We start from the raw sequence: 213650 nt of genomic DNA, 5'->3' as shown, positions 1-213650 counted from the left end.
ACATTTTAAATGAAATAAATGACAAAGGGTTAGTGCCAGTGAGTCCATGTACCCGTTTGCAATCGTGTCAAGTTAGCTAGTCCGACTGTCATTCTCCTCAGAAAAAATATTTTAGATGTAAAACAACGTATGCACACGCAGCAGCAATATTAATTCAGAAGAAATATAACAAAATATTAATAAAATGAATGGTTTCACTTTAAAGTTTAGGTAGTTAAATTGATATGATATATATTTTTAATCATTTATATATCGTTTTGTTTTCTGGTTAATACTTTCCAATAAAGGTTATGTATACAGGATTTTTCTTGAAATGTTTATTGTATTTTCATTGAAATTTATTATTTGTATGGCAAGATTAATTATAGCAGGGGTCTCCAAACCGGTCCTCAAGGGCCGCTGTGGCCCTGGTTTTTGTTTCAACCATCGAGTACCAACAGTTTAACCAATTAAGTTTCTGCTAAAACAAGCAGCACCTGACTGCAATCAACTGATTACACTTTTAAGACACCAGATTGGTGCATAGGTGTTGTCTTGTTATGTAGGAATTAAATCCTGCGCGCGCTGCGGCCCTATGTGGAATACTTTGGAGACAACTGAATTATGGCATAAACAATGAAATCATTTTATAGACAGAGATATATAGAGATATATTATAATCCATTGGATACATAAAACTTAAATTATAAGAAATAAATTATTTCATTTGTTTATTCAGGTTGACCATAGAGCTAGACCAGAAAATTAACCCAACTCCAGTTCAGCCTTGCAGTACTTTAAGTGCCCCAAGTCAGAGAGTCACAGGCTGGACACATTTTCTTCATTTTCTCTCAAAGTGCACGAAATTTACGCATTTTACAATAAAATGTTTTAAAAAAAAAGTTTAAAAATCGCCCCTTGGGGTTGGGGGGCATGCCCCCTGTGTTTCCCTTCGTATAGTGATTCTTGTGGGCTGGGCTGAGTCAAAGTCCAGGGCTGCTTTTTAGTCCCAGTCCGCCTCTGTTTACATAGAACAATATATTTAAACAAATTTTAGCAAGCCCTTCTGTGTGTCACATTTGCTTTATTATTATTATTTTTTAATTCATAATTTCATCAATCTCGTCTTTGTGGCATTCTCTTTCGACACTCGGGCTCTGGCGAAATACTGCTGCTGTGAAATTAAACTAGCTTCAAGTTGCTTTAATTTCTCGCTGCGCATATCTTCCCTGTAATGTTGTACATGTTAGCTTGTCTTGTTTGGTAATATCGCGTCACATCGAACTCTTTGAAAATAGCGACTGTCTCTTTGCAAATGAGGCAGACACAGTTGCTGCGTATTTTATTGAAGAAATAGTCCAATATCCACCTATCCTTGAAGCGTCAGCCATCGCAGTCAACTTTTTTTTTTTTTTTTTAATGGATTGTCGCCATTTTAGAAAATTGGAAGTAAAGGGTCACACGGGGGTAATGTTCCTTAGAGTACTGCTGTTAAAGTTTTTCAAACTTTCGTGAGAATACGCTGAGTTTCTGTGGACAAGATAGTTGTAAATATCAGGGTAGCAGATGTCAGGCAGAGACGGCGAAGACAGCTGGTTGAAAAATATCGATTTAGGCATCAAATATGGATCTGGCGAATGGATCAACCGAAGCTTTTCCACATAACGCCTTTTATGCAACACATCCAATGAGTTTACAGCGTCTGAAAGCACCGGGGCTTCCATGGATTGCACTATAAATTGCCCGACAAATTGAAACCACTGAGAATACGGATAAACAATGACGGAAAATATGGTGGCCGGATACAGCGACATGTCATTGTGTGACGTTGGTGAGTGGGGTCTATATGTCACAGAGACATCACAGAGATTCCTTTTGTACTGTAATACCACACCCACAGGAAGTGCACACTATGGCAACAGCAGTGTGACATAAATATGTCACAGAATCAGTGCCCAGAAACCAAACCGTATGGCATTTGCCAAGGCCCACTGCCTGTCAAAAGGATGGACGCTGGAAAAGTGGAAAAAGGTGGATTTTTCAGACAAATCTTCCTTTGAATTACACCGCAGTCGCTGGAAATATTGCAGAAGACCTACTGGAGTCCGCATGGATCCGAGATTCACTCAGAAACAGTGAAGTTTGGTGGTGGCAAAATCATGGTCTGGGGTTACATCGAGTATGGGGGTGTACAAGAGATCTGCAGGGTGGAAGGCAACATAAATAGTCTGAAATATCAACAAATCTTAGCTGCCTCTTACATTCCTAACCATAAAAAGTAACAAATTCTGCAGAAGGATGGTTCTCCATTGCATACTTCAATCTCTACCTCAAAGTTCCTCAAGGCAAAGAAGATCAAGATCCTCCAGGACTGGCCAGTCCAGTCACCAGAAATGAACAGGATGAAAGAGGAAGCATGGAAGACGAAACCCAAGAATGTTGATGAACTCTTGGAGGCATGCAGGACTGCTGTCTTTGATGTTCCTGATGACTTCATCAATAAATTGTATGAATCTTGCTGAACCACATGGATGCAGTCCTTCAAGCCCATGGAAGTCATACAAAATATTAAATTTGGATCTCACAGCACCACTACTTAATTCGCTTTATGTTATGTAACATATTTTTGTATTTAAAGTACATTTTTTGCTCAATTTTTACAGTACTTTTTGTAGGCGACAAAACTTTTGGCTTACCAAAATTGGACCTTTATGTCTTCATTAAATTATATATTTTTTCAGTGAAACAAATATATTTTTGTACATTCAACATCATTTGGGAGGGTCTTAGCTTTCATATGAGCCATGTCTGAAACCAATTGAATAATTAAAAGTCAGGTTGTTAGCAATTTTCTACAAAATGGATAAGGGAAAAAACTTTTGTCAGGGAGTGTATGCCGTTGCCAAACATTTCAGTACATAAATACAGTTCTGAAACTGCATTTTGCAGTTTATCCTTCTCGTCATGATGTGATGAAACTTGCTCTGATGCTACGACGAAATACTGGCGGTAAGATCATCAAAAGTTGCGCTCATTTTTTTTGCCACTAGAGGTCAATATTTTACTGTTTGTAATGGAGATCTTTACATTCCTCTTGCAGGAAGCACTTCTGACACTGAATGCCCTTACAGAATTGAGGTGCCTCAGAAAATTATCATGAAACAAAAATAGTCAGGACAAACTAAGTTCCTTTCATACGAATACAAAAATGCAGTGGTTAAAGATAGGAGTGGGAACCTCTTGGTACCTCACGATACAATACGATTCACGATACAATACTCACGATAACAATGATCTGATTGCGATACAACGATTATCGATACATTGGTCAGGAAATCATTCTAGGATATTCTTCAAACAACTAATAACAGAAATACAAGCCTCTGCTGTGAGTTGGAATGAGTTTATCACTAGTAGACGACCAATCCATTTGAACTGGGAAGGTGGCAGCGAATGAACATTCGTTCATTCACTGCCATCCCTCCCACTTCAAATGGATTGAACGTCTATGGCCGCCAATGCCAGGCAATGAGGTAATTTTGGGCCATTTACGGTAATTTACCTGTTGATGTTCAGTTACTTCCTGTTGATTTTGGGGTATTTTATGGGTCACAGCCTGTTTATTTTAAGTTACAGAACAGGAAGTGACCTAGGAATCACCCAAATGAATAGGCAGTGACTCAAACTCAACAGGAAATGACCTGTAAATGCCCTAAAATGAATTGCAAGTGACCTGTAAATGCCCTGAAAATCGGACAGAATGACTGAAATCTCTGATTTCGAATGAACGAACGTTCCCTATCTAAATAGATTGGGTGTCGTTCACCGCCAATGCACCCTTAGAGTTAACTGAGACACTATTATGGTGGAAGATTTTGGAAGCCATGTTGGTTCCTTTTTATTTTATTTTTATCGACATTGACACCTTTTTAAAACGATATCTTGATTCTTGGCAGGAGCATATCAATAACATTTTGGGTTACAAAGTATCACGATATATCACCATTTCCATATTTTGTCACACCCCTAGTTAAAGATACCTTGCTGAGGGGGTAATGTCTTTCGACAAGAGTTGTTGCGTGTAAACTCCCTCATTACTATTCTATTCACTTGTAAAAAGGTTGCCAGAAGAGGCCATGTTTTGTTTTCTTTTTGGAGGCAGAGTTATTGAGTCTCTTTGGAATGGACGAAAGAACAACACTGTGCGCGGGAAATACATTCTGTGGTGTTTAAAGAGTGTAGTTCCTCTTTCGGGTACAGGTAGATGACTAAATCTGTGTCATTCTCATTCATTGCTTAATTTCCTGTGAATCTTTAATTCTTTGGGGCGAATCAGCCTTTGTCTCTAGAAATTTCCAGGTTTATAGTGTACTTGAATGGTATGTTCCTTGGAAATCCTTAAGAGTCTCTCCGATAGACATACAGAATGACAATATAGTTACCATAGCTAGTGGTTGAACTCTACAGAAGCAGACCATATCTATTCTGTTCTGTATGTCTGTTTGTGTGTTTTTGTTCAAGATAACTCAAGAATTATTGAAGGGGTTATTACAAAACTTGTTGGACACGTTTGTCATATGAATCGGAAGAGATGATTAAATTTTGTGATAATGAGGTCAAAGGTCACAAAGATCAGAAAAATAATTTCTTCTGGAGGATTTCTATATTCTTGTTGTCCACCTTGCTCTTGACCCTTTTGGAGTTAGATCTACGGTTAAAAAAAAGTAACAGTTTTCAGGACCTTCCTAACATTTTTGTTTTTGGCCTGTGGGCTGGATACACAATTTTAGCTAAAGTTCTAAAAACTCCCATTGGGCGGTGGGACTTAGAGCGGATGCATTTGATAGTGTATGAGTTGTTTTGAAACCCTTAACATGGAAGCCCCAATTGTCTCTATTCGAGACATCAGAGTCCTGAAAAGGCAACGCAACGCATTTTCCTCAACATCCAAACATGTGAACTTGATGTTTTGGTCCATTGAGTTATTATGCTCCGGAAGCCTTGTACTGCAAACAGTGTTGCTAGATTGGGTGAGTTCTCGCCCAAACGGGCTATTTTCAAAGACACTGCATGGGCAGGAGAGAAATGGGCCAGTTGATGAAATTTGGGCGGCTTTTGACAAAATTCTGGAGTTCGGTAGGGACCATTTTGATTAGTAACAGTTAAACTTGTACAGTATGTCCCTAACTTGAAGGTCAGCTACGATGCTTGTTTACAGTACATCAGCATCTTGGCTCCAAGTATAAAGTATTGAGACTACTAAAGAGGCATTTAGCGCCTCACAATGCGTGAGTTGTGAACTGCATGTAATTTCTATGTCTTTACCTAGTCATATTAAACAAAAAAAAAATTTTTTTGAACGGAAATGACATAACATTAAAATGTGACAGATGTACTGTAATATTTTTTATTTTGTTGCATGTGACAGGTGGATTTGCTTCTGCTTTTGACACCAGTCTCAATATAAATACATTACTTTTCCCAGGTTGCACTTCGGAATCGGCTCTAGAAAATATTGTCAAATTTTTACTTCGACAGTGATTTCTATTGAAAAAACATGTATTTTGTATGCTAAAAATGAATAAATACATGTTAATTATTGTGTTTATTGAAATTAAAATAATACAACCTTTCCTAAGAAGAACTGCTTTTCCCATAATGGTTATCAGTGCAACATGTCTCCTCCACTGTTGGCTTATTTTTCTTTTCTGGGTGTTTCTGGGTGTAATATGAAAATATATTGTACGTAGGGTTATATAAGGAAAATGTCTTATATTAAACTGAGCAGGCTTTACAGTGTGATTGGGCTGGAGACTTCCTTTCCAATCTGGCGACCCTGACTTCAAAGTTTTTGCGTTTTACCCATGTGTCATTCACAAAATTGTACCAACAACTTGAAATTGTTTCTTAAAGTTCAGGGCCCTCTTTTCCATGACCCCAATGTTCAGATTTGCTATAATCAAGGCCCGCCCAGCCTATAGACCCTACCCACGTGACGTCACAACTCCGCTCTCCTGAATGGTACCGCCCACTTGTCCGTCAAAACATAGTGTTAACCTGTTACGGCTACGTACATTTCTCCTATTTAGGGCGTGTTTTTCTGCTCCTTAACATTAATAATCAAAATGGTGAAGGCGTGTGTGGCTGTTGGTTGCACTAACAGAGAAGATGGAAGGAGAGACTTGAAGTTTTACCGTATTCCGAGGGATCCAAAGAGGAGAGCGAAATGGTCGGTTGCAATTCGACGTGAAAACTGGGCACCAAAAAATCACCACAGACTATGTAGTAGTCATTTTATATCCGGTAAGATGCATTTAAGATATACTTAGAGGGTTTTGGGCTGACAAATAACCACAATTAAGATCATTGTGAGGCTAATCGCCGACAACATACGACGTAGTACGACATAGTTTCAAATTCAAGATGTTTGTGACTTCCCTTTCTTCCACCATCGTTATTTTTTGAATAATATTTAGCTGGTACCAAGTGAAAGAAACTGGCCTCGTCTACGGGGCTGACAAATAACCACAATTAAGATCATTGCTAGGCTAATCGCCGACAACATACACGTATGTATGTAGTGAGAGTGCTATCGCTAAACCATATAAACATTAAAAGCCTTAACTCCATTGACAAACGACATGAAATACATTAGACTTGACAGTGGATGTTAGCAATAACAAAAGATTTTGAATTGAAAATTTCGTAACTCACCTTTCCAAGCACAAGATAGATTCCTGCCGAACGAGGACCTGTTTCACCCAACCAGCAACGAAGTATTTATAAGCCTCCAAGCTCTTGAAGTTTTTCAAATTTTCGTGGGAATAGGCTGATTTTGTGTGGACAAGATAATTGTAAATATCAGCGTAGCAGATGTCAGGCAGACAGGGCGAAGACAGTGGGTTGAAAAACATCGATTTGGGCATCAAATATGGATCTGGCGACTGCATAGAACAAAGCTTTTCAACATAACGCCTTTTATGCAACACATCCAGTGAGTTTACGGCATCAGAAAGCACCGGGTCTTCCATGAAATGCATTTTAAATTCCTTGATCAATTGAAAACAATGCTAATACAGAGACAAAATGACGGACAAGTGGGCGGAACCACACAGCGAGCACGTGGTTTTGTGACGTCGGTGGGTAGGGTATATACGCAGACTATGCAGCTGCTTATGGCCCCTGACCACTAGGGGCCCCCCAATCTGGCAACCTCATTTTATACGTTGGTAATAGAGCATCGTGAATAATGTGGCGCGCATTGCCGTTTATCTATGCAAACATCCGTTTACTACAGTTTGCAGATTGAGTTTTGATACTTGATTATAAGCTTTAAAAAAATAAAAGTTCTTCATTAACTTCTTTCTTTTCCTCTTTTAGAAAAAGGTTTGGCGCCATCTACTGTAAGTACTGACAATCATTTGGGGTGAGAAGTTTGAAGTATGCAGTGCAACAAAATCTGATTAATATACAAAATATGGACATATGGGTTGGATTGCATGTATGGGTTTCACAGTACACTGTGACGAAATGGTGGGCCAAAAATATGGGCCCCTTGGCATTATTTTGCTTAGGGCCCCCAAATGGCCTGGGCCAGCCCTGGCTATAATAAGGCATACAATGAAATCCACAGCACAACCACGTTTTTCATTTAAAATAGCCAATGAATTAGAAATGTGTGGTTTTAGAACAAATTTCTAGAAAGTTGTATTTTTTTGACAGGTTAAATGAGGCTCTGTCTTGAAGGCTGCTCAAACAGCATGTGTTGCTTCACAGTTCCGGCTGTATCTGGGGTTGGACTTCATGTAAACAGGGAAGTCGCTTCAGATAAAACCATAGTTTCATCTTAATCCAGCTGTAGCTTTTACATTCAAACATAGTGTTACCATTTGTGGTTGAGGCATGCCTCCAACCCGGAGCATAAAGAGTTGAGTTTCCACACCAAAGTCAGGCTAATCTGCCCTGACTAGCCTTGCATGAACTGATGAAGCCCGCTCGAAGAAGACCACAGCCACAAGTCCAGTTGCAATCAATTTAATTCTCTTAGAACTCCAGAAATCAGCTGTGATACTGATAAAATTCCAACATTGTTAAAAAGTTTAATATTTTTGTCAGCGGTTGCAGAAAATGAACTCCTTTTATGGAATCAGAATATTCAACTCAATGTAAATATCTACTACAGTTTCACTTCCTGAATTCATCTATAAAAATTGTGCAATTTTTCACGATATTAATATGCGTTAGCTGTGAGCATGTGAACCTAAAATCATGTAGTGGATGTCCTTTGTTAATTCTTTTTCCTGCGCGATGGCCATCATGTTTCCAAAACACCTTACTTTCATCTGATTGACTGGTGTGTTTGTTTGCAGCTCTTAACATTATTCCACTTTTGAACACGCACACAGACACAAAAACCCACGCGCGCACACACGCACTCACACCTTATATGGCAGGAAAGGTGAATGGAAAATTTTGGAGCATGAAGAGTCCATATTTGTGTCAAATCCTGCCTAAATCTGCTCACCCTGTCAGCTTAAAGCAAAGCACGCACACCTTTTTAGCTTTAAAGGACTTAAGTGTTGATTCTTTTGCAAGTTGAGGACCGCAACAGCGGTATAGCGCAGGGATCAAACATTAACATTTAAATGGTGTTCCAAATTTCAACAAAATCATGTTTTTCTTCTACAACTCTAATTGCCCATAGTAATGTACTAAATAGGTTTGGCTTTGCTTCTCTTTAGACTTTTGCAATGTCATTTAATTCATGTTATTGCAAGGTAATTACCATCATTTTTGGCTGAGAACTCCCTTTTGAGTTTGATGTCAAATGCTGTCAGTGTGTGATTATAGAGCATGAAATGTTTAAGAAATGACCTACATAGTATTGAAGCCTTTAGATTCTGCTTTTCCTTTCAGTGCCCATCATGTGTGCGCACACACACCATGTAGATCAGGTTTATGTCTTTTGGCAATCACACAGATTGTTTGCTGCATCACCATGGAGACCACAAAAGAGACAGTGTTACACACACTCACACTCTGTTCTGAGCAGAATACAAATAACTATGCTGCTGCTGCCTGAATGGTAATTGTTTTAATTAATTATTATTAATCTATCCCACTGTTAAAATGTTTGCTGCAATTACTTGGGGAACACCAAAGGGGCTTTGACACCCCCCCATCAAGGGCGTAGGTTTTCATTGGGATGGTAGCGACATAACACTACCAACTTTTCAGGATGCTCAAATTGTCCCCACCAACTTTTAAGCAAACTTATTTGGAGTATATAAGGATTTCAGTTATATAAGTCATTTAGATTGTCTTACCCTAGGTTGTAAGTATAGAATTGGACCTACCATTATTAAGTGAATTACTTTCATTATGTTCAAACTTACGTTGACCCCTTTTCACTTGTTATTTGTGCCAGTCCATTTTTTCCCTGCAAACGGGTTGGGGGGTTGGTTGACCCCCCCGCCCCACATACACACGCAATCAAAGCCCCTAAACTAATACATGCCGCCCCCTTTAAAGATGTGGAATATTAGTTTTTTTTCCCTGCCAGCAGCAGCCACTGTGAGTAGTGTAAAAAGGTGTCAATGTTGTGGAAGTTGGGAACACACCACTAATTTTGCTACTGAAAGTCCGACCTGCACCAAAGTTAGCATAACATTAATCTGTGTGAATTTACCAAACTCGTGAAGGAAGCTGCTTTAGAGAGAAATATCCTTCTGTATGTGTTTTCTCCTGTTAACGTTTATTAAACAGAAGCGAACCGAGGTTTACCCTCTTCTCCGCAATTTTTATTTTTATTTTATTTATGTGGTCTTAAAGCAGCCCAAATAAGCTTTAATTTTTTGTTGAGTTTGGCTGTGCTTGTGGACAAAAGCAGTAGTGTTTTACCTAAAGGCATTGCTCATTTAGCGTATCAATTAATTAGATTCATATTTGTGAGAAATGTAGCTCTGACCCTCCGTTCACCCAGTCTTTTTAGTCTTATTAATGGTCTTATTAAAGTCCCGTCCCCTGCAAAAAGTGTGCTTGCAGGTTATGCTGTTATACCGTCCCTACCAATATTGAGATAAAAACTACGCCCTTGCCCGCCATACACACGCATGCACACCTATATGTTGTATGCATGCTGATGGACCAAAATTACAGGTTATGTTGTTACTAGTGATTAAAGTTTAAACAATGTTGATCATTGGATGTCAGCACTAATTACGAACCAGTGTGCCATGGCAGATCATGTATATTCCAGAAAATCAACCAATTCCATTTAATGGGCCTGAAATTACTAATGACCGATACTATACCTCTAATCTATTCATCTCTTTATAACAGCAGCATACATAAAGTATATTAACAAGCAGAATAATTAAATGCTGGATTAACCTGAGGACTTTAGTCATTTTTGGCATCCTGTTGGTTTGGTTAAGTAGTTTTTTTTTGTAAATGTTTAATGTAAAATATGTGCCTTGGTTCAATAAAAGTTGTAAAACACAGAGTACAATCTATACACACATCCTGTTTCTGTGTGAGACCCATTGATTATGTGTCATACCTTCTCCGACTGCTTTAACATTTCAAACCGGAAGTGCGGCCATGAGCGGATACACGCGAGTTTATTGTTTTCCCAACCAGTGCAGAACATGGCCACACATTTTGAGGAGCTGATTGTTGTCCTTCCCTTTCACCACTTGGTCAGGAACCCCTCCAGAATGAGTTGAAGATAGCTTGATGGAGCCATGACTCAATCAAGTCAAGTCCACTTTATTTATTCATTCATTCATCTTCTGAACTGCTTATCCTCACGAAGATCACGGGAATGTTGGAGCTTCTACTTTATTTGGATAGCCCTAAATCATTAAAAATTCACAAAGAATAGCAGTTGATAAACAGTGGACATTAAATGTTAAAGAAGTAATTAGCAGTAAATTGAATAAGTAAATACAGGTATTCCCCGGGTTACAAAGTACCCAATGTATGTGATTTCGAGTTTCTTAGTTTTTTTCATATGTATTTTTTTTACCTAGTACCGAGTTCTTGCCATTTCAGGACCCCCTCCTCTCACAGCAGCGTCGCTGACGTCCTGCAGTTCCTGATGGCGTTAGGTCCCACTTCCTTGTTCTTATGCTGCTGCTGTCCCCCGGCGCGGACTCCTATTGCGAGTCCCGATTTGTTTTTCGAAGTTCGGACGGCAGGCTTGCGTTAAGAGAGGGGATGCTGGCAACCTGAGCGGCCATGATATCCCCCATCTTTCTACTTCCTACTCTATCCACAGCACCCTTTTCTCTCAGCAAGGCGACTCACTCGCGAGTAAAGCTCAAATAGTTTTTTTCTTTTAAAAGCCTGAATAGTCATTGAACATTTGGCTTTTAACACAACATACCTCACAGTATTTTATTTTTTACTTTATCGTATTAATATGACGTACAGTATAATACATGTTTTTGGAAAGTTATGTTGATGTTCAGGGGGTATCTTGGGGTACTTAAAGGGGTTGATTCCGACTTACACGGAAATTCGTGAGACGGCTGCACATCACATTTTCTCGGGAGAGGTACGTATGTCGAGGTACCACTGTATTACAAAATATGATATATTACAATAAATAAACATCTACTCGTATAATAAATAAATTTTAAAAAACTATTAATACAATCAATGATGACATCCCCTGATCTAACCCTTCCCACCAGTCAAGGAAAATAGATAAATAAACCTTGAGAAAGGACCTCAGGGGCAGACGTCATCACATTGATTGCAAAGAGAGAAATTAAATACTGAGGCCATTCTACCGGACTCCCAAAACGACATAGCTGCAGGAAGGAAATCTGTCTTTGAAAGTTATGAACTGAAAAGATGACTCGAGGCTGCCTTGGTTAAGTATTCATTACTATTTAAACAATAGATTTTTTTTTCAAAATCGATCCTTCAATTGATTAAAATATATACCGGTAATTTATTTTATTGCCCATCGCAAAATGCATGTGGGCAACCCTAATACAATTGAAAATATTGTCCCACAGGCGGTTGGCCCATGAGCCACACGTTTGAGACTTCTATCCTAAATAAATATAATAAAAACATATAAGAAAAAAAAAGTCATAATTCGAAGTGAATTTGTTTTTTGTTTTTTTAGTTGTTGCATTGTATTTTTTGTTGTTGTTAACGTCTTTTTACACTTTGTAGAGGTAGCATGTTTGGTGACTGTAATGTCCCGGGCTCCCGCCCTTCTGAATACTGTACACATATATATATGGCGGAAAACACAGACAAGACTGAAAAAGCAGTTTTTGCTCTTGCACTCCTCTTTAAAAAAAAAACTGCTGTATTTTAAGCCAAAACAATTGTTGTGTTTGATAGAACAATACGTCTATATGCTGCCATAGCAGATTCATGATGCATTAAGCCCCCGAACTATTTTTAATTTGTCCGTTTTACCCTGAAAACCAACGTTTATAGACGTCGCACAACCGCTTTTGTTTTAACACAGCCATTAATTATATTTATTCTTCAAAATGTCTATCGTTTTTAGCTTAGAATCACAAATTGATGTCTCATATTTCGTTAAAAAAAAAAAACGACTTTAAAAAAATATTCACTCACATATTTTAAACTTTTAAACAAATCTCACAATGAAAAAAATGGCGTCTGTAAAAAAGTCACGGATATCTACCTCATAACTATCGTTTAATTGTATTTTTTTTTTTATTATTATTGTCGCATTTTCTCCGATATGTTAGATCAGGGATCCCCATCTGCCGGGCCGCGGACCGGTACCGGCGCATTTGCTACCGGGCCGCATAGAAATAATAATTCAATAACGACCGCATTCTGGCTAAATTAACCCTGTGCCTCTGCTTAACACACCAATATCCCTGTCTACTCTAAAATATAATACTACAGGATAGATTAGAATGTCATCATAGAAATCCATTGATTGGACTGCTATCAGTACATCTTGTTTGTGTATATAATATATCTATGTGCGCTTGTCCTCGATAATAACGTATTGCTAGGCCGCGGACGCAGCACATTTGTTCCCGGAAATAATTAGCCCTCACACGAGCGAAGATGACTGGAAAACAGACGTCTTTGGAGATATTTTTTACGGCGAAAAGGACGCCTGACAAGCCTACAACCTCGAAGACCCACTAACTGCGAAGGAGTGGATTCGTGACCCGTTTGTGAATAAACCGAGTGATTCGAGCATGTCTGTGAAACAGGAAGATCCTGATTTCCTATGCAGTCAAATTGTTGACATATTCAAACTTGTAGAGATCGCAAATGACGGCGACCTTATTAAACGTACATTTGAGAAAACAACTCTACCAAGGTTCTGGATTAAAGTCATTCTGGAATATCCTGACATCGCTACAAGAGCATTGAAAACCTTGCTACAATTTCCAACATCGTATCTTTGTGAAGCAGGCTTCTTAATTAATGTTTAACGACAAGGCGAAGTCGTTAATAGTGAGAGCGGTGTGCAGTTGTTGTGTGCAGCTTACATGGCAGGATGTATCTGACGAGAACTTTTCTACAAGTCCTTCCATGATCAAACGAAAGTTTGTCGTGTTTACTTTGGAATCGCTGCATTTGCGCATTTTGTGGATATGTTTAACATGACGCGCCTGCGCAGAACTGCATCGTTGCAATTTTTGATGGGTTGCAAAATTCGTCAGAACACCGGTCCGTGAAAAAAAAGACCCAAATAATACCGGTCCGTGGTGCAAAACAGTTTGGGGACCTCTGTGTTAGATGATAATCGATCCAAACAAAGAGAAATTGAAAAAAAAAAACCTTTAAAAGGGCAAATATATGAAAAAGAAAATCTCGACTACTCCTTGATGTCTGCGATTTCTGCATTGCCACCCTTGTTATATGACAATGTTTCACCCATAAAATCCCTCCAAAATCCGGCTGTGGTTTGAACAGTGGCGCCACCAGGGGGTGGCCACGGCCCCCCTTTAAATTTGCTGGCCACTGGCCACCCCGCTTGCCAGTATATCGTAAGATTGTTGTAGATTCAGTTATGCATTTCATCCCAAATGCACAGCCAGGACTATGGATTATGGACTATGCACAATAAATCATTAGTAACATCAAATATTACACAATACACCAAAGTATATCAGTAGCTGTGTCCTTAAGTCTTTCTGATAGTTTTCCTCTGACCTTTTTACTGCAATAATATGATGAAACCTTGAAATTATGGCTTTTAGTTTTGGTGTGCCACCCCAAGATTTTAAGTGGCCCAATCTGGCCACCCCAATGAAAAATGTCTGGAGGCGCCACTGTGTGGTCATTCATATCTGTGTCTTGACACTCGATGATACATGCTACGTAGAATTTTTGGATTGAAACAAGGTAAGTACGCGATAATATCTCGTTAAAGTCATGGCGTCTATAATTCTGCTGTCGCGTGCTCTCGCCTCCAGATAGGTTTTTGCTGTTTAAAAAACATGTTTTTTTTGTTTTTTTTTTAAAATGCCCCCTGTTCAAAATTGTTCTTCTCCCAGAAAATTGAGATTGTAAGCTTTCCAATGATGTATCACACATACTGTACATATCAAACAATTTTGAAAGTTGGCCAAATTGGGGGTCACAGAGCGGAACTTCGAGTCACCTGAGTGTTTTTCGCGTGGCGCAATTGGTAGGGTTGGTAGGGATCGACCGAAGGGTCAATGGTTCGATTCCCGGCTACGACTGCCCACTGTCGAAGTGCCCTTGGGCAAGCCACCGAACCCTAAATTGGCCCCAATGCTGTGTGTGTGAATGCCATTTCAATGAAAGCGTAAATGTGTGCTAATGTAAAGCGCGTTGGGTATGGTAACCTTGTAGTTAAATGCGCTTACTCCCTCCATTAACGTGTTCAGATTAGCGCAAAGATTCTCAAATCAGGTCACGTGCTGTGTGAAGACGTGGGGCGTGTCTCGCGAAGCCCGCGGCACTTTGGTCGAAACACCTCCACACACTTCCTGCTTTGAAACAACAGGGTGGAGCGGACTGTTCGCTGTATTCTGCAAAGTGCACGACTTGCATACGGACTTCCAGCTGGCCTCGACCGAAGCATGAACGAGCTGCTCGCCTGAAGGAGCGCGCCACAGCGGCGGGGGGGAATACAACTTTTTGGTCGCTCCAAGTTTGTGTTTCACCTGCAGAGGCAACATGTCGGACTCAGCGTCCAGTTTCCTGCACATCGGGGATCTGGTGTCTCTGTACGCCGAGGGCACCGTCAATGGCTTCATCAGCACCCTGGGGTGAGCGCACGCGCTCAAACACGCAGACACACGCACGCGCGCACGTTGCCAATATAAACACTAACACGCGTAATTGAATAGAACTGAATGTGTGTTAATGTTTGTATATTTTTACTTTGTCTATGCTTGCACAGTGGTTTTTGAAATGATTACGCACATTAAAAAAAAAAAAAAAAAAAGCCAAGATGATTTCAAAACTTTCCACCATCATTGAGACGTGGTGTAAAAATGTGAAAAACTTAGGGGGGAAAAAAACACAAAAACAAACTAACTTGAGGTTTACCTGTGAGCCAAAGTAAAAATGAATTACTGTACGGCACTGTATAATGTGATAAACTCCAGACAAACGATAAGAGTAGAATTGAGGTTCTGTATGTATGTATGTATGTATGTATGTACAGTATGTATGTATGTATATGTGAGCCGTTTCAACAAAACGAGGCATTTTGTTAGCGGTGCAGGATAACTTTCGGTCTGATAATAGGAATTTTGATGTCATCCCAATACATCCGATAACATTATTAACTCATTCACTCCCAGCCATTTTCACCGGAGCAACCTCTTTCGCCCCCGGCCGTTTTACTGGATTTTGACTGATTTTGCAAGGCCCACAGAAAATTCTGTTCTATTCCTATATAAACATGGAACCCACCAAAAGAAAGATTTGACTCTCTTTTAGCAGGTAAAAAAAGTTAGTTCATATCTTTTTCCATTCTTTAGAAATCAGCATTAGAAAATAGCTTAGTTTGAGCAATTTTCCAATTTCTGATGCAAAAACAGAAATTGAGCTTTTTGTAAAAGCATACATTTCAAACATAACTTTGACTTTAACACAGCTGTTTTTTGCTTTTGTGACATCCCAAACATCTGAACATTCCTTCTACAAAGTAACATAAACAACAAGACAAATAGAGCTTTTGATAGCAAAGTAACAATTTATTTACACATAACTAAACTATCGAACTGGGAGATGACGCTGTTGTGGCCACGACTGTCTTGCCAGACGGGGTAAACGTTTCCCTCATCACCGCCTGTCTCATCCAGATTGATTTAAAAAAAATTTTTTTTTTTTTTTAGTGACCACTACCTCATAACAGAATTCACCTAGGAAACTTGTGTGGGGCATGTTGTGTTCCTGGGGGGAGCTAATTTAGCCGTGCGCGTTTCCGGCTGAGTCACGAGACACTACAGAGTCACAAGAGACACGAGTGACCGAACACGGCAACGCGAACTTCACTCAACGAGCAACACGGACTCAACAACATCATCCACTACACTGGTGATCTTTATCGTTCTGCTTGGTATCGTTCTGGGATCCCGGACGTCCTCCCAATTGTTCTGCTCTGGATGTCCTCCTGATGGTCGCACTTGGTCGTTCATCACCTGGCATCCCGGACGTCTTCCCGATTGTCCTAAGTGGACTTCCCACACCTTGCATTCTGGATGTCCTCCTAATCATCCATTCGGTCGTCTTCCACCTGCGCCCCGGCCGTGCAACCCGACCGTTCGTTCCGTTAAATCGGGTTACGCTTCCTCTCCTCACTTCCTTTCATGGTCCAATATGAGTTCTTACCAAATACGCTACTACCTTCCAGTGGCCAGTTTTATTTGTTTTAAAATTTTGAGCATCAAGCTTTGGAGCGAAGTTGGATCAGAACCTAGAGATGTCTCTTGTGAAAAAAAAAACGTAAAAGACGTATAAATATGTTTTTGGGACACTGAAACAGTTAGAAATAGAACGTATTTATACGTTTTTGGGAGCAAATAAGTTAATAAGCCTGATAATATATATTATTTTTAGCACTGTGTCGGTGGATTGGGACGTTAGCGTTTGTTTCCACTAGTTTTGTTACTATTGTAGAGGCCGTATTTTTCCATCACTAAGTGATAAACCTTACTATGGCAATTAGCAAATGTTTGCATTTTACAGTGTTATGTTTACAAGTTCTTGAGAGGCCTTTTGGTTATTGATAGACTTGCTGTCCTATAATTGCAAAGTTAAAGTTGTTTCATGGACCAAGACCACAAAAGTCTCCTCTCCCGTTGCAACAAAAGTTTTATCTGCTAACAAAGCACAGTACCTGTCGGGTTCATGTTTGTTTTAGTGCAGTGCTCATTGTTCGGGGGAATACATTATCAATGATATTGACTGGTTGATTGTGATTGACTCGAATTACATTTATTTGAAAAAAATAAATATGGGCACTTTATCTGAAGTCAAAACTGTTCTTGTCTTGGTTTTGTTCATTATAATAATGTTCATCTCATCATGAAAATTCTGGTAAGGTCAAAGCTAAATCTAAGCTGAATCCACCACTTGTATTTCTGACCTACAGGTGTTCAAAAACTCAGGTGACTATACATTTTAAAATTATATATATATTATCGGTTATCGTATCGGTATCGGCCTCGAGGAGCAGTAAGTTATTGATGTCGGTATCGGTTTCAAAAAATGTATATCGTGCACCCCTACATTTTGTAAAAGAATTGGAAAATCAGATATCCAGCTGTCGTCATTGTGCTTTTCCATGACTTTTCAAATCTGTAAAGATATTTAAAATATGAATAAAGCCGGCGAATTAAATAAGTTATTTCTTCTTGAAATTTTAAGAAAAATATGAAAAAGGGCCAAGGCTAAAAGTCCTTAGCGACCAAACATTGTTTAAATAAACAGAAATCAGTTATGATAAATCTACTCACAAAAGCACGCTCAAACAACTTAAAAGGCAAACCCCAAAGTGAAAGTTTGCGAAGTGTGAGTTTACGAGACACTGTGCAAGAAGTATCTGGTTTTAGAGAAATTGCTCACATATATGTGTATTTTTGGTAATCCTGTGCTCTCCACTTGTCACCGACTGGGAGTTAAGTGCACTAATCAGCGAGCTACAAGCCCGGGCTGGCAATTTAACAGCCAGCACTTTCTTTTGAAAGTTCCTGTGAGTGATGTTTTACGAACATATACCCACAAAACACAAGCTGGCATTATTAAAACAAAGTAATAGTGGGCCGCAGGGTTTAGTTCTGGGTTCGTTATTGTTCACCATTTGTACTAATAATACTGGGTACTGAGTTCCAAATGCGAACTTTCAGCTCAATACAGATGATCCTTTTATTTATTGTTTTACACATATTTTAATAAAGCTCTGTCATTTACAGGATGCATTTATTACTGAATATCATTTGTATATATTCGTAATTGTTTTTAATTGCACTGAGATACTATTCAGTCCTTATTAGATATGTTTAATAGAGTAAAGCGACACACGCTACTTCAAAGAGTAGTTTGTCTGAAGACCGTTCTCAACGTTTCACTGGTGGAATTCCACTTTGAGAGTATGCCTTTTGCAATGGATTTCCATGTCATACAACCAAATGATTTTTTTGTGAGCAGCATATATAGGTAAGGATACTTTTAAGTGATAAAAATAATTGATAAGTAGCTGTGTGCCGTTTTGCATACGCTCGAGTTGATGTAACAGCGAAAGTTTCTCTTTGTTGTCCTCTTCACTGCCAGTTATACCCTAAGGCTTTAATATGGTTTCTGTATTTATATACAGTGGTCATACAATATGATTGACCTTATTTGTTTTTTTTTTTTTTTTCCCGCGATATGAGTTGTTGTTCGGTATTGCAATGCTTTAAATTGCGAGCCCAGAAGTGAGATCCAAGCGCTTTTAGATAGCAGAGAATTTAGCTCATCAAACTTTATAATTAGCAGCAGTTTGGCAAATATTAAACAATTCATGAGACCTCACCTGTTTAATGACACTCCCAGATAAATTTTACTGTCAAACTAAAGCATAAAACAAACATGATTACTGTAAGCCTAGTGTATTTAAAACAACCAAACTGCCCAAAGAAAGATTATCTTAATGCTAATTATACACTGACCTATACGGTTCGCCTATAAAACATAATGTACAGTACTAATATAAATGTAACAAATTAGAACGTGTAATCCTATGGATATGCAACTTAACTCTGACAATGGTCAGATTTCTTTATTACAGGGGTGCTAAATCATTATGTCGATTACCATCTAACAGTCCATCGCAAACGCTAGTGTGGGTAGATCGCGGCATATAAAATAAAGGCCAAAAAAGGCTTGATTATGTTCTATTATGCAATACTGCTGCCGAAGGGAGTGTCCCTTCCCTCATGCCCTAAAATTCATTATTCTTTCTCTTGTCATCACATCGTCTACCGTGCAAATTTGGTTATATGGGCTAATCTATTATCAATTCATTACCAAATTTCTTATCTGATCTCTGTTACTTTGACATCATTACCCGAAAGTTTAATTCCCTTTTCCATTTTATATTACAAACATATCATGCAAATTTGATGATGATTCCTTTATTCGTTCTTGAGTTACCTTGAACACAAATATATTGCTGACCTCTGTGACTTTTGATGTTTTGCCCTCCTTACTCCAAATTGTCATCAACCTCTCCATTTATTATAGCAAACATATCCTGCAAGTTTGATAATAATCCCTTTATTTGTTCTTGAGTTATCTTAAACACATATTCCTAACCTTTTTGAACTCATTAGCCCAAAATTTAATCACCTCTTCCGTTTCATATGACAAACATGTCCTGCCAATTTGAAAATAATCCCTTTATTTGGACATGAGGTATCTTGAACACAAACATATTTCTAATGTCCTTAACCTTTGCTCTCATTACCCCAACATTTAATCACCTCTTCCATTTTATATTGCAAACATATCCTGCAAGTTTGATAATAATCCCTTTATTTGTTCTTGATATATCATGAACACAAACATATTCCTGACTTAGTTGATTGACCTCATCACCTTCAAATTTAATCACCTCTTCCTTTTCATACTACAAACATATCCTGCAAGTCTGATAACTCAGGAACAAACAAAGGGATTGTTATTTTGAACATCAACATGCAGACAAACATATGTACGGAACCTAATACAAAACCTCTGCCTTCTGTAGGTTTCACCTACTGCCGGAGCAGTGTTGTTTTCGTCAATGACACAGTAACGAAAATATTTTATCGACGAACAATTTTATCATGACAATCATGAGACAATAACGGGCTAAAAACGTATCTTGGGGGGCTAAAACATAACGAGACGAATGCCAATTTTCGTCTGACAAGACGAGAACAAGACTAAAATGTTTCCGTTACATGTTGACAATGTGTGAGATAGCCTAGTTGTAGTTAGCCTACATCGTAGCAGTGTGTAGCTTACTCACCAGCGTCCTCGCCAGGCTTTCTTGTTTTGAAACACTCATGGTAAGATTCGTTTTCCTATCTTGGCAAGACATATTATGCAATGTTGCGTTAGCCTTTAAAGGTGTGCTGAGTGAACATCATACACTAATGGGCCATTTACATGATGTCGCTGCGACACCAAGATGCAACAATTGTGTTGCGGAATGGCCCTGCCTTTACATGGGACAGCGATGGGTGGGGGGCAGCGCCACCCATCCCTCCTCCCGCAGCCTAGCAAAGGAGCCATCGTCACCCCCCGGGATCCAGGGTGGTCCCCTGGGCCACCCGCGCCCCCATCAACCGGCCTTCAGGGATGGGAAGAGCGGACGCACTACCAACCCCACCCCACCCCAACCCTGCCCACCCAGCACACGAGCCACAGCCGCACCCCCCTAACCAGCACAGCACGCCACGGGACCCCCAACACCCCACCAAGCCCAGGGCAGGGTCCCCCGCCAGAGCAGGCGACACCCAACCGATACACTGGCGTCCAGCCAGCGACCCGCGACGGAGCGCACGACGGATACCCAGGCAGAGAAGAGAGGGGAAGGCGGAAGCAGGAGAACGTAGAGGAGCCGCCGCGGGGCGACGCGAGATCGGAGCTCCGACCTTCCCCCACTCCCGCGGCCGGCAGCCCAGGCAGAGGGGAGGCCACGCCCCGGGAGCCATGCCATAAAGAGAAAGTGTGGAACCCACCTACCACCGTATTACTGTTGCTGCTAGGTCCCCGGCTGGCAGCCATTACTCAGCACCGTGATGGGATGGTGTGGAGAGGGTAGTGCAATGTATGCATTTAAATAGGAGAGCTCGCCTTGGGGCAGTGGGACCGCTGCATGGAATTTCTACCCAGGCGCCCGTCCCACCGTATTTTGCCAGAGCTCCCACGTGGAGTATGATATTGTGGTGCGTTAAAAAAGGTGCAGGAATGGTTGGGCCTGCCATGAGGAGGTAACCGTTAGCATCGCCCCCAACAGGTCCCACCCATCCCACAACCTTGGTGTGTGATGCCTTAAAATCAGGGGGGAGCTGGGCCCTTCCCAACTCTCCTCGGAGGAATGAATGACTATGTACAGTGGGGAAAACAAATATTTGATACACAGTCAATGGGAAATCCCATTGGCAGTGTATCAAATACTTGTTCTCCCCACTGTAGGTGCCAGGGTGAAACATATTTACAGTGCAAAGTGAGGAGTGCGTGAATTAAGGCTCCCGCAGGCGCGGCCCCATCCGTCAGAGCCACCGGCCGCAGGGCTGGAGAAGCGCCATGGGCCTGATCAACCCCCGCCCCAGACCACCCCCGGCGCACCAGCACCCGCTCGCCCCTCCCCCCCGCCACCCGAGCACCCACCCTGCATCCCGAACAGGCACTACGCCAGGCGCTGAGACCAAGGGATATCCACCCCCCGGCAAGGGACAGAAAGCCCCACCCCAATCCCCATGGGCCCACTAGACCCTGCTGACAACCTCGCCGAAAGGAGGGCAGCGGCAGCCGCCGGGGTCTAGAGAGGCGGATAGGGCCGGAGACGGGGAATGGAAGTGCTGGACGGAAGGCCTGGACGTGTACTTTCTTCAGCAGGGCGACACGTCTGGCAGTGCAGGATTGGAGTCCCTGGCGGCGCATTGTGTTACTGATAGTAGCCTTTGTTACTGTGGTCCCAGCTCTCTGTCGGTCATTCACTAGGTCCCCCCGTGTGGTTCTGGGATTTTTGCTCACCATTCTTGTAATCACTTTGACGCCACGGGGTGAGATCCTGCATGGAGCCCCAGATCGAGGGAGATTATCAGTGGTCTTGTACCGTAATTTCTGTACTATTGGGCGCCCCTGGTTACAAGCCTCACCCATTACATTTTTAAAGGAATAACCATTTTGTACATACATAAGCCTCTCCTGCCTATAAGCCGCATGTGCCCACTTAGTAACAAGAGACATTGACAATGTAATACACAGTTTTCAAAATTTGAATAACACACCTTAACTTTTCGTTCCAAACAGCGCCGGCAAACACGGCAGTTATATAGCAGCGGCACGGAAGTTACATAGCATCAGCATGGCGGTGCAGCACTAATTGTGCTGGTTAATAAAAACATATAAGTCTTTCTTAGCAATCTTCATCTTCCTCCTGTGCATTCAAACCATGGAAGTCTTCACCCTCAGTGTCGGATATGAAGACGCTCAGATGCACTTCGCCACGCACCTACTCAGTCTCTCCTTCGCTGTCGCCTTCAATATCTCTCATAATGAGGCAAATTCACTCACAGCCTGTGCTGTCCTCCTCGTCACGCAGCAGACTACCCCTCGAAACCCGTTGGTGATGGCAGACTCTTTCACAGCGCTTCACAATGCCAGGCTCCCCCGGCAAACCTGTGCAAAAGCTGCTCTTCGTATGCGGCGAGTCTTGGCAAACGATCTCTCGCGCTCGTCATCAAAGTTTCCCATACAACTCGGATGGCCAATTTCTATGATGCAGGTCTTTCAATTCTACTCATGCACAAAGACGAGGGTCCACCACCTCTTTTCATGCACAACGCACAAAGTTAAACTAGCGGTAATAGTGCAAACTAGCGTCTTTCTCGACACATATATGCCACGTGTCTCACTCCCACATTCCATGCTCGAGTGCCCCTGGTGGCCGTCAGAAAAAGACACAAATTGGCCGCATCATTGCACACGCCGCAGGACCCAAAATGAGGGATAAAAGTAGCGGCTTGTAGTCCGGAAATTATGGTATGTCTTCCATTTTCTAATAATTGCTCCCACAGTTGATTTCTTTACACCAAGCGTTTTACCTATTGCAGATTCAGTCTTCCCAGCCTGGTGCAGGTCTACAATTTTGTCTCTGGTGTCCTTCGACAGCTCTTTGGTCTTGGTCATAGTGGAGTGTGACTGGCTGAGATTGTGGACAGGTGTCTTTAATACCGATAATGAGTTAAAACAGGTGCCATTAATACAGGTAACGAGTGGAGCCTCGTTAGACCTCGTTAGACCTCTTTGACAGCCAGAAATCTTGCTTGTTTGTTGGTGACCAAATACTTATTTTCCACTCTAATTTTGAAAGAAATTCTTTAAAAATGAAACAGTTTGATTTTCTGTTTTTTTTCCACATTCTGTCTCTCATGGTTGAGGTTTACCCATGTTGACAATTACAGGCCTCTCTAATCTTTTCAAGTAGGAGAACTTGCACAATTGGTGGTTCACTAAATACTTATTTGCCCCACTGTATAATAGTGTTTGAAATTGGGAGCCTCTAAACCCCACTCTGGTTTATTTCTTTGCAAGTTGGCAATTCTATTTTTCTTGTTCTTGAAGTAGAATTTTGTGACAGCTTAGACCTGAAATTCTTTAGCTGGAGCAAGATCTCATCCCAGAACTAGGGTGGGCACATCAGCTTTTTGTGATGGAGTATAATGGTTTCAGAGGTGCTGATTCTTATCACGTCCGCTAAAAACTCAACTAAGAACCGCCCCAGTGAGAATTGGAGATTGCGTTTTAATAATCTACAGAACCACATCATTTGAAAAAAATCTGTGATGAATACTGAGTCTACATAACTGGACACAGTCAAAGCTTTGTCTGCGTCTATAAATGTTATGGCACTCTACCCAGCCCTCAGCCAAAGTCCTCGAACCCTCACACAGGTGGTAAGCCCAAGGGAAAAGGAATACTTGTTGCCACTTCTGACTGTGCATTTCTGGGTCCAATCAGTGTAGCTTTGGCCACCAAGCGCTTGCCATCGAACCCCAATTCCAGGATTGGCACTAAAGTGGGGACAAATTGTTCTGCGAGAGTAACTTCATTCCATATTATTCATCATGCTTTTCTTGGTCTGGTAACTCACCTAGGGCCTGTTTGCCATGGATGACCCGAGCATCAGCCAATTTATAGAATAGGATCATAAAAGAAATACATCCCTTAACCAAGATAAGATGATGGCTCAGGAAGAATTTTCATTGACCCAATTGTTGGTAAACTAGTACACCTTTGAACCGAATAACATTGTATAGTATTTTCAGTAATATATTGTAATGGTGCCACTAATTTTTAAGTAAATATACAGAATTTTTCCTTTAGTTTGAGGCCTCGTAACTTTCAATGTGGTTCACTGATCTGTTTGAAGAAAACCAACTGAGTGACAAGTGAATTGGAAAAACATTTTGCTCATTTTATAGCACATTAGGATGTTAATGTTTATTTGTCAGCAAACATTCTTCAGCTGAACCATAACCCTCCAGCGTGTGCAGTCTTCAGGCATGAACCTGACAAACCTGTGAGACAGGCTGCTTGGACCATACGAATCAAACTTCTACGATCTTTTTGCTAACTTGACTTTTTAAACATGTTGTTTACTTTATTGCATCAACTCTCACGTACTGACACTAGTCTCATGCACACACTCGCGCACACACACACACCCACACACGCCCATACACAATGAAACTCTAGGACATACTCCTGACCACATCCTGATCCTGCTTTACATCTTTGTGTGTGTGTGTTTGTAGGTTGGTAGATGATCGCTGTGTGGTGGAACCAGCTGCTGGAGATCTGGAGAACCCTCCCAAGAAGTTCAGAGGTCAGATGGTCAGCCATTATTTGCGTGATTTGACGTTTGTGCAAAGTAAAATGTAGTGCGTCGATAATCACAGTGTGTCTGTGGTATCAGGTTAAAATGGGTCACATGGCTCAAGTGATGATGCAAATAGACCATAAGCAGGCAAATGTGCGGCCGAGCATGTAAGCAAGCTGACTTCCTGCTCACCTCGAAGGACGTCCATATTTGGTGACACTCGTGCTGCTTGGGCGCTTTGACTGACTCCAACCAAAACAGCCAATTAAAGGAGACAAATTATGATTTTTTTCCCCCTTCATATTTCAATAACCTTCTTTGGTTTTTCATAAATGTTAGCAATATACATCTACTTATTAGTCATATATTACCGCGAAATTTCCCTGAAATTTCATGTGTGCATGTGGTCATTTGGTGTGATCAGACCCAAAGCTAGAATTCACATAGTCATTGTCTATCAAAGAAGTGATTCAAAGTACACAAGCATGTAAGGGAAATCCCCATAATTTGCCTCGTTTTCGATTTTTCAGTTTGTCTACTTTAAGTAGTGGGCAGTTTGCATAAATTTTCATTCACCAAAACCCTTATCAAAATGCATTAAAATGTACGTATATACAGTCCTTCATCGTTATTGTATTTGTTGGCGAATTTTGGAGCAGTTTAAATGACGTCCACATGCCAAATTCTGACACCCACTTCACTTAGGGGTGCGTCAAAGCCTGATATGGAGTAAAGAATGCACTGAACTGTTTTCATGAAATAACTGGTATTTTCTTTCTGAATAGTCACAGTAATATTTATCATTGACTAAGCTTTCAGAAGATACCTTTATTACAATCAGTAAGAAAAGAAGCAAGTTAGAGGGTTTTTACCTCGCACCATTGTAATGGCGAAATGGGTCACAAAGTCAGATCTGGAGACGTATTGAATGTATTTTACATTCATTGACCCAAACCGAGACTGCTTTCCTGACCTTCAAACGACCATATCTTTGTTTCATGTTTTTTTTCATTCAGATTCTAATTATATCATGTTTGCCTTACGTACTTTTTAAAAAAAAAATTTTATGTCACATGCCTAACTTATTTCAAAGGGTCTTAAAGAATTCTCCACATTTGTTGAATATATACAGCATATTCATTTTTCTTCAACACAGCTTAGCTTTTTCAAGGTCACGGGGTTGCTGGAGCCTATTCCAGCTGATGTTGGATGAAAGGCGGACTACAAAAACAGAAAATTCAAATAAAACATAGAATAGAATAGTCTTTATTGTAATTGTAACATTAAGATACTAGATTGTGTTGCTCCCTCGTGCAAAATTAAAATAATTCTATAATTCTATGAACAAAACACATAATAGGAAATTAATAATAGTATATACAGATCAAAAAGTAACTGAAAGGTAAATATAATAACACACTTTGTGACAATTAAGTGCCCAGTGGTGTAAAGTGCAGAATGAAAATGAGTAGTTGGAATAATCAGGATAAGTGTGATTTGGGTGCTGCAACAGCTCTTGGATAAAAACTGTTTTTGAGTCTTTGTCCTGTTCAGAAGTCACCTTACAAGCAAGACGGTACTTCCTGATCCGTTGATTCATCATGCGGTACTGTTAGGGTTGGGCATTGTTTGAATTTGAACCGTTCTGATTCTGATTCCATGTTTCGATTGCGGTTCTAAATGATTCTCGATTCCAATTCTTTTAACAGGCAGGGTAAAAGGGCATAGTTTATATTAATTTCTTAACTTTTTGATTATTATTTTTTTTAAATTATATGAACTTCAATTTAACTTTGCTATGAATTTCTCAGAGGGCTATTTTTAACTTGTTTATAAATATCAGTCTTTGGACTTGAATATGATGAAGTTTCTTTCCACAGGAGTGCATTTTCACAAAGATGTTTATTTTTCAAAAGCTCACGGAGAAAACACACATATTCTTTTGCCTATTTTTTAGTGTCTTATGCTGCCGGCATTTTTACGTGTTATTGAGCTCCCACTAATGGGCTAACATAGTGCAGAATATCAAACAAGGAAACAAAAAAACAACTTTAAAACCCAGTCCAAATTAGCAGTGGGTAACGTATAAAATTTTAAAACAGTTTTTGTTGAAGAAAATGATCATATAAGCCCAGGCTGTAAGCTTGAGCGTTCTGAATAGATAGTGTCTCCTGCAGTGGAGGACACACGTTTACTGGGTGTAGATGAAGCTTGAACCGAACTCATAAATATGAGAAAGCGAGATCTGACAGCAAAAGATAAGTCTTTCTTTCGTTCCACCACCATGCAGCAGGGTCCTCAGACAAAACAGCTGGTGGCTGGTGCTCCCAGCAGAGTAGATAAATAAATGTCACGTATCACTGTAGTGAAGTACGTATAAAAAAAAAAAAAAAATCGAATGATGCACATTGATACGATGGAGTATTAGGGCCAAATTAATACATTTGAAAATGGACTACGAGATTATTTATTTATTTATTGTCATCATCATCGGTATTATTGACAGTTACAAGATGGATTTGTGGTATGATTAACCCGAACAAAAAAAAAAAAAAAAAACCGAAGAAAAGACAAGGGCTGACGGGAGAAGCATATGCTTATCAGGTCCCGTCCCTTTCAACCAAGGATGCACAATCAATACATGGTAGAGTAGGCATTATACATTGCTGTACATGAGCAGTTTTCTTTTCTTTTTTTATTTTGTCTACACATGAATTTTTTCCCAAAGTCATTGATTCGACGTAACACTTAGGTAAAGCTGTCGATCAATTGTAAGTTCATCGATTAGGGTGATGTCAGATTTGTGTAAGGAGGAATAGCCGAGGGAGTCATGGAGGCCCACCTCTGCCGCAATCCGCTCAGGTGGTTTAGTCTTCATCCGCCCTGGCCTGGTTCCCGCGAGCAAGCCTCTCTTGGTCCCGAATCTCCGTAATTATTTTCGTCACCATTTGAGTGGCGGCAAAACTTGACGCTGCTTGGTCCATCTTCACCTGGGACAAATCATCACAGGCCTTGTTGAGGCTGGTGCACCCCGCATTGATAGCGTCGCCGATGTTGCGAGCAAGCTCCATTGCTTCTCTGTGGTGCCGCATCACTCTCACCGAGAAACGGTGCATCCAAAGGGCACCAATAAGCAGCAGGAGAGCGAGAACCAGCAGTGTGCCGAAAATGAAAACATCTTTGTCATCCTCGATCTGAAGCGCCGTCAAACATATTGGCCTCCGTTTCTCCCAGCCATCCTCCGTATATCCAGACCTGAAGGTGTTGGCTGGACATGGGCGTTGGCTCGATGTATGTCGCATTGTTGAAAAAATTCTGTCCAGTGACTACTATTGCTATGAGAAAAAGTTGCAAAAAGACAAACAGACGTAATTTATTGTTTTACTTACCTAGGGCTGCAGCGATTGATTATTTTAGTCGTCGATTAATCGATGAACTAGTTAATTCGAATAATCGAGTAATCGGATAAGGAACATAAAAAAATTGAAATACCTGAGCTGAGCCTCAGACGTTATTAAAAAATAAATAAATGAGGAGCTGAGTGGCAATGAGGAGCTATGTGCAACAAAAGAACAATTGGCTAACATGCATAGCAAAAGTCCGCTAGTTTACATGCTATGAAAAGCTAAGGTTTTAATTTATTTATTTTTATCAGTGCTCTTGACAAATGGTTTAGACACTTATTCCCCAAAAAAACAACGGCTAAATTTACCTATGATCTAAATTATGAATGCAATAACATTAGCTCAAACAAAAACGTAGCTTATGTTGGTCTTAACAGGGAGCAGCTGGATTCAGCCATGTGAAATGAGGCAGACTAGAGGGCAGTGTATCCACCCAAATCAATAAAACTAAATGCAAACACTTTCAAAACAAACCACTATAATGCCAATTTAATTGAAGGAATACTCGAAGTAGCAACATTTAATTCGAATCTCTTTTTTCCTAAACGAACACTCGAGTTAATCGGTTAACCGTTGCAGCACTATACTTACCTGGTTCTCACTGGTTAGAGGACCGGCACAGCGTGTCAGATACAAGGCACTCAGCTTTGCACTACTTGGCACTTACAGTATATTCCATGAAGCTGGAGGTGTTTAATCATATTGGTCGTGCGGCCACATTTGCATGATATAGCTCTGTAGCAAATGCTACTCTGAGCCGACTGATAATTTTTCCTTGTGAAGTTGAGCCAAACTTTTGAGCGCTGCTGCACAGTGTATACGATTGAAATCAGTGACGTGCGGTAAGGTTCGTGGTTGGTGAGGCACTGACTCCTTTAGTGTCAGATTTCAAAATATATAAACCAAAAAGGGTAGCTTATTCAATTGGCTACTGGTTATTTCATATCTCATCAGCATTCTTCACAAAACACGCACACACGGTACATATTATCGATACGTAAAAGTAAGAAAATAACATGCATTTGCTCTACACCCTCACTGTGTTGGCCGTCTCAGTTCTATAATTCATGCAACATAAATGAGAGTAAAGAGTGGTGTACAAAACACAGAATTCAATTCTGACCTTTAGTGAAATATTCAGTTGTTTTTAAAACTTTTAATTCTGATACTTTAATCAATTTATTACAGATTGCTAAACAAAAAGTGTGAAAAGAAAAACAAAGGATATTTTATTTGAGTCCAAAATTTTGTTTTTAAATATTCTATTGTATTTTTCTTAGTCTAAGCTCTTTTTTAGAATTTTTTTTTTATAAGATTGAAATGAAAACTGTTTGTGGTCTTGCACCTGTCCTTCACCACAAAAACCGCCGTTACTTTGGAAGGGCATAGGTTTGGTCTCAACATTCGTAGGGACGATATAACAGCATAACCTGCATGTAGGTACACTTTTTGCTGGGGACGGGACATAAATAAGACCAAACAGATTGGATGAAGGGGGCAAAGGGCCACATTTCTCATATATATGAACCTAATTAATTAATAGGCAAAAATGATCAATGCAAAATAAATCCTTATCTACTGATAATAACTTTTACGTGCATTGGTTCAGATGATACACTGTTCGATTCAAACCTTTGTTTTAAAAAAATACTAGGGCTGTCAAAATTATCGCGTTAACGGGCGTTAATTAATTTTTTAAATTAATCACGTTAAAATATTTGACGCAATTAACGCAGATGCCCCGCTCAGAGAATTTTAAATGACAGTACACATTGAAACGCTCACTTGTTGTGTTTTATGGAGTTTTGCCGCCCTCTGCTGGCGCTTGGGTGCGACTGATTTTATAGGCATCCATGAGCATTGAGTAAGTAATTATTGACATCAACAATGTCGGGCTACTGGTTTATTTTTTGATTGAAAATTTTACAAATTTTATTAAAACGAAAACATTAAGAGGGGTTTTAATATAAAATTTCTCTAACTTGTACAACATTTTTCTATTAAGAACTACAAGTCTTTCTATCCATGGATCGCTTTAACAGAATGTTATTAATGTTAATGCCATCTTGTTGATTTATTGTTATAATAAACAAATAATCCTTATGTACCGTATGTTGAATGTATATATCCATCTTGTGTCTTATCTTTCCATTACAACAATAATTTACAGAAAAATATGGCATATTTTATAGATGGTTTGAATTGCGATTAATTGCGATTAATTACGATTAATTAATTTTTAAGCTGTAATTAACTCGATTAAAAATTTTAATCGTTTGACAGCCCTAAAAAATACTAAAGAAACATTTTGAAAACTTCCTGAATAAATGTCTGGTTTTTATTAGCAAACATAAACATAATGAAAATAATTCACTTAATAATGGTAGGGTCAATTCTATCCTTACAACATATGGAACTATTGAAAGATCTAAATTCTCTATATAAGTGAACATTATATCAAGCAAAAAAGGTAAGGTTGCTTAAAAGTTGGTGGGGACAATTTTAGCATCCTGAAAAGTTTGTAGTGTTATGCCCCTACTAGGGATGGGAATCGAAATCCGATTCCAATTCGGAACCGGTTCCGAGTGTTTCGAGGCCTCGACATCACAATGAAAAAGCCTTAACGATCCCTTTAACGATTCCTAAAGACGCGTATTGCATCGTGACGTGTCTTGTTGTCCAGACGCATCAAACTAGCATGGCGCCAAGAACCACTCGCTCCAAAGTTTGACTACACTTCACCAGGAAAGAGTGTGAAAATGAAAGGTTACGACAGGCAAGCACGAGCATTGCAGCAATAAACATAACAATGACAGCACGTAGGTTCAAACGCTCGAAAGTGTGTCTTCACTTCACGAGGAAAAATTACAACAAAGCGACTTGCAGTCATTGCAAGGTGGAGATTTGCTGACTTTGTTCAACCATCCCTTGAAGAGTGAAACTAAGAATAGAAATGAAACAAATCAATTTCGTCCCCAATAACAAACAGGTTTGAATCAACGTAAATCAGCGATGATGAGCTGCTAATAACAGTATGGTAAGCATTCGTTCGCTAGCATTAGCACATCGTTCAAACCACTACACAACTGGATTTAAGTGTCCGATCGCGAGTGGAAACACAACAACAACAACACAAAAGATGATACATACAGGCGTTGCCTCTGTAGATATTAACATTAACAAAGAACGTTGGCTCGTAGAAGTGTTTCCCTCTCTCACTAACTCGCCCACTCACTTGGATGCGGCATTTCTTCTTTGGGTGTAAGCGCGCTCTTCTTCACGTGAGCTTGCTGAGATTGCAGCAAATCTGAGAATATCCAGATGTGCAGTCTACAAAGTCAAAAAGAAGCTGAAAGATACTGGAACAGCCTCACGAAAACCTGGGTCTGGAAGTGCCCGATCTGTGGGGACCAAAAAGTTGATTGACAAGGTGATATGTGGCCACCCCAGAGTCCAGATCTCAAACCCCTGGATTATAGCATATGGGCAACTGTGGAGGACAGTGCCTGTAAGAACCCACAAACTTCTGTGGCAGCCTTGGAGAGGTCCATTGTTAGATCTTGGGAAAAGATGACAGCATCCTACATAAAGAAGACCTGTCAAGCGTTCCGCAGGTGCCTGGAGGCTGTTGTGACACTTAAGGGAGGACACATTGAAAAATAGAGTGTACTGTACATGTTCTTTACAATAATGTATACTTTGTGATTAATTTCTAATTCTAAGATAAATAAACATGGCATTTAAGTTGTATTATGGCAGTGTAAACTTTTTTTTGGGTCACCCTGTATAATTATTTTTTTGTCATGATGACAGGTGAGGCTCTGCCTCACCTGCCTCCCCTGACCGCACGTCACTGATTGAAATCAAGTTGCAATGCACAAACACACACTTCATGTGGCTGCTTCTTCTCGGTGTTCGGCAGCTATTTTTTCCGGTTGATGATCAGGGCATTGAAACTTGGAATCGAAATTTTTAAAATTCGAACGGTCCGGGGAGAATCGGAGTGTTAGTCCCGGATCCAATCGATGCTCGATGCCCAACGCTAAGTACCATCTTGCAAACCACAAGTGTCCAACCACTTCCCCGGTCATCTAGCGAAAGAGGCGGGAGCTGCAGACATGATCAGGAAGCAACTATTTGGTTGAATACAATATCGGACGGAGTCAAAGAGGTTCTTGTGGATAATTCAATTTCTGAAGTTTGGTCGGAAATACACTTCATTTCTTCATTACTAGAAGAGTAAAGAATGTCACGAAAAGCTTATACTGTATATAAGTGAAACGATGTTTTTGCTCTTCTGCGAACCAGTACGTCAGACTGTGGCTTACTGTGGATTGGTCGCCTTCTGATGGTGAGCCAAACAAGGGAGGAGTTGGGAACAGCAGATGTGATGTGGCGAGAAAGCAACTATCTGCTTGAAAAATATGTCTGAATACAAAGTATTTCTTGGATATAAATCAATTTTTTAAAGTTTTGTCCGAAAAACACTTAATTTCCTCATTCAAAAAGGAGCATAGAACGTCACTTAATGCTATTTTTGACGGGAAACTATGTTTTTGCAAGTGTGACGAGAATAACCAACTTCCAGTCAGCATCCGTATATTTTTTGAAGGTTCCTCCCATTAAACAGGTCTTGATTGAATCTTTCCCAGATTGATATGTGGAATATATTTGCAGCGGATATATGGAGCAGTCAATCTGTTATCCATCCGTGTTAGCTCAGAAGCAGAGGGAAAATTCTGTCTTACTGTTCACATTACATTTCCTTTATTATTTTTTTTAATGACTCACCATGTCCACTAATTGATTTTGTTTTGTTGTTTATTATTATATATTTTTTAATCTACTCCGTGGATCACTTTCTTAATCAGTGTTTTTATTGTTATTTCATTACATTTTGACAATTTAACTATCAGTCAGATGCTTTTCGTCCTTCAACATCTTTCTAAAGCACATTAACGCATTTGGCTTCAGATTGCTTGTCCAAGATCTGCTTTACAGTATGGTAGCAGGCTATTACGTGCAAACATGACATTAATGTAGACTTCCTGTATTGACGGCAAAATGCTAACCCGTATTAACATTTGTTCCATCAATAGACTGTCTCTTCAAGGTTTGCCCAATGAGTCGCTACTCTGCCCAGAAGCAGTTCTGGAAAGCCAAACAGGCCAAACATGAGAAAGACAAGATTGGTGACGTGGTTCTGCTGCAAAAACTTCAGGTACTTTCACATTTAAACCACTTGCTTCACAAAACAATTCTGGAAGTACAGTGGAACATCAAATTTACAGACCTAAAACTAGAAGTTGACCGATATGTGATTTACGTTACCATCTGTTTGCTAGCTTTAAATGGATTGCTCTAGGGCTGCAGCTACCGATTATTTTAGTAGTCGATTAATCGATGAACCAATTAGTTCGAATAATCGAGTAATCGGATAAGGAACATGAAAAATCAAAACACCTAAACTGAGCCTCAAACGAAATAAAAAATCCATAAATGAGGATCTGCGTACAATAAAAGAACAATTGGCTAACTTACATAGCAAAAGTCCGCTAGCCTAAATGCTATAAAATGCTAAAAAAATTCCAATGCTTTTAACAAATGGTTCTGACCCATATTCCCACAAAACGGCTAAATATACATTAAAACTAAATTAAGAATGCATTAAAAAGCATTAGCCCAAACAATAACTTAGCTTACGTTGATCTTAACAGGGGGCAGTTGGAGTTAGCCATGTGAAATGAGGCAGACCAGAGGGCAATGTACCCACCCTAATCAATAAATTAAATGTAAACACTTTCAAAATAAACCATTACAACGCTACTTTAATTAAAGAAATCATCGAAGCCACAAAAGTTGATTCGAATATTTTTTTCTAATCGAATACTCAAATTAGTCGATTAATCGTTGCAGCACTAGATTGCTCATAGTGCAACAAGCAGCATTAGCCTTGTGTAGTTGTAGCTTCTATGGTTATTGCCACATTTTTCCCTTTGGTTGACTTACTTGCCCCCAAAATTGAGCAATTTGGAGCGCTCACCATGTGTGGCATCAAAGTGCTTTAGCTGGGAATTTTCCTCCTTTCCAGGCAACACCCCCACATAACATACTTTAGAACTGTATATTCATGGTACTTCGACTAACACATTCCTGCCCCATTCAATATGTGTTATTACTATTAGCGAAGACAACTTAGTACACTGTCCATGCAGTTAACGTGACCCTGTAGAAAATGAGTTCTGTAACTAGGGTTGGCAACCGTCCCTTGAATTGTCCTGTGTTAAGCTTACAAGAAAAGCGCTTTGTCCCATATTTTCATGAAAATCGATAACAGTGTTTTAATTGTAGAACGAATGAATACTGGTATGATGCTTTTCAATAATATGTTGGGGAATGCATTCCCCCACCTGTCCTGCTTTCTGACCAATGAGCTGACAGAACAATGACAATCCCTATGGAGATAGAATAGTGCCAAAAGAAGTGAGGTTGTAAAATGAAAATTCTTCCTGTAAAATGACCATTTTTAACTAAAAAACACTTGTATTACCGACTTTTTCCTTTTGTAATAAACATGAAAAAAACACAATGTAAAAAATACATTATACAAGTGTTTTTTTTCCAATTACAAGTGATTTTTTTTGTTCTACGGGTGTTTTTTCTTAGCTACAGGTTAAAAAGTTTTGTCTCACCCTTGTCGCGTTTTATGAGACAAAAAAAATACTCGTAACCTAGTTTTAAAATAAAAACATACCTGTAAAATGACTCATCTTAACTAAAAAACACTTGTATTTTAACTAAAAAAACACTTGTATTTCCAAATTTTTTCGTTGTGAAATAAACATGAAAAAACAATATTATAAAATTTCTTCAAGTGTTTTTTTTCCTCATTTACAAGTGATTTTTTTTGTTCTACGGGTGTTTTTTCTTAGCTACAGGTTAAAAAGTTTTGTCTCACCCTTGTCGCGTTTTATGAGACAAAAAAAATACTTGTAACCTAGTTTTAAAATAAAAACATACCTGTAAAATGACTCATCTTAACTAAAAAACACTTGTATTTTAACTAAAAAAACACTTGTATTTCCAAATTTTTCGTTGTGAAATAAACATGAAAAAACAATATTAAAAAATTTCTTCAAGTGTTTTTTTCCCCCATTTACAAGTGATTTTTTTATTTTTCTACAGGTGTTTTTTTCTTTGCTACAGGTGAAAAAGTTTCGTCTCACCCCTTGTGGCGTTTTCTGAGACAAAAGTCACTTGTAACCAAAGATGAAAAAATCTACTTGTACATCGAAATAATATGTTGTAAAACACAAAAATATCATTCCAAGTCGTGGTCAAAAGAAGACGTTAGTTAAGAAAGAACACAATCTAGTGAATAGTTCTTCGGGTGTTTTATCTTTAATAATCTACAAGTGTTTTCTGAGCATGTACAACTAAATTTCGGCCCAAGCATGTGATGTGAGGCAAAATTCAGACCAATCGGAACGGCGATTGTTCAGGAGGAGGGCGGGACACACCATTGCCGACCTGCTCCTTCTTGCTTTATTCATCACGGCAGAGTACGACAGAAATGGCAGAGCACGCTCAGGTAAGAAGTTCCGTGGAATTAATGTTTTCTCATGAATGTCATTCAGTTAAAGATTTATCAAGCGTATATAATCATAATTCGTGTCAACATCAAGTGAATTTCGCCTTCCTAAGAAAGGCACGAAAATCGACGACGAGCCAATTAGCTACATTAGCTATGCGGACTTCACTTGTTGAGACAATATTACAGGCATAGCCACGGACAGCTACTTGTTAAGGACCAAGTTGATATGTTGGTCCTTAACAAGTTAATCTTTAACTGAATGACATTCATGAGAAAACATTAATTCCACGGAACTTCTTACCTGAGCGTGCTCTGCCATTTCTGTCGTACTCTGCCGTGATGAATAAAGCAAGAAGGAGCAGGTCGGCAATGGTGTGTCCCGCCCTCCTCCTGAACAATCGCCGTTCCGATTGGTCTGAATTTTGCCTCACATCACATGCTTGGGCCGAAATTTAGTTGTACATGCTCAGAAAACACTTGTAGATTATTAAAGATAAAACACCCGAAGAACTATTCACTAGATTGTGTTCTTTCTTAACTAACGTCTTCTTTTGACCACGACTTGGAATGATATTTTTGTGTTTTACAACATATTATTTCGATGTACAAGTAGATTTTTTCATCTTTGGTTACAAGTGACTTTTGTCTCAGAAAACGCCACAAGGGGTGAGACGAAACTTTTTCACCTGTAGCAAAGAAAAAAACACCTGTAGAAAAATAAAAAAATCACTTGTAAATGGGGGAAAAAAACACTTGAAGAAATTTTTTAATATTGTTTTTTCATGTTTATTTCACAACGAAAAATTTGGAAATACAAGTGTTTTTTTAGTTAAAATACAAGTGTTTTTTAGTTAAGATGAGTCATTTTACAGGTATGTTTTTATTTTAAAACTAGGTTACAAGTATTTTTTTTGTCTCATAAAACGCGACAAGGGTGAGACAAAACTTTTTAACCTGTAGCTAAGAAAAAACACCCGTAGAACAAAAAAAATCACTTGTAAATGAGGAAAAAAAACACTTGAAGAAATTTTATAATATTGTTTTTTCATGTTTATTTCACAACGAAAAAATTTGGAAATACAAGTGTTTTTTTAGTTAAAATACAAGTGTTTTTTAGTTAAGATGAGTCATTTTACAGGTATGTTTTTATTTTAAAACTAGGTTACGAGTATTTTTTTTGTCTCATAAAACGCGACAAGGGTGAGACAAAACTTTTTAACCTGTAGCTAAGAAAAAACACCCGTAGAACAAAAAAAATCACTTGTAATTGGAAAAAAAACACTTGTATAATGTATTTTTTACATTGTGTTTTTTTCATGTTTATTACAAAAGGAAAAAGTCGGTAATACAAGTGTTTTTTAGTTAAAAATGGTCATTTTACAGGAAGAATTTTCATTTTACAACCTCACTTCTTTTGGCACTATTCTATCTCCATAATCCCGCTCATCTCATTGGTCAAGGAGGTACTGTCGTTTGCCATGAGGAAAGCGGAAGACAACATAAGAGTGTGGGAGATAAGAGACTTGAGTACAGCGCGAGTAAAAATATGTTCAAAATGATGATCATTTCTTTTCTTGTTCTTGTCTGTGTTCCTTATTTTAACTATTTGTAGTACGGTATATTTTTGTGTTCTGTCAATTTCATTTGCAATTCCAAATTATATTTGGAGTGATCATTTGTGAAACTGTTATTGCTGAGGGGTCTTTGAGCGCACATAAGTTGTTTAAAAAAAAAAAAAAAAAATTAGTTCAGAGTTTATGTTTACACGTGTTAAAAAAAGGTATTAAAAAATTAAGTTATACAGTTTTAAATTTAGCAAGATAGATTTTAATTTTATTATAGTATTTTTTGTATTAAAATACATTGCTGATAATTATTGTTTTTCATATGCTTATATCACTCAAATATGTACCTAATAAAGTTTTGAGTAAAATTATATAATAAATAACTTTTCACATACAAAAAAATAATTAAAGTGTGACTTTTATCGGGCCAGGTTGCGCTACAATTGAGGTCTCCCTTATATATTTTTTTCAGGCAGTTAGGCAACCCTGTACCTGTTTTGAAATGCAAACTGTAACCAATCATCTAACCAACCACCATCACTGGATGGATGGTCTTCTGTTTTGGAACGTCTGTTGTTTAACTGTTGAGCAGATACTGTATTTGTTCAAGTTGTTGTTTTAACATGAACAAATATCTGTGTGTTCTTGTCCGTGTCCGTGTGTTGTAGCATGCATCCAATTTGGAACAGAAGCAGAATGAGACTGAGAACAAGAAGGTTCATGGAGATGTGGTCAAGTATGGAACTGTCATACAGGTACTCCTTTTGGCTATTTTCATAAAGTGTTGTGTTTTAAATGTTGAAACAATCAACTGTACTGTATGCTTACATTGGCTCCTCCCTTGCCACCTTGGCAATGCTTATCCCTCTGCGAAAGAGGACATGTGTAGTCATGTACTGTACGAAACACACAGTCTTTTTTTCTTTTGTTGAATTTAATATTGACTTTGTTTCAATGTTCACACGCATACACTACACACATACACACAGTGGGAGTGGCTTTGCTGAGTGTGATGATAAAGATAGAACTTCCTGTGCAAAGGTGCGTGTGTGTGTGTGTGTGTATGTTTGTCCATAGCTATTTTTGCATCACTGGTTAGATTATTTTACAGATAAGCCTCTGAATGACTTAGTGGCTGTCATTTGTGAAATGGCTAACTGGAATACAGTTTAACGGCACAAACATAGTATTTTGTTATTGATTGATTTAATCTGCATCAGGCTTCCTGTATTTTTATTTTGTACAGTATTCTATTGAAATGCTAATAAAGAGAAGAATAAAACTACAGTAATAATACAATTCACTGAATTGTGTACTGTAGCAAAAATAATGTAAGATTTTTTGATAGAGTGACATTATTTACTAATTCTTTAAAGTGGCATGAAAGTATTACTTTTTTTTTTTTTTTTTTTTTAGATTATTTTTCATAACCTTGGATGCAATTTTTACGACCAAGTTTGCATGACAATTTGCGTTGAAAGTGCTGAGAATGTAATATTTCGATCCATTTTTTTGGTCGTCCCTCCAACATCCCAATTGTCATTAGTATGCAGCTGACTGGATTAATTTTAAATGCTCACTATATTGAATTTCAAATCTTTGCTCTGAGTGGCAGTCAGTAGAGTGGGCGATGAGCACTTGGGTGTTGGTAATGCATATGGTGGCCTTGGCATATCGCAGAGACTTGGACTACAATCGGTCGTCAAAGATACCAAGCTTTGCTATTCCACAGTTATACAAAAGTAAAATATTCACCCACTCCCATTTCACTGGGTTCAGCGCATGCGTGCACGCATAAAGGTGTATTTCAGTAAAGAGGAAAGCTTTTACTAGGACATCTTGGTTCCAAAATGCTTAAATATTCCTTAGTTCTACTTAAATGATACATTCACTCACTTGATGGCAACACACTCTCAAGGCCGCGTCAAAGGTGGAGGTCATCGTTCTATTTCAGATGATCGGAGGCGGAAAAAAAAAGTTGATCGAAAAAAAAAAATCACAGGTTTGTGTGCACAGTAGATGCACATGTATGTATTCAAATATTTAATTACTTATATGCTGTGTGTTTGGTGTGGATTGGTTAAGAAACAGGAAGCGGTAATCCCCAGACGGCTTTTTTCAGTGGTCAATGCTGCTGATATTAGTGCGTGTGGAGGATGAATGAAGAGTGTAGGTATTTGCATAATAAGGCGCAGCGTGACATCGCATCGTGACTGCGGTAGTTTAAAAACCTACGGTATGCAGAAAGAATCATATCCATAAAACATCACAAATATCGGAAAATGACTTTAATGCCTCTTTAATAATTAAAGTAATAGTAATTATAGAAAGTAAATGCAGTAAAATAGAAGATAATTGAATAAAATACTACAATGATATAAGTTAATGCTTTTCAACATCCCTTTTCATTTTCCTGCAGCTTCTGCATATGAAGAGCAACAAGTTTCTGACAGTAAACAAGCGTCTGCCGGCGCTTCTAGAGAAGAATGCCATGCGCGTCACGCTGGACGGGACCGGCAATGAAGGCTCCTGGCTTTTCATACAGCCTTTCTGGAAACTGCGCGCCAATGGAGACAATGTAAGCACGCCACATAAAAATCTTTTTGTATATGCAAAAAATTATTAACTTACTATTAACTTTCTAAATTTGATTTCACGTAGAATACATACGTGAGATGCACATAATTGGCTTTATAACATATACCATCACATAAAAAATACACTGATGACAGGCTGACTGACCCACATGACCCATTCTGTATTAAAAGGTGAAGTAAATGATGGATTGGCAAAAAGAGGCATACATTTCATCTTTATCTTTATACATATTTATACATATATATTTAAATTTTTTTGAAACTGCCCCTTGACTGCAATTTTTTTTTTCCAAACAAATATGTCGCTGAAGTATGTTGTCATTATTTGATATCTAAATTGTTGCAGTTATCCTAAGTGATGAATATTGTGTGACTGTCAGGTATTTTCTAAATGTGTGTCCCTTCATATGCCTCAGTCTTTTGATAATGCTAGCAACAATGAAGCGTCAGAACTATTGCCAATGTATCATAATTCAGTTGTAATAAAAACAAACTTTTGACTTGGCACTGGCAGGTGGTGGTGGGAGACAAAGTGATCTTGAACCCGGTCAATGCCGGCCAGCCGCTTCACGCATCCAACTACGAGCTGAGCGACCACCCGGGCTGTAAAGAGGTGGGATTGCAACTTCAGCTTCAGAGTCACATGTCGACTCAGTGTGCATGTGCGTACAGATTCATGTGCGGGTCCTCTACAGGTAAACTCTGTCAACTGCAACACCAGCTGGAAGATCAACTTGTTCATGATGTTCAGTGACCACCGGGATGAAGTACTGAAAGGCGTGAGTCACATCGTCCACCAACAGTTTCTCTCTCTTTTTTTTTTTAACAAAACCAAACTCATTTTCCATACAAACCATATTTTTCCATACTTAATTCAAATTTTGAAATTTAAAACGGATGGATATGGAGGGACTGGTCAGTTTAAGGATAAAAATCCTTGAAAATACCCATTAAGGATCTGAGAACTACACGAGAATGCATACTTCCATGAACACACTGTGCCACCTGACATATTGTCAAGAACACATCCTGTTCACATTAAAAAAATTACATTGGTTATTGTTATGTGAGAATAGATTTAAAAATATCAATGCAGATAGGAGTTTAAGGGGGGGCAGCCCCCCCGGTGGCCTAAAAGTGTCATTGCATGTAATTGACTTTCCTATATATAGTTGTAAAGCAAGAAAACCAACAAAAAATGAATGAAATGAACAAAAAAATATATTTTTATTATGGATCTAAATTATACTTCGAACAGATCATGTTACTAGCACTTTAGACGATCATTTGCTCTGCATATATTATCTAAAAAAAAAATTCAAAATGGGGAGGGCAATTTTATTTTTTGTAAGTGATTTTTTTTCTTTGATTGAAAATATTTTTTTATGATTGAAGCAACTTTTTTGGGGATTGAATGATTTAGACACAAATTCCCTACCCATAATATGGCCCAAACACATTGCTAAAAAAAAACAAAAAACTTTTTTCATGAAAAATTAAGTGTTCAAATGCAAATTTTTGAGTCCCAAATATTTTTTCGCATTCAATAACTTTTTTTCTATGATAATTTTTTTTTTTTTAATTCAAGTGATTTTTCTTTTGAAAATATATATTTTTTGTATGAAGCAACTTATTTTTTGATTGATTAATAATGACACAAATGTGGCCCAAACGCAAAACAACATTACTTCAGTCAAAAAAGTTGCTTCAATCAAAAAAATGGACTTCAATCAAAAAAAAAAATCAAATAAAAATAGATTTCAAATGCATTCTTTTGATTTTCAAATGTATTTTTGCATTCAAACACATTTGATTTGATTGAAGTGACTTTTTTTTTTAATTGAAAATATACTATTTTGATTGAAGCAACTTTTTTTTTTTTTTTGATTGAAGCAACTTTTTTTTGGATCGAATCATGAAGACACAAATCTACGGCACGACACCGGCGGGCGTACCATATTCAATGGATGATAATCTTGGTGAAAAGTATAGCTGTCTTGCCAGCAGCCTGATTTAGAATTACCCTCAAGAATGATGGGAAACAAAAAAAACGTTAATTTTCAACTTATTATTATAAATATTCTTGTAAGTTAATTTGAATGCTGACACTGCATTTCGGGGTCATCAACACGTTGTGCCCCCCTACCCCAAAAGTCAAACTCCGCCTATGTAGCTCAGTCCTCCTCCTTGCAGAGTTAGAAAACTCCAATTGCTTTTTATTTTAAGAATGATTAGAAAAGTAAACATATTAAACAGAACACTACCATTTCAACCAAGTGACAAGCATAGGTATATGTCCGATATTTAAACGACAGCGAGTACGATAAGTCAAGGTGGCTCTATATATGTTCACTCAGTGCTCCATATTGTCATCATCAATGTATTATTTGTGTCGCTTAAAGGGCGATTGTTAAACATGACAATCGACTATAGTTGCCACACACAATCCAAATCAATGTCCTATGCTATGCAAATTTTGGAGGCTTGGTTATCTTAGCTAACAGAACCAGCTCAGTACTCCTGGTGCAGCAGTTGTGGAGGTCTATTGCTTTTTGTTTTTGACTGATTATAATGGTTAATGGAGAGTTCAAAGGGTGTTGCTAATTCACTTTTATATCTGATATTTGGTATGTTAGCTTAACATTTCTTGTCTTATTTGGATTTAGTGGGTACTGTTCAATTAATCTTTCTTGAGTAGACTTTGGGCTGAGATTGCATTTTATTTGTAAAGGGTGTGCGAATGGCATCATTGAAGATTTGTCAGTTTTAGGAACGGTAACTAAGGGGTGGGCCATCACAATGGAAAGCTTGTTTCTTACTTAAATATAATAGATATCAGCTTAATGTAAAATCAATGTGCCCCAAACTACCGAGTACTTTGACTGGACGCTTTTGTGTTTCCCAGGGCGATGTCGTGCGTTTGTTTCATGCTGAGCAGGAAAAGTTTCTGACGTGCGATGAGTACAAGAGCAAAATTCACGTTTTCCTGCGCACAACCTTGAGACAGTCGGCCACATCCGCGACCAGCTCCAATGCACTGTGGGAAGTTGAGGTTTGAAAATGTTTAATTTAAAAAGTACTTAGTGCTGTGTTTCTGTATGAGATGAAAATAAATTTCTCTTCCTGTGTTCCTGTCCCTCTTCTAGGTTGTCCATCATGACCCGTGTCGTGGAGGGGCGGGACACTGGAACAGCTTATACCGCTTCAAACATCTTGCCACTGGAAACTACCTGGCAGCAGAGGTAACCATGGCATTTGTGTTTTGTTTGTATCGGGTTTACCTTTAATATTAGAGGGAATACCGAAATTTCCCGAATATAACACGCACTTTTTTCCCCCAAAATCAACTTGTAAAATCATGGTGCGCATTATACACGGGTACAGGGATGGAGACAGAAATATATATATATTTATATATATATTATACATATATATATATATATATATATAAAGACCGATTTTTTTTTTTTTATTGACACGGCCATGTTGTGTTGAAGAAAACGTATGCGGCGATCCGTTGCTGACCATTACGCTACATGACGTCACCATTTTGTTTCGGTAATACTTCACTCTGATTGGTCGAATGATTTCGTCTGTGTTAAATTCTGCTTTTTTCACTTTTCATAAAGCACAGAATTTAGTTTCTTGAACTCATTTGAGTCAACGTTTATTGCAACTCGGCAACTCGGACCATAACAAACGTAACACAACACAGACTTCCTGTGTCCGTCAACTATATCTGTCCCTCGGAAAACTCACACCCAAATAACAATAGTTCCTCTTGTAACAGTCTACAGCGATGCGCCCTTTCCGATTTCTGACTTCAGTCCTCACATTTATTTTACCGTATCAATCCATGGAAGAAACATTTATTCATCATGATGAAATGAGTTATACAGCAGCCTTTAAAAGAAAAGTCACATGTGTTTTGTTTTCTCTTGGATTCTGTTAAGTTGGAGAAGTTGTCAGATCATAATATTATCGCACATATTGTCAGTTTACGGTAATGTTTTGAACTACCAATGTGCTATGCTTGTGCTGTGTTTCACCAGTCAGTAAAATGAAATTTCTGTATCTGTACACGAGCTCTGTTTTCTTGTATTCTTCTAATTATCGGTGCTAAAATTAGGGTGCGCGTTATACATGGGTACAATAATTTTCCCTATATTTTGCAAGTAAATTTGGGGTGTCATTATAAACGGGTGCGCCTTATATTCAGGAAATTACGGTAGTAAAAAACTGTATAAATTGATCAACAATTGTTTGTTTCTTAAGTTTTTTCTTATATGTTTGTAGGAGAATCCTGGTTACCGAGGTGATAGTGCAGAGATGTCTTCCATGGTGAGTGTGAGACATTGTGGAGTTTTGATCGACTCTCGGTCTGAACTTTCACTCATATTCAGACAGAAGGCAATCGCGGCAGCAAGCGCTCACACGGCGAGAGGATCAAGTACAAGCTGGTGGCCATGACACATGGCAATGACATTGCTTCGCTCTTTGAACTGGACCCAACCACGCTACAGAAGACCGACTCCTTTGTACCGCGGTACTTTGCGCTTCTTGTTGGCCTTTCAATCTAAAATATGGAGACAATAAAATGAGAATCTTCTTGCAGGAACTCGTATGTTCGCCTGAGGCACCTGTGCACCAACACTTGGATCCAGAGCACCAACGTCCCTATCGATGTTGATGAGGAGAGACCCATCAGACTCATGGTTGGTCGGTCTCTCTTTGATTGTTGAGCAGGATCATCCCTAGTTTTTCTTGGAAGTGGAAAAGAAATTGGTTGTAAAGATGGATGAAAGACAAGTTAAATTTTGTTTTTTCTTTGCACTTTCATTCTTTAAACCCAGAGTGAAACATGAACTTATAATTAATCTAAATGCCAACCCAATTCATTGACTTTCTAAACCTCATTTACAAATGACCTGGACCATCTGTGTGCTATCAAAATAAAAATCAAATGTGGCCCTCAAAAACAATAAGCTTTTCACCCCTGGTGTAGAAGATTGACACTGTCCTCCTTGCAGTTAGGAACATGTCCCACTAAAGAGGACAAGGAAGCTTTCGCTATCGTTTCGGTTCCCGTGATGGAGATTCGGGATCTAGACTTTGCCAACGACGCCAGCGCCATGTTGAGCACAGTAGTGGACCAGTTCAGTCAGGGTTTTATCAGCCAGAACGACCGCCGGTGAGACTCTTGATTTTTTTTATATACCGCATGATTTGTTCTACCTGTGAGCTCACATTTTTTTTTGACAGCTTTGCCATCAAACTGCTAGAGGACGTGGTCTTCTTCGTGGCAGACACCATTAATAGCGGCCAGCCAGTGTTGGATGTCACTATGACCACAGTTAACCGTGAGAGGCAGAAGCTGATGAGGGAGCAAAACATTCTTAAGCAGGTGAGGTAAAAATTCAAATGGACCTTTTATGCCAATATGTCTGTCGATTAGACACGGTTTTAAAGATGCAAAATCGGTCACTGCAATTACAGATGTTTTATAAATCATATTTTGCTAGCCAGAATAATCTACAGTATATGCAATTAGTCATCCCAGAATATTTACAATTTAAACTGCTCAACAACTTTTCCCTTTTGGCATATGCGCTCCTTTGTGTGCCTTGTTAGTAGTAGTATAGTAGGAATTCCACCTCTGTTTGGGTAAGGAATCAAGTTTGCATTCATTTTTGCATATGTAAAAATCAGTTCTATACACCTTCAACCTGCATTTTACAACTTAATGTTGTACACAATTGTAATGAACATATTTGCATGATATTTCATATATTTCAGATCTTTGGCATTCTCAAGGTCCCTTTCAAAGACCGCAAGGGAGAGGGGCCTCTGCTCCGTCTGGAGGAGCTAGCTGACCAGAAGAACTCCCCCTACCAGTACATGTTCCGACTCTGCTACCGCGTACTTAGACATTCTCAGGAGGACTACCGTAAGAATCAGGTAACAGCCATTTACGGGAGTCTTTGTGTTAGTATTTTACGTACACCTTGTAACTTCTTTCGGTTAGAAGATAGAATTCTTTGATGCGTGTGATTTTGTTGCGCAGGTTGTCATGGTGTATAATAGAATAAGAAGATATACATATTTTTTTTAAATTCATCTTACAATGTTGACAGTAAAAGGTGCTTGGCTTGATAAAATTTGGTTGACCATGACAATGCAATAATGGTTGTTTGAACAAAGTCATCATCCTGCTGCCTTTGTCCGATTTTACAGGAGCACATCGCCAAGCAGTTTGGCCTAATGCAGAGCCAGATTGGTTATGACATTCTTGCGGAGGACACCATTACCGCATTACTGCACAACAACCGCAAGCTGCTTGAAAAGCACATCACTAAAACCGAGGTGGAGACCTTCGTCAGCCTAGTCCGCAAGAACCGTGAGCCCCGGTAAGCTTGATGTGGCATGGCAGCGCAGCTCGGTCGGAGTGTCGGCAAGAGAGGTTAAAATTGCAATTACGCTGCATTTCTTCAGGTTTCTGGACTACCTATCAGACTTGTGCGTTTCCAACAACGTTGCCATCCCTGTCACTCAGGAACTCATTTGCAAGTGTGTGCTAGAGCCCAAAAACCAGGACATTCTTATCAAGACCGAGTGAGTGTGGTGAGAACAGGGACGTTGCAGGAGAAAGATGTTTTATGTTCCTATGTATAAAGTAATGTAATCAACTTTTGCGCTTATAAACCACAAAGGACTGATTATTATCTATAAAAATTATCTAGCCCAATTTTACTGTTGAGTGGTAGTGTTTATAGTAAGTACTGTATGTCATCCCAATAACCGTAGAAAACTGTCTGGACCAACAATTGTAAAATGTTACAGATGTTCAATATTGGTGTGCAGAGTTCCACAGAGCCACAAACTCTGTGATTGTGGCGAGAACTCAAACGATAGTCAGTCAGAAAGCTAATGGTTTGTATAGCTCATTGAACTTTAATCCAGATTTTCTAAAACTTTGTGGATGTCTCAGAAAAATGAAGTCCACAGAAACATTTTATCTGAAGTCATAATGGATGCCATACATGCCCAAAAAAATGGCACGAGTTACTTCCTCTTTATACAAGTTTAGCGTATATGCAGTAATGACAGATTTACAGTATGGCATGTTGTTTGATTTTCTGCACAAAACAGCCTCCACAGAGAACACTCCAGCCATAAACACACTTTTCATTTCTCTAAATACCGTATTGGCCCGAATATAGGACGGCCCTTATTATAAGACGACCCCCTCTTTTTCAAGACTCAAGTTTGAAAAAAGACTTTTTGAACACCAAATTACATTTTTATACAGAAAATAATTACAGTACATCCGAAACAATTTATAACAATATATTTGAGAGAAAAAGCAAGTTATTTTGCCACATTCAAATCTTAATATCGGAACATTTAAATATGTAAACTAAAGTGCAATCACATTCGTAAATGAATGGCTTCTGGTTTTTGAAATGTAAATAAACCAATCTATTGTGGTAAAACAACAAAAGTGCAATAACTGCATTAACCATCAAAGTGAAGTCTAACTGTAACTGTAATCTTGAAACAAATCTGAATAAGGAAAAACATTGCAATAAAATAATGCAAAGTGGTTAAACTCGAGAGTAGCTGAGATTTGTCATGACAGAACATCGCTTCAATGATATCTGGCGCCATCTAGCGTCATGAATGGGTAGAGTAGCTGAGATCTGTCATGACAGAACATCGCTTCAATGATATCTGGCGCCATCTAGCGTCGTGAATGGGTATAATATCTAGACAGCAAATATGTCTTATTTCAATGCAAAAAACACCGTCTTATATTCGGGCCAATAAGGTATGTTGAATTTGTTTGATTACAGGCGTAGGATGCCCAAAGAAGTAGCGCCTAGTGAAATCCCCACGCAGTATATGGGAATGGACGACTACGTAGATGAAGACGAGGTAATTAAGACCTCAGAACATAACATAAGTCATGTAAGATGTCTTATAAGACATCTATAGAACAGTTTATTACAACATTTAACAGAATACCTTTCGCAGAAGCACATAAACAACAATAAAGAAAAGTATGAAACGATTTTAAACGGCAGAACCATAAATGGCCAGCCAGTTGGCAAGAAGTGCAGAGTTACCATCAAACATTGCACTACAGAAACACAGTCACCTTAATGATGTAGTACTTCTTGCGACTTTGCTGCATGTTTTTTTTTCCCTCGGACAAATAACCAAGGAGAGACACCGCCAGTGCAAACTGCAAATTCTTAACAGGGCACCTGCACAATCCTTGTTTCTATCTTATAGGTGTGGCTGGTATGGTCTGACAAGACCAATGAGAAGCAGGAAAAGAGCATAAGACAGCTCGCTCAGGAGGCTCGACAAGGCAATGCCCATGACGAGAATGTTCTTACCTATTACAGGTCAGCCATCTTTGTTGCTTATGTCAATTTACAAATAGTGTTCAATGTATCTCCAATTTTTCAACTGTGTTCTGTATGCCTGTTACACAGACATGTGATTGATGAGTCACACTGGCAAATAATAATCTTGATGTCAAAGAAAAAAAACAGTAGTGTTCTACTCTTAACTCATTGGCTGTCAATGACAGCGGTAGATGTACAACTGGTTTAAGCTGTACATGGCCTTAACACTTTTTTGTTATATATACTGTAGATTCAAGCGTAATGTTTGACGACGTTTTCAAGGTGTGGTTCGTCATCTGTTCAGGTACCAGCTGAAGCTTTTTGCAAGGATGTGTTTGGATCGTCAATACCTGGCCATCGACGAGATCTCAAAGCAACTAGATGTGGAGCTCATCTTCCTGTGCATGATGGACGAGACGTTGCCCTTCGACCTGAGGGCGTCGTTCTGTCGCCTCATGCTGCACGCCCACGTTGACCGAGACCCACAGGAACTAGTAACGCCTGTCAAGTTTGCTCGACTTTGGACTGAGATCCCCACCTCCATCACTATCAAGGAGTCAGTATTTGGGGGTGTGGGCAGGGGAAGTGTCTCTAGTTGAGCATGGATGGATGTTTTATGCTCAAGCAGGGTTTAAACTTGAACTTTCAGTGCACAATTCCGATTGAAATTTGATGTGTTTTCTGGGAAAACTGTTTTTATGTACTTTGAAAAGGGCCGTTTGCACTTTAAAGCCTCACTTTCTTAGGGTTGAAATTTTGACACTACATTAATGAACTACAGTTGGTACCTCGACATACGATCACTTCGACACATGATCTTTTCGACATCCGACGTAAAATCTTACTCGCCATTTGTTTCTACATCCGACGAGATGCTCGAAGTACGAGGTTTTTTAACAGCGCCGCAGTTTCTTTGTTTTGCCGGAAGACGGACGCACGGCTTATTTTCTTGTGAGAGAAATCAACAGTGGATCCAAAAAGGTTAGTGCAGGTGGAGGAAAAAAAGAAAAGGGGATGCTTACCATTTAAATAAAGATGTAAATGATAGCAAAATATAAGCATGGGTTGTGCATCCGTGAACTGGGTCGATAATAGGGCCGTGAAATGTCAATCTCAGCCGATGATCCTCCTCCATTCGCCAGTCATTATAAGTTAAGGTGACAATTCCTATTGTGGTAACATTGCCAAAGAAATCGCCAGCTTCGTCAGGTTTCTAATCATTTATTCCATCAACTTGTGCAAGAGCAGCAGATGCCAGCATCAAAACAGAAAGTAAACTCTTGCTCACCATCACGTCAGCCCCGCGGTGCGTTCAGGTACAGCAAAAAAAAAGTCTGCCACATTAGAACCCGATTCGTTACATTATTACAGGTATTATTATTATTATGACTATTATTATATTATTATTATTCAGATTTTTATTCATAATTTATTTGTTTTGCTCTTTGTAATTGCTATTTGCAATAGTAAAGCAGTATTTATTAAGGATTTACTGTAGGTTTTTGGGCTGTGGAACGGATGAATGGAATTATAATGTATTCTTGTGGGAAAATCCCGCTCGGCATACGACCATTTCGACTTACAAACAAGGTCCTGGAACGAATTAACGTCGTACGTAGAGGTACCACTGTATTTGTAACCTTGACACTTGAAGATTGTGAAAAAGTTTTTATAACTGAATGGTGTTTTGTTCCTTCCTCAGCTATGACTCCAACATGGATGACAGCAGAGACAACAAGAAGAACCGCTTTGCCAACACCATGGCCTTCATGGAGGAGTATCTCAATAATGTACTGAACGAGGAGCTGCCCTTTCACAATAAGGAAAAGAACAAGCTGACCTATGAGGTCTGCGAGCCTTGGGCAAAGCTTGAACTTCATTCATTCCTTTTGCATCTTCCTTTGACGTTCTATTTCCGGTGCAGGTGGTGAGCTTAGCCCGACATCTCATCTACTTCGGCTTCTACAGCTTCTTTGAGCTGCTGCGCCTGACCAGAACGCTGCTAGGCATCATCGACTGCGGGCCTAACCCTTCGCAAGGTGCCGCGGTATTCCATGACGACGGATCAGGTGATGAGCCTTAATCCTTTTATTGTAAGATGTAAGCAGCTTCACTTTTGTCACTCTTTTTCCGTCCATCAGGGAAGAATGTGAAACGCTCCATCCATGGCATGGGCCAGATGATGACAACCATGGTTCTCAGTAGGAAGCAGTCCTTATTTGGTGGGCCGGGGGCCCGGGGGTCGGCACTTGATGGACAGCGAGAGGCGAAAGACAGCATTGACAAGATGGACCTGACCGTCATGGACACAAAGCTGAAGATTTTGGAAATCCTGCAGGTCAGTGAGACTGTGATTGTTAGGATTAAACTTCTGGCCTTCTTCTCTATCCACCTTTTCCTAGAGTTACCATATTGAACTGTTAGTGTCATTTGTATTACCAGCTTCTACTTCAGTGTTGTTCAAGTAATTTTCAATGTCAGTGAATACTTAGCAATATTGTAGTTTTTACTTCATTTAAAAGGAATGACTACCATTATGGGATAATTAGGTATGTGCGTGTTCCATTACTTCACTTCCATTTGCTTCACTTTCATTTATAATCATAAAGAATGATATTTTTGACACACATAACACCACAACACATTAGAAAGTATACTAATAGTGTGCACAGGGCTACTTTCTACTGTTTCCACTAAATAGCCTATTTTTAGGAATGTTTTTCCCCTCAAATGTACAGTTCCTTTTATAATCCAGTGTGTTCTTTGTAAGAATTCTGATTGTACTTAATGACCTCGAACCTATTTTGTTGGGGAATAACTATATTCTACCGGTCCAGTAAAGTGCACAAGACACTCATTCCTCATTTATCAAAATAATAAAAAACAAATCATACAGTATATAAACTAATCAATGAAAAAATAGTTATAATGTTAAAAGGTAAAGAACAAATGACAAAAGCAGTATATTCATGCACTGATGGGCCTCATAACCGGGTGCTCACTTGTTCATTGATCTTATTGTTAAAAAAAAAAAAAAAAAAAAAAAAAGTTACTTAAAGTGCAAGTATTTGTTTGCTGAAAGCTAATACAAAAATATTACTACTACTACAAACAAACAAAAAAATCCATCTAATAGTGATGATAATTATTTTAATTTTAGTTTTTTAAAACATTTATTGTAATTACAGTGTTTTTGTTATTATTCAACATACATATGTATAGCTCCAAATATTAAAAACGAGAAATCACATTTCTTTAGCACATACTTCCAGAGGTATTGATCAATAGCCATTCACAGCATTAAAATCAGATGGGGAACGGAGGTGCAGAGCTCACAGGGCAGTTCCATTAAAGAGGAAAACCAATGTTTAAATAATGGATACACATTACTCTGATTAGTTGCTAAATGTGCAGTAGTTGTGCTGCTGAAAATGAATATTATGATGTTGAGGAGAAACACTATTGTAACAATGGTAATTATGGGTCGCATGTAATTAGCAAGAAATACCTGGTGCATAGACTTCATAATGATATTGACGGGCCTGCATTGTTGCCATGACCGTCAAAGCTGACCGAATGGAATCACAGACAGAGCTTTTTTTTTGTTGAAAATTCTTGTGGGAAAAAAAAATTAAATCCCTCAATTATTTATAGATATGTACATAAAACCGTCGCGATTCTTTGTTAAAAGAGCAAAAAAAAACAAAAAAACGTGCAGATTTATGTTACGTAAATATGTCGGAGTACGATAATATTCTGTGAGTCAATGTGGCGGCCGCCTTATGTAAACAGAGCTTTTCCGGTGAAAATTCTTGTGAATAAATGCTTAAATCCCTGAATCCTTTAAATATATGGACGTAAAACAGTGTCGATTCCCGGTTAATAGCAAAAGAAACCGTGCAGGTAGCATTTTTTTATGTAAATATGTCGAATGTGTGGCTCATCTTTAAGTTCACTGTGGCACCGCCTTACCACAAAAAAGAGCTTTTTACATTGAAATTCTTGTCAATAAATGCTTAAATCCCCAAATACTTTATAGAAATGAACGTAAAACAGTCTAGATTCTTTGTTAAAAGAGCAAAAAAAATGGGCAGTTAGCATTTATTCACGTGAATATGTCGAAGAATGATGCTAGTCTGTTAGACAATGTGGCTGCAGCCTTAAAACAGAGGTTTTTTTCATTGAAAATTTTTGTGAAAAAACAAAAAAATAAAATGATTACCTTGAATCCTCGAACAAATCACTCCTGAGACAATCCTGTCTGTTTGTATGCGGTACAGCTTTCATACTATTTCAACCTAAATCCGGCGTTGGATCGCTGCATGTGTTGCTGCGACCGACTGCGAATAACTGAAGCGGATTGTGATTGTACCCCTACTTGTAGGCGTGACGCAGTGAAGGTGGAATCTGACCCGTCAATATCAATATGAAGTCTATGCCTGGTGATTTACCAGTTCCCTGAGACTCTAGTGTGTGATATTCCTGCTATCCTCTGGCTGTAACATAATATACATTTTTTAAATTACTGATAATCATTTCTATTTTGGAGCACTTTCCATGCACGTTACAACATACAGTAGTCACTGTGATTTGTATAATATTACTTATTATCCATTTACTCACCCATGTGAGGATAAGCGGTTCAGAAGGTGAATGAATGAATGTCCATTTATTCCTGAAATGAGACAATGACTTTAGTTATTGGAGGCACGACACCTCCATGTGGTGGATGACTGTCATGTCCTTATCAGTTCATCTTGAATGTACGTCTGGACTATCGTCTATCCTTCCTGCTGTCCGTCTTCAAGAAGGAGTTTGTGGATGTCTACCCGTTGGCCAATGCAGAATCCACCACCAGTATGGAGCATGCAGGTGCATGTTATCTCGCAAAGGAAAACCGAGGGCGGGGGGGGGATCTGGGGATTTAATAATGGTGGTTAAAACCTCCAAACTAATAAGTTTCTGTTTGTGCAGCCTCCATCAATTTACAGCACATTGGAGAGCAGGCCGAAGCCATGTTTGGAGTCGGGTATGTCAGAGTGCCATAAATGTAAATGTACGAGTGACTTGTGTCTGACGCATTTGCGCGTGGGTTGCGCGTGTATTTGTGTTTGTCGGTGTGCGCAGGAAAGGGAACAGCATTCTAGAGGTGGACGACGAAGGCGGCCGTATGTTCCTGCGTGTCCTTATCCACCTCACTATGCACGAGTATGCGCCGCTGGTCTCAGGAGCGCTGCAGCTGCTCTTCAGACACTTCAGCCAGAGGCAGGAAGTGCTGCACACCTTCAAGCAGGTTGCGCCCTCGCTTACTGGTTCGCACACACACATTGCTCAATGTCCACGTGTAGGGTGGGAAAAGTATGAGATGCATTTTTCTTTATAAAACTGTTTCTGTTCACAAATGTTGTAGTATATCTGGTGACTCAAAGCAAGAGGACTCAACCGTACAACCGTTCAAACTCAAAATCAAAGCAATGGACAATTTATTGACTCATCTGTTGAGTGAATAGCCACGTATTTATGATGTGGGAGTTAGACTTAGAACATGCACACAATCAAGACATAGACTTAACTATCAATTGACGGGACACGGGGCTCGGGGCTACTCCGTAGGGGGCCTATTTTCAAAAATGTAATATTCAAATATTTTCAAAACCAAAGCCGCTAGCAACCTAAAACCAAAACAAGCACCTCTCTTAGGCATACAGTGGGGCAAATTAGTATTTAGTCAACCACTAATTGTGCAAGTTCTCCCACTTGAAAATATTAGATAGGCCTGTAATTGTCAACATGGTTGAACCTCAACCATGAGAGAGCCACTCCTTTGTTGCCTTGGCTGTGTGTTTGGGATCATTGTCATGCTGAAAGACCCAGCCACGTCTCATCTTCAATGCCCTTGCTGACGGAAGGAGATTTTCACTCAAAATCTCTCGATACATGGCCCCATTCATTCTTTCCTTTACACAGATCAGTCGTCCTGGTCCCTTTTCAGAAAAACAGCCCCAAAGCATGATGTTTCCACCCCCATGCTTCACAGTGGGTATGGTGCAATTCAGTATTCTTTTTCCTCCAAACACAAGAACCCGTGTTTCTACCATAAAGTTCTATTTTGGTTTCATCTGACCATAACACATTCTCCCAGTCCTCTTCTGGATTATCCAAATGCTCTCTAGCGAATCGCAGACAGGCCTGGACGTATACTTTCTTCAGCAGGGGGACATGTCTGGCAGTGCAGGATTTGAGTCCCTGGCGGCGCATTGTGTTACTGATAGTAGCCTTTGTTACTGTGGTCCCAGCTCTCTGTAGGTCATGCACTAGGTCCCCCCGTGTGGTTCTGGGAGTTTTGCTCCCCGTTCTTCTTATCATTTTGACGCCACAGGATAGGGAGGGAGTTGAAAGTCCGTGTTGCCCAACGACAGCCCCAAAACATCACTGCTCTAGAGGAGATCTGCATGGAGGAATGGGCCAAAATACTAGCAACAGTGTGTGAAAAGCTTGTGAAGAGTTCCAGAAAACGTTTGGCCTATGTTTTTGCCAACAAAGGGTACATAACAAAGTATTGAGGTGAATTTTTGGTATAGACCAAATACTTATTTCCCACCATGATTTGCAAATAAATTCTTTAAAAATCAAACAATGTGATTTTCAGTTTTTTTTCCACATTCTGTCTCTCATAGTTGAGGTTTACCGATGTTGACAATTACAGGCCTCTCTAATATTTTCAAGTGGGAGAACGTGCACAATTAGTGGTTGACTAAAGACTTATTTGCCCCACTGTATATAGGCCTCCATGAGCAGTGACATCAAAAAATTCAAAGTCCTTCCCTAAAGAAATCCCGATTATTTTTCTATACAAGTATACGGTAACAAAACTTAAAATAGCAATAAAATTCTCAAATTTTAAGCTAGATGCACACAAATCACCAAATGCAGAGATAATCACCTATATTTTCAGGATTAATATACAACATATTGTATAAGTTTTTGTCCAAAATAGCAACTTAATTTTTTTTTAATTAGTGCAAGTTTTCAACATCTCATAAATCACTCAATTTTCACATCAGAAACTTAATACTTGATTCTGCATTTTTGGATGCAAAATTTGCCGTTTTCTACATACAATCACAATTTATTTAGGTTGAATTCCGCTATTGTGTAGCGATACAAAATCCAGCATGGCGGCGGTAACGAAACAAATACCTTTTTAAGTAGAAAATTCTTGTAAATAAATGCTTAAATCACGAAATTTCTATAGATATGGATGTAAAACGGTCTAGATTCTTGTTTTAAGGCAAAAAAAACGGCAGTTATCATTCAGTTGACGTAAATATTTCAAGCAAAAGTTACGGTATTGTGTAATGCAACATGGCGGCCGTCACGAAACAAAGAGCTTTTTAAGTTGAAATTCAAAATTTCTATAGATATGAACGTAAAACAGTCTAGATTCTAGGTTAAAAGCAAAAAACGGGCAGTTATTGTTTATTTTACGTAAATATTTCAAGCAAAAGTTACGGTAAGTAAAACACTCTAGACTCTTGGTTGAAAGCAAAAAAACGGGTAGTTATCATTAATTTTACGTAAATATTTGTAGCTAAAGTTAGGCTGTTTTTTTCTCCATTCATTTCATTGTATTTGCAACGATTCACAATTTCTTAGTATTGTATCTGCTTAATCCAATTTAGTTTATCGTCTTGGAGGATTCAACCATTTTTTCCCTATATCAATGATACAACCACCCCACAACCACAAAAGTAGCAGATCTTTTTTCTCTTGCACAGGTCCAGCTACTCATCTCGTCTCAGGATGTGGAGAACTATAAACTGATCAAATCGGACCTGGACCGTCTGAGGACATTAGTAGAAAAGTCTGAGCTATGGGTGGAAAAGAAAACCTCTGGAGGTGGAGATGGCAAGAAGGACAAGAAAGAGAAGAAAGAGAAAGTGGAGGTAGCGCACAACTTTCACCTTTTCCGATGTACTAGTCCTTCTAAAAAAATTAGCATATTGTGATAATGTTCATTATTTTCTGTAATGTACTGATAAACATTAGACTTTCATATATTTTAAATTCATTACACACAAGTAGTGTGAAGTAGTTCAAGCCTTTTATTGTTTTAATATTGATGATTTTGGCAAAACAGTCAAGAAAAAACAAAAATCCCTTTCTCAAAAAATTTGCATATTTCATCCGACCAATACAAAAAATACACAAAAAGTCAAACTTCAATTAATTATATCAGCTATGCACTCAATTCTTGGTCGGGAATCCTTTTGCAGAAATGACTGCTTCAGTGTGGCGTGGCATGGAGGCAATCAGCCTGTGGCACTGCTGAGGGGTTATGGAGGCCTAGGATGCTTCGATAGCGGCCTTAAGCTCATCCACAGTGTTGGGTCTGGTGTCTCTCAACTTCCTATTCACAATATCCCACAGATTCTCTATGGGGTTCAGGTCAGGAGAGTTGGCAGGTCAGTTGAGCACAGTGATGCCATGGTCAGTAAACCATTTGCCAGTGGTTTTGGCACTGTGAGCAGGTGACAGGTGGTGCTGAAAAATGAAATCTTCCTCTCCATAAAGATTTTCAGCAGATGGAAGCATGAAGTGCTCCAAAATCGCCTGATAGCTAGCTGCATTGACCCTGCCCTTGATAAAACACAGTAGACCAACACCAGCAGCTGACATGGCACCCCAGACCATCACTGACTGTGGGTACTTGACACTGGACTTCAGGCATTTTGGCATTTCCTTCTCCCCAGTCTTCCTCCAAACTCTGGCACCTTGATTTCCGAATGACATGCAAAATTTTCTTTCATCGGAAAAAAGTACTTTGGACCACTGAACAGCAGTCCAGTGTTGCTTCTCTGTTGCCCAGGTCAGGCGCTTCTGCTGCTGTTTCAGGTTCAAAAGTGGCTTGACCTGGGGAATGCTACACCTGCAGCCCATTTCCAGCACACGCCTGTGCACGGTGGCTCTGGATGTTTCTACTCCAAACTCAGTCCACTGTTTCTGCAGTTCCCCCAAGGTCTGGAATCAGCCCTTTTCCACAATCTTTCTCAAGGTGCGGTGACCTCCTCTGGTTGTGCAGCGTTTCCTGCCACACTTTTTCCTTCCCACAGACTTCCCACTGAGGTGCCTTGATACAACACTGTGGGAACAGCCTATTCGCTCAGAAATTTCTTTCTGTGTCTTAGCCTCTTGCTTGAGGGTGTCAATGATGGCCTTCTGGACAGCAGTCTGGTCGGCAGTCTTGCCCATGATTGCAGTTTTGAGTAGTGAACCAGGCTGGGAGTTTTTAAAAGTCTTAGGAATCTTTTGCAGGGGTTTTGAGTTAATTCGTTGATTCAGATGATTAGGTTAGTAGCTTCTTTACAGTACCTTTCCATGATATGCAAATTTTTTTGAGATAGGGATTTTTGGTTTTTCTTGACTTTTTTGCCAAAATCATCAATATTAAAACAATAAAAGGCTTGAACTAATTCAGTTGTGTGTAATGAATCTAAAATACATGAAAGTCTAATAATTTTTATCAGTACATTATAGAAAATAATAGAGGTGTGCAAAATTTCCGATTCTTAGATTATTCGCGATTCGGCCATGGAAGATTCGAGAACGATTCACAAACATCCAAATTCCGATTATTGAAATATGCCAAGTAAAGCAGAAGTACGACACACTCAGCGCGCCGCGCGGTCTTCGGTACGCAATTAGGGACGGAGCGAGAGCAGCTAAACATCATGCTTCTCATTACCCGGCCCCTCGGGTAACGCCGATGCTCAACTCACGGCTCTAGCTCAACTCATGCCACGAGATAAAAAAAAAAAAAAAACAACAACATACCTGACTGCTGCCGAAAAGCTGCTACAAGCCACATTATGTTACGGTAGATATCATTTATATAGGACTAGATGCATTATAGCTTCGGTATCGTTACCAGCACATCTACAAAAAACTAGATGCGGGCGTTAGTAACGGCCGCCATCTTAAAGCAGTACACTTCCCTGCAAGGCTGTTGTTGCGAACCTTCCAAGCGAACCTAATTAACTTTTTATCTAAAATACTGTACTCCTAAATCGGTAAAATATTGACTTGAATCTATCTTTAAAATAGTTTAAAAACTTTTACATGTTGAAAGTAGACAAAAGAGAAATTATGGAATAACAGGAGCAATTTTAACAACTTTAACGGTTGATTCACAACATTAAATTAATTGAAAGTAGTTTAAAGCTGCTGATATAGAATGGGGACTGGAGTTTTTTATTTACTGTTATTTTTGCATATTTGTTTACTGCTATATGTTAACTTGATACTGAAATAGTAGTTTGGTTTAGCCTGAGAGGATTTATGAACAATTTTGGAACTAATGTACAAAACAAATTAAAAAAAAATAAATAAAAAGAAAAAAAAAAAAGGAGTGGGGTGCATCAATAATCGTTTTATAATCGAATCGGAGCCTCTGAATCGTAATCGTAATCGAATCGTTAGGTGCCCAAAGATTCCCAGCTCTAGAAAATAATGAACTTTATCACAATATGCTATTTTTTTTAGAAGAACCAGTATATGCATGCAGTACAGTACCGGCAAGTTGGACTGCAACCCACTTCAAAACTACCGACCCGATTCGATTCGATTGGGAAGAACTAATCAGTCCAAACTTTAGCTATCAAGAATTGTTTTCCTGTACATGTTTTAACATTTTTTTTCTCCATATTATTACTAGAGGAATATTTCTAATAATTAACAACATTATACACTAAGTATAAATGTCAGTTAATCTAATATTAATTTGTTGAAACAATAAAACATAATGTAAACATTTTTTAGAATTTTAATGAATTTTGGAAGGCATTATAAAAATGTTCATTTTAATTTTTAATTTTTACAAAATGAGTACTTGCTAGGTATTTATATTTATACTCGATTATTTTATTAGTTTCGATCTGCCCAATATTTATTCCAAAAAATGAAAAATGTTTAATCAGTCCTCTTTGATATCAATATCACAAACACATACATTGGTATGATATGATGACAGTATGTGTGATGATTCTTTTCTAACATTTTGGTCCAACTTTAAGATGCCCCTGCATGTATGATGAAGGTACGACTTACTTCTGTCTAGTAGAGTGCTGTCTTCTGAAAGGACTAACAAACATCTCTTACACATGTCAATAATTTCACATTTAAGAACATCTGCAGAAAACTGTGACAAGCTAATATCTGCTGCTTTGTATACCGCTTACTCATCTTCCTCTTTTGTGGTGGGTGTCAGATCTTTGCATCTTTGCAAAGCATCTTTGGTGATAGTGCAGCTACATGTGCTGTTTGATTGGTGTGTCATCTTTGGTTGTGTGGGGAGATAGCGATCTGAATTTAAGACATTTTTAAAAATCTTTATTTTTGTTATATTATTTTGGTTGTGGTTGTTACTCTTTTCCAGGAATTATTATTATTGTAATAGTAATTACAAGTACTACTATTATTGTTATCATTTTTTTCTTGAACACTGTGGAAATAGATAACAAATGTTAACCTTGCTTTTTACTTACTGACAAAATTGGTCACGCAGTGTATTACTTTTTGAAGAAATAACGTGTTGGTCCCTTTGGGAACAATGCAACTAGACATTAGCATAATCTTCAATGCCTTAATTGTCTATGTATCAATACCAGTGGTGATTCGTCAGAGCCTGCGTCATTGCTTGCCTAAACATGATCAGAATAGCTTACCGATGTTTACAAAATAAACTTAAACTAAATAAAAAAAAAAAAAATCCCAATGAAATTTGAATAATTTGTTAACAGCAATCTATTCTCTTCCTCTTGACTGCACTGATTCCAGTATGTGTCAGTAGAGGTTATAATTTTGTCCAATCAGATCACATCCTGTTTGTGCTCCTATGTTAATATCATCTGCCTTGTTCAGAATCGGTAATACTGGCTGATTTACAAAAGATTTACAATTAAGTTGGGACATTATTTGCAAATCCTTTTCAATTTATATTGTATTTAATACTGTAACCTACAAAGTCAATATACAGTATGTAATTTTGAAATGTAACTTACAGTACTTTAGTAAACATTAGTTTATTTTGAATTTGATCTAAGTGTTGTGGAACTGAAGACACAATAGATATGTAACCATTAGCTTCATAGGTGGAATACTTCCCAATTCTTGCTTGATATACAACTTGAGTTTTAAGAGTCCGAGGTTTCGATTGTTCTGTTTTGCGTCGCACGTTTTCAATGGTCACGGGCCAATCTATTACTTTCCGCTTTTTTTTGCTATTACCACAAACTACTGCTACGACTATACAGTATATTAGGGATGCTCCAATCAAGGATTTATGATGCCCACGATACCGATCATCTTTGAGTATGATAAGGTGATCACAAAACCATCATATGGATTAGATGTTTTTCATGGTTAGTGCTCCCCGCTGACCCCAAAAAATTACCTCAGTTTTAATCCCCGAAATTTACTTTTTCCAACACATAAAATCCGCAGCAACAATTAAACCAAAAAGATAAATAAAAACTTAAAAATTTGCCATCTTTAAATATACAAGCTTCAGCAGATTGAAAGAACTCAACGTGACTCAACAGGATAAAAGTCATTATAGTTAAATAAAGTGTCACTTAAACATCGCTTGGATGACATGATACTTTGTATATCGTCAAGGTAAAACTGTTCAGTAAGTTCCTAGAAGCTAAGTGCATAGTTATTTTGTGCATATAAATCATATAGTACATCACATTTCTGCGTAAAATCACCATTAAATGTAATCTGATGTTTGTCAAAATCACACAGATGAAAAAACGGTGTCTGCTTTAACTAAAACCATCCAAACAGTGATAGGTTTTCATATTTTAATGAGGATAGAATGCAAACAATAACAGAAGGAGGAAAAATAAGTAAGTGAACCATCACAATTAATATTTTGTGCCCCACCCCCCTTGGCAGCAACAACTTAAACCAGATGCTTCCTGTAGCTGCAGATCAGTCTGGCACATCGAGCAGGACTAATCTTGGCTCATTTTTCCATACAAAACTGCTGTATTTTAGTCAGATTCCTGGGATGTCTGGCATGACTCGCCTTTGGGTCATGCCACAACATCTCAATGGGGTTCAAGTCTGAACTTCGACTTGGCCACTCTAGAACGTGTATGTTTTGGATAATTGTCTTGTTTCGGCATCCATCCTCTTTTTAGTCTGACAGACGGTCTCAGGTTTTCCTGCAAAACATCTTGATAAACTTTTGAATTCATTCTTCTATTAATGATTGCAAGTTGTCCAGGCCCTGAGGCATCATAACAACTCCAAATCATGATGCTCCCTCCACCATGCTTCATGGTGGGGATGAGGTGTTGCTGTTGGTCAGCTGTTCCATTTTTCCCCACATGATGTTGTGTGTTACTCCCAAACAATTCAACTTTGGTTTCATCAGTCCACAAAATATTTTGCCAAAACTTTTAAGGAGTGTCCAAGTGCCTTTTTGCGAACATTAAATCAGCCACAATGTTTTTTTTTTTTTTTTTAGACAGCAGTGGTTTCCTCTGTGGAGTCCTCCAATGAACACCAATCTTGACCATAGTTTTACATATACAGTGTGGAAAACAAGTATTTGATACACTGCCAATGGGTTTTCCCATTGTGAGTGTATCAAATACTTGTTCTCCCCACTGTAGTTGATATTAGAGGTGTGGAAAATTTCCGATTCTTAGATTAATCGCGATTCGGCCGTGGAAGATTCGAGAACGATTCACAAACATCCCAATTCCGATTATTGAAATATGCGAAGTAAAGCGGAAGTACACAACACTCAGCGCGCCGCGCGGTCTTCGGGACGGAACGGAGCGAGAGTAGCTAAACATCATGCTTCCCATTACCCGGCCCCTCGGGTAATGCCAATGCTCAACTCACGGCTCTAGCTCAACTCATGCAACGAGATAAAAAAACACAACAACATACCTGACTGCTGCCGATATAATGATACTGTGGATATCATTTATATAGGACTAGATGCATTATAGATTTGGTAGTGTTAGCAGCACATCTACAAAAAGCTAGATGCGGGCGTTATAAACGGCCGCCATCTTGAAGCAGTACACTTCCCTGCAAGGCTGTTGTAGCGAACCTTCCAAGCAAACCTAATTAACTTTTTATCTAAAATACTCCTAAATCGGTAAAATATTGACTTGAATCTATCTTTAAAATAGTTTTAAAACTTTCACATGTCGAAAGTTGACAAAAGGGAAATTATGGAATAACGGGAGCAATTTTAACAAATTTAACGGTTGATTCACAACATTAAATTAATTGAATGTAGTTTAAAGCTGCTGATACAGAATGGGGACTGGAGTTTTTTATTTAATGTTATTTTTGTATATTTGTTTACTGCTATATGTTAACTTGATGTGTGTGGTTTAGCCTGAGAGTATTTTTGAACAATTTTGGAACTAATGTACAAAACATTTAAAAAAAAAAAAAAGGAAAAAAAAAAAAAAAGAGAGAAAAAAAAAGGAGGGGGGTGCATCAATAATCGTTTTATAATCGAATCGGAGCCTCTGAATCGTAATCGTAATCGAATCGTTAGGTGCCCAAAGATTCCCAGCTCTAGTTGATATGTGCACAGAGATATTGGACTGTGGCAGTGATTTCGTTAAGTCTTTAGCAGACACTCTAGGGTTCTTTTTAGCTCTCTGAACTCTTGGTATTATCTTTGGTGGACGGCCACTCCTTGGGAGAGAAGCAATAGTGCCAAACTCTCCATTTGTAGACAACTTCTCTGACAGTGGATTGATGAACATCCAGACTTTTAGAGATGGTTTTGTTTGGGTGGTTTTAGTTAAAGCAGACACTGTTTCTACATCTGTGTGATTTTGACAAAGATCAGATCACATTTGATGGTAATTTTATGCAGAAATGTGAGAAATTCAAAAGGGTTCAGATACTTTTTCATCCCACTGTATATTTCTGATAGAGCTAATTTTGTACAGTATTTGTGTCCATGTAACGCATAGCGAATGTCAGAGTGAAAGTGCAGGAGATGAAATCCAGTCTCTTCAAACACCTAAAAATTTATAAATTTTTCGGGTTATTCTTTTAGCTTTCTGGCTGTGTTCAGTTATCTCATCTTGAAATGCGATGCTGGCTGCAAATTTAAGCATCGCGCGCACACAAACATTGTAGTTTTGCACAGCTGAAATCTTGGCTCATTAGCATCCATTTACGCTGCTAGCCCATAGTAACTCTGAACGCAGATTTGCAGGCTCATTTTCTGCTGTTTTTAGAGCGTAGTATGAACGAAAGCTTGGATTGGTGATCAAAGATTATTTGCAAATCAGCCAATAATGATCATTGGCTGATTGGTCAAAGCATCCCTACTATACTAGTATATTACTATATGAGTAATTTGGTTAAGTCCCTTATGGGCCGCCACTGAATAATCCTATTTTAAAGTAGTTTGCTGTGTCACATCAGTGTTTCTCGCATGCCGATTTTCCCTGTGCTTCCTGCAGGGCGCAGTGGAGGACAGCGCCCCCAAGAAGGAGAAAGGGGACAAGAACAACCAGAACTATCAGAACGTCAAAGAGGTCAGCAAGTCTCGCTTGGTTGTCATGTGTCAATCACTGAGTGGGGGCGGGGTTTTGTGTGCAATGTGTTTTGCTGGCGACACGCATCTTTTTGTATTTGTGTCCTATATGCTGCGATCATTAAGGGTCTGAAACCTTTGTTCTGCTCAAAACACACCAATCACATTTCCACTGCAGAGTACCAGCTTGCGTTTCTGCTTGAAGAGAGCACCCTAGGAAATTACCAAAACTGAGCCGCGTTGGACAGTGAAGAAAGGACAATGAGGGTCTTCTGTGTTTATTTTTAAGCATTTCATCTAAGGGGACTGCAGGCAGCAATAAAATAGTGTCGATACGATTTGGCAGTATCATATTGCAAATCGTCTACAGACTGATACAGATACACTTCATTTATTCATCTATATCAGAATAGTCTCTCTGAGCTGCTGTTTGGGTGTGAACTGCCTTCTAACCTCCATTTGCCTTGGGATGTTCCAAAGGTACTCAACAATGTTTAGGTCAGGGAGGGATGGGGGTCATACAAGTGATGCAGAGGTATTCCTTGCAGAATGACAATGTTCCATCCCATACCTAAAGGACTACTTCTGTATCATGTTCTGCAATCCCTAGTACATACACACTTACATACATGTAAATTGTTAGTTTAGAGACATCGTAAGGCAACAGTTGGGGTACACAGCCCGTAACCAAAAGGGATCCGCCATGACCAAGGTAATTTATAGATAACATTGCATGATTGGCATGGCAGTACCACACTTTAATCCGCCCAAAATTGCAATGATGATAACCAATGTGATTGTCCAGTTAGTCAATAACTGTGCTTGATGTCGTCTATTTAATATCTGCTTGTAATAAATGTTTTGATCAAAGGATATGCGTCGATAGCGGCAAGAGGCATAGAAAGCCAAGTAAGTACCATGCAGTGAAAAATGCTTAAAAGTTTGAAGGAAAAAAAATGGGCTGTGGAATTTGATTGTTTCTGTTGTTAGCAACAATACAGCCTCACTTTTACATTTGGATTATTTTACATTTCAACTCTGCGTTTTTACTTCTCAAACAACATTCACCTCCTCTGCCTTTTTTTAATTTGTTAATGTCATTCATAACCTTATCACTATCATAATTTCTGGTTGATGACTTTAAAATTAGTGTCATTTGCATCGACTGTTTGGCAATTGAATTGAATTGTATTACCACCTCATTCACTGCTATCATCTGTGAAACGTTTATTCCATGGTTAAGGCTTCAGTAACATTTTAACATAATCAACTGCCCTCTAACTGTAAAGAAAGCTCCGTTTGTATGTATCATTGCATAAATGATCACTGTAAAAGAGTGAATCACCTATTTGTAAAAAGGTAAGTTAGCTTTAATGACAAATGTTTATGCAGTGAATTACTTTTAACATTTTTAATTTCCATCAAGATTAACAAAAACATTTCAAATCAGAATACACAAGGAATTTATCTTGCAGTTGTTCAAGACAATCCAGAAATATCGCAAAACAAAAAGGAAATCCACCTTGAATGGTTGTTTCTCTGTGCCCTACAATTGGCTGGAGTTCAGGGTTTACCCTGCCTTAAGAACAAATCAGCTGGGATAGGCCACAGCCCCAACATGACCCTCGTGATCTACGGTTGAGCTATGGAAAATGAATGAATATAGTTCATTAACACAAATGTTAAAGTACAGGTTGTCATTATTAATAATAAAGTGTCCAGTAGTGTAGTAATGCTGATCAGCTGCAAATCTGCAAATAATACAGTCATCAAGAAAAATAAAATGTCCAGTAGTATAGAAGAATAAGAGATTACACATTTTTTGTTGTTTGAGAGCTTGTTTTAAACTATATTTTCGGTGCTGAATCCAAAACTGCTGTAATCAAATATTTAACCCAATGAAATATAGGGAAAAAATGTAATTAATTTATTTAACACTATTATGTTGTTACACAGGATTTGGCTAGTTTTTACATATTGGAACAATATAGTAAATGGGAGATCTGTCTGAGATCAATCTTGAATGTCTGCGCCAATATTTTCTTTACAACAGCTGTCTGACCAAAACAATCCATATACTGTATACGGTATATATTTTTAAATTGTTGCTCAGTGTAACGCCACTCCAGAAATGTGCAAGCTGTGCGTCTTACAATGACATGATGAGCTATTTTTAAAATAAAAATTAAAAGGGAAAAAGCTGTTGGAATGTTAGTGCATTATACAGTTTAATTTTGAAGTATAGTTGGAGTTTGACCCTCTACTGCGTAGTTGTCGTTGTTTTGAAGTATCGTGTTTTTTGTTGTAGATCTTGGAAAGGCTGAACAAGATGTGCAGCAGTGGTGTGTGGAAGAAGCAGCAGAGGTTGCTAAAAAACATGGGTGCTCATAAAGTCATGCTGGACTTGCTGCAAGTTTCCTACGACAAGGTGAGAACGCCGATATACACAAAACTCCATAGAGAAATTAGCATGGGTGGTCTGGGGACCCAGGGGTCAGCTGCTGGATCTTAATCCTGACTGCCCACTGTCCAAATATCTTTAGGAAAGACACGGAACCCTAGGTTGCTCCAAGTAGGCATGGCAGCAGCACTGCCTACTGTTCTGTGAATGGGTGTATGGGAGCCTGTAAAGCACTTTGGGCACTGTAATGATCAGTGTTGTTAATAACGGCGTTAGAATATAACGGCGTTATTTTCTTCAGTAGTGAGCAGTGTTGTTAATCTTACTGAAAAAAAGTTATTAATTATAGTTACAAATTACTTCTCCCAAAAAGTAATTGCGTTAGTAACTCAATTACCTGAATGTAAGAGTAATTAGTTACTTGGCAAAGTAATTGGTGATAATTACTTTTTTTTTTTCCTCAAAAAAAAAAAAATAAATAAATAAAATGAAAAAGAAAAAAAAACATTGGCCACACTATGTGAAGTTTTTTGTGGAGGTTTTTGGTACAATTGGCCCGAGCCCAATTCTTTACCCTAATTTACCCTTTACCCTGAATCACCTGTTAAAAGTTGTTAAAATTGCTCCCATTATTGCATTAGTTCCCTTCTCTCTACTTTCAACATATGAAAGTTTTGAAAACTGTTGAATCATTTAAAGATAGATTCAAGTCAAGATTTTGCCGATTTAGAAGTATTTTAGATAAAAAGTTACTTAGGTTCGCTAGGAAGGTTCTCTACAACAGAGCCGTCCTAAAAAGCCTACTGCTTTAAGATGGCGGCTGTCTACTAACGCATTTAGAGCCATGTCCGTCATTTTGCATCTAGTTATATCTATATACAGTACGTGTGATATCTACCATGTCTACCATATCTACCATAACAAGCGGGCGTAGTTTATCGGCTATCGGCTACAACATGTATTATTGGAGCTACCTAGCATCGCGTTTGCTTGGCGTCATAACTTTCTCTCCTCCTCCCTACTCCTGCTCTGCTCTGTCGTCTCGGTGAGTCCGTCTCCCTCAGACTTTTCGACCAATATAGTAACGCATAGTAACGCATGCCTTTCCGTCCTCAGTAACGGTAACGGCGTTGCCAAGATGAGAAAAGTAATTAATTAGATTACCACTGAAAAAAACAACGCCGTTAGTAACGCCGTTATATTGTAACACCGTTATTAACAACACTGGTAGTGAGTAATCTAATTAATTACTTTTCTTATCTTGGCAACGCCGTTACTGTTACTGAAGCGGGAAAGGCGTGCGTTACAATGTTGGTTGACTGACGCGACAAAAGTCTGAGAAAGACGGACTCACGGAGACGAGAGAGCAGAGCAGGAGTGGGGAGGAGGCAAGGGAGGGTGACGCCATTGCAAACGCGATGCTACTTTGCTAGATGGCTTCAATAATACCTGACGATAGCCTACAAACTACGCCCACATGATACCTCGGTAGATATCACATATATACAGAACTAGATGCAAATGCCAGACACGGCTGCATTAGCAACATGTATAATAAAGAACTAGATGCTTTAATAAACAGCCGCCATCTTAAAGCAGTAGACTTCTCAGGAAGGCTCTGTTGTAGAGAACCTTCCTAGCGACCCTAAGTAACTTTTTATCTTTTTATCTATCTGTATTTATCTTTTTGTTTTTATTTACTTATTGATTTATTTTGTTACAATGATATGCATGTACAGTTTTGAATTATATGGAGGTGCGTCTTATGAATAAAATTAATTGTATTTTGAATGTGTAGGGGTGGGGACCTTATAAGCTATGCTTCTTCTCACTCCTTTTCAGATGTTTTTGTTATTTCAATTAATAACTTTTGTGTGGAGTATTTTGTTTTAACACCTGAAATAAAATCAGTCAATCAATCAATCAATCAATCAATGAATCAATCAACCTAAAATGCTCCAAAATTGGCAAAATCTTGACTTAAATCTATCTTTAAATGATGAAATAGTTTTACAACTTAAACATGTCAAAAGTAGACAGAAGGGAACTAATGCAATAACGGGAGTAATTTTAACTTTAACGGTTGATTCACAACATTAAATGACTTCTAAACATAGCAAAGGTTACTATCTAGTTATCGCAATATCCGCAATACCCCTATGTCTAGATAAGTTTAGGGTAAAGAATTGGGCTAGGGCCAATTGTCCCAAAAAACCCTTTGAACTTCCCATTGTGTGACCTGTTTTTTGTTTGTTTGTTTTTTTTCTTTAGAGAAAAAAAAACATGAAAATTATCACCAGTTACTTTGCCAAGTAACTAATTATTCTAACATTCAGGTAACTGAGTTACTAACGCAATTACTTTTTGGGAGAAGTAATTTGTAACTAATTCATTACTAGGGTTGTTCCGATCATGTTTTTTTGCTCCCGATACGATCCCAATCGTTTTAGATTGAGTATCTGCTGATCCCGATATTTCCCGATCCGATTGTTTTTTTTTTTTTTGCTCCCGATTCCAATCATTCCTGATAATTTTTCCCGATCATATACATTTTGGCAATGCATTAAGGAAAAAATGAATAAAACTTGGACGAATATATACATTTAACATACAGTACATAAGTACTGTATTTGTTTATTATGACAATAAATCCTCAAGATGGCATTTACATTATTAACATTCTTTCTGTGAGAGGGATCCACGGATAGAAAGACTTGTAATTCTTAAAGGATAAATGTGACTTTGTATAATGTGACTAAATATTGCCATCAAGTGTATTTGTTGAGCTTTCAGTAAATGATACTGCAGCCACTCAACCCAAATGCATGATGGGAAGTGTAACCATGACTGTGCGGAGTGCTACCAATTCATATATCTTCTCTTCGTTGAGAAATAACATAAGGTGTTAAGAAAAAGATTAATTGCTACCTTGCTTCCCCACATTGCTTCCCATGATGTTTCTAATCGAAGGGAGAGGGATTGTAAGGCTTTAGCCTATTAAAACAAGGCTGCTAAGGCTGCCAAAATTAACTCTACTCATTTTACGCTGCTTTTGATCTCTTAATATAGGTAAAACGGCACCATTACAGATTGAGTGCGACAATGTGTGAATGGGTCGTGCAACGCATGCATTAATTGCATTAAATATATTAACGTGATACATTTTTTAAAAAATTAATTACCACCGTTATCGGGATAAATTTGATAACCCTACCTTAAGCCTAAACTAAAGACTCTTGATGAGTGTAATACAGTAGGGAGAACAACTATTTGACACACTGCCAATGGGAAAACCCATTGGCAGTGTATCAAGTAGTTGTTCTACCCACTGTATATTATGTCTGTAACGTTAAATACAATTAGAAAACGATTTATTTAAAAAAAATATATATATATATTAATATATTATGTCTGTCACGTTAAATACAGTTAGAAAACGATTTATTTAAAAATATATATATATTAAAAAAAGGCATGGCCGATATTTTTTTGCCGATTCCGATACTTTGAAAATGACGTGATCGGACCCGATCGATCGGGATGCCGATCGATTGGGACATCTCTATTAATTACTTTTTTAAAGGAAGATTTACAACACTGGTAATGATGTAGGTAATACAGTAGTGCTATATAAATTCTCAGTTGGTCGGACTTTACGACCTTACATTTGATGTCACTGATTTGTGGGGTGTATTTTCAGCATATTCAACAGAATACATCATTTTTTTTTGTTTTTCAACAATTTTCTAGCCTCATTATAGAATTCTAATATTTCTTTACTTGTATCAAAATGATGATGATGAGATGTTTGTCAATACTCTTTGCATTTGTATCAGTTATATAGGAAACTTTTTTTTTTTTCACTTAACAGGCTTAGGTTCGCCAACTAAAATGTGTGCCTTAATATGATAGCTCTTGATGGTAGTCCATCTCAGTCTGCCCAACAACCTGCAAGTTTCTTAACCAACATATCACTGTAAATGGCCGTTTCAGTACTGTGGGTGTTAAATCACTTTGGACTTCTAATTCTAATTCTTTTTTTTCAATTTTTGGGGTTTTCAGAATGACGTGAAGATGCAAGAGATAATTAGACACACACACCTGTTCCTGCAGAAGTTTTGCACAGGCAACCAGGAGAACCAGGTTCTGCTGCACAAGAACCTCAGTTTGTTCCTCAATCCAGGTGTAAGTAGCTCCTTATCTAGTTTCCCTTTGACATCGTGTCTTATTATAATCAAACAGCACAGCTCACAGATGTTGGTGAGACCTCAACGAAAAACGCAGCATGAGAGCATGTTAGTAGAATAATACAATATTTTTACAGTGGCGGAACAAGTCAGAGCTGGCCAGGTGGCGAATAATATGACAAGGCCCCCTAAACCCGCCAAAAATAAGATCATTACAACATCATTTCACGATATACTGTACACATGTCCACAACCGCGCGGCATAGAAGCTTCAGTACCACAGAGATCAACTATGTCCATCAAATGGAACAGTAATGAACCTAGAGAACGACAAAATTAGTGTCTGCGCAATCAGCAGCACTGCGCTTGTATGCCAGTTTAATAATGATGCAGTCCGGGGCTACCATATTCCAAAACTTGTTGGTTGTCTTCGCTGTCATGACATAAAAGAACATTGTATTGTCATTGTATTGTCTAGAAAAATTGAGCCCGTTGTGTATATTGTATTGTTTATTAGAATCCCTACTCAGAGATCTGTGTTGTCAGTCATCTGCGTGCTCATCTCTCAGAGTACAAACAAAATACGTGTCCAGTTTCAGCAATATGGTCCATTAGTTTTGTCATTGTCCACTTTCTTTTTGCTTCGCCCCTCTACTTCTATGTATCATCTCATGCTACCTGATCTGATTAAACTGTCTGACATACAGTACAAAGAAACTTTGATCTACAACAAAGAAGCTGGACAAGTTAAAGACCGTACTAAGGAGGCCAAACAGGTTTTGGAGTCAGTTTAAACAAATTTAGTCATTTGATGCATGTCTGCTACCCCCTTCCTTCTTGTTTAGCTGCTAGAGGCAGAGACTGTCCAACACATCTTTAGCAACAACTACCAGCTATGCACAGAGATCTCTGAAAGTGTCCTGCAGCACTTCATCCACTGTTTGGCCACGCATGGACGTCACATCCACTACCTCAACTTTCTACACACTATCATCAAGGCTGAGGGCAAGTACGTCAAGAAGTGCCAGGACATGATCATGACCGAGGTGTGAGTCTCTCTAAGAGTATTGTCCGAGTGTGAATGTTGCCTCCTGTATGACAAATAGTGTGTCAATACAGTTGACCAATGCCGGCGAGGATGTAGTTGTCTTCTACAACGACAAGGAGTCCTTCAATGTGATGCTGGAGCTGATGACTGAAAGCAGAGAGGGCATTGGTGAAAACAGTCCGCTCAGGTAAACACGGCGATTGTTGTGTATAACTGGATGGAAAAAAAGACATCTGAGATGATATTGTTATGTGCAGGTACCACATCTCATTGGTGGAACTACTGGCGGCATGCGCTGAGGGTAAGAACGTCTACACAGAGATCAAGTGCACGTCATTGCTGCCGCTGGAAGACGTCATCCGTGTGGTTACGCACGAGGACTGCATCACTGAGGTATTGCGCGTGTGTTTATGTGGGCATCGCAGAATTGCATAGTTATAGTCATGTATGTAAACGATGTGTGAGGATGCTTGTTGGAGAGGCAGACTGTGGACTGGAAAAGGTTCTGATTCAATGTGGGTTATGGTCTGTTCGAGAGCGGAGTTGGTCTTTGCACCTTTTAATGCAAATTTGGCAACAGGTTGGCGACAGGCAGAACTATTTACATAAATGGCACATAGTTTAAGGATCCTTAAATGAGCAGGCGTAACAGGAAGATGGATTGGTATGTGTGGAAGACTTAGCTGAGTGAACTGGTTTCAATATGTGTGTGGAGGGAGACCTGACTATGTATATTTAATAACTGCGTGTGGTTCTAAAGGAAAGCAGAAATACAGCATATTAGTGCCAGTGCAATAACAATACACATTGTGTGCAAATCAGTCACTAATACACACATATATGACTAGCACAGTAGACTGAACACAAAGGTGGGGGGCGCGAGTGTGCGTGTACGCCCGGAAGCTCGCTGCGTGCACGTGCGGTCAACTTATCCACAAAGTGGCGAAAACAAGGCATTTTACACTCATATGAATGTACATAACATCCAAAAGATGCTAAACAAGCACATCATCTCTTAGCACAAATGTGCGGCACAAATATAACGTAAACAATGCTCTCCTCGGCGCAGGGAGGACAAGCGGGAGACGCGAGGACGAACGGGGGAAATGTAAAGCTACAAAAACAGTCGCGCTAATAACCACTAACTTACCACAAAACTTAATAACATGCAGGGAAATACTCACGTTCATTCAATGACTCACACGGAATAGCTTTCCCTCGCACATGTCTTTACAGGTGGCTGCACTCGTCTTGAATGTACACCTGCCACTACTCACGCTACTACTGCTATTCTCAATCCCACAATACACCGTGCGCATGACGTAGTACAAAAACAGGAAGCGAACGGTTACCATAGGAATGAACTGATAAACAGGAACCTTTTTAACAATGCTTAACACCATGTACTTTGGGATGCTTGCTGTTTATTGTGATATTACGAACAGTTTGGTATTCAAATCAATGTTATGCTAATTCTGAAGATATGAGTAAATTTTATGTGTTCCCAGGTGAAAATCGCCTACGTCAACTTTGTCAATCACTGCTATGTAGACACAGAAGTGGAGATGAAGGAGATCTACACATCTAACCACATTTGGAAGCTTTTTGAGGACTTTACAGTTGACATGGCCCGAGTGAGCAGGACCGCTCTGTAACCTTACCTTTGATCTGCGATCGTTTAAGGGCCATCTTCTCCTGGCAGGTTTGCAACAAGCGGGACAAGCGTCTTTCTGATCCTGTCTTGGAGAAGTACATGGTCAATGTGGTCTTTGACACGATAAACGCCTTCTTTAGCTCACCCTTCTCCGAGAACAGCACCTCGCTGCAGGTCAGCTCAAGCTTTCCCTCTTAAACACGAGTGCCCAAACTGGTCCTCAAGGGCTGCTGTGGGTCCTAGTTTTTATTCCTACTGATCGAGCACAGACCATTTAACCAATGAGGTTTCTGCTAAAACAAGCAGCACCTGACTACAACTAATTGATTACACTAGCAGGACACCAGATTGGTGCAAAGGTGTCGCCTTGTTTTGTTGGAAAGAAATCCTGCACCCACTGCGGCCCGATGTGGAATACTTTGGGGACCCCTGCTCTAAAACATTGGGGGAATTGATCTCTAAATAGTTTTGACTTTGACCCATCTCCTGTCAATGCTAGAGTCATCACACCATCGTCACGCAGCTGCTGCAGTCATCTGTGCGACTGCTGGACTGTCCCTGGTTGCAGCAGCAGCACCGAAGCCAAGTGGAGACCTGCATCAAGACCCTTGCAGTGACAGGTGACCCTTCATCCTGTTGTGGAGATAGTTTAACAGTTTCTAACTATTACAACAGGAAATGAATTAATATGATTTCAAAATGAATATGAAGTCATCAGTGCGATGTTTGAGATATTTTTCTCTTCCCAGCCAAGACTCGCTCCATTGCGCTTCCTCTGGATCTAGAGGCTCAGATCAGTGCCATGTTGTCCACCAGCGCTCTTAACTCGCTATCACGGTCAAGCACCAGCTACAAATCATCATCGCGCTCAATACGTCCAGTCCAACCCCTCAACCCCTGGGACTATAAGAATATCATTGAGAAACTGCAGGACGTCATCAATACGTTGGAGGAGCGCCTCAAACCGCTTGTCAACGCTGAGCTGTCTGTCTTGGTTGATGTTCTCCACCAGCCAGAGCTTCTCTTTCTGGAGGGAACAGACGCACGCCAGCGTTGCGAGTCTGGTGGATTCATCTCCAAGTGAGAAGAAATATCAGTTAATTTAGGGGCAGTTTACATGGCGACACAAAGACGCAATGACTGAGTAGCGGACTCGCCTCGCGTGCATATGGTGTCGGCGAAGACGAAAAATTCTGAATTCTGCCTCCAAAGTGGAAGAATCCGATTGCCGGGGATTGAGGGGGGCTTCCTCGGCATGCATATCAAAGGCTCCCGCGGCGCGAGACCGCGCCATTAAGCACTCATACACGTCACATTGGGCGTGCGCAGCGGTGCTACTAAACATTAAAAACAGCAAATATGGCGAAATGTCGGCTTTAATTTACTGTTTTAATAATATTTTTAAATTAAATATGTTGAATGTTTCAATTTTTGTGCCTTTTTGAACAAAAGAAAAATGCCATTGCTTCGAGTGGGCGGGCATATTTTTTTCCGTGCTGAGGGAGCTTGGTGGGGTCAAAGTGCATCATTCTCTCTCGCCCTGTAAATCTGCACTGCCCCCTAGGGCCTGGCATGAATACTACATCGTTTTCATGCGGAATTGCAACATTGTTCAAATGGAGACGCAAATGCAAATTTGAAATTTTTCGTATTCTTGGAGAGTCACCATGTAAACAGCCCCTTAAACTCGAGCATCAAGTGTCAGGACCATTTAGAAGACCGTGTGTGTGCGTGTGTGTGTACAGGCTGATCCAGCACACAAAGGCTCTGATGTCCACCGAGGAGAAGTTGTGCATCAAAGTTCTGAGAACACTGCAGGAAATGTTGATCAGAACACTGGACTTTGAAGAAAAGGTGAAGAACACCGATTTTGTCATCTAATAAAGATAACTGTTGTTTAAAGTATTTTGTATGTGTGGCCTTTCAGGGAATTTTACTGCGGAAGGTTTTGCTGCAAAACTACTTGTTTCCAAACAAGAAAAACAACCCAAAGAATGAACTGGCAGAACTCGGGGCGGCAGGTCCCAAACGTCTCTTCTGCAAAAACAAGCACCATATTTCCTCATGTGATGGCTATTTTTTCTAGCTATTTAATGTTTTTACAATTGCATTTTTATACTATGAAATTATGTCTTCATTTTTCTTTCATAGAATATGAAATAATGTTGCTCAAAATTAGCTTAACAGTCACCACATTGCTTGTGCAAGTACTGTTATGCTATGCGGCATCATAAAAAGTGATGCACTTATGAACCACTTGCTCACAAATTAGCCACTATCTAGGGGGAAAAATGTACTTGCTATTGCAGGTTTTATTTTATTACTCCATCTTGAGAGGTTTTTCTTGTGAAGTCACCACATGTTTGTGTGACCACCAGGCGGTGAGCAAGAGCGCGATTGGGCGTCGGTGGCGTCGGTCCAGTGTCGTCTGGACCGAGAAGGCGGCAGCCAACTTTTCATAGACCTGGTGATGAGCACCAAGAATGACAAGATCTTCCAAGAGAGTATCCAATTGGCCATCAGTCTGCTGGAAGGGGGAAACACAGAGATACAGGTTAACTGTGGCCCTGACACAATGAATCTCACATGCTAAAGTGGCTAACTGCTAGTCCAGCAGTTTTACCTTTCTTCAATTTACCAATACTGTAGAACTCCTTCTACAAGCTGATGATGGGGGACAATAACTCCGAGAAGTTCTTTAAAGTTCTTCACGACAGGATGAAAGAGGCACAAATGGACATCAAAGCAACAGTTTCAGTTAATGTTGGAGAGATGACACACAAAGCCAATGAGAAGGAGCTGGATAATGGTGAGATCTCTTTGGACACATTTTTGAAGATGTCCTCTCAACATGTATGTTCTTCGCTGGAAGGGTCATCTTCAACACTTGGACTTTCTACCACCGACGGAAATTCTCTCTTGGGGCAGAGCCAAGGTGGTGCCTCTTCCTCCCCACAGGCTCAGTCAGCAGAGGAGCAAAAGGAGCTGGAGACAGAGATGGGCCCAGCCGTCCTCATTATGAAGCCCATCCTGAGGTTCCTGCAGCTTCTCTGTGAGAACCACAACCAGGATCTCCAAGTGAGTGCTGGTGCCATTTGATGCACTGAGTAGAAACAAATGGTGCATTATTACCATTTACTTGCTGTTACAGAACTTTCTGCGGTGCCAGAACAACAAGACCAACTACAACTTAGTGTGTGAGACATTGCAGTTCTTGGACATCATGTGTGGAAGCACCACAGGCGGCCTGGGCTTGCTTGGCCTCTACATCAATGAGTCAAACGTTGACCTCATTACGCAGACCCTGGAGACACTCACAGAGTACTGTCAAGGCCCTTGTCAGGAGAACCAGGTAGGAGAACCTGCTTCACTGTCACAAAAACGTTCTGAGGAGGGCATTTTGGTGTCTGCTTGTTTCAGACCTGCATCGTGACCCATGAATGCAACGGCATCGACATCATCACGGCGCTCATCCTCAACGACATCAGCCCACTCTGTCGATACAGGATGGAGATGGTGCTGCAGCTCAAGGTCTGCTGACCTCACGTCCTGTGACATTACATGGTGTGACGCAATGCATCATTTTCCCTGTGACTAGGACAATGCCTCCAAGCTGTTGCTTGCGCTCATGGAAAGTCGCCATGACAGTGAGAACGCAGAGAGGATATTGTTCAACCTCCGCCCCCGAGAACTGGTCAGAGACACTTCATCCCTCGTGGACCTCAGTGAGCGTGTTCCTCTCCTTATTGCATTTGTGTTCTTGTATATGTGCGGGTGCATGTGCAGGTGGACGTGATTAAGAAGGCCTACCATCAGGAGAGTGAGTGCGAGGGTGGGGAGGTGTCACCACGAGAGGTTGGGCACAACATCTACATACTGGCACTGCAGGTGAGCCACGGTGAATTGTAATTGGCTGATGGGTTCACATATGTAGCTTTGCTGATATCGGGACAATGAATGACCCCTTCCCCTAACTTTGATTGTCGTCGCACCACCTAACTATGTAAGGGTCAGTCAGTTGCAACTGGCATCAGGCTAGAACAAAAATCATAAAAGTCAAGAAGTCAAAGTCAACTTGATTGTCATTCAATTCTTTCACTGACAGACAGAAGATTGAAATACCGTTACTCTCAAACAATGTTCAGCCACCAGTTCGGGACCTCAAGCTGAAGCGCATTTAAAAGTTTTGTGGCAGACCAAGTATCCAAAACACAGCATCAAGTCAACTTCTGAATGGCTGAAGTTAACAAAAGAAACGTTTTGGAATGGCTCTGTAAAAATTCTGGACTAAGTGAAATTCTGTGGCAAAAAAAGGACATTCAGGCTCAAAAATCCTTGCAGTATTACTGATATGCAACAATTCTACAAGTAAGAGTGGGCCATAATATCTCTACAGAAATGTGGTAACTCATTGCCAGTTCAAAAAAAAAACACCTGATTAAATTGTTACTGACCAATCAGTTATCAGCTTTAGAGGGCAATTACTTTTTTACATTGGACAAGTGGTCTGTGGTCTCTGTTGTTGGTGAAATTATCGTCCTGCATATGAATAATTTATTCACTCATCTTGTGCAAAACGTAGTGTTAGGGTCACTTTTTTTTTCTTTTTTGATAAAAAGTTGATTATTTGCATGAACACGTAGAATTGTTTGTCAAAGTTTTAGGCTATATGCCCTTTCTGATGCAATCATCTGCATTTATCCAGGTTTGAGATCTGCCTACAGTTTGCAATGGCGTACCGCAAGCAACACGTCACTTCTGCTTATTAATATTCATGACGTTAGCTACTGTTGCTAAGGGAAGACACGCCACCGTTTGTCCCAACTAGGAAATGAATGGAAATTGTGTATGAAGGAGATGTTTACAAAGCTAAACCTACCAATTCTCTCTGAAAATGATGTCCCTGGTGCCAAATTTACTCGCAAAGATGTGGAAGTACATAAAAATGGTCAGTTAAAGAGATGGCTTTAGTGTCTGGGGTTGAAAAAGACGGGGGAAAAAACGAGCCGACCTTAGCATAGCCTTAGCTTTTTTATCGACACCTTTTTCTTATGCGACTGACAATGACATTCTCCTGTTTCAACAAGCTATCCTTTACGACCAGCCCTGTCTTTCCTATACATTATATCCTCTAGTTGTCCTACGTCTCTGACCATTCTTTGGGGTAATTTATATTTTTATGCGATCGCAAATGCTACTCAGTGACAGCCAACAAACACTTTGAATTTTTTCATTGATAATAAATCTTAATTGTATAATTTTTTTTACACGTTCCCCCTTACTAAAGTTTTTTTTTTTTTTACAACAGAAAATACAACAGTTGCAGTCAGATACCATTTTAATTCTTTTCAGCTCATTCCTTGTCAGACAGAAGCAGTATAACACCATTTACCATTTACTGCATATTAAATGTGAATGGACTCACCGAGCTGGTGTTGCGCGTCCGCGCAGGTTGATTCATTTTTCACATTTTTTTTCCTCCCGAGTTTTTGGTTTCGGGAAGCGTATGAAGAAAACATCCTTCATATGTCGTAATGTCTAGAGTCATTTCTACAAGTTCCAAAAATGCCATGTGTGATCGGCATGTTCGTTTTTGAAAGATTACCGGAGAAAAGTAGCAGAATTAACATTGTTTCTATGCAAGGGCAAGTCTATAATGTCCCACTTATGCTTTACTTCCACTTTACGATGCGACGTCATGGTCTAAAAATAGCATGCGTGCGGTACACCATCACTTGTCCTCCCCGTAGTTGACAAGTATTAAATAATTTCAGTGACGTCATTAATAAGACGTTGACTTGTCTATCACTTTAGTGGCAACTACAAAAAAATGTGAACTTAATCAAATCACTAATTAATCATTTTTTATCATCATGTCATACAGGGAAAATTACTATTTTTAGTACCTAATTTAAAAAAAACTGGTCTCCGCATGCATGGACATGAAACATTTTGGGTCCTGTAAACTATAATATTAACATTTGATGAACAAGCGTGGCCTACAAGACTCAAAATATGATGTCCATGTATGTGGATGCCAGGTCTCATTTATAAAGACTGTTTTTTATAATTATTAATAATTATTGTATTTTTAACTCATTCACTCCCAGCCATTTTCACCGGAGCAAGGCCCTTCGCTCCCAGCCGTTTTGCTGGATTTTGACTGATTTTGCAAGGCACACAGAAAATTCTGTTCTATTGCTGTATAAGCATTGAACCCACCAAAAGAAAGATTAGACTCTCTTCTTTCAGCAGAAAAAAAAGTTAGTTCATATCTTTTTCCATTCTTTCGAAATCAGCATTAGAAACTAGCTTAGTTTGAGCAATTTTCCAATTTCTGATGAAAAAAAAAACGGAGAAATTGAGCTTTTTGTAAAAGCATACATTTCAAACATAACTTTGAGTTTAACACAGCTATTTTTTGCTTTATTTACATCCCAAACATCTGAATAATGTTTTCATTTTACAAAATAAGATAAGCAACAAGACAAATAGAGCTTTTTGTTCCGGCCGTGACAGCCGGTTAAACCTTTCCCTCATCGCTGCCTGTCTCATAAAGATGAATTTTTTTTTAGTCTATGCGGGCTCTGCTCATGAGCAGAACGGACTCAAAAGCATCGTCCGCTGCACTAGTGGTCCCTGTTGTTCTGCTCAGTCGTCCAGCGCCTTGCATCCATTCGGGCGTCTTCCGCCGGCGCCCCAGCCGTGCGGCTTGGCCGTTCGTTGCCGTTGAATCGGGTTGTGGGTCTTACAAAATGTGCTACTGCCCTCCAGTTGCCAGTTTTATTGCTTTAAAATGGATTTTCAGCTTTGTGCTTTGGAGCTAAATGGAACCAGAACCCAGAGATGCCACTTTTGGAAAAAAAAAAAGAAAAAAAAACGTAAAAGACGTATTAATACGTCTTTGGGACACTGAAACAATTAAAAATAGAACATATTTATACGTTTTTGGGAGCAAATGAGTTAAGCTATTTGATCTATTTTATGAATACATGTTAATAAAAACAAAATTGATGCATTTAAAATGAGTAAAAACAGTCGCTAATAGTGTAGCGCTACATTCACCTGATTTAGGACAAGGCAGTGTTTGATCGTGTGTGTGTCTCCGTGTGTGCCCTACAACTGGCTGGTGCAGTCCGCCTTTTGCCCAAAGTCAGGTGGAATAGGCTCCAGCACCTTGTGACCCTGACATGGAAAATGGATGGATGAAAAAAATTGAGATACACTCTGATTATGCACCCAATAACACCCTAAATTTGATTATTATTATTATTATTTAATTTCATCGTATTTGTCATCACCTGCCATTGACAACAATAGATGTCCAATGCATTTAAACTAGGAGGACTGGCTGTGAATGCTCATATTTCTGTTCCATTAGTGGTACACAACAATGTTTCATATTTGTTTGCAGCTGGCCAGGCACAACAAGGTGTTGCAGAACATTCTTAAGCCTCCAAAGAAAAGCAAGGAGGGCGAAGAAGGCATCTCCTCCATGGTTAACTGAACTAACCCTTTACATTCTCTCATTATCGATCAAAATTCTTGATTGACTGATTTTTTTTTTTTTTTTTGTCTTGCCAGTTAAACTTGAACAATCGTCCACTGTCGCAAATGTTAAAGTCTTCAATACCGACGGCTGTTGTGGAACAAGACCCACTGGAGTACTATGACCAGCTCACTGCTCAAATTGAGGTATCATGCTAAAACCAAGGCTGGCAATGACTCATCTGTGAAGCCTCCTATGACTTATTCGCTCCTCAGAAAAAGTTATTGTGCTGAATTTTCATGAGACATATTTTTTTTTGTTCAAAAGAACGTACATTTCACTTGAGAAATCGCTGTGATCTTTCAGTTTTAAGCAAGTTATTATATGTATAAATTATGAGTTAAAAAATCAAACGACCCCGTAGAATATTACATGGTTTAATGAAGCCATTAGTCTTGCTCAGTCACAATACTGTAAATGTGTGTTTGTGTTGCACTTGCAGATCGTGCGTGACGATCGTAGCATGGAGCAGATTGTGTTTCCCGTGCATCCCATCTGTGAGTTCCTGACAGAGGAGTCCAAGTTGCGTGTGTTCAACACAACGGAGCAAGATGAGCAGGGCTCCAAGGTGACGCACTTCTTTGAACAGACATCCTTCCTGCACGGAGAGATGGAATGGCAAAAGAAGCTGCGGAGTGAGTCTTAGGGGCCATCAGTGACAAAATTCAAGATTTTCTCACACACACTACATACATTTTTTCACCTATACTAACAAATGTTGCTCACACGCACTATTCAATTGTTTTATTGCACACTTACCCGAACCATAAGCGGATTTTAAGGGGGGGGGCCAGGAGGGCGAGCCCCCCCCCAGTGGCCGAAAAGTGTCATTGCATGAAAATGACTTTCCTATATATATATATATACTGTATAAAAGTTGTGAAGCAATAAAACTGCAACAAAAATGAATGAAATGAACAAAAAAATATATTTTTATAATTGGTCAAAATCATTTTTCGAACAGATCATGTGACTAGCACCTTAGATGGTCATTTGCTTTTTTTTTTATAATTTAATTTTTATTAATTTTTTTATTAGGGGAGGGCAATTTTATTTTTCAAATGATTTTTTTCTTTGATCGAAAATGTTTTTGATTTTTTTGATTGAAGCAACTTTTTTTGGGATTGAATGATTTAGACACAAATGTCCTACACATAATATGGCCCAAACACAAAAAGGATTGCTTCAATCAAAGAAAACTTTTTTGATGAAAAATGAAGTGTTCAAATTTTTCAATCTAAAATTTTTTCGCATTCAAAAACATTTTCCATGATTTAAATTTTTCTTTTTTGGATTAAAGTGATTTTTCTTTTTGAAAATATATATATTTTTTAAAGCAACTTATTTTTGGATTGAATAATAAAGACATAAACGTCCGAGCCAAAATGTGGCCCAAACACAAATCAACATTACTTCAATCAAAAAAGTTGTTTCAATCAAAGAAAACTTGAATCCAATCAAAAAAATAAAAGAAAAATAGCTTTCACGTGCGTTTTTTAGAATTTGAAATTTATTTTTGCATTCAAACAATTTTTTTTTTTATTATTCTGATTGAAGCGACTTTTTTTTTTTGGATTGAATAATACAGACACAAATCTACCTCCATATGGCTCCGCCCAGGGGATACAATTTTTGACTGGAGTAACTACATTGGCACGACACCGGCGGGCGTACCATATTAAATGGTTGACGATCTTGGCGAAAAGTATTGCCTAAGCAGCTTGATTTAGAATTCCCCTCAAGAATGATGGGACACAAAAAAACGCTCATTGTCAACTTATTATTAAAAATATTCTTGTAAGTTAATTTTATTGCTGACAGTGCATTTTGGGGTTCATCAACATGTTGTGCCCCCCTTGCCCCAAAAGTCAAACTCCGCCTATGACCCGAACGCTCTTGGAATCTCAACTAAAGCAGTTTTAACTTCACTACTCGCCCACACTAGTAAAACACTCTCATGTACTCTGGTGGAACTATAGGTGCCAATGCATTTGTTTAGCTCAGACATGCTGTATATCTTTCATCAAATGACTAAATGAGTCTTCTTTAAACTTTCATGTCAGAATACTGTTTACATTTAAAAAAAAAATTTTTTTAGGTAAACTTTTTTCGTCGAACTAGGGTTACAATTGCGAGTTGTTTATTTACACTATGAAACAACGCAGAGCGCACACCTAGCATTATTACGCATGTGTATTTGGCAGGTATGCCAGTGCTGTACTGGTTCTCTGGGAAGATGACGTTGTGGGGGACCATCTCCTTCAACCTAGCTGTCTTCATCAACCTCATCATTGCCTTTTTCTACCCATATGACTCAGGAGAAGGTGTGATTGAGTGTGCTTATTTAATGTCATAACACCTAAGTGTATGGGCAGTAATTTAATCCCCACACCCCCACCAGCGGGAGCCATCGATGACTCTCTGCTGCTGATGTTGTTTTGGGTTCTGATCGGGCTCTCCGTGCTGGCCTTGCTCTCCCAGCGCTATGGCCTCCAGCCACTGACTTTGGCGCTCATCCTGAGGTCCATTTATCACCTGGGTATTGGAAACACACTGATTCTTCTGGGCGCATTGAATGTAAGACCAAAAATAACATTGGGGGGTGGGGCATAAATGATCTATTATATTATTATTTTCAATGTTTTTATGACATATGTTTGCTCTGTTGAAGTGTAATTTTGGTTAATGAAAAATGGGAGCAGATGAGAGATGAATTTACTTAAAAGCTTGCTTTATTTTGAGGCACAGTGTTCTCAATTGACTCTATTCAGATGACTCAGATGAATCAGTCAGAAGGCTTAACTTCTTCTCTGGTGACTTATGCGCAGTAAAAATAATGAACTTTCTAAGCAAATTGGTGAGTTTACTAGCCCTCGTTAAAATCTTAAAAAGTTTGACAATAGACTTGCACATTAACAAAATTACCCTGCCACTCGTCACCGATATCAAATGTTGTGATCATGGTGTTGAAACTCATGATATCGATATTATGGCGACCTTTATTGCTCCTAAAGTATCAATGTCTTTATAATATAATGAAATATAGGGTGTTCCCAAATGTTTGACCCCATTTCGTAGGTCACCAATTTTGACAATTTTCGTTGGAATGACCTCAAATTTTCACAGCTTGTGTAGAAACTTTTCAAGTTTTTGTATGTAACGTTTGGCATTTCTATCTTTTCAGGTTAAGAAATGCTGTTCACATTAAAAAAAAAGGGGAAAAAAAGGCGTTTTGCGTGTTAGAGTATGCTCGGACTCAGTCACCAAAGACGGTGCAGCGTGCCTTCTTCACAAATTTTGCAAAGAAGGCACCAACTACAAAACGAATTAGGACTTGGCACCAAAAATTTCAAGAAATTTCAGCGAGTTTGGCACAAATACAGACTCGACGTGTGCAGTCATAGGCGGCGCTCATATTGAACATTTATGAAAATCTGTCATAAAACCAACTAATATTTGTAATTTTCTTTTTGAATTTAAATTATGACCTCCAATATAAAATGTATTTAGTTTCATTAAGATTTATCAAGTAGTTTCTGAGATTTGGACATTTAGAATAGGGTCAATCCTTTTGGAACACCCTGTACATGTTTTACAATACCGCCCTTGGCAAAAATGATGGAATCATCAAATTATGGTCCATGACAAGGCGCCAACCTGCAAAGCTGATCTGGCAAGGCAATCTGAAAGTTGTAGCCAGATTGATGAAGTGCACTGTTTGTCACTTATTAAGTCCATGCCTCTGAGACTGTGAGCTGTTACTAGTACTAGTGGATTGTATAGTGTTCTTTTGTTGTAGTTGATTTTTCATGATTCCATATCTTTTTTCCTCAAAATTGAGTAATTCCATATTTTTTTCCTTCGACTTGGTCTAAAGAAATTTCTGTTACCGGCTACCACATCTTTTTTTTCTTGATTTCTTAGTGTTTGTCAAAGTTGCCATTTAAAATGACTAGATTTGTGTCATGCTTGTGAGCTGTTTTTTTCCCCTAAAAAATTGAACAACTGCATGAACATCTTCCCAGACCAATGATTCCATAATTTTTGCCAGGTGTTACTGTTGTATGGAAAAACACACAGGCTTTTGAGCTAACTGTAATTGAGGCCGAACTACTATGTGGCACAATTATAACTAAAAAGTGTAAATCCACTAAGAGAAAAAATTCAACTGCATTTCTCTTTGTCAGTTATCTTACTAATGCTGATTCATGCTTAAGTAATAAAAATGTCTAGGCACTGGAGCATTTAAAGTTCAAATTCAACGCACGCAACACTTACAGTACATGTAGTAAGTACTGATTTATCCAAAGTCTTTGCAGTACGCATTGTGCACATGCCATTATCGTGATGTCAATATTTTTTCTGTGATAATTTGGTGTGTCGCCATATAGACATGCCAACATGACTGCTGTCTTTCTTGCAGCTGATCAACAAGGTAGTGTTTGTAGTGAGCTTTGTAGGCAACAATGGGACGTTCATCATGGGCTACAAGGCCATGGTAATGGACGTAGAGTTCCTGTATCATCTGGCGTATGTGCTCACTTCCACACTGGGCCTCTTTGTGCATGAACTTTTCTACAGCATCCTGGTATGTAACTTGAGCGTCATGCTGATGTGTTGAGGCATGTACCCATTAACAAAGCTGTTCACGTTATTAGCTCTTTGACCTGATTTACCGTGAGGAGACCTTGTTCAACGTGATCAAAAGCGTGACACGCAACGGACGCTCCATTTTGCTGACTGCCCTGCTCGCTCTCATCCTTGTCTATCTTTTCTCCATTGTGGGCTTCCTGTGCCTCAAGGAAGACTTCATCATGGAGGTCGACCCACTGCCACAGATTGCCCCATGTAAAGCCAATGTGGTTCCTCTTAAGATGTTGCACCATATCATCTTGCTTGTCAATGCTAACTGGGCATTTGCTATGTAAGCTCCTCAGCAAAGCGAGTCATGTTCTGCAGATGGCATCCACTGTGTGGGGGAGAATGATGCTGCAGCTGAGAGCGAGGATGATGGTATGATGTTAGGAGAGTTATTATCCTTAACAAAATCAAACGGAATGATGAAAACTAGAATACAAGTTTTTTGTTAACTGAAATGCACAAAATTAAAGGGGAAAAAAATGATAACTGAAACTTGTGTGCTCACAAAAATAACTAAAACGTTATTTAAATCAAAGACGCGATCCTTCATTTTTATATTTTCTCCACAGAAGCAATACTTACAGGAAAAACGACATTCAAAATGACGAACTTTTTGAAATGTTTTTTAAGCTTTGTTTTATTTTTATTTCTGAACCTAACAAAAACAACTTATGGAAACTAATTAAAACTAACAAAAATTAAACTAATGCTCATTTGAAGAAAACAAACAAAAACCCAATTAAATTCAATCTAAAAACAAATCGAAACTGAATTAGATGAAATAAAATCAGGACCAAATAAAACTAAACTGTTATAACCTTATTCTGAGTGCTTTTAAAACGGTAGGAAATATAAGTTATGCACAGAAAATGGAAATAATGGCCCTCAAGATCATTTGTATTGGCTAGATACTGAGTTCCCATTACTACTAATAATGGATAATAGTCAGTTCTGTAATAGTTTTAGTGTGTAGCGATTAGTCTTAGTACCGATTGCCTTTTGGATTTGTCCCATAGACGAATCGAACAGCGAGCGCGCTTGCGACACTCTGCTGATGTGCATCGTCACTGTGTTGAATCATGGCCTGAGAAATGGCGGTGGCGTGGGAGATGTCCTTCGCCAGCCTTCCAAGAACGTAAGTACTTCTTTTCCATGTGTTAATGTTTAGACAATTACCCTTATTGGCCCGAATATAAGAAGGGGTTTTTTGTATGAAATAAGACTGGAAAAGTGGGGGTCGTCTTATATTTGCGGTCCAGACGTTATACCAATTCACGACGCTAGATGGCGCCAGATATCATTGAAGCGATGTTCTGTCATGACAGATTTCAGCTACTCTCAAGTTTAACCAGTTTGCATTATTTTATTGCAATGTTTTTCCTTATTCAGATTTGTTTCAAGATTACAGTTACAGTTAGACTTCACTTTGATGGTTAATGCAGTTATTGCAATTTTGTTGTTTTACCACAATAGATTGGTTTATTTACATTTCAAAAACCAGAAGCCATTCATTTACGAATGTGATTGCACTTTAGTTTACATATTTAAATGTTCCGATATTAAGATTTGAATGTGGCAAAATAACATGCTTTTTCTCTCAAATATATTGTTATAAACATTTGTTTCAGATGTACTGTAATTATTTTCTGTATAAAAATTAATTTGGTGTTCAGTAAGTCTTTTTTCAAACTTGAGTCTTGAAAAAGAGGGGGTCGTCTTATAATCAGGGCCGTCTTATATTCGGGCCAATACGGTATTTGTGTTTCGGAAATTGACCATTAATAGCGATGTTAGATGATTGGGTATTGTTTGTGAGTGTTTTGGAGTGAGCATAAAAGTGGTTTGTGGGAAATCAGTAGTGTGAGAAAACGATTCAGTGTGTAGTGAATGTGAGGAATGCCAAAATATGTCTCTACTGGCCCCTCCTGTTTCTGCGTGTGTTTTCAGGAGCCACTATTCCCTGCCCGCGTGGTCTATGACTTGCTCTTCTACTTTATTGTGATCATCATTGTCCTCAACCTTATCTTCGGTGTCATCATTGACACTTTTGCTGACCTGAGGAGCGAGAAGCAGAAGAAGGAGGAGATCCTTAAAACCACGTGCTTCATATGCTGTCAGTTCACGCCGTACATTCAATCATACCCATCACGATTACAATAGTGCTGTAGATAATCACATTATTTGCATAGTTTCCACATTTTAATATTTAAGATCATCAAACAAATGTCACAAGAAGTGAAACCCCCCCCTTTGCGAGGGCATATATGGCTACATATTTTGCCACTTGATGTTTCCAACCATTGACTGTAAACACAAAATTGAGAGGAGTACTCTAAGAGAGCAGACCCCTGTCTAAGTAAGCACAAGCAAGCTTCCACCTACTCTACATAGCAGTCAAATTCATCTCTCATCATCACTATGCGTTCGACTATGTCCCTCGGGAAGCAATTGGGGGGGCTCCAGTTGTATAGGGTACCGGGACCCTTGATACAGGCAATCCCTTTATGACCGCTGTCAGAATTTTGTCTGTATAGCCAGCAGTAAATTGGATCCGTTTCAAGTGAGGGTTGGACTCGCCAAGGCTGCCCTATGTCATCGATTCTGTCAATAAAAAGACATTCAGGCGTAGCAAAAGCGTTGAGGGGGTTTGTTTTGGTGGCCTCAGTTTTGCGCCGTCTTCTATTTGCATATGATGCAGTTCTGTTGGCTTCTTGAGGCCGCAGCCTTCAACTCTCACTGGAGCAGTTCGCAACCGAGTGAAGCAGTCAGGATGAGAATATGCACCTCCAAATCTGAGACCATGGTCCTCAGTTGGAAAAAGATGGAATGCCCTCTCTAGGTCAAGGATGAGGTCCTTCCCCAAGTGGAGCAGTCTAAGTATCATGGGGTCTTGTTCACGAGTGAGGGAAGAATGAAGCGGGAGAACAACAGGCGGATTGGTGCGGAATCTGCAGTGATGCAGACTCTGCATCGGTCTGTTGTGGTGAAGAAGGAGCTGAGCCAAAACGCGAAGCTTTCTATTTACCCGTTGATCTATATTCCAACCATCACTTATGGTCACAAGCTGTGGGTCGTGACCGAAAGAACGAGATCCCGGATATAAGTGACTAATATGTGTTTTCCAAGCAGGGTGTCTGTTCTATCCCTTACAGATGGGGCTAGGTCATCTGGGACGAGTTCAGAGTAGATCTGCTGCTCCTCTGTATCGAGAGGAGCAGAATGAGATGGCTCGGGCATCTTTATTAGGATGCCCCCTGGACGCCTCGATGGTGAGGTGTTCCGGCCACGGCCTACTGGGACGAGGCCGCAGGGCCGACAAAGGACACACTTGGGAGACTGTCTGTCCTAGATGGCCTGGGAACGCCTAAGGATCCTCCCGGAAGAGCTGTATGAAGTGGCTGGGGAAAGATACAGTGCCTTGCAAAAGTATTCGGCCCCCTTGAATCTTGCAACCTTTCGCCACATTTCAGGCTTCAAACATAAAGAGAGAGTCTGTCCATAGGACAACAATCAGTCGTACACTGCACAAATCTGGCCTTTATGGAAGAGTGGCAAGAAGAAAGCCATTTCTCAAAGATATCCATAAAAAGTCACGTTTAAAGTTTGCCACAAGCCACCTGGGAGACACACCAAACATGTGGAAGAAGGTGCTCTGGTCAGATGAAACCAAAATTGAACTTTTTGGCCACAATGCAAAACGATATGTTTGGCGTAAAAGCAACACAGCTCATCACCCTGAACACACCATCCCCACTGTCAAACATGGTGGTGGCAGCATCATGGTTTGGGCCTGCTTTTCTTCAGCAGGGACAGGGAAGATGGTTAAAATTGACGGGAACATGGATGCAGCCAAATACAGGAACATTCTGGAAGAAAACCTGTTGGCATCTGCACAAGACCTGAGACTGAGACGGAGATTTATCTTCCAACAGGACAATGATCCAAAACATAAAGCCAAATCTACAATGGAATGGTTAAAAAATAAACGTATCCAGGTGTTAGAATGGCCAAGTCAAAGTCCAGACCTGAATCCAATCGAGAATCTGTGGAAAGAGCTGAAGACCGCTGTTCACAAACACTCTCCATCCAACCTCACTGAGCTCGAGCTGTTTTGCAAGGAAGAATGGGCAAGAATGTCAGTCTCTCGATGTGCAAAACTGATAGAAACATACCCCAAGCGACTTGCAGCTGTAATTGGAGCAAAAGGTGGCGCTACAAAGTATTAACGCAAGGGGGCCGAATAATATTGCACGCCCCACTTTTCAGTTTTTTATTTGTTAAAAAAGTTTAAATTATCCAATAAATTTTGTTCCACTTCACGATTGTGTCCCACTTGTTGTTGATTCTAGACAAAAAATTAAAATTTTATGTCTTTATGTTTGAAGCCTGAAATGTGGCGAAAGGTTGCAAGGTTCAAGGGGGCCGAATACTTTTGGAAGGCACTGCAAGTCTGGGCATCCCTGCTGAGGCTGCTGCCCCTGCGTTCCGACTTTGGATAAGCGGGAGAAATTCAACGGATAGATCATTACTATGCCGTCCAACAATCGTGTAAATTTATTAACTCATTTACATTTGCCCTCATGCCTCAAAATGTTATCACTTTCCCTTCTCAACATATCACCTCCACTGCAAATTTGAGTTAAATAGACCAAACCATTATAAAGATATTGCAAAATTCATTTCGAACCTCTGTGACCTTTGACCTCATTACCTTTAAATTTAATCAACTTTTCTATTTCATATTGAAAACATCGGGCAAGTTTGATAATCCCTTAATTCGTTTTTGAGCACAGATATACAGACAAACAAACAGATACGGAACCGAATAAATACATCACCTCTGCCTATTGTAGGTTTCACCTACCAGCAGAGGTAAATATCGAATATAAACAATCCAAGTAAACATAAAATTCATCGTTTGAATGGTAGTTGTATTTTCTAAAGGAGGGTGGGGTAATTCTAACTGTTCTTTACACCTAATAACTGGTCGGGCCACCTTTAGCAGCAAGAACTGATGTCACGTATTTTTTTGTGTTGCCAATGCATCTTTCACATCTTTATGGAGATACAATGGCCCACTTTTCTGTGCAAAATTGTTGGAATTCAACATGGAAGAGTTTTCAAGCATAGTTATATGCTTGATCCAAAGATTACAGGGTGAGCCAAAAAAAAGTTTACACTGCCATAATACAACTTAAATGCCATGTTTATTCAGTTTAGAATTAGAATTTAATCACAAATTATACATTATTGTAAAGAACGTGTACAGTACACTCTATTTTTCAATGTGTCCTCCCTTAAGTGTCACAACAGCCTCCAGGCGCCTGCGGAACGCTTGACAGGTCTTCTTTATGTAGGATGCTGTCATCTTTTCCCAAGATCTAACAATGGACCTCTCCAAGGCTGCCACAGAAGTTTGTGGCTTCTTACAGGCACTGTCCTCCACAGTTGCCCATATGCTATAATCCAGGGGATTGAGATCTGGACTCTGGGGTGGCCACATATCACCTTGTCAATCAACTTTTTGGTCCGCACAGATCGGCACTTCCAGACTCAGGTTTTCGTGAGGCTGTTCCAGTATCTTTCAGCTTCTTTTTAACTTTGTAGACTGCACATCTGGATATTCTCAGATTTGCTGCAATCTCAGTAGGTGTCAGACCGGCACGCAGCAATTCAGGTACAGCTAAAGTTTTCTTAATTTTCAGCGGAAGCACAGGAATTGTAGAGACGAGAGATTACCAGCTGCATTGAGTGACCTTAATGAATCACTTAAGCATGACAACCTATTTAGATATGTTTCAATGGCTTTTAAACAAGCAGTCAACTGAGTGTAAACTTTTTTGGGGGTCACCCTGTATTTTTACATTCAGATGTTGATTTGATCCTTGTCCTGCAGTAAAGGCAGATTGTGTTTCAGTGCTAGGTCATTAATTCCTCGTAACAAGCAGAATTCATGGTTCCATCAATCACAGCAAGTCTTTCAAGCAAAACAGTCCCACATCCTGACAATATTGCCATCATGTTTGACTATATGTTCTCTGTTCTATTGAAGTTATTTCTTGATGGAAAAGGTCTGACGGTAATGCTTGGTTGAATTCAGTGAAAATGAACAGCACTTTCCAAAGAACAGCAATAGCCATGGGTAGTTCATGAATAAAGAAAATGGGCAATTGCACTTTCATACAGGCTCAGGTAGCTTTTACTAGTTTTCCCCGTCCGCATAAATAAAATGTTTAAACGTTTTTTATGTTTACTTGGCTTGTTTTTGTTAGAGGTTTAAATGATTTTGTTGAATGATCTTGAATATGACGGTTGTGAAACTATGCAAAAATAGAATTTATAAGGGGAAAGTGTTTTGTCAGGGTACCGATGATTTGAATTATTCCAGCGGGTGATTTGTGCTTTTAGGTCTGGAGCGTGACAAGTTTGACAACAAGACAGTTTCATTCGAGGAGCACATTAAGTTTGAGCACAACATCTGGAATTACTTATACTTTATTGTTCTGGTGCGTGAGAAGAACAAGACAGACTACACAGGACCTGAGAGCTATGTGGCCCTGATGATCAAGGTATGAGAGATGAATGTCCAGCTCAAAAGATGGCAAGTGCCTACCTGAACGCCTGCTGTGTCGCAGAACAACAACCTGGACTGGTTCCCCCGCATGCAGGCCATGTCGCTGGTTGTCACTGACAGCGATGGCGAGCAAAACGAGATGAGGATGTTGCAGGACAAGCTTGGTTCCACCATGAAAGTGGTGTTGACGCTCACCACACAGCTTACAGAGCTCAGAGAGCAGGTATGCAAAGAAGTTACTATATTCAGTGGTTCTTTGTATATTTTTCTAACACCAGAGATTTTTTAAAAAAGATAATTATTATTCTCGTTGCTTTTCAAGTACTGCACTCCTCAGCACTTATTTTTTCCTGGGGAAATAATGCTAAATATACATAAGATTACGATGAAAAGTTAAAAAAGAAAAAAAAATCTATTTGGCTGCCAGCTTGGACACCAAAAATGTGACAAGAAAATCTGTATTCATATTAATTAGAATACCAGGGAAAATATTTACCTGTTTCGTGAGAAAAAAAAAAAAAAATCATCCTGAGTTTGGCCTCGCGAAAATTCCGTAACTGATGTTATGCTAGGTATCAAATGTCACAACATCCGTTATCAAGGTCGTCAGGCCCGTAGAATGAACGATTGAAACTCTATATCCCTAATGCTTTTTACAAGCCCCGATGGTGTCCCCTGTGGTAAAATCAATTTGCATGCATGCAAAATTGTGTGTGTGTGTGTATAATAAGTTTATTCTTTCATTAATAAAGACTTATTTACCATTGTGTCCAAAACAACATCCCTTTATGATGTATTTCTCCTGAATTTCAAACCATTTAAAAACTTTTTCTCATATCAGCCTTAAAATCCAAGGTGTCAATCGAGTCTTGAATTTGGCACCGCAAATTGATCTTAGAATCTTTTTATAAAAAAAGGATGCAAACTTCAATTGTTCCGTGTCCACTACCGAAAGCTATACAACACCCGTTAAAAGCAATGGCTTGTCTAACACTAGGGCTTCAACTCATCCAAGATCCAATCCATCAGCATTGCAGCTTTTGTCTAACCATCGGAGATCCGGAAAAATAATGTATTAGATTACAAGATAATGTACATGAGAAGTTACTGCAATTTGTGTGGCAAATTGCTTTGTTCATGAGACATCTGTTTCATAAGACCTGAGCTATTCTGTGATGTACTTTTCATCAATATACAATCTTGATATAAATATAATATGTTTTGGTATTACCACATGAAGTGTGATCTCAGAAAAGTACTTGCCACGACCTTACAACTTTTGAAATGAAATTTGACTCAGATTGTCACCTTCTTGTGCAGAAGTTTTAGAAACATACAGTATATATATTGGTTTAACTTTTCCAATTGGAAGGTTAGGATATGCCAGCACAGTGGTAAACTGAGATAGGAAAAATTCCCGACAGATAATAGGTATATTAAAGATGTGTAATTTCTTCTCGCACAAAATTTTAAAAGTCTCGCTGTAATATCCTCGCTAAGACGTTGGTGCTCATTCTAAGCTAGACAGCGAGCTAAACTCCAAATGGATGATGCCAGAACTCTGTGTTTTTTGCTGCCTTTATTGAGCTGTTCCTGACATAAATGCTTCGCGTTAACAGGCGGTAATTATTTTTTTTAATTAATCACGTTAAAATATTTGACGCAATTAACACACATGCCCCGCTCAGACAGATTTAAATGACAGTACAGTGAAATGCCCACATGTTAATTGTGTTTTATGGAGTTTTGCCGCCCTCTCCTGGCGCTTGGATGTGACTAATTTTATAGGCTTCAGCACCCATGAGCATTGTGTAAGTAATTATTGACATCAACAATGGCGGGCTACTAGTTTATTTTTTGTTTGAAATTTTTACAAATTTTATTAAAATGAAAACATTAAGAGGGGTTTCAATGTAAAATTTCTATAACTTGTACTTACATTTATCTTTTAAGAACTACAAGTCTTTCTATCCATGGATCGCTTTAACAAAATGTTAATGCCATCTTGTTGATTTATTGTTATAATAAACAAATACAGTCCCTATGTACCGTATGTTGAATGTATATATCCATCTTGTGTCTTATCTTTCCATTCCAACAATAATTTACAGAAAAATATGGCATATTTTATAGATGGTTTGAATTCCGATTAATTGCGATTAATTACGGTTAATTAATTTTTAAGCTGTAATTAACTCGATTAAAAATCTTAATTGTTTGACAGCCCTAAAAAAACATAAGAAAGCCACTCCTGACCACATTAATTTGGTATCTTGAGGTACCACTGTAATTGCATTTTTGTTATTTATTTTAACATTGGAAAATAGCACTATATTGTAAAATACAAAAACATAATAAAACAATAACAAATGAAAAGAAATAAACTGGTTTTATGAGTGATAGGCTTTACATTCATATACAATGCGGAAAATAAATATTTGAACACTCTGCGATTTCGCAAGTTCTCCCACTTAAAAATTATGGGTGGCTTTAAAATTTTAATGGTAGGTGCTTGTCCTCTGTGAGAGACAATCTAAAGAAAAAAAATCCAGATATCACAGTGTATGATTTTTAAAAATTTATTCGTATTATACTGCTGCAATAAGTATTTGAACACCTGTCTAACAGCTAAAATTGTGAGCCTCAAAGACCTGTTAGTCGCCTTCAAAAAGTCCAACGAATAATTGGAGTTGTAGGTGGACTTTTTTAGTCTGACTTTCTGACCTGTTTGTGGCGGTTAGCTGCATATAAACACCTGTCCACCGCATCCAACCAGGAAGACTCCAATTCCTAACATGCTCAAGACCAAAGAGCTGTCCAAAGACACCAGAGATTTGTAGACCTCTACAAGGCTGGACAGGGTTGCGGGGCAATTGCCAGGCAGTTTGATGATATAAGATCCACCATTGGAGCAGTTATTAGAAAATGGTCAAAACATGACTTCAGTCTCCCTCGGACTGGGGCTCCATGCAAGATCTACTTCGTAGGGTCTCAACGATCTTAGGAATGGTGAGGAATCAGCCAAGAACTACGCAGGAGGAGCTGGTCAATGACCTGAAAGGAGCTGGGACCACCATTTCTGAGGTTACTGTTGGCATGTCATGGTTTAAAACCATGCGTGGCACGCAAGGTTCCCCTGCTTAAACCAGCACATGTCCAGGCCCGTTTTAAGTTTGCCAATGACCATTTGGAAGGCCCAGAGGAGTCATGGGAGAAAGTCATGTGGTCATATGAGATCAAAATGGAACTTTTTGGTCTAATTCCACTAATTGTGTTTGGTCTAATTCCACTCATTGTGTTTGGAGGAAGAAGAATGATGAGTACCATCCCAAGAACACCCTCCCTACTGTAAAGCATGGGGGTGATAGCATCATGCTTTGAGGGAGTTTTTCTGCACTTGGGACTGGATGACTGCACTGTATTAAAGAGAGGATGACCAGGGCCATGTATTGCGAGATTTTGGGGAATAACCTCTTTCGAGCATTGAAAATGGGTCGTGACTGGGTCTTCCAACATGACAATGGCCCGAAGCAGAAAGCCAGAATAACCAAGGATTGGCTTCGTGAAAAAGCATATCAAGGTTCTGGAGTGGCCTAGCCAGTCTTCAGACCTAAACCGAATAGAAAAGCTTTGGGGGAGGCTCAAACTCCATGTTTCTCAATGACAGCCCAGAAACCTGATTGATCTAGAGAAGATCTGTGTGGAGCAGTGGTGCAAAACCCCTGCTGCAGTCTTTGCAAACCTGGTGAAACGTTTGACCTCTGTAATTGTAATTAAAGGCTACTGTACCAAATATTAACATTGATTTTCTCAGGTGTTCTAATACTTATTTGCAGCAGTGTAATACGAATAAATTGTTGTTTTAGATTGATCACCACCATCATTTGGGAGAACTTGCAGAATTGCAGGGTGTTCAAATACTTATTTTCCTCACTGTACAAAACATCTGTGCATTCATACTGTAGTTCTATTGATCGTGCTTGTTTGTGTGTATTTGTATGAATGCCTGTAGATGACGGAGCAGAGGAAGAGGAGGCAAAGGATGGGTTTTGTGGACGTCCAGCAGGGCAGCAATGCTTCGCTTCCTCCCAGCGCCGCCGGAGGGAACCACCAACAGATGTGAAGAATTAGGAAACAATAAATTATCGTAAATACAGTGATCCCTCCTTTTTTGCGGTTAATGGGGACCAGAACCCCTTGCAAAAAGTGAAAACCCGCGAAGTAGGGTTTAATTACAGGACCTGCGTGATGCATGGAAGAACTTCGCACACCTCCTGGATGTTGTTTAGGTCCACTCATGAGCAAAGAGAGCATGTCGTGGACCTATGATGCCTCATTTGTGGTTAAAGAAGTTGTTAAAGAAGATGTTGGAGGTTTGTAGAAGGCTTTAGGTGCTCTCAAAGCGGGTAACAATTTCAAAAAGTACCACTGAAAATGACCCTGGGGATCCAGGAGGTGTTTGGAGGCGATAAGAGTACTCCATTTGTGGGTAAAAGAGTTTGAAACCTGTCGTCAGGTATGGAACGTTTGTCGCGAGCTTTGGGTATTTTCAAAGCAGGGAAAATGGAAAAAAGTAATGCTAAATATTCCCTTCGGAAGGCCAGAAGGTGTTTAGCGGGGATAGAGAGCTCCATTTTTGGTTAAAAAAAAGGTTTGGGTGCTCTCAAAGTAGGTAAAAACTAAGTACAGCTCAAAATGACCCGGGAAGTCTTATTGAAATTCCTCCGTGAGACTGAAGATAGAAGAAAAGAGGCTGGGCGAAGCTGTGGTGTGTGCAGCCAATCAGCTCATGAGATAAATCCACACCAACTTGTTCTATGGTTTACCAAGCCGCATAAGGGAGGCTGCGATGGTACGCAACCAATTAGCTCATGAGATAAAGCCACATTTATTGGTGGACTCGTCCGTCGATTATAATGGGGGAGGCTGTGATAGTGCACAACCAATCAACACACGGGATAAAGCTACTCTTATTAGTGGTCTCATTGGTTGGAGAGGCTGCAGTGGTGCTCTAATAAGTCAGTCTCACAGCAAGAACCAAACACACCTTGTATGAGTGCCCGTGGCTATGTACAAAGCCCAAGGGGTCATGTCTACCTTGCTGCAAAACAATGTCTCCTCTGCCTCAAAATGAAACCACGCATAGTTTTTCAGTTTTATTTTTTGACTTATACTTTTTAAAACCCCGCGATGCACTGAATCAGCGAAACGTGAACCACGAAGTTGCGAGGGATCACTGTATGTACTGTATGTCAAGGTAAAACAAAGATAAGGTAAACAAAGAAAGCTCCCGTAAAAGAAAGAAAATACAAAAGCTACCGAAAACTGAAACATTTCACGGAGGTTTTCTTTTGAAAAATGTTTTTCACCATAATATTTATGCTTTTAACACTCATTAACCACACCTAAATTATTTTATTTTCATTTATTAAGTTAATAAGTTATATGTTGTCATGGATGTCAATGGATTGCAATAAAAGGAGAAAGTCCAAGATTAAAAAGCTGAAAAATGACTTGAAAAGTTTCTCTCAATATACTATGCGCCTCACTACTGTGATTTATACTCTCTTGTGGTGTTTTGCAATAGTCTAGTGTTAAACAATGCACTATGACACACACTTACAAGGTACACTGAACTGTTGTATAGTGAAATGCAATACACTGTATTATTGTAATGTTATGCTACAGTCATCGCAGACTGTATTAAAAGTCCCTGTAAAGCAAAATACATGTTTTCTAACTTTGGCAAGACAGTTTTATTAAGACGGTAGACATTTTGAACGACTAAAATAATCAAAGTGTAAAAAATAATCCTGAAAACTAATAAATACAGAGATAAAAGTTTCAAAATCAAGCCCTTATCTATGTACACAAACGCTCTGGGCGTGCCGCTGAGTTTGCTAAAAGTGACTGTTGATCGCTCAATTATCAATCTAATATCACTGTGACCTGAAAAAAGGATGTGACATTGTGAAGCAACTTTCTTATGCCTACACATCCCGACATGTTTGAACTAACAGTGCCAAAATCCAATTCCAAGACTGACCTGACAATCAACCTCCTTCCTCGATGACAGAATTTTTTTTTTCACCTGCCTTTTATAAATGAAAGATGTGTATTAGTCTAACACTGGTGTCCATAAATTGTGGCCTCAGAGCTGCATGTGGCTCTTTCGTCCTTCTGCTGTGCCTTTGGAAAATAAATAATGAATATTTAAATTGTATTTGCTTTTGTTTTTGTTGATTTTCCAAATGGATTTCTACATTAGCTCATTCACTCCCAGCCATTTTCACCGGTGCAACCCCCTTCGCTCCCGGCCATTTTACTGGATTTTGACTGATTTTGCAAGGCCCACAGAAAATTCTGTTCTATTGCTATATAAACATGGAACCCACCAAAAGAAAGATTAGACTCTCAGGAGGAAAAAAAGTCAGTTCATATCTTTTTCCATTCATTAGAAATCAGCATTAGAAAATAGCTTAGTTTGAGCAATTTTCCAATTTCTGATGAAAAAAACAGAGAAATTAAGCTTTTTGTGAAAGCATTCATTTCAAAGATAACTGACTTTAACACAGCTATTTTTTGCTTTAGTTACATACCAAACATCTGAATAATGTTCTCCTTTTACAAAATAACATAAACAACAAGACAAATAGAGCTTTTGATGGCAAAGTAACAATTTATTTACACATAACTAACTGAGAGATGAAGCTGTTGTGGCCGCGACAGCCGAGTAAACTTTTCCCTCATCGCCGCCTGTCTCATAAAGATGGATTTTTTTTTAGTCTCTGCGGGGTCTGCTCGTCGAGCAGCACGGACTCAACGGCATCGTCCGCTGCACTGGTGGTCCCGGTTGTTTTGCTCAGTCGTCCGCTGTCTGGCATCCTGGACGCCATTCGATCGTCTTCCGCCGGCACCCCCGGCCGTGCGGCACGGCCGTTCATTGCCGTTGAATCGCTTTGCGGGTCTTACCAAATGTGCTACTGCCCTCCAGTGGCCAGTTTTATTGCTTTAAAATGGATTTTCAGCTTTGTGTTTTGGAGCTAAATTGAATCAGAACCCAGAGATGTCTCTTGTTAAAAAAAAAAAAAAAAAAAACGTAAAAGACGTATAAATACATCTTTGGGACGCTGAAAAAATTAAAAATAGAACGTATTTATACGTTTTTGGGAGCAAATGAGTTAGAAGATTACATTGTAGTGGCTGGGTGTGCAAAGCAATATCACAAATTGTGAAATGCTTTTATCTTTCAAAAAACAAATTAACATTGTGGGGAAAAAAAAGATTTGCATCTACTAGTTAGTCTTTTTTAGAGTCTATTTTAAAGTAGTAATGATTTGTGTTGATGTGTGACTTGGAAAAAAAAAACATATCCTATATTTGTGCTTTTAACACTCCAGCACACAGAGATGCTTTTATCTTCATTTTCTGGTAGTTTACAGTAGCGATGACTAGGCATGTGCCGGTTACCGTTTTCTAGGTTTACCGTGATATGAAAACGTAACTGTTTCAAAATCACTAAAATTTTCCGTCATATCGTAGTTACGGTATTAGCTATTTTTGAGGTCCCAAAAATGTAGCGAGAAATGGCACTTCTCACTCATCCCCTTCCAGTTGTTGCTCTATCCTGTGTCTGTCAGTGACACTACACTAGTTAGCAAGCCAAGAAAGCTAACTAGTTTCCTCTCTATCATTAGCCTACTTTTGTCTTCCGTCATTTTAAACATCTGCCAATTTGCAAATATGTCGTGAAAAAAAAAAAAAAAAAAATCCTGTTCAATTGATTTTTTTTTTAACTCATACATCTCAAAATAACACATTTTAGAGCTGTAATTGTTATACCGTGATACCTTGAAACCGCGGAATTTTTGCTTGAGGTTATACCGTCAAAATCTCATACTGCATACATGCATGCCTAGCGATGACATTGTGTTGACCTGTGTGACAAAATGTGGTGACTTGTGCAAAAAAATGCATACAGTATCTAATGGTCATTAACATATCAATATCCTGTGTTACAAAGTGGCTATCAGCGAAGTTTGCAAAATACGACCTCTAACTTCTAGTGAATCTAGTCTGTATGGGGGGCAGCAGCAGTTTTAAAAGCTTTGCTGAACAAGGTGCAATTAGTTACAGTAATCCACAAACACATGAGCTAATTTTTTGGCATCAACTGGAAGAGGCGAAGAGATTGTCGAATTTGTTGGTTGGTTTGTTGGTTACACAATTAGAACAAAACGACGTGCTTAAAGTGTCATGTGTTTAAGAAGAAAATAGCTGGTAGTATGGAATGAAAATACCTCCTGGGTAAAGCAGGAAAGCTAAGATGTGTAAAAACAAAACGCAAAATTAAAAAAGTGATTTTTAAGAGGAACAGCCAAGTGGTTGTGATATTTCGTACAGATTATGAGGGGATCAAAAAATGGTGCTTATTATTTAATCTACTCATGCATTAATGCACTCAGTGTCTGATTAGCAGCAAGTTTGTGCTGCTTTAGTGTGCCTGTGTGTGTGTTTCTGTATGAAACAGATCAACAGGTGGGGTGGGATTGAGGGGACTAACTTGAGGCTCCACTGGTGCCTCCTCATTCGCCCAAAATAAGTTTACGGCATTGTTTGTAATACACTGAGAGTGTCTGTGATTGTGAGGGAGAGACAAAGCCAGCCAGTGTGTTTGTTTTGTACATTAGAAACAACTGTGTGACTCATGTTTGCGCGGTTTATGCAGAATTATGTTATCGTTGTACCAGTGCATCCCCAAAACTAAAGTGTATCAAGTACTATTGTGTTTTACCACAATGAAAATCTGCATCTTCCGTCATTTCGGACCATATGACGGTACTTTTTCACACCGCTTTTGAACCTTGCGTGCTCCAGTGCGACTTCTTAAAATGGATTTAGCATGCCTTTTCGTTTTCTTTTTTTAAAATTATTATTATTATTATTTTTTTTTTTTTAAGATATGGACAAATACTACACTTTTCTTGTTAGGTTTGATGGTTGAGGCTTACAGTCAGGTGTGCCATAAAGTTAAAAAATTACAATGTAATTCCCGTGCATGCCTGTGCATGAATAAGCAAAGCCTGCAGTCACTGTGGACTAAATGCACCAGGTGACAAGGTTTAACATTTGAAATGAGGTGTGTAGACTTTTTTTGTCTCTATGAATGAACTCTAGATTCTGTTTCCATAATTTTGGCCTGGTGAGCTTCATGTGATGTTTAACAAGTGGAAATAAAATATTGTAAAACCATTTGCCTTGAAAACAACTTTTAGATTGAAAGGCTATGGCCTTCTTGTTTGCATGTTCTCCCTGTGACTTTGCTGATTTTCTCTGGTTACTCCCACATCCAAAATCACACGTGGTATGCTGACTGAACACTCCAAATTATCCGTAAGTGTGAATGTAAGAGTGAATGTTTGTTTTTCTCTTTGTTCCCTGTGATTGGTTGGCAGCCACTTGAGGGTGTCCACAAAGATGTGTTCCAGCACCCCCGCAACCCTCATGTTGATGAGCAGTACGGATAGTGTATGTATGAATAAATGTTTTCGGTTTTTTTTTATTTTTTTTATTTTTTTATGTATGGATAAATGTTTTAGATTTGTCTTTTCCTTTAGGCCGCAGTCAGTCAGTTGCCTCCATTTAACTCTTTCTTCTGCATCTTTGTCTTTCACAGCAACTACTTTCATGTCCTCCCTCACAACATCCATAAACCTCCTCTTTGATCTTTCCCTAGACCTCCTGCTCGGCAGTTGGCTCGGCATCCATCTACCAATATATTCACTAGGCAAAGGCAAGCAAGGCAAGGCAAATTTATTTATATAGCACAATTCAACACAAGGCAATTCAAAGTGCTTTACATCACATGAAAACCATAAAAATCACATTTAAATCAACACAACGTAAAAACCAAGACAAAAGATCGCATTTAATCACAGAATAAAAATAAATAAATAAAAATAAAACAAAAATAGAAATAAAGCAAAAACTACTACTACTAATAATCATTGAAATCAGCAATGGAGATAAGCACAAGAGGAATAGAAGGCAGGTAGATTGAAATATATAGACAGTTATGGATATGCAGTGCTAAACAAAAGCGTTTTTAGCCCTGATTTAAAGGAGCTAACAGTTTGAGCATACTTCAGACGTTCGGGTAACTTGTTCCAGAGGTGAGGAGCATAATAACTAAATGCTGCCTCACCCTGCTTGGTTCTTGTTCTTGGAACATGCAGAAGACCCGTTCCAGACGACCTTAGGGGTCTAGATGTCTCATAGGAATCTAACAAGTCAAGCATGTATTTTGGTCCAAGGCCATTAAGTGTTTTGTAGACGAGCAGTAGTATTTTATAGTCTATCCTTTGACTCACTGGAAGCCAGTGTAGCGATTTCAAAACTGGTGTAATGTGGTCCAGCTTCCTTGTATTTGTGAGGACTCTGGCTGCAGCATTCTGTACTAGCTGCAGCTTCCTGACTGATTTTTTATCAAGACCTGTAAATATACCGTTGCAGTAGTCCAATCTGCTGAAAACGAATGCATGCATAAGTTTTTCCATGTCTTGTTGAGTCAGAAGCCCCTTAATTCTGGTTATATTTTTTAGGTGGTAATAAGCGGATTTAGTGACGGACTTTAGATGGCTATCAAATTTTAGGTCTGAGTCAATAATTACGCCAAGGTTTCTGACTTGATTTGTAGCTGTAAGTGACATTGTGCTAAGTTGGCTGCTTATCTTTGACCTTTCCTTTTTTGGCCCAAAAATGATCACCTCTGTTTTCTCCACATTTCACATCTCACTATCACTTTTATCGACATGCCCGAACCAGCTCGGTCTAGCCTCACTGACTTTATCTCCGGTCAATGATAGACATTACAGTGGCGTGCAAAGGTTTGGGCATGCCAACATTTTTGCATGACATGTATGTAGCATTTTAGTGTCACTCACAGAAAAAGTTTAATAATAAGTGAAACCAATCCATAAGAGAGTCTTGGCTTTTATTTTTGAATGGTTCCTCAGTCCAAGTCGACTGAACACAATGGCTCCATTTCAAGTTGTCCAAAGTTAAGTCATGGATGTGATGAAGTGGGTGTGGCCAGCAAGTCCCACAAATAGCATCCCCGAGCATAGACAAAGGGATTGAAGGAGCAGCAGATGTGGACTTTAGTGCAGCCGCCTGCTTCATTCCTGATCGCTGCATACCATTTATGACTGACCACTGAGTAATTCCCCGCCAATCAGCGGCTGAGTTGTCGGTGACCGTGTGCCTAGTTGACCTTCAGCGGTAGGTTAAAAAGTCTGATGATGCTCTGCTGCTATCCTCAATCTGCCAGTGCCTGCATTTCTCTGCTACAGCACCGTAAGTACGCCGCCAACACTGTCGTCATCATCATCATTATATGTCAACTTCAATTTCATGGGACGATTTCACTTAACTATTTAAAATATATCCCATAAAAACAATTGGTATTTTTTATTTTTTTCAAAATTAATGTTGGATTTGCTCCAGAATCTCATTGTACACCTTTGGGAGATCAGAATTGTTGACATCAATTCAGAAAAAATTGTAAGCTATTATTGCTGAGCGTGAAAAATACGTTTTGTTAATTATTGTAGTGTATTTAGCATGCACCAATAAACTTTGCTTTTTTAAAAACCCTTCACTGGGACTTAGTTTGCCACACCAGGTGTCGCATATCCATGTTGTGATGCATATTTTGAGTGACAACCGCCCCACCCCAAAAAAGTACTTTAATGTTACAAGTGTACCACAATGTTCAAAGTTAAATTACATTTTAACATGAATGTAATAGCCACAGTTTAAGAGCATAGTAATAACTAAGTGTAACAAAGTGTCGTCAACTCCAGTAAAATAAACTTTTCACTTTTGTCAGAGAGAACATAACTTGTGCAATAATTGGGATTCTGGATCAAATTGGTGTAATAACATAGTAATTACATAATAATAACTTGTGTAACAACGTAGCAGCAAGTCGCTGAGCACCGATGGCAGTGACTACCGGTTTAATTGTAAAATAACGACTTATGAAACATATTTTTTCACATAATATTCATACCATCATGACCATATCCGTTACACTTACTGCAAAGTTAATGTGATGTTCATGATGTCATTCAAGTCATTTTTAGCCTTTTTTTAGGGATGATTAAGACATTGACACTGTGGTCATTGACAGGTAAATCAATTATTGGCAATCGGGGGCACCATTGTTACTGATTCTCACAAACAACTATGTCCACTTTTAAACATCATCTATGACCAGGAGAGGGAGCTCTGATGATTTTTCCTTTTATTTGTGTCATTCCGTTCAAGCAACCGGGGAAATTCCTCACCTTATCCCACTGGAACCACAACTAAATCCCGCTTAAGACACCTAAAAAAAGCTAGTGGCTCAGCACATTGCTAGTTTACATTCTCTATGTGGTGTCATGGCTGCCGCACAATACTTTAAAGATGAAAGTGAGGGCAGCTGTTACTGCCACCGCTAAGCCTCACAATTGTCCTCATCCCAACGTAACTGTCTGATAGCGTCAGCATGCAAACACAAGCCTCTTTCACATATTTCCTGTCACATAACGACAGAAATAATTATTCACTTCTCTATTCGGAACAGAGTACTGTAAAACCTTGTTATGTATATTAGCACATACATTAGTAGAGTGAAGTAAGAGCTGTCACTTTCCGCATCCTCAGATGTCTCGCTTCCTCGATCTGAAGGACTTTGGAGAGGCTGCTCGATATCTTCGCCTCACCAATCTCGAGCAACTTGCGGCCATAGCCCAGACCTACGATGGTAATGCAACACTTGATACTAGAATAAAACGCAAACTACAACTCGTGCTACAACAACCACAAACTACTTTAATCACATAAACTGCAACAATATCTATTACAGCAATGTTAATTGTTGAAATGACATAGGTTTTCTAACTACATTTACTGCTACAAAATATAGTCCATGCCTATAAACAACTTTGACATCGTCATACAACAAACGCCAAAACAACTACATTATGACTAATTGTGCGTGTTGTGCAGGAACAAAACGCGTATGGATGCCCGATGAAGTTGAGGGGTATATTGAGGTTGAAATCCGAGAACGGAATGGAGACAAAACTACAGTAGAGACCAAAGATGGACGGGTAAGTTACATCAGCTTCTCATCACACTTCTTGTACTTATTATTCCTTGTTGTTTCAGTTTATTACTGTCAAGGAGGAAGTCCTGCAACCTGCCAACCCCAGTAGATTCGACATGATGGAGGATATTGCAATGTTGACACATCTCAACGAGGCATCCGTGCTGTTCAACCTCAGGCGCAGATACAGCATGTGGATGATCTATGTATGATTACTACACTAACACCTAAGACAGAATCATAATCATGATAATCATCGTGTTGCCGTATCTGGCAGACCTACTCTGGCCTGTTCTGCGTGACTATCAATCCTTACAAATGGCTGCCGGTCTACACAGACCAAGTAGTGATGACATTCAAGGGAAGACGGCGCACTGAGGCGCCGCCACACATCTTCGCCATTGCTGACAATGCCTACTGCGACATGCTGCAGAGTAAGTAGCATTCATTGCCACGGAAAACATTTAGAAGCCTTTTATGCATCTTTGTGTTAACTAAAGTGAACAGCCAGTCGAAAGCTATACATCAGTCTCGCAGTGGAAATATGTTAGATGTTATGATTAGCTCTCTACTAGAGTGACTGAGCCGTGCCATCTTGAGAATGATTTTTCATGAGGCCTAAATAGTCATGGGCAAAATGTATTCGTGAATGAAAGACTTGAAGACTTACCTTCACACTATGCGCTTTTTTCCCCAGATCGGGAGAACCAGTCCATGCTTATCACGTGAGTTGTCACTCATCACCTTTCATGAGATTTTTGTAACAATCTTGTCATGAAAATACCACTCGTGATTGCTCAACCTTGGTCAAATGTCGAAGGGTTTGTTTGCCGATGGTGCCATCAGTCTTTTGCCAAGCATAAGTAGGCTGAAGTCAAGGTGAAAAATTCAACAATTGCTGTTTTTGTTTACTGTCTTAGCGGCGAGTCAGGTGCAGGAAAAACGGTGAACACCAAGCGAGTGATCCAGTACTTTGCCATCGTCGCTGCGCTTGGAGAAACAGTGAAGAAAGGCGTACGTTGTCTTCCATTCATTCCAAAATGTCAGACGAGAGTGTGATGAACATTAGGACACTGGAGTGCCATGTGGTGGTTTTGCATTGGGTGCGATCCTTGCTAATGTTAACATCATGTCTGTTTGTGTTCTCAGGGATCATTGGAAGACCAGATCATCGAAGCCAATCCTGCCATGGAGGCTTTTGGAAATGCCAAAACCATCCGCAACGACAACTCTTCCCGCTTTGTGAGTGCCACTGCCACCACTGACAGTAAAGTTGACATTATAATACCTCCAGTCATAGTCACAATTATTCAAAGGCACAAAACTGTTGCAACCGCTGTGTGCCTTTTAAGCTTAGCTGTCAACATAGTTGAACCATAAAGAACTTTAAAACAGCAAACATATTTTACTCCAAAGTGTGGTGTTGTGTTATTGAACCTACAAGCTGTTTCATCGACGAATAATGACCGAGTGTGCTCATTTGTGATCCCATTGACCTTATATAGGATTATTTCTATATCAATAATAATTTTAGGATCTTTACTTTCATCTCACTCTCTAAAAAAATCTATCATCTTATGTAATAAGGTATAGAATGTAATTTTTTTTTTTTTTACAAAAAAGAAGCTGAAAAAATCCACACTCACAATGCTACATTTTTTTGGACAACCCTTGTCTGTTACATCTTGTAAAATGCGCGTTACCGTTTGTTTCTCAGCTTTTTTTTTTTTTTTTTTTGCATGCAAAAAAAAAAAAAAAACACATAAAAAGTAAAGTTTACCTAAATAATACTGTACGGTGTATCACAAAAGTGAGTACACCTCTCGCATTTCTGCAGATATTTAAGTATATCTTTTCATGGGACAACACTGACAAAATGACACTTTGACACAATGAAAAGTAGTCTGTGTGCAGCTTATATAATAGAGTTAATTTATTTTCCCCTCAAAATAATTCAAAATATAGCCATTAATATCTAAAGCCCTGGCAACAACAGTGAGTACACCCCGCAGAAACTACGTACATCTCTAAATGTCCAAATTGAGTACTGCTTGTTATTTTCCCTCCAAAATGTCATGTGACTCGTTACAGGAGTGCTGTCAGCATTGCTGCAGAGATTGAAGAGGTAGGGGGTCAGCCTGTTAGTGCTCAGACCATACGCCGCACTCTACATCAAAATGGTGTGCATGGCTGTCACCCCAGGAGGAAGCCTCTTCTGAAGACGGTACACAAGAAAGCCGGCAAACAGTTTGCTGAAGACATGTCAACAACGCTCATGGATTACTGGAACCATGTCCTATGGTCTGATGAGACGGGCGGGCTTTCTTCTGTACCTTCTTCAGAAGAGGCTTCCTCCAGGATTCAGACGATCCTTGCAAAATTCTATGTAAAGACAAATTCCTGGTGTTTTTATTTTTCTGATTAAAATGATTTTCCTGATTAAATGAGAAAAATGGTGCACAAAAATACATGCCCAGGGACATACAGTATGTAACCCCACTCTGTCGCTTTAGAGTAAAGGAAAATGTGGGACCAGGTTGTGTGCTATTTTTAAATTGGCCAGTCTACATTAAAAGTTTGGCATTTTAAAGCTTTTGAAAATATTTTGATTTGATGACTGTAACACATCTGTTATCTGGTTTCTGCAGGGAAAATTCATCAGAATTCACTTCGGGCCAAAAGGAAAGTTAGCGTCTGCTGACATTGACATTTGTAAGTTCACTTTGTGACTCTGAAGCATTTTTAGGTAAAGAAATATCACATTTCATGTTTTTAATTTCTTGACACACAATACATTAGATTGCTTTTCGTTTTCACATGTTTGTGTCTTAGTGGCTGCATGGTGAGATTAGGTTGGCGGAAGCAGAACACACACAGAAGCTTTATATAGTATACAGGAGATACTGTATATGGGTAAATACGTTTTGAATGATTTTAAATCTCCATCAGACCTTCTAGAAAAGTCCAGAGTGGTGTTTCAGCAGCCAGAAGAGAGGGGTTACCACATCTTCTACCAGATCCTATCCAATCACAAGCCAGAACTACAAGGTTGCCCCACCCACTGGCTGGGTGCTCCACACACACACGCATGCATGCGCACACACCAGCAAATTTCATAATTGACATGTCAATCACTGGCATGTTATAATAGGTTTTGGGTGACTGCAGGTTTTTGTTACAACACATACATCTGATTTCTTTTTTCAGACATGCTGTTGGTAACCAAGGACCCATACGACTACCACTTTTGCTCACAGGGTGTCACCACAGTGGCCGGACTTAAGGACAGCGAGGAACTGGATCGCACCGACGTAAGGTTAAATGCAAGTTCACTGTGAACACACATGATGATAACAGTGGTGATGACGGACTACCTTCAGCACGCCATGGACACACTGGGCTTCACGCCAGAGGAGAAGAACGGCTGCTATAAGCTAGTTGGTGCCATCATGCATTTTGGCAACATGAAATTTAAGAAGAGGCAACGAGAGGAGCAGGCCGAAGCGGACGGCACTGAAAGTACTATATCTCTCTTGCCAGTCAACACACTAAAAATGAGTGATGTTGACGTCTTAATTATGTCTAATATGTAAAACACAGACAACATAACACTTATTGTATGATTAACATCTACTTGATATACTCTGCTATCGTTCAGTCTCCATAACAACAAAGGAAAATTTAAATATTGTTTTTTTTTTAATGAGATCTGATTCCAGTTAACATATTGATCAAATATACAGGTGTGGACAAGGCAGCTTACTTGATGGGCATCAGTTCCGCTGACCTGCTCAAAGGCCTCTTGAATCCCCGAGTGAAAGTGGGCAACGAGTGCATTGTGAAAGGACAGACAGTGGAGCAGGTAACTTCCTTTACTGTCATTGCTGAAGTCATGTGACCTGATGACGACTGTATCTGCAGGTCTACTTTGCGGCAGCGGCTTTGGCTAAGGCCACATATGACCGCATGTTTAAATGGCTGGTAACCCGCATTAATATGTCCTTGTACACGGCGCTGCCTCGACAGTACTTCATCGGTGTGCTGGACATTGCAGGCTTTGAGATCTTTGAGGTACACATCACCTGTGACCTTGTGTGCCAGTCTATGTGCTCACCTCACTCTAAACTTTGTTGACCTCTTCTGCAGTTGAACAGTTTTGAGCAGCTGTGCATCAACTTCACCAATGAGAAGCTGCAGCAGTACTTTAACCACCACATGTTCATTCAGGAGCAGGAGGAGTACAAAATTGAGGGCATTGAGTGGACATTTATCGACTTCGGTCTCGACCTGCAAGCCTGCATCGACCTCATCGAGAAGGTCATTATTCCTGACGTTTTTTTGCTGTCAGTACATTCTCATGTTTGGACTTGATTTTTGTCCACAAATGTACTCAGCAGAGGTTGCGCTAGACATTTTCGTTGTCTGTCATTTTGACTGACAGGGTCATAAAAATCCGGTCATAATCTATTTTTACCCGCCACTTAAATTTTTAAAATGATAATGATGACATATTCAATAGTATTTTGTTTTCATTCATTTTTAATTAATATTGTACCGCTTGCTTGGCGGCGAAAAATTAGACACGGAAGTCGTGGTATTTTTCTCCCTCTTTTTACTCTGCTTACTATCCACTCGCTCTCGCTATATGATTGGCCGAAGAGTCGAAATGCTCTCCCGTGATTGGCCGAAGAGTCTAAATGCTCTCCCGTGAAATGCCTGTTTAAAAATGTTCCCGTTGTTACTTCTTGCGTTCGCTTAAAAGTGCTCATTTAAAAAGGAAAATCGATGGATGATACTACACACAGAGCGTATTATTAACAAATGCTAAAGTTGTATATTCATATAGCGAGAATAAGGAACGTCAATGACAAGCGCAGGCCCCCGCGAGTGGATAGTGAGGGGAATAGGATAGTGCGCCTACGCCTCCAAAGAAAAAGAGGCAACTATATAGACCCCAATCACCAACGTCACACAATGATCTTAATTGTGGTTGTCAGCCCCAAATTTTCTAAATATATATTAAATGCATCTTACCTGGCACACCGGGTGCACCAATAAGAACCTCGCGTTGATGTGTCAATCACGGTCCCGCCGCCAGACCCCGGTGACGCTACAATATTCTGACAGAATAGCCAACGACGTCATGCATTAAGAGAGACAATAGCTAATTAATATGCTCACTCGCCACCCTGTGGTCTGGGGTGTGAATTGCAACCTGTCAAAATGACGGACGGACTTCAGTTTTTTCCGTCACCGTTTTAAAAAACCGGTCAACGACGGAAAATATTCGGTTAACGCGACCCCTGGTACTCAATAAATGTGTGCAGTTCCTGTTTTTTTTTTATTTTAACTAGGGCTGTCAAAATTATGGCGTTAACGGGCGTTAATTAATTTTTTTTAATTAATCACATTAAAATATTTGATGCATTTAACGCACATGCCCCGCTCAAACAGATTAAAATGACAGCAAAGTGTCATTTCCACTTGTTACTTGTATTTTTGGGTGTTTTGCCGCCCTCTGCTGGCGCTTGGGTGCGAATGATTTTATGGGTTTCAGCACCATAATTATTATTGACATCAACAATGCCGGGCTACTAGTTTAGTTTTTTGATTGAAAAATTTACAAACTTTATTAAAATGAAAACATTAAGAGGGGTTTTACTATAAAATTTGAAATAAATGAAATAAATAAAAACTTGAACTAACATTTATCTTTTAAGAACTACAAGTCTTTCTATCCATGGATCACTTTAACAGAATGTTAATAACGTTAATGCCATATTGTTGATTTATTGTTATAAAAAACAAATACAGTACTTACTGTATGTACAGTATGTTGAATGTATATATCCATCTTGTGTCTTATCTTTCCATTCCAACAATAACTTAAAGAAAAATATGGCATATTTTATAGATGGTTTGAATTGCGATTAATTAAAATTAATTAATTTTTTAGCTGTGATTAACTCGATTAAAAATTTTAATCGTTTGACAACCCTAATTTTAACCCGTGTTTCATCCACGTATCTACTACAGATTTTCAGAACTGTTCAGGGGCCTCTTTTTCATGTCCTACATTTACAGTTTGGCTCAAATGAGGGATACCCATCGCACAAATGTGTTTTTGCCTTCCTAATTTTACCGTGAATTTGAAATATGTGGTGTTAAGATAAATATCTAGCAAGGCAAGACATAAAATCATGTGCTAACATTCTGTCATATTATCACACCAACATTTTGTCAAAATCTCATGTTGTATATTGTGTTTTACATTGATAATGAAACGATATACAAATCTGTAACTTGTATTGACTGTTTGTGCAGCCCCTTGGAATTTTGTCCATCATGGAGGAGGAATGTATGTTCCCAAAGGCCACTGACCTCAGTTTCAATACCAAACTGTATGACAACCATTGGGGAAAGTCACCCAATTTCCAACGACCGCGGCTGGATAAGAAACGCAAATATGAGACGCACTTTGAGGTGGTCCACTATGCTGGAGTGGTATGTCTCCACCTCACTGCATCCATCCCGGGAATTTGAAGTCCCTTCTTGTTATAATCACGCTAATGCTGAGGTCTTGTGTTCAGGTTCCGTACAACATCATAGGCTGGCTGGACAAAAACAGAGATCCTCTCAATGAGACTGTAGTGGTTTTGTTCCAAAAATCCTCCAGCAAACTGATGGCTGGACTTTATGAGGACTACTACATCAGCTCAGCAGACGCAGGTAGTGTGTGCCACACTGCAAACAATCTAGCAAACAATATTTGCTAGCGGGACACACCACATTACCAATAAATGAATGGCATACATTTGTTCTTTCATTTTCCATACCGCTTAACCTCACAAGGATCGTAGGGGTGTTTTTTTTTTACAGAAATATGGGCAGGAGCGTAGCCTGAAAGTGAACTAGTTGCCAGCCAATTAGAATGCAGACATAGACAAACTAACCTTTCACACTCACAATCACACTAATGGAGAATTTTGAGTGTCCAATCAGCCTACCATGAATGTTTTTAAGAGTTGGAAGGAAATAGGAGTACCCAGAGAAAACCATGCGGGCACGGGGAGAACATGCCAATGCCACACTTTGTAGTTGGCCTTTGTTTTTGTGCTTACTTGAGTGTAAATTGAGCATCAGGTTTGACTCTGATTTCGGCTGCAGATCCTAAGCGTGAGGCAAAGCAAAGAAAGAGGAAAGCAGCTTCCTTCCAGACTGTCTCCCAGCTTCATAAAGTGAATAAGTAACACTATCAGATCAGTTATTTATTTAATCACATGACCGCAAAAAAATGTTGTATCACATAGTCATTGTTTTTGTCTTATTGATTGTGATTCAAGTGCCATTTTACCAACAGGAGAATCTTAACAAGCTGATGGCAAACCTCCGGAGGACTCAGCCGCACTTTGTCCGCTGTATCATCCCCAATGAGAGCAAAACCGCTGGTCAGTAGACAGCGAAATGTTATGCATCAACCCCAGCCTCTCCAAGTCCCTGCCTAAACAGTGCCCTTCATGCTAAAATGAATCTTCAGCCACTTTCCCAATTGTTTCATTACGTCTGTTATCCAAGAAACCTGTTTGGATTCAGTGAAATCCACATTGTTGGTTTGATGTTCTTCAGGCGTCATTGATCCCTTCCTGGTCTTGCACCAGCTAAGGTGTAATGGGGTCTTGGAGGGTATCCGTATCTGCAGGAAGGGCTTCCCGAACCGGATCTTGTATGCTGAGTTCAAACAACGGTAAGGTTCACGGCAAAATCAAATGATGCATTTCATTTGAGTTTCAGTATATGACCACTTTACCATGTTACCACACTTTCAATGTCAGCTATCGTATCCTGAACCCCTCTGCAATTCCTGAGGCCACATATGTCGACAGCAAAAAGGCAGTGGAGAAGCTTTTGGGCTCACTGGACATTGACCACAACCAGTATAAGTTTGGACAAACCAAAGTACGACAGAAATGTTGTCACAAATGGCCATGTTAGATCGGTCTTCATCTTCCGTCCATCTACAGGTGTTTTTCAAAGCAGGTCTATTGGGTCAGTTGGAGGACATGAGAGATGCTCGCCTATCTCAGATCCTGACAACGGTCCAGGCCATGGGCAGAGGGAAGCTGATGAGGATGGAAAGAGACAAGATGACTATACAAAGGTATTTGAATTGCAATTTGCTTTTAATCTTGGAAGCGGATCTGTACAAGAACTAATATCGTTCTTTTTTTCCCGCACAAAAATGAACTTAATTATAATATATTCCGCTATGTTTGCCCCACATGACGACTCATCCGGGCTTGTTTCAGGGACGCTGTGTTGATTATCCAGTTCAACATGCGATCGTTCTTCATTGTGCGCACATGGCCGTGGATGATGTTGTTTTACAAGCTAAGGCCCTTGTTGAGGAGTGCTCAGGTGGAAAAGGAGCTGGCCTCCCTCAACGAAGACTACAGCAAGCTAAAGGAGGCCTTTAACAGGTACCAGCAATCTCTAACTGCACCTAACTTGGTTCAATCAAAGTTTGTTGTTGTTCTTCACTCATGTACTTTTCCTTATTAAGGTCTGAATGTAAGAGAAATGAGGCTGAAGAGCGTCAAGTTATTCTTGTCCTGGAGAAGAATGATTTGGCCTTGCAGCTTCAAGCTGTAAGTGCTATTAATCCTCCAATACGTCATCTACCTCACACTAATTAGAATATACCATCCATCCGTCCGTCCGTCCGTCCGTCCGTCCATCCATCCATCCATCCGTCCGTCCATCCATCCATCCATCCATCCATTTATGCAATGCAAAATAATGTAAGAGAAGAAAAACACATTATTTGTGTATGGGGATAGCAAAAAGGTAGGTTGAGGTAGGCGCCATAATGATTGATTTTAGCATCGGCTGGCCACAATAGACTAAAGCAGGTAGCCTGTGAGTGGCAGCTAACCCATTGGCATTACTCAAGCTAAGCTGGGCAACTGATCAGTCCCATTAGCCTAAGAATAGTGCTTCAAACAGGAACAAGACAACCTCGCTGATGCAGAGGAGCGCTGCAACCAGCTGATCCATTCCAAGATCACCCTGGAGTCCAAGCTTAAGGAGATGCATGAGCGTCTGGAGGATGAGGAGGAGGTGAGCGCTAAGCTGATCTCCAAGAAGCGTGTATTGGAAGATGAAGTGGGATCCCTACGGAAGGATGTGGATGAACTGGAGATAACCTTAGCTAAGGTGGAGAAGGACAAGCACAGCAATGAGAACAAGGTAGGCTTTGCTGGGAATACGTTTAGTTTCTTGCAAATGTTCTCTGACCATCTTTGCTTGTGATCTGGGAGCAGGTGAAGAATCTTTCCCAGGAGATGTGTGTATTGGATGAGTCAATTGCTGCTCTGAACAGGGAGAAAGTTGCCCTGCAGGAAGCTCACCAACAAGCTCTCAACGACCGCCAGGCTCAGGAGGACAAAGTCAACATTCTGGCCAAGGCCAAGAGCAGACTGGAGCAGCATGTGGACAGTGTAAGATCAGAGCTCCGAATCGCTCCCTCCTCGCTCAGAGCTCCCTTCAATTCCAACACTGTATTTCTCTCCTGCAGGTGGAGACCACTTTGGAGCAAGAGAAGCGGGGCCGGACTGAACAGGAAAAAGCCAAAAGGAAGCTGGAAGCTGACCTGAAACTATCCCAGGACTCTGTAAGGGGGCTGGAAGAACAGAAGAGGGAGCTTGAGGATAGAATAAATAAGTAGGAAGAGCCCGGTAACCTTGTTTGAAGTAGCAAGTTCGTTTGTGAGAAAGTTTCAAGTGCTGCTTATTGACAGGAAAGACTTTGAGTTGGGTCAGCTTCAGTCCAAATTGGAGGATGAACAGAACCTGGTGGCTCAACTGCAGAAGAAAATCAAAGAGCTTCAGGTAGTCACTTCAGTCACATGATGTGTTTGGCCACCATACTGAACAAACTGATTGTTTGTCAGACCCGCATTGAGGAACTGGAGGAGGCACTGGAGGCAGAGCGTGCGTGGCGTTTCAAGGCAGAGCGTCAGCGGAATGACATTGCCCGGGAGCTGGAAGAGCTTGGAGAGAAGCTAGAAGAGGCGGGAGGAGCTTCTGCTGCGCAGATTGCACTCAATAAGTGAGTCCATGTCACCTTGAGAAGATCACAGCCGCATTCCCCTCACTGTTCCCACACCGCAAAAGGAAGCGGGAAGCGGACTTCCTGAAGCTCCGACGAGAGTTGGAGGAGGCAGGGCTTCACCATGAGACAACAGCTGCTGCTCTAAGGAAGAAGCATGCCGACGCAGTGACGGAACTCACCGAGCAAATAGACATGCTGCAAAGAGCCAAACATAAGATGGAGAAAGAGAAGGCAGAACTTCGGCTGGAGGCAGATGACCTGGCTGCCAACCTGGAGCAGCACTTAAGGGCCAAGGTGACGACGTGGTCTTGTGTCTGACCAGACAGGCTTCACAGCAGGGCGTTTAAAAAATTGTGCCATTTGCAGGGTGCCTTGGAGAAGATGTGCCGCGTCAATGCGGACCAGCTTAGCGAGAGTCATGGCAGAATTAATGATCTGCAGCGACAGCTCACTGAGATGTCAGCTCAGAAGGCGCGCAGTGTTGCTGAGGCGGGTAAGTATAAGGTTATACTTTGTGGTTTGATTTACTGTAGTTGGTCAGTTGCTAGCTTTTGTACAAGGCGGAAAATTAGTTGGTTTGTTGTTTGGTCAGTTACTTACAAAAGTTAGTTGTTCAGTTAGTAAGTTGGGCAAATGTGATCAGGGAGACAGCTAGGACAGTCCTTGGTGTGTCATCTGGAAGGAAAGAAGATAAGGAGACTTTGTGGTGGAATGGGGAGGTGCAAAAGTGCATACAGAGAAAGAGGTTTGCTAAGAAGAAGTGGGACATTGAGGAGACTGAAGAAAGTAAACAGTCGTACAGGGAAATATGGCGTAACATGAAAGTAGAAGTGGCAAAGGCCAAACAAGGGGCTTACGATGACTTGTATGCTAGGTTAGACAGTAAAGAGGGAGAGACTACTCTATACAGGTAGGTAACTACCAAGGTAGTTGGCGGAGAGCAGAAAACGGAGAGGAGGTTAAGGATCAGGTTAGATGGAGACAACTGATTCGCTGTGGCAACCCCTGAAGGAAAAAGCCGAAAGAAAAATATCCATACCAAGCAGCCAGCAACAAAATAAACTACATTACAAAAAAAAAAACATCCAAATGATTCCCAACACGCCAGGGAAAATATTGTATTGTATTGTATTGTTTTTGGAAGGTGCGTGTTGTGTTACATCTCGTGTAAGTGTAAGAAAGTATTTCAGCACATCCTTAAGATTGGTAAGAACATCTTTTCAATAGTCATACATGACCTAAAAGATTGTTCTCATGTCTATTCCTGTGGACCTAGTGATATGCTGAGCTATATGGTGTCTGAATGTTCTTCAGCATACCCAAGACACGCTGACAATGTTTGCCATTCCTTGACAGCTGAGTACAGTCGTCGCTTGGAAGAGCGTGAAGTGCTGACAAATCAACTGCAGCGATCAAAAGCCGGACTTTGTCAAAACTTAGAAGATATGAAAAGGCAGCTGGAGGAGCAGAGCAAAGTAATCTTGACCGTGTTGCTGTTTGATCAACCAATTACTGAAATAACAAAAAGTGTTTTGAAAAAGCATTTGCTTTTTGTTTTCCCTTTAGGCTCGGGTTTCGCTAGCGCAGGCAGTGCAGGTGTCCCGTCATGACTGCAGTCTGCTAACAGAACAGCTGGAGGCTGAGCAAGAATCCAAGGCAGAGTTGCAGAGGGCTCTCTCCAATGCGAACAGCCAACTGGTGCAGTGGAGGACCAAGTACGAGACGGATGCCGTGCTGAGGATTGAAGAGCTGGAAGACGCAAAGTAAAACTCCTTGATGTCATTTTGTTTGTGTTGTTCACGTCATAACCAACTGTGACTGTAAATATCAGCATGCTTTACTCATAGTAAGTGTACTGTAGTTGTGCACATGGTAGAGTTTCTGTATGGCTATGGTAGGGTGACCAAACGTCCTCTTTTGCCCGGACAAGTCCTACTTTCACATAGTATCCTCGTGGTCCGGGCGGGTTTTATAAATTCATGAAAATGTCCGGTTTTTATGATTTTTCACGGGACCAATTTGAAGAGAATCCCTCTGGCCGCTGGGTGGCAGCAGTTGACATGGCTCCTACTAGAAGGGAGGGAAGGAGTAGTTCTTCTTGTTTTTGTTGGCAGTTTTCCCCCTATCGTGAGGCATTACCGCCATCTGCTGGGTTGACAATTTGGCCATAACGCCTGACCAGTTGTTAAGTTTTTAACAATAAATACGTAAATAATGGCAACTGTTGACTTCTGTCGGAGCTTTGACTGTAAAATCCCATTTGGTGTCGCATCGTTGCGCTGCCGATGATTGTAAACTTTTCTAGCAAAGTTTGATTTTTGCCTCAGCTAGCTATCAGTAGGCTAAACCATACTAGGCATTATGGGAAACGTAGTTTTCAACTGCTACGTTTGGAAACATGCTGGTTGAATAGTTTGTCAGTTTACTTCAGTTATTGTTTGTGTGCAATCTAGAACATTGAATGAGACTATCAATTGAATGGGAATAACAATTTGTCAAGGACAATTGTCGTGATAGTAATTTATAAAAATGTTTAGTTGGCACTTGGCACATAGCCTACTGTGTGTATGTGTATTGACTGGACTACATTTCCATGGGTCTGCATTATATATATATATATATTTTTTTTTTTTGTCATTATTAGTTATTTTTTTTATTTTCAAACTGCATTTTCTCATCCAGAGTGAGAGGGCACACTTTAAATATATTAAAGTGATATAGACATCTTTGAGTGAACTTCGAGTAAAATTCAAGTATCTTGAGGCCGGACTGAGTGTCCTCTTTTTTGGAAATCAAAATATGGTCACCCTAGGCTCTGGTCTAGATGTAAGCAATTTAAGCTTGGTGGTGAGACGCAGTAGGAGGCAACCCACAGAGCCCAGTCCTTTACAGCATAAACCATAACTCTAGCAAAGCAGCTGGATGGATGAATAGATGGATAAAACATAATTGAACCTTTTTAATCTTAGGTTCACATAAGAAATGCGTCCCAACTGTAACTGCTAACAACATGTTAACAGTTAGCATATTGTAGTCCGGTCACTGAAAACCTGTGCAGAACATTGCATCAACTATAGGAACCAATTCCTGAAAGAAAGGAAACAGCAGTTCCAGGTTAGAAAAAAATAAATTGGTCAATTTGTTTGCAGGAAGAAGCTGGTTGCCAAAGTTCAGGCAGCGCTAGAAGTTGCTGAGGCGTCTCAGGCAAAAAACTCCTCACTGGAAAAAACCAAACAACGTCTGCAGATAGAGATTGAGGACTTGGCGGTAGAACTGGAACGATCCAACGCTTCCGCTCTGGCTCTTGACAAAAAGCAGCGCCAGCTAGACAAGGTCAGAATAACACACAAGAGCATGAACATCAGAGAATCTCTGTGAGCTACTGCTTAGCCATGGAGGTTACTTGTGTGTCTAAAGAGTGATGTTTGTGCTTTTGCAGATGTTGACTGAGTGGAAGCAGAAGTTGGAGGACAGTCAGTCAGAGCTGGACGCCTCCCAGAAAGAATCACGCAATCTCAGCACAGAGCTCTTTAAGATGAAGAACATTTACGAAGAATCTCTTAATCATCTGGAGACGCTCAAATCTGAAAACAAGAACCTTCAAGGTATTGTGCTCGTTGCTAAGACTTCAGATGTTACTGATGTTTGTCTTAAGGTTCACATCTAACGTTAGTTTTTAAATTATAGATGAGATTCTGGACCTGACTGAGCAGATCAGTCATAGTGGAAAGACAATTCATGATCTTGAGAGGGTGAAAAAGGTCCTCGGAGTGGAGAAGAGCGACATTAAAGCTGCCTTGGAAGAGGCAGAGGTGAGTGACCATCTTCCAGCCATCTCCAAGTCTTTTGTCCGGGTAGCCCTTTCACACCTCCGGGTCTCCTTCAGGGAACTATTGAGAATGAGGAGAGCAAGACACAGAGAGTTCTAATGGAACTTCAGCATACCAGGATGGAGATTGAGCGCAAGATTGCGGAAAAAGATGAAGAGATTGACAGCCTGAGGTGAACTCAGTTTTGAATCACTTGCACTTTGATAAAATCGTATAAGTTGGTGTTTTTCATGAATTACGTCATTTTTTATTATTATGAATCACAGTATTAGTGTATTCATATGCATGTATGACACCATGGCTAACATTTTTTGATTACGCACAGTCATTCAGCCCAGGTACCATAAATTATTATTATTATTATTATTATTAATGATATATTAAAAATAAAAAGTTAAGTTGATGTTAAGTTGAAAATTAAGTGGCCTTAAGTGTGTTGCTATGGGGTCAGTGGGGCTCGGTGGTTGGCATGGGTGGACGGGCGTCGGATAAGGTTGATAAATATATTGCTTAAATGAGTTTTTTGGAATTTGGGATGTCTGTGATGTGTTTACTACAATGTTTACTTTTTTATAGCTAATGCTAACAATACGCTCACCAGTGTATATTTGCGTTTGTGTAGTTATCTCAAAAGCAATTAATATTCTAGCTTTTAATATTCTACCATGCAAGTTAAGTTAGCTAGCAAGTTCCAATGCTTCAATCGGTGCTTAATCAACCAGGCGGAGTCACCAGCGTTCACAGGAGGCCATGCAGGCCAGTTTGGAGGCGGAGATTCGTACTCGCAGTGAAGCGGTGCGTTTGCGCAAGAAGATGGAGTCTGACCTAAGTGAGATGGACATTCAACTTGCTCACGCCAACAAGCGAGCGGCCGAGGGCCAGAAGACCATTGTGCAGCTGCAAGCTCAGGTAGGCGACCAACATCGCCGCTCACGTTTATGCCATGTGTAGGTTTGTTGCAGTCGATACGGGTAGTGGAGCAGCTTCGCATAACGATTGTTCACTTTTTGAGAAAAGCATGAAATTTCTACCATAGCTAGTACACACCATAAGATTTATTTTCAGATGTGGAGGTATTTCTGATTTGACCCCTGAGGCCCGGGAGAGGTCAAGTTCAAAATGGCTGCCAGTCCAACGTGTCTAATGTTCAAACACACATCATTTTGGAACCAAACAGAGTAGGAAGACACTTAAGGTGTCATTTCCAACAAAGTTAGGGATGCACATTCATTTGGGTATACTTCTGAGATTGTAAGAATTCAAGAAAATGCATTTAGGTCAAGGTCAGATTATGCTGAAATTCTGTGAGAAATCATAGCTGACTTCAGGCAGGTCTACAGCTAAAAATATAACTTGCCCAGATTAACAGAACACGTTGTAGGACTCAGCAGAGTCATCTGAACATTTTAAGATATACAGATGCGTATGAACTGTTAAAATTATAGGCATGACGTTAGTTTAAAAACATGTTGAAACGAGAAAATTAACTGAGTTAGCGCAGTTTGAAAGTTGCATTGGTTTGAATGAGAGGCACAGTGTTCAAACAAAATGCTACAGCACAAAAACTATAAATCACACAGAAAGTGTAAGAAGCAGCAGAATTGTGTTAACAGTTTGATGTATATCATGTGTATGTCCTGTTAGAATTGTAAATTTGACAGCAGTTTTTAAATTTGTGGTTGCATGGTGTTTAGTCACTGCTTGGGACCTGAAACGCTGGGGAAAAAAACCTGCCATTTTTGTATATCAAGTCATATTTTTCCTTTAACAATATTAATTTGGGTGTCTTTTGGGTTTCACATTGGCTATGTTGATAACTCCAGGCAGTCATTTCTGTTCATATTAACTAAGCATTTATTGCTCCGTTCGCTTCCCGTACACATCCGTGATATGATGACTCTTGCTGAAAAACACCCAGGTGTTCTGGCAGAGTTCAAGTCTGGCAATTTTGTGGTGCACAAAACCAGCCATAGGTTTTCTGCTATTACACTTGATCAGTCCCATGAGCAGAACAATGCAATGGTGAAAGGTTCTGGTGGGGCTATTGGACTGACCGGCAATCCAGGAGCACTCAAACACAAGAGGAGGCTGACACTCGACTGCTTCTGCATGTGGCAGATGCTGTGCAGAAGGGTTGTAAGAAGGTGACCATACGTATTGTTGATACTGATGTGGTCGTACTGGCTGTGGCTTCATTCAACAAAATAGCTCTTGATGAACTGTGGGTTGCCTTTGGTGCTGGGTCAAGCTTTCGGTACATAGCTGTTCACCAAATTGTTGCCAAAATGAATCACACACAGTGCCTAGCTCTTCCAGTCCTTCACGCTTTCACTGGGTGTGTCTCTGCATTCGCTGGACGAGGAAAGAGGACTGCCTGGGAGACTTGGGTTAAGTCTTTCCCAGAGGTCAATGATGCTTTCCTTGAACTCCTGTCTATGCCAAGTGATGTCAGTGAAGAATCAAGGTTACTGCTCGAACGATTTGTAGTGCTGATGTATGACCGAACTAACGAGAACACAGAATGATGCCAGGAAACAGCTCTTTACACAGAAGTCCAGAACTTTAGAGAATATTCCTCCAACCCAGGAAGCCCTCAAAGAGCACATCAAGCGCACTTGCTACCAGGCCAACTGTTGGAACCAGGCACTCGTCCTGGATCCAGTGATGCCAGACCCATCTGACTGGGGCTGGACAAAGGAAAGAACTGAGTGAGAGCCACTCTGGACCACTGTCCCTGAAGCATCAAAATCATGCTGTGAACTGATCCGCTGTCGCTGTGTTAAAGAGTGCACTGGACGATGTAAATGTGCCAAAGCAGCACTTAAGTGCACGGATCTGTGCTTTTGTTCCGGAGACTGTTAAGCTTTCTAAGCTGTTAGTTGATAGTTTGATAGTTATTAGCTTCTCCCAGTCCCTGTGCCAGTCACTTCTCTGTGTTTCTGTGTGATATAAAAAATAAATAAATAAAACATATAAAAAAATTAAATCAATTAAAACAAAAACAAAAAAAATCACCTCCCCGATGGATCATTACCTTATCGTGATGGGGCGGTTTGTGTCTCTCCATGACCCCTAAAGCCATGTCGGTGGGAGGCTAGTACTCCTGGCACATTCTACGAAGCTGAACAGGTCGAAGGGTAGAGTCCAGACAAAGAATGATCCACCTGTAGCAACTTGGGCCAATAACCCACCCTTCTGAAATTCAACTTTCAATTTGCAGTAGTTCATTTCAACGTTTCAACACGTTTTTTTAAACTGCTGTCATGCCTACAATTTTAACAGTTCATACACATCTTTATATCTTAAAATGTTCAGATCACTCAGCTGAGTCCTACAATGTGTTCTGTTAATCTGGGCAAGTTATATTTTTAGCTGTAGAACTGCCTGAAGTCAGCTATGATTTCTCACAGAATTTCTATATAATCTGACCCTGACCTTGACCTAAATGCATTTTCTTGAATTCTTACAATCTCAAAAGTATCCCCGAATGAATGGGCATCCCTAACTTTGTTGGAAATGACACCTTAAGTGTCTTCCTACTCTGTTTGGTTCCAAAATGATGTGTTTTTGAACATTAGACACGCTGGACTGGCAGCCATTTTGAATTTGACCTCTCCTGGGCCTCAGGGGTCAAATCAGAAATACCTCCACATCTGAAATTAAACCTTATGGTGTGTACTAGCTATGGTAGAAATTTCATGTTTTTCTCAAAAAGTGCACAATCTCTCATAATATGAGAGTGAGGCCGCTGTACTAGGGGGGCAGATACTGATGTCTGTTTCGCTGCAGGTGAAAGGTCAGCAGGTTGAGCTGGAAGACAAGGCCCAGATGAACAATCAGCTGCGAGAACAAGTGGCACTACTGGAACGTCGCTGCATGCTGATGGCAGCCGAGGGGGAGGAGCTACGGGGCGCCTTGGAGCATTCCGATCGCACCCGCAAGATGACTGAACATGAACTGGTGGAAGTGGCAGAGAGAGCCAATCTGCTCACCACGCAGGTACTTGTCATGAAGAGTTGAGTGAATGGTTGCTTTGCTTGATTGATTTATTTGTTGAAACCAATAATTTGGGGCAAAAATTTAAAAATGTGATTTTTAGCTGTCCCTTTCAGCTTTCCCAAAACTCCGGATATTTGATGAACAATTGGAATTGGTGACATAACTGTCTTTGAGAGGATTATTTCTTCATTTATTTATTCTTTGTTAGGTTTTTTTCCCCTTTAAGGTGTTTTCTCAATTTTTGTGATACGTCTGCTCACCAAAACATACTCAAGCACAAATTTTGTAAGCAAACCTCAAGGTGAAAGTTACTGAAGTGAGTTTCTTCATACAGTAAATAATTTAGAAAATATCAACAAATATTTTGGGGTGAAATATGTGAATGCAATGAAAAAGCAATGAAAACATATTGCTCGTAGAGGGCCTCATATGTCATTTTGATCAGCGTTCTGATGAACAGCTCAACTTTGTTTGATCCTTGTAGTTATTAATTCATGATTTGGTTGGTTGATTTAGTGTTTGATAAATCCATTCTTTTTTTTATCCGTGGTATCATTAAGAATTCGGGTCTAGCGAGCACCAAGAGAAAGCTGGAGGCAGATGTGTCCAATCTAATGAGCGAAGTGGATGAGATGCTGGCAGAGGGTCGCAACATGGAGGAGAAAACCAAGAAGGCTCTCACCGACGTGAGCTCTTCCTTTACCCTTTTGCATGCAACCCTATTCTCTAGCATAAGCATGACGACACCCACAGGCTGCCACCATGGCGGAGGAGCTGAAAAGGGAGCAAGACAGCAGCAGCATGCTGGAGAGGATGAAGAAGAACATGGAAGTCAATGTCAGAGGTTCGTGGCGCCCTCCCCCTTTCGCACATGGGGTTGCATATGATTCTAGGGGAGGTGGGAATTACTTAAGTGTATTTGTGTGTACACAGAGTTGCAGGTCAAACTAGAGGAGGCAGAGCAGATGGCACTGAAGGGCGGCAAGAAGGAAATTTATAAACTGGAGACGCGAGTCAGTCCAACATGTTACACACTACACGTAACACGTCACGCGCTGAACTGCACATCAATACAGATATAGATGCTTATGTAGGTCTCATCTCTAGCGTGTTCCAGAGCCACAGAAGCTTCCTTACAACTTAAAACAAGGCTCTCATATTATTCCTCTGACAAATATTGTATTTATCAATGACTCACTGAGTGTAGGCATTTCTTAAAGGTGCCTGGAAAAACTCCAGACACTACAACAGTGTTTCCCAACGTTAACTCGGCCCATATTTTACATGGAAAAAGATCATGGCATAATCTAGAAATAAAGTTGTTAGTTCAAGACGAAAATATTAAAGGGCAGCTGAAGACCTTTTCTGATTTTGGTGTAATTTTACGAATATAAACTTTGGACGAGTTTGTCAAAACATTCATGTCATTTTTAACGCGTAACTGCAAGGATAATTTCAGTTTATTTATTTATTTTTTATTTTTTTAGTTTTTTTGCACTCTGTTAAAAGTCCCTTCCCAAACCAGGAAGTGTGATGTAAATTCCTGAAAGCAACAGAAGACTATCCACAGCGAGCACAGCAATGAGATCAGTGATATTTCCACCGAAAGTAACCATTCAGGATCACTCTTTCGGGACCTTAACAATGGCAAAGACTCCCAGGAAAGATTATCTACAATTAATCCGTACATGTTTGAACCTGAGGCGTCAGATGACAATGATTTACTCGGCACAGCAGACGCTGGCATCTCGCATCGTGATTTTTCTCTGTACCTTTCTTTACCCAGTCATTTTATTCATATTACCACTAATTGAAAAAACAGACAAGTAGTTATATAGATCTAGTAATAAATGTATTGTAATGAATCGGGTTATAATGTAGCGGGTGTATTTGCATGCGTTCCTAAATGCACCACGTGACTTACGGGAGTGATGGAGGTACGACAGAGTGAGACGTTTCCCAGTTGTTGCGGGTTGTTGTTGTGTTGGCGTCGGCTGCGGCAGACAGCAACTGTGTTGTTCCCACAAGTTCCAAAAATTAAGATTTGCAACCTAAGCGGGCAATTTAGAGTGTTCAATCAGCCTACCATGCATGTTTTTGGGATGTGGGAGGAAACCGGAGTTCCCGGAGGAAACCCACGTAGGTATGAGTGTGTGCGTGAATGGTTGTATGTCTCCTTGTGCCCTGCAATTGGCTGGCAACCAGTTCAGGGTGTCCCCTGCCTACTGCCCCGAGTTAGCTGGGATAGGCTCCAGCACCTCCGTGACCCTCGTGAGGAAAAGCGGCATGGAAAATGAATGAAATGAATGAATGAACCTAAGCGGGCGACTCTTTGTCGACGTTACAGTATCAAATTGACATGAGTAGACAAACTGTCAGCTGTCCTATTACAGGCAAGCAACAAAAACCAAAAAAATCAATCAAGTAATAAACGTATCAAATTTCCAGAAAGAGTCTACTTACGTCTTTGAAAAACCAAGGTGATATACTCCTAGGCTTTCAAAGGCTAAAATGTTGAAAACAAAGACACGATCGAGAAACCAGGGAGAAGTTCTTCCACTTGACTCTGACAAAAGATGTCCAAAACCTTGCAGAAGTTTTTTTGGGCCACTCATAGAGTCTCAAGCCTTTGTGTGAGCAATTCATCGCTACGCATCGAGATAGCATGACGAATCTCGAGTAAAACCCAGAAAATGTTTGCAATATATGGCGAGGATATCGTGGTGCTATAGAATGTTGGCGAGGTCTTCAGGAATTGACGTCATCAGGTAGTGGCCGGCAGTGAGGCACGCCCCTCGTTGCTAAGATGTTGCTATGGCAGTAACTCAAAAACTACGTGGTCAATTCAAAAATATTTTGGTAATGTGAGTTTTGAGACAGCGAATGATGCATTCAATACAATTTAACCGAGTAAAACGCTCATGAATTGAAGGTTTGTTGTGAAAATGTTGATCTAGCCCAGTGCTGCTAAAATATTTTTTGTAACGTCTCTCCCACAAGAAGACGTAAATGTTTCGCCCCCCCCCCCAACTCTTTCCTCACTGTAAATAGTATCATTTGTCTATAAAATTACTATTATCATGAGTCCACCTCTGCATAACATTGTGTCCTCTTTATTTATTAAAGTGACAAAGTAATATAGATCAACTTACAAAAAAGTTCAACTTTATTAACATAACTTTGTTTGCAACAGAAAACACTAAGCGCGTCAATTTGCCTGAATTAAAAAAAAAAAAAGTCACATCCAAACTGCAAAAATACACTCTTTTTTGATTATTTGATACTGAAAAATAAAATTTAACAAAATCAATAAATATTAATAAATTCATATTGATTAGCAATATTAATAAGCAGTATTAATTCATGAGAACAATATGCTGAAAAGTTGGACTGAAAAAACAAAATTTTTGGAACAAAAACGACACTGTCATTAGACGGAGAAACCTTTTTTCTTCTTCTTCTTTTTTTTTTTTTTTTTGCTGCAGGCGGTACCAGCTCCTTTGCTATGGTGTGGAGTTATTTTGCACTGAGAAACTTGCTATGCAACCTTATATGATGCTAACAGTGCTTGCTGGTTTCCTGATATATCAATGACAAAGTGGGACAATTTTTGGCAATATTTGGCACGTTTTACTATACAAAAAAAAAGACACACAAAAAAAAAGCAGCTTATCAATGCTATTGGGGTCTAATGTCTTTAAGTGACGTCTTAATTGCTGTCTGCTGCAAACATTTTTAGACACAGTAAACAGACTGGTCTTTCCTGGTCTCCCACTGTATTAAAAGTCAAAGCCAAAAGCCAAACGCTACATACGCTTTGTCATATTTCGTCATCTTGGCTCTTCATATCCCCAGTGCTCTCTCACTGAAAATGAGAACACCACTGCTATCCGCTGAGTGGATGTGGAATTACACTTTATTCTAGTACGGCAAAAAAGTATGTTCCCGAGGTCACATGCGCCACCCCCAGCTTTTCTCTGCGGCTCCCAGGGGTGCGCACCCCACTATTTGAGAAGTACTGATCTAGCCTCAAAACACATCAAATTTAAAGAAACATTTGGAGTTGCAGTACAGTACATTACGGAGTAGTGTACCAGGTTGTACCAAACGAACCTGTGACCCAATGTACCGACCGTACAGTACATTATAAGCAGGGCCGGCCCAGGCCATTTGGGGGCCCTAAGCAAAATAATGCAAAGGGGCCCATATTTTTGGCCCACCATTTCGTCACAGTGTACTGTGAAACCCATACATGCAATCCAAACCATATGTCCATATTTTGGATATTAATGAGATTTTGTTGCACTGCATACTTCAAACTTCTCACCCCAAATGATTGTCAGTACTTACAGTAGATAAGTTACAGTAGGGGTGGCGTGGCTCAGTGGTAGAGTAGTTGTCCCCCAAACCAGAGGTTGTGGGTTCGATTCTCTCCCCTGATGAACTCATCTAAGTGTTCTTGGGCAAGATACTGAACCCCATGTTGCTCCTGGTGCTGCGTCACCAGTAGGTAGATGGCGAGATAGTGTAGGATGCCTTGAAAGGTGGAAAAGTGCTATATAAGTATAACACCATTTACCATAGTGCCAAACCTTTTTCTAAAAGAGGAAAGAAAGAAGTTAAGGAAGAACCTTTATTTTTTAAGGCTTGTAATCAAGTATCAAAACTCACAAAAGTCAAATAAAGCAAACTGTAGTAAACAAAATAGAATATAAATTGAACAATTGCCAGATTGGGGCCCCCTAGTGGTCAGGGGCCCTAATCAGCTGCATAGTCTGCGTATAGGCTGGGCCGGCCCTGATTATAAGTATTGACATTACAGTATTAAATTTAATTGTTTCCACTTTGCACACTCCTGCCTTATTTCCTTGATAAATAATTAATTGTATGGATCAACCATCTCAGTATAAAATATAAAATTTAAAATAACACATAAAAACCAGACCCTCATTGCCAGCGATAGAAAGAATTCAGATCTACTAAATATTGATGCAAGTCTTCTGTTGGCGTGCTAAAATTCATGCGACTTTCTTCTTTTGTTTATATAATTATTGCACACTTTCCGTGACTCCGATAAGTTTTTCTTTATTACTTCTCTTATACTGTTTTTCTGTTTTTTAAAAAAAAAATTTTTATGTACAGTATTTAACTGAAATTGCAGACCTGTTCAAACCATTACGAAAAACTTAAAAAATATCACCATACCACTGTATGTTACTTGTTAGAGCTTATACAAACCAAGGCATGCAATATATTTTAAACCTTAAGTGGTAGTTTTCTGGCCTAACATCTACTTGTGCAGGTGCGTGATCTTCAGACAGAGGTGACCATGGAGCAAAAGAAACGAGAGGAATATCAGAAAGGTGTCCGGCGCTACGAGAGGAAGCTGAAAGAGATCACCTGCCAGGTTGCACACACTCCCACCCACGCACACACACGGATGATGAATAATTTGTGTACATGTATTGTTTTTGTATTGCCTCACTTTTATATTGTTTACTTAAATATTTCAAATCTATCTATATGAAATCTGCAAATATTATGAAAATATTACGCTGCCCCCTTTTTAAATGAAAATTACCGTAATAAATGATGTTCTTTGTTTGGATGTGCCTTTCAGTCAGAGGAAGATCGCCAAACGCTGCTGAGGATGCAAGAGGTCATTGAGAAACTTCAAAGCAAAGTCAAAATTTACAAGCGACAAGCTGAGAGCGCCGTAAGCTAACGCTTGTCTCATTCACGTCGCTGTCAGCCTAAAGACAAAAGTTATTCTATTTAGTTTATTTAATGAGTGGTGTCTGTCCACTAGGAGGAGCAAGTAAACTCCGCCACCGTACGGTTCCGTAAGGTGCAGCACGAGCTGGACGATGCCGAAGAGCGAGCCGACATCGCTGAAAGCGCCGTCAATAAACTGCGCGTTCGAACGCGCCAGCACGTTAATGTCAGCAGCGTTGCACTGGTAAGCCATGCACGCACAACTGTTACCTAGTCTTGCACTCATCTAAATAGTAGGGCTGTCAAAATTATCGCGTTAACGGGCGTTAATTAATTTTTTAAATTAATCCCGTTAAAATATTTGACGCAATTAACGCACTATGCCCGCTCAGACAGATTTAAATGTCAGTACAGTGAAAGGCCAACTTGTTTATTGTGTTTTATGGAGTTTTTCCGCCCTCTGCTGGCGCTTGGGTGTGACTTGCATATGTTATGTGGCGTAATGTCGCCCTCTGCTGGCGATTCAGTGCAGCGGATTATTTGGGTTTCGGCGCGCTTTTCTGACGTGATTATATGTCGACGTGAACTCACACTAATAGACAGTGCTATTCAGACCAGCTAACGTCCGCATCCAGTATTCAGTGGCAGTTCTCATAGCCCCATCACACTGTTTGTGTCTAATACATGCATCGCTTGTGAGTTATATTCCTCCTTTGTTTCTATTCATGAGCATTAGATAGTTATTGATGATGTGTATTTGAATTTGTTCACATATATGGTGAAATGCAGTTACATTGTTAGATGCTTGTGAGCTAATTGGCTAGTGCTACTGCTCAAATGGACACGTGTGTGTACATTTTATGTTATTTTGTGATTTATGCAAGTTATTGACACATTGCCCTGTTATTTTCAGTTTTACAAAAATACAAGAAACGTGCTCCTGTCAAAAAGAGATGACTTCAGTAAAGCCCATGCAACTTTGCCACACCGTCTGATTTCTTTTTGGAACTTATGTTCGCTATCTGTCAATTTGTGTACTCACACACATTGAGGACAGAATAGGGCTACTAGTTTATTTTTTGATTGAAAATTTTACAAATTTTATTAAAACGAAAACATTAAGAGGCGTTTTAATATAACATTTTATCCATGGATCACTTTAACAGAATGTTAATAATGTTAATGCCATCTTGTTGATTTATTGTTATAATAAACAAATACAGTCCTTATGTACCGTATGTTGAATGTATATATCCATCTTGTCTTATCTTTCCATTCCAACAATAATTTACAGAAAAATATGGCATATTTTATAGATGGTTTGAATTGCGATTAATTGCGATTAATTACGATTAATTAATTTTTAAGCTGTAATTAACTCGATTAAAAATTTTAATCGTTTGACAGCCCTACTAAATAGTGATTAGCCAATCACGCAAAGGTCTCAAACAGCTAATGTTACTTATATTTTATGTTCAGCAGCATTTTATTTGGTGTCTCATACGTATTTTTGTGTCTTCTTACAGATTTCCGAGTGAGCAGCCACTGCTGCATTCTTAGCTCGGCCTCGATGTTGACATGGTGTGGCGTTGATTGGGTTTAACACATCTGAGCTTATGTTTTATTATTTTTATCACAATAAATCATTAGCATGTTGGCTTGTTTTGTTCATTAGCATGTTAATCTGTGTCTGTTGATCTTGCTAATGGTAACTGTGGACCATACGCGGAAATTAAGGGGGGGCCAGGGCATCACCCCCCGTGACCGAAAAATATCATTGCATGTAATTGTCTTTCCTATACAGTGGGTATGAATTTAAAATTAAGACTTTGACCTTAAAACGTCTATAAAAGTTGTAAAGCAATAAAACAAACAACAAAAATGAATGAAATGAACAAAAAAAATATTTTATAATGGGTCAAAATACATTTTCGAACAGATCAATAGACTACCACCTTAGAGACGGTCATGTGCTTTACTTAGTCAAAACTACCTGAGGACAGAAGAGGCAAGATAGCTAATGACGTTTTTTTTTTTTCAAACCTAAGCTTTCAAAAGCGACAACAACTGCTGAGTGAGAACCAAGGATTGAAGATTGAAAGATGAAAGATTTCAGTTTCCCCCACTAAAGACGCTAATTGTACAACAGAACCACCACCGGGTGTACCATTTTCAATGGAGGACGAGCTTGGCCAAAAGCATAGCTGTCCTAAGCAGCCTGATTAAGAATTCCCCTAAAAATTTATGGGAAACAACAAAACATTCATTTTCAAGGTATTATTATAAATATTCCTGCCTGGAACATTCAGTCAAAAAGGATGCTGTCTCCTGTTTTGCTTTCTGCCATTTTCAAACTGATCATGGTGAGGATCTCACATGTTCCTCAAGCACCCGATGTTACACGATAGAATTCATGGTGGAATCTATGATTGTGAGCTGGCCAGGTCCTGCTGAAGCAAAGCATCCCCAAACCATGACATTTCCATCTCAATGCTTCACTGTTGGTATGAGGTTCTTTTCCTGGAATGCTGTATTGAGTTTACGCCAAATAACAAATAAAAAAACTGCTCTGGTGTCCAAATATTTCAATTTTAGATTCATCTGTCCAAAGAACATTATTTCAGAGGTCCCGTTCTTTGTCTACATTCACTCTGGCAAACTTCAGTCTGGCCTTCATGTTCTTCTTGGAGAGCAAAGGTTTCCTCTTTGCACACCTCCCATTAAGGTTAAACTTGTGAAGTCTCTTTCTGATTGTAGAGGCATGCACTTTCACATCAACAGTAGCAAGAGCCTGATGTAGGTCCCGTGATGACATTTTAGGGTTTTTGGAGACTTCTTTTAGCGTCTTGCGGTCTGCCCACGGGGTGAACTTGCTTGGACAGCCAGACCCGGGCATGTTGGCAGTTGTTTTGAATGTTCTCCACTTTTAGACTATTATCCAGACAGTGGAATGGCTGATTTTATATTCTTTTGAGATGTTTTGAAATCCCTTACCAGACTCATAAGAGTCAACTATCTTCTTTCTGAAGGCCTCAGACACCTCCTTTGATCTCACTATGGTGTTTTCTCTCACTTCAACAGTCAGGGGCACACCAAACTAAATGTGAGGTTTAAATAGGGCAAGCCTCCTTCAAAACACTGAATAATGATGTTCTCATCATATGCACCCGATGTGAAACACCTGTCTGCAATTTTAGCCATTTTAAGTGGGATTGAATTTGGGGGTGTCCTAATTTATTCCTCAACAGAAATTGCATTTATTTAATATTTCATTTTACAGAAAGCTATAAAAAATGCAAATCTTTTTTTCAGTTTTAATTATTTAGTTCTATTACTTGAATAGCTCAAGAATGTTAAAATTGATATGACCAAATATGTTAGAAAACACACAGGCTAGGGTGTCTTAATTTTTTCACATGACTGTATACGGTATATTTTTAAATGGAATGCACATAGACGATGTACCTTAAAAGAATCGGACCAAGGAGAGAGCCTTGAGGAACACCAGGAAAAGGGGGGAATGATCTGAGGTGAAGCACTTAAATTGAACAAACCATGTGGTTGCAAAGATATGAAATGAACCAAATAAATGCAGTGTCAGAAATTCTATTGGATGAGTTCATTCGGGAGTCTTGGGTATCATATTAGGCCAAAGGCCAAAGCATGATCTGATAGGAAGGATATGGAGATGAGTCTTGAATCAGTGATGTGAGATAACACGCTAATGAACGTTAAGCAACATTAATACAGGTTCATGACATTACACATTTTTTAATCACATTCACAAGCACTTAACATTATTAGCATTGTACAACAAGTATCATCAGAACATGGCGGTTGAGGAATGATGTCACATTCAAACATTTTGCATTTCTATTGGTGTCAACATGTAAACAGGTGGTGATCCAACTTTATACCTCTGGTGCTGCACGTCCCTTCTTTGTGGCATCATGGTAATTAATATCACATTCACAATTAATGATGTTTAGTACACAAAATACAGAGGTTACCACAGGAGAAAATGGAAGAATGTATTAGTTGATTAGTATTAACAATTGACACTTCCAATGTTGCACATTTTCATGTTTGACTGACAGCTAGGGGCAAGTTTGGGTTGACTGGCAGTAAATGGAGGGTGTTTGCCAGTGTAAGGAGGGGCATCCATTGTTTGACTGAGAGCATCTCGCAGGAATGCCAATGTTTGATGGAGGGGGGAGTTCAGATGTTATGGACAGCACCTGTAGGGCTCATGTCCATGTTTGATTGACAGCAGAAAGAGACAGCATGTCCATGTTTGCAACACGAAGGTATCCACGCAGTCAACTGTGATCTGCTTTTCCGGGTTCCTGGCAGGTTGGTGGGATCGAGCCAACTTTGGCCAATAAGATGGTTTATCCCTTCCAGCCATCCCAGATTGGACCGCTACAAGGACAAAGCAAAGAATCAACATGGGGGACCTCTAACAAGAACATGTTCCCTCCCTAATTTGTTTTGAATGCATCCTTTGCTTCAACTTTGTGATTATAATAAAAGCTTAACTAATTGTAACACGGCTACTGGTGTTAAAAAAAAAAAAAGTTAATCAATGCTAGAAACTTCGAAATATGATTTTTTTAACCATCTAAACAATCAGCTTCCACTTTTAGTACCAATTGAATTGTTGATTTTGGGACTAAAGCAGGCAAGGAAAACATGAACACACGGCAAAGACAACTTACAGCGTTCGCGATGACGAAGGTCGCTTGACTCGGGGCCACTTCCTCTTCTCAAACAGCCTTAAACAAGTACACAGAGATGCTCTTATTTCCCTTAATTGCAAATTTGCCTAGCTCATCCCTCATAACACCGTGTTAAGGAGTAAATTTGTCTGATAATATCGGGTAGCTGATAATATCTGCTGATAAAAGCATTTTAAAACGAAATCGGATAATATCGACATCGGTTTTTCATTATCGGTTTTGGGCCAGTGTGCATATGGCAGTGCCTTATTGGCACTTTGCGCTTGCACTTGATCGAAAAAACTGATGTTTGCACAATTTTGATTTCAACAATAAATATAGTGGTGTAATATAGGCACTTTTCCCATAACTTTAATTGAAGTGGGTCTTTTATTTTTCACAGAATGTCTACTTGGAAAACCTTGAATATGTTACATTTATCATTATTTAAGCATCCAGTGGGGTAGCATAATACGATTAGTGATAATATGTTTCGTTCGCAACCGTATATATCGGTATCGGTTTGATGTCGGTATTTGATTTTTGGAGCTGGACTATATCAGGATATTGGTTATCGCTTAAAAATTCATTATTGGACAAATCTATTAAGGAGCATTTTAATTGTCCTATCTGCACATTGAGCTGTGAGGTTTGAACATCGAGGAGGTTGTACTGGCCATGTAGTATTAATGGTAGGGCTGCCAAAATTATTGCGTTAACGGGCAGTAATTAATTTTTAAATTAATCACGTTAAAATATTTGATGCAATTAACGCACATGCCTCGCTCAAACAGATTAAAATGACAGCACAGTTCAATGCCAACTTGTTACTTGTGTTTTTTGGAGTTTTGTCGCCCCCTGCAGGCGCTTGGGTGCGACTGATTTTATGGGTTTAAGCACCCATGAGCATTGTGTAATCATTGACATCAACAATGGCGGGCTACTAGTTTATTTTTTGATAGAAAATTTTACAAATTTTATTAAAACGAAAACATTAAGAGGGGTTTTAATATAAATTTCTATAATTTGTACAAACATTTATCTTTTAAGAACTACAAGTCTTTCTATCCATGGATCGCTTTAACAGAATGTTAATAATGTTAATGCCATCTTGTTGATTTATTGTTATAATAAACAAATACAGTACTTATGTACCGTATGTTGAATGTATATTTTCATCTTGTGTCTTATCTTTCCATTCCAACAATAATTTACAGAAAAATATGGCATATTTTATAGATGGTTTGAATTATGATAAATTACAATTAATTACGATTAATTAATTTTTAAGCTGTAATTAACTCGATTAAAAATGTTAACCGTTTGACAGCCCTAATTAATGGATAGCAGATTTAACCTACGTGGTCTTAGAGCTCCTCAACAGTGATGTATGAAAATCTGTATGTGCCAGCTAGATCATAGAGAAAGATTTTGTCATCTCTTGATCACTTTAGCTTGGATCAGTGTTGTTAATAACGGCGTTGGAGTATAACGACATTATTTTTTTCAGTAGTGACTAATCTAATTAATTACTTTTCCCATCTTTGCAACGCCGTTACCGTTACTGAGGATGTGAAGGGACGCGTTACTACAAGTTGGTTGAATGAAACTCAAGTTATCTGATTTTGTCACACATCTGCCTGCCTGCCCTGGAGTGTGCAGAGCGGGAGGAGGGAAGGGGATGGTGACGCCATTGCAAATATGATGATGATTGGCAGGTGGTTCGGTGCGTAAGCATAGCATTTGCGTTCTCGTTAGCATTAGCATGTAGCATGGTGAGCATCATCTCAAACACTTGTGCAACAATTTTTCCACATACAGTTCGTGGCGTCCAGGTGGGTACAATTACCGGTATTTGGAAAAAAGAAGAAAAAAAAAACAGTTTTCCTGCTGAGTGTGCAATAAAAACACCAAGTTTGTGTTGTCTTTGTAGACGCTAACATATAACAATAATTTATTTTTTATTCATTTATTTTTTTTAATTACCAAAAAATAGTCACTTGCCCTAAACTTTTCTTGAATGACGTATCCATGAACCTTTTTGTGATATTTTTAAAATCAAAACAACTAGAGCAAAAATAGGAGAGGCAGGACATTTAGAGTCTCACCTGCATATTGGAAAAATAAAATCTATATACAGTATTTTAGGGGTTACGGTTCACGGTTCAGTACGTACCTCGGTATGGAGATCACGGTTCAGCGCGGGTTCAGTACAACAGGACAAAACAAAAAGGCTTTTTTCTCACAGCATTTGAAAGTTAAAGTTTGTATACCGTTACCCTCTGATATAGGTGAAATTTAAATGTAATGAATGTACGTTTTTATTTATTTATATATTTAATGGTAAAAAAGAAAAAAAAACATTTAATGAGAAAGATGTTATGGAATGTATCATGTAATGACGTGTGCAACCTAAAAAGTAACTTCAGTTACTTTGCTGAGTAACTAATTACTCTCACAATGAGGTACTAACTCAATTACTTTTTGGGAGAAGTCATTTGTAACTGTAACTAATTACTTTTTTTAAAAGTAAGATCAACAACACTGGTTTGGATACACAAATTTTCATGAGTTCTATTTTGGGCAGTAATCAATATTAAAGTGATTTAATAAAACAGGTTCATGGTAATGAGGGAATTAGGCTGGTTTCATGTAAAATGCAAAATACAATTAGCCACATTAAGAACAAAAATCTAGATTGTTTTTATATATTTGTTTGTAATCAGTGGAATACATAAGCAACATATCGTTATAGATACAGTATTTTGAAGTTGTATTTTATTAAACCCTTCTTGAAATTTAAAGCATAAAGTTCTGACAGTAGCCTAATCATTCAGGCAGAATACGGTTGACTTATGACCTTCGACAGTTACAGTATGTGAGGTCATCTTTAGTTTAGCACATCATGAGGAGCTGGGAATAGAAGCCAGTTGAATCCTCACCTGTAGTCTTCGAAACTGCCATGGTCCAATCCATCTGATGAAGAAGGGTTGTGATTAGTTGATGAAAAGAACAGCTATGTGTTATAGATAAGACATACCCGTGTCCAGTGAGCGCATGCGAGGATTACACTGCTTCTGTCCTCGACAGCCTCGCAGCTCCATCAGCTGCGCGTGGAGAGTGTTGAGAAGTGTCCCGTGCAAAGCTCCCACGCTGTTTACCAGCTATGGTTGTACAAAAGTGGGTGCCAGAAAAAATATCAGTCGACAGAGAATCATGTACCGTATTGGCCCGAATATACTGTAAGACGGCCCTGATTATAAGACAACCCCCTCTTTTTCAAGACTCAAGTTTGAAAAAAGACTTTTTGAACACCAAATTAATCTTTATACAGAAAATAATTACAGTAAATCTGAAACAAATGATTATAACAATATATTTGAGAGAAAAAGCATGTTATTTTGCCTCATTCAAATCTTAATATCTGAACATTTCAATATGTAAACTAAAGTGCAATCACATTCGTAAATGAATGGCTTCTCGTTTTTGAATTGTAAATAAACCAATCTATTGTGATAAAACAACAAAATTGCAATACCTGCATTAACCATCAAAGTGAAGTCTAACTGTAACTGTAGTCTTGAAACAAATCTGAATAAGGAAAAACATGGCAATAAAATAATGCAAACTGGTTACACTTTAGAGTAGCTGAGATCTGTCATGACAGAACATCGCTTCAATGATATCTGGCGCCATCTAGTTTCATGAATGGGGAGAGTATCTGAGATCTGTCATACCAGAACATCGCTCCAATGATATCAGGCGTCATCTAGCGTCGTGAATGGGTATAATGTCTAGACCACGAATATTTGCCTGGCACGGCCAGACTGTTCTCCCTGTATTTTTCAAACACTGTGAGAATAGTCTGGGACCCAGCCCATTAACGGACTCTCGAGCAAGAACAAAATCAACCGTCCAATTAGATTCGTTTATTTGCGTGACGTGTTCTTAACGAGCAACGTCACTCTTCCGCGTCGGAAGTAATCTCCACAACAACACAGATGACGATCAGGAGAGCCGAGAATATGCTCCAATCCACGGTAAAATCAGTTTTAAATTAACAAAAACACATAGACACAAGTCACAACAGGCTGTCTCGCGCAAGCCATGTTGAATAAACTTCTCCGTTCTCCGCTCGCGCCAGGCGAGTTGTCGCCGGCTCTAGGTGGCGCTTCACCAACGTCACGTCTGCCCGTCGCTGATTGGTCCACTCTGCTGTCTGTTTATTGTGGATTTCTCCGCCATGGAAATTTGATCCGCTCACTGGTCGCCAGACTCTAGCTGGAACAGCGGTGAGTCTGGTGCACTGGGCTATGTGAATATAAGACGACCCCCTCTTTTTCAATCGTATTTCAATGCATAAAACACCGTCTTATATTCGGGCCAATACGGTAATTTCACGGAGTTGACAAAATAAGATGATTAATTTAACTATATAAGAAATAAATAAAGTCATAAGCGTTTGAATTAGTGAGTGCGAATGACAGAGAAGCTGTGGACTGTCGACTGATGATCACGGAGAAAAGAGACATACTGGTCAATGGTCACCTTCATAAGTCATCTCATCCATCAGTAAAATTCTGACTGAAGGGCACTACTATATTTTTTTCTGAGGAGTAACTGGTCGTACTGAATGTTTGTATAGTGTACCGCACAAGCCGCTGTATGTGCGTGTGGGATGTGTGTACCTGGTAGGGGTCTGTGTTCATATCAAAGTACTCCAGGAAGCCAGTTGCAAACTCACAGAACAAGAAGTTGTGGGTTTCATTGATTGTCCTCAGACACCAGTATGTGTTGTTGTTGGCACTTGTGCAAGCACAGAATGGACCCACTGCATCCGCACAGGCACACATGTAAACAAAAATGTAATAAATAAATAAATAATGTGTGTTTATGTGCACGAGTGTGCATGTCGTACATGTCCAGTATGGGGCTGTGTGCCAGTGTTGGTTGTCATGTGTGAAGCAGGTGAGTCCTGGCATTGAACAGGTGTCATTGTTCTGGATTCTCTTGATTATCTTTCTCATCTTCTTCCTCCTATTCTGCTCCTTCAAAAGCCATGCCTTATTTTTGCGAGCCCTGTCCCTACTGAGATACACGAGCACATTAACTACAGAGTGAGCACACAAGCAAACACTTATGGAAACATGATGATAAAATGTCAAATTTAGAAAATCGTTTTTGCAGTTACAACTGCGCTTCAAAAGTGTTAAAACAGTGTTGCAATAACTGTTATGATATAGTTATAAGTTCATTAAAACTGTCAGAAAATCGTTAATCGTAAATTCAAACCTTTTTATGATTACAATGATCTTATACAGTAATGTTTAACAACATGGTTACAACTGTGTTACGACACTAGCTAAGTGTAAATTCAGGCTTGAAGGAGTTGATAACTTTCCTAACATTGCAAAAACTTAAAAGAAACACTATATTATGTTAGTTCTAACCTGAATGGATGTATGGCCCCCTTTCGGTAAAAGAACTTCTTGACCTTGAGCTTGTTGCTGAAAGACAAAGGATGATTACTACCCATCTTGCATCTGTGTATCTCTTCTGTATTATGACCTACAAATACTTGTTGCAGTCGCACAGCAGAGGGCGTGCCTTCTTGAGGTGGCCTTTCACCTCTTTCAGGTTCTTGATCTTGATTTGCAACGTCTCGATCTGAAGCCAAATGGAAAATGGTGGGAGGTTAAGCCAAGAAAGAAGAAGAAGCGGCCCACTGGGGCAACTGACCTCATGGTCGATGTGCAGCTTGTGGTCCTTCCAGGCCTGTAGAGAATCATAGACGCCAGTGTCGCACTTCACTGTTGAGTTGCTTAGAATGGAACACCTGCTCACAAATAGGAATACATTAGTAGTGTTTTTTTAAGATATACAGTAAGTGAAACATTGTGAAAGATTGCTCCTACCAGTAAGCTATTTGTGTTAACTTTGTCATAACAACATAAGAAAATGACACTTCTTAAAGTAATAATAATACGTACTTATGTTCTGTATATTTGTAGCTTATTTAAAATTAAAACTTGTCTTTGCTCACCTATGTGTGACTTTGAGGGATTTAGGAGAAGAAAATGCCGTGGGAGCTACGGCCATTCCGCTGAACTCATCCTCATCTGCTGAACGATCCGAGGCCCCATCCACCAGGCTGCTGTTGTCAGGGAAACTGTTCGTCAGCGATACAGAGCGACTGAAGCGCTTCCTGGAGTAGCTCTTTAGAACTTTCATGTCTGTTAAGCACACACACATAGACACACACCTATCATTTAATATAATTGTCGTGACAGAAAGCTGATCCAAAGGGGTGTCTAGAAGTAGGTGACACTCACACTTTCGCGAGAAGAAGGACTTCTTGTTGAAGGTCCGCTGCTTCAAAGGTCGAAGGCCACAGTCACACTTGTCAAGGTTGCCACTGTACCATCCAGACTTCATCCGCCCACTGACTTGGTCCCCCTGAGTGCTCTTAGTCCCACTACCTTCGTTCTTGCACTTGAAGAGCCGCAACCTCCCTGAGGAGTCATCCACACACTGCCACTTCTGCATTCGGACGGACATGCACATACGCACGCACACACAAACACATTATAGTTCCAACATTTGTATCAAACGTTATTTTACCGTAGGGGTGGGAACCTCTTGGTTCCTCATGATACAATACGATTTGCGATACAAAGCTCATGATTACGATGATCTGATGATTTGGCGATACAACAATTATTGATACACTGGTCAGGAAATCATTATAGGATATTCTACATAACAACTAATAAACAGAAAAACAAAATATCTTCATCCTTCTGCTGTAAGTTTATCACTAGTGGAAGAACAATCCATTTGAGCTGAGAGGGTGGAAGCAAATGAACGCATCCCACTTCGAACGGTCCCCTCCCACTTGGCCGTCAGTGACAGCCAATGCCAGGCAACAAGGCCATTTCAGGTCATTATCTGTTGATTTTCAGTAACTTCCTGTTGATTTGTGGTGAAAGAACAGGATGTGACCCGAAAATCTCCCAAATGAATAGGCAGTGACTCAAACTCAACAGGAAGTGACCTGTAAAGGCCCTAAAATGAAGAGAAAGTGACCGCTAAATGCCCCACAAATCGGAAAGAGTGACTGTGAATTCTCTGGTTTCAAATGAACAAATGTTCCATCGCCCATCCCAATTGGGCATCAAGCGCCGTCACTGGCAGCCATAGAGTTAACTGAGTCACTATTATGGTGGGTCCTTGTTGTTGGTTCCTTTTTAAACATTGACACCTTTTTAAAACAAGATCTCAGTTCTTGGCATGAGCATATCAATAACCTTTTGGGATGCAAAGTATAATAATATATAGAGGCGTAGCAAGGGTCCCCGGGGGCCCCAGGCAACAAGCAACATGGCCCAACACAAAAATACCACCATCGGATGTGGAGGTATATACCTTTGTGTGAAATCAGTAGTCAGATTGGCCCTACGACCCACCAAATTCAAATTATTCCGTAACAACCACTGATTGGTGGACTACCGACATAAATGAGTATTAAATTTGCTAATAAAATTGTTCAGGATTATATTAGATGCATATATGTTAAATTTTTCCTATAGAGTATTCGACGAGGAATACGATAGACACATTAATAGACTTTTTTTGAAAAATCACCATTTCATTAAGTAGTCACATGAATAATGAGGTGGCCTGTGAAAATCAACGTAATACAAATCACAAAGGACATTCCAGAGAGTACTTGGCGAATCACTGTTTAATCAATCATGTGGTATTAATAGCTGATTGGACTTCTTTAACCATATGTAAGCCACATGACATGATTAGTGTCGATTAGGGTTGATAACAGAATCATTAGATAATCTGCCAAATAATTCTATGGTATTGAAACACTCCCTACACCTATCGATGCGGCAGTGCAGTAAAGCTCTATGTGCTAAATCTATTGGCCCTCTGGGGGCCCCTGCTGGCTGGTGGCCCTAGGCAATTGCCTGGTTTGCCTAATGGGATGCAACCCCTCTGATGATATATCACCATTCCAATATTTTGTCAAACCCTTATTGTACTGATACTCCCAGTTTAACAGTATCAGACAAGTAGTTCCAGATGTTAAAAGATGAGGGACAAAATTTCCGATTAGCTCTCACACATCATCAATCAATGAAATCTTATCTATAAGTCACTTTTAAGACATTGAAGTTCTGTCTGCAAACAAGCAGATTTTCAAATCAGTGACGTACCTGTCCGATTTGTTGACATGGCGTCTGATACTCGGAGCGCTGACACAACTCTGTGACCTGCTGATATTTTGGCAGGAAGTTCTCCTCCTGCGATACATCCTTCATCTCCATACGTTGATGCAGTAGCTTTCTGTGGATGAGCCAATGAGGGGACACCTTGTAATATGATCAACAGCCCCTCAAACGAGCAATAATTGTAAAATGCGATGACTGGACCACCATTGGCTCACACTGGTGGTGATGTCGTATGTGGACAGGGCCTTCAGTATTTACCCTCTTTCCACCAGAAAGGAGTCTCGCCACACTTTTGACTTCCTTGTCACCTGGAACCTGCAAAAATGTTGTTTTTGTTACTATACAAGGAGGGTAACTGCTAATATTTGCTTATTCTTTACATTCGTACAATGTACTCAAATAACCGATGTCGCGAAGATGTTTCCTTAGAATGTATGTCAGCTATGTACAGTGTATCACAAAAGTGAGTACACCCCTCACATTTCTGCAGATATTTAAGTATATCTTTTCATGGGACAACACTGACAAAATGACACTTTGACACAATGAAAAGTAGTCTGTGTGCAGCTTATATAAATGAGTTAATTTATTTTCTCCTCAAAATAACTCAAAATATTAATTTCTAAACCCCTGGCAACAAAAGTGAGTACACCGCATGGGAACTACGTACATCCCTAAATGTCCAAATTGAGTACTGCTTGTCATTTTCCCTCCAAAATGTCACGTGACTCGTTACAGGAGTGCTGTCAGCAATGCTGCAGAGATTGAAGAGGTAGGGGGGTCATTTCCACCACGATGCTTGACTGTAGGCATGACACACTTATCCTTGTACTCCTCACCTGGTTGCCGCCACACGTGCTTGAGACCATCGGAACCAAACAAATTAATCTTGGTCTCATCAGACCATAGGACATGGTTCCAGTAATCCATGTGCTTTGTTGAAATGCCTTCAGCAAACTGTTTGCTGGCTTTCTTGTGTACCGTCATCAGAAGAGGCTTCCTCCTGGGGTGACAGCCATGCACACCAATTTTGATGTAAAGTACAGCATATGGTCTGAGCACTAACAAGCTGACCCCCCACCTCTTCAATTTCTGCAGCAATGCTGATAGCACTCCTGTAATGAGTCACATGACATTTTGGAGGGAAAATGACAAGCAGTACTCAATTTGGACATTTAGTGATGTACGTAATTCCCATGCGGTGTACTCACTTTTGTTCCCAGGAGTTTAGATATTAATGGGTATATTTTGAGTTATTTTGAGGGGAAAATAAATCAACTCTATTATATAAACTGCACACAGACTGCTTTTTATCGTGTCAAAGTGTCATTTTGTCAGTGTTGTCCCATGAAAAAAATATACTTAAATATCTGCAGAAATGCGAGGGGTGTACTCACTTTTGTGATACACTGTAATTACATGGTTGGTTTGGCTTGCACTGTATGATCATTTCCGGAAGATAGATCCAACCTCGAATAAGCGGAAGGACGGATGTATTATTGAAAGGAAGATGTTGAACTGTATCATGTTTTTCATGTGTGTGTTGTGGTATAAATACATGCTTGTGAATTCTTCCAAGATTAAACACATACAATAATTGTTCCCACTCACCTGTTGGCAGGTGAATCAGTATCCAGCAGGCCCAGGATGGACTTGCCATCCATGTCGGCGGGCGTGTCCAGGCCAGCGATGTCCAGGATGGTGGGTGCCAGGTCAATGTTGAGGACAATGTGGGGGTTGCTAGGCGACAGGAAGTGGCAAGTGCATTAACGTTTCCATGATTCACTTTCGCGGCATTCTAATTTTGCAATGCTTCGTTTGTGTGTTTTGTGTTTTTACATGCTGTCTTGTGCCACGTTGGGTCCTCGGATATAAAAAGGGACTCGGATATCAAAATCATAAGGCATGGATTTTCCTGTAACCAGAATAGAAAAGATTTTATGACAGATCACACACAAAAAGAGAACAGTGGTGTCTCATGGTGGTGTCTCACCTTTGACGAGGCCAAACTGTCCAATGTGGTAGCCATGATCAGATGTGTAGATGATGTAGGTGTTCTCCAACTCGTTTGTCTTCACCAACATGTTGTACAGCTGCGCAACATCAAGAAGTATGTCAAAATAATGTCGAACCTGTCATATTTGGCTGCTGGTCCTTGTTCTCATTACAGAGTGTGTGGTGTTCTCTGGATACAGGTGCATTAAATCTCATCAGCAGTGTATTTAAGCGCCGGCAACCCAAGGAATTGTCTTGCTGGATGCCATTGGATGGTATTGAACTCTCAAGCCTGTTATTCACATTTAGCTAATTTCGCCCCTGCCTTGGTATGTTTGTTTGCCCCCCTCCTTTGGAATCCTCTACCTTGTGCAGGTATTTGAGTGTATTTGTGTTACTTTTCAAACCTTGTTGGCTGTCTACCTACCACCTTGTTTTACCCTCGGGTTAATTCTAGTGATCCTTGTCGACCGGTTGTCACGTACCCTTTTCATTATCCCTCTTGTTTGCAATCGTGTGTTTTGTTTGTATTCAATAAACCTTTTGAACGCCCCCCCCGTTGTCTGTTTTGGGGTCCAACCTTGTTTTCCGCATTCGCCTAACGTAACAGAACCTTGCAACTTAAACAGCTGGTACGCAAATGATAGCGTGAGAGGCTAATGTATCAATACAATAAGGAAAATGTTATGCATGAACTGTATAAAAATTTTACATCAGTATTAAGAATCAGAATCACATCATTGTCACTGTACTGGTACAGAGGTGCAACCCTCCTCAATGTGAATGAATAAGAAAGAGAAGACAAGATAACCAATAAGAAAGCACACATTACCCATTAAAAGATGTGGTCGTTGGTAACGGTTACCTTTTTAGACCAAGCCGAAGGAAAAAAAAATGGAATCAACTGTAAATTTTTATTATCAAACTTCTTTAAAAAGGTAAATCATAATGCAATGCTGCAAAAAATGTTGGTTGTTAACAGTCATCTGTCTTTAAAATCTGAACCAAGTACAGACAACATTGGAAGGCTATTAAAGGTGCCACAAACTAGGTAGGTGGCTTAACGTTGGACTTCAGTAAATACATATTTGGAAGTTCATGCCTTGTTGAAAACACAGATGTCAATAGATACTTTATTAAGCCCCACAGGGGAAATTTCAGTGTCCTTTATCAGTACTTGGGTGAAAACACCGGACATGGACAGAACAAAAAAAAAAAAAAAAATTTTTTTTTTCTTTTTTTACCCTATAGTCTGTCCCCTGTAGGCAAGAGCTTCACATGTGGGCACACGCATTTCTGTTCAGCTTTAAGATTTCAAAGCAACCAATTTGTAATGTATCTGCAGAATAATTCACTGTTCCAGGACTTTCCCTGGATTATGATACAGTGGTACCTCTACATACAGTACAAAGTCAATTCGTTCCAGGACCTTGTTTGTAAATCGAAATGGTCGAATATCGAGCAGGATTTTCCCATAAGAATACATTATAATTCCATTAATCCGTTCCACAGCCTAAAAACCTACACTAAATCCATAATAAATACTGCTGTTACTATTGCAAATAGCAATTACAAAGAGCAAAACAAATAAATTATGAATAAAAATCAGAATTATAATATAATAATAGTAATAATAATAATAATAGTACCTGTAATAATGTAACAAATCGGGTTCTAATGTGGCTGATATATTTTGCGTTGTGTACCCGAAAGCACCGCGTGGCTGACGAACGAGTGAGAGAGTGTATTAGAGTTTTTACTTTCACTTTTCCGTGTTCTGTTTTTGGGCATCAGCTGCGGGGGACAGTAGGCATGTTGTGAAGGCAAGTTCTGAAATAAATGATTAAAAACCTGACGAAGCTGGCGATTTCTTTGGCGATGTTACAATAATAATAATTGTCACCTTAACTTATAAAGATTGGCGAACGGAGGCGGACTGCTGAGGTCGTAGCCATTCCATGACAGTTTACGGATTTGCACACCACACTCAGATTTCCCTATCATTTCAAACTTCATTTGAATGGTAAACCTCACCTTTTTTCCATTTTTTCACCACTTGCACTAACATTGTTGGAACCCGTGTTGATTTCTCTCACAAGAAAATTCCGTCTTGTGAGAAAGCAAAGACCCTGCCGGGCTGTCATAAATTGTCATATTTTGAGCATGTCGTCGGATGTAGAAACAAATGGCGAGTCAAATTTTACGTCCTATGTCGCAAAGATCGCGTGTCAAAGCGATCGTATGTCGAAGTACCACTGTTATTTTATGGCTTTAGACATGGCCTGGCCTTGGCTCCATTCCTGGCTAATAATAACATAACCAAGTCACCAAAGTTTAAATCTTTTCCTTAGTGTTGAGGGGCACAGACATGTTGTTGGTGTCAACTGACATAACCCTCACATCGAGGGGCCGCCAATTACCTTCTCCATGCTGTCATCAACTGACAGCAGTGTCTGCAGTCGTTTCCTCTGCAGCATATTGGTGAACTCCATGTGTATAGGTTTCATAGCGCCTGTGTAACGCATGATCCAGTGCTTATCTGGGTTGGGAGCATAGTTGTAACTAGGAGTACTGGAGCAGAAACAAAAATACACATTCAGTCAAGATATCAAGAGAAACTGTCTGACTAAATAAGTCATATGCCAAGTAACTGAAAAAGATGCAACAAAATGCAATGAGCCAAAGAAATTCAGGAAAAAAATGACAAAATAATCTACAATTTTAATTTGGAAAGGGTAACAAAGCTCTTTCTGGATCTTCTTGACTCAAGCAAACCATGGTGATAGTCATTATACACTAATGAGGACAAATTGAAACAATTCATTGTTGCTTAATTAAAGCAATATTAGGAGTCGAGTGCTCCGACCACAGAGGTTTTGCGAGATCTTTACGAGGTATGGTTTTTCTAACCTACTTATGTTTATTATTTGTGTAGCGTCTGCTACACAAATAAATATATGTTTATCATCAACCTAAGCATGCTTAAACGAAAACATAAAAACGTTCTACAGAGATAACAGTAAACAGTTAACTTATAATTTTATGAAGTGTAGACATGTGCCGATTACCGGTTTCAAGATATACCGTGATATGAAAACGTCAAGGTTTTAAAACTGCAAAAATTTTCCGTCATACCATCCGTAAGGTATTGGCTATTTTTTATGTCCCAAAAATGCATGGAGAAATCCCTCGCTTGCAGCTGCAACGCTCAACAATCCCCTACCGGTTGCTGCTCAGTGTCAGTGAGTCAGCTGTGCTACACGACAGCTGGAGAAGGTGAAACTCCTGAACTTTTTCCCTCATCGAAGAAAATGAAATCGCGGGTATGGGTATAATTTGGCTACAGAAAAGTTTCAGACGGCCGCTGCTTAGAGAAGGAGGGCCAACTGACATGTAAAACATGTTTGAGGTGGGTGGCTGCCGAGGAAGCAATACCTCCAACATGATTTTACATTTATACAAAATTAAAGGTTAGTAAATACTGTCATGCACGTTTCCCACCAGCTATGAAAGTTAACTCCAGCGTGTTTAGTTTGTCTAGCGGTGGTAAAACGTGTTTTTTTTTTCTCTCTCTTGAAACTGTCTGTGTTCAGAAAGAGTGTGTGTGTATAATGTAAACATGATAAGAGTCGTACACATGTGCTTTTTATGGAAAATAATTCAATTATTTTTGTTCCCATGGTAATAATGTTCAGCTGTGGCTGTGGGTTTAGGCTCACCTAAAGGACTGCATTTTTTTTTCATTTTATTTAGAATATTATTTTTATTTTATTTTACCATAAAATTATATACTTTTGTTGCAATTTGCTAATATGTTTTGAAAAATAAAAATCCTGTTCAATGGATGTATTTTTAACCCAGATATCTCAAAGTAACACATTTTAGAGCTGTAATTGCAATACCGTGATACTGTGAAACCGTGATAGTTTGTCTTAAGGTTACCATAGCATCAGAATATCATACCGGCACATGCCTAATGAAGTGACTACACCATACTTTATCATTTGTTGCCAATGGAATAATAGTAATGCTTTGTTGTTACTCTTCTGCCTGCTGCCAGGTTATCACTGCAAATGAGAATGTTGTTTTGTTATACCCACTGCAAATGAGAATGTTAAATTGTTATACCCAGATAACAGTTCGATTAAAAATAAATAGTACAAAGCATACAATAAACATATATATTATTAAAATAAGACTTGGTTAAAACTTAAGTCTCTATGTGTGGGGGTGTGCGTGTTCCCACGCACATGTGTTGCGATGCATTGGGAAAGGCATGGCTGTACTGTGGTGCTGAGTCCTCAGGTCCGTGTGGTGCAGCATGACTCAGAACCATCATGACAGGACGATGAGGATAAACTCGCTTTGACGAGCAGAAGTAATGTATGGCCTCTGCTGTGATCACGTCTGTTAAATAGTCCTGTAAAAAAAGAAACAAATGTGTCATCATACATTACCATGATTGTGTACATGCGCTCACATTGTGAATAGTCAGTTCATGTTTATAATGACTCCTAAAATGTACTTCATTTATGAATACTGTAATATATAACATTTAGATGCTGCACTAGTATGCTGCAAAATAGTACACATAATTCAGCTTCTAACATCTATTCTGTAAGATATAATGGCAACAGTGAACATTTTTCTAATATAGCATGTAAGTTAGCAGGTTTCATCATGGCCATTTTATAACTTAGAGAACATCTATCACAGATTAAACAGTGCATTACAACATGAAACACATATTTAAAATAGGGCTGTCAAACGATTACAATTTTTAATCGACTTTATCACGGCTTAAAAATTAATTAATCGTAATGAATCGCAATTCAAACCATCTATAAAATATGCCATATTTTTCTGTAAATTAATGTTGGAATGGAAAGATAAGACACAAGACGGATATATACATTCAACATACTGTACATAAGTACTGTATTTGTTTATTATAACAATAAATCAACAAGATGGCATTAACATTATTAACATTCTGTTAAAGCGATCCATGGATAGAAAGACTTGTAGTTCTTAAAAGATAAATGTTAGTACAAGCTATAGAAATTTAAATCAAAACCCCTCTTAATGCTTTTGTTTTAATAAAATTTCAATCAAAAAATAAACTAGTAGCTCGCCATTGTTGATGTCAATAATTACACAATGCTCATGGTGCTGAAACCCATAAAAATCAGTCGCACCCAAGCGCCAGCAGAGGGCGACAAAACACCAAAAAATACAAGTAACAAGTGGACATGACACTGTCCTGTCATTTTAATCTGTTTGAGCAGGGCATGTGCGTTAAATGCGTCAAATATTTTAACGTGATTAATTTAAAAAATTAATTACCGCCCGTTAACGCGATAATTTTGACAGCCCTAATTTAAAATGCAACAAAGCATCTGCTATTCACAACATATAAACACAAATGCAGTGTAAGACATACTAGCATATTAAAATGTACTCACTGTACCTGACATGTAATAGGCGAGAACATGTATGTAACAAAGATTATGCTATGTGTGAAAACATGGAACATGCAGAATTGTGAGTAAAATGTATGAGGTGGCAAAATTAAGAAATGAATCAATTCTTTACTTGATCTTTACTGAATGATGCAGATGCACTTGTTAAAAAATAAAAGCAAAGGATCTCTTTTTGGATGTACTGGCATTGAAAACTAGTTTTTAGTTTGAGTTACTTTAAACAAAGTGAAGAGTGTAAAGTACAAATATCGTAAAAATTAAAAATACAGTCACAAAGTAATTTTCACTTTGCTAAATCCAAACTTTAGTAACAGAGAATGTGTAATTGTGCCAATGAACCTGTTGCACTTAAGAAACAACTTAACGTTTAAAAACAGCACATAATGAACTTGCATATAATGTAGCCTGGAGAATAGGTAACACGATATGTATTTACACGATGGGTAAATAACATAGAATGCACTCTGTGTAAGATGTAACAAAGCATGTGACGTGTAGCACATACAGAGTCTGATATGATGCAACATACAAACTGTTGCACAAAACTCATAGCCCATGAAGTAAGCTTAGGTGGAACACATGAAATGAGACATTGTATGAGAACAGCAGGCAGCACGTAGCACATACACTACATAGTCTTACATGCAATAAACCGTGGGGATATTTCATGGCCTTCTATGCTTTTAGGGATGGACTAAAAAATTTCTGGATCATTAAAGAAAAAAATAAATAAATATAAAAATATAATAAAAAAATATTCGTCATAGATCAAAATATGAATTACAACATTCATTTCATTTCTAATAAGTGCATCAGCACATTTCCTCCTTTCTGTGATCATTTAGTCATGTATATTGTCAAGTTCAGATCAGCAACTAAAGGGTTACTATCCTGAACGCATATTATCCAATCAGAATAGTCAGAAATGAAAGATTGTGCGGATGGTGAATAAAAAGCCCCCACTAACATCCAAACAACTTCAAGCTGTCCTGCAGTCCGAGGGTACACCAGTGTCAACCCGTACTATTCGTCGGCGTCTGAATGAAAAGGGAGTCTATGGTAGGATACCCAGGATACCCCACTTCTGACACAGAGACATAAAATAGCCAGGCTGGAGTTTGCCACAACGAACAACAACAAAGCCAAAAACGTTTTGGAAGAATGTTCTCTGGTCAGATGAGACAAAAGTAGAGCTTTTTGGGAAAAGAAAAGAACTTCAAAGAAAAGAACACGGTCGCCACGGTCAAACATGGCGGAGGTTCCCTGATGTTTTGGGGTTGCTTTGTTGCCTCTGGCACTGGACTGCTTGGCCGTGTGAATGGCATGATGAAGTCTGAAGACCACCAACAAATTTTGCAGCATAATGTAGGGCCCAGTGTGAGAAAGCTGGGTCTTCCTCAGGGGTCATGGATCTTCCAGCAGGACAATGACCCAAAACACATTTCAAAAAGCACTAGAAAATGGTTTGAGAGGAAGCACTAGAGACTTCTAAAGTGGCCAGCAATGAGTCCAGAACTGCATCCCATAGAACACTTGTGGAGAGATCAGAAAATGGCAGTTTGGAGAAGGCACTCTTCAAATCTCCGAGACCTGGAGCAGTTGGCCAAAGAAGAATGGTCTAAAATTCCAGCATAGCATTGTAAGAAACTCACTGACGTATACCGGAAGCGGTTGTTCGCAGTTATTTTGTCTAAAGGTTGTGCTACCAAGTATTAGGCTGAGGGTGCCAATACTTTTGTCCGGCCCATTTTTGGAGTTTTGTGTAAAATTAAATGATAAATTAGATATTAAAAATTATTATTACAATTTTTTTTTTTCATTCTCTTTTGTGTTTTTTTTTTATTTTTTTTATTGCAGGCAAAAAAAAAAAAAAAATGAAATTACTACCAAAGCATTTGTAATTGAGCATTATTGGACAGAATTGGAGGGGTATCAATACTTTTGGCCAGCAGTGTACTGGTACACAAGAATGTGGCAAAGGGAGTTCAATTTCAAATGTGTTGTAAGATGGTGGCAAGAACTTTACTGATCACAGCTCATGTGATAATACAAAAACATATCAAGTAATGTAAAGATAGCATATTGAAGATGAGAATTTAAAAAAACTGCATCGCAATATAGCATTGTTACGCTCACTGCTATACCAGCTCTGGTCTATACTGTTGCTATGAGTATGTTTTTGTTGTTGTTGTTTTGTTTTGTTTCTTTTTTTTAAATAATGAAGGCCCAGTTATAGTACTCACGGTTCACTATTGCAAATACTGCATGTAACACTTGCAACCACTCATAAATGACATGTGACATTACAGGTAACCTGTAAGTGATAACAGAACATGTAATATACAATAGTTAACATTATGTGGAAAACGTACGGTGGGACAAATACTATATAAATTGTAACAGAGCATGTGAAATATAGCACAGAGTATAACATATGGTATAATAAAAATAGATAATTCATAATCTGCCATGTTATAAAAGATACATGGAACACATACTGTAACGTAATGTTTAAAAAAAAAAAATTTTTTTTTTTTTACATGTAATGTAGTAACAATTAAATTATATTATTTCAGAACACAAAAGAAGAAACTTGGCATGTAACTGTGTAACATGTCAAGCCCACTCTTAAAAAATAATAGGTGTGTGTGCAGTGCGTGCGCATGCCTGAGGGTACTGTGCTCCGTGTTTCTCTCTGAGTCCGTTACGACTCAGCGTGTAGTTGTAGAATCGACTGTTCTTGACAAGGCCAAGCCACTCCTTCCATCCGGCGGGCACGTAAGAGCCATTGTACTCGTTCAGGTACTTACCGAAGAAGGCTGGCAAATACGTACACACACAAACACACGCACACAACATCATAAAGTAAACCTGTGTTCGTGTGTGTGCGTTTGTGATTATCTACCCGTCCTGTAGCCTGTATTGTTCAAGTAGACTGCGAAGGTTCGTGGTTCCTGCAGCCGCTGCCAAGAAATCGACGAACAGTTCTCATTATTGGTGTATGTGTTATGATTGTGAACATACCTGCACACACACAACAGAGCAAAGTCATTAAGACAAATTGTGACAAATGCCCTTAAACACAGTCCTAAAACATAACATGTGGCTGCAAGTAAACAACCTGTTATCAGTTAACTTTTGTTTGTTCATGAGAAATAACGTACTTCCCAGTGAGCATGCTTGAACGTGACGGACAGCACATGGGCGTCGTCACAAACGCGTTGGAAAAAGAAGTCCCACCCTCCTCCATGATGCGACGTGTCTTATTCATTGCCTGCATTGAACCTTGATGTAGAAAAACAAATGCGCTTTAACATGGAATTTATATACTGTAATCAATCATCTGCACCATAATACAGTATGAACAGTGTAAAGATAATGAATAATGCATATAAGTCACCCAGCTCCAGGTCCTGGTCATCCGTGAGGACCAGGATGATGTTTGGACGGATGTTCCGCCTGTCTCTCTGGAGGCGGGTCTTCAAGCGCTGACCACCGGTCAGGGAGTGAGCATGTCCACACGTCACAGATGCCAGCAGGAAGAAGAGGAGTCCGAGCATTGTTGCCTACGAAAAACCTCCAATGTTTGCTTCACAACTGAGGAAGCCGATGCTACGCAAACACAAACAATCACCTACACAGCACACACAAAAACAAATGAATAGTACACTGGGCACTCACATGCACATATAAACACACAACTACACAAGAAACATTATACACAGTCTACACATACTCACTCATGCATACATTAAGTCTCATACACGCATCTATTTAAAAAAATATTTGCCTCCTTCTTAAATTCTTCCTTTTTGGTATCGCAAATATTCATGGTAAATCCAGACGCAAGTGTATGACAAAACTAGTCCAAGTAAACATAACACATGTAAAGGAAAATACTGTTCAAAACTACTTGGCCTTATGTGAAAAATGCAGTTTTCCTGAAGATAAAATAATTGGTTGGCCCACTCTTGCTTGCAGAGTTGTTTAAATTCAGCAAAATTAGAGCGATGATAACATTAATCTTCATCAGAGTGAGGAAAAAAAGCAAAAGTGGCAGGAAGGTGCAAGTTTGCATAGGTTGCTTAAATGACACATGACCACAACACATAGCTTGCTGCATATATATCAGGAATGGGAGAGTAAGTCTTCTTCAGGGAGGTTGAAGGTTGTGAGAAAGGTCATTGGTTACCACGGGGATGGAAAGGAGCCATTCAGAATTACTGTTTGAGCACCATCAGTCATGTTTGAAGCATCATGTGAGCTGACATCACAAATGTGTCACCACACTAGCTTGAACAAGATTTAGAAAGGAAGGATTCGTGCCATTTAAGTAACCACTAAGAGAAACTTAGGAATGGGAATTCATGCACTGAGTAATTTTTACAATGAATGCAACAAAGGTCTTATAACACTCCACAACATACGTATATACAGTGGGGCAAATAAGTATTTAGTCAACCACTAATTGTGCAAGTTCTCCCACTTGAAAATATTACAGAGTCCTGTAACTGTCAACATGGATAAACCTCAACCATGAGAGATAGAATGTGAAAAAAACAAACCAGAAAATCACATTGTTTTATTTTTAAAGAATTTATTTGCAAGTCATGGTGGAAATAAGAATTTGGTCAATACCAAAAGTTCATCTCAATACTTTGTTATGTACCCTTTGTTGGCAATAACAGAGGCCAAACGTTTTCTGTAACTCTTCACAAGCTTTTCACACACTCTTGCTGGTATTTTGGCCCATTCCTCCATGCAGATCTCCTCTAGAGCAGTGATGTTTTGGGGCTGTCGTTGGGCAACACGGACTTTCAACTCCCTCCACAGATTTTCTATGGGGTTGAGATCTGGAGACTGGCTAGGCCACTCCAGGACCTTGAAATGCTTCCTACGAAGCCACTCCTTTGTTGCCCTGGCTGTGTGTTTGGGATCATTGTCATGCTGAAAGGCCCAGCCACGTCTCATCTTCAATGCCCTTGCTGATGGAAGGAGATTTTCACTCAAAATCTCTCGATACATGGCCCAATTCATTCTTTCCTTTACACAGATCAGTCATCCTGGTCCCTTTGCAGAAAACCAGCCCCAACGCATGATGTTTCCACCCCCATGCTTCACAGTGGGTATGGTGTTCTTCGGATGCAATTCAGTATTCTTTCTCCTCCAAACACGAAGACCTGTGTTTCTACCAAAAAGTTCTATTTTGGTTTCATCTGACCATAACGCATTCTCCCAGTCCTCTTCTGGATCATCCAAATGCTCTGTAGCGAACCGCAGATGGGCCTGGACGTGTACTGGCTTCAGCAGGGGGACACGTCCGGCAGTGCAGGATTTGAGTCCCTGGCGGCGCATTGTGTTATTGATACTAGCCTTTGTTACTGTGGTCCCAGCTCTCTGTAGGTCATTCACTAGGTCCCCCTGTGTGGTTCTGGGATTTTTGCTCACCGTTCTTGTTATCATTTTGACGCCACGGGTGAGATCTTGCATGGAGCCCCAGATCGAGGGAGATTATCAGTGGTCTTGTATGTCTTCCATTTTCTAATTATTGCTCCCACAGTTGATTTCTTTACACCAAGCGTTTTACCCATTGCAGATTCAGTCTTCCCAGCCTTGTGCAGGTCTACAATTTTGTCTCTGGTGTCCTTCGACAGCTCTTTGGTCTTGGCCATAGTGGAATTTGGAGTGTGACTGACGGAGTTTGTGGACAGGTGTCTTTTACACCGATAATGAGTTAAAACATGCCATTAATACGGTAACGAGTAGAGCCTCGTTAGACCTCGTTAGAAGAAGCTGGACCTCTTTGACAGCCAGAAGTCTTGCTTGTTTGTAGGTGACCAAATACTTATTTTCCACTCTAATTTGGAAATAAATTTTTTAATAATCAAACAATTTGATTTTCTTTTTTTCTTTTTTTTCCACACATTCTGTTTCTCATGGTTGAGGTTTACCCTTGTTGACAATTACAGGCCTCTCTAATCTTTCAAGTAGGAGAACTTGCACAATTGGTGGTTAATTAAATACTTAGTTGCCCCACTGTAAGGTTGAAAGGTTTTGATCCTGCCTCGGATTCTCCTCCCAAGAGTCTTGTCTCGGTTTTGATTTGCCAGAGTACAGATTACTAGAATGGCCAGCAGAGGTACATTTGCCCTTTCCTAATACAAAGGCCAAATGGACCTCTGTTGGGCATTCTAGTGTAAAATTCAAGTGTAACTCCACCACACCCTTAATGACTAGATCCTTTGCAATGCCCAGACTTCTGCACACGATGCAAGTGAAGGGTGTGGGACGCAAGTTCAAACATGAGTGAGGAGTTACCGTAACGTCCATGTCAATTTTCAATAACTCATCTGTGGCATTTCACATAATATATTAGCATCAAGCTATATGGCTTTCATGAGATAAAATTAGATGACCTGGCTTTATATTTTAGTGTTCCAATATATTTCATACTTTCTTGTTTAAACTGTCACCTTTAGAGCACACTTTGGTCGGCACACTAACCAATAATGCTTGAATCAAGCAATACTCATAACTCTTTTCTGGAGAACTATGTGAGTGAGAAACTTCTATTTCATTCCCTCAAAGTATTTTCTTTAGTCAGTGATCTCCAGTTGAAATAAGTGTTGCAAAGTTGCAGGAAATGGATTAGATGACATCAAAACTCCTCCCTCTTGCTGTCCAATCCCCCTCCATCACCCTCCCCGCCTACTCACAGCCCACTCACAGACATAAATAAATGCATGGAGGCAGACGGACACACATGGACACAGATGGATCAGCTGCACTTGGGTGTAAAAAAAAAAAAAAAAAAAAAAAACGGAATCTTGATCTTTTTTGTGTGCAACCACCAGTCATGCTGCACCTGTTTGAGGATTTGGCAGACTGCTTTGCACCTAATAGAGCATGTGAGTGTGTCCTTGAAGATGCACCTCATGGAATGACAATTTGATGACAGAAATCTGGTCTAAAGCATACAGTATACCACTCTATATGTAACATATTGCTGCGTATTGAATACAGATAAAATACAGTTTTCCTTATGGATGCAAATATAGACTGTATTTTGCCACACCTAACCATTATGGCACGCAAGAAGAATATTATAGGCTATATAACGAGAATATTTTTGGTCATTACCTTGCTCTGACGACTTGCACTGAATGGAAACTTACCGTAATTTTCGGACTATAAAGCACACCTGACTATAATCCGCCATACACCAAATTTGACATGAAGTCAATATTTGTTCATAGATAAGCCACACTTGACTATAAGCCGCAGCTGTCCTCACTGTATTATGGGATATTTGCGCCAAAAGTTATTAACCGGTAACAATTTACTTGACAGCGGCATCATACGATTGTCAGAAGATCAAATAAACTACGAACAAACCTTTGAGCCAATTAGCTGCAAAGCTTCATCGCTTCAAGAAGCCTAATTTGGCCATCACTGCTTTCTTGGGGGAAACAGTTAACACTGTTGTCATCCAACATGCCTCCTAGCATGCATTGCAGCACTACAGATGTAAGTAACAATCAATATTCATGTTCTGCCAGTTATATCTTCAGTTACTGTTCCAGTTGTTTCATTAAGTGTTAGTTATGGTATTTGGTAACACTTTATTTGACAGTGGTACCCGTCATAAGACCATCATAATTATGACATGACATTGTCATGAGCATTAATGAATGCTTATTACAGATGTTATCTAATGTCATCCGGTAAATTATCATACTTTTGAATGGATGTAAAAGATCCAAGCTTGACATAAATTGAGTTAGTGCCATAATTTGCTAGATGACACTTAATGACAGCTGTCATAAGCATTCAGTAATGCCCATGATAGTGTCATGTCATAATTATGACTGTCTTATGTTGCCAATGTCAAATAAAGCGTTACCTATTAACTCAAATAAATCAACAAATAAGCCGCACTGAACTATAAGCTGCAGGTTTCAAAATGAGGGAAAAAAGTAGCGGCTTATAGTCCAAACATGGAATTCTCTTTCATTCACCCTTCTAAGTCTCAGCTCCCCCACATTGGTTGGGGTAATTGTGTTACGAAAAGCTCGAAATTGCCCAATATGACATCATGGGGAAAACAATTCCTTTTGGAAGTGGGAAGTCTGCTGAACTGAAGTTCATTTCACACCCTCTCTTGTATTTTGCTCTGATTTTGGCTCCTCAGCTTGACTAATTTATCTGTATTTCAACCAAAAGACAAATCCAATAGCAAGGAGTAATGGACTATCGGACTCGAACGAGCTCCAATACCTGCGAGTTGATTATGATTGACTTGGTCTAAAGCATAAGCCACCTGGAAGCATTAATTTGATGTTAATGGGGTCTAAAAACGATTAAGTTGAATTTATTGGGGCACACAACAGTATTAACACTCTCAAATTTTGTGGAAATCAATTTATTATCATTATTATATAGTTCAGGGTCACACGAATTAGTATGCTTGGGGATAGAAACAATTCGTGGGGATAGAAACAGTACATTGGGTCACACGCGAATTGTGCTGCACACATATCCCCAAGCAATGTCACCAAGGGAGATACGGATGAACCACATTTAAAGGGAATGAGAGGGGCTGCTTTGGCGAATTGAGTCATTTGTGTTCACAACAGTACCAACCGCCCTCTTTAAATGAGCATGCCTGAGTGTGTCTGCAAAGTTAACACTCGGGCTGAACGCCTCCAGCATGTTGGTCTAAGTTTGTGCTGGACACAAAAATAGATGCCATGCAGTGCAAAATACAATACTGTGTTTCACATCTTTCCTCTGTACATGTCTATATGCAGGTCTGCAATTCAGTTGGTATGTTGAAGCAGTGACCAATGTAAAAGTAATTATTATCATCTTTGGATGGCGTTAGACCAGTCCCCAACTGCACCACATTACCTGGTTGACAGTGTGTCAACTATCCCCGAGACAGTCATACATACAGTGTATAGTGGTATGAAAAAGTATCTGAACCTTTTGGAATTTCTCACATTTCTGCATAAAGTCACCTTCAAATGTGATCTGATCTTTGTCAAAATCACACAGGTGAAAAAACAGTGTCTGCTTTAACTAAAACCACCCAAAAATGTTGTTTTCATATTTTAATGAGGATAATATGCAAACAATGACAGAAAGCGGAAAAATAAGTAAGTGAACCATCATATTTAAAACTCTGTGACACAACTGAGCACAGTCATCACGATAAACAATGGATGGTTGCTGTGCCTAAAGGTTTTAGGCCTCATTAACACTTTTTTTCCCAATAATATACTCAATAAGCATGTTCTTTGCCATATTTAACATTCTCTGCAATTCCGAGTTTTGATGGTCATGGAGAAATCCAGATCGTCAGCATGTGATTCGCAATATTGCATTTTGAAATTTGGATGTTCAATGAGACAATTGGACATTTGCTAACAGTTGCAAATCCAACATAAAGAATAATCTGAGTGCGTGTTAGGAATTTCCGACGAGTGCAAACTGGCGTACTTGAAAAGGGGAGCTCTTGGCATTAACACGGCCCGCCTCATTTACTGTAAATCAATAAGATATATGACAAAGATCTATATATTGTTTTGTGCATATTGGTATTAACCAGGGGTGAAACTGACTAGAATTTCTTGTTGGAACTTCCTGAAATAAAGGTTGCCACGGAGCCAGAATGTTTTATACATTTTTTGGGGGGCAAACCTCCTACAGCCATTGAAATTCAGAGAAAAATGGTTTTTGCATATTTGTGTCTATAACACACACACACACTGTATACCAGTTTTCCCTCATTTCCTGGCATCTAAATGCAAAACCTCAATTTTAACTACTTAAGAACATAAAATGTACATTAAAATTGAAGATAATGTAAACATTTATCTATTTTTCTTGTTAAATAATAAAGATATATGTACCATACATTACCAAAAATAAGTACAAATGACTGGGATTATGCACAGTGCAATGGAATATATTTTGAAGATCATGCAAACTCTGACTTTTTTAAAATTAAATTATAAGGAAAGCCAAACATAAATAAAGTGCACATTAACATGGAAGATGTTACCCATCAGAGAAATAAAATAAATATAATAAATTTCTTTCTTCTCTCTTTGCTGTTTCAGAGAGCAATAGGATTTGAACCAATCTGACCTAACTATCCATTCTGATCACATGTCAGTCTGTCAGCCAGTTGAACTGAGAACTGAGTCCAGGATGGTTTGCTGCGCACATGCTTACATCTACTCGACTCGTCACTGAGACGTCAGACTCAGATAAACTGCTGCAGCTTGAAGAGCTCCTTGGAATAAATAAATAAAAAATATTGGAGGAAACGGCTCACGCAACACAGGCATGATATTATGCTTGTTGTTAACATTTGTGCATGTAAATCTGACATTGGTAGGTAGACCGCTTTTTTTTCTTGGAGATGAGATGCGTGTGTGGCACCCTTGCAGTTTTTTAACATGGGGTTTTGACAGTTGCCATCATATTTTCGGGATCAAAGCACTGTTCTGCCCTGTTCCGGCACCGAATCTTTTACTGGAACGGTGTTCCGCGCTGTTCCGGCCCACTTTCACCCCTGGTATTAGCACATTGAACTTACTGTGTTGAGGTTTGGGGAAGAACTTATGAAACCAATTTACTGTGCCTTTTTATTCTGCAGAAAAGGGCTCTATGCATTATGCACAACATGGGTTACAGGGAACACACAAACCCATTGTTTTTGAAATCTTGTACTTAGAAATTAGAAAATTAGATTCATTAAATTAGAAAGTGGATAATTTGATCAGAATTGAAGTTCTGCAAATTTAGTTTACTAGAATGAAAAAAATGTGTATCTCAAAAAGGGGATCCATGGAATGAAGACCTAAAAAGTTGCACTTCATTTAACCTACTGCGGCGGAGTCTCAGAAAAGCCCGTTTCTTTGCAATCCACAGTGAGCAAACCACTGATGGGTGCCGAATCGAAGCAAATTCATGAACCTCATGGCAACACATGTTTGAAATGTCCATGATCAATGTGTCAATACACGATCAGCCCACCACAGTTCGTTAATACCAGTTGGTTCTAAACTTAAAATGACGGGGTGGCTAATGTGGCTCGCGAGTCATACATTCATGATCTCTGCCTTAAGTGGGCTTTCTGCCAAATTTTTATTGCATTGAGCGGATCTCCAAGCACAAGTTAATGGTCTTAACACACACAAAATTTCATTCTATTTCATTCTCTATCATGCTACCGGTTACAAAATACTGAGCATATTTCTTACATTGAGCAGCCAAGTGCTATTTATCGTTCTAAAGTAATCATATCCCGGACAAAACACTTTTGCTAACAAACAAAACAAGTTAGTATTACAAACAAATCGAATAATTACAGAAATAGCTCTATCTACATTGAAGACTGTGAGCTGCAAAGTGGACATGCAGAGTGACCCTAAGTACAGCAGCTTGTTCCTCTCACTTAATAATCAGGAACATGTGGGAAAACACGCACAGGAATGTTGAGGAGAGACTGTCATCTGGCCCAGCAACCCTTGTGTGTGTATGTGTCTGTGTGTCATTGTTTGGGTCTAACTTGCATCATTAATCAGGAATGTGCCATTCCTTTTAGTGGGTCACAATAAGCAGACTATCTGACTGACACGCGTGTGTCGATCTTTATAAGGTCTTGTGTGAATATGTTCTCATTTATCTGACTCCAGCACAAATATGAACTTGAAATTAATAAATCAGTAAGAAAGCAATGTAGTGTTTTTATGACATTATTACATAACCTTTGAATTGGGGTTTTAATGGACTTTAGTATATGTTGTTTCCATAGACTTCACCATCAGTTGACGAGACGGCTTCTACAGATATTGCCCCACGGCCTCCCATAAAGGGCCGGGGCCAGGCAGAGCGTCCTGGCAGCTTTCACTGCGATGAACTCAAACACACGCTGTGTTCTAATGCCGGATTTAGGTGAAAACAGGACAGAGGTTTTGGTGGACACAAGCAGGCAGGAGTGTCTCAAGAGTGATTTGGTGTAGGATTCAATGTATTTATTATATAAAATAGCACCATGCATGCACTTTGAAATGTATGGGAAAAATTTGCTTAACTTTAGGTTGATATAATTACGTACAATAAATGATAACTGCCCGGTCTTTTTTCTTTTAACCAAGAATCTAGACTGTTTTACAGTCATATCTATAAAAATTCCGGAATTTAGGCACTTATTTATAAGAATTTTAAATTTAAAAAGCTCTTTTCTTTGAGATGGCCGCCATGTTGGATTTTGTATCAATATACAATAGCGTAACTTTTTTAACATGAAAATAATCAGGTAATTTTCGGCTGACTGCCTGTTTTTGGGCAAAAAACTAGTAATTTAGAAATTTCTGCATCCATACAAATTTTTTGGGGCTTTTACGTGTTTTATTTTAGGTAACATTTCAATCTAAAAACGACGAGGGCCAGACAGCCGTCAAGACATGCTGAGGCAATAGTGACATCGGAATTCAACCTAAATAAGTTGTGATTATATATAGAAAAATGCTAAATTTGCAAAAATTAAGATGATTCTGCATGCTGTCCTCAAATATTAAGTTTCTGATGTGAAAATTGAGTGATTTATTATTAGCTGTTGAAAACCTATGTCAAAATTGCACTGAATAAAAACAATTTGTCACTATTTCAGTGATATGTTAAATATTGCTATTGATCCTGAAAATATGGGTGTAATCAATGCATTTGGTGATCTAGCTTAAAATCTAAGAATTTTATAGCCATTTTAAGTTTTGTTAGGAGCTGGAGGAAGGCCAAATGTGGTCATGGATGCTGCCATATCTAAAGTATGTAATTTGAATTCAATTTATAATCCTTTTTTAAATTTATATATCTATTTATTTAATAAAAGCACTAATATATGTGCAATACATTACATTTATTGAAAGAATGCACATCCCATATGTAATTACGTAATGTATTAACAATGTGTAATGTGACATTATTAAATACATTTAAAATAGTAATGTAATTTATTGTCAAGTAATTATTAAATGTACTGTATGTGTTCAGTTTTGGCTAAGATGGTGAAGAAGAAGCAAACAACAAACAGCGTCTTTCTGTGTATGCAAGGTCACCTATCTCAACTGCCTGTGAACTTTAACACATGATATGTGTATTCAGATTCACTAATGTGCATATGTGTCAAAGCAGAAGTGGCAGACAGAGGAAATGAACTGCTTTGTTTGAGTTAGAAAACCACTGCCACATCCACCAATCACACGTTTTGCATGTCGCTTTTACATTTGACAGCAACATAATTAGATAAACCGTACCCACTGGATATGTTGTATTATAAATGTGTGCTAAATTGATGTTGACATTCTAGCAATGAGTCGAGCCGCGTTGTTGACACCGCAGGCAGCGGGTCACATTGTGAAACAGGAAGTCTGAGGACACGCCAAGCCGACAATGCTTCCTGCTGGCAGCCTGCTTGCTGACAAACAAACAAACAAAAAATGTCTGCCCTTGAGGGCTTGCAGCTGCAACAGGTTGAAAAGTCACCAGATTGAGTTGTCGGTCGTAGTTTCAAAATCAGATGATGACATCAGCGCTGTCTACTAGGGGTGTGACAAAATATCAAAATGGTGATATATCGTGATACTTTGTATCACAAAAGGTTATCGATATGCTCCTGCCAAGAATCGAGATATCGTTTTAAAAATGTGTCAATATCTAAAAATAAATAAATAAAAAGGAACCAACAAGTTGCTACCAAAATCTTCCACCATAATAGTGTCTCAGTTAACTCTAAAGCTACATTGACGGTGCACGACGCCGAATCAATTTAGATTGAACGTTCGTTCATTCGAAACCAGAGCATTCACAGTCATTCTGTCAGATTTTTAGGGCATATACAGGTCCTTTCCTGTTGAGTTTGAGTCACTGCCTATTCATATGGATGATTCCCGGGTCACTTCCTGTTCTGTAACTCAAAATAAACAGGAAGTGACCCGTAAAATACCCCAAAATCAACAGGAAGTAACTGAAAATCAACAGGTAAATGACCTTAAACAGCCCAAAATGACCTCATTGTTCAATCCGTTGGAAGTGGGAGGGATGGCAGCGGATGAACGAATGTTCAACTGGGAGGGTGGCAGCGAATGAACATTCGTTCATTCGCTGCCACCCTCCCACTTCCAATGGATTGGACATCTACTAGTGATGAATTCATTCCAATTCACAGCAGAAGCTTGTTTTTCTGTTTATTAGTTGTTTTTAGAATATCCTAGAATGATTTCCTGACCAATGTATCGATAATCGTTGTATCGCCATATCGTCAGATCAGCGTTATCGTGAGCTTTGTATCGCAAATTGTATCGTATCGTGAGATACCAAGAGGATCCCACTCCTACTGTCTACGCTGTCACTCTACATTTCTCCCACCGGTCACTCATGTACAGTTGGGAGAACAAGTATTTGATACACTGCCGATTTTGCTGGTTTTCCCACTTGCAAGCCATGTAGAGGTCTGTAATTTGTATCATAAGTTCTCTTAAACTGTGAGGGACGGAATCTAATACAAAAATCCAGAAAATTACATTGTATAATTTTTAAATAATAAATTAGTATTTAACTGCATGAAATAAGTATTTAATACATTACCAATTAGTAAATATCTCGGCTCTTAGTTCTTTTTTAAGAGCCCGTCCTGTTCTCCACTCATTACCGGAAGTAACTACACCTGTTTGAACTTGTTACCTGTATAAAAGACACCTGTTCACATGCTCAAACAAACAAACTCCAACCTCTCTACAATGACCAAGACCAAAGAGCTGTGTAAGGACATCAGGGATAAAATAATCGACCTGCACAAGGCGGGGATGGGCTACAGGAAAATAAGCAAGCAGCTTGGTGAGAAGGTAATAACTGTTGGAGCGATTATTAGAAAATGGAAGAAGTTCAAGTTGACGGTCAATCTGCCTCGTTCTGGGGCTCAATGCAAGATCTCACCTCACTGATCCTGAGGAAGGTGAGGGATCAGCCCAGAACTACACGGCAGGACCTGGTCAATGACCTGAAGAGAGCTGGAACCACAGTCTCGAAGAAAACCATCGGAAACACATTACGCCGTCATGTCATTAAAATCCTACACCGCGCGTAAGGTCCCGCTGCTGAAGCCAATGCATGTCCAGACACGTCTCAAGTTTGCCACTGACCATCTGGATGATCCAGAGGAGCAATGGGAGAAGGTCATGTGGTCGGATGAGACCAAAATTGAACTTTTTGGTCTAAACTCAGCTCGTCGTGTTTGGGGGAAAAAGAAGGATGAGTACAACTCCAAGAACACCATCCCAACCGTGAAACATGGAGGAGGAAATATCATTTTTTGGGGCTGCTTCTTTGCCAAGGGTACAGGACGACTGCACCGTATTGAGGGGAGGATGGATGAGGCTATGTATCGCTAGATCTTGGCTGACAACCTCCTTCCTTCAGTGAGAGTCCTGAAGATGGGTCGTGGCTGGGTCTTCCAGCATGACAACGACCCAAAGCACACAGCCAAGGCAACTAAAGAGTGGCTCCGTAAGAAGCATCTTAAGGTCCTGGAATGGCCTAGCCAGTCACCAGATCTGAATCCGATAGAAAATCTATGCAGGGAGCTGAAAGTTCGGGTTGCCCGGCAGCAGCCCCGAAACCTGAATGCTCTAGAGAAGATCTGCATGGAGGAGTGGGCCAAAATCCCTGCTGCAGTGTGTGCAAACCTTGTCAAGGACTACAGGAAACGTTTGGTAACTGTAATAGCAAACAAAGGTTTCTGTACCAAATATTAAGCTCGATTTTTGTGATGTATAAAATACTTATTTCATGCAATTAAATGCAAATGTATTATTTAAAAATCATACAATGTGATTTTCTGTTTTTTTTTTTGTATTAGATTCCGTCCCTCACAGTTGAAGAGAACTTATGATACAAATTACAGACCTCTACATGCTTTGCAAGTGGGAAAACCAGCTAAATCGGCAGTGTATCAAATACTTGTTCTCCCCACTGCATGCCGTGTTGTCATATGTTGCGAATGATGCAAAAGTATGATGCTAAAATAACACATAATAACCTGTTGTACGGACAGTGGCTGTTTCCTGTGATGTAACCAATTCTTTGCTATGACATCACAAACCTACAACAGAATGCATTGCTATGATGCTATTCTATGTCATCATCTCACATTGTGAAATTTATGTCAAGCCTCTAACACACAATACAGTCACACGACAAGTCACCAATGCACAAATGAGTTATAACATCAATTTCATGCAATGATGCAATCCTATGACGTTCCACTATACATTGACCGCACTTGTAAAATTATTGTAAATCACAACACTGATAGCCTAAAAAGTCCCCAAAGCTCAACACTATAAGCTCTTATGAGTCCATGCTATGAGCAAAGGACATCACATGACATGACACATTTGCGAAATTAGTCGCCACACACAATTCTGAATTGGGATGAAACAAACACCAGAACAGTCCGGTCTCATCATTTCCCTGTACTGAGAACATAATGTTGATTTTTATGCTATGCCAGGACATGGATTGTGGTCCATACGAAGGACTTCACAAGTTACAACTTTCTTCAGTGAGTTTAACAAGCAATAAACTAGAAAAGAAGAACAGTGGGAAGAAGAATCTCTACCTTTGAATGCTGGTGTGTCTCTTCCCTAGGAAACCTCCTCTCTGGCGGCAGGTGTTCTCTCGTTGATCCCCTGAGGAGAACAAGGAAAGTTGTCAGTTCCTCGGGCCTTCCTGTCCGCAAAGGAAACGTTGTGAGAAAAGGGGGGAGGTCCAACTCTGCTTATTTTCTTTCTAGCTATGTCCAAGTCTTCTCACACCTCCCTCACTCTCCTCTGTCTCACTTGCCGACTGCTTAACCAGAGCTCCTCCACTGCTGCTGGTAAGGCCATCTGTTTCAACATGCCTGCCTGCCTCTTCACTTTCACTCTCCTTCTCTAGCTGTCTTAGAGAGAGAGAGAATGGGAATGGGGGGGCAGGAGAAGGCGGTACCTGGCCTCTCTGGCGGCCTACGGGGAGGATCGGACATCATTATGGCTGACTGGACAGAGGAGGGGCCAGTGTAAAGAACAAAATTCTACTGACACAACAGTGAAAATGCACACACTCACACACACTCAATTTCTATCTGTCTGTCTCGTTATTCCATAAACAGTATTATGCATGTACTCCATTTACTTTGCTTAAAATGTTGTGCACACTTACTTACTTAACAGCGATAAAGCATTACAAAGTATACGTGTTACTGAAACCAAAAGGACTACTTCTCTTATGGTCCATGGTGCAACACATGATGCTCAATTTTTTTTTTTTTTTGTGAAATCCATTTTTTTTCATGTAGTCATTCACACAACAAAAACAAAAGCTATTCCTAATACAAAAACGATGCGTCCGCCTTGTCACGCACGTGCAAAAGACACAAGGTCAACTGGAATGTATGGGTACAAAACAATGAGATGTGGTTCAACGTCTACGGAAGTCAGTATGGCCCCACGTGTGTGTCTAGTGAGCAAAGGCATAGGTTTGCATAGGGACGGTAGGGACATAACACTACCAACTTTTCAGGATGCTCAAACTGTCCCCACCAACTTTTAAGCAACCTTATTTGTATTATATAATTACTTCAGTTATATCGGTAACTTAGATTTTCTTCACATACTGTATGTTATAAGGATAGAAATGACCTGACCATTATTAAGTGAATTACAGTACTTTCATTATGTCCAAACTTACATTGACCCCTTTTCACTTGCTGAATGTGCCAGTCCATTTTTTCCCCTCAAACACACGTTTGATTGACTGATGACTTGACCCTCCCCCACACACGCATTCACAGCCCGACAGAAATAACACATGCAGCCTCCTCCGCGCCATTCGAAGACGAGGAGTATTAGAAGTTTTTTTCCACCAGCAGCAGCCACTGTAAGTAATGTAGGGCTGCAGCTATCGATTATTTTAGTAGTCGATTAATCGATAAACCATTAGTTCGAATAATCGAGTAGTCGGATAAAGAATATGAAAAATTTAATTACCTGAGCTGAGCCTCAAACGGTATAAAAAATAAATGATCTATGTACAACAAAAGAAAAATTGGTGCTAACTTGCTAATGCTAACTTTTTTACAATGCTCTTAACAAATGGTTCAGACACATATTCCCACAAAAATAGGCTATATATACCTATAAACTAAATTACAAACGCATAAAAATGCAAATGCAAAAGAAACCAGTAGCTTAAACAAAATTTAGCTTATGTTGGTCTTGGCAGGGAGCACCTGGATTCAGCCATGTGAATTGAGGGGGACTAGAAGGCAGTGTATCCACCCAAATCAATAAAACTAAATGCAAACACTTTCAAGATAAAGCATTACAACGTCACTTTAAATAAACGAATACTCGATGCAGCAAAATTTAATTCGAATATTTTTTTCTAATCGAATACTCGAGTTAATAGATTAATCGTTGCAGCACTAAAGTAATGTAAAAAGACGTCAATGTTTTGGAGGTGGGGAACACACCACTAATTTTGCTACTGAAAGTCCGACCTGCATCAGAGTTAACATAACATTAATCTGCTGCGTTGAGAGAAATAGCCTCCTGTATGTTTTTTACTGTTAACGTTAATTAAACTGTAAGAAATGTCGTGAGCTCAGGATTACCGCCATTAATTGATGATCAACTAGTTTGTATTTATTGTGTATGTTAATATAATTTGTGTTCAAATATTTCAATTTAAATTTGCTAATAAAATCAAGACATTTATTCTGGAAGTTTTCAAATTGTTTTTTTTTTGTAGTTTTTGAAAACAAAGATTTGAATCGAACGGCGTATCACCTGAAGCAATACACATGAAAGTTAGTATAATTCAATATAGATTTATTTTGCATTGATTATTTAGCCTAAAATTTATTCGGTTCACATTGGTGAGAAATGTAGCCCTGACCCCCGTTCACCCAGTCTGTTTGGTCTTATAAATGTCCCATCCCCAGTAAAAAGGTTATGTCATTATTTCGTTCCTACCAATGTTGTGACCAAACCTACGTCCTTGCTAATGAGTATGAATTTCTGGTATTTTCAAGAATTTGTCCTAGAACTGTCTCGGAGGTCTCCCAACAAAGCCTGCAACCGAGTCGGCAGTCCCTCCAAGCTTTGCCCATCTTGGCAATGGCCTCTCAGCAAGAAAAAACATCCAGCCAAAGCAGAGTATCTCCAGTCCTCTCGCAGTTCTTTTCTGTGCTGATTTGTTTTTCAAGCCTGTCATTTTTGTTGAACAATTTTTTGTCTTTCGATGACAAAAATCAAACGATTGAAACGTGGAGCACTTGACTGAACAAGACTTGGGTCACGTAAGGACCAAAACAATGGAACTGTACTGTTTACATTGCATAATAAATTCTGATATCTGTGGTATTTGGGCTTAGAAGGATTTAGCCTGGACTACATTAACTCTGCAAATTTACTATAAATTACTGCTAGTTAACCACATGGACCTGCAGAATGCACAAGAATTTAACAATAAAATACAGTAATTTATTTCGGAATAGACTGTTGTAGTCACCACCAGGGGTGAAAGTGGCTAGAATTTCTTGCCGGAACTCCCTGACGTGACGGTCGTAACGGAGTCAGAAACTGTATTTTATTTAATTTTTTTCTTTCATTTTTTGGGGGGTGGGTCAAACCTCTTAAACTACTGAAATGCAAAGAAAACTGTTTTAGCACATTTTTTTTTTCTATAACACATACAAAGACTGATTTTCATTCAAAATTGTATTTTTTCAATGATTTGCAAAATAAAAGTTAACAAAAACACCAATAACCCCAACCTTCATCTCCTAATTTTTATTTTCCCTCATTTCCTCACATACTAAATGCCAAATCATGCCAAATATATAATGTATAATACATTTGAAGTTTATGTAAACATTTACTTTTTTTTTTTTTTTTAAATAATAAAGATATAAGTAACATACATTCAGAAAAATAAGTACAAATGACTTACTGTATATTATGCAGAGTGAAATGGAATATATTTTGAAGATCACACAAACATAGACTTTTTTAAATCATAAGGAAAGGAATAAGTAGCCTAACATAAATGAACAAATATAAGTCCAAAGTGCATATTGACAGCTAAGATGTTCTGAACCTCCCCATCAGAGCAAATAAAACTAAATATGAAAAAATAAACCTCCTCAACTCTTTCGTTCCTCTTAAAGATTTGATCCATATACTGTATGTTACATTGCCCTTTTTGTCGCATTTATTCAACAACCTTTTTTTTTTTTTTTTTACATAGCGTTTTGACAGTTGCCGTCATATTTTTCGGAATCAAAGCACCGTGTACCGGACAGCATTCCGGCTCTGAATCTTATACCGGAACAGCATTCCGGCCCTGAATCTTACACCGGAACTGCGTTCTGGTCCTGAATCTTATTCCGGAACTGCGTTCCTGACCGTTCTGGCCCACTTTCACCCCTGGTCACCACTGTTGGATTACAGAAGCAAATGAGATTGGACAACAGGTGAACGAAGACCACATTCTTCAGTCACAGTGATCACTCACGCATGGACATGCAACACAACTAATTGTTAACTAATATTTAAATACAGGTGATGATCAAATTTATATCACACTACTCCTTATTAGTGTCCACTACAAACAACATACAACATGAAATAAAGGAAACTGCAGCATTTAAATCTTTAACGGTGATGCATTACAGGATGCTGTCTATTTTGATCGATGTCAAATGCGCCAAGTCACAGCACGTGGACTACTCACGTGTCCATATCAATGGAACCAGCAACACAAACAACAATGGAAGAACCAAGAGATCCATGTTTTTAAACTGGAAATAAGGTCACTCTTTTGAGTTTGTGTCAGCAAAAGATAAAATATCAAGGCATGTTGCAAACTCTTTTCTGTCCACAAAGTTATCTAGCTTAAAAAAAAAAACAAGTTTGAAAAATGGGTCGCAGCACAGTGTACAAGCAATGTACATCATACAAATTAGGCTTTGCAATCAAAATTTAGATAAATCAGGTCAAAAAAGACTGCCTTCACTTTATGTTGAATTATTTGTGTGTGTGGGGGGGGGGGGGGGGGGGTGCGTGTAAGTGAAGTCGACAAAGATATTTTTTAATCAAAAAACATGAAGCCCATTTATGTTAAGCAAAATCCAGGAAGATTAATTTGATAAACAATTATGGTAAGTAAAAAGGCTGTTGTTTATTATTCTAAAAAATAAATAAATAAAAATAACATTATTTTTAAACATTACTGTTAAATATGAATCATTATAATTAATATTCAAGAGGTCACCTTCCTCTTCCTCGTTGTCATCCTCAGATAATCTGATGGGAGGTTTGAGGCTAGACTTCAGCAGACATCAGTTGAAACTCATCAACGTCATCATCCTTTGGTGAGCTGATATAACATGCATGCTGAACACAAATACACAGACACACACAAACACACACAGGAGGTCAGCGTGTGGATTAGTCAACATCTGCTCCATGTTTGTCCCCTCTAAAAATAAAAGATGATGAATTTTAATCCTCCGAGGCAGAGATGCATTTGCATTCTGTAAACAATATGAGGTTGTGCATTCAGTAAACACAACAATTACGTACGTTTTAATGAGCATCTCAATCTATTCTAGTCGATCAATAAAAATTGTATTTGGGCACTTTCTGAACAGGCTGAGCTGCCTGCTTAGCTAAATTGTTCTTTTCAAGTTGAAATTTTCACATAGTGGGGGCTAGTCCACACAAGCAGACTATTATTTTATTGTTGATATACATCAAAAAGTATAGACAAACATTTTTAGTATAGACGAACAAATATTTCGGTATTTGCCATTTCCACCAGCCATCTTGGCCTATGTGGATGTGTACACCTTGGGTTTCTTGAGGTGAGTTGGAGGTACTATTAACTCAGAGATCATTCACTGCCAGCCCTCCCAATTACAATGGCTTGAATGTCTAGTGTTGACAATGGCAACAAATGCGTTTTTGTAGGAAAATTCACAAAAAGACATTGTTAAAATTTTTAGAAGTGAAGCAAACTCCGCCATGAATAGACTGCACTTCAGCTCACTTTATTGGGACCCATTAATCCACTCATCTTCTGCCGCTTATCCGGGTCAAGTCGTGGGGGCAACAACCCAAGCAAAAAAGCTCAGACTATCCTCTACTCAGTCACTTTGTCCTGCTTCCAGCGGGATGCGGTCAGTTTCCCTCTACAGCCGAGAAACACAGGGCTTTACTTTCAGAGCCTAAAGGCATCTGTAGAGGATGTGGTCAACCTGGCGTTCCACTCCATATTGCAGCATCTAAACTCCCAAAAGCACCATGCGACGTTCGTCTTCATGCAACAATCTGGAGCCTAACACAGACAAAACACAGCCATCATCAGGTCCATCCTCACAAAAATAACCTTGTGGTACCTGGGTGTCACTGCAGCTAGTGACTAACGAACTGTGTGTGCTGCTAAGTCTATCTGTTGGAGGTCCATTAAGGACACGTCTCCAGGACCTTGGGCGCACAGCAGCCTTTATTCACCCTAGACAAAATCTTTTTGACCCTCTCCCCTTAAGACACACTCAACTGTCCGCTCCTGCAAAACATTGGTGGCTTCTAATTATTTGTCCGCCAGAGAGGGTAAAATGTGACCGCGTGAGGCGAATCAAGAAAACAATGAAAAGCCCCAAATGTTGAAAGGACTTTTTTTCCTCACTTTCTGCAATGCCACAATCAGTAACTCTTGAATTGTACATCGTAAATATGGCATTGAATTCCTCTGAAACGAAAGTTGAGAATGAGAAGGTAGTGATCAAATAAGTTCTTAATTGTAGTTTGCCATACGGGTTTAGTTCAGAAATATATTAGAACATTTTCAGTGTCGGTGGACCGTTTTGAGTATGCAAAAAGTAGCTGGCAGCTAGGGTAAAGTGCCGTCACCACTGATGTGAAGGATGTCTTCCCGCTAAGCATGCTTTATGCAGCCACCTGTTGCCAGAGCAACAGTCACGAGCTGCCAATCTTTGCATGAACAAAGCAGTAACTGGTGGTTTGACAGACAGCGTTGTTAAGCAACAAAAAACCCTTCTGGTCGCACAGTCCTCGTTTGCGGACCCCTGCTGAGGCCCCTTGCTGGCTTTCTGCTTTGCTTGTCTTTTAAGAGGATTAACATTAGCAGCTAATGAGGCTAATTAGAGCATGTGGGAAACGAGCCGGGGGGGCTGACCCTGACTTGACCTTGACCTCTGGAAGGAATCATTGATGCCTTTAAGTCACCGGAAGGAAGGAAGGAAGGAAGGAAGGAAGGAAGGAAGGAAGGAAGGAAGGAAGGAAGGAAGGAAGGAAGGAAGGAAGGAAGGAAGGAAGGAAGGAAGGAAGGAAGGAAGGAAGGAAGGAAGGAAGGAAGGAAGGAAGGAAGGATAGATAAAAGGATGGAAGGAAGGAAGGAAGGAAGGAAGGGAGGAAGGAGGAAGGAAGGAAGGAAGGAAGGAAGGAAGGAAGGAAGGAAGGAAGGAAGGAAGGAAGGAAGGAAGGAATGGTAAATGGTGTTATACTTATATAGCGCTTTTCCACCTTTCAAGGCGCTCAAAGGAAGGAAGGAAGGAAATACAGTGATCCCTCGTTATTTGTGGTTGATGGGTGGGGACCTCCCCCGGGGACCTCCCCCGCCCAAATCGAAAAACCGCGGTAGAGTAGAGGAGCTTATTTATATATTATTATTATTATTTATTTATTTTTTTTATGTTCAATGCATTTATACAGATTTAACAGCATTGGAAAGAGATACAGTACGTATAAGACCAATCCCCCCGCGGAAGCATAATTTGGTATAACCATTCATATGGTTTTTTAGCACTGCAGATGTAATAAACATTGTATAGTATATGAGATCTTTTGAGATCTTAACTTATCATACCCTGCAAAGGGAAATGCTCCACAATTTCATTGTACAACTGTATAATGACAATAAAGGGCTATTCTATCCTATAAAAAGTTGTAATTGTATTATAATTGATTCTGCATGTTTTCCTCAAGTATTAAGTTTCTGATGTGAAAAATGAGTGATTTATTAGCTGTTGAAAACATGCAGTAAATAAAAGTAAAATAAGTCTGTATTTTGGGCAAAAACTTATATCTGTTAAATATTGCTATTGATCCTGAAAATATAGGTGGTTATCTCTGCATTTGGTGATTTTTGTGTGGCTAGTTTAAAATCTGAGAATTTTATAGCCATTTTAAGTTTTGTTATGCTTGTATAAAAAAATAATAAATTTTATTAGAGAACGACTTTGAATTTTTTTATGTTGCTGCTCATGGAGAATCATATATGGCTAAGGTAGGTGCCTGTTTTGGTTTTAGGTCGGTAGCAGCTTTGGTTTTGAAAATATTTAATTTGAAGTTTTTGAAAATAGGCCCCCTATGAAGCGGCCCCGTTTCTCGTGTCATGTCAATAGGTTATGAAGTATGATTAACATTTGTTAGGTTTGCTAATTTGTGTATGTCATGTTAGCTGCTTTAATTACGTCACCTGTTACTTTAACACTTGTTGCTTTTGTTATTTTAATGTTTATTCATTAATCTATTTTTAGTTTGTGACCATTTTTTTTTACATCTTTGGTGCAGTTTTGGCACACAGGAGAACAAAAATTAGAAAGAGTAAGAAAAAGCTTGGCAGTGAAACCAACTGAAGAATTAAATTTCCCTGTAATGTCATTTACATTCTATAAGGACTAAAAACTCTTGTGTGATTTATTCCCACAAAAGTGCATAGTGCTTTAAAAATACGCTACTTTTGTCTCTTTTTTTTTCAATTGCCACTACAGAATAAAACATCTTTAAAATGATGTAGAAAATTAACAGACTGAGGGAAAAAAAATAAAAAACAAGCTGTCAGTACTGCAACGCTTGATAATGGAAAAAACTGACTCGCTGACATGAACTCATCAAACCAGTCAAACACAAGAATATTTAGTCATCATTTGCATGGCAGCTAATACACAAAACCACACCGACACACACCCACATAAGCTCATCTTTGTAATCACCGCACGCTTCGCTCCGGGAGGCCCAAGAATCCCTGTGCCCCCAATGTGTGAGTGTCTGTGAGGTTTTAATGAAATGTCCCTTTTGTTGGCTTTGATATGCTAATGGTTGTATTAGCAGTAGCATAGAGACTACTTAAACTACTTCAACACAAAAAAATGACTTCTCACACTAATGTATTCTGTGTGTGTCGGTATGTGTGTGTATACGCGGGAGTGGGGGGGTGTGTGTGCATGTACAGTGGGGCAAATAAGTATTTAGTCAACCACTAATTGTGCAAGTTCTCGCACTTGAAAATATTAGAGAGGCCTGTAATTGTCGACATGGGTAAACCTCAACCATGAGAAACAATGTGGGAAAAAAACAGAAAATCCCATTGTTTGATTTATAAAGAAATTATTTGCAAATCATGGTGGAAAATAAGTATTTGGTCAATACCAGAAGTTCATCTCAATACTTTGTTATGTACCCTTTGTTAGCAATAATGGAGGCCAAACGTTTTCTGTAACTCTTTACAAGCTTTTTACACACTGTTGCTGGTATTTTGGCCCATTCCTTCATGCAGACTCCCTCCACAGATTTTCTATGGGCTTGAGATCTGGAGACTGGCTATGCCACTCCAGGACCTTGAAATGAGTCTTACAAAGCCACTCCTTTGTTGACCTGGCTGTGTGTTTGGGATCATTGTCATGCTGAAAGACCCAGCCACGTCTCATCTTGAATGCCCTTGCTGATGGAAGGAGATTTTCACTTAAAATCTCTCGATACATGGCCCCATTCATTCTTTACACAGATCAGTCGTCCTGGTCCCTTTGCAGAAAAACAGCCCAAACCCATGATGTTTCCACCCCCATGCTTCACAGTGGGTATGGTGTTCTTTGGATGCAATTCAGTATTTTTTCTCCTCCAAACATGAGAACCTGTGTTTCGACCAAAAAGTTCCATTTTGGTTTCATCTTACCATAACACATTCTCCCAGTCCTCTTCTGGATCATCCAAATGCTCTCTAGCGAACTGCAGACGGGCCTGGACGTGTACTGGCTTCAGCATGGGGACACGTCTGGCAGTGCAGGATTTGAGTCCATGGCGGCGCATTGTTACTGTGGTCCCAGCTCTCTGTAGGTCACTCACTAGGTCCCCCCGTGTGGTTCTGGGATTTTTGCTCACCGTTCTTGTTATCATTTTGACACCACGGGGTGAGATCTTGCATGGAGCCCCAGATCGAGGGATATTATCAGTGGTCTTGTATGTCTTCCATTTTCTAATAATTGCTCCCATAGTTGATTTCTTTACACCAAGCGTTTTACCTATTGCAGATTCAGTCTTCCCAGCCTGGTGCAGGTCTGCAATTTTGTCTCTGGTGTCCTTCGACAGCTCTTTGGTCTTGGCGATAGTGGAGTTTGGAGTGTGAGCTTGTTGGACCGGTGTCTTTTATACCGATAATGAGTTAAAACAGATGCCATTAATACAGGTAACGAGTGGAGCCTCGTTAGACCTCATTAGAAGAAGTAAGACCTCTTTGACAGCCAGAAATCTTGCTTGTTTGTAGGTGACCAAATACTTATTTTCCACTCTAATTTGGAAATAAATTCTTTAAATATCAAACAATGTGATTTTCTTTTTTTTTTCCACATTCTGTCTCTCATGGTTGAGATGTACTCATGTTGACAATTACGGGCATCTCTAATTTTTTCAAGTAGGAGAACTTGCACAATTGGTGGTTAACTAAATACTTAGTTGCCCCACTGTACGTAGGCATTAGTAGTGCATCACATATTGATTTTGAAGTATTGCACATGATACACTCTAAAAACAAAGTTAACAAAACTTGAGAGTTAACCTATTTACATTAAATTTTAAAACTTGAGGTAAAAATAAAAAAGTCGAAAACTCAAACTAAACTGGACTTAAGTAAATTGAATTCAACACATGAAGTAAATCGGACTTCCGTTAAGTAGTATGAACTCAAAATTTTAAGTAAACTGGATTTAAATCTAAGTACATGAATAATAATTTATACTAAGCAGTATTTGAATCTGGGTCACGTCAATGACAGATCACAGGCTGGCTGACTATAGAATTGCTAGCACACTCTTTTGAAAGCATAACACCTTAACATTTTAAGTTCACACAACTTACCATTTCATGTTCAGTTTACTTACAAATTTCAGTTTTTCCTACAAACTTGATAATTCAAGGTACACAGTGTTAACTTGATATATACTCAAAACTGTACAAAGAACTGATGGATGAATTGCTGACTGTATTGGCTATATTAATGAATGATAGTAGAAGTTCCTGAGTGTTTTTTTTTTTTCGTCCAAAGTATTTTTGAAAGCCCAACGCTACCATGGAACCAATTTAAACTTCCACCTAACATAATTCCTGAGCTCACTTTCAGAGCAGATGCCTACAAGCCAAGATGAACTTATTAAGTTCAAAAGTTCTTCAACATTCTTGCATGCCGTCGTTTTACAAGCCACTTCTGGCTTACCGCCGAAGAATGAGACTGGGACTTTTATTTTTTTAGGGATGTCCCGATCCGATACTCAATATTGATATCGGCACCCAAAACGGCTATTTTCAGAGTACCGGACAGTATCGGATTTGGTCACAAGATTGGATACGATCCAGTAACCACGTGTTTTCAGTACCATCGGGCTTTTCGCCTGCTGTAAATCCAACCTCTGGGCAAATATGAGACTACTGCCCTTTAGAAAATAATGATAGTAACAAAAAAATTGTGTAATATTCTTGAGGAGGTACCAGCAGAGTTTGGTTTAATATAAAAGCCGGGGCCCTATGGAGTACAGTCTGTATGCTCAACAATCCCAGTGGTGATAAACAACAAAAAAAGGACTAGATTGGTGAGAAATCAAAAACGTTCAATCAACTCTGCAAACCTGTTAAGCATAGTATGTCATTCCCAAAGCTCACTAGTGAATCCAGTCTGGAATCTGCAATTGGCTCTGCTAAATATCAGATCTTTAGCTGGCAAATCTTTCTTAATTAATGATTTTATCAGCAAACACAACCTTGACATGAGGTTCCTAACAGAAACTTGGTTAGATCAAGATAATAGCTCGACAGTTCTGATTGAGTCAACCCCCAAAAATTTCAATTTCTTTAGTGCGCCTAGAACCCATAAGAAAGGAGGTGGGGTTGCCAGGGACAGTTTTCAATGCACGAATATTTCATGTGGTCAGTTTGATTCCTTTGAATATATTGTCATTCAGCTAAAAAGCCCTTGCAGAGCTGCCTTGGTAACAATTTATAGACCACCAAAGTATAACACAATGTTTTTTGATGAGTTTACCAAAATACTGTCTTCTGTCTGCATGGACTTTGTGTTGTTTTAGTGGGTGACTTTAACATTCATGTTGATAATCCTGAAGAAGGATGTGCTAGAGAGCTTTTAAATATTTTGGATACATTTGGTTTATCTCAGCATGTCACTGTTCCAACACATAACAGAAGGCACATATTGGACTTAATAATATCCAAAGGTCTTAACATCTCTGAGGTTACAGTGAATGATGTTGCTCTATCTGATCACTACTGCATTATGTTTAAAATGACCACCCCTGTCCATCCTCTGAAAAAGGAAACAGAGGTGATTAGGAAGCGTTACATAAGTGATAACACTTGTTCGTTATTCACACAGGCCTATGCCTCACCATTAACCCCTACAACAGCTCCAGTGGAAGAACTTGTAAATAGTTTCAGTTCCAGCGTGATGACTGCAATTGACACTATTGCCCCGATTAAGACAAAAACTTTGTCAAGAAAGAAGAGGTCACCCTGGAGAAATGCCACACTAGCTTTAAAACAAAAGCAAGATTGTAGACGAGCAGAACGCAGATGGCGAAAAAACAAACTCCTAGTTTTTTATGATATCTACAAATAGAGTCTTCGCAAATACAACCAGGAACTGAAAAATGCTAGACAGTCATATTTTTCAGAGATCATTAGTAGAAACACCAACAATACTCGCACACTATTTTCTGTTGTTGACAAACTGACAAACCCACATGCATCAGTACCTCAGGAATTGGCATCTGAGGTGTCCCGTAATGATTTCGCAGCATTCTTTACACACAAAGTACTAAAGATTAGACAGATTGTGTGCAACTCCAGATTAACAATTGCTACACTAAATGCCTCCTGAAATGTCCCCCATGTCAATCTTAGACAGTTTAGCCTCTTGGACTATGCCACTTTAACAGAAATTGTGTCAAAATTAAAGCCCACAACATGCTGCCTTGACATTCTTCCTTCAAACTTTTTCAAAACTGTTTTTCATTGCATAGCCCCAGACATATTTCAGATTATAAATACTTCTCTCCAAACAGGAGAGTTTCCACAGACTTTAAAAACTGCAGTAATAAAACCTCTCCTAAAAAAAACCTAATCTGGATGCCTCAATCATTAGTAATTACAGGCCAATATCAAATCTGACATTCCTGGGGAAAATTATCGAAAGGGTTGCGTTCGAACAGCCCCAGACTTTCATGATGCAAAACAATCTTTTTAACTCATTTCAGTCTGGATTTTGGCCACAACACAGCACAGGGACCGTGCTTATCAAAGTCCTAAATGATATTCGTCGGAATACCGATGCAGGCAAATCATCTGTTCTGTTACTATTGGATCTCAGCGCCGCATTCGACACGGTTGATCACAACATACTACTCAGCAGATTGGAAAAGTGGGTAGGGTTTACTGACACTATACTTGAGTGGTTCACATCCTATTTACATGATAGGGATTTCTTTTCATCAGTCAGAACGAACCAAATTCACGTTTGGAGTCCCTCAAGGGTCAATTCTTGGACCACTCTTATTTAACATCTATATGCTTCCCTTAGCTGAGATAATGGAATAGTATGACATCTCCTATCAAGCCTATGCAGATGACACACAACTGTACATTTCTGTGTCCCCACATGATTATAGTCCCCTAGTCTCCCTGAGTAAATGCATTCATCAAATCAATGAATGGATGTGCCAGAATTTTCTCCAGTTAAATGTGGCGAAGACAGAGGTGATCATTTTTGGGCCAAAAAAGGAAAGGACAAAGATAAGCAGGCAACTTGGCTCAATGTCACTTACAGCTACAAATCAAGTCAGAAACCTTGGCGTAATTATTGACTCAGACCTAAAATTTGATAGCCATCTAAAGTCCGTCACTAAATTCGCTTATTACCACCTAAAAAATATAACCAGAATTAAGGGGCTTCTGACTCAACAAGACATGGAAAAACTTATGCATGCATTCATTTTCAGCAGATTGGACTATTGCAACGGTATATTTACGGGTCTTGATAAAAAAATCAGTCAGGAAGCTGCAGCTAGTACAGAATGCTGCAGCCAGAGTCCTCACAAATACAAAGAAGCTGGACCACATTACACCGGTTTTGAAATCGCTACACTGGCTTCCAGTGAGTCAAAGGATAGACTATAAAATACTACTGCTCGTCTACAAAACACTTAATGGCCTTGGACCAAAATACATGCTTGATTTGTTAGATTCCTATGAGACATCTAGACCCCTAAGGTCGTCTGGAACCGGTCTTCTGCATGTTCCAAGAACAAGAACCAAGCAGGGTGAGGCAGCATTTAGTTATTATGCTCCTCACCTCTGGAACAAGTTACCTGAACGTCTGAAGTATGCTCAAACTGTTAGTTCTTTTGTTTAGCACTGCATATCCATAACTGTCTATATATTTCAATCTACTTGCTTTCTATTCCTCTTGTGCTTATCTCCATTGCTGATTTCAATTATTATTATTAGTAGTAGTTTTTGTTTTATTTTTATTTATTTATTTTTATTCTATTTGTTATTAAATGCGATTTTTATGTATAATTTTATTTCTGATTTTGATTGTCTTGGTTTTTACGTTGTATTGATTTAAATGTGATTTTTATGATCTTCATGTGATGTAAAGCACTTTGAATTGCCTTGTGTTGAATTGTGCTATATAAATAAATTTGCCTTGCCTTGCCTTACAGAAAATATGATTTTTGTATTATTTTTTCTCGTCTAAAAAGATAGGCATCGGATCGGGATCGGATTGGTATCAGCCAAACGTATTTTGAAAAAAATTGGATCGGAAGAAAATGAACATCGGGACATCCCTACTATTTTTACCATTATTAGCTGACAGTTTGTTTTACTCAAGGACTACCGTAATTTTCGCACTATAAGGCGCAAATGACTATAAGCCGCCACCCACCAAATGTAACACGAAAACGGCATTTGTTCATAGATAAGCCGCACTGGACTACAAGCCGCAGCTGTCCTCACTGCATTATGGGATATTCACACCAAAAGATATTAACCGGTAAGGCTTTATCTTACAACTGTCATAAAACCAAATTAACCACCATGAAGCTTTGAACCAGTTGGCTGCAACGCTTTATTGCTTCAAGAAGCTTCATTTGGCCATCACTGCTCCCTTGGGGGAGACAGTCAACTTCTTCTGCCACCTGATGTCAACACTCTTGTCGTCCAACATGCCTCCTAGCATGCATTGCACCGCTTCAGATGTAAATAAATCAAAATTCATGTTCTGTGCTATTTCTTTAGGTACTGTTCCAATTGTTTCATTAATTGCTAGTTATGGTATTTGGTAACACTTTATTTGACAATGGCGCCATAAGACTGTCATTAGACGATCATAACTATGACATGACACTGTCATGAGCATTCATGAATGCTTACAACAGATGTCATTTAGTGTTATCCGGCAAATTATCTCACTTTTGAATGGATGTAAAAGATCCAAACTGGACATAAATGGAGTTGGTAACTAATTTGCCGGATGACACTTAATGACATCTGTCATAAGCATTCAGTAATGCCCATGATAGTGTGTGTGTTTCAAATCTTTTTAATGGTTTTCCATAACAAAGCAACATATAATAAACAATATAGAACAACATAGAATAAACAAAAACAGACTATTAATGCTATCCAAAAACTGACACTGAAGCAGCAATCAGTGCACACACTCAAACAACATAGACTAACCATACACAAGTACATAGTCTGGGATATCAGATACGGCTACTTAATTTGATGATTCCACTCCAAAGATTCAGGGGGAGCACAGGCTCTATGGGTAGGTAGGAAGAACTGGGCAGCACCCAAGAGTATTTCATGAGGGGCACATAAGTTCAGCATTATTTTCAAAACAATATATGGGAATCTGAATACCTTGGAATATAAAGCAGAGAACTCATTATAGAATGAGTAAATAAATAAATAAAGGGGAAGCAAGGTTGTTACACATTGGATGGTCGTTAAAGCTAGGTTTTAAATTCAGTCTGAAAAAAGGTTATAAATGGATGCCATGTTTTTTCATAGGTCTGGAGAGAGCCATTAGAAACATGTCTCAAGTGTTCCAATTTTAGGTTGGCCATGACGTCTTCAATCAAGCTCTTAAAATGTGGAGGCTCAGTTTTTTTCCAATTAAATAAAATCATGCGCCTAGCGAGTAAAGTAATAAAAGCTATTGCACTGGCCTGGTGAAATGAAACTAACATATTTGATGGGACAATCCCAAACAACGCTGTTGTGCAGTTTGGCGCAATATCCTTGTTGCATAAGGAGGACAGTGCATTGAAAATCTCTCTCCAGAATGCATAAAGCTTGGGACACAACCAAAACATATGGCTCAAATTAGCTGGGGTAAGGCCACATCTTGGACATGCTGGATCGGCACCTGTATGCAGTTTTGAAATTTTACTTGGTGGCCAGTGTAACCTATGAAGAATCTTGAACTGGATTAAACCATGTCTTATACATATAGATGATGAATGGATTGACCTAATAGCAGCTTGCCAGGTGTTATCAGTAAACTGCTCGCCCAACTCTTCCTCCCATTTGAGTTTCAAATGATTTAATGATGGAGATGCCGCACTCTGAATCCTGTCGTAAAGAGCTGAGACGACACCTTTAATGGAGGGGTCCAATTCTAAACAGTCCTCAAGCCAGGTTTTAGGTGGTAAAAATTAAGTGAGAATGTTTCTTTCACATAACTACGAACTTGTACATATCTAAAGAAATCTGATTGTGACAGGCCGAAATCTTCTCTTAGTTGGTTAAAAGCAACAAATTTGTCATTTCTAAAGAGATCTTTTATGCACGATAGACCTCCCTTTTTCCATCGCTGAAAAGATGGATCAATAAGCCATGCCCATGATAGTGTCATGTCATAAATATGACTGTCAAATGAGAGTCCTATGACGCCACTGTCAAAAGTGTTACCAACTGACATAACAAGAAATTAATGAAACAGTCACAGAATAAATGATTATCTAAATTTTGATTGTTATTTACATCTGTAGCGGTGCGATGCACAATAGGAGGCATGTGTTGCCTATTAACCCAAATAAATCAACAAATACATCGCATTAAACTATAAGTCGCAGGATTCAAAATGAAGGAAAAAAGTAGCGGCTTATAGTCCGACAATTACGGTAATTGAACATGTCAAACTGATCTCTGTGCATACAACCAAAGAAGCTTCATTATCATCATGAGACGGCAGAGAAAAACAAATCAGTTTCACATTATCATTCACGGTGTACTATTTATCCTGATCCATCAAAAACAGATAAACATGTATTTTGAAGAATTTTTTTGTTAATTTTTCCTCTTTTCAAATGAATTCATCTGAGCAGTAGGGGCGGCACCCCTGCACCCTCTTTTGACCGCCACACAAATTTGAGGAGACGCCTATCAAGTCAAACATGAACAAATACTAAAATGGCCTCTCTTTTCAAATTGGACCAGGCAAAACAAGCATGTGCACATACACACAGCTTTAGGGACTTACGAACACGAGCACACGCGTCAACACAACACACACGCACTCACAAAAGAGTATTACAAGTACTAAAAAGACACACAAAAATGTATATCACACAACATAAACAAGATGCACAAAATCACAATGCAAAATAATGCAACAAACAAAACAAAAATGATTATTCACACACACAAACACACACCGCTCTTCAAATGGGTGCACGTGAAACAGGAAACATGCCAGATTGTGTGTTTACATAATCCCCAATGAATAAACATGCAATGATTTATGAATAAACATGGTTATAAGCGCACACATACACACACAGACACATCCGTACACAGTGAAGTGTCATGAATATGCAGCACACCAACGTGTTTGGTTCTCACACTGCATGATTGACACTGGTCTTCTTGGCTGTGCTAATTAGTAAGCTTTGTTTGCATGACGTGTACACGTTATGCTACTTCAGTGTGCGTTGCTGCAGCAACCACAGACTGCCACCGTTAATTGACGGCCATTGTTTAAGGTCATGTTGGCAGCCTCGGGTATTATTTCATTTATTAATACTTTGTAACGTTGATAATTACTGGTTTTCACTTTACTTTAATTTCTGTAGCATTTGCTCATTTGTTTCCTTATAGGTGTCCTTTTGTTTGTTTTGTTTTTTCTTCACCCCCCTTATACTGGGTTTGAAATATATGTAAGATAATGAACCAGGGCCAGTGTGGGTTGAGAACCAAGACAACCACCTCAATGGCAATTACCGATGCCATAGAAGAAATCACAAATGCATTGGATAATAAAAAAAATTTTTTTTTTAAACCATGCAGTTGGAATTTTTTAATTCTAAAGAAAGCTTTTGACATAATTGATCACACAATTTTATTTAACAAATTACATCTGCATGGTATCACGGGGGTTGCTGGGGAGAGGCTGAGAAGTTATCTAACAGGAAAGGGACAATATGTAAAAATGGGGAAATGATCATTGGAATATCTCACTATCTCTCATGGGGTCCCTCAGGGGTCTGTTTTGAGACCAAAATTATTTATTATTTATGTTAATGATACATATAATGTATCTCAGTTTTTGAAATGTACACTTTTTGCAGATGACACAAAAATATTCTATAGTAGTGAAAATCAAAATGAACTGGTAACTACTGTAAATGAGGAATTAAGTAAATTAAAGATGTGGATGGATATTAATAAATTATCACTTACAGTGGGGCAATTAAGTATTCAGTCAACCACTAATTGTGCAAGTTTCCCCACTTGAAAATATTAGAGAGGCCTGTAACTGTCAACATGGGTACACCTCAACCATGAGAGAATTTGGGAAAAAAAAAAAAAAAAAAAACAGAAAATTACATTGTTTGATTTTTAAAGAATTTATTTGCAAATCATGGTGGAAAATAAGTATTTGGTCAATACCAAAAGTTAATCTCAATACTTTGTTATGTACCCTTTGTTGGCAATAACGGAGGCCAAACGTTTTCTGTAACTCTTCACAAGCTTTTCACACACTGTTGCTGGTATTTTGGCCCATTCCTCCATGCAGATGTCCTCTCGAGCAATGATGTTTTGGGGCTGTCGTTGGGCAACAACAACAATTCCCTCCACAGATTTTCTATGGGGTTGAGATCTGGAGACTGGCTACGCCACTCCAGGACCTTGAAATGCTTCTTACGAAGACACTCCTTTGTTGCCCTGGCTGTGTGTTTGGGATCATTGTCACAGATCAGTCGTCCTGGTCCCTTTGCAGAAAAACAGCCCCAAAGCATGATGCTTCCATCCCCATGCTTCACAGTGGGTATGGTGTTCTTCGGATACAATTCAGTATTCTTTCTCCTCCAAACACGAGAACCTGTGTTTCTACCAAAAAGTTCTATTTTGGTTTCATCTGACCATAACACATTCTCCCAGTCCTTTTACGGATCATCTATATGCTCTCTAGCGAACCGCGGAAAGGCCTGGGTGTGTACTTTCTTCAGCAGGGGGACACGTCTGGCGGTGCAGGATTTGAGTTCCTGGCGGCGCATTGTGTTACTGTAGTAGCCTTTATTACTGTGGTCCCAGCTCTTTGTAGGTCATTCACTAGGTCCCCCCGTGTGGTTCTGGGATTTTTGCTCACCGTTCCTGTTATCATTTTGACGCCACGGGGTGAGATCTTGCATGGAGCCCCAGATCGAGGGAGATTATCAGTGGTCTTGTATGTCTTCCATTTTCTAATAATTGCTCCCACAGTTGATTTCTTTACACCAAGCGTTTTACCTATTGCAGATTCAGTCTTCCCAGCCTGGTGCAGGTCTACAATTTTGTCTATGGTGTCCTTTGACAGCTCTTTGGTCTTAGCCATAGTGGAGTTTGGAGTGTGACTGACTGAGTTTGTGGACAGGTGTCTTTTATACCGATAATGAGTTAAAACAAGTGCCATTAATACAGGTAACGAGAGGAGCCTCGTTAGACCTCGTTAGAAGAAGTTAGACCTCTTTGACAGCCAGAAATCTTGCTTGTTTGTAGGTGACCAAATACCTATTTTCCACTCTAATTTCGAAATAAATTATTTTAAAATCAAACAATGTGATTTTCTGTTTGTTTGTTTTTTCCGCATTCTGTCTCTCATGGTTGAGGTTTACTCATGTTGACAATTACAGGCCTCTCTAATCTTTTCAAGTAGGAGAACTTGCACAATTGGTGGTTGACTAAATACTTATTTGCCTCACTCTTTATGTATGTATATATATATAATGTATCTCAGTTTTTGAAATGTATATTTTTTGCAGATGACACAAACATATTCTATAGTAGTGAAAATCAAAATGAACTGGTAACTACGGTAAATGAGGATTTAAGTAAATTAAAGATGTGGATGGAAATTAATAAATTATCACTTAAGTGAAATAAGACAAAAGTAATGCTGTTTAGTAATCTTAAATATAACTCAGAATTAAAGATAAAGATAAATGGGGTCCCAGTCGGTAATGTGAATGAATTCAAAATTTTAGGAGTTATTATAGCTATATAGTAAATTTTCATGAAAAGCCCACATCAGGCCCATGAAAACCCAAATCTCCAAAAGCCTGTCACTAATAAACCAAGTGGGATCATATCTTGATGATAGTGCACTCCGCACTTTGTGCTGTTCACTGGTGCTCCCATATTTTACATATTGTAGTGAAGTGTGGGGAAACAGTTATAAATCTACCATCAAGTAATTAGTCATATTACAGAAATGAGCGGTATGGATTATACAGAAGGTTGGATATCTTGATCACACCAATAATTTATTTGCTCACTCAAAACTATTAAAAATCAAAGATCTTGTTAACTATCATACAGCTATAATCTTATTTAAAGCATATAATACATTGCTACCCTGTAATATACAAAACCTTTTTAAGGTTCGTGAGAGTATGCATAGTCTGCAAGGCTCTGGAGATTTTATGTTACCCAGATTTCGAACTACTCGCAAACATTTTTTGTGTGTCTGTGTGTTGAGTGAAAATTTGGAACAATTTAGACAACCACTTCAAGCATTTACTTTAGCTAACAATGTGTGTTGCTGTTCATGTCAATTGGTGTATAGATTGAAAATTATTGTTAATGAGCCAACTCTAGTTGGTTGTCTATTGGTTTAGTTGTTTTGTTTGTTTTTCTTTTTTTTTCTTCCCTATGTCATTATGTGGACAGGAGTATCCCACGACATAAGGATGCTGGACGATGAGATCAGGGTTGAGATAAGTTCGTTTCTTCTTCCCACTCTTTTTCGAGTGCAAGTAATTATTTGAATAATATCATATTTCTGTTTCTTAGTGCATGCTCGAAATAAAAAACCTTCATCATCATCATCATCATACGTAAATTGCATTGAAAATGGCCAGAATAAAGCCATTGCAGTTTGTCATACGTAATTTGCATTGCAGTTTGTCATACGCAATTTGCGTTGCAGTTTGTCGTTTTTGCTTGCCTTTGCAATCAGTCGGATTCCTTCAGCTACTGACTAAATCAAATGCTTTGCTCTGATTGGCTATTGGCAAAAGCTGGGCAAGGTTTTATGATATAATGTTTTTATGATATTGATTATATTATAGGCTGTGTGTATGTCAGTTTACAGGTAACTTCAGTGTTTAAGGATTACTGCTGTCTTCCCTGCTATGAAATTACCAACACGACAGGACAGTGCTCAACTCAATTTTATCTCCTCACATGTTCTGTTCTAAAGTTAAGAAGCCCTCAACAAACAAGTAGGAACTAATACTTCATAACATAAAATATTCAGTATAATTAAATATTGCCTCAAGTTTGTAAGTAAATGCACCACATGTCCATAAAAAAAGATATGAGCCAAAATCTTTGTAATTAAACAAAAGGAATAATTCACAAATAAATCACTTTTACAGAAAAGGTTACTACCATCAGGAAGAATTTGCCGAGTGATCGATACAAAAGTGTGCAGATGGTACGAAATAGCCGAGTGGCGCTAGCTATCCAACTATCACGCACATTTGGCATCATTGACAGCAAACTTTACAATTTAGGCCACAGTTACACAGTTGTAAGTATCATAGCAAACCACATGTAATGCATTTATACAGTCTTTTGCACTGTATGTAATATAAACTGAAAATGACTTGGAAAAATCCCAATTCAGAAATTTAATGATGCAAAATAAAAAAAATTCTACACTTAATGTCAAATATAAAATTGTCCATAATTCAATGGACTTGTTCAGACTGGCAGACAAAATACAATTTTTAGTCCATACAGATTGAAACAGATGGCTCTTTTGAAGTCTGAACAGTCACAAAGCACAGAAATCTGATTTTCGAGAGACAAGTTGAAACCACATCTGGGAGGTAGTTTCATATCAGGTATGGATGGATAAGAATCTTCTGAGTCTGAAAATCTCAGATGGATTTTGACTGTCCGTGACGTCACACTATGCTGGATGACGTCTTCGTTACCGCAGCAACCTGTCAGGTGTGTCAATAATGTGGCCCAGTCTGATCAGGCCCAGATCTGATTTGGACACTTGCTAAAAATGGTGTAGATAGATAGACTTTATTAACAATCTCAACGTCCAAATTCACAGCAACACGACACAGCAATAGATTAAAAAAAAAAAAAAAAATAGAATAAGAATAAAGAAATAATTAAACAATAACAACTGGCCTTCAGTACAAAACACTGGGTCTCCTAGCGACCCACATTCAAAAGGCACGTACGTATACCAATGCGTCCAAAACCGTGACAAGTAGCGTGTAAAGTTGTACAAAATGTTGATCAGGCCCATTCACACGACTGATAAAATTAAACATGTATACCCTTAAAACAGACTAGAGGGTATTCACCCGTGCTGCTACAAACATATCTGAGGCAGTGGTCCATCTGGGCCTTTTCTACAAGATTTTCAGGGAATCATTATAAGGTGTGAACAGTCATCCCTAAAAAACAGGTTTGAGAAGCAATCCGATTAGAATCCGATATGCCTGCAGTATGAATGCAGTCAAAAATGAATTGGAAGGGGTGGGGGAAGATAAAATGTGGTTTGTGGTTTTTAACCAACCAAGTTGACACTTAAAACCCTCCAAGGCGCAAGAGACTATTTTCTTTCTTAATTTGAAAATGATCATTATTTATTTATCCATTTATTTAAAATTTGAGACCGTTAACCAATAGGGCAAGTGACTGACTATCTTAGGTCATTTAAAAACAATATATACATGCATTTATGTATAAATTGTAAATAAATTAATATTAGCAATTATTATATTATTATTTTGTAATTATTCATCAGTATTCTATTTATTTCTTTATAATTATAAATAAATTTATGAATTAATACACTGTTAATAAAACTAAATTAAATTATTTATTTTCTATTATTTTATTATTTATTTATATAAATTATTCAGTTCAATTAAAATGAATAAAAACAGAAATATACACTAGTTACAGTCCAGAGCAACACTCTAAAGTGTTTTTTTCTCTTTCTTTCATAGTATTTCATTAATTGAAGGCTATTGATGGCGACAGACGTCCAATTCCTTTAAACCGGGATGACTGGCTGTGAATGCGCATATTTCAGTGCCATGGTAGGTAATGGCTGTACGCACGTTGGCAAAGTTAAATCATAAATGACATCACAAGGTCCACACCTACTTATAATCAGAGGAAACTAAGAACAGGTTAACAGTTGCGTTTACACGTTACTAAGCAACGTGACTGGGCAATTACCGCACGTCTAGACAGCAAGTGCCCTCACTGTCAATACATGTGACCTTGCTATGCTTAACAGTATATAAAAATTATACCGCAACAGTATATGAAAATTATACCGCAAACATGTTTGAATCAGAAAACACCAAATCTTGGGTGCACGACCAAATAGCGGAGTTACAGAGGAAACTTCAACTTTTAGGTAAAGCCTGGTACTCACGTAAATATGTTGTCAACTCAATTTTTTTTTTTTTTACATTTTAATCTCTAACAGACCCCGCGCATAATGTTTACAAAACATATACAGAGGGTCAGGCTTGGTTATACTATGTTTCCAGGCGGAAATCAGGCGTGAACTGAGTTCCTCTTCAGGTTCAGTAGACTGCGTCAGTCGAGTCCTTCGCCGAGGCGGAGTTTGACTTTTGAGGGGGCGGTGCGGGGGGTGGGGGGTGGGGTCATGTAAATGAAGCTGTCATGTCAGCAGAGTCAGCAATATTTATATTATTATATTATTATTATATAAAATAATATATACAATATATTGTTATAATTATTACTATTATTATATTAATTATTATTTTGAAGTGAGGTTCAGATTTTTTAAAATCATGCGTAATCTTTAAATTAGCAGGAGTTTAATTAGTCGGTGGTGTTGATTTACACAAATTCCGTGCAGTTTGTCAGTTATTTGTTAGTTCCAGGGCTCTGGAGTGGCTATGTCAATGGTTCCTTATTCTAAACTTCTGTTTGTGCTCTTATGGGACACTCAAGAAAGGTAATTTTGAAATGAATGATCACACAATGAGACAAATATGTGTAACTAGAAATTGTCCTATACATTTTTTGTGGGTTGATACAGTATTGTGACCAGAGGTTAGATTTACTTGAGTAACTCTTTGAGAAAAATGTACTTCTAAGAGTAGTTTTACCAAGCCATACTTTTTACTTTTACTTGAGTAGATTTGTGAAAAAAAAAAAAAAAAAAACGCTACTCTTACTCCGCTTCTTTGGGCTGCACAACAGTCGTTCCATTTTGCCTCTTTATTCTACTTTTTTTTTTTTTTTTTTGCCAGCGATGCCAAGAGTTGCGCTACCAATTTCACCAATGAGACGTTGCAACAATAATCACATGACTGCATTACACCAATCCGACACAAGCTTGCCATTCTATTATCCCGCCAGCCTGTTCAATCACGTGGCGTCTTTAAAGCACTGTAAAAAAATGAAGTATTTGACAGAGCGCTGCCCACAACATGACTCGAAAGTTTTTATTTAAGTATATATTTAAGTATATCTTTTAAGTTTTTATTCTGCACAGAACATGATCCTTTTCATTTCATAATAGTAACCATGAAGGAACAATTCATTATTCAAACTAGGAATTATTTTCTCCACTAGAGGGCACTCATGCTCTTTGGCCTAATAATAAATAATAAATGAATAATGCTTCATTTCTGTCCTTTTTTTTTCTCTCGCCGGAATTCAATGATATTTTTTTTATTATTTCTTTGACTTAATGTGGTTATGTAATGGGTTATTGTACAGTATCATTATAACAACAGTTCATATAGATAAGTTTGTGCTGAGAGAAAAAAATACCACTGTTGAAAAAAAAAAAAAAAAAGGTACTCACAATATTAATCGTTAGTTGAGTATTCATTTCACTGGATACTTTTTTACATGTACTTGAGTACATTTTTTGGATCTCTACTTTTACTTGAGTAATATTATTTTGAAGTAACGCTACTCTTACTTAAATTTAAAAATTTGCCCAAAATTTTGGGCAACTCTACCCACCTCTGATTATGACGTAATTGGCCTTCAATGCTTCAAAGACTGAAGACACTCATGGGACACATGATTTCACAAAAACGAAAAAGTAGATCAGGGGTCCCCAAACTTTTTCCTGTGAGGGCCACATAACTTTTCCCGTCTCTGATGAGGGGCCGGGTTCAGTTTTTAACAGAAAAAGTGTGACGATTGCAGGAGTGCCTAAATGTAAAAATTTATTGTTTTTCAGAAAGCTACAATCAAATAACTCATTCTGGATTTTTCACGGAACAAAAGTAAATAAAATAAAAACGATAATATAATATAATATAATATAATATAATATAATATAATATAATATTAATTCAATAGATAATAACCAAATAACCCTCTCTGGGTTCTTCACAGAAAAAAGACAGGAAATAAATAACACTACTGGAAAAAAAAAAAAAAAAAAAAATCAAAATGCTCTCTGGTATTGTTCAGGGGGCCGGATCAAATGTGGAGGCGGGCCGTAGCTTGGTAGATATTTCCGGGTGTATGGCGTTTTTTGCTGAGCGTTTCTAACGGGACCAGAGGTTGGGGTGTCATAAAATCAATGATTTTGTCAACAAAACATAAATTTGAAAAATACCTTTTACTGTCTAGGCAACACACTTTTATTTAAATAAAATAAAAATAAATCAAAACATGAACGTCTATATATATGTATAGCCACTTCCTTTTTTGTCAGTCAGGCAGTTTGATTGGGTGCATAAGGCATGGTGTGATGTTACATCTTCACCAGTTGCAAATCTGCTTGTTTGCAGAGTGGTGTGATATGCAATCACTTACAATAAAATCACAAATTGCATCGATTACACACTTCAAAGAGGTCACAATCATTTTGACCTACAATATGTTATACATGAAAGAGTGGAACAAAATGTCATTCCATGTCAGACATTATTAACTGCCAGATGACGTACCTTCCTAAACCTACATTGCAACAGTTGTGTGCAATCTGGGTTATACTTCAATCAACACACTATCCCACCGACTTCAATAAATGTTAACTAATGATGTGTACCACTGGTCAGAGAGCGACATGAGCGCTTCCTATGAGAACTCTCGCTCAGCCCTGGAAAGGAACCAGCAGCATATCCTGCAGCTGCAGGAGGAAAACAGGGAGCTGAAGAAGAGGGTGTCAGATGCAGAGGCTGTGAGGAAAACAAGAAACACTCATCATACATCACATTTAACATCTGCAATTGATCACGTTCAACTCTTATTTCGTAGGAGGAACAACAATTCATCCAATCAGCTTTACACGGCCGAGGCATGGAAAAGGACACTGGGCCATCAGTGTCAGGAAAGGTATTTGTGTACTTTGCTCATATTATCTTTTTATGTTGGCTGCTTTCAGCTTGACCCAAAAGCTACATTACAGCGAATTACACGTATCATTTGTTTTGACACACTATTAAGAATATGTACGTCAGCTGGCATAAGAAGTCAAGCTCAAAATTTCCTAATAGTTATGCTAATTAAAGATTTTAAGTCATTAAAACTCATTATCGTTTTTTTATTTTTATTTTTTTAAACTCAAGTTCTTTAAGTTCTCTTCAGTCACGTTTTATTTTGAATCCTCTTAACTCATCAAATTAATTTTGTGAACTTGATTAAATGAGTTGAATTGCATAATCAATTTTGGGGGACCATAATTACATTTGTAATACATTAGTAATATATTTCTATTCGCGCCCCATGTGATTTTGTAAGTTCACCCACTTAGAAAATAGGTCGAGGTCTGAAATTTTAATCATGGATGCATATTAAATAATCTGAAAAAAATCCAGACATAGCATTGTATGATTTTTAAAATAATTTATTTATAATTTACTGGGGTTCATAAGTATTTGTACCCCTGACAATCAGCAATAATTATGACACTCAAAGAGTTAATAGTGTACTTTAAAATTAAAAAAAAAAAAAAAAAAAAAAAAACCTTTTCACCATGATTAACCACCCACCCACCATCCGTCTGAGCTCAGTATTGTCACCTGTGTCAAGACCAAAGAGCTTTCGAAAGACACCAGAGAAAAAAATGTTGAGCTCCACAACACTGGAAAAGGCTATGGGACAATTGGAAAGCAATTTAATAAAAAATAATCTACCTGGGACTGGGGCTCCATGTAAAATCTCTCCTCGTGGGGGATCACTCATGACCAGAAAAGTGAGGGCTTAGCCTAGTACTACATGGCAGGAGCTGACCAATGACCTGAAGAGAGCTGGATGTACAGTTTTAAAGGCTACTGTCAGTAGAACACTACAGTGTAATGGTTTAAAATCATGCATTGCTCAGAAGGTTGAAGCCAGGACACGCGAAGGCTTGTCTGAAGTTTGCCAGGGACCATCTGAATGATGCAGAGGGGTCATGGGAGAAAGTCATGTGGTCAGATGAGACCAAAGTTGAACTTTTTTAGTGCAAACTTTATTCATTGTGTGTGGAGGAAAAAGAAGGATCAGTACAATCCCAAGAACACCATCCCCACTGTGAAGTATGGGGGTGGAAAACTCATGCTTTGGGGCTGCTTTTCGGCAAAGGGGACAGGACGACTGTACTATATAAAGCAGAGGATGAATAGTGAAATTTATTGTCAGATTTCGAGCCACAACCTCCTTTCCTCAGTCAGAGACTTGAAGATGAGTCATGGCTGGATCTTCCAACATGACAATGATCCAAAGCACACAGCCAAGCTGACCAAGGAGTGGCTGCGTAAAAAGCATATCAAGGTTTTGGAGTGGCCTAGCCAGTCTCCAGACCTCAATCCAATAGAAAATCTTTAGGTGGGGCTGAAACTTGGTGTTTCTCAACGACAGCCCCGAAACCGGACAGATCTAGAAAATATTTGTGTGGAAGAATGAGCCAAAATCCTTATTTCCATGTGTGAAAACCTGGTCAAGAACTACAGAACGCGTCTGACCTCTGTAATTGCAAACAAAGGCTTCTGCACTAAATGTTAATACTGATTTTCTCAGGGGTACAAATAGAACCCCAGTAAATTATAAATTATTAAAAAATCATACAATGCAAGTTCTTGATTTTTTTAAAGATTATGTCTCTATAAAAGGAAATGCATCTGTGGGTGAACTTGCAAAACCACAAGGGGTGCAAATACTTCTGCTCCTCACTCTGAATTGTGTAAACTTAGCCTTGAGTCCAGTTTACCCTGAATGTTGAGTTTTAATTAATTAAATAAAATCCAATTTTCAAGACTTTAAATTTCATGGTCTTCCAACTTTTGTGTGTGTGTGTGTGTGTGTGGGGGGGGGGGGGTAAATTATGCTAAACTAGGAATTCAGCCTCTGCTGACTGACATGAAGAAAAAAATGCTCAAATTAGGCACAATTAGGACATGTTGACTCTGCTATGAACAAACACTAACACATCTCATATTTTTCCTGAATATTTTTTTCGATGCTCAGTCGTTTTTTCAGGTTTGAAAATTAAACCTAACAATAAATATGATAGCATTAATTTAGGGGGAATCTCTTTTTGTCTCCTTAGGCAGCCCTGTCCAAACTTGAGCACCGGGTGGCGTCCAAGATGAAACGACTCAACGCCCTTAAACACACTACTTTGACTCACCAGCGCCGTCTTGAGGACCTGAAAAGGGAGTGCCTCAGACTGGAAGCTGTGGGCTGCAACCAGGCCATCTCTGAAAAGGAGGAGATTACAATGGTGTTTTGCCTAATTTTGTACCCTACTGTGAGACTATTATCTGGGTTTAGATACAACAACTAAACCTGAAATGCCACTTTGATATAATTAATTCACTGCAATTGATGCCACACAAGTCAAATAATCGTGTTAGCTGGGAACACTGACAGTGAATGAGTGAACAATCACTTAGACCAGACATGTCCAAAGTCCGGCCCGGGGGCCAAAAGCGGCCCGTGGTCAAATTTCATCCGGCCCCCAGCCACTGTCATAAAATCAATAACGTCTGGCCCGCACACAGACTTGATAAATTGGTCAGCAATACTGCTACCAGCATATGAAGTAGCTTACACACTAAATGCTGTGCCTCATTTACCCACTAAAAGGCAGCAGCACTCTAAGTAACATTACCCTTTACTTCCAATTTTCTTGAATGGGGACAATCAACAACAACAAAACGAATGTTGACTGCAACAGCCGACAATTCAAAGATAGGTGGAAATTGGACTATTTCTTCACTAGAATACGTAACAACTGTGTCTGCCTCATTTGCAAAGAGACAGTCGCTGTTTTTAAAGAGTTCCATGTGAGGTTATATTACCAAACAAGACAGGCTGACATGTACGACAAGATTACAGGGACGATACGCAGCAAGAAATTGAAGCAACTTGAAGCTAGTTTATTTTCACAGCAGCAGTATTTCGCAAGAGGCCGAGAGTCAAAAGAGAACGCCACAAAGGCTAGTTGCGAGATTGTTGAAATTATTAATTAAAATTAAAAAAAAAAAAAAAAAAAAAAAAAAAAAAAGCAAATGTGACACACAAAATGGCTTGCTAAAATTTGCTTAAATATAATGTTCTACGTAAAGGATGTCAGCCAAGGGCAGCCCCCACATTTTTACCTCACCAAATCTCGCCCCCTTTGCAAAAAGTTTGGACACCCCTAACTTAGACACTCTACGTATCTTGTTCTTTATATCTGCAGAAATTGCGGTCACTGCAGACCTGTTTGGAGAAGAACCAGCTCAAGTGCAAGGAGGCCGCAAACATCATGACTAACTATTTAAAACTGAAACGTCAGTTGCAGGTTAGCTTGGGGTACGCCAAGGTGATTGGAAACACCTTTTTTGGGAACGAATCCTGCCTCGAACCTTTTTTTCCTCTTTATTTATTTGGTAGGAGGAAAATCCAACTTTCCAGGGTCAGATTGACAGTCAGGAAGCAGAAATCCAAAAGTACAGGAAGGAACTGCAGGAAGTGCAAGATATGAACAACAAAGCCCAACTCTTAAAGGAAACAGCAATTGTAAAATGATTGAAATTGTTTGAAATTCACTGTGATCGCTAAAAATTATTTCTAAATGTGGTCTATAATTTAAAATGTTTTCAGATCTTGCTTCAAGGGCTTCACACCAAACTTATCCTCCCGCATCATCATCCACACACTACTGGAATTCACTGAACATACAAATGTTTTTTTTAGGCATTTGTCATCCTTTCTTTTTCGTTTTCCCAGGCTGAGTTACAGGAACTGGAGGAGGTTTTCTTCAAGGAGCACCAAGAGAAAGATTATCTTTTGGCTGTCTACCGAAAAAGGGTGCAGGAGATCAAGGCCCGGGCTGAAAAGATAGATGTTAGTCTCATTCAATACTGTATTTGGTATGATCACATGCATGAGCAAATCCTTACAGTATAATTTAAAATAACATGCTTAACGTGAACATTGTGACATGCAGGCTCAAAGGAAAAACGTACAACAGGATGAGCTGAACACTGAAGCGGAAGCTGGTGCTGCTAAAATGTCTGAAGAAATGGAACAGAGTATCAGCGTGTTTGATGAGACCATCCAAATTATGAAGGAAGCCACTGGTTGTTCTGATACACAGGTACCATTGTGGAAACAAAAGCATTTATGTTTTTGTGATTTCTTACTGTTGGTGTCTACAAATGCAGCAAGCCTGTTGCCTCCCTAGTTTAAGTCATTATCATGCAGCGTTGGGTCCTTTACTCATTCAGTCTCATTGACGGCAATGAACTACCAGCTTTCTGAGTCAGAATGGATTGGCCGCCGATGATAGCGAAAGAGATAAATAACTACCGTAATTTACGCACTATAAGGTGCATCTGAGTAAAAGCCCCCCCCCCCACCACCACCAAATTTGGCACAAAAAGGGCATTTGTTCATACATAAGCAGCAATGGACTATAAGCCGCAGTTGTCCTCAATGTATTATGGATTATCTACACCAAAAGATATTAACCGGTAACACAGCGTCATCACCTGACTGTCACAAAACCAAATGAACCACCATTAAGCTTTGAACCAATTTTCTGCAAAGCTTGATTGCTTCAAGAAGCTTCATTCGGCCATCACTGCTCACTTGGGGGAGACAGTTAACCTCTGCTGCCACCTGCTGTCAATATTGTTGTTGTCCAACATGCCTCCTTGCATGCATTGCAGCACTACAGATGTAAATAACTATCAAAATTCATGTTCTGTGCTAGTTATGTCTTCAGTTACTATTCCAGTTGTTTCATTAATTGTTAGTTTTGGTATTTGGTAACACTATATTTGACAGTGGCACCATTCATAAGACCATGGTAATTATGACATGACACGGTCATGAGCATTAATGAATGCTTATAACAGATGTCATTTAGTGTTATCCGGCAAATGATCTCACTTTTGAATGGATGCAAAAGATCCAAGCTGGACATGGAGTTAGAGACATAATTTGCTGGATGACACGTAATGACATCCGTCAAAAGCATTCAGCAATGCCTATGATTTTGTCATACCATAATTATTACTGTCTTATGACAGTCTTATGACGCCACTGTCAAATAAAATATTACCTATTAACCCAAATAAATCAACAAATAAGCCGCACTGGAATATAAGCTGCAGGATTCAAAATGAAAGAAAAAAGTAGCGGCTTATAGTCCAAAAATTACAAGACTCCCTATAAAATCACCTATAATGCTCAGTTCTTGTTGTGCTTTAGAAGATTAGGCATCCATGGGGCTTGATCCAGTTCCCTTTATGTTGCGCAGCAATATCAAAAAGTAGAATTATCCTAATTTGGTGTAAGAGCAATAACATATGCTAAGACCACTGGTTTACATAACCCTCAATACACACTGCAACTACGATGAATAAAGATAGTTCGAATTATAAGTATATTTGTGCATTTTACCGGTATATGTAGGAGGTCATGGATCGTTTCAACACCCAGAGGGAGACTCACCGACATGTTCAAGCAATGAAATCAGAGAATGAATATGTTCTCCAGCAGCTAAGGGAACAGAAGGTGCAGTTAATGGAGGAGTTGGATAACATGAAATATTCAGGAGAAACACAACTGTCCAGGTGAGAGTCTTACTGTATTAATTACTGTAATCACGTTTGCTCCAGAAAAATCCCACATTCACTGACTACGAGGGATGTCTGTGTACAAAACATATATTGTATGTGTCTTACTTTTCCCTATTTGTAGTGAGCAGAAGAAGCTGGAAGAGTGTGAGCAGGAGCTGGTTGTGAGACAGCAGAACTGTGAAAAAGCGAAGGAATGTTTGTCTTCTCTTGTTGCAACCCTGAGCACTATCCAAGCTGGAGTGGAGCACCTAGCAGAAAAACTTAGTCCCATTTCTCTGGTAAAAAATATACGACGGTTATATTTTTTAAAAAATGTATGATGTACAGTGGGGCAAATAAGTATTTAGTCAACCACCAATTGTGCAAGTTCTCCTACTTGAAGAGATTAGAGAGGCCTGTAATTGTCAAAATGGGTAAACCTCAACCATGAGAGACAGAATGTGGGAAAAAAAAAAAACAGAAAATCACATTGTTTGATTTTTAAAGAATTTATTTCTAAGTTAGAGTGGAAAATAAGTATTTGGTCACCTACAGACAAGCAAGATTTATGGCTGTCAAAGAGGTCTAACTTCTTCTAACGAGGTCTAACGAGGCTCCACTTATTACCTGTATTATTGGCACCTGTTTTAACTCATTATCGGTATAAAAGACACCTGTCCACAATGTCAGTCAGTCACACTCCAAACTCCACTATGGCCAATACCAAAGAGCTGTCCAAGGACACCAGAGACAAAATTGTAGACCTGCACCAGGCTGGGAAGACTGAATCTGCAATAGGTAAAACACTTGGTGTAAAGAAATCAACTGTGGGAGCAATTTTTAGAAAATGGAAGACATACAAGACCACTGATAATCTCCCTCGATCTGGGGCTTCATGCAAGATCTCACCCCGTTGCATCATAATGATAACACGAATGGTGAGCAAAAATCCCAGAACCACACCCAGTGAATAACCTACAGAGAGCTGGGACCAAAGTAACAAAGGCTACTATCAGTAACACAATGCGCCGCCAGGAACTCAAATCCTGCACTGCCAGACATGCCCCCCTGCTGAAGAAAGTACACGTCCAGGCCTTTCCGCGGTTCGCTAGAGAGCATTTGGATGATCCATAAGAGGACCGGGAGAATGTGTTATGGTCAGATGAAAACAAAATAGAACTTTTTGGTAGAAACACAGGTTCTCGTGTTTGTAGGAGAAAGAATACTGAATTGCATCCGAAGAACACCATACCCACTGTGAAGCATGGGGGTGGAAACATCATGCTTTGGGGCTGTTTTTCTGCAATGGGACCAGGACGATTGATCTGTGTAAAGGAAAGAATGAGTGGGGCCATGTACCGAGAGATTTTGAGTGAAAATGTCCTTCCATCTGCAAGGGCATTGAAGATGAGACGTGGCTGGGTCTTTCAGCATGACAATGATCCCAGACACACAGCAGGTGCAACAAAGGAGTGGCTTCGTAAGAAGCATTTCAAGGTCCTGGAGTGGCCTAGCCAGTCTCCAGATCTCAACCCCATAGAAAATCTGTGGAGGGAGTTGAAAGTCCGTGTTGCCCAACGACAGCCCCAAAACATCGCTGCTCTAGAGGAGATCTGCATGGAAGAATGGGCCAAAATACCAGCAACAGTGTGTGAAAAGCTTGTGTAGAGTTACAGAAAACGTTTGGCCTCCGTTATTGCCAACAAAGGGTACATAGCAAAGTATTGAGATGAACTATTGGTATTGACCGAATACTTATTTTCCACCATAATTTGCAAATAAATTCTTTAAAAATCAAACAATGTGATTTTCTGTTTTTTTTTTTTCCACATTCTGTCTCATGGTTGAGGTTTACCCATGTTGACAATTACAGGCCTCTCAAATATTTTTTAGTCGGAGACCTTGCACAATTAGTGGTTGACTAAATACTTATCTGTCCCACAGTATAAAGTACTCAAAGCTTCCTTTAAATCGTATTTAAGATGTATTGATTATGAAGTAATTAATCAAATTATATGAAAATAACATTTGAAGCCAATCTCTATTCTAAATTGACTTTCTTCTTCTACTGCTATATCATTATTACTGGTAAACTGCCATCAAATTCCTTTGGCACCCTCACTCTTCTCATAGGGACAGGCTGCAAAGATGAAAATAACATTTAGTTTATTCATATATCTCCTCTTCTGTCCTTGAAGAATGAACCACCATCAAATGTGTCTCCTAACTCAGAGGAGTTTGGGGTGGTGCTACTCAATCAGTGTGAACGGAAGGTGCAGTTACTGAAGAGCAAGCTTCATGGTAAAGATCTCGAAGAGATTACAAAGGACATGGAGGAAGAAGAGGTAAGACATAGATGGAGAGGTTTAGATTTTGCGTGGCGTATGAGGAATGTTTGCATTCTCATAGTTGTGGCCTCACATCGTGTCCATTATGTCTCCTAGATTAATAAAATTAATACATTCATAGCGGTGATAACTAGATCTATATTTTTACACAAAGCTTCCTATAATCAAGAGTCAAGACAATAAACATACAGTATATCATCAAAGACAGTTTGGAACACATTTTCAGTGCAAATACATATCTGTCACGTTTTCACACATTTATTCTTGTGCAGTTCTATTTTACAATTGAGAAACAACTGCCTACATATAACAAGCGAGTTGTAGTGACTGAAGACCAAGAGATGGGCCTCATAACCAATGGTGAGATTGCGCACACTCACACTCAAATGCCCAGCATGAGCATCGTTTCCAATTTGAAATGTTGGTTTTCAGAGGACGATAATGAAGAGGATGATGGTATCCTCACACGAGAGGCGCTGAAGCGCCGATCTCAGCTAGTGATTGACGCCATGTCCAACAAGAAATCTTGGAAAGGAAAAAAGGGCAAATAAATGAAATCCTGAAAGACAAGGCAGGGAGATAGCAGGGTGTTTGGTGGGTAGGTACATAGATCACGTGGTCGATCCAGTAAGTGGGTGGACCAGTAGGTAGGTTGGGAGCCTCAACCCAAAGAGGTTGTGGCAACGTGTAAAATCAGGTAAATAAAAATACCATACATTTTTCAATCAACATTCAAGTGAATACACATAATTGTTCAATTTGATGAGCATTTTCCCCACAATTTTTCTAAATTTAAATTCGATGCTTGCACCAAGTTCTTTAAAAAAAAAAAAAAAAAAAGCTTACTGTGTGATCAGTGTGAATCACAAGGACAGTTGGAATGAGAAAATGGTGAAGCACCGAAGCTTTGACGTTTACAAGAGGCTCAGACAAATTTTTGGTAGATCTACTACCAAGAGCTACAAGACAGAAAAGTTATAATTTAGATTGAGTTCAAAGCGATGTAGCGACAGATGCAATGAGCGCCACGTAGAAAAGCTATCTTGTATTTTTATTTATTTATTTTTTTTACTCCAACGTTGATAATTTTCTTTTGCCGATTCTAGAGGGAAACGTAATAAACATTTTTTCCCCCTGTTTATGGTCACATCAAACATGGTTGTATTATATTGATCATAAAAAGGTCTTTAAAATCCAATAGTCAGTAGTAAGATCTTAAAGGTGTCTTATTTATTGTCTTTATAGGTTGGTGAGTTTTAATGTGCCACATGGGATTTTAGGTAGCTGTTTATATTGTGGTGTCTTCAAAGAAAGCAGCGGATGTAAAAGGGTTTTGTGGGGGCAGAAAGAAAGGAAGAACAAACAGAATAACAAGAACAAAAACTTCCCCCAAAATATTACATTGTTAAATACACATGCTGCCTAGTCTATGTACTGGTGTCCGGTGCTATCACGATGTGACTAATCTTACTAACTAGAGGACACTAGAGCAGTGGTTCTTCAACTGGGTTCGATCGAACCCCAGGGGTTCGTTGAGTCAGTCTAAGGGGTTCAGTGAAGGTTAAGACACACAGCGCCTTATTTTTGGATGCTGACTAAATTTAGGCAAAGTAGCGTTTTAGACCAGGTTTTGGACTGGTTAGTCCACAATATACAGGCTTTATTCCAGTTCTTTCAACTGCTAGTCCTCTATCTGATGGGAAAAGCTGGTTTGCTCAGTGGAAGGATGACTCTCACTTGGTATGAGGAAATACAGCAGACCTATGGGTAACTGCGTTGACATAAAAAAAAAAATAAATAAATAAATCTGCATCACGTTTTACGCCATGAAAATAGTATGTGAGGCAAGGATGCGATAGAATGAGAACGTCGATATGAAAACAAAAATAGAAACTGTGAAAATAATTGAGTTTAACTTTATTTTCCAATGTGAAAAGCAAAGCTAAAGGCAAAATTATTTGTTGTAAATTCACACTTTTTATAGGATTTGTGAAAAGATTCATGTTTATTTTTTTAACATTTGAGTACAAATTTGGCAATCATTTTGTGCTGGTTTTTTCATTAAATTTGTTATCATTTGAGATGTAAACATGACAGAAACTGCACGGTCAAGGTTAATGCAACCAAGCAGGTTTGATATTGAACAAGATAAGATAAATTCCTCTAAATTTGAATGAAAAATTCTAAGATATGCGCATTGGGCCAGTCTTGGTTTAGTTCTCTGATAAACTTGCAGGCATAAAGATAAAAACATGCATTTTCCCTTGTTTAAAACATGCTGTCTAAATAACAAGAAATTTGAATGGAAATTGAGTTAGGCTTTAGCAGGGGTGAAAGTGGGCCAGAACGATCAGGAACCCAGTTCCGGTATGAGATTCAGGGTCGGAACACAGTTCCAGTATAAGATTCAGGGCTGGAATGGTGTTCCGGTACATGGTGCTTTGATTCCGAAAATATGACAACAACTGTCAAAACGCTATGTTTAAAAAAAAAAAAATTGCTAAGCTGCCACACATGCATTTAATCTCCAATAAGAAAACAGTCTACCAACATCAGATTTACATACACAAGTGTTAACAACAAGCATAATAAAGTGCTTGTGTAGCGTAATCCGTTTCCACCGATATTTATTATTTATTTTATTCCACGGATGGCATGGAGGTTTCCCGAGTTGCCACAGTTATTTGAGTCTGACAATGACGAGTCACGTCAATGTGCGAATGCAAGGCAAAACGTCTGGACTCATTTATCCGTTCAGTTGGCTGACATACTGACATGTCATCAGCAGAGATAGTTAGCTCTGAGTGGTTCAAATGTGCATGTTCTCTGGAACAGCAAAAAAGAAAAAGGTTGTTGAATTGATGCGACAAAAAAGGGCAATGCAACATAAAGTTGATCAAATCTTTAAGAGCAACGAAAGAGTTGAGGAGGGTTATTTATCATATTTAGTTTTATTTGCTCTGATGGTGAGGTTCAGAACATCTTCGCTGTCCATGTGCACTTTGGACTTATATTTGTTCATTTATGTTAGGCTACTTATTCATTTCCTTATGATTTAAATAAGTCAATGTTTGCGCGATCTTCAGAATATACTCCATTTCACTCTGCATAATATAAGTCATTTGTACTTATTTTTCTGAATGTATGTTACTTATATCTTTAGTAAGTAAATGTCTACATTAACTTCAACTTTAATATACATGCTATGTTCTTAAGTAGTTAAAATTGAGATTTGGCATTTAGTATGTGAGGAAATGATGGAAAATAAAAATTTGGAGCTGGGGGTTGGGGCTATTGCCGTTTTTGTTAACTTTTATTTTGCAAATCATTGAAAAAATACAATTTTGAATGAAAATCAATTTTTGTATGTGTTATAGAAATAACTGTACCAAAACAGCTTTTGTTTGCATTTCAGTAGTTTTAGGAGGTTTGCCCCCCCCCACAAAAAAATGAAAACAAATAAATAAATAAACTAAATTTCTGGCTCCGTGGCAACCTACAAGTCAGAGAGTTCCGGCAAGAAATTCTAGCCACTTTCACCCCTGGGTTTTAGCTTTGTAGCTTAGATATATCGATTTGGAATTTGAGAAAAAAAAAAGAAAGAAAAAAAAAGGATTTTTATCATTCCAAAGGGTTCGGTTAATGCGCATGTGAATCTCACAGGGTTCGGAACCTTTAGCAAGGTTAAGAACCACTGCACAAGAGTGATGGAGTGGAGCCCCTAGTAACCAAATCAGAAGTGGGAAGATAGGTTGGATCAAGGTATGCCAGGGTAAGGTGAGTGCGCAAGCAATGTTAGTAATATGAAGTGGGGAACCCAGTATTAGGAGAAATGTCTATGCTGAGTCAGGTGAGATCAGCAGAATGAGAGAATGAAGTATATTGAGAATGTGAATGTTCCCTGCCAGCAGCCACCACATTGGTTGCCCCTCATTTAAATTCCTTAAATAATAATGTAGTAGTGCTTACAGACCCAAAACTTAACCCACAACATCTTAACTTTGTGGCCATCTCAATACCCAGATCCTTTTCCTATACAGCCATGATGTAATCAATCCTGCGTGAGGTCAGGCATTATCATGTTGAATGAAATATGCAAGGTCTTCTCTGAAGATGACATCTGGATGGGAACAAATGTTCTAGAACTAAAATACCTGTATACCTCTCTACATTGATAGTGCCTTTCCATGAAAGAGCTGTCATGCCACACGTACTCATGCAACCTACCATCACAGAAGCAGGCTTCTGAACAGACTGCTATTAAGAACTTTAAGAAATTAAGAAATTTGCTTGGCAGTGACACTGCAATTCTGAACAGCCCTTTTCATACTCAATCATGTTGCCAATGGACCCAATTAGTGATAATTGGTCTTTTAGCCCAGTGGCGGTCCTGGCTACTTTCGCGCCCTGGGCGAACCACCCCATTTTTTTGGTCGTCGTCGTGCAGGAATAAGATTGCGTCCAACGGCGGGTTTCAGTGATGTTCTCCGCTGATCTATTGTGTGGCCTGCAGCGCTGAAAACTCTCTCGCAGCTGCTGCTGCTTGCAGGGATGCACAACGCTTTTTCTTGCCAAATTGGAAAGTTTTGGGTATATATTTGTTGCATTCGACGAAGCCGACAGTTTTTTGTTGCATCTTACACGATCAATTGAAATTCTTTCCACACCTCACTCTCCTACCGGTGCATTCTTGTCTCTTCCATTCCCCCCTCTTCTTGTTTTTAACTTCTCGCTGCTCCATATTGAAAAAGAAGTACCACGAGGATGAGGAGTTGTGGAGTTGTGTACACGCGCAAGGCACCAGAACAGGAGACAATGAAAAAGAGGGCGGTGCCTCGGCCGTGCTCAAGTGCTACAGCGGGAGGACAAGAAGAAAAAGCGGGCGGCGCCACGGCATTCATGTGCGTGCGTGTATGCACAAGAGCGCAATACAGAGAGCCTGCCCTCCATTTTTAAAAAAATAATTTATTAGTCCGGCACGGCAGCCCGACCCGACCCGAACGTGAATGCGTAACATTTTGGGCCCGACCTGACCCGACAGGGTTCGGGCACAAGATCTAACCTCTATGAGAGTGAGTGAGACTCGTCCTGCTCTCTCACTCTGCAGTTGCGAGCAGCTCATCCCCCTCCCGTCTCCCCCTGCCTTTTCTTCTGATACACACGAGTCGTGTGTCGTGAGTCACGTCAACTGCTGCTGAGAGTCGTGTGACACGACTCTCAGCAGCAGTTGACATGGTAGTAAGGGGCGCCCTAGCACCCACTCTACTAACTTGACGTGGAAATGAGCGGTATTAGTCTAGAAAACTAGCGGATTTTTTTTTTCTTTTCTCGAGGGCGCTTGTGCGCCCCCAAATAGATTGCTCCCTGGGCGGTCGCCCACATTGCCCATAGCAAAAACCGCCTGTGTTTCAGCCATACATTATATGTGTAATTGACTTTCCCAGCCCCTTATTGGTAGCCATCTGTGTGCCATCTTTTAAAAAAAAAAAATAAAATAAAAATAAAAAAAAGTTTCATGGCGCAAAACCATTTTTGCCTTAAAATGATACTGGTTCTCAGTTCAAACTTTTAATGTCTCTATGTTCTATTTTGAATAAAATATTAAAACTTGGAACTTCCACATCATTTGTTTTTATTCACAATTTATATGGCTTCCAACTTTTTAGTCCATTTTCTATTTGCAACATTTAAAGCAAGAGTCTCCAAATCGGTCCTCAAGGGCCGCCGTGGGCCCTTGTATTTGTTCCAAACGATCGAGCACACTGTTTAACCAATGAGGTTTGAGCTAAAACAAGCAGCTCTTGACTGCAGTCAACTGATTACACTTGTAAGACCAGATTTGTGAAAAGGTGCCTTGTGTTGTTGGGATGAAATCCTGCACCCACTGCAGCCCCATGTGGAATAGTTTGGAGACCACTGATTTTAAGCATCTTTGAGTGTACAAGAAGGCCCTATGTGAATTAAGTGATGTTTTCTGCCTGAAACAGTCCATTTTTAAAATCCATTTTAGCTCTCAATTTGTGACACGTCAATGACATAACACCTCCATGATACGTCATCAGTCACCAAATTTCAATTTGTCTATGTTGCTCTTAAATTCTCAATGAGATCTGCAATTTGAACATCAGCGAGGGTTAAGGGCTGGAAATAAATTGAGATTTAGCCATGAAATGACTCAGCATTCCCCATAACAGAGTGGTGTTTGCTTCTTGGTACAACTTGTAAATGTATGAATAACTTAAAGTACATTTTAAATATGTTTGGAATCAATTGAATTAAGAGCGTCATCTGCTTGCCAACACACAAAAATTTCAAATGAGTTAATAAACTTTTCTCTTCTTACATCAAAATTTGACAAAAACCACCCCAGGCTAATGCTAACGGCTCAGTCATCAGACTAATTCAGCATGCCAGTCATGACGATTCAGCTACAGAGAATCAGGACATTGTCTATTTAAGAGACAAATATGATGAACCACTTCCTGTGTGCGCGCAGCATGACGATCTAACTTTCTGTCAGCTGATCAGACTTTAAAAGCAACTGAGCGTTAAGCTCTAGCCGCTAAATGATGCTCATGAACAGAGGCCCATCAGCAGTTTCTAGTCATGTGACCAGTTGTTCAGTCATGTGCGTCTTCTCTTGGCTCCTCCGGGACTGGAAGGGTTGGAAGACGACAGGAGTTTCTCCGTGGCGCGACTCCTCTTCCTCTTCTCTGCTTCCTTCGCGCCACCACCTGCTCCTCCTGGGGCCACACCCTCGACCCCGCCCTTCTCCTTATCACGTCCTGCGTTTGTCCGCTCTGACATCTTAAGCGAGGAGTTACTTCCTGATAAAGGGACGTAATCAAAGACCATACGGTAACGACAGTGAGTGTGTTGCTTTGACCATTCTTACCTTCTTCATGCATTGAGGGGGGCTCTAGCTCTGGTTCCTCCTTTGGATCCTCCTCGGAGCACAGCTTGCCTGAAGAAATGTTGGGTTAACAGATATTTGAAATATTTTAATAGAACTAAGAGACCGGGTGTTAGACAATCCGCGCGCACCTTCCTTCACTTCCTGGATGATGTCATCAGGCAGAAAGAAACTCTTCTCCGAGTTGGGAAAAGGTAAGATCTCCGACTCATGCTGCACATGAAACCAGAATTCACACAAATAATTGAAAAACAATATATGTATGCCCACACTTAGCGTTCCTCAAAAATAAAAAGCTAGACTTTGTTTCCACTTTATGATACTTCAGTTGAAGTTTACGTTAAATAAAAAAAACATACAACTAATTAGATTATATGTTATACAGGTAGTCCCTGGGTTACAACGAGTTCTGTTCCTAGGCTGGCGATGTAACCCGAATTTTCGCGTGAATCGGAATTAACCCTTTAAGTACCTCTAAATACAACATAACTGTCCAAAAGCATTATATGTCATATTAATAAGATCAAATAAAAAAACAAGCTACTGTGAGGTACGTCGTGGTAAATGCAGTTGTATTGAATGACTATTAGTTCTTAAAAAAAAAAAAAAAAAAACTTCAGCCTTTACTCGCGAGTAAGTCGCTTTACTGCGAGAAAAGGGCGATGTGGAAAGAGTAGGGAGGCGAGAGAGAGAGGGGATATCATGGCCGCTCAGGTCGCCTCTCTTAACGCGAGCCCGCCATCTGAACTAAAAAAAAAAACGGATCAGGACTCGCAAGAGGAATCGGCGCCAGGGGAGAAGCAACAGCAGCAGCAGGAGAACAAGCAAGTAGGAAGTCTGAAAAAGCGCTTTGTCGGCGGCCAGGGAAGAACCCAGAGGTTGGGGCGGGTGTCACGACACTCCCAAGCCAAGAGCTGGTGGGATCTGACGCCCGCAGAAACTGCAAAACGGCTGCGACGCTGCTGAGGTACGAGGCATGGCAAGAACTAGGTAATGTTTACGCGACAAAAAAAAAAAAAATTAAAAATTTTTTTTTAAATGACTGGAGACAGAACTGTGGACGAAACTTCGGCGTCGTAAAGTCGAAATCGTGCAAGTCCGGTACATCGTAACCCGGGGACTACATGTATAATTAAATGCAAAACCAAATATATCACAAGTTTTACTAACAATCACTTAGGGTTGCCAACCGTCCCTTGAAAAACAGAATCGTATGTTATTCAGAAACAAAAGTATGCGTTTCGTATTAAGCTTACAAGGGACACACTTAGTCCCGTATTATCATGAAAATCGAACAAACGAACACTGGTATGGTACTTTTCAAGAATATGTAGCGGAACTAATTCCCCCACTTCTCCTGCTTTCTGACCAATGAACTGAAAGAACAATGACAATCCTGCTCATCTCATGCGATGAGGAGGTACTGTAGCTTGCAATGAAAACAAAACGCAACATAGAGTATGGGGACATTGTAACAGGTTTGGATGAAGCGCGAGCAAAAATCATGTTCAATATGACGATAATTTGGTTTCTTGCTCTTTGTATACTTTATTTTCACTATTTGAATGATATGTTTGTATTCTGTCAATTTCGTTTGCATTTCCAGATTATATTTGGAGTGACCATTTGCAAAACTTCTTGCTGAGGGAAATTTGAACTCACCTAAAAAAAAATTCCTCAACATTTATGTTTGCACGTTAAAAAACAAACAAAACAACAACAAAAAACAGACACACACACACACACACACACACACACACACAAATAAGGCTCAGGACCTTAAGGGTTGAACTATGCTTTAAAATTTAGCAACATTTAAAGCAAGTCTCCAAAATACATTGCTGATATTGTTTTTATTTGCTTAAATCGTTCAAATATGTATAATTATTTCAGTTCTGAGTAAAATTATTTTAATTTCTAAAAATCACTTTTCACATCCAAGGAAATAATAAAAGGGTGACTGTTATCAGGCCGATGAGGTGTCCCTTATCTTTTTTTCCAGGGAGCTGGCATCCCTACACTCAATGGAAAACCCTCTTGAAAGGCTAACAAAACAAGCACTGTTGTGGTACATTATAACAAAAAGTGAATATTCACAGGTCAATTTATAATTTACACGTGCAGTTTCGGAGTCCTCACCAGTGCTTGCATGTCATACATGCTTCCTAGATGATCCCAGATGACCGAAGAGGAGATCTGACGGCCGATATTTTGACTAAACTTGTCTCGGATGCAGATCATGTGAAAGTGCCGGTTCACTCCTGCGCATGTACAAACACATGGTTAGTAATCATCTAAACCGTTTTGATGCATTTGTCGAGGATTTAAAGTCAACATTGATTTAAAAAAAAAAAAATTGTTTCATGAAGCTATATTTCCCATAATCCTACGCAAACGCACCCCCGTTTGGTATGGGACGCTGTTTGTAAAGCAGCACATGCTGAAAATGAGGACATTTTCTCACATTTAGCGCCACACAGTGTTTAAAATGGTGTGAAACTTTGAGAGTCACTTTTTTTGTGCACATTTACAACGTTATTTAGCAACTTAAATATCTATTTTTAAATAAGAAGTGTCAGACCTGATTTTTTAAATCTAGAGCTAAATATTTAATTTAAATCTTAAATTTATATCCTATATCCTGAACGTTAAATCAGTAAACGGTTAGAACTAAATATTTAGCTTAATATGCAAATACTCATGACTGGAGGCCGGAAATAACAAAATAAAAGCTGGAGCAGCTCTAACTGTCTGTTTACGTTGATTGAAAATGAATAAAACCTACTCAACGGTGGCAGTCGGCTCTTGGACATGAGCCATTGTGATAATAACAATATATAGGTAACATACACGTTTAGGAGAAAATATTTAAAGAGTATTTTGTGTATGCCAGCTTTAATTTGTTACTTCCGGTCTTGTAAATTTGCATATAAAGCTAAATATTTAGTTCCAACCGTTTTCAGATTGAACACTTAGGATATACGATATAAATTTAAGATTTAAATTAAATATTTTGTTCTGGATTTAAACATTCAGGTCCAATACTTCTTATTTAAAAAAATATTTAAGTTACTAAATAATGTTGTAAATGTGAAAAAAAAGTGACTAAAATTTTCACACATTTTAAACACTGTGGCGCTGAATGTGAGAAAATGTCATTTTTAGCATGTACAACTTTACGGCGCCCCATAGTTTGGCGCATTGTGCTTTTTACTTTGAACGCTGGATGGTGCTGTAATAATTGTTCAAAGAATTACAGTTGGCTTCACCCAGACAAAGCTACATTTCAATACGTAGTTCGCTTTTATTTCCGGTGATAGACGTCCACTTTGATCACTACAAATGTCATTTTGGAAACATTGACTTATAACATGTTCCGTATCAAAATATAAAGGGCTGTTTTATAAATTCTAACCGCAGTTTGTTTGCCCCGTCATCCAAACAAGAAGCAGCAGTAGCATTAATTTTTCACTGAAATGAAAGAACTTCGATTCCAAGCAGAAAAAGGGAAGAAAAAGATGTATAATTTTAGACAAAAGTCAACAATGAATATTTTTAATATTAACGATTGACACACAATGACTCGTTTTAATTATGTGATAAAGACTTATTAGACAGCAGAGCGAAACAAAGCCATGCTATTAGCACTTAGCCTTACCGACAGGCTTGTGTCCTATCATGGCGTGGAAGAGGCAGACCTCCACTTCGTGACTCCACACCACAGACTCTTCGCCAGGTACCAAGGCGGCGTCCGGAGGCTTCTCGTCTGCCTGTGTCGGAGTTACGTCTGCCTCTCCCATTGTCAAAACGATACAAAAATTTACCGGTATCTCTGGACGGATGTTTTTAGTCTTGGTCGGACACTTCCTCTTCGTTGTGCTTAACGCGGCGGTTTCCAAACCAGTAGCGCATTACCGCCCCCTATTGATTTTAAATTGCTTGGTTTATCATCTGCAGTTTTTATGACTAGAAGCAAAACGGAGTTGTCTATTCTTGTGATCAAAACTCTTAGTTTTTTTTTTTCTCTCCCACGACTTGAGGTCTGATTCAAAATTCAAAATACGATTCCCAAATAACGATGTTTTTAAAGCTTTGATATTTAAAGTATTGTACCTCATTATATATTTTATCAAAATACACTGTACAGTATATTGTATTTGTATAGCCTAAAAAGATCAGCCTCCACTAGACTGATAAGTACAGAGCCCCGCTGGTGCCAGAGTTTATTTATTTATTTTAATTTTTATTACTAATCTACCTACAGTGGGTGCAGATTAGTAAACTATATTATGCAATATTTCTCTTGCACAGGTGGGTTCTGTGTACAACGTAAGTAATATAAATATTTTATATGTGGGTGCAGCACAATGGCGAATCTTGCTGAATGACCATACAGTGGGGAGAACAAGTGTTTGATACACTGCCGATTTTGCTGGTTTTCCCACTTGCAAGCCATGTAGAGGTCTGTAATTTGTATCCCTAAGTTTTCAACTGTGAGGGACGGAATCTAATACAAAAATCCAGAAAATCACATTGTATAATTTTTAAATAATAAATTTGTATTTAACTGCATGAAATAAGTATTTGATACATTACCAACTAGTAAATATTTCGGCTCTTAGTTCGTTTTTAAGAAACCCTCGTGACCGGAAGTAACTGCACCTGTTTGAACTTTTTACCTGTATAAAAGACACCTGTTCACATGCTCAAACAAACAAACAAACAAACTCCAACCTCTCCACAATGGCCAAGACCAAAGAGCTGTGTAAGGTCATCAGGGATAAAATAATAGACCTGCAAAAGGCTGGGATGGGCTACAGGAAAATAAGCAAGCAGCTTGGTGAGAAGGTAACAACTATTGGAGCGATTATTAGAAAATGGAAGATGTTCAAGTTGACGGTCAATCTGCCTCGTTCTGGGGTTCCATGCAAGATCTCACCTCGTGGGGCATCACTGATCATGAGGAAGGTGAGGGATCAGCCCAAGAAATACACGGCAGGCCCTGGTCAATGACCTGAAGAGAGCTGGAACCACAGTCTTGAAGAAAACCATCGGAAACACATTACGCCGTCATGGATTAAAATCCTACAGCGCACGCAAGGTCCCGCTGGTGAAGCCAGTGCATGTCCAGACACGTCTGAAGTTTGCCACTGACCATCTGGATGATCCAGAGTAGCAATGGGAGGTCATGTGGTCGGATGAGACCAAAATAGAACTTTTTGGTCTAAACTCGGCTCGTTTTTGGAGGAAAAAGAAGAATGAGTACAACCCCAAGAACACCATCCCAACCGTGAAACATGGAGGAGGAAACATTTTTTGGGGCTGCTTCTCTGCCAAGGGTACAGGACAACTGCACCGTATTGAGGGGAGGATGGATGGGGCTATGTATCGCCAGATCTTGCCTGACAACCTCCTTCCTTCAGTGAGAGCCCTGAAGATGGGTCATGGCTGGGTCTTCCAGCATGACGACCCAAAGCACACTGCCAAGGCAACTAAAGAGTGGCTCCTTAAGAAGCATCTTAAGGTCCTGGAGTGGCCTAGCCAGTCACCAGATCTGAACCCGATAGAAAATCTATGGAGGGAGCTGAAAGTCCGTGTTGCCCGGCAGCAGCCCCGAAACCTGAAGGCTCTGGAGAAGATCTGCATGGAGGAGTGGGCCAAAATCCCTGCTGCAGTGTGTGCAACCCTTGTCAAGGACTACAGGAAACGTTTGGTATCTTTAATAGCAAACAAAGGTTTCTGTACCAAATATTAAGTTCGATTTTTGTGATGTATCAAATACTTATTTCATGCAATTAAATGCAATTATTTAAAAATCATACAACGTGATTTTCTGGTTTATTGTATTAGATTCTGTCCCTCACAGTTG

General features: G+C 39.3%; 6 protein-coding genes and 1 long non-coding RNA gene across 9 annotated transcripts; 3 read left to right on the top strand and 4 right to left on the bottom strand.

Moving 5' to 3' along the window:
- Positions 1 to 14950: 14950 nt before the first annotated feature.
- itpr3 (inositol 1,4,5-trisphosphate receptor, type 3) lies at positions 14951 to 98474 on the top strand. Its single transcript, XM_057823787.1, has 59 exons — positions 14951 to 15242; positions 24996 to 25066; positions 33564 to 33685; positions 38292 to 38378; positions 40043 to 40201; positions 40735 to 40833; positions 40916 to 40999; positions 43126 to 43272; positions 43367 to 43462; positions 44517 to 44561; positions 44624 to 44766; positions 44836 to 44935; positions 45251 to 45411; positions 45483 to 45624; positions 46017 to 46178; positions 46455 to 46627; positions 46713 to 46832; positions 48074 to 48155; positions 48516 to 48631; positions 48939 to 49190; positions 50337 to 50481; positions 50559 to 50703; positions 50776 to 50972; positions 53386 to 53506; positions 53609 to 53663; positions 53762 to 53927; positions 56413 to 56580; positions 64150 to 64224; positions 66532 to 66651; positions 70687 to 70809; positions 71657 to 71857; positions 71931 to 72046; positions 72117 to 72252; positions 73368 to 73493; positions 73562 to 73687; positions 74013 to 74133; positions 74263 to 74593; positions 75259 to 75367; positions 75441 to 75534; positions 75892 to 76067; positions 76163 to 76322; positions 76386 to 76591; positions 76665 to 76865; positions 76934 to 77044; positions 77112 to 77207; positions 77300 to 77401; positions 80928 to 81011; positions 81098 to 81208; positions 81505 to 81697; positions 83267 to 83386; positions 83464 to 83639; positions 85486 to 85650; positions 85721 to 85910; positions 85992 to 86075; positions 86720 to 86838; positions 87651 to 87816; positions 92112 to 92272; positions 92339 to 92500; positions 96290 to 98474. Exons 1-59 carry the CDS (start codon positions 15151 to 15153, stop codon positions 96398 to 96400), a joined length of 8022 nt encoding a protein of 2673 aa, XP_057679770.1. The 5' UTR covers positions 14951 to 15150; the 3' UTR covers positions 96401 to 98474.
- LOC130908401 (uncharacterized) lies at positions 71218 to 73756 on the bottom strand. The gene is made up of 3 exons (XR_009061595.1): positions 73659 to 73756; positions 73521 to 73595; positions 71218 to 72006 (listed from the first exon to the last, which is right to left on the bottom strand). It is a non-coding gene; the product is annotated as an uncharacterized LOC130908401 (long non-coding RNA).
- Positions 98475 to 104988: 6514 nt separating the features above from the next.
- On the top strand, positions 104989 to 130888 carry LOC130912477 (myosin-7B-like). The gene is made up of 45 exons (XM_057830591.1): positions 104989 to 105088; positions 105334 to 105437; positions 105496 to 105639; positions 105711 to 105867; positions 106131 to 106158; positions 106354 to 106447; positions 106583 to 106675; positions 108082 to 108145; positions 108383 to 108481; positions 108641 to 108744; positions 108814 to 108952; positions 109177 to 109295; positions 109355 to 109504; positions 109580 to 109750; positions 111758 to 111937; positions 112024 to 112162; positions 112601 to 112671; positions 112794 to 112881; positions 113060 to 113177; positions 113266 to 113389; positions 113455 to 113591; positions 113740 to 113910; positions 113994 to 114078; positions 114437 to 114679; positions 114754 to 114930; positions 115008 to 115153; positions 115230 to 115320; positions 115383 to 115540; positions 115606 to 115837; positions 115910 to 116036; positions 116900 to 117018; positions 117110 to 117306; positions 118693 to 118876; positions 118983 to 119148; positions 119231 to 119355; positions 119430 to 119545; positions 120096 to 120282; positions 123163 to 123372; positions 123933 to 124058; positions 124126 to 124216; positions 124306 to 124385; positions 128675 to 128779; positions 128993 to 129088; positions 129182 to 129331; positions 130614 to 130888. The coding sequence occupies exons 1-45, from the start codon at positions 104989 to 104991 to the stop codon at positions 130623 to 130625; spliced, it is 5817 nt and encodes a 1938-aa protein (XP_057686574.1). The 3' UTR covers positions 130626 to 130888.
- A 301-nt stretch (positions 130889 to 131189) lies between these two features.
- LOC130912479 (extracellular sulfatase Sulf-2-like) lies at positions 131190 to 142291 on the bottom strand. The gene is made up of 12 exons (XM_057830593.1): positions 142034 to 142291; positions 140138 to 140345; positions 139849 to 140038; positions 139545 to 139641; positions 139378 to 139472; positions 139256 to 139312; positions 138724 to 138893; positions 138494 to 138636; positions 136846 to 136969; positions 136748 to 136781; positions 133806 to 133862; positions 131190 to 133509 (listed from the first exon to the last, which is right to left on the bottom strand). Exons 1-12 carry the CDS (start codon positions 142142 to 142144, stop codon positions 133479 to 133481), a joined length of 1317 nt encoding a protein of 438 aa, XP_057686576.1. The 5' UTR covers positions 142145 to 142291; the 3' UTR covers positions 131190 to 133478.
- LOC130912480 (extracellular sulfatase Sulf-2-like) lies at positions 142034 to 190046 on the bottom strand. Of its 3 annotated transcripts, none has more exons than XR_009062611.1 (13): positions 189916 to 190046; positions 166217 to 171035; positions 152927 to 153160; positions 152691 to 152811; positions 152432 to 152550; positions 152194 to 152345; positions 148294 to 148463; positions 146464 to 146614; positions 144042 to 144141; positions 143888 to 143963; positions 143660 to 143788; positions 142253 to 142363; positions 142034 to 142163 (listed from the first exon to the last, which is right to left on the bottom strand). XR_009062611.1 is itself a non-coding variant. In XM_057830595.1 (13 exons), the coding sequence occupies exons 3-12, from the start codon at positions 153084 to 153086 to the stop codon at positions 142303 to 142305; spliced, it is 1239 nt and encodes a 412-aa protein (XP_057686578.1). In that variant the 5' UTR covers positions 153087 to 153160; positions 166217 to 171035; positions 189916 to 190046; the 3' UTR covers positions 142034 to 142163; positions 142264 to 142302. The 3 variants fall into 3 exon arrangements, 2 of the variants coding, with proteins under 2 accessions (XP_057686578.1, XP_057686577.1); XM_057830595.1 differs by having other exon boundaries at positions 142264 to 142363; XM_057830594.1 differs by having other exon boundaries at positions 142155 to 142363.
- Positions 189822 to 201521, top strand: LOC130912478 (outer dynein arm-docking complex subunit 3-like). The gene is made up of 13 exons (XM_057830592.1): positions 189822 to 189897; positions 192545 to 192666; positions 192744 to 192821; positions 195016 to 195189; positions 196153 to 196254; positions 196347 to 196472; positions 196683 to 196799; positions 196903 to 197052; positions 198375 to 198535; positions 198663 to 198819; positions 200719 to 200865; positions 201141 to 201228; positions 201301 to 201521. Exons 1-13 carry the CDS (start codon positions 189822 to 189824, stop codon positions 201417 to 201419), a joined length of 1617 nt encoding a protein of 538 aa, XP_057686575.1. The 3' UTR covers positions 201420 to 201521.
- Positions 201522 to 206479: 4958 nt separating this feature from the next.
- mrgbp (MRG/MORF4L binding protein) lies at positions 206480 to 211699 on the bottom strand. The gene is made up of 5 exons (XM_057829265.1): positions 211440 to 211699; positions 209921 to 210042; positions 207913 to 207994; positions 207764 to 207832; positions 206480 to 207695 (listed from the first exon to the last, which is right to left on the bottom strand). The coding sequence occupies exons 1-5, from the start codon at positions 211579 to 211581 to the stop codon at positions 207493 to 207495; spliced, it is 618 nt and encodes a 205-aa protein (XP_057685248.1). The 5' UTR covers positions 211582 to 211699; the 3' UTR covers positions 206480 to 207492.
- Between the last annotated feature and the right edge of the window lie 1951 nt (positions 211700 to 213650).

The sequence above is a fragment of the Corythoichthys intestinalis genome, chromosome 2 (assembly GCF_030265065.1).
Source record: "Corythoichthys intestinalis isolate RoL2023-P3 chromosome 2, ASM3026506v1, whole genome shotgun sequence".
Classification (NCBI taxonomy): domain Eukaryota; kingdom Metazoa; phylum Chordata; class Actinopteri; order Syngnathiformes; family Syngnathidae; genus Corythoichthys; species Corythoichthys intestinalis.
Note: the sequence above shows the minus strand (reverse complement) of the source record. Positions and strands in the feature narration are given on the sequence as shown.

Coding starts and splice junctions, on each gene's coding strand:
- itpr3 (XM_057823787.1), top strand. CDS start 15,151: ATGTCGGACTCAGCGTCCAGTTTCCTGCACATCGGGGATCTGGTGTCT. Junction 43,463..44,516: donor GAAACTACCTGGCAGCAGAG/GTAACCATGGCA, acceptor ATATGTTTGTAG/GAGAATCCTGGTTACCGAGG. Junction 56,581..64,149: donor AGAAGAAAGAGAAAGTGGAG/GTAGCGCACAAC, acceptor TGCTTCCTGCAG/GGCGCAGTGGAGGACAGCGC.
- LOC130912477 (XM_057830591.1), top strand. CDS start 104,989: ATGTCTCGCTTCCTCGATCTGAAGGACTTTGGAGAGGCTGCTCGATAT. Junction 109,751..111,757: donor GCATCGACCTCATCGAGAAG/GTCATTATTCCT, acceptor CTGTTTGTGCAG/CCCCTTGGAATTTTGTCCAT. Junction 123,373..123,932: donor CCAATCTGCTCACCACGCAG/GTACTTGTCATG, acceptor GGTATCATTAAG/AATTCGGGTCTAGCGAGCAC.
- LOC130912479 (XM_057830593.1), bottom strand. CDS start 142,144: ATGGAGATGAAGGATGTATCGCAGGAGGAGAACTTCCTGCCAAAATAT. Junction 139,642..139,848: donor TCCCTCAAAGTCACACATAG/GTGAGCAAAGAC, acceptor ATTTGTGAGCAG/GTGTTCCATTCTAAGCAACT. Junction 133,510..133,805: donor CCTTCGTCATCGCGAACGCT/GTAAGTTGTCTT, acceptor TTGTCCTTGTAG/CGGTCCAATCTGGGATGGCT.
- LOC130912480 (XM_057830595.1), bottom strand. CDS start 153,086: ATGCTCGGACTCCTCTTCTTCCTGCTGGCATCTGTGACGTGTGGACAT. Junction 152,812..152,926: donor TGACCAGGACCTGGAGCTGG/GTGACTTATATG, acceptor TTCTACATCAAG/GTTCAATGCAGGCAATGAAT. Junction 148,464..152,193: donor ACGGAGCACAGTACCCTCAG/GCATGCGCACGC, acceptor CTTTTTTTACAG/GACTATTTAACAGACGTGAT.
- LOC130912478 (XM_057830592.1), top strand. CDS start 189,822: ATGTTTGAATCAGAAAACACCAAATCTTGGGTGCACGACCAAATAGCG. Junction 192,822..195,015: donor GGCCATCAGTGTCAGGAAAG/GTATTTGTGTAC, acceptor TTGTCTCCTTAG/GCAGCCCTGTCCAAACTTGA. Junction 196,800..196,902: donor CCCGGGCTGAAAAGATAGAT/GTTAGTCTCATT, acceptor TGTGACATGCAG/GCTCAAAGGAAAAACGTACA.
- mrgbp (XM_057829265.1), bottom strand. CDS start 211,581: ATGGGAGAGGCAGACGTAACTCCGACACAGGCAGACGAGAAGCCTCCG. Junction 210,043..211,439: donor GATAGGACACAAGCCTGTCG/GTAAGGCTAAGT, acceptor GTACATGCGCAG/GAGTGAACCGGCACTTTCAC. Junction 207,833..207,912: donor CATCCAGGAAGTGAAGGAAG/GTGCGCGCGGAT, acceptor ACATTTCTTCAG/GCAAGCTGTGCTCCGAGGAG.